At 41.3% G+C, this 230,244-nt stretch overlaps 7 protein-coding genes across 21 annotated transcripts; 4 read left to right on the top strand and 3 right to left on the bottom strand.

The window, feature by feature from the left end:
• The first annotated feature begins 5,215 nt into the window (after positions 1 to 5,215).
• On the top strand, positions 5,216 to 33,389 carry ZCCHC10 (zinc finger CCHC-type containing 10). Its single transcript, XM_047872113.1, has 4 exons — positions 5,216 to 5,285; positions 23,631 to 23,795; positions 30,747 to 30,788; positions 31,440 to 33,389. The coding sequence occupies exons 1-4, from the start codon at positions 5,245 to 5,247 to the stop codon at positions 31,705 to 31,707; spliced, it is 516 nt and encodes a 171-aa protein (XP_047728069.1). The 5' UTR covers positions 5,216 to 5,244; the 3' UTR covers positions 31,708 to 33,389.
• Positions 33,390 to 55,770: 22,381 nt separating this feature from the next.
• Positions 55,771 to 152,457, top strand: AFF4 (ALF transcription elongation factor 4). 5 transcript variants are annotated; one of them, XM_047834536.1, is made up of 22 exons: positions 55,771 to 56,678; positions 75,659 to 75,761; positions 90,218 to 90,344; positions 93,240 to 94,034; positions 95,783 to 95,827; positions 99,772 to 99,858; positions 120,902 to 120,938; positions 122,667 to 122,715; positions 125,084 to 125,138; positions 125,581 to 125,618; positions 126,258 to 126,420; positions 127,030 to 127,947; positions 132,597 to 132,685; positions 133,286 to 133,526; positions 138,358 to 138,452; positions 138,880 to 138,943; positions 139,061 to 139,197; positions 139,449 to 139,520; positions 140,643 to 140,736; positions 141,564 to 141,607; positions 142,803 to 143,023; positions 146,654 to 152,457. In XM_047834536.1, exons 3-22 carry the CDS (start codon positions 90,222 to 90,224, stop codon positions 146,779 to 146,781), a joined length of 3,495 nt encoding a protein of 1,164 aa, XP_047690492.1. In that variant the 5' UTR covers positions 55,771 to 56,678; positions 75,659 to 75,761; positions 90,218 to 90,221; the 3' UTR covers positions 146,782 to 152,457. The 5 variants fall into 5 exon arrangements, with proteins under 5 accessions (XP_047690492.1, XP_047690413.1, XP_047690626.1 ...); XM_047834457.1 differs by lacking the exon at positions 75,659 to 75,761; XM_047834670.1 differs by lacking the exons at positions 55,771 to 56,678; positions 75,659 to 75,761 and adding an exon at positions 76,029 to 76,047.
• Positions 148,097 to 166,463, top strand: GDF9 (growth differentiation factor 9). Of its 10 annotated transcripts, none has more exons than XM_047835587.1 (4): positions 148,097 to 148,107; positions 161,170 to 161,308; positions 163,333 to 163,528; positions 165,180 to 166,463. In XM_047835587.1, exons 3-4 carry the CDS (start codon positions 163,396 to 163,398, stop codon positions 166,142 to 166,144), a joined length of 1,098 nt encoding a protein of 365 aa, XP_047691543.1. In that variant the 5' UTR covers positions 148,097 to 148,107; positions 161,170 to 161,308; positions 163,333 to 163,395; the 3' UTR covers positions 166,145 to 166,463. The 10 variants fall into 10 exon arrangements, with proteins under 10 accessions (XP_047691543.1, XP_047691638.1, XP_047691191.1 ...); XM_047835414.1 differs by lacking the exons at positions 148,097 to 148,107; positions 161,170 to 161,308 and adding exons at positions 160,871 to 160,958; positions 162,367 to 162,460; XM_047835682.1 differs by lacking the exons at positions 148,097 to 148,107; positions 161,170 to 161,308 and adding an exon at positions 160,723 to 160,818.
• LEAP2 (liver enriched antimicrobial peptide 2) lies at positions 153,070 to 155,342 on the bottom strand. The gene is made up of 3 exons (XM_047835949.1): positions 154,009 to 155,342; positions 153,643 to 153,782; positions 153,070 to 153,350 (listed from the first exon to the last, which is right to left on the bottom strand). Exons 1-3 carry the CDS (start codon positions 154,063 to 154,065, stop codon positions 153,314 to 153,316), a joined length of 234 nt encoding a protein of 77 aa, XP_047691905.1. The 5' UTR covers positions 154,066 to 155,342; the 3' UTR covers positions 153,070 to 153,313.
• LOC125152993 (cytochrome b-c1 complex subunit 8) lies at positions 159,327 to 160,573 on the bottom strand. Its single transcript, XM_047835820.1, has 3 exons — positions 160,507 to 160,573; positions 160,201 to 160,368; positions 159,327 to 159,525 (listed from the first exon to the last, which is right to left on the bottom strand). The coding sequence occupies exons 2-3, from the start codon at positions 160,352 to 160,354 to the stop codon at positions 159,431 to 159,433; spliced, it is 249 nt and encodes an 82-aa protein (XP_047691776.1). The 5' UTR covers positions 160,355 to 160,368; positions 160,507 to 160,573; the 3' UTR covers positions 159,327 to 159,430.
• Positions 166,464 to 185,016: 18,553 nt separating the features above from the next.
• Positions 185,017 to 194,717, top strand: SHROOM1 (shroom family member 1). 2 transcript variants are annotated; one of them, XM_047878387.1, is made up of 9 exons: positions 185,018 to 185,281; positions 185,683 to 185,836; positions 189,224 to 190,232; positions 190,323 to 190,378; positions 190,608 to 190,817; positions 191,009 to 191,575; positions 191,696 to 191,810; positions 191,917 to 192,189; positions 192,309 to 194,717. In XM_047878387.1, exons 3-9 carry the CDS (start codon positions 189,261 to 189,263, stop codon positions 192,639 to 192,641), a joined length of 2,526 nt encoding a protein of 841 aa, XP_047734343.1. In that variant the 5' UTR covers positions 185,018 to 185,281; positions 185,683 to 185,836; positions 189,224 to 189,260; the 3' UTR covers positions 192,642 to 194,717. The 2 variants fall into 2 exon arrangements, with proteins under 2 accessions (XP_047734334.1, XP_047734343.1); XM_047878378.1 differs by having other exon boundaries at positions 185,017 to 185,281; positions 189,224 to 190,378.
• A 3,764-nt stretch (positions 194,718 to 198,481) lies between these two features.
• On the bottom strand, positions 198,482 to 201,327 carry SOWAHA (sosondowah ankyrin repeat domain family member A). Its single transcript, XM_047868858.1, has one exon. It carries the CDS (start codon positions 201,325 to 201,327, stop codon positions 199,618 to 199,620), a length of 1,710 nt encoding a protein of 569 aa, XP_047724814.1. The 3' UTR covers positions 198,482 to 199,617.
• Between the last annotated feature and the right edge of the window lie 28,917 nt (positions 201,328 to 230,244).

Genomic DNA, 230,244 nt, shown 5'->3' with positions numbered 1-230,244 from the left:
TTCTCACCCCCATGCCCAGAGGCGAATGGAAAAACCATCCTTTTTTCATTCCAGGAACCAGAGCCTCATACCCACCGAATCCCAGAAGCCCTCCTACCAGTCCTCTCGCATGGCCACTCCTCTTTACAAAACCAATAGTCTCCCCGCTCTGGATCTCTCTCTCATTTAGCCAATTTAGTCAAATTCTCTCTCCCTCTCAAAATGGCTACTTTTGTGGTATGCAAAAAAGCATATGAAGGGAGAGCCCGCATATGACTTTGCCCCAGGATCCAACTGTACAACACTGAGGTTTCTTGAATAGTTAGAATAACTAGTTGTAAAATATAATGAAAGGATTAAAAAAAAAAAAAGTTTTTTTTTTAAACAATAGCTACCAATCTTTAAGGAAAAGACCGATTCTAAATTCCAGGAAGGGTAGGGTCAGTTTTCTCCCCTCTTCAGATCCTGGTGGGGCTAGTTTGCATTTCACTCAAAATGAAAACACTGAGCAACTTCTGGTGCAGACCAGTTACATAATGTGCAGGGCCCAGTGCAAATTTAAAATGCGGGGCTCCCTGTTCAAAAGCTATTATGAATTTTAAGATGGCAGTAGCAGAGCATTAAACCAAATGTGGGATTTTTCTAAGCACGGGGCCCTGAAATGTGCACCATTTGCCCATGAAGCAGGCCCTATTCTGCTGGTCAGCTCTCCAATCACAGGTGCTCACTGACAGGTCAGGGTCAGAGCAGGGAACAACCATCCTGCCCCAAAGCAACCCAGGCCAGAGAGATGCAACTTTCCCTCCAACACATCCCTTTTACATCCATCCCTCCCCCAGTTCTTTGAGACATCTTATATAACTGGAAGACACTTGGGGAGGCTTTCCTAGAATAAAGGAATAGTCTGCCACAAGAATAGTAAAATATTCATTCTTGCCAGATAGAAATTACTTGCAGCTTTCACAAGTTTTTAATTCCTTCAGCTGGTATCCATTAAGGTTTACAAAGCTCAGCATCTGAATTGTAGCCTAAATTCTCTGAACAAAGATGAGGATCCCTCAAGCCCATGAGCCTCAATGAGAAACAACTACACTGGCTTTCTCTTGCCACTGAAAAAGCAAGTTATTATTGTATTTTGTGTGTGTGTGATGTATGTGACCCCTATGTTGAACTCTCAAGACGCCTTTTTTTCTTAAGTTTATTCTCATTTATTTTGAGAGAGAGAGCTAACAGGGTAGGTGCAGAGAGAGGGAGAGAGAGCGAATCCCGAGCATGCTCTGTACTGTTAGTGCAGAGCCCGACATGGGGCTGGAACCCACAAACTGTGAGATTATGACCTGAGCTGAAATCAAGAGTTGGACGCTTACCCGACTGAGCCACCCAGGCACCCCATCTCAAGAGGCTTGTAATTAATTCTTGGGCTTTCCCAATGTGCAACCAGATCATCACAAATAATGTCATTTGCAGCACACCTGGGTAACTCACTCAGTTAAGTGTCCTACTCTTGACTTTGGCTCAGGTCATGATCTCACAGTGGGAAGGAGCCTCGCATCAGGCTTATGTTCACAATGCTGAGCTTGCTCAGGATTCTCCCTCTCTCTCTCTCTTTCAAATAAATAACTGTTTTTAAAATAGTTCTCCTTATGTTACATCTTATTCTGTCTCTTGTCTTTTCACATTTGCTATAATGAAGTTTCTTTTAAAATCAGCTGACAGATGAATCTTATTTGGTGGGAAACTTGAAAATTTGAGAATAAAACCTTTCTAGGGAAATAAATCCCTAGGAACAATGAAGAAAAGTGGGGACAAAGAAAGATTAATTAGGAGGGACTACCTTATCAGATATCAAAATGTCTTACTGAACCATGGAAATTAAAACAATGACACATCCTGGCACAGATAGATCTTGAGAAGAAAACAGAATGCTCAAACAAACTAAACTTATACCTATTTAGTATATAAGAAGTAGTTTTTCAAATCAATAAGGAAGTGATAGATTTAGTAAATGGTATCTCAAAAACTAAAAATGAGGATAAAAAAGTGTTTATTTGAGGATAAAAACGCCTGGGTGACTCAGTTGGTTGAGCATCCGACATTGGTTCAGGGCGTGATCTCACAGGTGGTAGGTTCAAGCCCCGTGTCAGGCTCTGTGCTGATAGCTCAGAGCCTGGAGCCTCCTTTGGATTCTGTGTCTCCCCCTCTCTTTGCCCCTCCCATGCTTACAGTCTGTCTCTCTGTCTCTTTAAATAAAGATTAACAAAATTTATTTATTTTTTTTTTTTTTTTTTTTTAAATTTTTTTTTTTTTTTTTTTTTTTTTCAGCGTTTATTTTTGGGACAGAGAGAGACAGAGCATGAACGGGGGAGGGGCAGAGAGAGAGGGAGACACAGAATCGGAAACAGGCTCCAGGCTCTGAGCCATCAGCCCAGAGCCCGACGCGGGGCTCGAACTCACGGACCGCGAGATCGTGACCTGGCTGAAGTCGGACGCTTAACCGACTGCGCCACCCAGGCGCCCCAACAAAATTTATTTTTAATAAAAAAATTTTTTACTTGAGACAGAGAAAGAGAGGGGGAGGAGCAGAGAGAGAGGAAGAGAGAGAATACCAAGCAGGCTCCACTCTCAGTACAGAGCCCCATACAGGGCTCCATCCCATGACAGTGAGACCATAACCTAAACCAAAATTAAGAGTTGGACACTTAACCGACTGAGACACCCAGGCACCCCACTATAAATGAGGAATAAGGATATAACCATAAACGTAATGAAAGAATTACAATAAAATATTTTATTTTTTATTCTTTTAAGCATTTTCTATACCCCAATGTGGGACTCTGACAACCCCGAGATCAAGACTCACATGCCCTACCAACTAAGCCAGCCAGGTGACTCACAGAACACATTTTAATAATTTTGGGACATATAAGGCCATTCTAAGTGTTAGTCAAACCCAGGAACCCATAAGGAAAAGATTGTTAAAAACGCCTATTTAACAATTTAATGTCTCAGTACTTGGTAAAAGATCACAAAGTTTAAAGACTACAAACAAAATAATAAAAGTATTTGTAAAACATAAAATGAAGTGTCTTTACGTAAAATATTAAAAGTTTCTACAAATCCATATTAAAAAGATCAATATCCAATAGAAAAATAAGCAAAGAGGGGCACCTGGGTAGCTTAGTCAGTTAAGCGTTGCCTCTTGGTTTCAGCTCAGGTCATGATCTCGTGTTTCATGGGGTCTAGCCCTGAACTGGGCTCTGCACTGACAGTGCGGGACCTGCTTGGGATTCTCTCTCTTTCCCTTTCTCTCTGCCCCTTCCCTGCTTGCGTGCTTTGTTTCTCTTTCTCTCAAAACAAATAAACTTAAAAAAAAAAAAAAGAAAAGAAAAAAGAAAAAATAGAAAATGAAAAACAAGCAAAGAATCTGATTGACAATTCATGAAAAATAAGTCTCCAAAAATCATATGAAAGGTACTTAATCTCATCAATAATGATAGGTAGGAAAGAGTTTAAAAGTTTGACCATTCAGGGCTCCTGGGTGGCTCAGTCGGTTAAGCTTCCACCTTCGGAGTATGTCAGGATGTTGCTGTTGCCTAGTTTGAGCCCCGCATCAGGCTCTGTGCTGACAGCTCAGAGTCTGGAGCCTGTTTTAGATTCTGTCTCTCTGCCTCTCCCCCCAACTCACACTCACGCTCTCAAAAATAAATAAACATTTAACAACAACAACAAAAAAGTTTGATCATTCTCAGTTCTAGTGAGGAAATATGTTTGGGTAAAACCTATTTAAAAGACAATAGGTAATACCAATCAAAATTTAAAATACACATACTCTTTGACCCAGTGATTCTAGAAGATCAGATTACAGAAATAGAAGAGTGCCTGAAAATCTGTTCATCCCATCTTTTTGACAAAAGATCTAATTGAGTATCAATAGGGTACTGGTTGGATAAATTGTAGAATGTCCATGTAATCCATATAACTTAACGTAGAAAAAGAATAAATTAAATCTGTATGTACTGACATGGGAAAAGACATCCAGAAGTCTACTGAGAATTGAACAAAGCAAGCTGAAGAACAGAACAGATAGTAAGATTCCACTTTGTCAAGAACAAGATGTGCTCAAAGGTTAAGGGTATCTATCACCTTCTCTAACTCTCAGTGCTAAATCACTCTTTATCCCCTTACCCTGAATTCTTTAGAGTATTTATGCTCTTTGGACATTGTCTTGGCTTATTGTTTGTAGAAAGCTCCATGTGTGCAAAGACTTTACCTGTCTAAGGCTCTATCCTCAGTTTTGAAAACATTTTAGGTGCTTCATAAATATTAATTGAAAAAAATGAATGAACACCCAGAAACGTGCATACATACACAGCTCAAGAAGTTATATGTTTCAAAGAATGTAGATTTAAGGGAATAAAATTTCCATGATCTGACACTAAATGCTAAAATAATTAAATTTAGTATCTTTTTCTACGGCGCCTGGGTGGCTCAGTCGGTTAAGCATTGGACTTTGGCTCAGATCATGATCACACCGTTTGCGGGTTGGAGTGAGGCATTAGGTTAGTTCTGTGCTGACACCTCAGAGCCTTGGAGCTTGCTTCAGATTCTGTCTCCCTCTCTCTCTGCCCCTCCCTGGCTTGTGCTCAGTCTCTCTGTCTCTCTCTCAAAAATAAATGTTAAAAAAAATTTAAATATATTAGTATCTTTTTCCAGTGGACAAAGTAGCTTTAGTTACATAATCTCATTTGGTCCTAATAAAATCCCTGTGAGAGAGTAAAGATAGAATTAACATATATTTGCACTATAGTCGGTCTTTCAATTTATGGTTCCAATGTTGCTCAAGTCATTACTTTTTATTTTTTTTAAGCCCATTCCTTTTATTTTGCTCTCCAGACTCGTTTCTGAACACTGCACACTTTTATTCATATATTTATGTGTGTGTGTGTGTGTATAATATATATTATAATATATATTTCCCTTATTGGAGAATGTTTCTCCCGGCTTCTCCACGCAATATACCTGTACTCATTCTTCAAGGGCCTGTTCATGCAAGACAACCGGCATCATCCTTCTTTCTTAAACCAGAGACCTACACAGGAAACAAGACACACACCTACCCACCCACTGCTTACCCCAAAGGCGGCCACAGAGGCTCGCGAGGCCGGACTGGCTCCGCCCACGCGGGCGGCCGCTGGGGGTTCGAAGGGCCCGCCCCTTCCGAGGAGCTTCCCAAAACCCAGCGCGGCAGTCCGCAGCCGCGCTAAGATGGCGACTCCCATGCATCGGCTCATAGCTCGGAGACAAGCGTAAGTGAGGGCCCGAGTAGGGCCGCGGGGCGGGCTGGGGGCGGGGAGAAACGCGTCAGCCGGTGAGTGAGCAGGGGCCGGGATGGCGGGCAGGTATCGGATCCTCAGTGTGGACAGGCGGAGGGTGGTCGTCTCTCTCACTTGTTGCTGCTCCGCGGGGGCTCGGCCCAGGCGATAAGTTTGGTGTCCACGGGCTAGTGATTGCGTGGAAGACGGCTGCGTAAGGTCCCCGGGGCGGGACCTAGGCTGCGAGGTGGGATAGGTGCTGTTCTGAAGAGAGCCTAGCGTTTGGTTTCCGCAAAGGGAATGCCCAGGAGTTGGGCACTAAGTGGTATGTGCCCCTTTGCCCACCCAGCCGCCCACCCCACGCGTGATCCGGGAAGCCTGAAGCCTTGATCCGACACCCTCCAGTCTCACCGACGTAAACCTTCAACTCCCTGTGAAGTCTCCAACCCAGCTGGCTTTTCCTGCCCTCTTCCTATCGCCTTCCCCAGGAACCCTGACTACAACGCCGATTTTTCTCCCCAAGTTATCTTCTCACTTTCTGCCATTCATTCTCTTCAGTAAATATTAATTTATTTTAATTAATATTTATTAAAATATTATGCCGCTCTCTGCCAGAATTTGGGTCTAAAGAAATGGAGGTGTTCAAGACCGGAAATATTGCTTTCAGGAAACTTATATTCCTTTGGTGAAAAGAGTGGAACAACTAAACATTTTAAGTAAATATAGGTGATGATAAGAGCTTTGAAGGAAATAAGAGGTGATGGAAAGAAAGGTCCAGTTTAGGTTGGTTGGACTGAAAAGGAATGCCTGCAGAGGTAGCATTTGAACAGAGATCAAAAGTGTGAGAAAAGAGATGCTCATGGGGTGGCTCAGTCCTTTGAGCATCTTGACTCAAGATTTCAGCTCAGGTGGTGATCGAGGGTCAGGATTGAGCCCTCCTTGGGCTTCCCTCTAAAAGTGGAGCCTGCTTAAGATTCTCTCTCTCATCCCTTCCCTCTCTCTGTCTTAAAAAAAAAAAAAAAAATTAGAAAAGAGCCAGTCATGAGAGGATTTGGGGAAAGACCATCCAGAAAGTGACAATTGCTTTGAGACAGGAAAGAACTTTAATTTTTAAGAAGTAAAAGTTCGCCACTGTGGCCATTGAGCGAGAGTCAGTGGCACAAGAGGTTTGCTGTGAATGCATAATGCAGGAATCATCCCAGACACCCCTCTCTGGTAAAGCCTTTTTTCTCTTCTACCAACATGTACACCTGAACTGCCATTTTTTCATTCTCTTGGCATTTCATGTTGTTACCATTTGCAAGTCCATAATTTATCACTCATAGTTAGCTTGCATATTTATCTGTTTCTCTTTACACTTCTGTTTTTTATTATTTTTTGTTGTTCTTCATGAATTCCACCTGTCACACCTGAGGAAGAGTTCCTTGAGCTTACACCTAGGGAGTCAAGGTAATATGCCTCCTGGAGGAGAAGGCTTTGAAGTCAAACAATTCTGAAGTCAAGAATAGAGTGACTATAACTAGGGTCCTTTATATCTGTCCAACTTCAAGTTGATGGCATCTCATTGTCTAGATTGAATCATGTCTATGGGATTGCCATGCTTTGATTAGCAGATCTCATTCTTTTACCAGCACAATTGGATGGATCTTTATAAATCAATGATGAGCTAGATAGGTAGGTTAGGTAGTGAATGCTAGATTGGTAAAACCAACCAATATTCACTTATATGAAGTGAAAGACTTAGTATCTAAAGAATATTGTTATTTCTTATTTAAGAAGTGTCAGAAAGTTTAGTAAATGTTGTTTTTCTGTGGAACGCCTGTATTTGGTAAATGAGCTATACAGAAGTAAAAGACTTATCTTTAGAAGTAAAAGATTTATCTTTAGGAGTTTCTAATCTTTTGGGGGAAGAAAATAAATGGTGTATGATAAAAAGCGGTCATGGTATAAAGACCAAGTCCTCAGGGAGTTGGAGAAGGAGACCTTTAGAAATTAGGGAAGTCCAGTAGAGTTTAGGGAGTATTTGGGGGCAGAAAGCAGAAGAGTAACCATTATTTTTCATTTTATCTTCATCAAAAAGTTTTAATTTTGTTTATAAAGACCATATATTCCATAATAACAAATTTTAAAGTATTTTTAGTATTTATTCAGTTAGGTGAAGTGAGAAAGTACTGTTTTCATTCTTTTTAAGAGTCTTTGGACTAATAGAGGAAAAATAATTCTTGTGGATGCTGAAGAGATGGTACTGGAATTCAGTGGAAAGTTTAACAGAAAAAATGACCCCAGATAGTGCCCTGTTGATCCCAATTGAGAGGATATTAGTTGGACTAATAAAAAAAAAAAAGCCTACATTTGAACTTCCCATTCAGCAGAGTTAACTTTAAATCAATTGAAATGAAATCATTTTCACTTTGTAAATTGTAATTACATCTACTTATATGTAAGTAGATTTGTAGAATCTTGCACTATCTCGGATCATTTCTTCTGCTAAACCTTCCACTGAATTCCAGTACCATTTCTTCAGCATCTGTGAGAATTATGTAACTTTGGCTTGGGTATGAAGTACATACTTACCTCCTGAATCAACCTGTTACATTTTTCTATCTATCAAACAGTTTATTTGAGCTGAAAGGAAAATAATATTGATGAAGCTAAACCCTGCTCCCTTCTAACTTTCTAGCTTTGGACCTAAACTGTGATTTTAGTCATGTAAAAACCCTAGATGTTACCCACTTGAATTGCTATCATGTCAGGCTTCCCTGTCTCGTACTTGCATTGATTTTCTGGACTTCAGTGTCAGACTTATTATTACCCTTGTTAAATTTCATCTTGTTAAATTTCACATTGAGTTCTAGCCTGTCAAGACCTTTTTAGATCCTGATTTGGTTATTCTTTGTATTATCTATCCCTCTAGCTTTGTGTCAGCTATAGGTTTGATAAACATGCACATCTGTATTCTGTTCTCATCCAAGTCATTTATAAAATGTTGAACACATCAGGGGCACCTGGGTGGCTCAGTCAGCTAAGCGTCCGACTTCGGCTCAGGTCATGATCTCACTGCTTGTGAGTTCCAGCCCTGCTGTCAGGCTCTGCTCTGACAGCTCAGAGCCTGGAGCCTGCTTCGGATTCTGTGTCTTCCTCTCTGCCCTTCCCCTGCTCATGCTCGCTCTCTATCTCAAATAAACAGTTAAAAAAAGTGTTTTTTTAATGTTTAGCAAATTCAAACTAAAGACCAAGCCCTCAGGCCATTGCTAGATACTCCACTATACATTTACTTCAACCTATTAAACAGTACTCTTTTGTCCATAATGCTCAACTGATCTATCTCCTAGATGCCTTATTGAAATACATATACCCAGAAACCAATAAGAGTATTAGTCTGTAATGATTTGATACTTCGTGATCGAGCTTCTCTTTTTGAATGGATTTAATAAATCCAGCCAGAATTTTGCCTGGAATAGATGTCAAGTTCACTGGCATAGTTTGTGGAATCTACCTTTCTCTCCACTTTGAAAGTCAAAACAGCATTTGCCTACTCTCAGACTTTCAGCACCATTCATGTATGCCAGGGTTTCTCACATTACCAGTAGCAGTACAGTCATGTCACCTGGAAAATCTGGTATGTTGGGGAGCAGTCACTTGGGCCATGTGACTTAAACACATTCAGATGGATAGAAGGGCCCTGTTACCCACCCCTCACTATCTTGGGATTCAGTTCTACTCTTTTCATTCTATATATAATTGTGTTTGAGTTAAGAATGAAGAAAAATAAAAATAATCCTTCTTGTTCTCTTAGCCTATAACATGACATTGGTGACCAATTTGCCTAGCACCCAAAATAATGAGTCTGTCCCTTCTTTTGGTTTTGTGTGTTTTATTCCACACCCTCCACGCCCCCCCCCACCCTCCCCCCAGTTCTTTGTGCTTTAGATGTAACTGAAACACAAAACAATTTTGATGTTCTTGACATTTTTCACTACTCTCAGCTTTTTTCGGTAGGATATTTATTTATTTGTATTAGGTTTAGATATTTCTCTTAGGCCTTTAGCACTCTTATGTACTCATTAGTTATATGTTACTTGAAAAAATATCTTGATTTTTTTTATGATTTCACAAGCATTCCATGTTCATTGTAGGAAAGTTAGAGAATACAGATAAAGAAAAAATGTATTATAACCCTACCCCAAAGATAATAATTTTATACACTTTTTTTTTTAAGTTTATTTATTTATTTTGAGAGAGACAAAGATAGTGTGAGTCAGGGAGGGGCAGAGAGAGAATGCCAAGTGGGCTTCGGGCTACCAGCTGCAGGGCCAGGCACAGGGCTCGAACTCACAAAACTGAAATCAATACCTGAGTGAAACCAAGAGTTGGATGCTTAACCAACTGAGCCACCCAAGCACCCCAACCATTTTTTACATTTTAATGTATAACCTTTTAGGTCATTTTTTAACATTATAAATGGCCTCGTAGTGTTCTTTATGGATAAACAATAACTTTCTGGCCATTTCCATTGCTGTTGGATAGTTTACTCTTTTTTTTTTTCTTGAGAATATTTGACACACAATGCTACTTTAGTTTCAGGGGTACAACATAGTGATTATAGTGATTCCACAAGTTTATACATTATGCTGTGCTCACCTCAAATGTAACTACCATCTGTCAAGTTTATCTTATAAACCATATTATACTTCCCATAATAAATACACAACTAAATTTTTGCATATATGTATCCATTATTCTGGATTAACTGGTAAGAACATTTTTTTAAGTGTATTTATTTATTTGGAGGGGGACCAGAGAGAGGAGAGAGAGAATCCCAAGCAGGCTCTGTACTATCAGCACATGGGGCTCAGTCTCACAAATTGTGAGAATATGACCTGAACCAAAGTCAAGAGTTGGAATGCTAACCGCTGAGCCACCCAGGTGTCCCAGTATGGGTATTTTTTTTAAAAGTCAGGTTTACTCAAAACACATGAACATATGGGAAGGTGGGGGGAAGAGAAGAGAGGGAAACAAACCACAAGAGACTCCTAATGACAAGAGAACAAACTGAGGGTTGATGGAGTCACATGCTCTACCAATTTAGCCAGCCAGGAGCCCCCAAAATTCATCCTTCTTAATGTACAGTTCTGTGAGTTCTGACAGATAACTATAGTCTTGGAAGCACCACCAAAATCAAGATATAGAAAAATTTCCATCATGAAAAATTTCTTCATGACCCCTTGTAAGTAAGCGCTTATCAGCCTCTGGAAACCACTGATATCGCTTTAATTTTATCTTCTCCATAATGTTGTGTGCAAATAGAATCAGTCTGTGGCCTTTGAGTCCATCTTCTTTCACTTGGTTAATTCCTTTGAGATCCACTAAAGTTCTTGCACATATTAATATTGCATTCTTTTTTTTTTCATTTTTATTTATTTTTGAAAGAGAGAGGGAGAAACAAGGGTAGGGGGAGAACAAGTGCGTTAGGGGTGGGGGGGGTGCGGGGAGCGGTGGCAGGGACAGAGAACCCAAAGCGGGCTCTGTGCTGATAGCAGAGAGCCCAATGTGGGGCTCGAACCCACGAACCATGAGATTGGGACCTGAGCCAAAGTAATATGCTTAACCAACTGAGTCACCCAGGTGCCCCTTTTTTTAAATTATTGCCAATATATCCCATTGTATGGATATACAAGTTTGTTTATCCATTTGCCAGTTTAAGGACATTTTGATTGTTTCCAGTTTGGTGTTCCTTTTGAATACAACTGCTATTAAAGGTTCATGTAGTCTTTTGTGTAAACTTAAGTTTTCCTTTTTCTTTCATAAATAGCCTAAGAGTGGATTGCTTGACCATATAGTAACTAGTAATTTTATGGGAAATCTTATTAGAAATTGGCAAACTTTTCAAAAGTTCATATTTTTGCACATTGCATTCCAATTGTTCTGTACCAATTGTTGAAAAGACATTTTTCTCTACTTGATTTTTTTTTTAAGTTTTTAAAATTTATTTATTTTGAGAGAGACAAAGACAGTGTGACTGGGGGAGGGGCAGAAAAAGAGGGAGAGAGAGAACCCCAAACCGGCTTGACGCTGCCAATGTGGATCCCAGCGTGGGGCTTAATTCTACAAAACTGTGAGATCATGACCTGAGCCAAAACCAAGACTTGGACATTTCAACCAACTGAGCCACCCAGGTATCCCCTCCACTGAATTTTGTTTATACCTTTGTCAAAAAAACCGCTGCCCATGTATGTGTATAGATTGTATTCTGTTTCATTGATGTATTTGATTTTGTAAACACCACCCTGTGGTGATAACTGTAGCTTTATAATAAGTCTTGAAATCAGGTAGTGTTCTAATTTTGTTCTTTTTCAGTCATTGCAACTATTGTAGATTCTTTGTATTTTTGTATGCATTTTAGGATCAGGTTATCAATTTACATAAAAGAAACTGCTGAGATTTCAGTTGGAATTGTACTGAATCTATAGATCAGCTTTTGAAGAATGGATACCTTAACTGTTTTGAGTTTTCTTATGCATTAATCTGTGTGTGTATGTGTGTGTATTCATCTTTTTTAGGCCTTTAACTTTGCTCACCGATGTTTTATAGTTCACTGTAGAGGTGTTGGACTTTTCATCAGATTTATCTCTATGTATTGTAATAATATATTTTTTAATTTCAATTTTCCAATTGTTTCTTGCTAGTATATAGAAATACAGTTGACTTTTAGGGGCACCTGGGTGGCTGAGTCAGTTAAGTGTCCGACACTTGGTTTCTGCTCAGGTCATGATCTCATGGTTTGTGGGTTTGGCCCCTCAGTTGGGCTCTGCACTGACAGTGCGGAGCCTGCTTGGGATTCTCGCTCTCTCCATTTCTCTCTGCCCCTCCTATACCCTCTCTCGCTCAAAATAAATAAATAAACAAAAAAAAAAAAAAAAGAAAAATACAATTGACTTTTGTATATTGACCTTGTATCCTGTGACCTTGCTAAACTCATATATTCTTGTAGCTCTGTTTTAGATTCTTAGGGATTTTTTTAGGTAGATAATGACCATTTATACTATCTTTTTTGGTTTTTTTGGTATGTACATTTTTAAGATTTTCTTGTAGTTACCAAATGGCCCTTCAGAAAGTCTGTGCAACTTAGATTCTTACCAGCAGTTAAGAATGTATATCTTGGGGGTACCAGGGTGGCTTAGTTGGTTAAGTGTCTGTTGATTTCAGCTCAGGTTATGATCTCACAGTTCTCTGAATTTGAGCCCTGCATTGGGCTCTACACTGACAGTGCAGAGCTTGTTTAGAATTCTCTCCTCCCTTTCTCTCTGCCCTTCCCCTACTTGTACTCTCTCTGTCCTTCTCAAAATAAATAAATAAACCTTAAAAAATGAACGTATATCTTACCATATGTGGAGTGCCCATTCTCTACCTCTGCCAACAATAGGTCAATATAGCAGGCATGTCCTACTATTTTAGGTATCAAAGAAGGTCATTTCATATAAAAAAAAAAAAAAACCTGTATAACTAGAACACTGCTTTGGGCTTCAGCTTAGGGTATAGAAATGGAATATTTTTTGAATAGAGTATTCACATGGGTAGAAATAAATGCTAATCTTGTTTACTTTAAAATTAAAGGTCTGCCTCATTCAGCATTCTGTGGAGATCAGTATTTTTAGGGGTGGTTAATTAATGGTTAGAACATGTCAATCATAGATGGGCCTTAGATATTTGTGAATGTTCTATTTATAACAACAGAAAACTACACATTGCTGGTGGATAATATTTTTAATAGCTGAGATCTTAAGTTATAAGTTTATTAATTTGGGGAAAATAAACTCTGAGTTGGAGAATACTTTATTTTCTTGATTCTGAGAGGTTTCCTTACACTACCAATCATATTTTCATTGTTAGGGAATACTGTGAAAGGCTTTGAAATGGATTTCAAAAAAAGATTACTAGATGTCATGTCTAATCCACTCTTACTGGTTGTGTGACTCTGTGAGAGCCTATCCATCACTGTCTTTGAGCTATTTTATAACTTTGTAAGTTGTAGAAAATTGATAGGAAAGATTCTTACCATACATATATGTTATGATTGATTCTTGCAATGTGACTGTTGACTAGTTTTTAACTGTCTGTAAATTCATTTCAGCATTTTTTTTTTCTAATGTTTATTTATTTTTGAGAGAGGGCACATGCACTTGAGAGCTGGGGAGGGGCAGAGAGAGGGAGACAGGATCTGAAGCCAGGTTTTGTACTGGCAGCAGAGGGCTCGATACGAAGCTCAAACCCACCAACGGTGAGATCTCAACCTGAGCCTAAGTCAGACTCTTCACCAACTGAGCCACCTATGCACCCCCATTTCAGCATTCATGATCAAATTCTCTTTTGAACCAGTTACACCATCTTACTAGTTCCTTTATTTTTTTTAATATATGCATTTTTAATGTTTATTTTTGAGAGAGAGAGACGGAGACATTGCGAGCGAGGAGGGGGGAGAGAGGGAGACATAAAATACCAAAGCAGGCTTCAGGATCTGAACGGTTAGCCCAGAGCCCAATGTGGGGCTCCAACCCACAAAGTGTGAGATGATGATGACCTGAGCCAAAGTCAGATGCTCAACCGATTGAGCTGCCCAGGCACCCTGTTACTAGTTCTTTTATTTATCATTAAACCTTTGACGTGTGTTTGTTTTGTATGTATTTGTTTTTTTGCTTGTTTTCAACAGTTTATTCACAGGCTGTTTTGTATGTATTTGTAGGAGAGTCATGATTATACACTTAAAAAAAATTATTTTTAATGTTTATTTTTGAGAGAGAGAGAGAGAGAGAGAGTGAGTAGGGGAGGAGCAGAGCGAGAGGGAGACAGAATATGAAGCAGGCTCCAGGCTCTGGCAGCACAGAGCCTATTGCAGGGCTCAAGCTCACAAACCATGAGATCATGACCTGAGCCAAAGTTGGGCGTTTAACAGACTGAGCCACCCAGGCACCTGATACACTTTTGTTTTCTTAATGTTTATTTATGTTTGAGAAAGAGTGCATGAGAGCTGGGGAGGCGCAGAGAGGGGGGAGGACAGAGGATCTGAAGTGGTTTCTGTGCTGATAGCAGGGAGCCTGATATGGGGCTTGAACCCAAGAACCATGAGATCATGACCTGAGCCAAAGTCAGACACTCAACGTACTGATCTAGGTGTGCCCATGATTTTACACTATTTACAAATTGTCTTTAATGTTTCTGAATATATTATTATTGGGGTGCACTTTACAATTATTTGTTATGTGTTAAATGTGTTAATGGTTCTTTTTGCCTCAAAAGCTAATATTAAGTCCATAGAATGTTTTATGGTTGATGATTTTAAAAGTTTGCTATGACATTACATGTTCAGATAAAGTCTGAAATTATCATCATGGCTCTGGAGGTTGCTTGCTGAAATTTAAGAACTATTACTAATCAAAAATCTGGGTCTTTTTTATTATCTTTTAATACTATATCTACTATATCTGACATAGTCTTAATTCTTTAATTGTAACATTAGTCTTCAGATTAGGATTAAATTTTGGACAGATGCTAAAACTAAATTATCGTCAAGATTACAGAACCTGGTCCACAATGCAGGAATTAACTAATGAAAAGCCCACTATAAGCAATATATGTCCTCTTAAACACTTACCTATTTCAGTAATCGTTTTACAGACATCTACTGAGCACCAATTATGTGTTCTCCAGGGATAAAAAAGGTGACTGCTCTAGGTCAAAATTAAGAACCCAGCATCTCATCATGCAACCATGTTATGAGAAAATTTAAAGTGCCATGTATCATTAATCCAGATACAATATATAGATTGGCAATAATAACTCCCAATTAATTGTGTGTTACTTTATACCAGATGCCTTACTGCTTGCTATGTATACATCCTAGTCTATAGAGTGGGGATAGTTCTTTCAAACTCACTGAGTTGTTATGGAGAATAGATGTGATTATTCATAACTGATACTTAGCTAAATTCCTGGCACATGATGAATATAAGCCCTGGTTATGGTGTCATCTAATTCTCACAATAACATAGTAAAAGTGGGTATTATTGCATTTTTTAGAAGAGGAATCTAAGATTCCAAAATCAGTTTGCTAAAGAGCATACAGCTATGTAGTGAAAGAGCCAAGATTAAAAAAAGATGTTTTAATGTTTATTTTTAAGAGAGAGACAGAGTGCAAGTGAGGGAGGGACAGAGGAGGGGGAGACACTGAATCCAAAACAGGCTCCAGGCTCTAAAGCTGTTAGCACAGAGCCTGACATGGAGCTCTAACCCACAAACCATGAGATCATGCCGTGAGCTGAAGTTGGACATTTAACTGACCAAGCTACCCAGGCACCCCAAAAGCCAAGATTTTCTAAAGCCTTTGTTGTGAAATAAAGCACATGTACAAAAAAGTTCAAACGACATAACTATGCCACTTAATAAATTATTATAAAGGAACATTCTACTTGATTACCGATGTGGAAATGTTTGGGTTTGGAGTGAACAGTCAAAAAAGAATTCTTGAGGGGTGCCTGGGTGGCTCAGTTGGTTAAGCGTCTGACTTTGGCTCAGGTCATGAGCTCATGGTTCATGAGTTCAAGCCCTGCTTAGGGCTCTGTACTGACAGCTCGGAGCCTGGAGCCTGCTTTGGATTCCCGCTCTCTCTGTTCCTCCCCCGCTCTCACTCTGTCTCTCTCAAAAATAAATAAAGATTTTAAAAATTCTTTTTTTAAAAATAAAAAAATAAAGTAAAATTAATTAAAATTAAATAAAAATTTAAAAAAAAGAATTCTTGAGACATCTTCACTGCAAAAAGGTGGTTTTATTAAAGAACCTGTGGGCAGAAAGAGCTACACTGGGCTTGTGACAGGTGACTGCTTTTAAACTTTCAAGTTGCAAGAGTGTTAGGGACAGCAAAGTCTCCAAGGAATTTTGAAAACAAGGTTTCCAGGACCCTGAGGGTGCTAGCTGTTATTAGGAAGAGGTCATTTATTACTGTTTAGTAAACCCTCAGTCATGAGACCCTTCAGAAGATGTATATCAGTAGGCCGTATGCTTGAAGGGTAATTGCTGACATATATCTTGGGGAGTAGAGATAAAGGAATTTCCTAAGGAATTTCTTACATGTTTAAAGTAGAATCACAGGATCCTGAGGGATTGGAATAATGTTAAGCTAAGATTGCCTTTTGCCCTTAGTAAAGTGTCAACATCAAGGCAGCTGAGCTACCCCAGGAAGGTCACTGTTCCTGCTTGAAGGACTTGTCAATGGGTTGTAAGTAGTAAGGAAATTTAATTTTTTTCTTTTGCCTTCGTTTCCCATATCAGTTACCACCCAGATCAGGTAATAAAATTGCCAGTCTACCAAAAGCCATTAAGGCCTTCCCACTCATGACCTTCTTCCTCCTTCCCAAAGGTAATCCGTCACCTAACATTTATGGTAATATTTTCCTTGCTTCTCTTTGTGCTTTTACCATCTAACTATGCACTGGAGTTTAATTTTGCCTGTGTCTGAACTTTGTACAGAATCAGACAATTTGGATTCTTTTGAATAATGTGGCTTCTTAAATCTCTGAAGTTTGTTCATTTTTTTTTGTTCTTATTTTTTTATGTTTTTATTTTATTTTTGAGAGAGAAGCACAGTGAGAGTGTGGGAGGGGCAGAGAGAGACAGAGACAGAATCTGAAGCAGGCTCCAGGCTCTGAGCCATCATCGCAGAGCCTGACACAGGGCCTGAACTCACAGACCACGAAACCATGACCTGAGCCGAAGTCGGATGCCCAACCGACTGAGCCACCCAGTTGCCCCTGTTCATTTTTAATATTATGAAGTATTTCACTGTATTCTGTACCATAAATTATCCATTCTACTTGGATGTTATCTCCAGGGTTTTTTTTTTTTTACATTTATTCATTTTTGAGAGACAGAGAGAGACAGAGCACAAGCAGGGGAGGGCAGAGAGAGAGGGAGACACAGATTCTGAAGCAGGCTTCAGGCTCCCAGCTATCAGCACAGAGCCCTACATGGGGCTTGAACTCACAAACCGGGAGATCATGACCTGAGCCAAAGTCGGATGCACAACCCACTGAGCCACCCAGGCACCCCTCCAGTTTTGAGGAAATTACAAGTCATGCTGTTATATTCTTTAGTTCTTCCTCTTCCCTTCTTGAACAAGTCACCCCTAAAGCCATTAAGTAGTGTAGAGCAAGATAGGCCTCCATGCACAGGGTTGACTTGGCATTGGAGTATTGGACCTGAAGTGGGTAAGGAGGGCATCTACATAGATGTGTGAAGTGATCTCTAGCATCAGCAGGGTGTGGAGGGCATCCAGTGGGGGGAAGGGCCACTGCAGGGTGTCAGATCCCTAAAGTGGGGGGAAGGTCCAGTGTAGGGTATCAGATCCCAAGCAAGGTGAGGAAGGTGTCCACACAGAGGAGCAATTTAGCATAAGTTATCACCCTAATGGAGAAAATATCTACACAGGGAAGGGGAAGTATAATTTGGTATGAGGTGTCAGAGCCTAAGTGGAAAGAGAAATGTGACTCTAAATATCATCATGGCTCCATCAGTCTGATTGCAGGCTGGGACAAGGAAAGTAGATGTGCCTAACATTTTTTGTTGTACCAGAGAGCAAGGAAGTATCCCCAAAATGAAGAAGTCATGTCAAAAGGACACAGAACCCAGCTTGAAAGGATTCCTTTCCACTGACCACATCTAGGACAATCTGAGTATCAACATAAATCATGTAACATATTATACCTTATTGAATAAGATAGAAAAATATGAGTTCATACTGATAGATGAATAAATGAACTAAAAACTTAGTGGGCAAGATATTTATGTACTTTGAAATACCAACCCACAAAATACTTATTGTTATATCAGTTTTCACTTACAGTTGTGTGACAAATCATCCCAGAACTTAGTGGCTTCTTTTTATTTATTATTTTATTTTAATGTTTGTTTATTTTTGAGAGAGACAGAGTGCGAGCTGGGGAGAGGCAGAGAGAGAGAGGGAGACATAGAATCTGAAGCAGGCTCCAGGCTCTCAGCTATCAGCACAGACCCTGGTGTGGGACTCAAACTCACGAACTGTGGAATCATGACCTGAGCCAAAGTTGGATTCCTAACCAACTGAGCCACGCAGGCGCCCCCTAATTTTTATTTATTCATTTTGAGAGAGAGTGAGAGAGTGCACATGCATGAGCAGAGGAGGGGCAGAGAGAGAGAGGGGTAGAGAGAGAATTCTAAGCAGGCTGTGCACCATCATCACAGAGCCCACCATGGGGCTCGATCCCACAAACAGTAAAATCATGACCTGAGCCAAAATCAAGAGTTAGACGCTTAGCCAACTGAGCCACACAAGAGCCCCAGAACTTAGTGGCTGCAGTTATCTGAAGGCTTGATCAGGACTGGCACATCTGTCTCCCAAGATGGCTTGTTCACAGGGCTATTGGCAGGAGGCCTCAGTTCTTCACCACGTGGGCCTCCCTAGAGGCTGCTTCAGTGTCTGCATGACATGTCAGCTAAGTGACTTAATCTTCAAAGTCACACCATCCTGATTTATTCTGTTAGAAGCAAGATGCTAAATCTAAGCCACCCTTAAAGGTAGGGAATTAGGGCTTCCCTTTTTGAAGTGAAAAGTATGAAAGAATTTGTGGACATCATTTACAACCACCATAATTACAAAAGTACAAAAAGTAACTTTAGAATGTAAACTCTGGTCAACCCTCCTTAATCAAGGAATCAGAGTGCATATCATCAGTAATAAGACAAATTGCCATCTTGTGTCACCTGGTAGGAATATGGTGAGAAGGACACAGCCCATTTCTGTTACATTCCTGCCAAGAGGCATGGCTTGAATCTAATCATGTAGAGATCTCAGATGTGGTAGTTGACCTCCAAGATAACCCCCAATGATCCCTGCCTTTTGGCATTCACACTCTTGTGCAGTCTCCTTTCAAGTTATTCTAGGGTTGGTCTGTGTGACCAACAGAGTACAGCAAAGGTGATGGTATGTCATTTTCAAGATTAGGTTATAAAAAATTATGACTTCTTTCTTAAGTTGCCTTGGTCACTCCCTCTGGGGAAAACCGTGTTGTAGGCAGCCCTATCTGTGGAGAGATCAACAGGCAGGGAACTGAAGCTTCCTACTGATAATCGCATGAGTGAGCTTGAAAGCTACTCAAATTGAAGCACATTCTACAAAATAACTGGCCTGTAATCTTCAAAATTGTTAAGGTCTTAATAAGCAGGATACGACTAAGGAACTCATTAGACAGAAGGAAATCAAATAGACTTTACAAAGGCAACATAGATGCTGAATTGGATTTTGCTATATAGAACATTATTGGGACGTTTGATGTCCCTTAAATGTAAGGGTCTGAAGATTAAATGGTAGGAATGTATCTATTTTAATTTCTTGACTTTGATGGTTACTTTGTTACCTAGAAGAATATCCTAGTTTATAGAAAAATGCAATGAAATATTCTGAGTTGATGAGTCATCAGTTTGGCAGTTTACAAATGATACAGGAAAAATAGTTCTTTGAACTGTACTTAGAAGTTTTCTATAAGGGTATGATTGTTTGAAAAGTTTTAAGAGCTACATAAAGGAAAGCAATATTTTTATACATGTTATCTGGTATAGCTGTGCATTGAATTCTGTTGTATAAATACTTATGAGTGGAACTACTGGATCATAGAGTGTACATCTCTTTAACTATAGTATATATGTTTTTCAAAATGGTTGTACTGGTTTGCATTCATACACACAATGGATATGTGTTCCTCTTGCTATGTATCTTTGCTAACATTTGTTATTCTCAGTTTTTAATTTTATTCTTTCTGGTACGTACGTATGCCTTGGTATCTTTGAGCATTTAATATGTTTTTCTTTGATTAGTAAAGAGCAACTTTTTTTAAGTTTATTTTAATTAATTTTGAGAAAGAGCAAGCGGGGGAGGGGCAGAGAGGGAGAGGGAGACAGAATCCTAAGCAGGTTCCATGCTGTCGGTGCATAGCCTGATACAGGGCTTGAACTAACAAACGGTGAGATCATGACCTGAGCCAAAATGAAGAATCAGACGCTTAACCAACTGAGCCACCCAGGCACCCCTAAAGAGCAACTTTTTATATGTTTATTATTGATTTGTGTTTCCCAGGCCCATTTTTGTGCAGTCTTCCCATTTTCCACTTCATCTTATTTTTCTATGATGTGTCATTTTCTTGGTGATTTGTAACATCTTCTCCAACTTCTTGGCTTCCCTTTTTTTTTTATTATTTATTATTTTTAAAATTTTTATTTATTTTAAAGGCTTTTTAAGTTTATTTATTTATCTTGAGAGAGACAGGGACAGCACAAGTTGGGGAGGGGCAGAGAGAAGGAGAAAGAGAATCCCAAGCAGGCTTCGCACTGCCAGTGCCGAGCCCGATGTGGGACTCAGTCCCTTGAACCGTGAGATGATGACCTGAGCCGAAACTAAGAGTTGGATGCTTAACCTCCCGAGCCCCCCAGATGGCCCTTCCCCTTTTTTCTCTCTAAATTGTTTTTTAAGTTTATTTATTTATTTTGAAAGAGAGAGTGCACGTGCATGAGAGAGTGGGGGAGGGGCAGAGAGAGAGGGAGAAAGAATCCCAAGTAGTCTCTGCACTGTTAGTGCTTGGCTTCCCTTTTTACTCTCTTTATATTATATTATATTATATTATATTATATTATATTATATTATATTATATTATATGTATATATACATATATGTGTGTGTGTGTGTGTGTGTGTATATATAATTTATTTATTTTTATATAGAGAGAGAATCAGCAGGGAAGGGGCAGAGAGGAGGAGAGGCAAAGGATCAGATGCAAGCTCCTTACTGACAGCAGAGAGCCCGACTCGCGGCTCGAATTCATGAACCATGAGGGCTCAAAGTCACAGACCACGAGACCATGACCTGAGCCAAAGTGCGACACTTAACCGACTGAGCCAGCCAGATGCCCTTTTCACTTTTTGTTCATTTGTTTGTTTATTTTTTTTTTCTTCAAAGTTTTTTTTTTTTTTTATTTTTGGGACAGAGAGAGACAGAGCATGAACGGGGGAGGGGCAGAGAGAGAGGGAGACACAGAATCGGAAACAGGCTCCAGGCTCCGAGCCATCAGCTCGGAGCCTGACGTGGGGCTCGAACTCACGGACCATGAGATCGTGACCTGGCTGAAGTCGGACGCTTAACCGACTGCGCCACCCAGGCGCCCCTGTTTGTTTATTTTTAATCTCCTCACCCAATGTGTGGTTCAAACTCACGACCTCAAGATGATGCTCTTCCAAATGAGTCAGCCAGGTGCCCCTCCAAGTCACCTTTTTTATACCATCTTGTAAAACATGTATTCTTTGACCAGTCTGTAATCAATGTTTGTATATGGTAGAGAGTAAGTCTCATTTTTTCCATATGTATAACCAGTTGTCCCTGTACACTTAATAACCTTTCTTTTCTCCCACTGCTGTCTAGTGCCATGGTTGTCATAAAATAAGTATTCTTACATACATTAGTCTATTTTTGGGCAGTCTGTTTTGTTCCATGGCCTTGTGTATCTTTGCTCCAATTTCATATTTTTAATTGGTATAGCTGTATCATTAAGTCAATGACTTTTAATCTAAGTCTTCTCCCACTTACTCCTTTACAAGAGCATTTTGGCTATTCTTGGCCTTTTCCATATACATTTTAGAATAAGTTGGTTAACAAAACAAACAACCTGTTTTGATTTTCATTGGCATTGCTTTGAATCTATTGATCAGTTTGTGGAGAATGGACATTTTGAAATTACCAAGTTTTCTTGTGAACATGGTATATTTTTCCATATAGCCACTTACTTAGATGTTTAATTTCTCTCATAATGTTTATATTGTGCAAAGAACTCTTGTACATATTTTCTTTGTATCTCTACGTATTTGATATTTTTCAGGAAATTTTAAATATCACCTTTTAAAATGTCATCTTAACTGTTTTTGTTATAGAATCCTGCTGAATCCTACTTGCTGCTTGTTTTGGTGGGCTCTCACGAATGTTAATTACAGGGCGCCAGGGTGGCTCAGTCAGTTAAACATCTGACTTTGGCTCAGGTCACGATCTCACGGTTCATGAGTTTGAGTCCGGCATCTGGGGAGCTTGTGCCCACTTTGGGTGAGCAGGAGCCCCACTTCAGATGAATACAACCCTGCTTCAGATGAACATGAGCCGCACTCCTCTCTTTCTTTCTCTCTCTGCCCCTCACTCACTTGCACCCTCTTTCAACTAAAAAAAAAAAAAAGAATGTTAATTACATGTATATATGTATGGTCAGTTGGATAGTAGGAAACACTAACTTTCAACCTCAAATGAGTGAAATGTTATCTTCTAGAAAAGAATTCCATTCGTCTCCCTAGTAAACCTCCTTTATGTGGAATATTTTTATTAATAACGTATTTGTGGAATTGGGTTTTCTCTCATGTTAGGTAAGTACCTACATAATACCCTCAATTTTACCTCCTGATTGGCAAAGCCTAAAATTTTTGCTATCTGACTCTTTACAAAGTTTGCTGACCACAATCTGAAATCTTGCTGATCTTGTGAATTCTTATTATTTCAAAATACTTTATCTGTAGATTCTTTGGATTTGCCATGTACATAATATGTCATCAGTGAGGAATGAACATTTTATTTTTTCCTTTCCAATTCTTTTCATCTATTTGACTTTACTTGGTGCATCTTAATCCAATTTCAGGGATTATAGGATTGGGATTTTTCTTTTTCTCCTAGATGAGTAGAAGCTGAGCTGTATTCTATATACAGTTGGTTTATTCTCAGGGTATAAATCTTCAGAGACCTAACCCTGGATACATAGCTTATCTCCGTGGCTTGTTATAATGAGGTTTACCCCGCTGAGCAAACACTTCCAGCTCGAGTTGACTTAAATACAGAGCTGACTGCTGTGGATTTCCATTTTCTTCCATATTTTGGCTTGGTTAGATTCTTCATCCCGTTGTTAGTTCTCTGATGCCTCAAGCAGATTGTTAAAAATGTTTTGACTGTCTTTTCTATTTCTGAGCTGAGGAGTTGGTCTGAGTTACCTAGTCTGCCATTACTGGAATGGAATTGAGGAATGAAGATTTGAATGGAGTTCTAACTCCCAAGGTCCATGTTCTTCACTACTTAGTGTCCTGCCTTCTAATTAAATCTGACATAATAAACAAAGTATAAAATTATGTTTATATTTGACCTTAAAATATTTACATTATGTGTACTTTTAAGGATACAAAATGTCAAGTCAAAATCTTAAGTCCTGTATTCTGTTTTCTTTCTGTTCTTTTGCTCTGCAGTGAAGCAAATAAGCAACATGTAAGATGTCAGAAATGCTTAGAATTTGGACATTGGACTTATGAATGCACAGGAAAAAGAAAATACCTACATAGGCCTTCAAGAACAGCAGAACTAAAGAAAGCTTTAAAAGAAAAAGAAAACAGATTAGTATTATTACAACAAAGGTAAGTGTACATGTGGGAGTTTTTTTCTTTTTTCTTTCTTTTTTCTTTCTTTCTTTTTTTTTTTTTTTTAAGTAGGCTTCAGACCCAATGCAGAGCCCAGTGCAGGATCTGAACCCACAACCACAAGACCTGAGCTGAGATTAAGAGGCACACACGCAACCAACTGAGCCACCCAGGCACTCTCCAAAGGAGTATTTTTATTTATAGAATTTATTAAACAACTAAATGTCCCATGGTGGTTATCCAGATTTAGATTATAGTATAGACTAACATTTAATGAGTGCTTACTATGTCCTAGGTGCTATATAAGCTCTTGACACCTATTAGCTTATTCGAGCATCACATCTGTACAATTAATGTACGTACTATTATCCCCATTTTACATGTGAAGAAACTGGAGCCTGGAAAACTTCAGTTACTTGTCAGTGTCACACAGTCAGTAAGTGGAAAGATTAAGTGTTAAACCAGCCAGGCCTTGTTCTTAATCATTGTACTTTATTGTCTTAACTGCCAATGAAATGACAGCAGGCTATGAGGTAGGTTATATGAGCCATCAACCTGAAAGATAAAATGGCCAGTTGTTATTTTACCAGCAAATTGAGTTTATTCGGGAATAGTAAAGGCATTGCAATCCGGGACAAACAAACCATGGCAAACCATAGGCAGGTCTAGGGAACAAAGGAGAAGGGCTTGCTTTTATTGGGGAAAAGAGGAAATTGGGAAGGGCTGTTTGTGTTTTAAGTTCATTTATTTATTTTGAGAGAGACAGAAACAGTGCAAGTGGAAGAGGGGCAGAGAGAGTGGGAGAGAGAATCCCAGACAGGCTCCTCACTGCCAGCCCAGAGCCCGAAGTTGGGCTTGAACTCACGAAAACAGTGAGATCATAACCTGAGTCAAAAGCAAGAGGCAGACGCTTAACCGACTGAGCCACCCAGGTGCACCAAGAAGGGCTGTTTTAAACAAAAGTCCATTGGAAGAGAATAAGAGATCAAGATTCTCATTGGACGACTGTGGCAGTTTCTCCTGGCTGTTGCTATTGCTAGACAAGAAGAAAACTGTCCTTCCTCCTGCTGGAATGGTAAAAGTAAGCTACTTCCTACTGAAGAATGCAAGGTACTATTCTTCATGTTGGGGTCTGCTGTTAATGACGGGTGGTAGTGTGTGAGAACCCCCCTTTAGAGCTTCCTAACTCCATTTTTTATCCAGTTCCCTTTATTGTTATAGAGTCGATATGGAAAGACATTCAAGATACTTAAACTAAGTATATAAATAGGATAGAAAACAGTATATATAATATGCTATCATTTATGTTAAAAAAGGAGAGAAGGAATAATGAAATTTTTTTGGAAATATAAAAGAGTCATAATTGAGGCTCCATTCTAAAAAAAAATTTTTTTACGTTTGTTTATTTTTGAGAGATAGATAGAGACATCACAAGCAGGGGAGAGGCAGAGAGAGAGGGAGACACAGAATCCAAAGCAGGCTCCAGGCTCTGAGCTGTCAGCACAGAGCCCGACAGAGGGCTCGAACCCATGGACCAGGAGATCATGACCTGAGCTGCAGTTGGACACTCAACCAACTGAGCCACCCATGTGCCCCATAGTGGCTCCATTATAGAAGGAGAACTGGGCAGGAGGGACCTGGAAATGTGTTACTTACCCTTTTGTGTCCTTTGAATAAAGCTTTTAAAATTGCTTTGAGGGGCGCCTGGGTGGCGCAGTTGGTTAAGCGTCCGACTTCAGCCAGGTCACGATCTCGCGGTCTGTGAGTTCGAGCCCCGCGTCGGGCTCTGGGCTGATGGCTCAGAGCCTGGAGCCTGTTTCCGATTCTGTGTCTCCCTCTCTCTCTGCCCCTCCCCCGTTCATGCTCTGTCTCTCTCTGTCCCAAAAATAAATGAAAAACGTTGGAAAAAAAAAATTAAAATTGCTTTGAAATAAGTAAGTAAACATGTTTTAGAAACTGAAATGGGAAGGTGTCAGGTGTACTCAGTGCTACAGATGAGAAGCAGCATCTTCATAAGGACTGTTAGCCATATAATAGTGTCTTAAACACATGGATTTTCAAGGTAGCAGTCTCCCAGTTTGTGGAAATGAATGCTCCTCAAGGGTTATGCAGGAATAGATAGGTAATCAATGTCTAGGTCATCAACATTCATACATACTTTTTCAAAACTAAATTTGTATAAGAACTTGCCTGCCAGTTCTCCTTTTCCATTCTCTTTCTTCATGTGTGAAAACATTTTTCAAAATAGTGGTATATGTACCAAGTGAATAGCTCTAATTATTAGGAGCAAATTCTTTTGTAATTTTTTTTCCCCAGGAAACCTGAAGGAAGACCTAGTTGATCTGCCAATTTAAAAGTATATTTTAATTTATTATTTTTTTAAATGTTTATTTATTTATTTTGAGAGAGAGCACAGCAAGCACAAGCAGGGGAGGAGCAGAGAGAGAGAGAGAGAGAGAGAGAGAGAGAATCCCAAACAGGCTCCGTGCTGCCAGCACAGAGCCCGACACATAGCCCAAACTCACAAAACATGACGTCATGACCCGAGCTGAAATCAGGAGTCAGCCACTTAACCAACTGAGCCACCCAGGTGCCCATAAAAGTGTTTTTTAATCATACATTTTTGTGACTCATGGAATACAACATTGGAGGAATTCAAACAGTGACATTGCTACAACAAAACTCTATTCCCAACTGTTGAGGTTAAGAAGGTTTCTTAGGGTCAAATCTATACAAATTAAATATAGGAATTGAATTAATTCTGAACCTTGTTGGAATTTAGCAATAAGATCCATGGATACATTAAGTGGAAAAACACTCGATGTCACTAAGAGATGCATTTCCAGGGGCGCCTGGGTGGCGCAGTCGGTTAAGCGTCCGACTTCAGCCGGGTCACGATCTCGCGGTCCGTGAGTTCAAGCCCCGCATCAGGCTCTGGGCTGATGGCTCAGAGCCTGGAGCCTGTTTCCGATTCTGTGTCTCCCTCTCTCTCTGCCCCTCCCCCGTTCATGCTCTGTCTCTCTCTGTCCCAAAAATAAATAAACGTCCTTAAAAAAAAAAAAAAAAAAAAAGAGATGCATTTCCAATAAATTTACTTTGATGTGTAATAATTATTAAAATTTGTAATGTATTGGGGCACTTGGGTGATTCAGTCAGTTAAATGTCCAACTTTTGATCCTGGCTCAGGTCATGATCTTATGGTTTCATGGGTTCAAGCCCCGTGTCAGGTTCTGCACTGGTGGCCTGGAGCCTGCTTGGTATTCTTTCTCTTCCTTTCTCCTTCTCTCTCTCTCAAAATAAATAAACTTTAAAATTTATAATGTATTTCTACATTGTTTTAATCAATTGTATTATCAGTAATGGTTGCTCAATTCAGAATTTTTAAACACTTTTAAAGTCTTAGGATCATATGCAATTAAAAAATACAATTTTAAGTTAGGTCTCTGTTTTTATTGCTGAGAAATACCATAAGTGATCACTAAAAATCTTTGCCATAAAAATATATTAGGATACTTTCTATAGGGAAACGAGAATAAAAGTACAAGTTCAGGGGTACCTGGCTGGCTCAGTCAGTGGAGCATTTGACTCCTGATCTCAGAGTTGTGGGTTTGAACCTCATGTTGAGTGTGGAGCCTACTTTAAGAAAAAGAAAACAAAAAGAAAAAAAAGTACAAGTTCAGTGAGGAAAAAAGACAGTGTAAAAGTACCAACTGTTAAAGATAAGCTTGTTCATAATTTTTGAGTGAATTACAGTAGGTATCAAATTATTGTGGCATTTACTTTCCATTGGATACAATTACCAAATGATATAATAATTTTCTTTTAAAATTATATATATGAGATGAGTCATTACACTTTTCGTTAATATTAAAACTTGGACTTAAAAAAGGAAGAGGCAAAAAAAGTTTTTCAAATTCTTTATTAAGAATGTAAGAGGGCTGCGCCTGGTGGCTCAGTTGGTTAAGTGTCCAACTCTTGATTTTGGCTCAGGGCATGATCTCAGTTCATGAGATTAAGCCCTGTGTCTTTCAGCTCAGAGCCTGCTTGGGATTTTCTCTGTCCCTCTCTCTCTCTCTTCATCTCCCCTGCTGGCATATGTGCTCTCTTTCACACACACAAAATAAATAAACATTTTTTAAGAAAAGAATGTAAGCAAAAGGGAGGCACCTGGGTAGCTCATCAGTTGAGCATCCAGCTCTTGTTTTCAGCTCAGGTCATGATCCCAGGGTCATGGGATTGAGCCCTGCGTCAGGCTCTGCACTGAATATGGAGCCTGCTTGGGATTCTTTCTCTCCCTCTCTCTCTGCCCATCTCCCCTGCTTGTGCTCTGTCATTCTCTCTCTTAAAAAAAAAAAAAAAAAAAAAAGAACCTAAGCAAAAAATGTTTGAAGAGCCCTGTCCTAAAAAAATATAGGGGTGCCTGGGTGACTCAGTCAGTTGAGCCTCCGACTTCAGCTCAGGTCATGATCTCAGGGTTTGTGGGTTCAAGCCCTGCACCAGGCACACTGCTATCAATGCAGAGTCCACTTCTGATCCTCTATCCCCTTCTCTCTCTGCCCTTCCCCTGCTTGTGCTCTCTCTCTCCAAAACAAACATTAAAAAAAATTTTAATAAAATAAAGTATAATAGTTACGAATAATTTCAACATTTACTTTGTTTTTCTAGTTGTATGGTATGAATATCTTGTTCTTAAAAATACATAAAACTAGGGGCACCTGGATGGCTCAACCAGTTAAGTGTCTGACTCTCGATTTCGGCTCAGGTTATGATCTCATCGTTGGTAAGAGCCAGCCCTGCATCGGGCTCTGTACTGACAGTGTGGAGTCTGCTTGGGATTCTCCCTCTCTCCCTCTGTCTGCCCCTCTGCCCCTCTCAAAATAAATAAATGTTTAAAAAAAAAATACACAAAACTACATGAATTTTAGATATGGCTCTATTTAGATAAAAACTGCTGATTTTTGGTTCACTGATAAAATGATGAAAGTGTATGAATCTCAGTGATCATGAATTTTCTGGTGTGATTGATAAATGTACTCCTACCACTTACTTTACCATGAAAATAACAATTGTAGTAATTCCATTATGTGAGACAACTTTACATAAATATATATTTATATTCAAAGACTCAGAAAATAAGGATACAAACATTATCTAGGAAATACAGAGAAGTCAAGAATATAAAAATGTTAAATTTACAGGACAGTGCTATAGTAATAGAAGTAATTATGTAATTTGAAAACCCGATATAGCATGTATTTTTGGCAGAAATATAGCAGCAAACCATTTGTATATTTCATTCAAAAATCATCAGACTTTGTTCTTTATAAATAACGTGAGTAGGGGTGCCTCGGTGGCTCAGTTGGTTAAGTGTCTGACTTCAGCTCAGATCATGGTCTCATAGCTCGTGAGTTTGAGCCCTGCATCGGGCTCTGTGCTGACAGTTCAGAGCCTAGGGCCTGTTTCAGATTCTGTCTGTCTGTCTCTCTCTCTCTCTCTCTCTCTCTCTCTCTCTGCCCCTCCCCCTCTCACGTTCTGTCTCTTTCAAAAATAAATAAACGTTAAAAAAAAATAATGTGAGGGAACACAGTCTTGAAGTATTAAGTGTCTGGTTTTAATAATAGTAAATAACAATAACTGGAGGTGCCTGGGTGACTCAATTGGTTAAGTGTCAGAGTCTTGATCTCAGCTCAGGTCTTGATCTCGGGGTCATTAGTTCAAGTCCTACATTGGGCTCCGTGCTGGTTGTGGAGTGTACTTAAAAAAAAAAAAAAAAAAAAAAACAACTAACTAAATAAATCAAATAGTAAATAACTGAACAATTTAGAGGACATGCAGAAAAGGAAATGGCTATTTTATTTCATTTTATTTTTTTATTTTTTTATTAGAGACAGAGTGAGTAGAGCAGGTTCTATGTCTAGTGCAGAGTCCAACACAGGGCTCCATCCCATGACCCTTGGATCATGGCTGAAATCAAGAGTCATACGCTCAACTGACTAAGCCACCCAGATGCCCTAGAAATGGTTATTTTGTTTTATTTTTAATTTTTTTAAATGTTTATTTATTTTTAAGAGAGAGAGAGACAGAGAGCATGAGGAGGGGAGGGGCAGAGAGAGAGGGAGAGAGAGAATCCGAAGCAGGCTGCAGGCTCTAAAGTGTCAGCACAGAGCCCCATGTAGGACTTGAACCCATGAACCATGAGATCATGTCCTGAGCTGAAGTTGGAGGCTCAACAGACTGAGCTACCCAGGTGCCCCCAGGAATGGTTATTTTATAGACATGTTTTTATTACTTATTTTTGAGTGAGAGTGACAGACAGTGTGAGCAGGGAAGGGGCAGAGACAGAGGGAGACACAGAATCTGAAGGAGGCTCCAGGCTCTGAGCTGTCAGCACAGAACCCAAGGCCGGGCTAAGCTCATGAACCATGAGATCATGGCCTGAGCTGAAGTCGGAGGCTCAACCGACAGAGCCACCCAGGTGCCCCCAGAAATGGTTATTTTAAATTGAAGGTTGCTTTCCTTTTTTTTTTTTTTTTAATGAAATAGTCATTTATAAGATAATTCTGAAAACTCAAATTATAGTTGGTGTTTTACTGTTGTTTTGTTATTCCATAAGTAGTTGGTTTAGCCATGTCAACCTTAGCTCAAAACTAAAAAGAATCAAATTGGTGCACTCAGTCCTGTTAACCACCAACTTACCTGGCTTCTAAGATACAGTTGATAATATCTGTCTTACCCTTTAAGTACTGATTAAGTTGACTGCATGTATCATATGCAGCCTATAGTAGGAAACTAACTTATTGCTTATAACAAGAAAATACTGGAGTCAGTATTTGTCATGAAAGATAAAGTGTTTCTCCAATGTAAAACAGTTTTGGGGATAGCTGAAGGGTTTGCCTGAGCTGTGTATAATCACTATTAACAGGAGCTTTTCCCCCTCATGTTTATCAGCATCGGAGAAACTAATGTAGAAAGAAAGACGAAGAAAAAAAGGTAAGTGTGGCTTTAGGAATATTATGTAGATAATAAAGAATACTCATTGGAGGGATGAAAAGAGTGATTTTAAAACACTTGTGATAAAATTTGGATCTGAAATCTCTTGTCTGTAATTCGTGATTAAGTATCATCCCTTTTTCCTCTCTTTACCTGACTGGCATTTATTGGCTTCATTTCTCCTTTTTCTCCAACTTTCCAGAGTATACCTGGAAGTAGTAAATAATTTCTCTTAGAAATCTCTCTTATTCTATTAGAATAGGAAATATTATTAGACTGGTAAAAAAAAAAAATTGTTGACCAGCTATATATCTGGTGAGAGTAAAGATTATGAAACATTTACCATGCTCTCCAAGGCTTAAATAAACCCAACAATTACACTGCAACTTTATTCTAACATGATTCATTGTGGAGTATATTCAGAGTAGGAACACTGCTCTTGAACTCCATCCAGGAGAGTTACGTTATTAAAGTAAAACCTGCGGTTGCTGCGGGATTACTAGTCACACAGTCCCCAGCGCATCACATCTAGGGATCCCGTGGTAGCCAGGCTTCAGTGTATCCATATACCTCGTTCGCCCATGAAATTGCTTTTTAAACATTCTGTGAAGGGTCAGCTTCCCCTGCATGTAACTGTTCACTGTCTAACAGGTCTAAGAGTGTCACCAGTTCCAGTAGCAATAGCAGTGACAGTTCAGCCAGTGATTCTTCATCTGAGAGTGAAGAAACATCTACCTCATCCTCCTCAGAGGACAGTGACACCGATGAAAGTTCCTCCAGTTCATCGTCTTCATCCTCCTCCACGAGCTCCTCCTCGTCCTCTGATTCAGACTCAGATTCTAGCTCTTCCAGTAGCAGCAGCACCAGCACAGAGAGCAGCTCCGAGGATGAACCACCAAAGAAGAAGAAAAAGAAATAGAATCGCTCCGTCCCTATTGGACTGCCGGACTGAACACATCAGTGTGATTCTCGAAAGGGAATTTAGATCGTGTTAAGGCCAAACAGGTTAACCAGTCAACATTTCTAGAGTTTGGAAGTTTCTAAATGTTTTACACATCATAAGAGCATAAAGAGTATTAATAATGGATTATATATGTATGTGTGTGTGTGTGTGTATGTATATATATATATACATATATATATACATATATATATGTATATATATATATATATACGTATATATATATATACATATATATATAAAAGACTTTTTTATTTTAAGGGTAAATCTCGTTTTTCTTTTTTATCTTTAATATATATCTCTAAAACTTAAAGCTGAATCCAGTAAATCTGTTATCGTGATGAAACTTTTCTTTTCTCCCTGTGAAATGAATGCCACACTTTGTTACATGTTAGTGCTACGTATCAGACATGTTTTCAGGGTAATGAACCACAATGTCTGGCAGTGAATTTCTCATGCTTTTGGCTGTGTTATTATGGAAGATTTACTACCTTGTTACTATAAACTTAGAGGAGTTTTCCTCTTAATAAATGTGCTCGATTTTTATGTTTATGTTCAGAAGGTTATTGTGACTTCTTAAATGAAAAGCTCAAGGAACCTATTAATATATTTATGCCTTTTCAGTCGTACAAGTGTCCACTTACTGTGTTATGTCATTCGTTTTCCTCTGGTTCTTAGAGTTACTCTTGTCTGAGGAAAATCAATCTAGAGGAACCTAAAAAGGAACCAAAATTCTGAAAGTACTTAGGAGTCCAATCTTGGTGCCTTTTGATAAGTTGTGTGTATCAGAAAAGAGTCACTTAAAAGTTTAATTTAAGTTAAGTGATATAAATATCTTTGTGTGTTAATATGCTGTAAAAGGTAGGAGAGGAAAAGGAAGAGGAAGAAAGGTAATTTTTACCAAAACTTAGGGTGATGTTGGTTGCCTTTTATTAAGTTTTTCTAAGCATTCATAAAGATTGCCTTTTATTATTTTATTATTATTTTTGCCATTGTGATTTGACAGTTCATGGCAACTGGTCATATCTGGCGATCTACTGAGTAAATACAAATGACTTGGATTAATCTCATGTGTTTACATAGCATAGACACCGTTGAAATGTAGCATGTAAGATTAAAAAGAAATACTGCACAATATTTCTTAAAAGTGATATACTCTGCTGTGGTGAAATTATTTAGTTGTGCATGACATCATTCTATGATGTCTTTTAAGCTTTTTGGAAAGAGGTATCGTTTGTAGAAAAATCTTGACTTGGGCTAAATAAGGGTTTTTAAAACTATGAATGTTGTCTTTTTTATATTTTTATGAGAAAGTAGAAAACTGCTTTTGAAAAAATGAGCTTCTATTTAAGTGTTGAAATACACATATGTTGTAAGTTTAAGGAGCCTGTAACTCCTTGTATGTTTTATAGAACCAGCTGTTTTCAGTGATTGTAAATAAACTCTCAAAACATCATTTCAAAGGCTCCATACAGAACATATCAATTGACAGGTAGATTTAATAAATTACTAATTAATCCCATTTTACAACGGTAGTCTCTATAAGGGCATTTTTAGCAGTTAAAGAACTTGGAAGAGAAAAGAAAAGTGTACTTAGGTTGCAACACTTGCAATTAAATAAAACTCGTTTGTGCTCGCGAGCTCAAGCATCTATTATCTCTTTGCTGTTTTACTTAATGCTACCTCTTATTCCTTTGGAGGGTAAGGACATTTAAGCAAATTCTAATTATTTTTATTGTTGTAACTGTTACAAGGTGTACCTGGAGAAGTACAGAAGGCAGGAATTCTATTCTTTTCTAGTCATACAGTTCATTCAAAACAGAATCAGTGGCGGGGCACCTGTGGGGCAGGGTCGGTTGAGCATCCGACTCTTGATGTCCACTCAGGTCATGATCCAAGCGTTGTGGGATTGAGCCCTGTGTTGGGTTCTGTGCTGAGTGTAGAGCCTGCTTGAGATTCTCTCTTTCTCTTCCTCTGACCCCCGTCCCAATACAAATAACAAAAACAGAAAACAGAATCAATGGCAAGGTAGAGTCTAACTTCCGAAGAGTTTCTCCATATCCTGCCTAAAAGCAAAAATTTGGAAGTTGAGTCCCTGACGTATGTCTTTTTTTTTTTTTTTAATTTTTTTTTCAACATTTATTTATTTTTTGGGACAGAGAGAGACAGAGCATGAACGGGGGAGGGGCAGAGAGAGAGGGAGACACAGAATCGGAAACAGGCTCCAGGCTCTGAGCCATCAGCCCAGAGCCCGACGCGGGGCTCGAACTGACGGACCGCGAGATCGTGACCTGGCTGAAGTCGGATGCTTAACCGACTGCGCCACCCAGGCGCCCCTGTCTTTTTTTTTTTTTAGTGTTTCTTTATTTTTGAGGGAGAGAGAGAGAGAGAGAGTACAAGCAGGGGAGGTGCAGACAGAGAGGGAGACACAACATCTGAAACAGGCTCCAGTCTCTGAGCTGTCAGCACAGAGCCCGACACAGGGTTCGAACCCACCAACTGTGAGATCATGACCTGAGCTGAAGTCAGATGCTCAACCAACTGAGCCACTCAGCTCTCCCCCACCCTCGGCAAATGCCTTAAATGTAACATTTCTCAACCACAACCATATCAAGAAGAGTCATTAGATCATAGGTTTTCATTCCACAAACATTTCATTAGTACTTTGTCCTGGAATTAAAATATAGTTGTAGGCTACACATTAGCCCTGGTAATGGGGGGGAAAAAAAGTGCAGAGAAGGTATACTTCATATTCATAGGTTTGCAGAAAAATTGCAAAAATGCTGTTGACATATATACCTCACCCAGCTTCCCCTTATGTTAGCATCTTCCATAACCATAGTTCACCAGCTTTTTTATTAATGTCCTTTTTCTGTTCCAGAGTATGACCCAGAAAATACAGTTAGCTACTAGTCAGTCTGCTACTGTCTATAACAGTTCCTCAGTATCTCCTAGTCCTTCATGCCCTTATTGTTTTAAAAGAGTGTTTTATCAATTTTTTTTTTTTTTTTTTTTTTTTTTTTTGTCTGATGTCCCTCAGTTTGGGTTTATTGATGTTGTGACTGAATTAAGGTCGTACTTTTTGGAAGAAAATGACAGCAGTGAAGCTGTCCTCCATCCGCCCTGTCACAGGATTTCTAGTGTCAATATGTCTTATTTATTGTTAGTGATGTTGATTTGGTTATTTGCTTAAGGTGGTTTCAGTCAGATTTCTTCATTGTAAAGTTACCCTTTTAGTAAACAGATATCTTGGGAGAGATACTTGTGAGACCAGGCAAATTGTTACTCTATACTCACCCACTAGTTTTAGTGGATCTCATCTACAATTATTCCTGTGATGTTTTGCAAGTGGTGATGTTCTGTTTCCCTCTCTCCTACGCTAATTGGAATTCTCTAAGATTGTGCTAGCTGTCTCTTCTCCACCATTTTTTAATCTTTTAATTTTTTGAAAGTGCAATTGGCTTTATTAAGTAATTCATGAATTGATTATCATTCCATCTAGCAAGTAGAGAGATGCTCCTCTCCCATTTATTTGATTTTTTTATACTGTGTACTCAGATGTTTATTTTGTCCTGTGAGTTAAAATCCAATAATACCATTGTTTCTTTTGTTGTTCACATTGTTCCTCCTTTGGCTATTAGGAGAGCTCCTTCACTTTGGCTCCTTTATTCTTTAAACAAATCCTCATTGTTTCTTTGCTTGTTGGTTGGCTTTTGGTATTTCCTTACATCCTGGAACCACAAGATGTTCCATGTTTGATGTTCCAGTTAAGGTCTCCCTGACCCACCTTTGGAACCAACCACTTCTCTAAGAGGTCTGCCCTGGTTTTTGATTGAAGAATGGTGTTTAGAATCCAGGATCTTGGTGCTATCTTTCTAGGTTTTCTGGATTTTGAGTAACAGTGTACTAAGGTAGTTAGACAACACATGGAATCTTGCCATTAGCTGGAAGAAAGAAGGAGCCATCACCTTCAACATTTCTCCTCTAGCTTTACTTCTCTAGGACTTCCTCAGGAGCGATGCTTTCTCTGACAACAGATGGAAGAGGCAAATTCTTTAATTAAAAATCGTCATTACTGCATCCTTTCCCCCACTATAATATATCTACATTCAGACATGGGCCAAATACCTGTTTTCTCACACCAAGCTGAGCTGTTGGCAGGGGAAGAAAAATGTTATATATATGTATGACCGTACTGCCATACCTCAGCTCATGGGGCCTTAATTGGAAGAAGTTGGCCCAAAGCAATATGTCAAATTGTATGTTTGTATGCTGCCCTGCAGGTTTTTACACCCTGGGCAAATTGTGCCAGAAAAAGATTTAGATGTGGGGTGTGTGTGTGTGTGTGTGTGTGTGTGTGTGTGTGTAAAAGAGAGGGGGAAAAGGAGAGAAATGCATCATTAAAGAGGAAAAGAGAAAGGAAAGCCAATACGATACATGGGCTGCAAATGTTAGATTAATTTTAGGAAGGGGTACAGGTGGAAGTTGAAGTCCTAGAAATTGCCAGTGTTCTTGAAAAGTCTTTTATGTAACCTCAAGGGTACTTGTGCTGGCCACTCAAGGTAATCCGTAATATCAACCATAAACATAAGTAGACAACCATAAACAAATAATAACACTTCAATAATGGTTTCCTTGGAGTTCACTCTCTAGTCGGGGAGACCAGACACACAGAAACCTGAACAATGAAGAGGGCTTTCAGTTAAACATGGAAAATTGAACCCATGTGTTTATTACCATTCCTCTGAAATCCAACTAAGATGGCATCAAAAAACAGAAAGCATAAACGCATAAGGCAAAGAGAAAGGGAGAGAAGATGAGATGAAACACAAGAAATGACAATTCTTTCAGAAGCTGTAAAATTGATGGAATAACAGCTACCGATTTAAACCAAGCAAGGCCAAAGCACAAGCCGGCAGTAAGAGAAAAGCAACAGGAAGCAAGCTGATTTGTACCGCGGAATTCTGGAAAGTCTCCAAACTTGATGGCACCATACACTTGTCAGCCAAGGTGCAGGCAAGGCTTGAAGACAAAAACACCAGTGGAAAGTTTATGTGAGAATCTGAATCTACACTCCTCTCCTGTTCGTGCTGTCTTGGTGGTTTGTTTTATATTTAATCCCTTTATTGTGAGATTTTATGAATACACAGTAGTGAGCCCCAGTGTTCAACCTGCCATGATTAATGATTAAAATGGTTATTATGTTAATTTAAAATTAGAGATGATACAAGTTGCCATATGCTAAGAGCTACTTGGGGTGTAGATAGTAAGTACTATTAGACCACAATGATAAATTCCTAGCTACATCTTACTCTCCCCCAAAATTTCTGGACAAAACAAGAATGAAAATCCATAGAATTGCTGAATAACTTTTTTTATATGGACATTGTGTTGCACATTCGATAAAATGATTACCCTCCTTAGGAAGTCCTGAGAGTACTCCGAAAAGGTGGTTTCTGTACTAGGCAAATCCATAATAAAGTCTGGGATCACAGAACATGTAAGCCAAGGCCATTACATATTTGCACAAAGAAATCATCGGTAACTAGGTCTCTTGAAGGGAATCATGAGTATGTGGACAAAGGAGAAAATGCTCATTCACGCAAAATTTAACAGCTATTGCTAAGTACCTGTCTCTGTCCTCCAAGGATTCACAGGCTATTAATTGACAATTACAGGTATTGCTTAAGTGATAAAAAGAAGTTTCTTGAGAGCTTAGAGTCTGAAATATTTGCTAGGAGAGTTTGGATAAGCCTTTCATAGGAGGTGTATTTGGCTGAGAAAGAATTGGTGGGCATGGCTGGAAGTCTGCGCTTGTGGACACCAACATGGGTTGAGGCTATATGGGAGTCTGGGGGAAGGGATTGCTATATTCCCAAGGCTTATCTATCATACTAAGGAATTTGTGTGTTATCTGGGAGATGGCAGGAGAGCCTCACGTTAAAAAAAAACAACACAAAACATTTAAAATCTCAAGAATGTCAAGATTAGAAGTAGAGGATTAAGTGACTTGATCTATAAGCCAACCCAAACCCCAAGACTCCACTAAGAACCAAATTGTGACCTGGGCACCTGGATGGCTCAGTTGGTTGAGCATCCAACTTTGGCTCAGGTCATGATCTCACAGTTTTGTGGGTTTGAGCCCCACGTCAGGCTCTGTGCTGACAGCTCAGAGCCTGGAGCCTGCTTTGGATTCTGTGTCTCCCTCTCTCTCTGCCCCTTACCTGCTCCTGCTCTTTCTATCTCAAAAAGAAATAAACATTAAAAAGCAAAACAAACAAACAAAATTGTGCCCCAAATTCTGTAATCTCTGTTTGTGATGGTATAACTTTACTTTTGGATCTGGTATTATTAATGTAATTCTAGGAAGAAATCAAAATAATATTAGATCCTTCAGAAAATATCAAAAAAGGAAAAAAGAATAGCAGTAGAACTAGGAAGGAAAAATTAGTACAGAAATAAGGAAGAAATTAATAAAATCCATGATGTTAATGGTGTGGGTAAATATATATGTATGTCTGTGTGATTAATACTCAATTATATAAAATACATTGCTTTATTTCATTAATTGATCAGCTTGTAATAAACATTTAAATGCTCAAGAAAAATTGTTTCTTCACATGTTATTAGATTTATTGGTGTAATATCTTTAGCTTTAAGTTAAAAGAATGAGAGATATTATTGTAGGCGTCCAGAAGAGAAATGAGGATCACTCCTGGGGACTTTGGTCATCAGAGTCACTTGATACAGTGACTTGTCCCCACCACTAATGCCAGACAGAGTACACCCCCTTATAGGAGCTCTACTGTGTGATTTGTGTGCTCTTGCTTATAATTTATGCAAATTCAAGACATTTATACACACCCAGCCTATTAACAATGAGAGCAGAAAGGAGGCGACAAATGTGACAGAACTTAATGATCAACAGATTGCAGTGGAGGGGTGTACCTAGGAAAGTTTCCAGATCTGTTGTTTGGATAAATATTGAAACAAAAATATCCATTTTGGTACAGTTTTATTATTAAAACTATAATGGCAGATATAACCTTTACAAATATAAACCAACTCGAGCAACAGGAGACAAGTCAGACTATTTTATTACCATAATGGAATACTACAGTTTTTCAAAATTTTCAGATCTGGGTATCTGAAAGTGTTGTCTCTAGACTTTCATGGTTACTAAATTGCTAACAGCTCTCATATTTGGATGGTAAGATTATAGATGACATTTTTTCTTTCCAATTTTTCTTTAAAACTTTAACATGGATGGAGCTAAAGAGTATACTGCTAAGTGAAATAAGTCAGTCAGAGAAAGACAAACACCGTATGATTTCACTCAAATGTGGAATTTAAGAAACAAAACAAATGAACAAAAGGGAAAGAGAGAGAGAGAGAGAGAGAGAGAGAGAGAGAGACAAACCAAGAAACAGATTCTTAATTATAGAAAGCAAACTAAAGGTTACTAGAGCATGGGGATGCGTGAAACAGGTGAGGGGATTAAGGAGTTCACATGTCCTGATGAGCACTAGGTGATTATTATAAAAACTTAAAAAAAACTTTCTTGAGGTGCAGTTGATAGAATAGTCTGCATATATTGAAAGTGTATAATCTGACACATATACAGTCATAAAATCAACACCACAAGCAAGATCATTAAAACTCACCCCCAAGCTTCCATGTGTCCCTTTGTAATCCTTCCCACCAATTCCACCCAGTTTACTCTATCACCCTGCCCCCAATAATCCTGGATAGATTTAAACCTAATGACATCAATAATCTCATTAAATATGAATGGTCTAGGGGCGCCTGGGTGGCGCAGTCGGTTAAGCGTCCGACTTCAGCCAGGTCACGATCTCGCGGTCCGTGAGTTCGAGCCCCGCGTCAGGCTCTGGGCTGATGGCTCAGAGCCTGGAGCCTGTTTCCGATTCTGTGTCTCCCCCTCTCTCTGCCCCTCGCCCGTTCATGCTCTGTCTCTCTCTGTCCCAAAAATAAATAAACGTTGAAAAAAAAATATGAATGGTCTAAACACTCTAACTAAAAGGTAGAGATTATCAGATTGGATAAGAGAGCAAGTCATGCTACTGACCAGAAATGCACAAATAGATATGCCAATACTGATAAACAGAAAACTAGAGAGTATGTATTAATGACAAAATAGATTTCAGAAGACAGAATATTACCAGCGCTAAAGAAGGTCATTTTGTATGGCTTTGTGGTCAATACATGAAAAGGACATAACAATCCTAAATAATTATGCACCTTATAATAGATCTTGAAAATATATGTACTGGCACAAGAACAGACACTCATGTCAACGGAACAGAATAGAGAACCCAGAAATGGACCTACAAACGAATGGCCAACTAATCTTTGACAAAGCAGGAAAGAATATCCTATGGAAAAAAGACAGTCTCTTCAGCAAGTAGTGCCGGGAAAACTGGACAGTGACACACAGAAGAATGAACCTGGACCACTTTCTTACACTATACACAAAAATAAAATGGATGAAAGACCTAAACATAAGATAGGAAGCCATCAAAATTCTCAAGGAGAAAGCAGGCAAAAACCTCTTTGATCTTGGCCACAGCAACTTCTTACTCAACACGTCTCCAGAGGCAAGGGAAACAAAAGCAAAAATGAACTACTGGGACCTCATCAAAACAAAAAGCTTCTGCAGAGCCAAGGAAACAATCAGCAAAACTAAAAGGCAACTGACAGAGTGGGAGAAGATATTTGCAAACGACATATCAGATAAAGGGTTAGTACCCAAAATCTATAAAGAACTTATCAAACCCAACACCCACAAAACAAATAATCCAGTGAAGAAATGGGCAAAAGACATGAATAGACACTTCTCCAAAGAAGACATCCAGATGGCCAACCGATGCTTGAAAAAATGCTCCACATCACTCATCATCAGGGAAATACAAATCAAAACCACAATGAGATACCATCTCACACCTGTCAAAATGGCTAACATTAACAACTCAGGCAAAAACAGATGTTGACGAGGATGGGGAGAAAGAGAATCCCTTTTACATTGCTGGTGGCAATGCAAGCTGGTGCAGCCATTCTGGAAAACAGTATGGAGGTTCCTCAAAAAGTTAAAAATAGAACTACCCTATGACCCAACAATCACACTACTAGGCATTTATCCAAGGGAAACAGGTGTGCTGTTTCGAAGGGACACATGCACCCCCATGTTTATAGCAGCACTATCTACAATAGCTAAAGTATGGAAAGAGCCCAAATGTCCACTGATGGATGAATGGATAAAGAAGATGTGGTATATACAATGGAGTATTACTCAGCAATCAAAAAGAATGAAATCTTGCCATTTGCAACTACGTGGATGGAGCTGGAAGGTATTATGCTAAGTGAAATTAGTCAGTCAGAGAAAGACAAACATCATATGACTTCACTCATAGGAGGACTTTAAGAGATAAAACAAATGAACATAAGGGAAGGGAAACAAAAATAATATAAAAACAGGGAGGGGACAAAACAGAAGAGGCTGGTAAATATGGACAACAAACAAAGGGTTATTGGAGGGGGTGTGGGAGGGGGGATGGGCTAAAGGGGTAAGGGGCACTAAGGAATCTACTCCTGAAATCACTGTTGCACTATATATATGCTAACTAATTTGTATGTAAATTTAAAAAAAGAAAATTAAAAAAAAGAATAGAAAATATAGGAATAAAACAGATAAAAATAAAATGAGAAATAGATAAATCCATAAGTATAGTCAGAGATGTCTTTTTTTAATTGTTTCTAATGGGATTTTTAATTTATTTTTGAGAGAGACAGAGTGCGAGCAGGGGAGGGGCAGAGAGAGAGGGAGACACAGAATCTGAAGCTGGCTCCAGGCCCTGAGCTGTGAGACTGAGCCCAACACAGGGCCTGAACTCGTGAACTGTGAGATCATGACCTAAATTGAAGTCAGCCGCTTAACCGACTGAGTCACCCAGGTGCCACTGGTCAGAGATTTCGATATCCATACTCAATATTTGATAGAACAAGGAGACATAAAATCAGTAAGGATATAGAAAACTTGAACAACACAACCAACCAATTCAATTGAAGTTGTATTTATAGAACACTCCACCCAACAATAGCAGAATACATATTCTTTTCAAAGTGCACCCAGAGTATTTACTAAGATATGTTTACTCAGGTAGTCTATGTTCCTAATCATAAAAAAGTCTCATAAATAGAAAAGGATTTAAGTCATGCAAGATATATACAAGGTGTATCTGACCACAGTGGAATTAAACTAGAAATCAATAACAGAACCATTTTTAGAAAATCCCCCAGTGTATGGAAACTGAATAATACACTTCTATACAACCCATGAGCCAAAGAAGAACTCAAAACTCCTTTTTCCTCAAAAGGAAAATTAGAAAATATTTTTAACCAAAGGTGAAAGCAAAATATACTGGTATTTGTGAGATGCCTCTAAAACAGTACTAAGGGGAAATTTATAGCACTAAATATTAGAAAAAAAAGAAAGTTCCTAAATGAATGAGTTCAGCTTGCACCTTAAAAAACCAGCAGGGACAGGGCACCTGGGTGGCTCTGTAGGTTAAGCACCCGACTTCAGCTCAGGTCATGAGCTCACTGTTGGTTTGTGAGTTCGGGCACCAAATGGGGTGAGTTTGAGCCCCGCTTCAGGTGAGTTTGAGCCCTGCTTCAGGCTCTGAACTGACAGTGCAGAGCCTTCATGGGATTCTCTCTCTCTCTCTCTCTCTCTCTACCCCTCGCTCACTCCCGCTCTCTCTCTCTCTCTCTCAAAAAGAAAGAAAGAAAGAAACTAGAACAAAAATAACTAGAAGGAGGACCTGGGTGGCTCAGTCAATGAAGCTTCCGACTTCTGCTCAGGTCATGATCTTGAGGATCGTGGGTTCGAGCCCCACATCAAGCCTTACATCGGGCTCTCTGCTGTCAGTATAGAGCCCGCTTTGGATCCTCTGTCCCCCTCTCTCTCCGCCCCTTCCCTGCGCACATGCTCTCGCTCTCTCGCTCTCTCTCTCTCAAAAATAGATAAATAAACTTAAAAAAAGAAACTATAAAAAGAGGGACACCTGGGTGCTCAGTTGGTTGAAAATCTCTTTTTTAAAAAATTTTTTATGTTCGGGGCGCCTGGGTGGCGCAGTCGGTTAAGCGTCCGACTTCAGCCAGGTCACGATCTCGCGGTCCAGGAGTTCGAGCCCCGCGTCAGGCTCTGGGCTGATGGCTCGGAGCCTGGAGCCTGTTTCCGATTCCGTGTCTCCCTCTCTCTCTGCCCCTCCCCCGTTCATGCTCTGTCTCTCTCTGTCCCAAAAATAAATAAACGTTGAAAAAAAAAATTTTTAAAAAAAAATTTTTTTTATGTTTATTTATTTTTGAGAGACAGAGACAGAGTGTGAGCAGGGGAGGGGCAGAGAGAGAGAGAGATGCCGAATCTGAAGCAGGCTCCAGGCTCTGAGCTGTCAGCACAGAGCCTGAGGTGGGTTCAAACCCACAAACTGTGAGATCATGACCTGAGCTGAAGTTGGACGATTAACCGACTGAGCCTCCCAGGCACCCCTGGTCAGGTATTCTTTGAATATACCTAATATGACTTGAATGCTTTTACCCTTATTGGGACTTCTTTTATGATCTGGAATATAGACTATCTTGGCAAATATAACTTTGTGGATGTTCTGAGTGCATTCTGAAAAGAATATGTATTCTACTAGTGGGTGGAGTCTTCTATAAATGTGAAGGTACAAAGTTTATGTATGTAAAAACTGAAAATGAGGGGCGCCTGGGTGACTCAGTCAGCTGAGCGTAGACATCAGCTCAGGTCATGATCTCGTGGTTTGTGGGTTCAAGCCCTGCATCGGGCTCTGTGCCGACAGCTCAGAGCCTGCAACCTGCTTTGGATTCTGTATCTCCCTCTCTCTCTGCCCTTCCCCTGCTGGCTCTCTCTCTCTCTCTCTTTCTCTCTCTCTCTCTGTCTCTTAAAAGTAACAAATAAACATGTAAAAATTTTTAAAAAACTGAAAATGAGATTGAACCAATATAAAAAAATTAGATTTTGTTGTTCATTAGTGGGTTTTTCCCCCTGTGTAAACTGCTGAAAATCACTACAAACATCTGATGAAAATTATGGTTTGGACTGGTATAACCAGCCTTTAAGATGGTTCCCAATGATCCTCATTTCCTGTTATTTATGCCCTTGTATAGTCCCTTCCTACACTGAATCAGGGCTGATCTAAGTAACCAGTAGACTAATACAAAAGTGACAGTGTGTGACTTCAGAGGCTAGGTCATAAAAGGCACTACATCTTCTGCCTTGTCTCTTGAAACTCTCAGTCCATGGCAGAAGGGTACTCAAGCAGCCTTGTAGAGAGACCCCAGTGGAGAGGAACAGTCCTCCAATCAACAAGTGGCAGTAACCTACCAGTCACGTCTGATCCTCCAACCCTAGTTAAGTCTTCAAATGATTGATTACCACCTTTCAAGAGGCCCCCTAAGCCAGAACCACCTACCAAAGCCACACCTGCATTCCTGACCCACAGAAATTGTGAGAGTTGATAGTTACTGTTGTTCTAAGCCATTAGGTTTATTTCTCAATGTTTATTGACTGTTGAGAGAGAAAGAGAGAGAGAGAGACAGAGTACAAGCCGGGGAGGGACAGAGAGAGAAGGAGACACAGAATCCAAAGCAGGCTTCAGGCTCTGAGCTGTCAGCACAGAGCCTGACGGAGGGCTCAAACCCATGAACTGCAGGGTCATGACCTGAGCTGAAGTTGGATGCTCAACTGACTGAGACACCCACGGGCCCCTAAGCCACTAAGTTTTGAGCCATTTGTTATGAAATAATAATTTGAAAACCCTAATATTTATATGTTTTAAAGTAAACATTTTTTTTTAAATTTTAATGTTTATTTATTTTTGAGAGAGAGAGACACAGAGTGTGAGTGGGGGAGGGGCAGAGAGAGAGGGAGACACAGAATCTCAAGCAGGCTCCAGGCCCTGAGCTGTCAGCACAGAGCCCGACATGAGCCTCAAACTCACAAACTGTGAGATCATCACCTGAGCTAAAGTCGGAAGCTTAACCAACTGATCCACCCAGGTGCCCCAAAGGAAATGTGTATTAAAAGACCACATTTAAGTTTTTGCTCGGTGTTCATTTCTTATGAGAGGTTTTCCTAGCCAACCTAGCTAAAAAAAGTACCTGTTTTCATGCTATCCCTTTTCCCTTTTTCCTCTTTGTATTTATACCTGAAAGTTGGTCATATGCATGTATTTGTGTGTCTGTGTCTTCACTAAAATAGAAGCCCCGTGATGATAAGGACTCTTTTGTTCACTCTTGCCTCTGCAATCCAGAATGCTTATGATGCTGTCTGGTATATGATAAGCACTCAGTAGATAATTGTTGAAAGAATGAATAAATGAATGATAAATAAGATTGTTAATGTTTTCATTCACCTTAATAGTATACTTGGACTCATTTCTGGGGTGGAGGTGGGAGTGATGGGCATATAGAGACTGAGCCATAAGCAAATTTGTACTATTTTTCATAATGTTTGCATTAGAATTATTACACCAAAAAATGTTTTAGGGGTGCCTGAGTGGCTCAGTTAGTGAAATCAGCGTCTGACTCTTGAGTTCAGCTTAGGTCATGAGCTCAGGGTTCGTGAGTTAGAGCCTCACGTCTGGCTCTGCGCTGACAGTGTGGAGCCTGCCTGGGATTCTCTGTCTCCCTCTCTCTCTGCCCCTCCCTCTCTCTCTTTCTCTCTCAAGAAAAAAAAAAATCTTTGGGCTGCCTGGGTGGCTCAGTTGCTTAAGCATCTGACTTTCGCTCAGATCACGAATGCAGGGCTCATGGCTTGTGAGTTCCAACCTTGCGTCAGGCTCTCCCTCTCAATGCAGAGCCTGCTTGGGATCCTCTGTCTCCCTCTCTCTCTGCCCCTCCCCCATGCACGCTCGCTCACACTCTGTCTCTCAAAAATAAATAAACATTAAAAAAAAGACATCAGTTTCTTGTAAGAGATAACATTTAAAAAATGTTTTACAAAATGAAAAAAAGTAATGTTTACACCTGTGTTTTCTTTTTTAATTCACTTTTCTTAAAAGGGCATTGTGGTAGGCAGCTTCTAAAATGCCCCCCCCCCCCGACTCCTGACTTGTGGTATTCATGTCCTGGTACGTCTATTCCCAGACTGAATTGGGCTGACTTGTGCAACCAATAGAATATTGCAGAAATTGATGTGGCTTCTGAGACTAGATCATAAAAGACATAGAAAATTTTAAGTGGGCTATCTCATTACAGCTGAATTTCTTCACAAAAATAAAAAATGAAAAGGAGGCTATAACCCAAGTAAGTTTCTAAGTGACTCATTTGTTATCCAAGCAAAGAAAGCCATTTACTGCGGGCAAGTTCATTAAATCACATTTGATTGCAGCAGTCAAAGAAATATATCCAGAGAAAACAAAACTGTTTGAGAGTATTAGCCTTTCTGTTTGAACGGTTGCTCAGATTTGAAGACAGTGAGAACAACATCAATAATCAATTAAGAAGCAAAGTAAGTGATATCAACTGGATTTCCTGGACCCTCTTTTTTTCATAATGGCTTCTTTAGTCATAATTATCATACCATAACATTTACCTGTTTACAGTGTATAGTTCAGAGTTGTACACCATCATCAGAATAAATTTCTAAATATTTTTTATCACCCCAAAAAGAAACCCTGTCCCTATGAGCAGTTTTATTCATCTTCCTCCTAACCACCCAATAGTTGGTAACCTTACTAATCTTGTTTCGTCTCTAGATTTGCCTGTTGCAGGCATTTCATATAAATGGAACTACATCATATATTGTTTTATGGCTCACTTCTTTCACTTAGCACAATGTTTTCAAATTTCATCTATAGTGTAGCATGTATCAGTATTTCAGTTTTTAATTGCCAAATGATATTCTATCGTATGGACATACCACAATTGTTTATCCATTCATCAGTTGGACATTTGGATTGTTTTCTATCTTGTGACTATTATGAATACTGTTGCTATGAACATTGTGTACAAGTTTTTGTGTGGATATATGTTTTGAATTCTCTTGAGTATATACCAAGGAATGGAATTTCTGGGTCATATGGTAACTTTATGCTTAATGTTTTGAGAAACCAACAGACTATTTTCCAAAGCAGCTGTACCATCTTACAATCCCAACAGCAATCTGCAAATGTTCTAATTTCTCTACATTTTACCAACACTTGTAATTATCTGTCACTTTGATTATAATCATCCTCGTGAGTATGAAGCAGTATCACATTGTGGTTTTGATTTGCATTTCCTGAATGGCTAATGATGTCGGGTATTATCTCACGTGCTTATTGACCATTTGTATATCGTCTTTAAAGAAATGTTCATTCAGGTCTTCTGCCCATTTTTTAAAACCTGAGCATTTGTCTATTCTCACTTTCTTGATGCTGTTCTTTGAAGCAAAGAAGTTTTTAATTTTGATGAAGTCTAGTTTATTTATTTTTCTTTCATTGCTTGTCTTTTGGGTGTCATATTGTTTTAAGGCTCCTGGACCCAATTCCAACCTGGGAGGGGTTCCCCACACCAAACACTAAGCAATTCTTGGGTATCTGGTGGATGTCTGAGACTTCAACTGAATTCTAACACTATCTACCCTGAGATTGCATCAGATTCTGCTCATTAAGGGCTCAGTCTTACAAGACTGCTCTCTGTCCCTCACTTCAGATGCCAGACACACGCCCTAGGCTGTTACTTGTGCTTCTGACCAACCAGCTATAGATTGTGGAGGTTCCAAACAATCTCCTCCTTAGATTCTTTTAATATGCTAGAGCCGCTTGGGGCACCTTGGTGGCTCAGTCAGTTAAGCGCCTGACTTCAACTCAGGTCATGCATGATCTTGCGGTTCATGAGTTCAAGCCCCACATTGGGCTCTGTGCTGACAGCTCAGAGCCTGGATCCTGCTTCAGATTCTGTCTCCCTCTTTCTGCCCCTCCCCCGTTCACACTCTGTCTCTCTCTCTCAAAAATAAATAAACATTTAAATAATTAAAAAAATTAATATGCTAGAGCTGCTCACAGAACTCAGGGATACAGTTACATTCACCAGTTTATTAAAGGACATTATAAATGATGTGAATCAACATCCAGATGAAGAGATACATAGGGCAAGGTATGCGCAAAGGGCATAGAGCTTCCATGCCTTCTTCTGGTATGCCACTCTCCCCAATATCCAACCCAGAAGCTCTCAGAAACAGTCCTTTGAGGTTTTTATGGGGCCTTCATTGCATAGTCATGATTGATTAAGTCATTGGCCATTGGCTGATTGGCTGAGTGAGCGGTTGGGGGGTGGGGCTGACAGTTTCAACCTTCTAAATCACATAGTTGGTCCTCCTGGCAATCAGCCTCCATCCTTCAGTGAAGCCCAAAAGTTACCTCATTAATAAACAAAAGACACCTTTATCACTCTCAACACTTAGGGAATGCTAAGGGTTTTGGAAACTGTGAACCAGAGCTGTGGCTATATAACTATATATATAGGAAATGCATTTTGGTCATTCATATATTAATACATTTAAATTATAAACCACAATACCACACATCTAATAAGCCATTACCTAATCCAAGTCTTAAAATTTTACGCTCATGTTTTATAGTTTTAGCTCTTACAATTAGGTCTGATTCATTTTGAGCTAATTTTTGTATATGGTGTGAAGTAGGGGTCCAAATTCATTCTTTTGTAAAAGGAAATGCAGTTGTCCCAGCAGCCTTTGTTGAAAAGACTATTTTTTTTAATTTGTGTTTTGGTTTGTTTTAAGTTTATTTTTTTTATTTTGAGAGAGAACGAGTGGGGGAGGGGCAGAGAGAGAGGAAGAGAAAGATAATCCCAACTCAGGGCTTGAACTCACGAACCGTGACAATATGACCTGAGCTGAAGCCAAGAGTTGGACCTGAAGCCCTGAAGCCAAGAGTATAACCTGAAGATGAGTTGGATAAGATGTGTTACAGTTGATAGTACCAATATATGAGGAGCAGAAAAATCTCAGTTGAATAGATTTACAAACCTTTTGAAAATGTAAGGTGTTTAAAGCCTTGTGGCAAATATTTGAATTTATCATGTGTTATTGAATAAACAGTGTCAACAGTGATCTTTATTTGCTCTTCTGCACTTAAGCATCATAAATTCCAGGATTTTTTTTTTTTTTTTTTTTTTGGAAATAAACCTGCATAACCTGACCTGCTGCTACGACACAGCAAATTGATGGCTTAGTAGTGGTAAAGTGTTGTTGTGATTGCTTGAGCTCAGGACACAGATGGAATTTTTCTTTAATTGATGTTAAGATAATAAAACATAAAGTTTAACATATTGAGGCGCCTGGGTGGCTCAGTCAGTTGAGTGTCCGACTCTTGGTTTCAGCTCAGGTCATGATCCCAGGGGTGTGGGATCGAGTCCCATGTCAGGTTCCATGCTGAGCGTGGGGCCTGCCTAAGATTCTCTCCCTCTCTTCCTTTGCCCCTCTTCCCAGTTCATACACTCTCTCCCTAAAATAAAAAAGGTAAAAAAATTTAACATCTTAACCATTTTTAACTGCACATTTCAGTGGTGTTAAGTATATGCCCACAGTTGTGCAACCATTACCACCATCACCAGTATCCCTCTGCAAACCTCATTTTATCTTGCAAAACTGAAACTCTATACCCATTAAACAAAAAAATCCTCATTCTCCCCACCCCCAACCCCAGCCCCTGGCAACCACCATTCTACTTTCTGTCTCTATGACTGTAACTACTCTTGGTACTCACATAAGTGGAATGATACAATACTTGTCTTTCTTGTGATTGGCTTATTTCATTTAGCATAATATCCCCAAGGTTCATCCATGTTATAGCATGTGTCAGAGTTTTCTTCCTTTTTAAGGTTGAATAATATCCTGTTGTGTAAACATACCACATCTTGCTTATCCATTCATTCATTGATGGACACTTGGGTTGCTTCCACCTTTTGGCGATTGTGAATAATGTTGTGAGTTGCAAGTTTTCATGAATGAGAACTGCCCTCTACCACCGTTGAACACAAAATAGTTTGGGAATTAGCTTTTACTGAAGACTCAGCAATGCTTCTTAATGAGTTCAACCTAAAATCACAAAGTAAATTGTTGATATGTGAAACTTCTTCCATAGTTAAGTTATTTCAGCAACAGTAACTTTTTTGGGGTACAAGTAATGTCAAATTGCTTCATACACTTCCTGTGCTGTCAGAAGTTACAAGGAGAAGTAAAATGTGCATTAGCACACACGTTTGCTGCATGTATCTTTTCTGAGCTCAAACTGCATTCCCTACAGTGTTTTCTGGACTTCAGATGTAAAGGAAATTTTCATATTTCAAAATCCACTTAACCCTACGATTGAGACTCTCCTATTCAATCTTCAATGAGAGGTGATTGCTTCTCAACGTAATGATATATTCTAAGGCATAAATCAAGAGAAGAACCTAGTAAAAATCTATACATTTTTTCCAAGAAATGAATACTCTTGTTAATATCACATGCCAACAGATCGATATCAGCATTTAGCAGTACCTATCCGTGTGAAAAGATGTTTTCAAAAGTGAAATAGATAAAACTTCGTTACAGATCAGTATTAGCAGAAGAATATTTAAAAGCACTTTTTAAAAAAGTTTATTTTGAAAGAGAGAGAGTGTTTGAATGTGAGTTGGGAGGGGCAGTGAGAGAGAGAGAGAGAGAGAGAGAGAGAGAATACCAAGCAGGCTTTGCACTGTCAGCACAGAGCCCAATGTGGGGCTTGAACTCATGAACCATATGATTATGAACTGAGCTAAAGTTGGTCACTTAACTGACTGAGCCACCCCGGTGCCCCTGAACATACTTTTTTAAAATGTAAGTTCCACACCCACCATGGGGCTTGAACTCGAGACCCCAGGATCAAGATTCACATGCTGTACTGATTGAGCCAGCCCGACACTCCTGAAAGCACTTTTGATGATAGGAAACTCTAACTTTGAATCCTAATCGAGAGAAATGTTATCCTCACTCCCTAGCAAAAAATTATTCTCATCAGTAGACTTGAATTACAAAACTTGCTCAATTACTATACTTTGAACTTCATCAAAAACATTTATGGAAAAAATTAAATCTATTGTTACATACTTACATAAGATCCTTGATTTTGCCGCTTGGCCTGCAAAGCCTAAACTATCAACTATCTCACCTTTATAGAAAAAGCTTGCCAACTCCAGAGAGAAAAGAAGGAGCTTAAAGATCAAGTCTTAGGGTACTTCTGCTTAGAAGTCAGGAAAAGGTAAAGGATCTCTTGCAAATGAGCCTGAAAAGCAGCAGCCAGGGGGGTAAGTGGGAAATTCTGCGAGTGGGGCATCTTAAAATATAAGAGAAGAAAATGTTTCAAACCAGAGAGAATGGTCAACTGTGTTAAATGCTACTAAGGTAAAGGCAAAGATTCAACTTTTGAATCTGGCAGTGTGGTCACTGTTGATGTTCTTGGTGAGTGGTTTCAGTGCATGGTAGTAGTGGACAAGACAGAAAGGAAAAGCTCCAGAAGATTAAATAGCACATCCAAAGTATTTAGCATTGTGCCTACCACATAGTATGTAGAGTAATTATCGAACCAGATATTGTTGTTGGTACCTCGCCCATCTCCCCTCACCTCTACCATTTAAAAAATTTTTTTTAACGCTTATTCATTTTTGAGAGAGAGAGAGACAGAGCGCGAGTGGGGGAGGAGCAGAGAGAGAGACACACACACACAGGATCCAAAGCAGGCTCCAGGCTCTGAGCTGTCAGCACAGAGCCCGATGCGGGGCTCGAACCCACTGACCACGAGATCATGATCTGAGGTGAAGTCATCTTCAACATAACTACGGTTCAGGAACATTTTAACCAGAAAGAGAATAATTGCAAGAAGCTTTATTGTTCATTTCAGGAACTTCTCAAAATCCCTTTTAAATGAACACAAAATTGCTCAACTTTTCAGTAGATGACCTTATTTTCTAACTTTTTTTTTTCTCATAGTACTGAATCTTTTCTATTTTTGCAGTAGATGACTTTAGATGATGGCCTACACTGTGTGGTAAGCCAAATAGTGGCCCTCAGAAGATGTTCATGTACGAATCCCTGGAATCTTTGAATATGCCATGTTAAATGACAAAGGGAAGTAGGGTCAGATAGAATTAAATTGCTAACTCAGTTGACCTTAAAATAGGGAGATGATTCTGGATTATCTGAGTTGGCCCACAGCAATCACAGGCGTTCTCAAAATAGAAGAGGGAGACAGAATAGGAAGAGTGATGTGATTTAAGAAAGTACTCAACCAGCAATTGCTGACTTTGAAGCAATTTGAAGGTGAACAGGGGCACGAGCCAAGGGGTGTGGACATTCTCTAAAGGTTGGAAAAGGCAAAGAAAGGGATCACCTCCTAGAGCCTACAAAAGGAAGCAGTCTTGCCAATACCTTGGTCCTAACCCAACAAGACCTGTATCAGACTTATGACTTACAAAATTATAAGATGATAAATTTGTGTTACTTTAAGTCCCTAAGTTTCTGGTTGTTTGTTATGGCAGGAATAATTAATATACTCTCCAAGACTCTTAAAAATCTTTGCTGTGTCCACTAATCCTAACCTATTAGATCATGATTCTCACCAAACTCTAATCAAACCTCTGAACTGAAAAGCCCCCCAAACTGATAAATATCTCAACTTCCCTGCTCGGAATGTTACTGAATGTTACTGAGACTGTCGGGGTACTGGTCTCTCTTACCAGTAAATGATAAACTCAGCTTTGCCTTATCACCACATTGTTTGGGTGGTATTTTTGGGGAAGAGCATTTAACAATTGTTTTATCCATGTGCCTAGAATAGTACCTGATATATGTAGGTGTTACGTATATGTAACATATACGTTACATGTTTGATACATAATGAATAAATTACGAGTTTCTAAAATAACATGGAATAATATTTGTGTAGATGAAATTGTGACTTGGTATTTCCTATACATAGATGTGGCTTTCAGAAAATAATTTTAGGGATGCCTGGCTGGCTCAGTTAGTAGAGCATGTGACTCTTAATTTGGGGGTTGTGAGTTCAAGCTCCACATTTGGTGTAGAGAGTACTTAAAAATAAAATCTTTTTAAAAAACACATTAATTAAAAAAAAGGATGTTTTAAAGTCTGAATGAAATCTTGCACACGGATGTTTATATAAGCTTTATTCATTATCATTAAAAAATGGAAACTCAAATGTCCAACTCATGCACGGTTAACCAAACTAGGTTATAGCCATATAATAGATTACTACTTACCAATAAATGGGAATAAATTACCAATACATGCAACAACAATGGTGAATCTCAAAGGCATTATGCTAAGTGAAAGAAGCCAGACTTAAAAGGCTACATACTGTATGGTTCCATTTATGTCATATTCTGGAAAAGGTAAAATTTTAGAGACAAGAAAGCATATGAGTGGTTGCCAGGAACCCAGGTTGAGGTGAGGGGTTCATTATAAAGGAGACCAAGAGAATGTTTTGGTGTAATGGAAATGTCCTATGTCCTGATTGTAGTGGTAGTTTATACAATTGTACACATTAAAAAATATGCATTTTCTTTTTTTAAAATTTTTAATGTTTTTTATTTTATTTTTTGAGAGACAGAGAGGGAGTGTGAACAGGGGAGGGGCAGAGAGAGAGGGAGACCAGAATCCTAAGCAGGCTCCAGGCTCTGAGCTGTCAGCAAGAGTCCGACATGAGACTCAAATCCACAAATGTGAGATCATGACCTGAGATGAAGTTGAAAGTTCAAGTGACTGAGCCACCCAGACACCCTTGCATTTTCTTGTTTGTGAATTATAAAACACAGAAATCTACTCAGAATTGCTACTGAACAATATATGTTGAATACTTTGTTGAAATCTTGCGTGTTAATAAAACAATCATACATTTCTGGGGTGCCTGGGTGGCTCAGTAGGTTAAGCATCTGACTTTGGCTCAGGTCATGATCTCACAGCTGGTGAATTCAATCCCCGTGTCAGGCTCTATGCTGACAGCTCAGAACCTGGACCCTGCTTCAGATCTGTGTCTCCCTTGCTCTCTGCCCCTCCCCCACTCACACTCGGTCTCTCTCGAAACTAAAAATAAAATAAAATAAAACAATCATACAGTTCATTCATTTTTTTTCTCTTATAGCTTTATGGTCAGTATTTTCTACTATTTCTTTATTCTGTGCAGTTGACTTACATTGTTCTGAAACATGAAAATAGAGACATTCACTTTGTTAAAATGGATGCATCTGATTAAATGACAAATAACATTTATTCCAAAATAAGGAAACCTCTTGTAAAGTTTATTAAATATCAATTTGCATCTTCATACTTCTTTAATTACTGTGTAAAATGACAATCTTTCTTTTACTTCTCTCCATCCCCACTACCTTCCAATATAGCCTTGTAAATCTTCCAAGGCAAAACTTGAAAGAAAGCAAATAAAATTGGCACAACTTCTGCAGAGGACAATTTGACAGTATCTATCAAAGTTAAAAATACCTTTTGATCTAAAGGTTCCAGGGTAAGGATTTACGTGTTAGTTGCCCATCATATGGAGTAATTAGTTATCAGTTACAGCCTAGTTTGTAATAGCTTTGGCTTGGCAACAACCTAAATGCCCACTTATAGGGGACTGACTAAATAAATATTTGCATACAATGGAAATACTGCCGCTGGGAAGAATGAAGCAGTTCTTCATGTAGTGATAAGTGATGATGGCTAGAAGCAGAAAATGTTCACCTTTAGCCCAGAAGGCTGACCTATAGCTTACATGGTTTCGATAAGGATCAAACATGCACTGACTCCTGCATTCTTAAAGCGTCTCATGAGTGCCTGTAAATCTCACCAACAGTTAATATTGAGGTGAATGTTAAGCACCAGAGAAATGTTCTGAAACTAGTTTTAGGAGTAGAAATTCAAGGAAGACATTTATGATCTAATACTCCCTGCAGCTCCCCTCCCCCTTGAGCACTAAGCATGTAGCCACTGCCTTCATACAGCAAAGGTACAGCTCTTTCTGCCCACAGGTTCTGACCCCAGGTTGTAATAAAAGCACCTTCTTGCACCAAAAGCCTCTCAAGAACTCTTTGTTGGCTTGTGGCCCCACATCCATATGGAAGGATACCCAGGATATTTTAAGTGAGAAAAGGAAGGAACGTAACAGTATATATAGTACATTATCTTTCCTGTAAAAAGTATGTTATCACTATATTTTCATGTTTATTTATAACATATCTTGGGAGGGATACACTAGAAAATGCCAAATGATTGCCTCCAGGACTACCATAGTTAAAGGGCAGGGATGGGAGGAGTAATTATTTTTCACTCTATTTCATCACAGTTCTTTTTGAGTTTTGCACTAATAATTTCCTCATCTATAGAGATACATAGATAATATCTATATAGATATAAAGAGTGAGGCTTAAAAATAATAGGTGGTCAGTTAAGAATTTTAAAAAGGAAAAATTATACTTTTATTGATGCTGAATTACCAGTGTTAAGGGCTGACAAAAACATTTTCATATGCACATTCCTTATAAGAGTTTATCATAGAGCTCCTCAAAAACCTTGCACCTTACCAAAAGCAATCTTTAACACGCTTTTTTCTAGATTAGTTGGTAGAAAGTAACCTCCCACCCCCTTCACGCTCCTCCCAGCTTCCTGAGGCTTCTGCACAGAAAGAAAACAAGTAAGAGGCAGGAGATTATAAAGTGTTCTTCCAATGGTGAACCAGAGGTAGTGTCTCTGAACAGTTACCAAACTGCGTTCCATGAGACCCTTTGAAAATCCTGTCTGGTCTATAACTATTATTTTACTCTCAATTAAATTATAGTTTGCCCTGACTGGCAGAGTGTTAAGAGATGAAGGAAAGCGTTGAAAATGATATCCTGAAGAACAGTATTACTGGCAGAAAATGTTTGGATGACGAACAGAAAGGGCCGGAGAGGCTTCATGGAAGAAGTTCAAGCGTGGTTCCAAGCATCCTCCTGCAGTAAGACCCTGGAGACTTCCTTTCTCCGCCGACCTGTTGAGGGCCGCTGGACTCCGGGCATCAACATCAGCACCGGGAAGTCGGTCGAAGGGGCTTCGGGTTCGCCAGACCCTCGCCAGGGGCGCACGACCTGACCCCCCGCCCCTCACCTGAGTCCCAGAACCGGTAGACCCGGCTCGGCCCGTCCCCGGTAGCGGCTACGTGCACAGAAGGGTGTGCGCGTCGCGGATCTGCAGGCCGGGTCCTGCCCGGCGGCCCTGCCCTGTGCGGCCGCGGGGCCTAGGAGGTCGGGTCTAAGCCCCCGGGGCCGGTGCTCCGCCCGTCCGGGGTCGTTCGACCCCCACAGCCGCGCACGTCACGGCCCCCGTGTCGCCTCCGGTCACCGCAGGCCCAGCAGGGCCCCGCTTTTCTGGCGGGGCGGGGCGCGGCGTCGCCACGTGACGCCTTGCCCCCGCCCGGCCCTGATCACATGGGTGGCACGGCCGCTGCGTCAGTCACAGTCCTGGCTGCGGGAGTCCAGCCGCCGTCGCCGCCGCCGCCAGCGGACGGGGCGGGGATCCCGGTGCCAGGTCTTCGTCGGCCCGCCCCTGCCGCCTCAGTCGGCCGTCCCGGGCTGGGCCCGACCGTCATGGAGCGGGGCGGGACCTCCGCCTGTTCCGTGTGAGGCGCGTCGCCGCCGCCCCCGCCTGCGCCTTTCCAGACCTGCCGAACCCCCGCCGCCGCCCGGAGCCCCTCGTCCTTGGCAGTCTGTCGCCGCCCCCGGGCGGGCTCGAATGCGCGTCCGGTGAAGGTGCAGGCCCGGCGCCGCCGCTGCCGCAGCTGGGAGATGGTTTGGGCCTAGCGGAGCAGGGATTGGAGGTGAGAGGGGCCGACTGACTGACGGAGGGCCGGGCCGGGCCGGGCCTGGCCGCGGGGTGCGGGGTGGGGGTGGGGGTGGGGGAGACGGTGAACTGGGTCCGCCTTTGGGGGCTCGGGAGACCCTCCAGGCCGGGGCTGCTCGATCCGGCTTCGCCCTTCTTCTTTCCGTTTCACCCCCACCCCCGGCCTGGAAAAAAAAAAAAAAACAACATAAGGCTAACCATCCTAACAAAAATTTCCAGAAATCCATCTTTTCACCGTTTCTCCTTTCCGCTTTCGTTTCTTAATCCATTCCAGCCCTCAGAAAATTTAGCGACAGATTCGTGATTTTTTAATATCCTCTTCAGTTTCAAGTTATTTGTAGAGAAAATAGGCCTAGATTTCTGGCTATCATTACCCAACTAGTTCTCGCTTTCCTTCTCGCGATCCTGCGCACGTCTCTCCCCCTCTCTCTCGCTCTCTTTCTCCCTCTCCCTCTCCCTCTCTCTCTCTCTCTCTCGCTCTCTCCCCCCCCCACCTCTGCAAAAAAAAAAAAAAAAGGGAAAAAAATTTTCCACCTTCGGCTCTCGAAGGGGATTGACTAAAAATGGGAAGGTGGGGGTGTAATACTTGAATAGCCGCCCCCCCCCCCCCCCCCCCGCCCCTAACTTCTCAGTCGGTCTGTTACCTAGTTATCCCGATAGCTCGGGTTTGGATATTGATGTTTAGGCCTTTCCTCCAGCTGCCTGTGCCCGGGGTTAATCTCGTAATTGACGTCAGTGCTTTGTTCCTTCCACTTTGCTGTTCCTTCCACTCTTTGAGGGTGGATCTTGGAGTATAGGAGTTTGAGGACTATCTTTACTGCTTTTTCTCTTACAGTGGTTATCATTTATAGGAAGTTGAAAGTACAAATCTGAAATGCTCGTGCGTGGAGTTGCACTAAGACGAAGAGTTCCATTTAGGGTTCTTCTCGTAGTCAGTTGCCATTCAGAGTGGCTTTACAGAAATTTTAAACTAAGGCCAGTCTCTTTTTCAGTGACCGGTATGTCTTGAGGGAACCTAAGCAATAAGTGCCTGTGAATAAGATGTTTGCAAATGTGACATTTAAGATACGTGTTGATTTTTAGGACTCATGTGTTTAAAAAGCTCAAAGCTTTGTTTCCATATTGATTCTGCAAAGCTTTGTGAAGTGCTTTTGTCATTTCACTGTACTTTGATTTATCAAAATTGAAATATTTATGTGAATTTTCTTAATTTGACATTTGATAAGAGCCTTTGTGGCCTGCGAATCTGCCTGGATCTTCTTTGGTCATATGTGCATAAAGACGTGTTGGCAAGTGGCCACTTGTCTTTTAACAAAGCTGGCTTCTTTAAAATTTTCTGGTTATTTTCCTCATTCATCACTGCATTTTTCAGTCTCTAAACATTAAAAAAAAAATCCTCCAGAAGTATTTTTAATGATCTTTTAGAGTCAATTTACCTGGGAGCAGTGATTTTTCTTTTTTTTTAAATATCAGCAGTTTCATTCAGTTTGTGGTGGCTTGTATGCTGATGACTTTAGGTTTTGTTAGCCCTGCAGGAACAGTAAGCAAATTCTACTTTAAATATAAGTTTGCATCAGGTGTGGACAAGATAGGAGGTCTGTGAATGACCCAACCTTTACTGTATGGTTTACACACACACACACACACACACACACACACACACACTCTCAAAGAGCTTAGCTGTATTAATTGGAAAGCACTCCACAGTTTTGGGGTGTAGAGATGATTGTACAGTGCTTTGGTAAAGCTCTGTAATTAAGAATTCCTAAAGATAGAATATTTTCATTCAGATTACTTTCTCTTTGTCATATGACATACATTCTCTGTGCTCTTGAATTGTATGCCTTTTGTAATAGCTGATATATTCTCCTTTTGTATTGTAATTTTCTGATAGGTCTCTTGTAGTGTGTTTAGAACAAGAGCTATGTTTATATCTCTCCAGTATCATCAGTATTTTACACAGTTGTTAGATTGAATGTGAATGTGATATCCAATCTAAGTTTTCACAAAGGGATAATCTAAAGCAAACTGTATGAGCAAGTGATCAATATTTGAAGGGGAGAAAGTAACTATCAGCTACAGAAGATGACAGAAGGTGAAGGCTTCTAAAAGTTATGTATCTTACCTTTTTTGAAGAGCTAAGGTAAATGTCATGGTTTATGTGTACCTGAGAGGAACAAAGAAAACAGGTATTTCTTCTTTTGTGGCCATCTACTGGTTTAGAATGGAGTCCAAAATGTATGAGGCCTTTTCTTTGTAGTATTTTTCATAAAATCAAAGAAGTACTCTTACAGGTATTAAAGGCACACGTGGACAGTAACCCAGAAGTACAGTACATATTGTAAAAGTTGATGACTTAGGTTTTATTTTTTACTTTAGCTCTATTCTCCAGGTATTTTATTACAAAAACTTTTTTTAGGTCAACTGTACTCAAATTAAAAAAAATTCTTTTTAACTTTCCTATGTCATGTAAAGGTTTCCCAGCTTTTGAACTCCCAGCCCTCATTATATTTTACCCATTTCCTTTTTCATTTCCTCTGATAAGTTGGAATGATTATACTTGATTTCTGGGAGGGTGTGTGTAAGTGTGAAACGAGGTGTAGTCAGTGATTAAAGCTAACCAGACCTGTTACTTTGGTGCTTTTTCCTTTGGTTCAAGCAGGTACCACTACTTGTAACTTTTTATACTGAGTATCTTGGTTGCTTGAAGTGATAACTCTAGTAAATGGAAGAGGACATGATAAACATGACCGTTATGGAGTTTTGGCTGATCATCTGCATTCCTGTCTGTCTTGATGTTCATTTTCACTAGCATCACATCCTGAGAATTTTAATGGTATTGGCACACAGAAAATATTAGAACCAGTGAATTCATTTCCAAAATATTACAAAAACATTTTAATATTGAGACTACTTATTAATCCTGTTTTTTTTAATGTTTATTTTTGAGACAGAAAGAGAGAGTGAGAGTGCAGGGGAGGGGCAGAGAGAGAGGGAGACAAAAAATCTGAAGCAGGCTGCAGGCTCTGGGCGATCAGCACAGAGCCCGATGCAGGGCTCAAACCTATGAACCTTGAGATTGTGACCTGAGCTGAAGTTGGACGCCTAACCAACTGAGCCACCCAGACACCCCTTAATTCTCTCTCTCTTTTTTTTAAAGCTTATTTATTTTGAGAGAGAGGACTAGAGAGAGAGTGTGTGATGCAAGCACGCACACAAGCAGGAGAGGGGCAAAGAAAGAATCCCAAGCAGGCTCAGCCCTCCCAGAGCAGAGCCCAATGCAGGGAACCATCCCATGAACCTGGAGATCATGACCTGAGCTGAAATCAGGAGTTGGGTGCCTAATCAACTGCGCCACCCAGCCTAATTCTGTTTTTGAACAAAGAAATTTTATTTAAAATCATCTTTCAAATGGCTAAAATACAAAACTCAAGAAGCAACAAGTATTGGTGAAAATGTGGAGAAAAAGGAATCCTTATGCACTGTTGGTGGAATTTCAAACTGGTGCAGCCACCGTGGAAGACTGTTTACTTAAAAAATTGAAAATAGAACTACCCTGCAATCCAGTAATCACACCACTGGGTATTTACCCCAAAACTTTGAAAACACTAATTTTGAGGGATACATGCACCCCTGTGTTTATTGCAGCATTATTTGCAATAGCCAACTATGGAAGCACCTCAAGTGTCCATCAATAGATAAATGGATAAAGAAGATTGGTATATAGATACAATGGAGTACTATTCAGCCATAAAAAAGAATGAAATCTTGCCATTTGCAACAGTATGGATGGATCTAGAGAATATGATGCTAAGTGAAATAAGCCAGAGAAAGACAGATAGCATATGATTTCACGCCTATGTGGAATTTAAGAAACAAAACAAACGAAGGAAAGAAAAAAGAGACAAACCAAAAAATAGACTCAACTACAGAGAACAAACAGATAGTTACCAGAAGGGAGGTGGGTGGCAGGAATGGGTGAAAAAGGTGAAGGACCTTAGGAATGCACTTGAAAAAAAAATTTTTTTTTAAATATAATTCCAGGGGCGCCTGGGTGGCGCAGTCGGTTAAGCGTCCGACTTCAGCCAGGTCACGATCTCGCGGTCCCTGAGTTCGAGCCCCGCGTCGGGCTCTGGGCTGATGGCTCAGCCTGGAGCCTGCTTCCGATTCTGTGTCTCCCTCTCTCTCTGCCCCTCCCCCGTTCATGCTCTGTCTCTCTCTGTCCCAAAAATAAGTAAAAAACGTTGAAAAAAATTTTTTTTAATATAATTCCAGTATAGTTGACACAGTGCAATTGTCTTGATGAGCTCTAAGTAACGTATGGAACTGTTGGATCACTATATTGTACACCTGAAACTAATATAGCAGTGTATGTTAATGACACTGAAATTTAAAAAAAAGTAGATATAGTCAAAAAATTTAAAAAAAATGAAATTTATCTGCTTCATCATGTATATATTTTATTAAAAAATCTGTAACCTGAGGAATGTTCTGAGGGAAGGTAATTTTACCTCTTTTGTGGTGCCAAATGAACCATGGTGGTGGCTTTTACGAGGGTAGACAAAGCTTATTATTGGGTACCGTTTTAAACTATTTTTATAATTTCCTAGGATAGGTAAAAGAACCTTGGGCATTGTTTTTCCAGAGTTGTAGGTGTGTGGCAGGGGAAATCAGGGATTGACATGAATACATTGCTCTGGAAAGCCAGTATGGTTTGACTACCCAGATATTGCCATGATCTACCTTGGGACTGTGCTACTCGAGGCTACTTTAGGACTGAATGGGTCTCACATGATTTTGTTAAGTTAGAGCTGGCTAGTGAGTTACAGTTTTTCACTTTGACTTTTTCTTTTCTTGTCATTATGGTAGCGACAGTTTTATGGAGAGGTGAGTATAGGCCAGTGCTTTGCATTGACAGGACTTCCCACCTCTTTGCAATTGTTTCCATTTCTTCCATCTGAAATAACACTTTTCCTCTCTTGTTCCCTACCCTGTTAAAATTTCACTGTCTGTTAAGGCACAGTGCAAGTACCATTGCCTTCCTAAAGTTTTCCATGATTCCTCTGGATACTCCAACTGGGACCTACCTTTTTTGAATCCCTGCATCACTTTGTATCTTCCTTACTTGTTATGTTAACTAGGGGACTGTACCCTGCTGAGTGACATCTGGCACCATGTATCAGGGAAGACATTCTGGTAAAATAAGGACTGTGTAATACTATTTCCTTATATATCTCTAAAAAATAAGGATTAAAACAATAATCCAACTTTTCAGTAAAGAAGTTAATACTAATTTCTTAGTGTCATCGTGTATTTAGTCAGTCTTCAGATTTCTCTGATTTTTTGCACTTACTCATTACTATACAATTGGTTTGATAAAGAAGCCATGTTTTTTGCCCTGTGAGATTTCTCACAGTCTAAATAGTGCTGGATGCATCCCTGTGGTATTATATAGTATGTTCCTCAGTCCCTTGTTTTTTCTGTATATAGTAGTTACGTTTAGAAGCTTGATCCAATTGAAGCTTGACTTTTTATTTCATTTTTTTAATGTTTATCTATTTTGAAAGAGGGTGAGCCAGGAAGAGGGCAGATGCCTAACCAAGGCCACCCAGGCAGCCCTTGAATTTTTATTTTTACTTTGTGTTTTTAAAATTTATTTTGAGAGATAGAGAGCGAATGTGTGAGGGGCAAAGAGAGAGGGAGAAAGAGAATCCCAAGCAGGCTCTGCCCTGTCAGTGGGGCGGGGCTTGAACCCATGAATGGCAAGGTCATGACCTGAGCCTACATCAAGAGTTGGATGCTTAACTGAGTCACCCAGGTGCCCCTGAATTTTTATTTTTATTTATTTATTTATTTTTTAAAGTTTATTTTCAGAGAGAGAGAGAGAGAGAGAGAGAGAACAAGTTGAGGAGGGGCAGAGAGGGAGGGAGAGAGAACATCCCAAGCAGACTCCACACTATCAGTTCAGAGCCTGATGCAGGGCTCTTTCCCATGAACCATGAGATCATGACCTGAGTGGAAATCAAGAGTGGGAGGCTCAACCAACTGAGCCAACCAGGCACCCTCTGAATTTTTACTTTTAAATAAACTGTGTTCAAAATGGGGTTTGAACTCACGACCCCAAGATCAAGAGTTGCATGCTCTACTAACTGAATCAGTCAGGCACCCCAAGGCTTGAATTTTTTTTTAAATGGCAAGATTACTTCATGGGTAGTGTTGTGTACTTCCTCTGCAGTCTTTTTTTTTTTTTTTTTTTTAATGTTTATTATTTTGAGAGAGAGACAAAGTGCAACCTGGGGAGGGGCAGAGAGAGGGAGACGCAGAATCTGAAGCAGGCTCCAGGCTCTGAGTTGTCAGTACAGAGCTCCACACAGGGCTTGAACTCAGGAGCTGTGAGATCATGACTTGAGCCTAAGTCAGATCCTTAGCAGACTGAGCCACCCAAGTGCCCTGTTTTGTTTTGTTTAATGTTTTTATTTTTGAGACAGTGTGGAGAGCTCAAGCTGGGGAGGAGCAGAGAGAGGGGTACAGAGGATCTGGAGGGAAGCAGGCTCTGTGCTGACAGCAGAGAGCCCAGTATGGGACTTGAATTCACAAATAGTGAAATCATGACCTGAGCTGAAGTCCCACGTGCTACTAACTGAGCCACCCAGGTGCCCCTCCTCTGCACTCTTAAACTTTATGCCTGTCTTCTCATCCTGTTCCTGAAATTGCTCTTGCCAAGGCCGCCTGTGACTTCTTTATTGCCAAATTATATAGTTACTGCTTATTCCTTTATCTCTTTGTCTCCTTACTTTTGTTAACCATTTTCTACTTGATACTGTTTTCTTCCTGGACTCTTACGACTTTGTCCCTTTCTTCCTACCAGTTGCGTTCTTGCAGACTTAGTTCTCTGCTAATGCTTTGATATTGAAAGTTCTTGATTTTAGCCTTGGCCTTTGTTTTTTTTTTTTTTTAATTTTTTTTTAATGTTTATTTATTTTTGACAGAGAGAGAGAGAGAGAGACAGAGCATGAGCGGGGGAGGGGCAGAGAGCAAGGGAGACACAGAATCCGAAGCAGGCTCCAGGCTTCCACCTGTCAGCACAGAGCTGGACATGGGGCTCGAACTCACAGACCGCAAAATCATGACCTGAGCCGAAGTCAGACGCTCAACCGACTGAGCCATCCAGGCACTCCCTAGCCTTGGGCTTTTGTTTTCACTCTTCTGGATGATCTCATCCATTTGTATAGCTTCAGCTACCATCTCTTAAGTGTTTTGTGGGAACCAGAACTCTTATTCAACTGAATACCTTCCTTTGGATTGTTTAGTAGGCACTTTGTTTTGGTTAGGCGAGTGACACATATCTAACTTAAACTAAACAGAACTTGTTGAGAACATACCACATATCCCATGAATTGTAAGAAAGGCAATCAACCCACAAGAGGACAGCTAGAACTCAGGAGCAGCTGGATCCAGGGGCTGCAGATGTGGTTAGGAGTATCTCTTTATTACTCTCCAGATGTTCTTTCTCTATTCAATTTGCCCTTGCTGCAGATGAAATTTAACACTTAACTAATACCTTTTGAGTTTTAAATTTCATATCTGCTGCTATCAGAGAGAGGCTGCCTTGATTCTAAATCTCAATTCCAGGAAAAGGACTCATTTGGTGATATGTCCAACTGTGGAGCACAACTTTGGCTAGGGAGCTACATTGTAATAACATGTTCTAACTGGGGCACCTGGGTGGCTCAGTCATTTAAGCTTCCAACTCTTGGATTTGACTCTTGGTTTTAGCTCAGGTCATGATCTCATGGTTTGTAAGATTCTTTTTTCTCCCTCTCTGCCCGTCCCCAGTACTCGTGCATGTGCACATGCGCATGCTGTTTCTGTCTCTCTCTGCCTCTCTCTCGTGTATATGCATGCTCTCTCTCAAAATAAGTAAATAAACAAACAAACAAACAAAAAAACCCAATATGCTCTAACTGCAGCATTCCAGAGAGAAGTGGAGTAAAGGGCACTCTAAAACATAGTTGTCCCCCTCATTCATCCCATAGCTATTTAGTGCACATACAGTCCTACTTTTATATATGCATATATATATATATATATATATTAATGTTTGCTTATTTACATTGAGAGAGAGAGAGAGAGCGCGCACATGCAAGCAGAGAGGGGCAGAGAGAGAGGGAGAGAGAGAATCTCAAACAGGCTTTGCATTTTCATTGCAGAGGCTGATGCAGGGCTCGATCTCATAAACCATAAGATCATGACCTCAGCTGAAATCGAGAGTTGGATCGTTAACTGACTGAGCCACCCAGGCGCCCCTGTTGAATATGTATTTTTTAACATAATATAGCTATCTGCATACAACAGCAGATATCCTCATCTCTTCAATAGAGACAACCCAATTTCCATCCAAAGGCTCTTGTTCTCTGAGTCCAGATTCACACGGTGATATCCTTTGTTAATTTGTCTAGCTAGATCTGCTTTGTCACATATTTGAAAGTTGTGGGCTAAATACTAAATTTGATCATCCCTGAGATAACTGATACATAGTTGTGGAAAAACAACAAAAACACCAACAAAACTAAAACTGTTTGGTGTGGAGGAGAGAGGAAGGTAGCATTGTTCTAAGACTTACACCATACGTTGCTAGGCAAGTACAGTGTAAGGTAAATGGCAACACCAGCAAGTATGTGGGCCTTCATCTGTTGACTTCCTTGCAAATGGAGTGAGTTCTTTGGTAAGCCAAATGAAAATTTTCAGTTCTGTCAACTAGGATTGTTTTCCTTGTCTGTTGTTTTAAGTTAAGGTTAACACTGAGAGGACATCTGGAAGGAGTTTTAAGGGAAGGCAGTTCTGTGTTGCCTCAGCATAAGGATCAGTAAGCTATGGTTAGTAGGCCCAGTGCTGCCTGCTTTTGTATGGCCTGTGAGCTAAAAATGTTTTTTATATTTTTAAATGGTGGGAAAAAAATATTGTGGCCTGTGAAAATTATAGGAAACTCAAATTCAGTGTCCATAAATAAAGTTTTATTGGGACACAGATGACACACCCATTTGTTTCTGTGTTGATTGTAGCTGCTTTTGCTGCTACAATAGGAGAGTGGAATAGCTGTGACCGTAGGGCCTGCAAAGCCTAAAATATTTACTCTGTGGCTTTGAAAAAGCTGGTCATCTCCTGTCTTAGCAGATCCCTGGTGGATAGTTGAGATTGAGTATTGTTTTAGGATTCAATGTTAGTTTACATGGTCCCTATTTACTGTGGTGGCAGTTAGGGTTTTTTGATTGTGGAATGTGTGTGTGCATGTGTATGAGTAGATATAAATAAATTTTAAAAATACATAAAAAACAGATGTGGTCTGGGCATTGGCTTAGCTTAAGTTAGGGATTCAGACTTCACTGGTCACCTGTACCTTGAAGGTACGGTGAAGGGGGGCAAAAATTTCCAGAAAAGCTGGGGGAGAGGTAAGGCTGGAAGCTCATCAGATAGTTTCTGTGAGTGTTCATCATGTACAAATTAATTCTTCTGCTTCTCAGTCAATCCCCTCACCCCCAAATCCTGCTCTTTTCCTTGCCTTGGGTAACGTATCACTGTCATCGCCTTTGCAGAAACCTCCAAGTTGTCCTTGATTCCTGTTTTACTTCTCACATCTGGCTGGCCCCAAGAGTCTACTTCCTTAACATCTTTAAATTTAAATGCTCTCTCTATATTATCTGTATTCCTAGTATTACTGCCTTAATCCAGGTTTTCACTTTTCACTGAATTATTGCAGCACCCTTCTCGTTTGCTTCCTGACTTCCCTCTAAACTATAAATCTGATTTTGTCCCTTAAAACTTTTTAGTTGTGTTTCATTTTTTGTACTGTTCTTCTAACTAGGGATTCTTCTGTAACATCTGAAGCACTGCTTTGTAGCCAGCTACTCTCTTGGGAGTTTGTTGCTGTGTTTAGATGTTGTTTATTACTGTGTTTGTGCCAAGTTATAATGCACTGTACTTATGATTTTGTGGTGGTTCAGACAAGGAAAGAAGGTGAGTACAACTGGATCGTGTCATGGTAGGTTGTTAATTTAAGCAGGCTAAACCAGTAAGAACCCTGGCATAGTAGTTAGTGTCATGTCTTCACTGTGAGATGTATCTGGTGTATCCCATCTATGTAATTAATCAATATAAAAGAGTTTGTTTACAGTATAAGTGTTTTGTTCCAAATCTCAGCAGTCATTATACTACATACACATATACTGTAGATTTCAATTAAGTTACTTTAACCACAAATAAGATAGATTGCAAAAGTTAACAAGTGAGGACTCTTTATTTTATTCTTTTTTTTTTTTTTAAGTTTATTTATTTATTTTGAGAGAGAAAGGGAGAGAGGAAGTCCAAGCAGAGTCCTTGTCAGTGCAGAGTAATGGTAAGATTATGACCTGAGCTGAGATCCAGTCGTACACTTAACCGACTGAGCCACCTGGGTGCCCCAGCAAGTGAGGACTCTTTAAAACTTTTTTTAATGTTTTTTATTTATTCTAGAGAGAGAGAGAAAGAGAGTGAGAGACACGGAGCAGGAATGGGGGGAGGGGCAGAGTGAGAAAGGGGCACAAAATCTGAAGCAGGCTCTAGGCTCTGACCTGTCAGCACAGAGCCCGACGTGAGGCTCGAATTCACAAGCTTGAGATCGTGAACTGAGCCGAAGTTGGACACCTAACCAACTGAGCTACCCAGGTGCGCCTATTATTATTATTTTTTTAATTTTTAAAATGTTTTAAAATTGATATTTAAGGACCTCTAGCTGGCATGGTAGTATATGGTTGTATTTCCCTAAACTAGCAACTGTAAATACTTGGAATTATTAAACCCATTTTGTATCACATATTTATAAGCATTTCCTGTGTTAGTATTATCGAAGTCATATTGTAGAAGTGGTTTGTAAATATGAAACTAGACCTGAGATTACATATTTCTAGGATCGATTACAACATTGTTCGTGACTTGTTATGAATACATCATAATCTTATATTAATGTTATTTTATTTAAAAAATGTTTTTAATGTTTATTTTTGAGAGAGAGAGCACAAGCAGGGGAGGGGCAGAGAGAAAGGGAGAATTTTGCAGAATCTGAAGTAGGCTTTAGGCTCTGAACTGTTCGCACAGAGCCTCATACAGGATGTGAACCCAGGAACCTCAAGATCATGACCTGAGCTGAAGTAGGAGGCTTAGCTGACTGAGCCACCCAGGCGCCCCATGTTATGTTAATGTTACTTTAAATTTTGTTTTGTATTTAATTTTTAAAGTTGTTTCTGTTTTACAGTTAGGTAAAACTTAAGAGCTATAAATATAATGAGTTCATACCTAATTTTATGTTTTAGTATTTTTTTAATGTAATAAAGTCGTCACTCAAGATCTGGGAGATTTCATTTTCTTTGCAGAGGTCTCTTTATATTTTCCAGATCTGATAAACAATCCCATAGGTCTGGTCTGATTTCATGTATCTCTCCAGTCTTAACTTTTATTTTGTACTCCCCCAACCCTATTTTCCACCTGTACTTGATACACCTGTATTCCCTGGTTGTGCTGTGCTCTCTCTTCTTGGCTGTTGCACTTGTTCTCTCTGCTTAGAACCAACCTCCCTCTTTTGCCTTCCTCCCTTTCCTTCCTCCTTCCCTACTGCCATCTTTCTCTAGTCTGGGTAGCTGCACCCAAATCTTGGAGATGAAGAGTACTTTTATTTATTTATTTATTTATTTATTTATTTATTTATTTATTTATTAATATTTTTTTAACGTTTATTCATTTTTAAGAGACAGAAACAGAGCGCCAATGGGGGAGGGGCAGAGAGAGAGAGACGGAGACACAATCTCAAGCAGGCGCCAGGCTCTGAGCTGTCAGCACAGAGCCTAACGCGGGGCTCAAACCCATGAATGGCGAGATCATGACCTGAGCCAAAGTTGGACACTTAACCTTAAGACTGAGTCACCCAGGCGCCCCAGAGTACTTTTATTTTTAATATCCTTAGCATTAGTGCAGTGTATGGCACAGTATATGCTCTGGTTAAGTAATTGGTGAATGAACTAAGAGTGTTAACATTGTACCTTATGTGTTGTATAGGTCTATACTGAAAGATAGTTTTTAAAATGACAATTGTAAAACCTTCAAAATTCCTTCTGACTTTTGTCTGAATGTTACAAGTCTGAATTAGAAAATATTTTGAAAGTATGTTTACTCTTCTTAGTTACAGTTTGATCTTTCAAAGTAAATATTCTTTGTGCCATGATAAATAACCCGTAACTTCTAAGTTATTATTAAAGAGCAGTAGCCTTAAATGGCCTTAACCTTCTTAAAGCAGTATTCCTGTTTACATTTAACTGGAACCTTATTAACAGAATTTAGAGTTAATAAAGTGGGTTAAGTTACCAACTCTTGATTGTAGCTCAGGTCATGATCTCACTGTCATGGGATTGAGCCCTGCATCAGGCTCTGTACTGAGCTTGGAACCTGCTTGAATCCCCTCTCTGTCTGTCTCTGCCCTTCTTCTGCTCAACTGCATGCTCTCTCTCTCTCAAAATAAATAAACTTAAAAAAAAAAATCGGGGTACTTTGTTACCATCCGTTTTTTCACATATGCAAATGATGATGAAATTACTGAGAAATTCCTTTTAGTGTGCACTCCAAGGATCTTTTGCTGTATAATGTTGTTAAACTTTTGCTTAATGTGGTATATGCATTTTTAAGTAAAAAAATTGCTTTTATTTTGCAGTTTGGACTTGTATTCTTTTCTCTTGGCTTCCTCAGGTACTGCAAATGAAAGCAGTCTTACAGTGCTCTGTTGAACAGATCATTTCTTTCTGGATGTTGTAGACTGAAATACTCAGTTTTTACACCTTCCCACTTTGCCAAGTATGATTCTGAGATTTTACAGTCTAGCACTTACATTTGGTGAACATTTGAGAGTACAGGGTTTAAGTAAAAATAGAAATTGATCATTTCTGTATGGTTTTTTTTCTTGAACATATGTTGTTTTACTTTTAGATAAACTCTTGTAGAAAAATTGCTTTAAAAGCAACAGAGTTCATTTAATATCACTATTAATGCCTTTATTGGATTGATAATATATTGAATACAGTATAAAGAAGACCCACTCTCTTATTGTTATCAGGTATAACTGAAAGTCTTAGGAAATGGGAGACTATCTGTGGATAGAAAATGATGGGTCACATCATATTTTGAAACCCAACTTTTAGTGAGTGTTACCACTGACTCTTAGGGCAATAACACTACAGTTGTGACCTTTATGAAACTCATCACATGTTTTGAGTATGTCTCGTATGCCTGCCACTGTGTTAATCACCACAGGGGTTAAAGAGTAAGTGAAATGATGTTTATGTGGCTCTTACTCTCTAGAGGCTTATAATAAGGAGGTGAGTAGGGAGAGTCCCTAGAATATCAGTAAATAATCCTAATGTAATGCAAGTCTTAAGTGCCAGATAAGATACAAAGAAATTCTTTGGAAAGTAAGTGATTTTAGTGACAGAGGAATCTTGGAGGGCTTTTTGGAGGAAGTGGGGTATGCAGTAAACTTTGAAATGGATGTGTTTAGAAATGGGGAGAAGGAAGGATATTCTAAGTAGAGGGACTAGTTTTTGAGTAAATATGTAGATCTGGACGTGTGTAGGTTATTTTTAGGCTCAGATAAACCCTGAAGGTTTTATAGAAATAGGTAAGAATTTAAAAAGCTGTGGACAGTTTTAAATCCTGGGATGAGAATTTAGGATTAGGATTTTCCATAGAGCTTGGAGTTTTTGATTTTTAAGCAGAAGAGGTTTTAAGTACTTCTGTTTCATAAAAATATGAAAGTAATTATCAACTCATATATTACAGAAGTTTCCAATAGGAGACCTTAGGGGGTTTTAGATATTGCATGCTTTGAAAGCAAGAAACTGAATCAAAAGATTTTTCTCCTTTTTTTTTTAAATTTTCAATTTTTTTTTTAAAGTTTATTTTGAGAGAGACAGAAACAGCAGGAGACGGGCAGAGAGAGAGAGAGAGAGAGAGAGAGAGAGAGAGAGAGAGAGAATGAATCCCAAGCAGGCTCCATGCTGTCAGCATAGTCCTATTGCAGGGATCAAACTCACAAGCCATGAGATCACAATCCAAGCTGAAGCCAAGATTGGACGCTTAACCAACCGAGGCACCTAGGTGCCCCAAGATTGTTTTCTTTCTAAAAGGAACTGTAAACTTTGACTTTTAACCATCGTTTCCACCCATTCATTCATCTTTAAAGATGAAAGTAGACTTCTCAGTTTATTTGTCCATATGCTTTTAGAATTTGGTAGTAACTTTTTGAGAGAAGTTTAAACTAGTTAAATTTGGTTTACATATTTCTCAAGTATTAGTAAAAGCCCAAGAAATATAATTTTACTTGGTTTTGGTTCTGAAAATGGTTTTGGTGTGTAAAACTGTGCAGGACTACTGGGAGAAGGAACATTTTAGGATTATTATTGAGAGAAATAGCTAGAAGGAAGCAGCTGGTTATAAGTAATATGAATAGTCATATTCTTATGTTCACATTTAAGTGTTGAGCATACTTGTGTGTGTAATAAACATTTCTTGAATTGAGACTTAAAATTATCTAGATTTAAAAAAAAAAATCTTTAAGTAGGCACCACTCCCAGTGTGGGGTTTGAACTCACAACCCTGAGATGAAGAGTCGCATGTTTTACCAGTTGAGCCAGCCAGTTGCCCCTGTCTAGTATTTTAAAAAGAATACATTTATCAGTAACCCACTTGGAAAATACTGTTTCAAATGACTTCTTGAACAATTGAATGTGTGTGTAATGACATAATAAACATTGGTTGTGGTATTGTTTGACCTCTAAGATGAGCAAATAAAGTTTTGCTTTGTTAGAAAAAGCTTCATAGAGAAAGTGAATTGAGTTATAGTCATAGAATCAGAGTTGTATAGCTTGGCAGATAAGTAAAGACATGTGTTTCAATTCTGATCTAAAATAATTAATGCATACGTTAAGTGTCTGCTAAATTAAAATGTTGCAGATGGTGTCTGATTTTAGTGTAATATGAGTCTTAATTATTCCAGTTTTGAAATACTGGGATTTTGTGATGTTAGGTGAAGAATCTCATGATCTCTAAGTATTATTTTATAGTGAGATAATTGCTCCTTTCTAACCAGGCCCTGAAGTTCATTAGTTTACTTACTGAAGTGATTGTCCACTAGGTTATGTTCTAGGTATGCAAGGCTGAACAAAACAGACAACATTCTCTGATCATGACCTAGTGGGAGAGGAAATATTAATGAACATCAAAAGAAGTGTATACTTAATTATAATTAGGTACCCTGAGAGAAAATGGAATTGTCTACATGAATTTCCTAATGCTGAAAAAAGCACCACAAGTTCAAGCAGCTAAAAAAAGAAAAGATGATTGGTGGGCACTGGGAAGGGAGGTTATTCATAAGATATAAAATAAATCTGATGAGATAGGTGGGAGTCACGTCAAGTATGAAGTTACATCATTGCTTTGTAGGCCATTTCAGGACCTTAAAGTTTTTCCTAAGGTAAATGGAAAGCTTACTAAAAATTTTAAAGCAGGGGTTGGGTGATATGATCCGGTTTGTGTTTTAAAAAGATCACTTTGGAGGCACCTGGATGGTTTGGTGGTTGAGCTTCTGACTCTTTTTTCTTTTCTTTTTTTTAATGTTTATTTATTTATCTTGAGAGAGAAAGAAAGAGAGGGAAAGTGAGTGCGAGCTCATGATAGGACTCTCTGGGGAGATGGGGAGGGACAGAGAGAGAGGGAGAGAGAGAATCTCATAAACTATGAGATCATGACCTGAGCCAAAATCAAAAGTTGGACGCTTAAATGACTGAGCCACCCGCATGCCCGTTGAGCATCCCAGTCTTGATTTTGGCTTAGGTCATGATCCTAGGGTCATGGAATTGAGCTCCACGTTGGGCTCTGCTGAGTGTGGAGCCCACTCAAGATTCTCTCTGTTCCTCTGCCCCTCTCCCCCACTCATGTTCTCTCTCTGTCTCTCTCTCAAATTAAAAAAAAAGCTACTTCCTTTTCCTCTAAAAAAAATTAGATCACTTTGCTGTATGAAATATGGATTAGAAAACAAGGGAACCAGGAATCCAATTGTAACATTTGTTCAAGGAGATAAAGTAATAGCTTGTTTTGACTAGTGGCTGAGCAGAAAGAAGTGAACAGATAAATTAAAAATATATTTTGGGAGGCTGTGGTTATGGGTTGGTTGTGGAGAGAGGTTAAACGGAGGATTGAACAAGAGCAGTTGGTTGATAGGATGAGGATTACTGGAGCAGGAATTCCTGGCAGTAGGGAAAAACAGATTAAGGAATCAATTCGGGATGTATTTAAGATTGAGATCCCGGGGCGCCTGGGTGGCGCAGTCAGTTAAGCATCCGACTTCAGCCAGGTCACGATCTCGTGGTCCGTGAGTTCGAGCCCCGTGTCAGGCTCTGGGCTGATGGCTCAGAGCCTGGAGCCTGTTTCCGATTCTGTGTCTCCCTCTCTCTCTGCCCCTTCCCCGTTCATGCTCTGTCTCTCTCTGTCCCAAAAATAAATAAACGTTGAAAAAAAAATTAAAAAAAAAAAAAAGATTGAGATCCCTCAAAGAACATGATCAACGAGGTTCTCTATCTCAAAGAGAAAAATTTGATAATGGTGCATATTTGGGTATTTGTATTGTAGGTATATAGGTGGTTTTTTTGTTTTTTTAAGTTTGTTTATTTTAAGAGAAAGAGAGAGAGGGACAGAGAATCCCACGCAGGGTCTGCACTGTCAGCACGGAGCCTGACACTGGGTTCCATCCCACACACCTTGAGACCATGACTTAAGGTCAAGAGTCAGATGCTTAAACCACTGAGCCACCCAGGTGCCCCTGTGTACACATAGTATTTTAAGCCATGAGAATGTAAGGAGAGAATGTAGACTGAATCAGAATAAGACCCATGGCTGAGCACAGAGAAGCGTCAACTTCTAAGAAGTCTGGTAGGTAAAATGGGAGGAGACTGAGGTGGTGGGAAAACTGTGAGGGCTGGAGTTGCAGAAACCAAAAGTATATTAAGGAGGAGGGAGCCTGTATGTTGATGTCCTGCATTTGACGTTGTGGTCAAAGTTGAGTGAGCTCCAGAGGTGTCTGGAGGGATTCCAGTATTTGCTGTAGTAACCTCATCAGCCTGCCAAGACAGTGAATATTCGACTTCCACTTGAACTAAATCAGTTTAGATATAAGAAATTTGCCATATGACATCATAGGTGAAGAAACATACGATATATTTTGGAAATACTGATCTATTCATTAAATCTGACTGGGGACACACCTGCAACTAGAGGAACACCTTGCGTGATCTGTGAAGATTTCTTTGATGCCTAAAATGTGTGTGATCACCTTTCAGGATTCAGTGTTTATAACAGATAACCTGGTGGTTTTGTACTGTAATGCCAATAGGGCATTTCAGAAGGTGGACACAAAAAAGAAGGAAGAACAGTTGAAGCTTCTCAAGGAGAAACATGGAATCAACACAGATGAACAAAATAAACATTTTCTGCATTTTCATGTTGGACTAAAACCTATAAATGACCACCGTCACCCTTTTTTTTGTTTTTAATTAATACTGAATGTTGTGGTTTCTTGAGATTCAAAATGACATGCTTGAAATTTTGATACATGTTATGTTGATACATGTTAGAATTATTATGTGAATAAACTTGCAGCTTTTTGTTAAAAAAAAATATATTAAGGAGCCATTAGTGGCTGGATGTGTTGAATGGTAGGTCAACTAAGATGATTAAGTGTCTGTTGGATTTAGTAATATGCAAATCACTAGTGATCTTGGCAAAGTGGAGTGTGGGAAGTTGAAAACAGAATGTTGGGGGGCGCCTGGGTGGCGCAGTCGGTTAAGCGTCCGACTTCAGCCAGGTCACGATCTTGCACTCCGTGAGTTCGAGCCCCGCGTCGGGCTCTGGGCTGATGGCTCAGAGCCTGGAGCCTGTTTCTGATTCTGTGTCTCCCTCTCTCTCTGCCCCTCCCCCGTTCATGCTCTGTCTCTCTCTGTCCCAAAAATAAATAAACGTTGAAAAAAAAAAATTTAAAAAAAAAAAAAAAAAAAAAAAAAAAAAAAAAAAAAAAGAAAACAGAATGTTGGGAAGTTGGAAACAATAGAAGGTTGAATAGTGATTGGATATGTTTTGGAAAACAATTTGTCTGTATCTACTAAAATTGAAGATACCATGGGCTCCTGCGTGGCTCCGTCAGTCAAGCATTTGACTCTTGGTTTTTGCTCAGGTCATGGTCTCACAGTTTGTGGGTTCAAGGCCTGCATTGGGCTTTTTACGATCAGCACAGAGTCTGCTTTGGATCTTCTATCTCGCTTGTGCACATGCTCTCTCAAAACTAAACAAACATTAAAAAAAAACATTGAAGATGCTTGCATCCTAGAAATTCCACTTGTAGGTGTCTATTCTAGAAAAGCTTTCACTCACTGGCATAAGAGAAATGCAGAAAAAAATGATCACTACAGCTCTGTGTTGGCAGAAAAAGGGGAAACTAAATATCCATCAACTGGACAGTGGTAAGTTGTGTGAATACACCTTGGTGAAAATAAATGTACTATATATAGTAACATGTATCAACATGGATTAACCTCATAACATAATGCTGAGAATTAGAAAGCCTCGGTCTTTAGAATATACCCTTTTTAAATGTTGAAAAATATGCAAAACAGTGTTAAGGATATATACATAAGTTATAAAAATATAAAAGGAATTTATGGGAATGATTATCACCAAAATCAGAATAGTGGCTCTCACTTGTAAGGTGGAGTGAGTACAAGAGATGTGATCCAAGGATGGTATACAATAGCCTTTCACTCTATTGGCAGTGTTGTATTTCCTGAGGTGGTTCATGACTAACACAAGTGTTTATTGCTTCTTACCCTATTTCAGGTAACACTTTATGACATGAATGGTTGCAGAGGAAGACAAACACCAAGAGTCCTTTTGAGAAGCTTGGCCATGAACGAAAATAGAGAAGAGAAAAGATAGAATGGTAGCTGGAGAGAAAGATGGGATCAAGGAAGCCTTTTTCTTTTTCTTTCTAAGTTTATTTGTTTTTAGAGTGGGAGAGCATGAGCAGGGGAGGGGTGGAGAGAGAAAATCCCAAGCAGGTTCTGCACTGACAGTGCAGAGCCTGATGGAGGGCGCGAACTCACGAACTGACTCACGAACTGTGAGGTCAAGACCTGAGCTGAAATCAAGAGTCAGAGACTTAACCAATGGAGCCACCCGGGCACCCTGAGTCTGTTTCTTTTTTTGAAGAAGAATTTGATCTCAAGGTTCGTGAGTTCAACCCCTGTCAGGCTTTACACTGGCACTGTGGGATTGTGGCCTCTCTCTCTGCCCCTCCCCCACTTGGGTGCACGCTCCCTCCCTTTCTCTCTCTCTCTCTCTCTCTCTCAAGTGTATATAAACTTTTTAAATAAAGGAAGAATATGCTTGGATGCTGGTAGAAAGGATTCATTAGAGAGGGAGAAGTTGAAGTTGCTAGAGAGAAGTCAGTAACTGATAAAGGTCTAGAACGTAGTAAAATGGACATACTTGTTCTTTCACAGAAAAGAGATACTTTTTCTTTTTTACCCAGAGGAAATAAGAGAATGGATTCAGATGCTGGTAGTTTGAAAGTTCATGGTTGATTGATGAGAAAATTTCTGTCTCTTGTTTAATTTTCTGTTTTCAATCTCTCTTCACTAAGACAAGGCCATTTGTGGAATGCAAGTTGGGAGAGAGAGTCCTAGGACTCCATGAAAATACTTGTGAGAAGTAGGAAAGAACATTCATCTGTGAAAACTAGTAAGATTTTGGGAATCTTTGAGGGCCTAGTTGAGAGTGAGTTATGAAAAATGATTATAAGAAATTCTGCTTATGTATAAAGATACAACGAAGAAAGCACAACCAGAATGGAGTTATCTTTGCTTCCGTGTTTTTCATGGCAGTATTTTAAACCTAAAGGCTGTAGAAGTCTTATTTCTGACTGTGGGGCAAGATCCTTCTCTGCAAAATACTGTTTTGGGACCTGATGGTTTGTTACTATTGGCTTTGCTCTCCAGGTGTACAATATTTATTTCCCTACCTTTTAGGAAATAACCTCTCCAGATTCTCACAGAGAAATCCTGCCAAAGGAGGCCAAGGGAGATTTCAGTACACATGAGGCTTTTTGCTTTAATACAGTGCATTGTGATAAAATTACAGTTTAATAGCATTTGTTGTAAACTGGATTCTAAAATGATCATGCTCTTAGCTCTAGTCTCATTTAGATTTTTAGAGTTTAAATAATTTAATAATCTGGTAGTTGAACAGCTCCGTTTGTTAGCAGTATAGATGTTCTGAGACAATAATTGAAAAAAACATTGTAGTAGGTTCTGAACATCATTTGAAAGAGGCAAGTTAAAGGTCACATTTGGCTTTTAATCTTTTTAAAATTTAAATTTGAAACGTTCTAAGACTGCATGTGTTTATTAAAATATTATAGAAGGTGGCTTTCTGCTTCATTGGGAATGCACGTTAAACCTTTTTTTTACTGTGTGCTTATTGTAATTTTTTTATTGTGGAAAAATATCCATAACATAAAAGTTATTAGTCATTTTAAGTGTGTAGCTCAATGGCATTAACTATATTCACAGTATTGTGAAACCATCACCATTGTCTGTTTACAGGTCTTTTTCATCATCCCAAACAAAAACTGTATACCCATTAAACATAATTCCCATTCCTCCTTATCCCTAGCCCCTGGCAACCACAATTCTCCTTTCTCTTTCTGTGAATTTTCTATGCACCTCATATAAGTGGGATCATACACTATTTGTCTTTTTGTGACTGTCCCGTTTCACTTTGCGAAATATCCTCAAGGTTCATCCATGTTGTAGCATGTCAAAATTTCATTCTTTTTTAAGGCCAAATAATATTCCATTGCATATATGTGCCACATTTTGTTTATCCACTCATCTTTTGATAGACACTTATGTTGCTTCTACCTTTTCACTGTTGTGGATAATGGGGCTATGAGCATTGGTGTACCTGAGTCCCTGCTTTCAGTTCTTTTGGGTATAGACATAGTATAATTGCCGGATCACATGAAATTCTTTTATGCTTTTTGAGTAACCACCAAACTGTTTTCTACTCCATCTGCACCATTTTACGTTTCCATCAGCAATGAATGCTCAAGCATTCTAATTTCTCAACTTTCTTAACAGCAGTTTTTGTTTGTTTGTTTGTTTGTTTTGGTAATAGCCATCCTAATGAGTGGTGAAGTGGTATCTCATTGTGGTTTTGATTTGAGTTTCCCTAATGACTAATGATGTTGAGCGTCTTTTCATATATTGCTCATTTAAAATTTTTTAAAAATGTTTTTATTTATTTTTGAGAGTGAGAGAGAGGAAGACAGTATGAACGGGAGAGGGTCAGAGAGAGACGGAGACACTGAGTCAGGCTTCAGGCTCCGAGCTGTCAGCACAGAGCCCAATACAGGGCTTGAACTCAAGGGCCATGAGATCATGACCTGAACCGAAGTTGGACGCTTAACTGACCGAGCCACCCAGGTGCCACTGTTGGTCATATTTTATTTCTCTTTTCTCTTTTAAAATTTTGTTTCCAGTGTAGGTAACAAAGTATTAATTATTTATTGGCCATTTTAATATCTTCTTTGGAGAAATATTTAAGTCCTTTGCCCATTTTTCAATTGAGTTGTCTTGGCACTCTTAATGAGAATCAGTTATAAATGTAATGTGTTTCTGGACTCTCACTTCTATTTATTTGATTTATAGGTTTGTAGTAAGTTTTGAAATTGGAAAGTGTGTGTGACTTCCAACTTGCTCTTTTGCAAGATTGTTTTGTCTGTTCGGGATCCTTTATATTTCCATATGAATTTTAGAATCAGATTGTCAACTTCTGCAAAGAAGTCGGCTGGGGTATTGATAACTGTGTTGAATCTGTAGAGGAGTTTAGGTAGTATGTCCATCTTAATAGTTAAATCTTCCAATCCACAAATATGAGATGTCTTTCCATTTCTTTAGGTCTTCTTTCATTTCTTTCAATAACATTTTATAGTTTTCAGAGCATGTTTTCTTGTTTTTTGTTAAATTTATTTCTGAGTATTTTATTCCTAGTGACAATACTGCATGTGAGAAGAAAGTATATTCTATTGTTGAGTGGAGTGTTTTATATGTATCTGTTAGGACTAGTTGGCTTATTGTATTGTGTTCAAGTTCATTGTATTGTGTTCAAGTATCAAATCCTGAGAGACTGTAATGTTTGTCCTTATTTATATTCTTTATCTCTTTAACACCAGATTATTTTAATGGTAGGAGACCTCAGTTGTTTGTGATAGGGAAAAGGGAGTTTAAGCAGAAAGTTGGAGGCCTCTGTTATTTAAGGAAATGCACTGGCCTACAGACCATCAGTAGTAAGGCCACAGATACAGAGGAACACTTGAGAAATGAGAGTAATCAAGGATCCTTTTCAAGCTGTTAATATTCCATTATTATTATTTTTTTAAAAACAGCTTTATAGCATAAAATTCACTTAAAAAAATTTTTTTTAACATTTATTCATCTTTGAGAGACAGAGAGAGACAGAGCGTGAGTGGGGGAGGAGCAGAGAGAGAGAGAGACACAGAATCTGAAGCAGGCTCCAGGCTCTGAGCTGTCAGCACAGAGCCCAATGCGGGACCCGAACTCACTGACGAGATCGTTGACCTGAGCCAAAGTCGGAAGCTTAACCGACTGAGCCACCAAGGCGCCTCATAAAATTCACTTTTTAAGGGTACAATTGAACAGCGTTTAAATCAGTTTATAGAGTGTGCAGCCCTCATCACAGTTTAATTGTAGAACATTTCCATCACCCCAAAACGATCTCTTATGCTCACTTGGAGTCACCCTTCATTTTTTGTTTTATCCTTTATTCTTGTGTAATGGTAAATGCTCAGATACATTCAAATGCTTCTCTCATCTAATTATTATCATCAGAGTAGTATGGGCATTTTATAAAAGATAAAACTGAAATTTAGGGAGGTTACTGAACCTAAAATGTATGTCTAATATATAATCAGAAATAACAATCATTTATCTTTTTGTATCTCATGTACTAAATTACCATGCCTCAACTGTTTATGGCTCAATTGAAGTTTGGAACTTAGATTACTTTAAGGTATTTAAGAAATTAGTTAATAGGTAATTGCCTATGTTGGTTTTTGCTTACTAGACATTTTTGAGAATCTTTATTAGCAAGGATACCACTCTACATCTAGATTATCAAATAGTCCTTGCTTATAACTAAACGACAGATATCACTTGACAATTTGAGGTACTGTGCATTGGGAGATAAAGGGTCCTGTTGAAAATTGATAACCTTTGCCTTTCCCGTGATGATTATGGAAAAATAAGGGAGGACTTCTTTTTGGCTCCAAAATATTCATCCAGTAAATAGTTATTACATACATGCCTGAGTTATTTTTCATACTCTTCTGATATTGTTATTCTTTTTTTTTTAATGTTAATTTATTTTCAGAAAGAGAGTGCAAGTGAGAGAGCACTCACGCACACAAGCGGAGGAGGGCCAGAGAGCGAGGAGAGAGAGAATCCCAAGCAGGCTTCATACTGTCAGTACACAGCCCGACATGTAGGGCTTGATCTCACATACTGTGAGAACAGGACCTCAACTGAAATGAAGAGTCAGACATTTAACACACTGAGCCACCCAGGTGCCCCTGAGATTGCTATTCTTAATCTGTCATTGCCCTTCTTTTTTCCCAAGAGGTCCTAAGACAGAGAAATATGAATGTCTGAGAGGTGACCTCTTTCTAATTTGCATGGTTCCTCTCTAAATACAGTTTGACTTGACTGGGGCTGCTAGTGGTGGATGAGTCTTTTGTAACAAGTGAAGTGGGTGGCAAGGGCTGCCAGTCAAAGCCAACTGTTTCCTTCCTTAAGTCCTCTAATCCTATGTTGTCCATAGTTGAACTCATTTTTGGTCTCTTTGGATACTGGATAAGTGAGAATTAAGATCTAGATAGCATAATATCTGTAGTATAGGAATTTAAAATTATTTATTTAGCTTAATTATAGTTACCCCACAGAAATAAAGAATGGAAAACTCCAGAGAGGCTGAGCATTTCCAGATCAAGATGAAAGAAGGAAGCAGAAACAAGTCCAGAGAGCACTGACAAATTTCTGCAACTGCAGTGCAGTTTATGTATTGTGAAGAGATTGAAGAGTTTAGGCATAACCTGCCAGTACAGTTTGGTGGTGATCTTGGAGGAGGAGGCAGAAGACTTGAAGCGGTACTCAGTAGAGTGAGGATGCACACGTCAGTGTAAGATTTAATCCTAACTGGGGTGCCTGGGTGGCTCATGCGGTTAAGTGTGACACTTCAGCTCAGGTCATGATCTCATGGTTTGTGAGTTCGATCCCCACATTGGGCTCTGTGTGGACAGCTCAGAGCCTGGAGCCTGCTTCGGATTCTGTGTCTCCTCTCTCTGTTCCTCCCCAACTCGCACTTTGTCTCTTTCTCTCTCTCTCTCAAAAATAAATAAAGATTAAAAAAATTTTTTAAAAATGATTTAATCCTAACCTGGTATTCCTCAGTTAAGATATGTGACAAATTGAGAAAGCATTGTTATCACATAATTAAAAGACTGTCACTTTAATAGGAAAATGGACAAAAGACATGAATAGGCAGTTCACAAAAGAAGAAGTATAATGGCTAACACACAAAAAAGTACAACCTAGCTATCAGAGAAATTCGGTAGAATGCAGTTGACTGTAAGATGGCCAAGAACTGTCTATGTGTCGTTCTCCGTTTTATCCCTAGCTTCTAGCCCAGTGCCTAGCAATAATGGATAGGCTCATGTATTTTATGAATGAATGAAATAAACAAATGAAATTGGATTTTTTCCCTCTTAGATTGGTGACACAATTTAAAAAGACTCATGCCCTAGGATTGAGAATGGCATGATTAAACGGCAGTCTTATTATTTTGTTGGTAGGCAGTCCATTGATTCAGTCTTTTTTTTTTAAATCTTTATTTATTTATTTATTTATTTATTTTTAAATTTTTTTTTTATTTAAAAAAAATTTTTTTAACGTTTATTTATTTTTGAGAGAGAGACAGAGCATGAACGGGGGAGGGGCAGAGAGAGAGGGAGACACAGAACCGGAAGCAGGCTCCAGGCTCTGAGCCATCAGCCCAGAGCCCGATGTGGGGCTCGAACCCACGGACTGCGAGATCGTGACCTGAGCTGAAGTCGGACACTTAACCGACTGAGCCACCCAGGCGCCCCTAATCTTTATTTATTTTTGAGAGGGAGACAGAATGTGAGCAGGAGCAGAGAGAGAGGGAGACACAGACTCCGAAGCAGGCTCCAGGCTCTGAGCTGTCAGCACAGAGCGCGATGCAGGGCTTGAACTCACAAACCGTGAGGTCATGACCTGAGCCGAAGTCAGACCCTTGGCTGACTGAGTCACCCAGGTGCCCCTAATTTTTTTTTTAATTTTTAAAATATTTACTTATTATTGAGAAACAGACAGAGCATGAGCATGGGAGGAGCAGAGAGAGGGGGAGACACAGAATCCGAAGCAGGCTCCAGGCTCTGAGCTGTCAGCACAGAGCCTGACACAGGGCTCGAACTCACAAACTGCAAGATCATGACCTGAGTGGAAGTCGGCCTTACCCACTGAGCCACCCAGGTATCCCTTTTTAAAATTTTTTAATGTTTATTATTTATTTTTGAGAGCGAGAGAGCACACAAGCAGGGGAGGGGCAGAGAGAGAGGGAGAAACAGAATCTGAAGCAGGCTCTGGGCTCCGAGCTGTCAGCACAGAGCCCGATGTGGGGCTCAAACCCACAAACCTTGAGATCATGACCTGAGCCAAAGTTGGACACTTCACTGACTGAGCCACCCAGGCACCCCTGTTTGTTTGTTTGTTTGTTTGTTTGTTTTTGGTGTATGTGTGTTTTAATGTTTTATTTTGGAGAGAGAGCGAGAGAAAGAGAGAGGGAATGAGTGGAGAGGGTAGAGAAAGGGGGACAGAGGATCTGAAGTGGGCTCTGCTCTGACAGCGGTGAGCCTGATGTGGGGCTCGAACTCATGGACCACAAGATCATGACCTGGGCTGAAGTTGGGTGCTCAACTGACTGGGCCACCCAGGTGTCCCCGATTCATTCATTTTGGAAAGCACTTTAGTGATATAAATTAAAAGCAATATAGCATGTACCCTCACAATAGTTTCACATACATACACATTCGCTGTAATGTCTGAAATACTAAATTCTGGATATAGCCCAACAATCTATCAGGGGCTTTCTGGTTAAACAAATACTATACAGTCAATAAAAGAATGAAAATTCATATGTATTGATGTGGAACTATGTTCATTGTTTACTAAATAAGAATAGTGTGGGTAATAATTTCTTCATGTGTATGATTATATGTGGCTCCTCACAGTATTATTTCAGGAAAGTGAAATTGTTGATGACTTTTCATTTCTAATTTTTTTTTTATAATTTTTTCAACGTTTATTTATTTTTGGGACAGAGAGAGACAGAGCATGAACGGGGGAGGGGCAGAGAGAGAGGGAGACACAGAATCGGAAACAGGCTCCAGGCTCAGAGCCATCAGCCCAGAGCCTGACGCGGGGCTCGAACTCACGGGCCGCGAGATCGTGACCTGGCTGAAGTCGGACGCTTAACCGACTGCGCCACCCAGGCGCCCCTCATTTCTAATTTATATTAAGTTTTGAGCAAAGAGTATTTGAGCAAACAGTATTGCTTTTGTAATTGGAGAAACAAAACCATTAAGGTTTATCTCTTTTGGAAAATGCGTAGGTGGAAGAATATTCCTTATTCATGTTTATATGAACAGCCAAAACATTTGCTGAGGACCAATAAAGAAGAGATAGCTAAATAGGAAGACATCCTGTTTTATATATGAAAACTGTTATTCACATTTCAGTGTCCTGATGTTTAGCTTGTGAGAATATTAGTGGTTATATTCTGATGTTAGTCGAGTTAGTTGAATCTAATTCTTATGGATATACTCAACACCTAACAATTCTAGTTTACCCTGAACAAAGAATGATCAGTCATACTATACGTTGTGTCGCATGTATGTATTCTCACAAAGCAGCAATTATGGAAATTCCTCCAAGTTCATTGGCAAAGACCTGCCTCATTTGTTTATTATTAAAAAACTGTGGTTTAACTATTTAGTTAACCATTTTTTCTCTTCTTGGTCATTTCGTTATTTTCAATTGTTTTACCATTAACCGAAGTGCTTCACTAAACATCTTTGTAGCTTATGGCTGTACTGCTAATTCTGTGGGTTATATCCCCACAAGTAAGGTTGCTCGATTAAAGGGTTTATTTTTTCTGAGTTTGAAACATCACTTTACCATTTTAATGACTATGTCATTTTAGAAAAATACTTGGCTCTTGTTAGTAATAGAAGATTTTAAGTAAAACATTCTTTTCTCATTGGATTGGATTTTTTAACTGTTAATATCCGATGTATCTTTGAGTTTATTTCTGGGTTTTGTTTTGCAGAGCATTTAGTTCATTTCTGTGTACTACAATGCTGTTTTGATAATTGTGATGACTTTATAGTAAGTTTTACTATCTACTGTGACAAATTCTTCTTGTTCTCTATCCAGTACTAAGTATATAATAGATGCTTCTTGTGTATTTATGAAGTTAATAAATAGATTTAATAAATAATAGATATTAATGTTTAATATTAATATCTTAATGTTTAATATTAATATCTTGTTTTAGGTTGGCACCCTTGTTACTTTAGGGGAACTGAAAGTTGGCATGTTCATAGTGTCCCCTGTTAGCCAAGAATGCTATTACACTTTCTCAAGTGTAATAAACAGTGACATAGAGGACGAGTTGAGGAGATTTGGATGATCAATTTGAACTTGGAAATATGAAGCGGGGGGGGGGGCACATGTTAGACATGAGAGAAATACTTTTTTTTTTATATTATATGAAATTTATTGTCAAATTAGTTTCCATACAACACCCAGTGCTCATCCCAAAAGGTGCCCTCTTCAAAGCCCATCACCTACCCTCCCCTCCGTCCCGCCCCCCATCAACCCTCAGTTTGTTCTCAGTTTTTAAGAGTCTCTTATGCTTTGGCTCTCTCTCCCACTCTAACCTCTTTTTTTTCTTTTTTTCCCTTCCCCTCCCCCATGGGTTTCTGTTAAGTTTCTCAGGATCCACATAAGAGTGAAAACATATGGTATCTGTCTTTGAGAGAAATACTTTAATCTTTAGAGAAGAGACAATTTGATAGTAAATTCCAAGGGTGAAAATGCTGGAAAGTACCCATAGTGCTCTCCTGTATAAACTTTATCACTCTTTTCCTTCTATCTTTTATTTTAAAAAATTTCAGGGGTGCCTGGGTGGCTTAGTCTGTTAAGTGTCTAACCCTTAATTTCAAGTCAGGTCATGATCTCATGGTTTGTAAGATTGAGCCCCTCATCAGGCTCTGCACTGACAGCGTAGAGCTTGCTTGGGATTCTCTCTCTCTCTAAATAAACATTAAAGGAAATTTCAAACCTATATAATAAAGTATAACATATGTCTGTATTCCCTTGATCTAGATGTACCAGTTGTCAATATTTTTACTGTAATTGCCGATCCTGCTCTACTGTTCAGTTCTTGTCTGTTTTTCCCTCCTGCCCTCCCTCCCTCCTTTCTTCCACCCTCCCTGTGTGCGTGCACGCTTGCATACACACATACACAAACTTTCTCTCACTCATTCACTCTCTACACATGCTAGATCTATATTTAGATGGGTGCTAAACCATTTTAGACTTGCAGACACGATGATGACATTTCACCCACATATGCTGTGTACGTCCTAAGAACCAAGGACATTCTCCTACATTACTAAATACAATATTCATAGTTCAAAAACTGAACATTGATAGGATTATCTGAAATACTGTTCATACTCAAGTTTTCCAATAATGTCCTTCACAACCATTTTTCTCTCCCCAGAACTAGTGTCTGGGAAATGAAGAATCACATACAGCCTTTAGTTGTTGTGTCTCCTTGAATATAGAAGAATATAAGAGTAACCCCAGCCTCTTTTTGTGTTTCTTTTCATGATACTGACATCTTTGAAGAGTCCAGGCCAATTTTGCAGACTTGTTCTCAACTTAAGTTTTGTCTGCTTGTTCCTGATTAGATTCACGTTAAATTTTTAGCAGAAAGAATACCTAGGTAGTGATATGTCTTTAGTGCCTCATTTAGTGCCGCACATGATGTTATTTTATCCCATTATTGATAATGTTAACTCTGATTACTTGATTAAGGGTACTGTTTACTTCTCTATATTAAAAAATTTTTTTCCAATTAATGGTCTATGGGGTCATACTGAATATTCTATTCCCCCCAATTTTTTCCCCATTGGTTTTAGCATCCACTGATGGTTGTTTTGTTTGTTTTTTTGAGAGAGAGCACACATGCATGTGCAAGTGGGGGAGGAGCAGAAGGAGTGGGAGAGAGAGAATCTTAAGCAGGGCTCAATCCCACAACTGTGAGATCATAACCTGAGTCAAAATCAAGAGTGAGATGCACAACCTACTGAGCCACCCACGTGCGCACCTATTGGTGATTTTGGTCTCAATTATTACTTCAGTGTTCACAAAAAAAGTGATTTTCTAATTCTTTTATTTCTTCTATATTGATTAGTTGACATTGTTCTATAAAGAAGGCATTTACTCCCTGCTTTATTTCTCGTTCTTTTATTTTTTGCTGTTATTACTGTAGACTGAGGGATTCTTTTGTTGTTGTTGTTCATTTGCTTATATTCCATTTTTGTCTTTATTTTGATGCTCATGTTTCTAAATCTGACTGATGGGAGCACCTTCTGGCTGCTTCTCGTGCCCTTTTCATATGTCCCCATCTGTTTTTGTGCATTTTCTTGCTGTTAAAACAAGATATTTTAAGGTCTATTTGTACTTTATCTGCTGTAGCCTTGGAATGAGCTATTTCTCCAAGAAGTCTTGTTCCATTTTCATAGGAAATGATATTAGAAATCAGAATTTGGGTACTGAAGGTGCTACTTTTTTCTGGGATGTCAGTGCTCACAGACGCTTTCAGTGAACAGAGCTGGAGACACTCTCAATAGGCAGGCAGGCAGGCAGGCAGATAGATATAGATACAGATTTTTAAAATAAAAGCCTGTGTTCATTGTACTGCTACTAGTTCCTAGTCCTCAAAGGTTCTTTTTCTTTTTATTCCTTTCTATATTTATAATCTCTCTTCTTTCATAGTAACATGCCTGGATCCCTAGAAGTCTTGGTATATTTACTCACTTGCTCAATCTTGAAACAATGAAATTGCTATACCATTATGCTATACCATAGAATGCTGTTTGAAATAAACATATCAACTTAACATAAGTACTTGATAGGTACTTAAGAACAGTTTACCTTAAGCAATTAAAAAATTTAGAGAACTCTCCTTTCTACTTGCTATTATGCTTTTAAAAATTATTTTATCTGGTAGTCCCACAGATCTTGTTTTGATGTAGCAATTTGCTAATTTTAACAATCCTTTTTCATTCTGGTAGTTGCAAATCTCCTGAGGGATATGCTATATAATAGCTTGCCTGTGCAGCAGAGATATACTTCTAATTGACTTATATTTAAATTTCATGTTAATTTTAAGGGAGCTCAGATTACTGGAATTATTGTTTGTGGGAAACTTTATCTTAGGCAGAGGTATTGATGTTCAAAAACACAGGAACAAATGTGGATCCAATAAATTAGATGTGAAAGTAAGGCTGATCAGAAAAAAATTTGAGGGAATCTGGGTGGCTCAGTCACTTAAGCGTCTGACTCTTGGTTTTGGTTCAGGTCATGATCTTGCGGTTTGTGTGTTCGAGCCCTACGTTGGACTCTGTGCTGACATCATGAAGCCTGCTAGCAATTCTCTCTCCCCCTCTCTTTCTGCCCCTTCCCCGCTTGCTCTCTCTGTCTCTCTCAAAATAAATAAACTTTAAAAAAAAGTTAAAAAAATTAGAGAATAAGAGCTATAATTGGGATATTAGTTCTTCTAAGCAATCATTTAATTTTGTTCTGCTTCTTGGCAGTCTTATTAAAAGGGAATATTCAGTTGGATGACTTACATTGTTTAAGAAAACATTTTTGTATTGGATTATTGGAGGACTTTTATTGTGGGAATCATATCTATTTGTGTAATAAATGTACAAGTGTTTTTTGCATGATTATTTTAGCACTTTAATTAAATCATGGTTTAGGGAAGGCATTTCTTTTTTGACAACGTTTATTTATTTTTGGGACAGAGAGAGACAGAGCATGAACGGGGGAGGGGCAGAGAGAGAGGGAGACACAGAATCGGAAACAGGCTCCAGGCTCTGAGCCATCAGTCCAGAGCCTGATGCGGGGCTCGAACTCACGGACCGTGAGATCGTGACCTGGCTAAAGTCGGACGCTTAACCGACTGCGCCACCCAGGCGCCCCTGCATTTCTTTTTTTAAAAAAATATTTGAGGAATCGAATTCAGGAAGTGTAAGGAAATTAGTATTTAACACATTCCCTAGACTCTTAGGATACAGATCACTTCATATGCTGTAGCACCATATGAAGAGGTGTAAAGGTTTATAGCGTTCTCTCTGAAACCTGATTGTTAGTGATATACACTTATTAATTGGTTCAAGTGTATTGTAGAATAATATGTTCTTCGGTTTCGTTCTCTGAATACTGAAGTGTAGATGTTTTCTGGTATTTATTAAAGAAAGAACCAAATACTTTTTGTGGTTCTGTATGGTACTAAGTACCAGGGAGACCAAAGAAAGCACATATTACTTCAGTACCTCAAAATAGCTTATATTCTTGTCTAAGTTTATTAGAATATTGTACACATAGAAACACCTTAATACACATTTCGAGCATTTAGAATATTTTTTTGAACATTAATTTACTTTGATACTAAATTGTGCAAATCACGAAGTTTTATTTTTGAATGTTTACTTGCACTGTTCTAACCACTTATAAAAATCTTCAAGAATATATTGGTTTTGCTGTCCATTCTAATTTTACAATTAAAATTTATTTCCCATCTTGATTTACTTCAATTTTCTGATTAGATTAGATTTATGAATTATAAGGCTAGAAAGGTTCTACACATACAATCTGGTTTTTCCCTTTGGTGTCTTCCAGGATTCCCCACTCTCTTTAAATAAAACCAGGATAGCTGATTTACTCTATCCCCAGGGAAGAATGTTGCAGAGTCTCTGGTAATACCTTGTCCCGGGGCTCAGCATCTTTTACGTTGTTAACCAAAAGTCCCTGCTGCTATAAATAACGACATTTAGTTAACTAAGCAAGCAAATGGCAAGAAACAAGGGAGAGGCAAATATCTCTGAAAGAGAACCTAAGAAACAACAGATAATGTGTACCCATTTACAAAATTTTAATTCATTTTCTTTGTTTTGTTCCTAGTGAAAATACAAAATGCTGTAATGTTTATAGAAATGACCCCCTCATTTTCCCCTCCACCCCAAAAGACTGACTCTTTTTCAGTACAATTTCGACTACTATTACTAACCCAAGTTATTTTTAGATTCTATTGCTGAAAGCCTCAGTTTTGCCATTTATTGAGGTATTTTTTTTTTAACATTTAATTATTTTTGAGAGACAGAGACAGAGCGTGAGCAGGGGAGGGGCAGAGAGAGAGGGAGACATAGAATCTGAAGCAGGCTCCAGGCTCTGAGCTGTCAGCATAGAGCCCAGTGCGGGGCTCGAACTCACAAATTGTGAGATCATGACCTGAGTCGAAGTTGGACGCTTAACCAACTTAGCCACCCAGTGCCCCTGCCATTTATTGAGGTATTAATTGAAATATTAATGTATTTAGAGCAGAAATGTCGTTTTTTAGGGAATCTAGAGCAACAGCAAAGCGAGGTCAAACTGCCATAAGGATGGACACCAAGGAAGCTGTGTTTGAGACAAAAAGGAATCAAGATAAGGAGATGCAAAGTAGAGAAAAGCACTGGATACCTGGGGGAAGGGAGTGGTAGGTGGGAGTGGGTTGTGTGCCTCTAATGGCAAAGAATAGTTAGATGTCTGAAGAGGAAGCCATGAAAGGCTTATAGGAAATGCTAAGGATTTGGGTTTAAGTACTACCTTCCATAAGTTTTAGCTGACTTTTAGCTAGCTGAATTCTTTAAAAATTGATGAGGTTAAATGTTTCAATGGGGTGGATCCTAATACTCTGGGCTAGTGTTTCCTGTCTTGATAGCTATGCAAGACACTTGGTATTAGTTGGTAAAACCATTACCAGTACCCAGCTTCAGCACTAATGCCTGTTATTACTTGGAACTTGAAAGGGAATCTCTGATTGAAGCTTTAAACTCACAAAGTGAGTACAGAACATTTAATTTTTCTTTTTGTAATACAAAGATTGTGTTTCTCTTCTTAGCAACATGAACCGTGAAGACCGAAATGTGCTGCGTATGAAAGAACGGGAAAGGCGGAATCAGGAAATTCAGCAGGGCGAAGACGCCTTCCCACCTAGCTCTCCTCTCTTTGCTGAGCCATACAAAGTTGTAAGTTGTCCTTTGAATGTTCCCCCCCGCCAGTAGTATGACAGTTTTCCTTTGAAGAAAGTGTTTAAAATTGAATTTTTATAGTAGGAAAGAGTTACTAATATGTATACCATTTAACATTTTTTCCTTTCCTCTAAATCAGAATGTCCTTTTTGGGGATAAACTTGTCATTGGAGTATAACATGCAGAAAGGTACACAAAACAAGTGTTTTAGCTGAAAGAATTTTCACAACATGAACACTCTTACATAATCAGTATCTAGATCAAGAAACAATATTGTTAGCATCCTAAAGTTGTCCTCAAACCCATACCTCCTTCCATCTCCCCTTTGCTATCTCATAGTCTTGAAAATGTGGTCTGGATTAACTCGAGCATTTATCTCTATATTCTTGGCTTTACCACTAATCCTGGGCAGACATTTCACCTTTCTGAATTAAATTAATATTTTGTAAATGGGTACGCGTCATCTGCTGTTTCCTAGGTTCTTTGGGTATAAAATCAATCAAAGACACTTATTTCAGATATTCTTTGTGTCTGTCTTGTTTCTTGCCATTTGCTTACTTAGTTAACTAAGTATCAATGACTATTAGTATGTTTGAATAAATGTGTTTTCACTATCAGTCTGGTTCCTTTTTCTGTTACCGTATACTAAGTTATCTTTCTTTTTTATGTGGTTAATTACCAGATTCCAATTTACGTTAAAAGCATGTTGTCAGAGACATTCAATATTATAGTTATCATCGTACTTGATTTGGGATTGCATAAAACAGTACATATCACTTCTGATTGACTCTAACATAGCTGTAGTGGCCATAAATGTCTCTAATACTTGATTTGCCTTTGGCTTTCATTTGATCTAGCCTTACATTTTTAAAGGCTTCGGCTATGTATGGTGGCTGTAATAGTATATATTGTCACAGTAATGACCATTGTGGGTTTGCAGTATGAGATTGAGCGTGTATTAAACTCTTTTTTCTGATGAAATATAAATATAACACATAGTTTGACTTTGTTCTTAAAACATTTGGTGTTTGTAGAAGCCATTTATGAGATCTGTAGAAGCCATTTTTTTAGTTTTTAAGGTTATACTGACATCATTTATATGAGTGTGACACAAAACCTGGGGTTTGGAATTAGAGATTAAAGACATTTTGGAAAAAAACAAGAGATTGTTCCAGAATCTTCAAATCATACTACCATTTATTTTATAATTACAATGTAATGAATTGGATTTGATTCCTGATCTCGATGCTGTCTATATATTTGCCTTTCTTGTTTAATAGGGGTCAGACTGATTTTCACATAATCTAAAGTTATTATCAATTCATGCCAATCTCAAAATAAATAGTAGTGGTTGATTTCTTCTTTAATGTAATCAGTAAGCTTACTCTCATTCTTGCGTATGAACGTGAATGAGTCCTAAAGCTTGTAGACATCTTGGACTTTATTATCTAAGAATGATTTTAGTTTTAATTTTAAGTGTTTATGTATTTATTTTGAGAGAGAGAGAGAGAGCGCGTGCACCTGCAAGCAGAGTAGGGACAGAGAAAGAGGGGGAGAGAGATAATCTCAAGCAGGCTCCACACAGCACAGAGCCTGAGGTGGGGCTCGATCTCCTGAACTGTGAGATCATGACTTGAGCTGAAATCAAGAGTCAGATGCTCAACTGACTAAGCCACCCAGGTGTCCCTCCAAGAATGATTTTCAAAACTTAAAGTGTGTACCATTGACTTCAAAACTTATGTTTGTTGGTCAGAATTAATAGAATTAATATTTGAAACTTTATCAATGGCTTTTCCATTCTTAATTTTTTTGTTGACTTTTGTTAGTCACAGTAACAGAAGAAATTAAATTTTTTAAAAATGTCAGTTGGATATAACTCATTTCATTAAATTTTTGTTTCTCTTTCTAACTGTAATATTGAACTCTTAAGTAATATAATGTTTTCCTAGATTGCTAAAATAATGCGTGTTGGCTCAGCAGCTGACCTAGAACTGAATGACATAAAGGCAGATTACTTTTCAAAAGATTTTTACTACTATTCCAATATATTTATTGGTGAAATTTGGATTTTTTTCCCTTCTGGAATCTTTTCTACATATTTCTCAGTGTCCTTTATTTTTATTTATTTATTTATTTATTTATTTATTTATTTATTTGTATTTATTTTTATTTATTTTTTTCAGTATATGAAATGTATTGTCAAATTGGTTTCTATACAACACCCAGTGCTCATCCCAAAAGGTGCCCACCTCAATACCCATCAGCCACCCTCCCCCCCCTCCCACCCCCCATCAACCCTCAGTTTGTTCTCAGTTTTTAAGAGTCTCTTATGCTTTGGCTTCCTCCCACTCCAACTTCTTTTTTTTTTTTTCCCTTCCCCTCCCCCATGGGTTTCTGTTAAGTTTCTCAGGATCCACATAAGAGTGAAACCATATGGTATCTGTCTTTCTCTGTATGGCTTATTTCACTTAGCATCACACTCTCCAGTTCCATCCATGTTGCTACAAAGGGCCGTATTTCATTCTTTCTCGTTGCCACGTTGTTTCTCCATTGTGTATATAAACCACAATTTCTTTATCTGTTCATCAGTTGATGGACATTTAGGCTCTTTCCATAATTTGGCTATTGTTGAGAGTGCTGCTATATCTCAATGTCCTTTAGAATATTTGTGTTTTAGCATGAATGTTTTTCACTTTCAGTGTGTTTTTTTTTTTTTGTCACTATAAATATTATATGTTTGGAGTTTGCTTTTGAGATGTTAACCTTAAGGTATGACATGAGGTTTCTCTTTGAAAAATCCCTTTGCATTTGAAGTTTGGAAAGTCCATTTAGAAGCATCTTTTATTTCTGGTTATGCTAATTATATAATTTTATTTTGCAATTTTTTTGTAGACTAGCAAAGAAGATAAGCTATCAAGTCGTATTCAGAGTATGCTTGGAAATTACGATGAAATGAAGGATTTCATAGGAGACAGATCTATACCAAAGCTTGTTGCAATTCCCAAGCCTACAGTACCACCAACAGCAGATGAAAAATCGAATCCTAATTTCTTCGAACAGAGACATGGGACTTCTCATCAGAGTAGCAAATGGACTCCAGTAGGACCTGCTCCCAGTACTTCTCAGTCTCAGAAACGGTCCTCCGGCTTGCAGAGTGGACATAGTAGCCAGCGGACCAGTGCAGGTGGCAGTGGTGGCACTAATAGTAGTGGCCAGAGGCACGACCGTGACTCATACAGCAGTAGTGGGAGCAGCAGTCGGAAAAAAAGCCAGCATGGATCGGAACACTCCAAATCACGCTCTTCCAGCCCTGGAAAACCCCAGGCTGTATCTTCATTAAGCTCCAGTCATTCCAGATCTCATGGGAATGATCACCATAGCAAGGAACATCAGCGTTCCAAATCACCTCGGGACCCTGATGCAAACTGGGATTCTCCTTCCCGTGTACCTTTTTCAAGTGGGCAACATTCAAATCAGTCTTTCCCACCTTCATTGATGTCAAAGTCCAGTTCAATGTTACAGAAACCCACTGCCTATGTGCGGCCCATGGATGGACAGGAGTCCATGGAACCAAAGCTGTCCTCTGAGCACTACAGTAGTCAATCCCATGGCAACAGCATGACCGAACTGAAGCCCAGTAGCAAAGCACATCTTACCAAGCTGAAAATACCTTCGCAACCATTGGATGTAAGTCACACATTTAAAACTTCTATTTATTTTTTAAATGTTTATTTGAGAGAGGGAGCAAGTGAGGGAGAGAGAATCCCAAGCAGGGTCCATGCTGTTAGCCCAGAGCCCATTGCAGGGCTTGATCCCATGAACCGAGAGATCATGACCTGAGCTGAAATCAAGAATCAGATACTGAACTGACTGAATCACCTAGGTGCCCCTAGAGCTTTTACTGTTACGATTCTGTGAAGCAGTTTGTCTCTCTGTTGTTGTTGGGTTTTTTTTTAATGTTTATTTATTTTGAGAGAGAGAGAGTATGAGCGGGAGAGGAACAGAGAGAGGGAGAGAGAGAGAGAGAGAGAGAGAGAGAGAGAGAGAGAGAATGCCAAGCAGACATTGCGCTGTTAGCACAGAGCCCAATGTGGGGTCAGTCTCAGGAACAATGAGATTGTGACCTGAGCCAAAATCAAGAATTAGACACTTAACTGACTGAACCACCCAGGCGCCCCTCTCTGTTTTAATGAGAAGGTGTAAATAAGTTTAAAAAAAGGCTCGTCATTGACTCTAAAATGGATCCACAGACCTGTTAACTTCCCCTCTTGGGCAGTAGAGAAAATGCCATTCACTATTTTGAAATATTCAAATAACAGTTACAGAATAAAAGCACGATCTAGGAGATCAATACCTTAGATTTCCTCCTTTTGATTGTATGAAATAATACATATTGTATTTAAAAAAATTAACTTGTTTTCTCATTGTGACTCATGAATGAGATGTGGGCAGTGGTTCATTGTAGGGAATGTTAAGATTTTTGAGGATCCATCCAGTTGGTAATGTTGTGTGGTTTGGTTTCTATGATCTTTTCTCTGGTTAAACTTAAAGGTTTGAGGCAGCTGCTCTAAATTCATAGTGGTGGTTTGAAATTTACAGCATTATAACTGTATACCAAGTATCAGAATAACCAAAGAAATTGAGCATTCATTGTGAAATAGAAGTTTTATCTTTTAATGTAAATTTTAAAATAAAATTTTCAAAAGTAGTGTCAGTAACTGAAAGTCATAGTTTATAGCTTAAAACGTGGTTGAAGGGATCAAGGATAGGTAAGGTGCCATTTTGAGAACATTGAAACATTTTTCCTATGGACTTGGGAAACTGTTGTTCATGGCATGTGTCATCTAATCACTGCTTGCAAGAGAACAGTGAAGTGGTTGTTCTTTCTTCAGATGACATGATCCTTGGAGGTGGATTTGAGTTCACACTCTAGCTCTCTAATTCCTGATTGTGCTTTAGAATAAACAACTTTTCCATAATTTATGAAAAGCTATATAAAATGTCCATTCTGTCCCAGACAAGTATTCTTTCAGTAATATTGGTTTTATTTGGTTTGAAATGATACATTTCAGTATCTTGGAATATTTTGTATATAAATAAACTTTAAATTTTTGATAAGTTTCTCACCTGAAAAATAACATTTAAAAATTTATTTCTAATCTAAGAAAGATAGGACTTTTTAAAACTTCTGAAAAATACAAAGTTCTTTACATCCTGTAAGTTGATGATTAAAATTTTTTAGAGTTTGAAAAACTGACATTAAAGGAACTTTGTCCAAAGGTTCTAATTAGTGTGGTGATTTAGAGTAGTGGGATCAATAAATATGTCTTTAAATTTAATTCACTTTCTAGCAATATTGTTAAATCTGTACAAAAATGATACAAATCTAATAATAAATGACTCCAAATTTAATGTGTGTTTCTTTTCCTCTTAAGGCATCTGCTTCTGGTGATGTGAGCTGTGTGGATGAAATTCTTAAAGTAAGTTGTTGATTTTTTTTTTTTTTTTATAGTTTCAGTCTTTTTTATTTATGATGCTCTGCTATCTTTTTCTCTCTTCTCCCCAATATTTCTCAAAGGATGTGAAGCAGGAAATTGCTTACATGTGTAACCTCATTATGTCCTTAAAAAGTAGTTGACTCTATTTTGCTTATTTTCATACTTAGTTTCTGAATCATTTGGTTTGTTTACTGTCTGCCCTCAAAGAACTGGTTTTGTTTTTCATTTTTAAGTAAAGCAAATTCCAGGTTTAATACTTTGCCTTGAAAAGAGGAAGAAAGCAAATATAATTGCACTTTCTAAGGCTGATCAGTTAATTTAAGTGCTAAAAAACTCAGTAATTACCAGTCAAAACATTTCATTGAAAATACTTGCTTTGTAATTCTTCTGTACATACTGGTCAAATCCTACAATGAAAGACCTCTGAATATTGCTCATTTTGAGTGTTGAGTGGAATATGTTTAAAAGTGACACGTGACCAAAATGTGTATTCCTCTTTTGGGAAAAGAAAAAGTTGTCTGTCGGAAAAAGAGAAAGTCCAGGAAATTAATGAGTGACAGTGATTGCTTTTGGCTCAATAGAGAAAAACTGTTAAGTTACATATTACTTGTACTTTTTGCATAAGCTCCTGAGTTTTTGTGTCTATACGTGCATTTCACTGTGGATACTTATGAAAGACTACTTGCTTTGCTGCCTCCACTTTATTCTCTCCTTCCTTTCTTCAGCCCACTGCAGTCTTTGATATACTTCTATCATTCTGCTGAACCTGTTTGTCTAAGGTCATTATCTTCCCCTTCACTGGGGCTTTCATTTGAGTTCTCTGCTGTTTCTGCTGTTTTAAAGAATTTTTATTTTTTACTTCTGGAAACCTGATTCTTCCTTCCCTTGACTGTTACTATGCTTCACTGTTTTTATTTCCTTCCACCCTTGTCTCATTCTCTGCCTTTTGGAAACCTTTGTGTCTTCTCTTCTTTTATTTTTTAAATTAAAAATTAAAAATTTTTTTTATTTTAGAGAGAGAGTGGGAAAGGGGGTCTGGGGAGGAGGGAGAGAGGGAGAGAGGGAGAGAGGGAGAGAGGGAGAGAGAGAGAGAGAGAGAGAGAATGAATCCTTAGCATGGAGCCTGACATGGGGCTCGATTCCACAACCCTGGGATCATGACGTGAGCCAAAATCAAGACTTGGATGCTCCACCGACTGAGTCACCCAGGTGCCCTTTTTATCTTTTAAATATGGGTCCTTTTTTCTAGCTTCTCCTTTTCTTTTTGCTCTGTCTTAATTTTCCTGTATTGTTAATGGCTTCAACTATTAGCAGTTCAGTCTTTATCTCCTGCTTAGCCTTCCTTGGGTTGTGGTTTATGTCTCTTCCTTGCCTCGTAGCTGTGTGTCCATTTGCATTTCTCCCTGTTTTTTTTTAGATTCATCATGTCTAAAGGCAGATTTATTAGACTTCCTTCTATTAGTGGTACTACCATTCTCATGTGCTTATAAGTGTAAAATCTTCATTTTCTCTCATTTTCTGTTTAATCACAAAACTACATGTACGCTTTGAATACTCCTTGGAAATACCATTCCTTTATTTCCATTTCTGCCACCTTGAGCTTCAAAAATTGCAATATACAGTCCTTGCTTTGCCTTTCTGCCTTGAGTCTCCCTTCTCCTCTGTCATCTATATTGGTACCAGATTCTCTCTTTAATCCATTGTCTTCATAAGTTAATTTCCTTTTTAGAAGTTTTCAGTGAGTCTCTAAGCCCCATAGAAAGAATAGTGTCCAGCTTCAACATTCTAGACCTTCTATAGGCCGGTTCTAACCTCTTTCGCTATTGATTCACCACTTTTGCCAAATTGGTTTCACTAAGGCATGTACTTACTTGCTCTTTTACCTTTTTAAAGTAAACTTGTTGAAATATGTTTCTCCTTAGTCTTCAGTCATATATAGATTCTATTTTTTTCTTAGAATCCCAGTGAAATCCTTCTTTCCCCTATGTCAGACCCATCAGATCACAAAAATAAGTCTTTCCTTTGAATCTCACATAGTGTGCATTTTTCAGTTGCCATGTATATAAAAAGTTTAACAGCATTTATCTTTTCTCTTGCATCCTCAAAAATGCATGATATAATACCTGGAAGAATCTTAGATTTCTTATATTTAATTACTCTTTGATGTTACTGACCATTTATTATACATTTTGTATATACAGGGCTTGGCACATGGCCTTGGGTTTAATAGGTGCTCTGACATTTAATGATGGAGTTACATAGATTTTCTGTTGAGAGTACTTTGGTATTTGAAGTGTAAAATGCACACTGAAAACCTAGAGTGCATGAGTTTCTGCTTCCTTTCCCTGTATGCAGTGTGTAAGGAACTTCTGGTCCTGACTGCCTTCATGTTTTCTTGATATTTGTAGTCCTCCTGTTTCTGGGAACTCCATCACGAACTTAAAGAAAAAACGTTTTAATCTAAAAATGATACATGTTTATTGTAAAATAAAAAAAGATTAATTCAAGGCTTACTAATTGAGCACCTGCCATTATCAAGCCCTTCGGATACAGTGGTGATAATAATGATAGTATTGCACCCTTTGAATTGGTGTTCTAGAGTAGGATATTGGAAATAATCAACTATGTAATATTATTTGAGAACATGAAATGCCATTGAAAAATAAAGCGTTGTAAGAAGATAAAGAGCAATTACAGTGCAGGTGGCTGTTTTATGAGGTTCAGGTAGTATAGACTGTATCACATGCCCATGTCCCTTCCTCCTCCTGTCATTCTGTTGCCCACAGGTAGCCAGAGATTTTTTTTCACATATGAGCATTTACTAGCACATAGACTATGATTTGTATTTATCACTTAACAATATATTGTGGACATGATTTCATATCAGTAGTTAAAATTATTCATTTTACTGTCTGCTTGGTGTTCCATTGTATGACTGTCTGGTAATTATTTCTGTGCTGTTGGATATGTAGGTTGTTTCCATTTTTTAAGCATAGGCCCCTTGAACATGTATTTTTACCTAACTATGTGGGTATAGCTACAGAGTAAATTCCTAAAAATTGTACCACTTTTAATTTATTGTATTTTCTCAGTCTATCTCATGGCTTACTTTGAGCTATATGCCAGAAATAAAACACTCCCTCCTTATTCTAAATCTGATTATCTCTCTTTCCCCTGCTCTTCTAACATATACATTGTGATCTTATCCAAATCTCCACTTGAACATAGTTGGCATATGATTAAACAGAAGGCATTGAGCGAAATCATACTTATGGCCTTGCTTGTCTGTCTTCCTTTTCATGTGCTTTTGATATCTCTCTTCTGATTTCCTCCACCTGACCAAAACTTCCTATCAATTAATAGGTTCTGCAGCCAGACTTCCTAGGGTGCAACTGTGTGTCCATTACTTACTACGTGTGTGACTTTTAGTGGACAATTTCTGTGCTTCAGTTTCATCCTACGCAGAGTCAGGGTAATAACAGTATCTACCTCCTAATATCATTGTGAGTACTAAATGAGGAACAGACAGGTAAAACGGCACAGTAGGTGGCCCATTACAGGCACACAGTGTTACCTCCTTTTCTTATTATTACCCCCGTCACAGCTCTCACAGCCGGCTCTTCCTCAGTAGCATTGTACTGTGTGCCTTGTGTTTGATCACAGGCTGATTTCTGTAACATTTCACAGGTTTCGGCATCCTAACTCCAAACTTCTTGAAGCCAGGGAGTGTATATTATTTATCTTACTGTTTCCTGCCCCCATAGTGCTTTGCACACAATTGTGCTTAATTAATACTTACCGATCAAATATGTATACTTTTGGAGGAGCTACCATGAAACCAGCATTTATAATATAAATCTGGTTTTTAGCTATGTAACTTTTATCCTTGAACTGGTTGAAAACAAACTGTAATAATTACATTTCAGGAGATGACGCATTCATGGCCTCCCCCTCTAACGGCTATTCATACACCATGCAAAACAGAACCTTCCAAATTTCCTTTTCCAACTAAGGTAAGTAAATAACATGTGTCTTTGATTCTGTTAGAAAACTCTCAATGGCTTCACTAAAATCATATGAATTCAAAATTGTCTTGCCATTCCCATTCTAGTGGGAGACAGACAATAAATAAGTGAATAAATACATAAGTTCAGATAGTGATAATTGCTATGAAGAAAATAAAACAAGATAACGGAATCAAGAGCGACTTGGATTAAGAAGTTCTTGAAAAAGCTTTGGAGGCAATTGGGAAGAGAATTAAAAGGCATCAAAGTTTGTTGGAAACTGTTATGGTATTCTAAGCTGCAGGCATTAAGGCTTCTCAGACTGTCTGAGGAACTCCTTTCCAAATTGGACGTGGCAACTGTAAATATGTGCTATGGATGGAGGTTCCTCAGACAACAGTTCCAAGCTCATCTACAATCAGCAGATATGCTTTTTTTTTTTTTTACATTAATTTATATTTACACGAACAATAAAAGAATATATTTTCCTTGTGGAAGTTTGATCAGGACCCCTGTTAATAGCTTTCCCCAATTTTGCCTCCTCCATCTTACCGGAACTACTTTCATACATACCTTTGCAAGTCTTTTCATATGCATTTACATACATCTGTATGTGATCATTACATGTAAGCACTTTCTCATGTACTTTATTTCTGCACCAGTTTATTGTTCTATATTTTTAATCAGCAACAGGTCTGAAAGACCTTTCCATGTTATTATGTATCTTTATTGTATACTGATAATATATTACATATAGAGGTATTTTACTTCTTTTATTTGTATCCATGGTATAAATGTATCTTAGTTGAATTATTTTACTTTGGTATCTAAGTTGTTGCCAAGTTTTCATTTCTATAAACATTGCTTTAGTGGGTATCTTTTTCATGCCTTCTTGTGTGCATGAGGTTTTTTTTGGGTCAAAAGTAAGAAGTAGAATTATTGATTATATATTTAATACATATTCTTAAATTCCCTCCATATCAGTTGTACCAGTCAGTACTATCACTTGTATTCCCTATTATTCCTCACATGCACATCACCATTTGTTATTTTAAGCACCAGTCTTTTGAGTGCAAGATGGTATTCCGTTTCCAAGATTACTCATGGGGTCCATCTCTTTACACATTTGTCATCCATGTGATTTCTGTGTGGATGAATTTACCTGTTTCCTCTGCTCTTTGGCTTGCATCCTTCACTTAAAATATTTTAGGAGGATTTCTTTTTGTGTTTATTGTTTTGTGAATTCTGGATTTAATAATTTCTTCTATATGCTGTAAATGTATCTCCCAGTTAGAGTCTTTTTAAGTATTGTGGTCCGGAAGATGTTAATTTTGATGAAAATGTAGAATTTTCTCTTTCACGAAGCTTTTATTTTTTAATGTCTTATTAAAGAAGCTTTCTCCTTTCCCGGGATCATAAGCACACCCTCATTTTTTATTTTAACGTAATTGCAGTTTTGAATAATTAGAACATTTCCATCACTGCCGAGTCCCCTCACATTTCTTTGCAATCTGCTTCACCCCTACCACTGGCCCTCACAATTACTGATATGTTTCATGTCGCTACAGATAAGTTTTGCTTTTTCTAGAATTTCACATAAATGGAAGCCATGCAGTGTGTATTTCTTTTGCATATATGTTTGCCTTCTTTTGTTCAGCATGTATTTTTGGAATTTGTCCATGTTCGTGAACATATCAGTAATTTGTTCTTTTTTATCCCTGAGTTTCTTTTTATTTGTGTTGTATGAAAATACCAGAAATTGTGTATCCATTTACCTGTTGATGAACATTTGGGTCTTTTCCAGATTTGTGCTATTAAGAATAGAGTATCTATAAATAGTGACTTACAAGTCTTTGTGTGGACTTAAGTTTTCTCTTTTCTAGGGTAAATACTGGGATATATGGTAAAAAGTCAAATTGCTGAGTCATATGCTGAGTTCATATTAAGTTGATACTAACCTAATATTTTCCAAGGTGATTGTATCACACTTTTACTTCACCCCACTCGCATCCCTCAGTAGTATATGATAGTTTGATTTGTTCTGCATCCTTGTGTGCATTTGGTATTGTCTATTGAGTTTTAGCCATTTTCCTGGGCACACAGAGGTATCTCCTACTAGTTTTAGTTTGTAATTTCCCTGATGACTAATGATGTTGAACCTCTTTTTATGAGCTTATTGACTATTCTTTTGGAAGTACCAGTTCAAATCTTTTGCCGTGGCGGTGGGGGTGTGTTTGGGGGGGGGGGGTGGCCCAGCTAGGTAGGGAGTGTTATTTGTAGTTTTCTTTAATGTCTGTATTTGATTTTGGTATCTGGGAGTGCTGGCTCTTTAAAAGGAACAGGGAAAAGTTCTCTTCATCTTTATATTCTGAACTGGTTTGTGGAATTTAGTATTAATTCTTCCTTGAATGTTTTAATACACTTCAACAGCGATGCCATCTGGGCCCATAGTGGTCTTTATTGGAAGGTATTAAATTATAATTTCAAAATTTGTATTAGATGTAAGACCTATTCAGATGTTCTGTTCCTTGTGTCAATTTTATAATTTCCGTTTCCTCTAAGTACTCAAATTTGTTGACATAGAGTTATTTGTAAATAATATAAATATTCTCTTAATGCCTCTAGGATATCTAGTGGTCATTTTTTCCCTTTATTGGTGATTTGCATTTTCTCTCTTTTTTTCATTTTCCTTGATTAGACTAGCTAGGTTTATGAGTTTTACTGATCATTTCCAAGAACCATAGTTTACTTTTTTCAGTTTTCTATTTCTTTGCTTATTCCTTGTCTTCATTCTACTTATTGTGAGTTTCATTTACTTTTGACTTCTTTTTTTATTTTATTTTCTTTTTTAATTTAAATTACAGTTAGGTAACATACAGTACAATACTGGTTCCAGGAGTACTTTTAACTTTTTCAGATGAAGGCTTAGATAGTAGATTGTAAAACCTTTCTTGTTTTCTCTAAAACTACAGTTTACCTCTGAGCCCTACTTTAGGTGTATGTCACAAATTGTGTTATATTGTTTATATTATCATTCATTGCATAATATTTCTTTATTCCTGTGTGACTTCTTCCTTGATCCATGGGTTATTTAGAAGCATGTGGTTTTATTTTCAAATATTTGAGGATTTTCCACATACCCTTTGTTACTAATTTTCTAACTTATTTATGTTCTTGTTAGAGAATATATGCTATATTATACCAATTTTTAAAAATTTATTAAATGTTTTATGGCCATTATATGATCTTTCTTGGTGACCATTATGTATACTATATAGAATATGTTCTGTATATATCAGATCAAGTTAGTTGAGAGTGATTAGTCGTCTGCATTTTTACTCACTTTCTATTCTATCAAGTAATGAAAGGAGAGTGTTGACATCTGCACCTGTATTTATGGATTTTTCTGTTTCCTCTTTGAGTTGTATCCATTTTGGGTTCATGTGTTTTGAAGCTTTGTTTATTAGGTATGTACACATTTAGGATTGCTATATCTTTCTGATAATTTGACCCCTCCCCCTTTTTTTTTTTCCATCATGAGGTGTTGGTTTTTATATCTGGTATTAATACTTGTTCTGAAGTCTACTTTGTCTGAGATTCATATAGCCATTCATGCTTTCTTTTAATTTACTATTGACAAGGTTTAATGTTTTCTATTCTTTTATTTTTAATCTATTGGTGGCTTCATATTTAAATGACTTTCTTAAATGTTTATTTTGAGAGAGAGTGCGTGCACACACAAGTGTGTATGTGCAGGGGAGGGGCAGAGAGAGAGAGAGAAAGAGGGAGAAAGAATCCCAGGCGGGCTCTGTGCTGATAGCAGTGTAAGGCTCCATCTCCTGAATCGTGAGATTATGACCTGAGCTGAAATCAAGAGTCGGATGCTTGACTGACTGAGCTACCCAGGCGCCCCTGAAGTGAGTTTCTTATAGTCAGCATATAATTTTGGGTCTTGGTTTTTTAGTTTGCCGGTCTCTAGCATTTAATCTTGGAGTGTTTAAACCATTTCCTTTTAATGTAGTAATTGATATTGATATTGTAGGGTTTTTTTTGTTTTGTTTTTTGTTTTTATGGTAGGGTTTAAATGTACCTGACAATGTTAAATGTACTATTTGCTATTTGTTTTCCATTTGTCCCAACAATTCTTTCTTTGTTCTTTTTTTGAGGTTCTTTTGGATTGAATAATTATTTTTAATATTATATCTTGAATTATTTAATAGGTATACTTTTTTTTAATTGTAAAATTAAAGCTTGAGTTTATCAAAAGACTTTGAACTTAATTTCACAGTTCTGGCTTATGAATGCAAGTCCATTCATAATTTTTTTTTAGGTGACAGTTTTATTAAGGTACATAACATACATACCATACAGTTAATTCATTTAAAACATACAGTTAACTGGTTCTTAGTATATTCATAGTTATGTAACTATAACCACAATTATTTTAGAACATTTTCATCACCACCAAAAGAAACCCTATACTACTTAGCAGTTACCCTTCTGTATCCTCCAGTCTCATACCCTAACCCCAAAGCAGTCACTACTCTACATTATTTCTCTATTCATTTGCCTCTAGACATTTCATATAAATTGAAGTATACAATATGTGGTCTTTTATTACCAGATATTTTTACATCTGGCATGATTTGTTTATGCTATATATCATTATTTTGTTCCATATGAAAATTGCTGCTATAAACGTGAGTGTAGAAATGCTTGTGTAGACATATGTGTTCAGTTGTTTTCACTTGGTTTTATATACCTAGGAGTAGAATTGCTGGGTTATATTGTAACCGTGTTTAATCTTTTGAGGAACTACCTCATGTTTTTTCAAAGTGGTTGCTACATTTTATATTTCCACCAGCAGTGTATGAGCCTTACAGTTTCTTCAAATCCTGGCCAAGTTGTTATTACCCTTCTAGCTATTTTAAGTGGGTGTGAAGTGGTTTGTCCTTGTGGTTTTGATATTAATTTCCCTGATGGCTAGTGATGTTGAGAATCTTTCTATGGGCTTCTAGGGACTTTGTGTATCTTATCTGGAGAGATATCTGTTAGATATTTTGCTGATTTTTAATGTTTATTTATTTTTGAGAGAAAGAGTGCAAGTGGGGGAGGTGCAGAGAGAGACAGAGACACAGAATCTGAAGCATGCTCCAGGCTCTGAGCTGTCAGCACAGAGCACAATGCAGGGCTCGAACTCTTGAACTGTGAGATCATGACCTGAGTGAAGTTGGACTCTTAACCGACTGAGCCACCCAGGTGTCCCATATTTTGCTGATTTTTAAATTGGGTTGTCTTTTTATTATTCATCGGAGTTTTTTCTAGATCTTAGAGTGTAGTCCCTTGTCAGATGTATGATTTGCAAAAATGTTCTCCCATTCTGTGGGTTGTCTTTTTTGCTATCTTGATGGTGTTTTTTAAAGCCCAAAAATCTTTTAATTTTGATGAAGTCCAGTTTATCTTTTGTTGTTTTTGTGTTTTTGATGTCCTAAGAAACCAGTGCACAGTTCAAAGTAATGAAGATTGACATCTGTATTTTCTTATATGAATTTATAGTTTTACCTCTTATATTTAGGTTTTTGATCATTTTGAGTTAATTTTTATATTTGGTGTGAGATAAGTGTCCAACTTCATAATTTTGCATGTGCGTATCCAGTTGTCCCTGCACCATTTGTTGAGAAGACTGTTCTTTGCCCATTGAATCACGTTGGCACCCTATGGAAAATAAATTGACCATAAATGTGAGGGATTTTTGTGTACTCTTGCGTTCTTTTTCACTGATTTGTCTGTTCTTATGGCAGTGTCACACTGTCTTGATTATTATAGTTGTGTAGTAAATTTTGAAATCAGGGAAGTGTGAGTTCTCTAGACCTGTGTATATGTGTGTGTGTGGTTGCTCAAGGGCTTACAACATCATACACAATTATTTTAAAACAGTATGTCATTTCACATACGGGTTAGTTGCCTTGCAACAGTTTAACTTCATTTCCCTCTTTTTTATTCTTTCTGCTTTTATAATACATGTTGCTTAGCTATATGTTATAAACTTCACAATACATTATTATTTCTTTTTTTTTTTTTTTTTTTTTTTTTTTTTCAACATTTATTTATTTTTGGGACAGAGAGAGACAGAGCATGAACGGGGGAGGGGCAGAGAGAGAGGGAGACACAGAATCGGAAACAGGCTCCAGGCTCTGAGCCATCAGCCCAGAGCCCGACGCGGGGCTCGAACTCACGGACCGCGAGATCGTGACCTGGCTGAAGTCGGACGCTTAACCGACTGCGCCACCCAGGCGCCCCAATTTCTTACATTTTAAACAGCTGAGTATGTTAAATGACTTTTTTAAGGATTAACGATATCAATATACAGCACATATTTTAAATTTAAATTTGATATTTTGACTTACATGTAAACCTGTGAAACCATCATCATAGTACAGTTAATAAATCAGTTACCCTCAAATGTTTCTCTTTAAATTTTTTAAATTTTAATTTTAGTTTATTTGTTTAAAAAGTGTTTATATTTATTTTTGAAAGAGGGAGTACACAAGCAGGGGAGGGACAGAGTGAGAGAGGGAGACACAGAATCGGAAGCTGGCTCCAGGCTCCAAGCTTTCAACACAAGAGTCTGACGTGGGGCTTGAACGCACGAGCCATGAGATCACGACCTGAGACAAAGTGGGATGCTCAACTGACTGAGCCACCCACGCACCCCTAAATTTTTTTCTTAATTCCAGTATAATTAACATAGGATTATATTAGTTTCAGACATACCATATAGTAATTCAACAATTCTTTACATTACTCAGTGCTCATTATGATAAGTCTACTCTTAATCCCTTTCACCTATTTCACCCATCCTCCTACCCGTCCCACCTCTAGTAAGTATCTGTTCTCCATATTTAAGAGTCTGGGGTTTTTTTGTCTGTCCCTTCTTTGTTCATTTGTTTTCTTAAATTACAAATATGAGTGAAATCATATGGTATTTTATCTTTCTCTGACTGACTTTATTACCATTATACTCTCTAGATCCAGCCATGTTGTTCACATGGCAAGATTTCATTCTTTTTTATGGTTTGTAATATTCCATTGTATGTATATACCATCTGTTCTTTATCCATTCATCTATTGATGGATACTTGGGCCGCTTCCATGATTTGGCTGTTGGAAGTAATGCTGCAGTATACATAGGAGTGGGTGTATCTTTTTGAATTAATGTTTTTGTACTCTTTGGGTAAATACCCAGTAGTGTGGTTACTGAATCGTAGGGTAGTTCTTTTTTTAATTTTTTGAGGAACCTTCATATTCTTCCCATAGTCGCTGCACCAGTTTGCATTCCCACCAACAGTACACAAGAGTTCCCTTTTCTCCATATCCTCACCATGTGTTTCTTGTGTTTTTCACTACCACCCCTGGGACTGGCTCCTGTCTACCCCAGGCATACACACACATGGCGGCAGCTCAGTCTGGAGAAAGTGTTTTGAAACCTCCGATTTTTAGCTCCTAAGGCTGTTTGCAAAGTAAAACTGGTGCTCTCTGTATTTCTCTTTCCCCAGTCCCTAGTCTGGAGAGGTTTTTCTCTTGTCCTAACCGTACTGCAATCCACAGCTTCTCTTTCTCTCCCTTTTTCTCTCCACTCAGGGGGATCCCTCCCCTCCATGCCCACGTTGTTTTATCTCCCCCATTTCGCATATACGCACATCTGTCCCGCCAAGTTGTCTCCATCTACCTGTGGAGATTTTTCTGTCACTCCACAGACTGATTTCGTGTGTGTTCCAAGTGTTCTGACCTCAGTACTGCTGTGTTTGAGGGATGAAGGCAATCCTGGTCCCCCTCATTCTCTGCCATCTTAACTCTTGTGTTTTGGATTTTAGCCATTCTGACAGGCGTGAGATGATATCTCATTGTGGTTTTGGTTTGCATTTTACTGATGATGAATGATGTTGAGCATCTTTTCATGTGTCTGTGGGCTATCTGTATGTCTTCTTTGAAGAAATGTATGTTCCTGTCTTTTGTCCATTTTTTAATTGGATTATTTGCTTTTTGGTGTTGAGTTGTATAAGTTTTTTGTATATTTTGGATACTAACCCCTTATTAGATATGTCATTTGCAGATATCTTCTCCCATTCAGTAGGTTGTCTTTTTGTTTTGTTGATTGCTTCCTCTGCTTTGCAGTTTTTTATTTTGATATAGTCCTAGTAGTTTATTTTTACTTTTGTTGCCCTTGCCTTAGGAGACATATCTAGAAAAATGTTGTGACTGACAGAGTCAGGGATATTACTGCCTGTGTTCTCTTCTTGGGTTTTTATGGTTTCAGGTCTCACATTTAGGGCTTTAATCCATTTTGAGTTTATTTAAAATACACAGAATTGGTGTGAAAGTGGTCCAATTTCATTCTTTTGCATGTAGCTGTCCAGTTTTGCCAGCACCATTTGTTGATGAGACTTTTTTCCCGTTGCATATTCTTGGATCCTTCATTGTAGATTAATTAACCATATAATCATGGGTTTATTTCTGGGTTCTTTATTCTGTTCCATTGACCTATGTGCCTTTTTTTGTGCCAGTGCCACACTGTCTTGATTACTACAGCTTTGTAGTGTATCTTGAAACCTGGGGTTGTGATACCTCTAGTTTTGTTCTTTTTCAAGATTGTTGTGGCTGTTTGGGTCTTTTGTAGTTCCATACAAATTTTAGGATTATTTGTTTTAGTTCTGTGAAAAATGCTATCAGTATTTTGATAGGGATTGCATTCAATTTATAGATTGCTTTGGATAGTATGGATATTTCAACAGTATTTGTTCTCTGAATCCGTGATCATGGAATATCTTACCATTTGTTGGTGTTGTCTTTCCTCAGTGTTTTGTAGTTTTCAGAGTACATGTCTTTCATCTCCTTGGTTAAATTTATTCCTAGGTATTTTATTATTTTTGGTGCAACCGTAAATGGAATTGTTTTCTTAATTTCTCTTCCTGCGACTTCATTATTAATGTATAGAAATGCAACAGATTTCTGTGTATTGATTTTGTATCCTGTGATCTTACTGAATTCATTTATTACATCTAGTAGTTTTTTGGGTCCAGTCTTAGGGTTTTCTGTATATCATGTCATCCTGCAAATGATGAAAGTTTTAATTCTTCCTTACCAATTTGGATATGTTTTATTTCTTTTTCTTGTCTGATTGATGTGGCTAGGACTTCTAGTACTCTGTTGAATGAAAGTGGTGAGGGGGGACATCTCTGTCTTGTTCCTGATCTTAAGGGAAAAACTTTGTTTTTAAAAGTTACCATTGAGTATGGTAGCCAATTTGACAATAAATTTTATATAAAAAAAAAAAAAGTACCACAACACAGGTAAAAAAAAAAAAACTTACCATTGAGGGTGATGTTAGCTGTGGGTTTTTCCTATATGGCCATTATGTTGAGGTATGCCCCCCCCTTAAACCTGCTTTGTAGAAGATATTTTAACTGTGCTTTTAATTTCTTTTTTTAAATGTTTATTTCTTTATCTTGAGAGAGAGAGTGACCACAAGTGAGCGAGGGGCAGAGAGAGAGGGAAGGGATTGAATCTCAAGCAGGCTTCCCTCTGTCAGTGCAGAGTCCAACATGGGGCTTGATCTCATGAACCGTGAGATCATGACTTGAGCCAAAATCAAGAGTTGGACACTTAACTGATTGAGCCACCCAGGCACCCCTGCAGAAGATTTTTACCATGAATGGATGTTGTACTTTGTCAAATGCTTTTTCTGAATTTGTTGAAATGATCATATGGTTTTTATCCTTTGTTTTGTTGGTGCACCCCAAAGGTTTACTTATGATCCTTTACAATGTTCTCTTCCTTGTACTCTCTCTCCCCTTCCCATCCCTAGTCAAACACTAATCTGATTTCTATCGCTATACATTAGTTTGCATTTTTGAGAATTGTACATAAATAGAATAATAATATATGTACTCTTTTTGGCTCTGGTTTCTTTCAGCACAGTTATTTTGAGATTCATCCATAGTATTGCATGTGAAAATCATTATTTTTTATTGCTAAGTAGTGTTCACGTTTTATAATTTTACCAGTTTGTTTACCCATTCATCTACTGATGGACATTTGGGTTATTTCTGGTTTTTAGTTAAAAATAAAGCTGCTGTAAAAATTTGTGTACAAATCTTTATATGGGCACATGCTTTTATTTCTCATCAGTAAATACCTTTGAGTAGATGGTTAATATACATTTAACTTTTAAGAATAGCTCATAATGTTTTCCAGAATGATTGAACCATATTGTATTCCTATTAGCAATATATGAGAGTTTCAGTTGCTCCCCATATTTAACCAATGCTTGTTATGGCCAGTCTTTTTAAATTTTAGGCCTTGTAGTAATTGTGTAGGAGTGCCGCCTCATTGTGCTTTTAATTTATATTTCTCTAGTGACAAATGATGTTGAGCATCTTTTCATGTACTTATTTGTCATTTGTATATCTTCCTTGGTGCACTTTAAAAAACTTTTGCCCGTCTTTTATTGGATGTTGTCCTCTTCTTAGTGAGTTTGAGAGTGTTTTCTGTTTTCTGGCTTCAAGTCCATTATCGGATAAGAGATTTGTACATCCCTCCAACCCCAGTAAGTAGCTTCCTTTTTCATTCTCTTAACTATATCTTTTGAAGAGGAGAAGTTGTTAGTATTGATGAGTTCCAATTCATGAGTTTCTTAGTTTACAGATCATGTTTTTTGGTGTCTAAGAAATTTTCCCTAACCCACATTCTCCTATGTATTTTTTTTTAATTTTTTTTTCAACGTTTATTTATTTTTGGGACAGAGAGAGACAGAGCATGAACGGGGGAGGGGCAGAGAGAGAGGGAGACACAGAATCGGAAATAGGCTCCAGGCTCTGAGCCATCAGCCCAGAGCCTGATGCGGGGCTCGAACTCACGGACCGCGAGATTGTGACCTGGCTGAAGTCGGACGCTTAACCGACTGCGCCACCCAGGCGCCCCTCTCCTATGTATTTTTTTAAACTTCTTATAGTTTTGGGCTTTACATTTAGGTCTGTGATTCATTTTAAAGTAATTTTTGTATATGGTACAGGTATGGATGAAAGTTTATTTTTTGTGTATAGCTGTCCATTTTCATCATCAGTGTTTAAAAAACTTGTTTCTCTGCATGGAATTGCCTTAACAGTTGCACTTGACTATATATGTGGTGCATTTCTGACTGTATTCTATTTCATTAATCTCTTTGTCTATCATGATAACAGTACCAACCTGTCTTGATTATCTGACGTGAATAATATAAAGCGATAGTGATGTAAATCCTCCAATCATATTACCATTTTTCAAAATTATTTTGATTTTTCAAGGTCCTTTGCATTTTAGTATGAATTTTACAACCAACCTGTTATTTTCAGCATAAAAGCCTTCTAGGGTTTTGATAGAGATTGCATTGGGTTTATGAATCAGTTGGGGAGAATTGCCATCTTAACAGTATTGAGTCTTCTGGCCCATAGCACTTATCTTCTCTATTTACCTAGGTATAATTAATTTGTTGTTATTTTATAGTTTTCAATATCTAGGTGTTCCACACTTTCTATCAGAGTTACCTCCAAGCATTTCATTTTTTAATGCTATTATAAATGGTATTTTGTTACCTAGGTATAATTAATTTGTTGTTATTTTATAGTTTTCAATATCTAGGTGTTCCACACTTTCTATCAGAGTTACCTCCAAGCATTTCATTTTTTAATGCTATTATAAATGGTATTTTGTTTAAAAATGTTCAATATATGTGGGGCCCCTGGGTGACTCAGTTGGCTAAGTATCCGACTCTTGGTTTTTGCTCAGGTCATGATCTCACAGTTTGTGGATTCGATCCTTGTGTCAGGCTCTGCGTTGACAGCAAGGAGCCTGCTTGTGGTTCTCTCTCTCCCCGTCTAGCTACTTAGTGATGATTGCTTTGGTTGAGTTGCTTTTATAAGTCAGGTTTTGCTTTTTTATAGTTCATCTCAGTCTCTGAATTTTTAATGAATACACCTTTGTGTGTAAAACAGTTTAAAGCTTCCTACATAACTTTAAAAATAAACTTAAAAAAAAAATTTTTTTTTTAAGTTTATATACTTATTTGTCTTTTTTTTTTTTTCAACGTTTATTTATTTTTGGGACAGAGAGAGACAGAGCATGAACGGGGGAGGGGCAGAGAGAGAGGGAGACACAGAATCAGAAACAGGCTCCAGGCTCTGAGTCATCAGCCCAGAGCCCGACGCGGGGCTCGAACTCATGGACCGCGAGATCGTGACCTGGCTGAAGTCGGACGCTTAACCGACTGTGCCACCCAGGCGCCCCTTATTTGTCTTTTTTAATGTTTATTTTTGAGAGAGAGAGACAGAGCGTGAGCGGGGGAGGGGCAGAGAGAGACGAAGACAAAAAGTCTGAAGCAGGCTCTAGGCTCTAAGCTTTCAGCACAGAGCCCAAAGTGGGACTTGAACTCACAGACTGTGAGATCATGACCTGAGCTGAAGTCGAATACTTAACTGACTGAGCCACCCAAGCACCCCAAAATAAATACACTTAAAACAAAAACTTAAAATTTTTTTTCAGTATCTGCTTTTCCTGGCTAGTTTATAAAGATACATTTCATTTATTATTTTATTTTTTATATTGAAACCTTGATGAATGTATTTAGTTCTAGTAGCATTTTTGTAGCTACCATAGAATTTTTATTCAGACATTCATGCCATGTGTGAATAAAGGGTGTTGTTACAACTTTAGTTTCAAACCAGATGCCTCATTTCTTATTCTTGCTTTATTGCGCTGGCTAGAACCTTTAATAAAGTGTTGACTGGAAGTGGTTAGAGTAAACATTCTTGCCTTGTTTTTCATTATAGAGGGGAAAGTATTCAGTCTTTCATCATTAAGTATGATTTTAGCTGTGGAATTTTCACAGATGTCATTTATTACATTGAGGAGGTTCCTTCTATTCACATTTGCCTGAGTGTTCTTATCAGTAGTGAATTTTGGATTTTGTTGAATGCTTTCTTTGAATCTATTGATGTAATCATATGATTTTCCTTTTTGGTTTGTGATATGGTAAATTACATTGATTAATTTTAAAAATTTAAACCAGTATTGCCTTCCTGGTAGAAACTTCACTTGGTTATTATAGATTATCTGTTTTATATGTCGATTTGATTTTCAAAAAATTTTAAAAAGAATTTTTACAAAAAAAATTTACATCTATGTTTTTGGTCTGTCATTTTATTTTCTTATTATGTCTTTGCTGGGTTTTGGTATCAGAATAATGCCAGCCTTATAGAATGAGATGGGACATAACTCCCTTTTGGGATGAGCACTGGGTGTTGTATGGAAACCAATTTGACAATAAATTTCATATATTGAAAAAAAAATTAAAAAAAAATAAACACTTTTAGTTAGAAAGCTGAGGGTAAAAGAATGATTGCAGAGGCCCAAAAGATGGGCCTCTTGGCTCCTCTTGGAGATGATGAACATATAAAAGAAGATTTTCTTTTGACACATTGTAAAACGGAGCTGGGAAATGTGATGGTGCCAGGAAGGGTATAGTGATGTTGTCAGGTGAGTATCTTTATAAGATAAGGATTTTTTATATATCATATAGATCATCTGTGCTGATCATGATGTTTTAGTAAAAAAGGAAAAACAAATGATACCTGGGAAAGACAGCTGGTAACCTTAAGAAGTCTCCATTAGAGAGGTTGAGATTCAGTGCTGTGATGGAGGATATTAGCTTTAGAATAGAGCACAATTAGGTCTTTCTTTATCATAGGAAGGAAAGCAGATTAGATGGGTGTAGTTGGAGATAGGTTGGTAGATTTTCCAATGATAGTTTGAAGCATACTAAAGCTTTTGACTGACCTTGCACATATTTACTATATGTTTGAAACGCTACCTGGCAGTATTATAGATAGTACTTCAGAGGTATAGCATTGAATCTTTTTTTTTTTTTTAAGTTTATTTTATTGATAGAGAGGATGTGAGCTGGGAGAGACAGAGAGGAGAGAGAATCTCAAGCAGGCTCTGCACTTTCAGCACGAGGTGGACACAGGGCTCGAACTTACGAACCATGAGATCATGACCTGGCCAAGATCAAGAGTCTGTCGCTCACCCTCAACCGACTGAGCCACCCGGGCGTCCCTAGCATTGAATCATTTAGATGTTACCCTTGTTCTAACTAAGATTGGTATTTAACAAACGCAATTAGAATAGTATGTGCCAATGCCTAGAATAGTTCCTGGCATATATAGCCATTCAGTAAATGTTTGTTTACTGGATTTGGATATAAATATTCAGGTAATGTGTTTGAAATAACTTCAGTTAGCTACTTAGTGATGATTGCTTTGGTTGAGTTGCTTTTATAAGTCAGGTTTTGCTTTTTTATAGTTCATCTCAGTCTCTGAATTTTTAATGAATACACCTTTGTGTGTAAAACAGTTTAAAGCTTCCTACATAACTTTAATAGGTATTCATTCTTTGTGTGTTAACCATATGAACTGGGTCCACCGAGAGGACAGAAAAGGGAGAAAGTTTTGATACTTTTGGAATTTGGAGATGGCATCCTAAGGATGATGGCACCAACGGGCTTTAAAGGAGAAGTATAAGGGTGCTAGAAGCACAGGAAGGTAAGGAGCACCCAAGAGGGCGGATTTCACACTCATTAACAGATGTGAAAGAGCAGTTCACATGCGGCTAGTGGTAGAGGAGAAGTTGAGTTTAGGAACATATTTGGAGAGCTGATTTATTAAATCCTTATCATTCACTTAAACATCCTTGATCTGTGCCATTTAAAAACAGCACAACAAATAAATCCCTCTATTCCATGTTATTCTCCATCCAGTCCTCCTCTTTAGAGTTAAACTTACTTAAAAAGTGGTTCAAATTTGCTGTCTGTATGCTTTCCTTCACTTACTCCTCAACCTAGTCTGATCTTGCTTTTACACCTCACCAAAACCATTTTCATTATGACCACTAGTGGCCCGTTTTGTAAATCCAGTTAATGTTCTTTATTTCTTTATTTTCATCAGGGTTCTCATGAGCATTAAATATTGTTTTAGCCTATGGGGCACCTGGATGGCTCAGTCGGTTAAGCGTCTGTCTTCGACTCAGGTCATGATCTCATGGTTGGTGGGTTCGAGCACCACGTTGGTCTCTGTGCTAACAGCTCAGAGCCTGGAGCCTGCTTCAGATTCTGTGTTTCCCTCTCTATCTGCCCCTCCCCACCTCGTGCTTTGTCTTTCTCTGTCTCCCCAAAATAAATAAACTTAAAAAAATTTTTTAAATAAAAAAAATACTGTTTTAGCCTATTTCCTCCTTATCTCCCACTGTACGTTGCTCATCCAGAGTTACTTTGCTTCTCTGGCTTCTCCTTTTTCTCCTCTGTCTTTGTCTCTACCGTTAAGTTTTCCTGGCATTGTGCTTGGTGCTACACGAGAATACAAAAGAAGAAATGTGTTTTGCCTCAAGCTGCCCAATATTCCGTTGTGAAAACAAAATAATAAAAAGAATGAAAAAAATTACATATTAGTGTTTAAGTGCATGCACAGTTGCACACTTCATGCTTAGACTTAGATTGTCTTTGTACCCTGTTCCTCTTTACACAGGTGTTCCACATATTTTTATCTTCATGACAATTTTTATCTTAATTCCAGACTGTATTTGAATTCCAGATACATACATCTAGCTACATACATGACACTTCTTAGATGTTGAGTTTCAGGTGCCTTTGAGACATCTTCCAGGGAGAACTTCTGATTCTCCCTGCTAGTTCAAACCAAAAGGAAAGTAAAGAGGAAACAAGCATGATCCTCTTCCTGTTTCCTGTCTTAGTGAAGCTAGGAAAGCCTTGTTAGAATTATGCTTGGCACTTCCTTCCCTGTCACACACTCTAAACTATCACCAAGTCCTAATGATTTTGCCTCCTTTAATGTATTTTAGTTCCATTCATTTTTCTCCATCTTTATTCTTGCCACTGTGGTAAGTCAGTGGTCTTCAGAGTGAAAAGCATTTCCTCCAACATTGTGTGTATATTGGAGATTGGGGACTGGGAGAAGAGGATGAAAATTTTATAGTTGTTTTTAGTCCTAAATTTCTCTATTTTTAAGTCTGTAAAAACAAAATCAAAGTAGTATTGCTTCTCTTGATCTCAATGGCAGTTGGTCACATTTTATTTCTGAGGTATTCCGAGAGAAGTTTAGGTTTTCTCATTATGGAACAGTTGATAGACTTGCTCTCCTTTATTTGCTCTTACTGGCTCTAGTATATTACAGTTTTAAATGTGCATAGTTAAGGTGATTTACACGGTATATTAACTGGTTTTAATTCATCTAATCTTCACTAATGCGCAAGTGGCTTAAAAGATATACCTGCAGTGAAAGTGCTGAGTGAAAATAACAGTGAGATTCATTTCTGAGCAAACAAGAACATGACAGAGCTGAGATCTATCTTCTTCTGGTATGAACTCTTTATCTGCCACTGTACAAAGTAGAAACAAAGATGCGATAAACAGAAAAGAAGGGGGGCACCTGGGTGGCTCAGTCAGTTAAGCATCCGACTTCAGCTCAGGTCACGATCTCACGGTCCATGACTTCGAGCCCCACGTGGGACTCTGGGCTGATGGCTCAGACCTGGAGCCTGCTTCCAATTCTGTGTCTCCCTCTCTCTCTGCCCCTCCCCCGTTCATGCTCTCTCTCTGTCTCAAAAATAAACGTTAAAAAAAATTTTTTTTTAAGATAAAAAAAAACAGAAAAGAAGGAAACATCGGATTATCAACAGTAGTTTGAATATGCATTTATATCATTAATTTTGCTTTTGAGTGTATAACATACCTTGAGATAGTTGCTAATGAAACTATGAAAGCATCGTGGTTCATACTCACTGGTATTTTGAGTTGTGTAATAATTCAGTCCTTAAACATCTAGGTTTAGTAAAATTGTATTATAAACCTATTTTGAGGTTTCTCCCAGTGTTCTATATCTTTGTCCAAAACCTTGGTCTTTCTGCTCTAGTTAAAAATGGCTGAAATCCAATAAAGAGCAAATCTACTAAAAGGCACTTCTTTGTCAGGAAACACTGTTGAGGCAGGCTTAGAAAGCAAAGCTCAAGATTCAGGAAATAAATATTAGAATAAATCATTCAGTGTACAAAGTTAGCTCTGTAGAGATGGGTGGAAGTGCCAGTGATTCTAGTCGTCTTTTTGTTAGATTCTTTTCCAGTTATTAAATTACTTGAAGAGCTACTTTTTTGTGCATCAAAGAAAGATATAACAGAGACAGTATAAATCCTAAAGTATAATGTAAATAATTTATTTCCCTCCCTCCTCCTTTTTTACTGGGGCATACAGTACTCCTGAATCTTTTACACTAACACAGAAGCTTGTATTTTTTGCACTAACAAAAAAATTCACTGGTTGTTTCATGACATAAGTTACCTCACATAAAAATGAGTTATGCCCCTTCCCCCAGCCTCCTTCCTCAGCCTGCATCCCTCCCTCCTTCAAGTCCCCAGTTTAAAAAAAATTTTTTTTTTTTTTACATTTATTTATTTTTGAGAGACAGGACACAAGTCGGGGAGGGGCAGAGAGAGAATGAGACACAGAATCCAAAGCAGGCTCCAGGCTCTAACTGTCAGCACAGAGACTGACACGGGGCTCAAATTCACAAACCGTGAGATCATGACCTGAGCCGAAGTCGGATGCTCAACCGACTGAGCCACCCAGGCACCCCTCAGATTTTACTAAACAGATGTGGTTTATGTGTATTAAATGTTCTTTAATGTAATCTATAAAGCCTGCGTGCTATATGATATAGGTTTTCATGTCTTGAGTCTCATTTCTCTTGAGTCTCATTTCTCACTACCCTTCTGTACTTTTTCCTCTTGTGGACTGCCTGTAAGTCCTTTACACTACCAGTGCTCCCTATCTTTTCTGGCCTTTACATGCTGTTCTCTCTACCCTGTACACTTACCTTTCCCAGTTTACTTCGTACCTACACTTCACATCCCAACCTGAACGGTACTTGCTCAGAGAAGCCTTTGTTCATTCTCCTGGCTAGATCTGTGTGTGTGTGTGTCTCTCTCTCTCTTTCTCCCTTTCTCACTCACATTCATTCACATGCTCTCTCTCTCCCACACTCACACACAATTATAAGCTCTTAAATAATACTGTGTATGTTATTTACCTTTCATTGCACTTCTTACAATTGCCATTTTACCTTTATTTACATGAATAGTTGCAGAGATAGTCATTAACATTTTTCAGAAGAGTGTTAAGCTCCATGAGTAGAAGGCCTTTGTGTTTTTTTCCTCTTCACTTTGTTTTCCAGTACTTAGACATATGAATGGATATCGTGTGTGTCAAAGAGTTTGAGTTTAATCCCTAGGAAAAACAAAGAGCCATTGAAGGCCCTACGAAAAAAAGTAGTGATGACTCATACTAGGGTTTGGGCTTCAGAAAGGTTGACTGGAGACTATAGTTGAGTGAAGGAGAAAGATTAGAGCTAGAAAGTTCCATTAAATGGCCTTTGTAGATGAAAAAATGTGAGGACCTGAAGTCTTTGCAGCATAGATGAAGATGAGATGGTGTGCATTTAGTACATGTTATGGGGACAGAATCCACTAGACTTTGAAGATCAGTAGACTCACTATTGTCAGAGGTGTTAGGGAAAGGAGTGAGAGATTACTTGAAAGTTTGGGCTATTAACATTTAGGCTCTTTACCAGGTAAATGAGTATAAGATAATTGGCAATTGAAAGGGGTGGAGGATTATTTATATCTGCAACATAATTCACAGGGGTGACCTTGGTCACTGCTCTATTGGCAGGTTTTTTAGTAGCTTTATTGAAATATAATCCACATGCCATGCTTTTCTCCCATTTAAAGTGTACAGTTAAATGGTTTTGAATATATTTACAGACTTATGCAGCCATCACAACGGTGAATTTTAGAGCATTTTGATCATCTCAAAAAGAAACACCCTGTTTATCTATTACCACTTCCCTCTGTCTCCTTCTCAGCCCTATGAAACCACTCATCTACTCTCTGTCTCTATAGATTTCCTTTTTTCTGAACATTTCATGTAAATGGAATCATACCATATGTGGTCTTTTGCAAGATTCTTTAACTTAGGATAATGTTTTCAAGGTTCTTCCAAGTTATAGAATATATCAGTACTTCATTTCTATTTGTGGCCAAATACTCCATTGTATGGTTATATATCACATTTTACTTATAAACTCATCAGCTGATGAACATTTGAGTTGTTTTAAGCTTTGGGCTTTTGTGAATAATGGTGCTGTAAACATTTGTGTAGAAGTTTCTGGGGGGACATAATGTTTCTTTTCACTTGGTTATATACCTAGGAGTAGAATTGCAAGGTCAAATGGCAACTGTATGCTTCATCATTTAAGGAACTTACAGAATGTTTTCCAAAGCTAGCTGAGCCAGTTTACATTCCTACTAGGCTTTCATTTTTCTCTGCATCCTTGTCGATACTTGCTGTTATCTGTTTTTGATCCTAGTCATCCTAGTAGGTGTGAAGTATTACCTCATTGTGTGTTTGATTTGCATTTTCCCCATGACAAACGATGTCAGACAACATGTTTTCATGTGTTTATTGACCATTTGTATGTGCTTATTAACCATTTTTATATCTTCCTTGTAGAATTGTCTGTTCAGATGCTTTGCACACTTTTTTCATTGGGCTGTCTTTTTATCATTGAATTGTAAGAGCTCTTTATATATTGTAGATAGCAGTCTCTTATCAGATACATAATTACACATATTTTCTCCCATTCTGTGGGTTGTTTTTTTATTTTCTTGATAGAGTTGTTCTTTGAAGTACAAAAGTTTTTAATTTTGCTGAAGTCCAATTTCTCTATTTGTTTCTTTTGTGTTTTTGATGTTTTTGGTGTCATATGTAAGAGTTCTTTGCCAAATCCAAGGTCATTAAGATTTGGCTCTAAGTTTTCTAAGAGTTTTGTAGTTTGAGCTCTTACATTTAGTTCTTTGATCCATTTTGAGTTTTTTTTTTTTATATTGGCTGAGTTAAGCATCCAACTTCATTTTTTTGCTTATGGCTAGTCCGTTGTCCTAACACCATTTGCTGAAAAGACTGTCATTTCCCTTATAGATGGTCTTGGAATACTTGTTGAAAATCATTTGACCATAGGTGTAGGTTTACAGTATTATTTTTAACAACAAAACTGTATTTTAGCATTCATACTATGTGGATTTCTCTTTCACAGGTAATTCTGTCATTAAAGCAAGATTGTGCTCATTTTTAAGTGGGCTTTTAGGGATGTTTGTGTAATTTTAATACTATGTTGTGTTCCAAAGACTTAACCTAGAAAAATGCACAATTTCCATGTGTGAAAAAGTTTTTCTGATTATGAAAGTTGAGTTTGGAAAGGCATGTTTCTTTCACTCACAGTGAGATTTTGGCTTTCTTTTTACTGGTGCTTCCTGAGTGCCAGACATTGTACTAGTGTATGGCTTACAAAGTGGTATATGACAGTCTTTTCCTCAAGTTGCTAATTGTGTGTAAAATATTGGGAGTGGGAAAAGGAAGGCAATATAGTGACATGTGAATGACCGTGTGAGGTTTTTAGTTCATAAAAGTGGTATCTTTTGACTCTGTATAGGTTGTACAGCTGTTTTTACTCTAGTGTAGGTTTTTAGTATTACTTTTTTTTAATTAAACATTTTAAGACCAAGAATCTTAAATGGAAATAATTTGCTTTCCCGAAGCTCTAAATTATGATATGAGCACCATGGATGCTGCTGAAAAGAAATGAATAATAAAGGTAGAGTGTTAGGTAGCTTGATGTTTTTTGTGTTCAGCTCTGGGAGAGTTCATTACTGACCAGAACAATTGCTGAGGCTGATCAGATGGGATCATTAAATTCTTTGTGTTTTTTCTTTTATGCATTCTTAGGAACTCAACAGGATCTTTCATTGAATTAGCTGGAATTGAATAGTTTAGTTTAAAGCATTTTTTACTAATGAGAACCCTTCTCTTAATATCACTATATAATTTTGTGTCCCTTAGGAATCTCAGCAGTCCAATTTTGGCCCTGGAGAACAAAGTGAGTATTTCTTTTCTTCTTGGTTTTCATGTTAAGCTGTTAATTGAGCATTCATTTCTCATGGTCACATCATATATTGGTTTTATAATTCCTTCACGTGTCTTTTCCCAGTTTTTATTATTTGATAGTTTGTAATGAGTTAAACTGAATCTTGGTATACTTAAGAAATGAAAAATTATAGAGGCGCCTGGGTGGCTCAGTCGTTGAGTACCCGGTTCTTGATTTCAGCTCAGGTCATGATCTCACAGTTCGTGGGATCGAACCCCACTTTAGGCTGTGTGCTGACAGCATGGATCCTGCTTAGGATTCTCTCTCTCCCCCCTCTCTCTGTTCCTCCCCCCAAAATAAATCAACATTTTTTAAAATGAAGAATTATAGATCCTTGGAGATCAAATTGACTAAGTATTTCTTGAAGTAATAAGTTCAAAGTTCATGAATTCAGTTTGATGGACACCTCATAAACCCAAGAGCATTCCTCTCTCTCTATCTTTCATGAAGATAGTTGGTTCTGTGACAGTTACACTATATGCAAGGGAAAGGGTCATTGTCACTTATTGTAGTTCTTCTCTGCCTACGTCTGTATTTATCCTTCCCGGGTCTTTAGGTCTGGGACGAACATCTTCTGTGTGTTACAGAATCCCCCTCTACCTCCTGTCTTTTTGTTTCTGAGAAGAACTTGAGGGGATGATAGCCTTAGGGAATTTAAATGTGATCCCAAGAGATGATGGTTACGTGAATTAATGAGTGGTAAGGCCAGGAACCTTATGAATGTCCGGGCTTCCTCATATAGCTCTATAATAAAATAAATGGTTTTGCCAAGAACAGTAACTTCTTTAATAAGGTAGATTTACATTGGTAATCAGTTTTGGGATGTAAAAATGTGGAACTTTTTGATGCTTAGTTTGTTGTCTTTAGAGGTCTTAAAGCAAAGAGACGAAACTATGGAGAATATTCCTTTTTAACGTTAGCAAACTTTATTTGTATATCCACTTCTTGGTTTTACCTTAAACTATAGTTATAAGAATCTTTATCACTATTTAAAGATATGAAGAAAATAGCCCTAGGCCAGAAAGTTTACATTTTCTCTCTTAACTTTTCAGAATGTCTCCTCCTTAGTTCTGTCCTCCCTCTATAACTCAGTATTGGCACATGAGATCATAAGTGTTGCACATACTCTTTATTACCTATATTTTTCACTTAATTTATTTTAGAGCTGTGTCTATATCAGTATAAATTCTTGCTCATTCTTTTAACATTAGCTCATTCTTTTTAACATTAAAATTGTGTATTTTATGATAATACCATTTATTTAACTATTCTCCTCTCGATAGATGCTTGTTTCCAGTTTTTGCTGTTACAAAACATATTATGATAAACATCTGTGTTTCAGTGTGTGTTTATGTATTTTTCCAGATATACCTGTAAGGAAAAATTTTTTTCATTATAATTGCTACGAAAGTGGATATGTGCATTTACAGTATCAGTAAAGATAATATTGCCAGATTGCCTGCCAAAAAGATTGTATGGGTTTATAGTTGGACAAGCAGCATTGGAGCTTACCTGTTTCCACCAGTATCTTGTATTATTGGACTCTAAAGTGTTGCTAGTTTGGTGGAGGAAGAATTCTAAATGTTTTGATTTACATTTCTTTGAGGGTATACTGATACATATTTTACAGTCTAAATAGCCACACTGTAGTTGCTAATTTCTGCGTTCTCTTTGTTCTAGAAAGATATAATCCTTCTGCTAAAACTTCAAATGGACACCAGTCTAAATCGTAAGTTTATTGCTTAATAAGTTTATCCGTTTTGCTAAAAGTCTATGTGTAGTGTCTGCATACCAGAACACTTAGAAATGTGTCCTTAATCTTTTAAGGAAGGGGTATGCAAATGTTTATGTAAAGGGCCAGATAGTGAATTATTTTAGGATTTAGGGGCTAGATGGCTTTTGTCCCAACTAACCAGCTCTGCCATTGTAGCATGAAAGCAAATATAGACTCTGGGTGTCGTTGTGTTCCAATAAAACTTTTTTACAAAACAAGTAGTAGTCTTTATTTGACTTGTGGGCCATAGTTTGCCTTCCCCTCCTCTGAGATTACAGATTTTTCTCATCTCTTAGAGATGTGTGTATTTGTGTTTGTGTGTAGGTTGATAGTTTTTAATAAAGAAGACCAAAAAATACAGGATTCTTCTTCGTAAGCCCTCCATTTAACTGCTAAATGTAGAATATTAAATCAGCATAGTTTGTACTATATTTGTTTTCCTACTTCTTTAGTAGAACCAGGAATATATATCAAAATGTAATCAGGCTAGTATATTGGGTGATAATAAATTCCAGCTTCAAAAGTGAACTCCTGAATTCCTGAGACCACAAGTTAACTCCATGATTAAAACAAAATTCTAAAGAAATGGTGGCCACAGTGCTAGCTTTCTAAACTACAACATACAGTCTTGATAACCTCAGCCTCTTCAGCTGAACAGAGGAAGAACTGAGTGAGAATAACTTATGTGAAATGCAACAAGTCCCCCTCACTGTTAAAGAATTCAAATTATATTCATATTTATCATACTTATTCATATGCAAAGAATTGATAAGGGCCTACCATATATGTGTGTATTACTTGTTGCTGAGGGAGCGAAAGCATGCAGGACCTTGAGCAGTCTGGTAAAAGCTTTGACATATCCACATGTGTGAGCAGGTTCATTGAGCTGCCATTATTAAATCATAAGGGCTGAGAGAATTCAGAGCAAGTACATTTCCTTATAGGATGTCATTCATAGACATGCACCAAGCCCTTGTCCAAAAGAAAACTCTTTTTTTCTGTCCCGCTTAACCAGGCCAGCCTTAAAACATTTTTCATAATTCTGTAATTATCTGGGTACTTTGTTTCAAGGTGATCTCTTATATGATCATCTGAATTTGGGGTCAGATTTAGAAACTCAGGTGAAGTTTTTGAGGGGAAAGTATTAATAGTTACTGAAGTGAAAGAAGATTTCCTTCCCACTGATTGGAGAGTGTCATGAAATTTTAAGAAGAAAGGTAATGGAACTGCTGGTAATGAGATATTAAACATTTTTCTAGTCGTAGTTTTCCCTAAGCTTTGTATTAATTTTTGCTCTTCTGTAAAAAGGCAAGGAGTGTTTTGTGGGTCATTACTCAGATTTTTAATTTTAATTATGATTATTTGGCCTTAAGGAAAAAAAATTTTAATGTTTATTTTTGAGAGAGAGAGAGAGAGAGAGAGAGAAACAGAGTGCAGGCGGGGGAGGGTGAGAGAGAGACACACACAGAATCCGAAGCAGGCTCCAGGCTCTGAGCTGTTAGCACAGAGCCTGCCGCAGGGCTCGAACCCACAAATGCGAGATCACGACCTGAGCCAAAGTCGGATGGTTAACTGAACCACCCAGGAGCCTCTAGGCAGTTTTAAATTTGTAATTTTACTTTGAAAAGTGAATTTCAGAAATTGTCAGTTCATGTTTTTTTAATTGATTTGAATTTTGATGAAGGAGGGTTTGGAACCTGGAATTTGTTTTTAATTCATACACTGTCATTTCTATTTTATAGGTAAGGTTTTTATCCAAAACTGTTACTTTTCCAGAGGGCATTCTTCTTTCATAGCAAGACATTTATGAACTAGCACTTTGACTTAGTGTTCTGGTTTTCACAGTTACCTAGTTGTATGAATCTCTTTGTGATACATGAGGGACAGTGAAAGAGAATTGGTGATATTTTCATTTTATCTTCCTTCTTTTTAGGAGTTATATCTCTCTAGTGGACTGTTGAGTATGAGTATGGTAATTTGATTTAATATGAATGAGTGTGTGTGTGTGTAATTAGAGAAAAATAGAGAAAACAAGTAGAGAGAGGTTGTAGAATGTGGTTTATTTAATTAGAAAAGAAGGATATGCATTTTACTTATGGAAAAGTGAGAGCTTGTGAAAATGTTAAATTCCTGCTTTTCTCACTTTGTACTCTGGATGTGAACCAAAACAGAGTAAAATTTACTGGCTCTTTTCTTTGTTTTTTAATTAAATCTTTGGCTACCACAGTGATTATTTCTAGAATGATTAGTAAATATTTAATACTCTGGTGTGCCATGATAAACTGTTACAAAAATACTAATTCTTTCTGCATTTTCCCTTTAGTATGTTAAAAGATGACTTAAAACTAAGCAGCAGTGAAGACAGCGATGGGGAGCAGGTATGTCTACTGCTTTATGAGTTTGCCAGTTTCATACACTGTGTGTTTTCATTGTATTTTATAAGAATTATGGTTGAATGATATATTTATGAGCCATTTATTTAAAAGAAGTTCCTTACTGCTTTCTGACAGTGTAATGTTCTTTTTCTGCTCTGTCTTTAAATCTCCATTTTTTTTAATTGGCTCTTCTTTAATAGTTATGGTGGATCAGAACTTACTCATGAAGCATAAGATTGTTGACAAGAACTATTAACAAATCTTTTCATCTTAGCCTGATAATTAGTTATTCTTTAGGTAAAAACATTATGTCCTAAATGTTAGGTAAACATTGATGCATACATTAGAGCTGCTAGTGTTCCTGTTAAGAGTTCAAATATTGTTCACATTAAGCAGATAGAGTGTTGTTTATTCATTCACAGATTTCCTCTCGTTTTACTTTTAGGATTGTGATAAGACAATGCCAAGGAGTACACCAGGAAGGTATGCATCCTTTTATTTTGTTTTATTTGTAGAGGTGGGAATTACCTGATAGAATTGTAGTGTTATAATAATTGACCTTACATCGGCACCTGGGTGGCTCAGCCAGGTAAGCGACTGACTTTGGCTCAGGTCATGAGCTCGGCTCACAGTTCATGAGTTGGAACCCCGTGTCCAGCTCTGTGCTGACAGCTCAGAGCCTGGAGCCTGCTTCAGATTCTGTCTCCCTCTCTCTCTGACCCTTCCCTGCTCATGCTCTCCCTCTCTGTCTCTCTCAAAAATAAATAAACATTAAAAAAAAATTGACCTTACACAGTAAATATTACTGTGGTGGTGATTGTACAATCGTATAAATTAACTAAATATCATCAGATTGTAAACTTAACATGAATGAATTCTGTGGTATGTAAATCATACCTCAAGAAAACCGTTTCTAAAAGGTAAGTACCAGTGGCTGAGCAGCATATTAGAAACTTTTTATGAAGTATTTATTTCATTTATAAATAAAGTTCTGGATTCATAGAATTGTAACAGTATAACAGTAAACATTTTATAAAGTTGGTTTTCAGATTTGGATGTTTTCCTGTTGTCATTGTGGAAAAAAACCCTAACTTTCTCATTTATATGTTTTCTTTCTTTTAGTAACTCTGAACCTTCACACCATAATAGTGAAGGAGCAGATAACTCCAGGGATGATTCTAGCAGCCACAGTGGATCTGAAAGCAGCTCTGGATCTGACTCTGAGAGTGAAAGTAGTTCCAGTGACAGTGAGGCAAACGAGCCATCCCAGAGTGCATCTCCTGAGGTGAGAGGGAGACAGGGGTACCACCTTCCATGGGTCTCTCATGGCCTCTGTTGATGGCCATTTAAGACTTGATTCAAATCTAGGTGGCTAGATTTGGCCACTGGGTGGCTCAGTCATTAAGGATTTGACTTTAGGTCACATTATGATCTCAGGGTTTCTCAGTTCAAGTCCTGTATCAGGTGAGCTCCAGCCCTACTTCGAGTGAGCCCAACCTCTCCCTCCCCCCCCCCCCCCCCCGCCCCCTGTCTCTCAGCCCCTTGCTCACTTGTGCCCTCTGTCTTTCAAAAAAAAAAAAAAAAGAGATATAAAAAGTGAAGGAAAGAAGGTTAAGAAATTGAACTGTGTATCTTGGAGGAACCTTCGATACTTCAGTGTCCTTGTTACTTGAATAAATGTTTGGTCTAGATTAGGAATTTTATCTTTGAAGTTGGATTCCTGACAGGAATCTTTAATGTTTAAAGGCCATTTGTAACATTAAGCTTATCTCCTCATTCAAGTGATGAGAGCTCTGATAGTCAATATTCAGCCCTTTGCTTTAGTTCAATCAAAAGTATGAAAAACAGATGGCTCTGTGCTCTTAGACATTGTATTTTTGTTTCTGTTTTTCAGCCTGAACCACCACCAACAAACAAATGGCAACTTGATAATTGGTTGAATAAAGTGAACCCACATAAAGTGTCACCAGCTTCTTCTGTGGACAGTAACATCCCCTCATCTCAAGGCTATAAAAAGGAAGGCCGAGAACAGGGCACCGGGAATAGCTACACTGATCCAGGGGGGCCTAAAGAAACAAGTTCTGCTACTCCTGGACGAGACTCCAAGACTGTCCAAAAGGGATCAGAAAGTGGGCGCGGGAGGCAGAAGTCCCCTGCACAGAGTGACAGTACAACACAGAGGAGAACTGTAGGCAAAAAACAACCCAAAAAGGCTGAGAAGGCAGCTGCTGAAGAGCCCCGGGGAGGCCTGAAGATAGAAAGTGAAACCCCTGTAGACATGGCTACCAGCATGCCTTCCAGCAGACACAAAGCAGCCACCAAAGGCTCAAGGAAACCCAATATAAAAAAGGAGTCCAAATCTTCCCCTCGACCTTCTGCAGAAAAAAAGAAATACAAGTCAACGAGTAAATCTTCCCAGAAATCAAGGGAAATCATAGAAACAGATACCTCATCCTCAGATTCGGATGAAAGCGAGAGCCTTCCTCCTTCCTCACAAACTCCTAAGTACCCTGAGAGTAACAGGACTCCCGTGAAACCCTCCTCAGTGGAGGAAGAAGATAGCTTTTTTCGGCAACGAATGTTCTCTCCTATGGAAGAGAAGGAACTTCTTTCACCCCTCAGTGAGCCTGATGACAGGTATCCACTTATTGTGAAGATTGACCTGAATCTCTTGACCAGAATACCAGGAAAGCCTTACAAAGAAACAGAGCCACCCAAGGGGGAAAAGAAAAATGTGCCAGAAAAGCACACAAGAGAGGCTCAGAAACAAGCCTCAGAAAAAGTTTCCAACAAAGGCAAGAGGAAACATAAGGTTTGTAAAGGGTTTTTGTTGTTGTTTTGTTTTTAAACATCAGACCCTGAAATGCAGTGGAAATCTCGGTAAGCCAGAAAATACCTAGTTGAGTTATAGCTGTGAGAGAAAATAGAGGGGAAGCCCAAGACCCAAGTGAAGCTACAGACAGAACAGTCCTTCAGGACCACTGTGCCTCTGCCTGGCTCCTTTAATGAAGCAGGATAGTTTCTGATCAAGTAAGAAATGAGCCAGTGCTTCTGTTCAGAGTATGTACTGGCCAGCGTATAGATGAGAGTGAAGCAGGGGTTGCAAACAGGCCTTCACAACATTGTTAAAATTTTCATTTTAAATGTCTTTAGTTGGGATATATATTTTCCAGGTTGTCACGTTCTCTTTAAAAAAACATTTTTTTTAAATGTTTATGTATATTTGAGAGAGAAAGAGAGCAGGGGAGGGGTAGAGAGAGAGGGAGACACAGAATCTGAAGCAGGCTCCCGGCTCTGAGCTGTCCACACAGAGCCCGAAGCAGAGCCCAAACTCCCAAACCACGAGATCATGACTTGAGCAGAAGTTGGACGCTTAACCAACTGAGCCACCCAGGTGCCCCCAAGCTGTCACATTCTGTAACACTCTCTTCTATCTTAGACCCAGACCAAGTCACACTCTTTAAATTACTAATTCCAGATAAAAAATGGGCTCATCAATTTTGGACAAATTCTTTTTTTTTTTTTTTTTGGGGGGGGGGGGACAGAGAGAGACAGAGCATGAACGGGGGAGGGGCAGAGAGAGAGGGAGACATAGAATCGGAAACAGGCTCCAGGCTCTGAGCTATCAGCCCAGAGCCTGACGCAGGGCTTGAACTCCCGGACCGCGAGATCGTGACCTGGCTGAAGTCGGGTGCTTAACCGACCACGCCACCCAGGCGCCCCAGTTTTGGACAAATTCTTAAGAATTTCACCAATCCTTTGTACATACCTGTGCCCCAGCTTTTTTTTTCCTTTTTGACCACCCATGTCTGCAGGTTTAAAACTAAGCACATCTGCTGGCACATGGCCAACTCTTGTCCTTAAAGTCTTTTGTGATAATTTGGATTTAGAGATGATGCTGAGTATATAATGTCAGCCTTTTTAAACTGAGGAAATGTGAAAACTCACAGATGTCTTTGATTTGAGGATAATGACATGTAATGAAAAGAGCTGAACAACTTATGAGTATAGACAGATTCTTTGGGGAAAAAACCAGCTTGATCTTTCAGGTCTAGTGAGACATTTTTAGAGGAAAGAAAATCTTAATGATTTATATTAAAAAAATTTCTTTTGAATGTTTATTTATTTTTGAGAGAGAGAGGGAGGGAGGGACAGAGAGAGAGGGAGACACAGTATTGGAAGTAGGTTCCAGGCTCTCAGCTGTCAGCACAGAGCCCCACACGGGGCTGGAGCCCACAAACAGTGAGATCATGACCTGAGCCAAAGTCAGACGCTCAACTGACTGAGCCACCCAGGCTCAGGTAGAGCCACCCAGTCTACCAGGTAGACTCAGAGCAAAACCCCAATCCCAGTTGACCGTGGCAATCTCACATCAGAGGATAGAAAGAATAAAGCATTTTTTAAAATGAGTGAACTGGAGGTTTTTCCTCTGTTTTTTTTTCTTAAAACCACAGTACAGAAGTGCAGATGATGATACATATTTGGACAAACTAGAATAATACCCTTTTTTTTAATCTTCAAAAATATATGATTTATAAAAATATGAATTTCTAGAAAAATTAAGCTTACTATTTTCAGTGCTATAGCTAATGAGTTTCCATTATTGTAGTATAGGGAAGCTTTTTAGACCAGTAAGTTTAGGGCTGCTGCCCCTGTAGAGCTGCAACCTCAGATTGCTGGACTTGGGATTTAATTCATAGAATTACATGAAATAAGAGCTTATAAATAAATGATGGACTCTGCTCTTTAGAAGACTAAGGTGCTTCTTATGGAACTAAAAAATGGTCCTTTTATGCTTAAAAAGTATTACATGTTATGAGATTTGATATAATACAGAGATAGAATATGTAATGTCCTTTTTACTCTTGTTTAAAATTCTACAATATATAACTTACAACAAAATCCCCTTCTTCTAAAAGAAATTCTCCATACTCCTCCCCTTCCCCACATCTCATTGGCATGTTATATTCCTCCCAAGTTTTGGTTTTTTGGTTGTTTTTTTTTTTAAGAGAGCAGGGGAGGGGCAGAGAGAGGGGGAGAGCATCTTAAGCAGGCTTCATGCTCAGCACATAGCCCGACACGAGGCTCAATCTCATGACCCTGAGATCATAACCTGAGCTGAAGTCAGAAGTCAGATGCTGACTGAGCCACCTGGGAGCCCCCCAAGTTTTTTTATATCGATACCTGTAAGTCAGATTTTGATTTTATAAAATCAGAATCAAGTTAGGAAACTTAGTAATGGTTTTTTGAGTGTCCTGACTTTGGTAAAATTGTCAGGGGTAGTTTCTGAAGATAAATCAGATGGTACTGAGAGGAGTCCCAGCTAAGAGTAATGATGGATTTAGATTATTTTTCTCATGTTTTTTTGTTTTGTTTTTTTTTAATTTTTGTTTTTAACGTTTATTTATTTTTGAGACAGAGAGAGACAGAGCATGAACAGGGGAGGATCAGAGAGGGAGACACAGAATCTGAAACAGGCTCCAGGCTCTGAGCTGTCAGCACGGAGCCCGACATGGGGCTCGAACTCACGGACTGCGAGATCATGACCCGAGCGGAAGTCGGCCGCTCAACCGACTGAGCCACCCAGGCGCTCCTGTTTTGTTTTGTTTTTAATGTTTATTTATTTTTGACAGAGAGAGACACAGTGCAAGCATGGCAGGGGCAGAGAGAGGGAGACACAGAATGCGAAGCAGGCTCCAGGCTCTTGAGCTGTCAACACAGAGCCCCATGCGGGGCTTGAACTCCTAGGCTGTGAGATCATGATCTGGGCTGAAGCTGACCGCTCAACCGACTGACCCACCCAGATGCCCCTGGTTTTGTCTTGTTTTTAATGTTCATTTATTTTTGAGAGATAGCATGTGTGCGAGCAGGGGAGGAGGGGCAGAGAGAGAGAGAGACAGAGGATACGAAGCAGGCTCCACACTGACAACAGAGAGCCACACGTTGGGGCTCAAACTCATAAACAAGAGATCATGACCCAAGGCAAAGTTGGACACTTAACCAACTGAACCACCCAGGCGCCCCCTCGTGTTTTTATGTGTCCACTTTCAATCTTTTGTGTAAGGGAACAGATTTCTTTGTTAGAGTAGAATGTTTGCAATCTTGGGCCCTGATACTTGAAGCAGTAAGAAAATTTACAATCACTCAGGAAAGTAGCTTTGGTAATTATAGATAGGCTAATAGCTTTAGTTTTAGCAAAAAGAGTCTTTCAAAATCATCAGGTTTGGCTATAATAAAAAATATGGATAGTAGCAAGTATTGGCAGAGATGTGGAAGAGTTAGAATTTTACATGGTGCTGGTGGGAATATAAAATGATGTGTAGCCACTTTGGAACACAGTTTCAGCAGTTCCTCAAAAAGTTAAAGGTAGTGTTACTTAATTTTTTTTAATTTTAATTTTTTAATGTTTATTTATTTTTGAGAGAGAGAGACAGAGTGCAAGCAGAATAGGAGAGGGGAGAGAGAGAGAGAGAGAGAGAGAGAGATACAGAATCTGAAGCAGACTCCAGGCTCTGAACTGTCAGTACAGAGCCCGACGCGGGGCTTGAACTCACGAAATGTGAGATCATGACCCAAGCCGAAGTCGGATACTTAATCGGCTGAGCCACCCAGGCACCCCAGTGTTACTTTATGACCCAAAAATTCCAATCCATTCCACTTAAGTATATACCCAAGAGAAAAGAAAACATGTCTACCCCCAAATTTATACTTGAATGTTCACAGGAGTATTGTTTGTATTAGCCAAGAAGTGGAGACAACTCAAATGGCCATTAAGTGATGAATGGGTAGATAAAATGTGGTATATGCATACAATGGAGTATATTCAGGTATGAAAACAAATGAAGTGCTGATACATGCTAAAGCATGGATGAACTTTAAAAATATACTAAGTGACAGGAGGCAGACACAAAAGACCACATATATGATTCCATTTATATAAAATGTCTAGAATAGGCAAATCTATAGAGATGAAATACATAGATCAGCGATTATTAGAGTCTGGGAGTGAAGGGAATGGGGGGAATGCCTGCTATAGGGTAGAGGGGTCTTTGAGATGTTAAAAATGTTCTAGAATTATTTGTGGTAAGATTGTACACTTCTGTGAATATACTAAAAGTCATTGAATTGTGTACTTTTAAAGAGTGGATTTTATTGTATGTGAGTTATATCTCAATTATAATTTCATTCTTCCTGCAAAATCATTAGGATAAAAAGATGTCATCTCAAGACTCTATAGGAAATGTATTTCAGTATTTGGGCTCTGTTTATGTAAATAGGAGACTTCTCCACCTTGAAACTCAGTTTATTTAGCATGGCTTACATGAATTTTTTCACTTCTTATTTCTTTTCTTTTTGAAACTTACCAGGGATGAACTATTTGAGGGTGACTTGTGCTGGGAACTGAAATTAGGTGAATAAAAATCAAATGTAGTAGTTGCTTTTTTCCTATTTTTCATCCAGAATGAAGATGATAACCGAGCCAATGACAGCAAGAAACCCAAAACAGAGGACAAGAATTCAGCAGGTCACAAGCCATCCAGCAACAGAGAGTATGTCCCCCAAACATGTTACATGTGTGTTAATATGTGTATGTCATTTGCTGTTGTGTACTTCCTGATGTGCTCTTAGAATGTTCCTTTTATGTCCTATCCATGCATATGTATACATATACCAGCTAGTGGGAGATTTTATTTTTAGCTAATTGGGTCAGAAAGTTTTTAAGATTCAGTCTGTTCTTCTTTCTTTAGTGGAGTAGGGTTGAATATAGGCTAAGAATTAAACTAAAGTGTTAACCACTTTCTGGCTAAATGACAAGCTTAACTGTAACTTGCAAGAGACCAATTTCTAACTTAGGAACTTATTAATATCTTCATCGTTCATCTTCTCATTTATGTAATCAGTATTTATTGAATACTTGCTGTGTGGCAGGCCAAGATTTAAGGTCTGGGTGTACAACCAGAGGGTGGAAAACACATGAGATGGCCTGTCCTCATGAAATGTACACTTTTATTTTGTTTTATAGAAATCATGTGTTTTAATTAACTCAGGGAAAAATAAATTTGTCTTGAAAGCAGACAGAGAGAAATAGAAAAAAATCCATCATAGCTACATGACTGTGGAGAAATAAGGGCATTTGTTTGGTTTGGCAGGTCAACTAAGCAAAATGCTGCAAAAGAAAAGGATTTGTTGCCTTCTCCTGCTGGACCCGTTCCTTCAAAAGATCCAAAAACAGAGCATGGCTCTCGGAAGAGGACTATTAGTCAGTCATCTTCTTTAAAGTCAAGTAATAACAGCAACAAGGAGAATAGTGGCAGCAGCAAAAACAGTTCCTCCACATCAAAGCAGAAGAAGACTGAAGGGAAGACTTCCAGTAGCTCTAAGGAGGTCAAGGTAAGCCACTAGAGGCCTGAGCCTTTTGAAAACCAATCCCATTGCCATAGGAATTCTCCAAGGTGACATTGTACTTTGAAAATCTTGTAAATCTCTCCTTAAACTTATAGGCCTATGTGTTTTCATCTCAAAATGTCATAATCTTGATAATGAACGTATGCAGTGATCTCAGACCATGAAAGCAATAAGTCACCTGCCAACATGCATATTAATTAAGACAAACGCTTAATTGGAAAAGTTGGTTTTGGAAGAAAGTAGCTGATTATGATCCAATTATAAATCACTCCATTAGCTATGATCGATTGTGTATAGTTTGGAATTGGCTTTGGATTTTTTAGAATTAGATTTTACAAGCAAGTTATATTACATAAAGTGATAAGGCAACTAATTTGGCTTTGATTCATGAAGGAAATTCTTCAGGTAAATTAGCATTGGAACTATTCCTAGAGCATGATCATAACATAGTGCTTTTTTTTTTTTTTTTTTTAAGTTTATTTTGAGAGAGAGTAAGTGCAAGTGAGGGAGGTGCAAAGAGAGAATCCCAAAGAGGCTCTGCACTGACAGTGGGGGCCCAGACCCACGAACCATGAGATCTTGACCTGAGCAGAGTCAGATGCTTAACCGACTGAGCCACCCAGGTGCCCAATAGGGGAATATTCTTAATGTTTATGGATGGAGAATTGGATCATAGAAGCTTTCTCAAGGCTATACCTTATTAGAATCTTACCCTCAGTTTTTTTACAAGGTTATTTGCATTACTTTCTGAACTGTTTTGATTGGGAGCAAACTCTGACAAAATTAAGAAAATACCTTGATTTTTTTTCTTAATGTTTATTTATTCTTGAGAGAGAGAGAAACAGAGTGTGAGCAGGGGAGGGGCAGAGAGAGTGGAAGACACAGAATCCAAAGCAGACTCCAGGCTCTGAGCTATCAGCACAGAGCCCGATGCAGGGCTCAAACTCACGAACTGCGAGATCATGACCTGAGCTGAAGTAGGATGCTCAACCGACTAAGCCACCCAGGTGCCCCCAAATACGTAGATTTTTAAGAATATAGTTCACTGGATTGTTGTTTGTGACTTGAGTAGGCAAAGGTTTGAGAGTTGAAAAAATTGCATTAAAAGTAGTTACTCGTGCTTATTAAATGTAGTAGTTAAGTCTTTGAAATTGAGGTAATTTTAATTGTGAACAACATCTGAAATTGAGATATACAGAAGGCTTTTTCTGCAGTTGGACACCCTTCTGTAATGGTTTAGAGTATAAGTCCTAGTGTCCTTAAGGGACCTGACTGTCCTCTTGACCTCCTTCACCGTCCCACTTCTCTGTCAACTTGCTGACTGGCTCTTTTTCTATTTTCCATCCTTTAGCTGTAGGATTTGAGGTCTGTATGCTTATTTCTTGAAACCTCTTACCTCTCTCTTTTTAAATTACTCTTTAAGTGAGCTCACCCACTCATATGGCTTTTGTGATCTCATAGGTAAAAATTCTTATGTCTTCTTTGTTGGTTTGTCAGGTCCTTGAAAGCAGGGATTTGTATCTTATTTTGTGTTTTCTCCATTGTTTAACTTACTGGGTAATCAGGAAATATTTGTTGGATCAAGTGTAGTTATTTGGTATTCTGTTGTTGGTAACAAAATATAAAATATAGGCCCTGACCACTTTGATTCCAACACCTTAGGGCATTTTTAACAGTTATTAAAATCGTTAATGTTAGTCTTGGCAATTTCCAATTTAGGCAATTATATATGGGTTTATTAAAGAACACTCTATAGGCACATCTGGAGGACTCACTCGGTTAAGCTTCTGACTTCAGCTCAGGTGATGATCTCATGGTTCGTGGGTTCAAGCCCCGCATCGGGCTCTGTGCTGACAACTCATAGCCTGGAGCCTGCTTTGGATTCTGTGTCTCCCTCTCTCTATGCCCTTCCTCTGTCTGTGCTCTCTTTCAATCTCAAAAATAAATAAACATTAAAAAAAATTTTTTTAATGAAAAGAATCTGTAATTTAGTTAGAAAATGTACTTTTTCTTGTTATCACTTTAAGAATAGATAATATGGAAAAACAAAATTACATATAATTTTTGTGTTTCTACATATTTGCTCCTGTTATCAAATATTTGAAATATGTTGGCATAAAGTTGTTGATTACAACCTCTTATGCTTTTGGTATTTGTAACATCTCTTGTATTTCTCTTTTGTTCTTGATATTAGTTCTCTATGCCATTTCTTTTTTTTTTCCCCCTTGATTAGTGTCATCAGAGGCTTATTAGTTTTACTTGTCTTTTCAAAAAAGAGCCTTTGTTTTTGTTGATTCTCTGTGGTTTACTTTTTATTTCTATTTTGTTAATTTTTAGTCTATGATTTCCTTTCTTTTTGTTTTGCTGTTCTGTTTACTGAGGGTTTTTTTTTTTTTTTTTGAGTTTATTTATTTTGAGAGAGAGAGCACAAGCAGAGGAGCAGAGAGAGAGGGAAAGAGAGAATCCCAAGCAGGCCCTCCTCCCCCTGTCAGCTCGGAGCCCAATGCTGGGCTCGAACTCATGAACCGTGAGATCAAGACCTGAGCCGAAACCAAGAGTTAGATGCTTTATTGACTGAGCTACCCAGGCTCCCTCTGTTTACTTTTTTTTTTTTTAATATTTATTTTTGAGAGAGAGAGACACACAGACAGAGTATGTGTGGGGGAGGGGCAGAGAGAGAGGGAGACACAGAATCTGAAGCAGGCTCCAGGCTCTGAGCTGTCAGCACAGAGCCTGACATGGGGCTTGAACTCACGGACTGTGAGATCATGACCTGAGCCAAAATCAGACGCTTAACCAACTGAGCCACTCAGGTGCCCCTCTGTTCACTGACTTTTAAAGATGGAAACTTAGCTCATTAATTTTTAAATTAAGTTTAAGTCTTTTTTCTTTCTCTGACATAAGCAGTTAAGCTATATATTTTCCTTTAACTACTGTATATGTGCATCCTAGAAGATATGGAATGATTTTATAACTCAGTTTAAAATTTTTTCTAATTTCCAGTGTGATTTCATCTTTGACACTAGAGTTCTTTAAAAGTGGATTAATCAATGTCCAAACATATGGAGATTTGCTGGTTATCATCTGGTTAGTGTTGCTACATTAATTGCATTGGGGCTGGAAAATTGTCTGCATGGTAGCAGTCTTTTGAAATTTGTTAAGATCTGCTTTATGAGAGGGATGCCCGGGAGCTCAGTTGGCTAAACGTCTGACTTCAGCTTAATTCATGATCTCAAAGTTCGTGAGTTTGAGCCCTGTTTCAGGCTCTCTGCTGTTAGGGTGGAGCCTGCTTCAGATCTTTCTCCCTCTCTCTCTGCCCCTGTCCTACTCGTGCACTTGCTCTCTTTCAAAAATGTAAACATTAAAAAAAAAAGATTTGCTTTATGAGAGTATAGTATATGGTAGATTTTTGTACTGTTCTGTATTTACTAGAAAAGAATGTCTATTCTGCATATATTGTGGACAAGGAATCTATGTAATTCACATTGATTAATCCTGTTTTCAGAACTTCTTTATGTTGATATTTTGGTCATTTTGTCCTCTTGTTCCTTTTTCCACAAACTTATAAGATTTGTTTATTTCTTCTAGTTCTGCCAGGTTTTTTTTGAGTTGAGATACATAATCATATATCATCATCACCATAATGATTATTTTAATTCTTTGAGGTGCATGCTGTATTGGGTAGAACTCAAAAGCTATTATCATTTAAGAAAAAAGAAATGGTTAGGTTACATGGTTCATTTTCAGTAGATTTTTAAGCACAAGCGGTAAAATTATATATTAATTGGGTTTACTAATGTTGGAACATTCATCCATTTGTAGGATAAATTCTATTTATTTATCTACTTATCTATCTACTTATTAACTTATTATGTTTTATTATGGAAAAATGTGTATAGGGAAGTAGTTGGGAAGACAGGATCAAAGGCCCCGCATAAAGGGCTATATTGATAGAGGGTAGAATAAAGTTAAGAAGCCTAGACTTGTAAAATGGGACTGCTTCAGGGGCGCCTGGTGGCTCAGTCATTTAAGCATCTTACTCTTGATTTCGGCTCAGTTCATGATCTCAGGGTCATGAGTTCGAGCCCTGCGTGGGCTCTGCACTGACAGTACAGAGATCCTGCTTGGGATTCTCTGTCTCCCCCTCTCTCTGCCCCTCCCCTGCTCACGCACACCACTCTGTCTCTCCCTCTCCCTCTCTCTCAAAATATAACTAAAATAAACATAAAAAAAGACTCTGAAAAATAAATAAAATAAAATGTGACAGATCTGGATTCCGGGAATGCCACTTAAAAGCTGTTTGAACTTGGGTGAGTTACCCTCCTTGACACTGCTTTTTATTCTGTCCCAGTAGCAATACACATTCCATAAGGTTGTTGAAATCTTAATGACTGGCCTAAGTACTTAGTGCCTGGTAAGTAGTAAGCACATAGTAAATGTTAGATGATATATTATCGCTGTTTTCAGTGACCAGTAATTATCAGTAAATTTTGTCTTAAGCACTACTACTATTTTGATAGTAGGTTTGTGTCTTCCTTATGTTTCAACAAGTGTCTAGTTCAGTCATTGCCTGATAATAGTAGACTTTGCTATTAGAATGAATGTTTTTGTTTATATAAAGTGGACCCATTCTGTTAAAAAGGACTTTTACATTGTGAAATTGTAAATGATTATAACAAAGAAATTAATTACTGACAGCAGTGGAATTTTTTGTACTTTTTACTAGTGGCTCAAGAAATACTTCCAGTTTAACTTTAATCACCTCAGAATTTTCAACATACGTATTTTTTCAACATTATATATTTTTTTTGGTTAGGAAAAGGCTCCAAATAGCTCTTCTAACTGTCCTTCCTCTACACCAACTCCTGATGCCTCTAAGCCTCGGAGAACGAAGCTTGCCTTTGACGACAGGTGAGATAAATGTTTCTTATGCTTTGGAGAAATCATTCCAGTCAGCGTGTAAGAAACTTGTTTAAAATCCTATCAGTGACCAGAAGAATTCATACTTGTGTTGTAATCCACAGAACATTTAGATTTTGATTCGAAAGGCATCTGTTCATTCTGAATCTTTCAAACAACTTGGGTAAATTAGTATCTAATACTAGGGAGCTTGATTTCTGTTTCCCTAAGTAGAAAATCTGCCATGAGTTGGCCGAAACGATTCATGCTCCTAACCCAAGAAAAGCATTTGTCAGAAAAACCTGAATTGGATGTTTAGTAGTAGGTCATGTTCTTTACTTGGGGACATGAAAACTGAGGAATGCTAGAGACTAAAATGGAAAGTATTATCTTACAAAAATATTTACTGTTTCATTTACTGTAAAAATTTACATTGCAGAAATTATTCAGCAGACCATTATTTACAAGAAGCAAAAAAGCTGAAGCACAATGCAGATGCATTGGTATGTAAACATTCTCACATTTATTTAAGTTAATCAAATTAATTTAAATCTTCATTTGTGGTTTGCTCTCATAGTACATCAGTGTATTTCTCATTACCTTTATTCTCCTTTCTTCAGTCTGATAGGTTTGAGAAAGCTGTATACTATCTTGATGCTGTGGTATCTTTCATTGAATGTGGGAATGCATTAGAGAAAAATGCTCAGGAATCCAAATCCCCATTCCCTATGTATTCAGAGACAGTGGAGCTCATCAAGTAAGTGGGAAAATTTGCTGCCACGTCATTGGCAATAGTATTTCTTTGGTTCATCTTGGAAGGGGCTGATGTAGCTGTATACAGTAAAGCTAAAGAGGATGCTTAATCCTTTATTGTTCTTGGATAAAGAGAATTAGATACTTCAGGGGGTATTTTTGCCTTTATTGAAGTTGGGTTCTAATGTTCTGAGGACCAAGGAAGTCATTAGATAAATGACTTTTGTGTCATTTGTTTGTTGTTTTAACTCACAGGTACACTATGAAGCTAAAGAATTACTTGGCACCTGATGCTACAGCTGCAGATAAAAGGCTTACAGTACTTTGGTAGGTGTTGGGTTCCAGCCTCTGCTAGATGACAGGCAGTTCCAGAGCAAATTATGCTGTTATGCCCTTCGGAAAGTTATCCTTGAATCGACCTTTTGTAACCCACTCATAAATCTCAATGGGTAAAGTAGAAAATAACTCAAAATCCCTACAGAAAGATTTAACTTGTTGTCAGTCTCTGATCCATTGCCTTCCTGGCAAATCCTTGGTAGAGTAGAACTCTCCTTGTCTCACATCGTCCCTTTTCCAGGCGCTTCTTTTGGTATCCTCTCTTGTTACTCAACATATCATATACCTTTCCTTAGGGAGCAAATGTTTAGCTTGCTCAGAATAAAGAATGTGGCTTGTTGGCTTGCTCCCAGGGAGATATTACCAATTTGTTTGTTAAAAGCATTTACTTTACCTGGCACTGGGCTTAATAGCTAGGAATGTAGTGTGGATAAAGTGGCACAGTCTTCTTTGTCATGGAGTCTGGTGCCTAGTGTCAGGAGACGGAAATTAAATAATCACACAAGTATATGAATTCAGTACTTGGAAAGAAAAGTATATATAAGAGAATAGGGTGTAGGGACACGTTATCTTCAGGTAGAGGGGACATGTGCAAGAGGTGTGTGGTGGAAGGAAACAGGAAACTATCAAGGAACTAAAAAGACCAGTGAGAAGTGAAAGTGACTAGAGCGGTAGGCATTGGTGACCGTGCAGGGCTTTGGTCAGCCATAGTAAGGCTTACCTGCATTGCAGCAGAATTGTACTATGCATAGTGGAGTTCCCTGGTTTTTGTTGTTTAGTATGAGATATTTATAATTTGATCTAGAGATTCTGCTCCTCAGTGATTTTTTTAATGCATGTGTTGCAATGACATGTTGGTGTCTCATGGGTGAGGTTTTGATTTTTGAATGTCAGCAAACAGGAGACTAGTCCTCAGTCTCTTCCCCTCCTTGAGGTGTGTACCATAAAGAGCGCATCTTCCAGTTTTGCTTCAGGGTTAGTGTCGTTGACACTTATGCCATGGTCTGTTCACATTAGCCAGTCCTGCGCTCTTGCACGATACAAAAGTTGTCTGTGCAGATATAGCCAGAGTCTGCTGTGCTGGTAAATAAGCTGCCCTTTTCCATTGGCCAGCCTGCGATGCCAGTCTTTGCTGTACCTGAGGCTGTTCAAACTGAAGAAGGAAAATGCTCTGAAGTACTCAAAGACACTGACAGAGCACCTGAAGGTAAGTGTGAAAAAGAGGATGGTCCATGTTCTAGGACACAAAATTTGTAAAGTCTCCTATCCCAACCCCAAAAGTGCCTTCATGTCTTGCCTGCCACAGCAAGGGTAGAGCTACTTACTGTCGGTGAACTTTCAAATAGGTTTGAGATTTCTTAAAAAGTTTTTAAATCTACATATATCTGATTGTAGAACCTATGTAGCCATATGCAATAGCACTTACTAATAGTTCAGGGGATGTAGCCTCTTTTTATAATGAAACCTAATTTATACATTGCAAATGGTATTCTGTTTTACTGCCACCCTTCCTTACACTGTTACATTTGTTTCCTAAACTGTCTATGTTTTTTCCTGCCAGCACCACATAAATCTTCTTAAAATCCTGCCCTGGTTCTGAGTTGGAACCCTTCAGTAGCTTACTGTTGCTTGCAAGGTCAGGTCCAAGCTTTTTACCCTGACCTCAAAGTCATCGAGGTCTCTTTCTCATTCCTTATCTAAACCTCTGCTCCAGAGAAACTGTGGGTTACATCCATTCACTTTCATGCAGCCTTTGCATATAGTATGACTACCCCTCTTCTCTGAGTATTCTCTCTAAGTCTTTCAGAACCCCCAGCTCTCACCTAAGTATTGTCTTTCTGTTGCACATTTACACACACATACATTCTCTCTCTTGCTCTTACATTTTAGGTTCTTAAATTTGTAAAGATTCTTAAGGTCAGTTCTGGCCCAGTGCTTTTGAATATCTGTAGTACTTCAGAAGTTGTGTGTGTGTGTGTGTGTGTGTGTGTGTGTGTGTGTGTTTTAATTAAATACATTTTATTTTTTCCACAGAATTCTTACAATAATTCTCAAGCACCATCACCTGGCTTGGGAAGGTAGGTAAATTTTATTCTATAAAGTATTTTTTGTGACACAGTTATTTATTTTTGTTTGTAAAAGTGGAATGGGTGGTAAGGTCTAATTTCCAAAAATGGAAAGATGACAATTCTTTAAAAATTACAACTATTTCTAATAAAGTATTTTTTAAAGTTTTCATTTTTCTGTTTATTTTTACTAAGTTGAAAATATGATAATGAGCATAATCTTAGAAAGAGTAGAGAAGGGGATATTTCACCTGGAGAAATCTTAGTTTTTTTAATAGCACCTCAGTCCTTCTCATAGTTTAATTTCCACACCTACTTGGGTTTTTATCACGATGGGATTATTGTGGCTTTTCCTCCCTTCCTGTGTCACCCCCACCAAAAGGAGACAAATTGCCATGAAAGCTTTTTTTGTGTGTAAGTTTACTTAGTTATTATTTTTATCTTAACTGACTTTCTGTCTTTGCCCTTGTGTATTTTCTTAATCAAATTTCTAGTGCTAAAAGTGAAGATAAAAATATTCTTAACAAATAGCTTCCCCCCCCCCCAACTTTTGTTTGATTTTCCTTTTTTTTTTAAAGGTCTTTGGCATTTCCACAAATTTTAGTACTGCTGAAATGTACCTGTCAGAGTTCAACATGTGTTTCCTGAGAAAGATTTAATTGACAGGAAGCTTGAAATAATTGCAGTTGATTGAGAAATCTGTACCTCTTTGTCAGCTTTGAATAACTTGTTTAAACTAGGAAAATGCCTGAAATGGAGTTCAAAATAAGATGTTCCTATCTACTACCACAATTTTCTTGTGTTAAATTGCAAATTCCACCCAACTTTCTATAAAACAACTAGAAAAGTACCTATTACGTGCCAGAATAGATGGAAAGTGTGTTGAGCTGGGAGTGAGGTGATCTAACTTCTAAGTCTTTGAAGTGCTACTAACAAGGTGTGTGAACTCCTCCCTTCTTTTCCGTCAAAAGGTGGGACTTATTATTTATTACATTTATTAAAACAAAGAGTCTAGATAGGATGATTCACCATGGGCTTTAGTGAGCTAAGTACTTACTTAGAAGGAATTGTACTTCTCTGGGAACTCTTCTAGTTTAAAAGAATCTTTAAATTTTAAAAGCTTTCATGGAAGAAGAGCCAGTAGAACATTGGTTTCATCACATTCACCATATTCATATGAATAAGTTTCCTGTTTCTCTGTGTGTAGCAAAGCTGTTGGGATGCCTTCCCCTGTTTCTCCAAAGCTGTCGCCAGGCAATTCAGGAAATTATTCTTCTGGGGCCAGTAGTGCTTCAGCAAGTGGTTCTTCGGTGACCATTCCACAGAGGATCCACCAGATGGCAGCGAGCTATGTTCAGGTTACGTCCAACTTCCTCTATGCCACCGAAATTTGGGACCAAGCCGAGCAGCTTTCCAAAGAGCAAAAAGGTAGGAAGGTCAATGGAGAGACTTTGAAGGTTGAAATTGTCAAAAAGGGCTTTTATGATCCAGTTAAATAAGTGTCTGATCCGCATTTAGTTTATTATGCAATCGAGAGTTGATGATAATGACCATTGCTTACCAATCATACTGCATGTACTGAATTTGGTGAAAAAATACCTTTCACTGTACTGGTGACACAGACTAAACTAAAAACAGTTTTTGGTCTAAGACAAATAGGCCTTTGTTTTGGCACATTAAGGACAGCGCCAGTTATAAAAGTAATAAAAATATATGCTGTTAGGATGGGTGACAGTAAGTTTGACTTAGGCGTAGGATTACATGCAGACATTTTGTACACAGGAGATAGTTAATATGTAAGAAAGCACATTTGGCAGCTCCTGGCTGGCCCAGTCACAGGAGCATGCGATTCTTGGTCTTAAGGGTCATGAGTTTGAGCCCTGTGTTGGGTGTAGATTTTACTAAAAGAAAAATAAATAAAACTTAAAAAAAAAAAACACATTCATACTGGATTTTTAGGTCTATTGAAAAACTTACATGATAAAAGAGACTATAAAATAAATTATTTTCTAGCATTATTCAGTTTTAGGTTATTTGAGACTTTGTACCTTATGTTTGTTATGTCCCAAACTAAGAACATTGAGAATTATAACATATTTAAAGGTCCTAAGGAAGAATCACCATATTGTACCCTGAAATTAATATAACAGTGTATGTTAACTATACTGGATTTTAAATTTAAGAAATAATAATAAAATACTAGGGAAAAGTACTATATAAACACCATAATATTTTCATAGCTTTTATTAGCAAATATGGCAAGTGTGGCAACTATTCAGGTAGATCCTTTGTAGACCAACACTCCCATCAGTCAGTCAAGTGTCTTTCTGTCACAGTGCATTTAAATATTTATTATATAAACAGGTAATCAGATGAAGATGAACGATTCCTATCCCTAAAGAGGGATAATGGGAAGAGAAAGGTAGAAGAGGAACCCCAGCATCAAACATGAAGTTGTGTTTTTTTGTTTTTTGTTTTTTTTTTTTAAATTTTTTTTTTTTTCAACGTTTATTTATTTTTGGGACAGAGAGAGACAGAGCATGAACGGGGGAGGGGCAGAGAGAGAGGGAGTCACAGAATCGGAAACAGGCTCCAGGCTCTGAGCCATCAGCCCAGAGCCCGACGCGGGGCTCGAACTCACGGACCGCGAGATCGTGACCTGGCTGAAGCCGGATGCTTAACCGACTGCGCCACCCAGGCGCCCCTGAAGTTGTGTTTTTTAAAATCCAATTTTTTCTTAAAATTTTAAATACTGTCAGTGTTGCTCAGGAAAGGTTACAAAGCCAAAATTCTTATTAAATCACTCCTGCTTTACTTTACATTTTTTCTCTCTGATAACAGTTTTCCAGCTTCATTTTTCCTTTTTTAAATCCTCTTCTTTCATTTTTACTTTTTTGCTTGGTACTTTTCAAATATTGACTAAAGGAAAGAGGATGATATAATGAACCCCTGTGCACCTTGCACTCAACTTCAGCTTTACCAATACAGTATTTTGCTAATCTTACTCCATCTCTTTCTGACTCCTGCTTTTCTTTGGCCCTAGAGTATTTTAAAGCAAACAACAGATATTATAACATTTCACCCCAACATACTTTGGTGTATGCATCCTTGAGTGATAAGGACTTTTCAAAAACATGATCACCGTGATCACTTTAACACAGTCACCAAAATTAATAGTACTTCCTTTCTGTCACCTAATACCTAGTCTACCATCCAGTTTCCCTTTTGTTGCAAATATGCGGGTTTTGGGGTTTTTTTTTTTAAATTTTTTTTTTTTTTTTCAACGTTTATTTATTTTTGGGACAGAGAGAGACAGAGCATGAACGGGGGAGGGGCAGAGAGAGAGGGAGACACAGAATCGGAAACAGGCTCCAGGCTCTGAGCCATCAGCCCAGAGCCCGACGCGGGGCTCGAACTCACGGACCGTGAGATCGTGACCTGGCTGAAGTCGGACGCCTAACCGACTGCGCCACCCAGGCGCCCCTGGGGTTTTTTTTTTTAAAGACAGCTCCGTTTGTTTCCAACAGAGTCCACACATCCATTGATCAGTCTCCCTCCTCTATTTTTTTGGTGTTTTTGGAGGTGGGGCACTCTGCCATTTATGTTGAAGACAAAATGACACATATTCTGGATTTGACTGATTCCTTCCTCATGGTATCATTTAGCTTGCTCCTCTGTCCCCCATATTTCCTTCATACTGATTAGTTACATCTTGAGACTTGACTAGATTCAAGTTCATTATTTTAGATAATACTTCATAGGTGGTGCTCTTGATTTCCTATTATAGCATATTACAGCATATTATGAGGCATGTAATTAATGGTTATCTCTTGTTTAGTGATATTAGGATTTGACCATTGATTGAATTCAGGTGGTTTTAGCCTCAGTTTGATGTAAGATTCCCTATTAAACTTTAACTTTTTTTTTTTTTAATTTTGCTTTAATGTTTGTTCATTTTTGAGAGACAGAGTGTGAGCGGGGGAAGGGCAAAGAGAAAGGGAGACACAGAAACCGAAGCAGGCTCCAGGCTCTCAGCTTTCAGCACAGAGCCCAGCACGGGGCTCACACTCACGAACCATGAGATCATGACTTGAGCTGAAGTTGGATGCTTAACCGACTGAGCCACCCAGGCGCCCCTCAAACTTTAACTTCTGTTTTAACATCCATTGATGGTTATTATCTATATCCATTATTCCATTAGGAAATAGGAATCTGTCTTCTGATATTCCTTCTGCATTTTTTAGGTGGCATTCTATAAAGAAGACCCTTTTTTCCTCACTGTTTGATTGTGTCTTGTGTTGAGTAGGGCCAAGTCTTCATCATGAGAACGACCCCATTTTCTCTGCACATATAAAAACTCTTTACCATCTGAGTCCTGCATCCTTCTCTGTCTTCTCCCAAAATTGCATCGGGATCAGATGTTAGGACACTTTCGTTCCGTCCTCCTCTGCACCCACCTCACATCCACATCAACCTGTATTTGTTCACATAGGAAGAATCCTTTCATTTCCATCCCTTACATTTTTAAACTATACTGTCTGAAACATGGGATTTAGTTTATCACTGTTGCATGGTATATGATTGCAGCAGAAAGTTTGGATACAGGCTGTCATAAATATCTAACCTCACAGGAGCTGTTACGGGGAAACATGCACAGAACATCGTCCTTTTTTGTACCACTTGCTTGTTACACAAAAACGGTAAACAGAGACTGTTTTGCGTACATCGTAGCACTAGCTCCCCATTTTAGTAGTGTATACTGCATACTAGCAATTGATAATTTCCATTAGTGGAATTCTGCTTTTATGTATAGCACTTAATGCCTAACCATACGGTCTGTTGGAAACGTTCATGACTTAGAGAAAATAATGTAGCTTGAAAGACAGAGACTATGGGATGGATGGTTTGTTCTAAAACGTGGATGGTCATCATTTTAATGCAGGCGGGAATCTTTTTTTTGACTTCCTATGAATACTGTTTTACAGTCTAGACCAAACTTTTAAAGCAGTGATTGGGGAGAGCATGTGTATCATTTAATGACTCTTTTTGGTTTTCTAGAATTCTTTGCTGAACTGGATAAAGTGATGGGCCCTCTCATCTTTAATGCAAGCATCATGACAGACCTGGTTCGATATACCCGGCAGGGACTGCACTGGCTTCGCCAGGATGCCAAGTTGATATCTTGAACTGAACACATTCTCGTTGCCTCTGATTTTCTCCACAACACTGTGTCACATCACGAAGGAAAACTGCCATAACATGCCACCTAGTCGACACTAAGAATGAGGAATGGTTTTTTCCTCCCTGGTTCATGTGTTGTTGTTATTTATAACCCAAAGCCATGATGTCAGTTGACCCCTTTAATATTCCCAATATGGAAAATTATTTAAATGTTTTTAAATCTGCAGCACATTGCTAAGACGGTTTCGGTGATCTGTAATAAGATTGAAATTCCAGCTGCAATTCATAACTAATCAATTGAAATCCTATTTATTTTAATTTTTTTTAAGTTCCCAGATTGGGGCTAGTTTAAAACTTAATTATTTCTGCTTATGAATTTACTCTGTTGAAAATTTAGCCTAAGTTTAATGTAGGCATTTTTATTTATATACTTTTGGGAGCTTTGTTACCTAATGTCTTTTTGTGGTAGCTCTTCTAAGAGTAAGAGTTGGTTCATCTAAAACGTGGACGTGTTCTTTCTGTACCTACTACCTGATATTATTTTAAATCGTAACTACAATTTGCAGAATTTATACTTAGTATTAAGGATATTCTTCTACACATGAAAATCATTTAAATATGAGAAGATGACATTCTCCAGAGAGAAGATGAAATGTGTCTGATTCGGTATGCATTACTTCCGGAACTGTGAATGTGTGTTAATAACACTATAGCAATCACAAGGTGACTATAGCTTGCATTTAATGCATTACAAAAGAGGGCAGGTAAACTTTCTAGGAGACGGATGTCGTGTGAAGGGTTTCATAAAAGGACAATCTTGAACTTCATGGATTTTGCTAAAACCATGTGTTCTTTTTTGTTGCTAATAACTTGACGGTTTTGAAACAGAGTTAAGTTACTGAGGGACAAACAATGATCCAGCTCCCGGGGATGTTGCCTGTATCTCTTTCGGTGATGGTGTTTGAAGGGTTAAATCTCTCTTTAGAATTCTTATTTGTAAAATGTTTTTGCCACACTAGATTGTGATGCTCTCATGGGAGCATGCAGTGACTAATGCAGGAATGGGCTGGAGCTTTGCTGTGTGTGCTTTTGCTGTACAACTTACAGTTTATAATGCCTGAGGTAGAGATGACGTTCTCCTTTTAGACTTGTCTTGTATTGACTGCCTTTGTATTATGAGGGCCCCCTCACCAATGATTTGTGTTTCCGATGGGATCAGAAAATTCACACTAGAAAAGTATCTAATTTAGTTCAATGTTAGCTCTCTTGGGAAGGGGAGGGGAGCAGGGGTAGAGCTTAAGAAGCCAGCTCTGTAAGAGTTGTGTATCAGAGTACCTTCCCTGTAAGGTGCATATAGGCGTTAAAAGCGAGAAACGTACCGTCTGTCATGCCCCTTTCGTGCCCCTATCATGTCTGGTGTGCCTTAAATCTTACCTTTGAATGAAACCTTTATGGATTGTTTACAGATGAAGTTTTACACTAGGACCAGATCACCCATATGGTTGGTCTTCAGCAGTAATAATGTTAAATTCTCTTTACTTTTTAATCTTCCTTTAGGGTCACATAAAGATTAATTATTTCAGAAAAGCTAATGCTTTGGTACATGACTTAGTCTAACCTGTTGGGTAATGCTGCTTCAAAAAATAGTTTATCCTTTTCCCCATTCCAAAAATGAATCCATCCAATCAGAAAAAAGGATTGCCCTGCTATTTACAGATGATTGCTAAGGTTTGAAGTGGGAAAGACGGGATAGAAAATCTCGCAAGCCCAGTGGTGCAGTGAGTCCTCTGTGTTTGAGTCTTTTTTACACTCATTTCTGAAGCTAGTGAACCCTCATTGTCCTGTGGTTCAAATTTATAGAGCGTTTTAACTGTTTTGTACCTCGGGTTGTTTTTGCATGTCGCTGAAGATTGGAATCTAGAAATTTGGTTGAATTTAACTTTTTTCCCTTAGAGAAGTTGCCTCTGAAATCTTTCTGACTTCATCTTAGTATGTTTTAGGAACAGTTTTCCTTAAGAGGACGACTTCTCAGTGATTTAGGGTAGTTATTGAGAAACTCATCCCTGTTAATCAAGTAGTTGTTTGTCCTGTCCTTCTCTGATTGCTCTTACTCTGATTCCTTAATTTGCAGTGATGTCTTAGAAAGGGATTAAGTGTCCTCTGAGCGTTTATACTTTTCAGCAACAGCAGCCAGCTGGGTACCTCTGAATTCCAGTGTGTTCTAATCTCTTGTGTGTCCTGAAAGGCAGCAGGAGTGTTTCTGGGGTCACACTGATACTTGGTTAAAATATAGTTTCCTGCATGTTTTCTGGTGCTGCTCTAAGTTAATTCTCTCTCTGTAAAACTGTTCATTCTTAGAGAATGAATTTTTCAAGCTTTTCATCGTGGAGGGATTTTTCCCACCAGGTGGTAATGGGCAGTGGATCAAAATCGTATCCTAAATAATTGAATTTTTAATGTAATAGTCTGTGGAAACACCACTCCCTTCCCTCTGTGTCCATCTCCTCCAAAGTTGTCTGTGTCTTCATCTGCTCCAGCACAGACTTTGGACTCCTTTATAGGCCACCGTTCCTCCTTCCTCAATAGGTGTCTTCACTGTTCTGTAACCATTTAAACCTGAATTTGACAAGTGGCTAAAAACTTACTTCGTCTGAGACTTGTACTTAATATATAGTTAATTATAGAAGTAGCAACTATTTAAAAAAACTCTATTGACTGCTCTTTAAGACCACACTTGTATGCCAGGAGGCAGCAGCCTACACCATTGGACTCTTCACAGGCATCCAGTGGACAGTGGATGAAGTTGTCACATGGTAGTTTTGCCCATCCTGGGCTGGGCTGTGGGGAACACTCCCCTCCAGGTGATTCAAGCTTCCACAGTCCAGCCCGGGGCCAGTCTGGCTGGGGAGCATTCAGCCCATTTCTTGCCTCAGGGCCACCTTTTCCTGGGCAAGTAGCCAAGAACTAACTTTATAAGAAATGAGTATTTCAGATCAATCTTCAGCTATAGTTGCTGAAGAGTGGAGAAGCTTGACCATCACGAATTTAATTCTCCAACGTAAAAGCAGTGTAGAGTAATGTGTGCACGTGCCCACAACATGCCTGTGTTCCGGGTAGCTCTCGCACTGGTGGATCCATAGGCATCTGGGCTGCGCTTTGCATTCACTTGTGGCTTTATTAGATTCACTGTTGTTGTTGTTTTTAATTGTTGTTTTTTTCTTTTTCTTAAAGAAAGGTTTAATCAGCTAGATCAGACAAGCATCATTTTGTACTTAATGACAGAAACTTTGGGAAATTATATTCACTGAGTGAGCTTGCATTGTGAAGCAAGAGCCTACAAAGGCACCTGTTCTAAACGAAAGTTCTGGTTCTGGAGGCTCGCAGCACTCTGGAGTTTCAGAGCAGCCAGTGGTTGCTCCAGTCAGTGATGCCTGATTGTGTAGAGGAGAGGTACACTGTGCACTCTTCCTAGGCGTAAGGGTATGCAACTTTGGATTTTAAAATTATGTACACATACACACTTTATATATATGTATGTATGTATGAAAACATGAAATTAGTTTGTCAAAAATGTGTGTGTTTAGTACTTTAGCTTAGTGCAACTATTTCCACATTATTTATTAAATTGATCTAAGACACTTTCTTGTTGACACCTTGAATATTAATGTTCAAGGGTGCAATGTGTATTCCTTTTAGATTGTTAAAGCTTAATTACTATGATTTGTAGTAAATTAACTTTGAGAATATATTTGAGCCCTTCTGTAGTATAATAAGGGCTCTTACAGGGTGGGAAGGATTTTAATTTTCCAGTTGCTAATTGAACAAAATGGCCTCATTATGTATTTTGAATTATAGGAGTTTGCCTCTGGGTCCCAGGAACATCTGATGGGAATGACTGTTTCAGGCAGATTGTGATGATTTTTTTTAAACCTAAGTAAATCCAGAAGCAAAGCATTTCATATTCATGTAGACTCCTATAACTCATATTCCCTAGTTATGTGGAACACAGATTTCATTTCAGTTTTCATGTATTTACATGTTGGAGAGGCAGACTTTTTTTCCAATAATAAATAACATTGCACATCTAAGGTTGCTATTCAGTAAAATAAATAGAGATAAGTGTCAAATTATTTGGAATATGTAGTGACAAGAGGCCAATGTTTTTTGTGAGCTTGTCTTTGACATACTCCATAACGGAGAAATTCAGTTTAGACATCGAGACCCTAGAACCAGGCTGGCAAGTGACAGGAAGGAAGTTAGTAGTAGTACGTAAAGCAGATGCTGATTCTGTTCAGTTGAACCGTATGGTTAATTAAAGTCACTGCTCTAGAAAAGCAACGGAAGAATATCTAAATCCCTTCTTTTTGATGGAATCTGGTTACAGAATATGGCATTAAAGTTAAGTCTAAACCGAGTCTTACAGATCTTTAAGCATCCTAAAATAGCAGCCTAAAGTAATCATCACATAATGAAGTTGACTTTCGGAATGTCAGCATTGACCTCTCCTTGCCACCATTGCTCAGCTAAGCATAAATTGCCATTCTTAAAAAGAAGCAAACAAAAAAGCTTCCTAAATGAGCATGGAAAAAAAGCTCCCACCCAGAAATTCTAGTAATATGCAGTTTTTGACCTGTTACTGTTTCCACGTGGGGTTTCTTTTCAGCTTTCAACCACTGGAATTTTCTACTGGCTATGTTCCTCTCTGGAAAATATGTTTGGAAATGCTGCCTTTCAAATCAATGCCATGGTTATCCATACTGTTGAGTTTGTTGTTACTGTTCAAGAAGTGTCCCCCTTTTAAAACTTTATGCACACACCTGGCAAATCACTGACATGAGCGTTCAACAGTACTGGGGTTTGGGGGGGGGGGGGGCGGGGCTCACCAACAGAGCTGGCCCGGATGGCAGTGCCTAAAAAGGCACTACTTTTGAGGACCAGATGTGAGGTAGGTTGGTTAGCACGGTTATGAAAATTTCTATCTAGCCTCCGTTTTGAATGATTTTAAGAAATTTTGTATATGGAGGATGGAAATGCTTATATATTTATTGAATCCTTTTATCTTATTTGACATTAAAATTATTTGGTGAATAACGGTTTGATATTTGGGGAGGGTTTTGGAGGGGAAGCAATGCCGCTGATAAAAAGCCTTGTTGATTTTGCAGAAAGGTACTGTTAGTGTCTGATAGGATGCCTTTGTTTTGTACATGATCCAAATCTTTGTTTTACATTTCTTTTATCCAAAATATTTAAGCATCTGACATTTTCAACCAAAATTTCAATTATATACTGTGATTTTTATTTGTTGCAATACATTAAAATTTCAGAGGTACTTTGGGGCTCAAAAGCTAGGATTTCTAAGTATGTGCATTTCACATAATAAAGCTGTTAATGGTGAGCAAAGTATTATATACTAACTAGATTTTTCCACATCTGTATAGTATATTATATGTATTTTGTGGTATTGAGATTATAGAAAGTTTAGAGTGTCAAACATGCGTTTAATGTGTATTTTTAAACAAATTTATGGCAATTAAAATATTTGGAGACAAGGGTATCACATTTCAATTTGTAAAGATCTTTTTAACTCTACTGTGTCATTAAGATGCTTTGTATAATGCCAAACCATAGCTGGAGAAACTAAGTTTAATAAATATCAAATAGATTTTCTGTATTAAAGTTTATAAACACTGTGCTCTTTAAACTTCTTCAACTCTTACTCTGCCTTTTCATGTAATTTCTCTTTTGTAGCTTAGTGTCTACTGCTTCTCTGCTTGAAGAGTCTGGTCCCCTAGTCCGGCTCTCCTTTTCTGATGACAGAAATTCTGAACTTGCTGGCCATGCATCCTTTTGCGTAGATCACAGTTCACCCTGCTCCAGTAGAACTCAGAAAAGTCTTTTCTGCTGTTCTTGGGGGCTTGGGTTTTATTGTTTTATTAAACTAGATTTTTTTCTTCCAGTCCTGCCTCCTTTTCAGTCATAGACAGACTTGGGCCCATCGTCGGGCAGTAAGTGCCGACACTGCCCATGTCTGAGGCCTTGCTGAAGAGTTCTGACCTGGAGCGAAGGGCTGGGATCCAGGGCCACAGCTTGTGAACTTGCCAACGCTGATCCTCTGGCTCTTACGAAACTTTTCTCTTGCAGCCTGCCATTGTGTTCTTTATTTCTTACATGTTCACTTTCACTGTCCTTTCCAGATTGAGTAGTCTGTTACTAGGCAATGTTGAGGTTTTTCTGTAGCATACAAAATGAATCCTTTTTCCCCTCAAAAACTTGAATTTGAGACTGAAAATTTCAGTTTGAGACGTTTAATAGTATACATAGAAAAATAAACTCTAAATTGACAAGTTTAGTTAAGCTTATCTACATATCATTCTAAGAAGAAACGGAGACCAGTTTAAAGCATATATCTGTCTTTAAATATTAAAAACACAAAACTGCTTCACTTAAGTGTCTCCAGCCAAAATGCAGTTCATCAATATTCCATAGAATGGAGCATTGTGTAGGTGAATGCTGTCCTCTTTTCCCCCGGTGTGTACGTCATTCCTGGGCCACACTTAGGGAACAGCGTCTTTTTCTTAAGGAAAAGAAAAGGTGGTTTTTAAGACAAAGGTTTAGCAGTGCCCAGAGACATGTCTTCTGTGTTTCCTTCCTCTCCTGGCTCTATCTAACCTCAGGATAGACTGCAGAAAGGAAAGGCACCACCTTGCATGCTAACTTTGTTGAGCTGTTCTTGGTTCTCAAGTCCTGAGGGATTCTCCATGGAACTCCCGGCTACAGCCCAGGCAGTCGCCTCTCCCAGTTTTATTCTTAAGATCTGTGTGTGTGCTCTTCTGTCCTCTGCCCTTCTCCCAAGTTTTTGGAGTTACCTGCACAGCCTCGTGATACACTCAGAATCGTCTCTGCAAGAGGATCCGATGGGCCTGAGGGAAACCCCTCTCCAAAATGGAGTCATTCTCCGTGGCCTTCTCTTTGTTGAACTCGGTTCCAGCATGGGGGAGCCATCTACCTGTAGGGCAAAGACCAGTAAAGTTCAGGCATGGAAGAGGTGACCCCTTTCTGTACACCTTGGGAGAATGCTCACTGCCAGGATGCTGTAGACTCAGAGCAGAGGGACTTTTCCTCAAGGGCTGAGTCTGGTTCTCAAGTTTGGCCTACAATCCCCCCTCCCCCCCCCCCCCCCCGCCACACCCACCCCTCCACACCACCACAATCCCTGTACACCCACTTCTTACCTGGTCCAACAGCAGCAAGCAGATCATGAGCGCCGCAAAGAGTTTGAGATGCCACATCTTGACAGAGGGAGGCTGTTGGAGCCTGAAATCCGGGGGCAGTTCCCACTTCCTTTTATAGACTGAAATTCACCACTTTTATGGTTGCCAGGTGAGATGGGGGCAAAGTTTATATTTGCAACCACGGTCGATGTAATAAGTTAATGTCTACCAGAGGAATGTGCTCAAGGCCTGCCTTTCAGGCACGTTGTATTTACTGATCCCTCATTTGGACTTTGAGTGATTATGTTACTGGCTTGGACGCTATTACCCATTTTACCAAAAGCACCACCCTCTCCTTCCCTTTGAAAGCCACGTGAAGCCACTGAGGGAAACCAGGCACCTAGCCACATTTTGATTCCAAAATAGCTTAGTGAGGTCACCGTAATCAAAATAAAATTCTAATAGTGAGGTCTTCAGAAATAGTGTTGACCCCTTTTCAGACTTGTCTAGGAAAGAAGTACCAGTCTATCATGTTGCAGGCAATTGGATAAGGCCCTTAGCTCCCTTCTTTGGGAAGTTGCTTCAGCATATGTGATCTAACAGTGGCCCCAGATCCCCCTTTTGTACAGATGGACTCTCATCCAGTTATCTGCTCCGGATCATCCCACTAGAAGAATGGACCCAGCTGTGGCAAGTTCAAAGTCTGGCCTACCTGCCTTTTCCCAGGGGAAGGGCAATCAAGACTGATGTGGGACTTACTTGAACTATGGGTGAATAGAATGAATGAGTATAGGTGGTTTTGTTTTTCAAAATGTGAATGAGTTCTTAGCAGGGGTCCTAAATCAGTGGGATTGCTTGATGGTGGTGACATATTACAGCAATCCTGGAATTACAGGCTTTCTGCCCAGTAGGTGACTGGGATCATCTGCAGAGCATAGCCTTCTAGCAGCCTCAGGGGAGCAGGCCTAGGGCTGAGATATTGCCAAAGCACAAAACATCCATCAGCTTCCGTAGGAACAGCTGCAGATTGCTAGAACAAGAAAGTGCGTGTACCTAAGTCATGAGGTGTTATGGGTACTCCTTAAATGACATGGGCATTTTGATAAATGTGGGGGAAAGAGCTGTAACTTATGAGTAAGATTGATAGGACTTCCGATCCCTCCTATGACCTGGAAGGTTAAGCCAAGACAGATGTAACAAGATTCCTTGGTGTCTCCCTAAAAACTTGGCTGATACGGGGTCCCTGGGTGGCTTAGTCGGTTGGGCAACCGACTTCAGCTCAGGCCATGATCGCACAGGTCGTGAGTTTGAGCCCTGCATTGGGCTCTGTGCCGACCGCTCAGAGCCTGGAGCCTGCTTCAGATTCTGTCTCCCCACTTCTTTGTCCGTCCCCTGCTCACACACTGTCTCTGTCTCTCTCAAAAATAAATATTAAAAAAAAAAAAAAAAAAAAAGCTTGGCGGATACCTCTTTCCAAGGCCCTTATCATCAGGATGGGTATTTGGTTTGAGGTTGCCTGTTCTGCAGGGTAAAGTGGAGGAGACGCAGAACAGCAGAAGATAGGACAGCATAGATGCCAATCGTCTTATTGAGGGAGCAGAGGGTGGGAAGATGGACCTCAGAACTGGAGCTAGGGGAGTGGGGTGTGGCCACAGATCTGACGGTCCTGGTCCCAGTCCACTGATGACCGTGCAGCCAGGCCCTGAGGGAGACACCACTACTTGCACTTTAGGAACTTGAAGAAACAGCCTAGCTGGTTGCTCCTTCCCCTTAGGCCTGAGCTTGGATGTTGAATCAGCCCAGGTAGGGGCTTAACCAGGAACCTCTGTGGAGTGGGGAAGAAGCTATGTGATGACCTAGTGAACATTGGGTAAGAACACAAATCTGATTAGATAAGCAAAAGACTGACAACGTGATGTCCTAGAGACAGGTCTGTGGCCTCCGTGCCAGCCTCCCCTTAAAGAGCATGATCTGCCAAATGGGATTTGGAAACTGCTAGTTCCAAACATGGTTTCTCCTCATCTTTCATTTCTGCCTTCCTCTACTCCAAGCAAAATCAAACTAGCCAATTCCCCAGGCAAGGAAAAGGCCTGAGGGTCCATTGTGTACAGGGGGATAAAGTCTTATGTATCATAATGAGTGTGACAGCACTGCAGAAGCCTTTGGGATTCAAGCCTCAATCTTGTTTGCCACCTCCCCTCCCAAGAGGAAAGTCCCATCAGTTCATTGCCCATGGAAGGAACCCCGGTTAGGAAAAGTATTCCAAAATGTGCCTACATTACCTCTGTAGTTGTTTAAGTTAAACATGGAGCAAAAACCAAAGTTTGAAAAGGAAAGTGGCATCTGGACAGCATGAAGCTGAAGTGACAGCCATTGTCCACAACCATCCCATAGCCCTTGAATAGCTGTGAATGCCTATTCCTGAAATAAATAAAAATAATCAATTGGCTCTGTACAGTCAAGTATTTGCTGAATGAATAAGCATACAACTACATCTTCCTCCAGCAGAAAGGTCTAAGCAGCCTTTAACAATCTCAGCCATAAAGAGAAAACAATGCTTGGCTGGGAGGCAGGAGCCTGGGGTCTGGGTTAACTGACCAGTGGTCAGTCCTTTCCCTTTGAGCTTCAGTCTCTTGTTCTCTCAGTGAGATGGGAGGAGATCTGAGACCTCTCAGCCACTGACATTTGGGGGGCGGGGGGGGTTTCAAATGATTAATTTACAAGAAGAAAATGAGAAGCATGTTGGATAGCTTATAGCTCGGTAACTCTGATTACAACTCCCAGGGATTTTCTGCTGCTGAGGTAAGTGCCGAGGATGAAATGAGAGAAAGAGGGTGTAGCTACATGAGCAGTTTGAAACACATTCCAGATGGAGAGGAGACCATTAGGGCTTGGCCGTAACTGGAGACTTTTTTGCTGTCCCTGAGCAGGACATGTCTAATAAAAAATGAAAGACTCTGAAATGGAAAAACTTTTCCAGGTAAAACTTCAACAAAGGGTCAAAGTGTATTTGCTTTTTTGCTGGCTGGAACTGGCACAGACTTCTGGCCCTACACTAGGTAGGCCTGCATCTCGAGGACTTTGTTGGCAAAGCGGAGTTCACTTCGATGCATTCTACAGCCCAGAGATAAGAGCCCTTGTGGGGGCGGGGCAGTGCTGAGGAAAAGAAGGGCTAGATGAGTTAAGTGGTTGTGCCCTGGAAGCAGAAGACTGAGCCACAGCCAGGGCTGGAGGCTCCAAGTGGGTGGGTTATAGGCATTAAGGCCCACGGCAGTGGTCCCCTTCTTCCTTAAGAGACTTTAAAAGTTCTTTTCTTTACAGTTCTCTGCAGATAGAATGGTCTCCAAAATAATCCCAGGTCCCAGTACAGTAGCACTGAGCTATGATAACTCAACACATCCCCACACACACCCCTTTAACCCACCGTCCCCATCACCCTGCTACACAGGGTTCCATGCCCCCCCAGCTTAGAGAAGGAAGAAGCCCTTTGGGGAGAGACAGCCTTCTGGCAGCCTTTAATAATTTTATTCAAAGCAGAACTTCAGTAAAAGATTGTAGCAGGGTCTTCTCAGAGCATTCCTGGGATAAAAAGGATTCAGACCCAGACTCAGGGCCTGATTTGTGCTGAAAAAGGGTTAAGTTTACTTTTGAGCTGTTATCTTTAAAGGAGTCAAGGAACCAAGAAGAAATAACATCTTGGGGTAAAATGGAGCCAAAAAGATGGGAGAGGGTAGCCATCTCCCCAAGGAAGTTTGAGGCTAGTCAGAGGGAAGAGGACAGGTTACTGGCCCATCAAGGCAGTGGCCCTCCCCTGGTGCCTGAACCTGTTGAAACTAAATAAAGTGAAGGAGGGGTACATTTACACCTTCAGGTCCACAGCTGCATCAGATTGTCAATAGTCTAGGACCCAAATACACAGCAAGTCCCGGGAACAAATTTGGACAGAGCCCAGGAAAACTGGACGTTTGGTGAGGCAATTTTCATCACATAGCTGTCCTTTGTTAAGCCTACCAGACACCTACTTATCTCTCATCTCACCATTACAACCCTATGGCTTTATATTAACACATTATCTTACTGGCAAAAAGTTCAAAGCTCAGGGATGCAGATTTCTTGCTTGTATCATACAGTGAAGAAACACAGGTTAAAGGGTATGCGCCCCAGTTCACCAGACTCAGAGGTTCTTTATCCTGCCACACAATCCAATTTCTATTAGCGTTTTTTGTTTCTAAGTATTTTAATCCTGGTTCCTAAAAGGCAAGAATAATTGTTAGAATAAAAGAGGGGCAACTGAGTGGCTCAGCTGGTTAAACATCTGACTTTAGCTCAGGTCATGATCTCGCAGTTTATGATTTCAAGCCCCGCACTGGGCTCTGTGCTGACAGCTCAGAAGCTGGAGCCTGCTTTGGATTCGGTGTCTCCCTCTCTCTCCCTACCCCCTCACACTCTGTCTCGCTCTAAAATAAACATTTTTTTTAAATAATAAAAAGAAAAGAAGGATAAAAAATACAGCCTGGGCCAGAAGCTGAACTACACTGGGAAAGTTGCTGCTCTGGACCAGCAGGAAGTGTCCTAAGAAGTGAGAAAGTTTCTAGAAATGGAGCAGGGAACCAGAAGCATGTAAACTACCCATACCTACCTCTACCATCTCCTGGTGAAGGGAAAGGGGCCTTTCTACTAAAAAGAGAATTCAAAGGCTCTAGAACAAGAGTAAACTTTTCAATAAAAGGCCAGAGAGTATTTTAAGCTTTCTGGGCCATATGTGATTAAAACCATTAGCAGCCTGGTACAAGAACAGGCAATTTGCTGACACCAGCTCTAGGGGCCAAGTGGTGATCTCACCCCTGCTTTTATAGCTGACTTCCCCTCTGGCTAAGGAAGGCCTGTCTTAGGAGGAAAGGCAGTCTAGCATGGCTTTAGAAGCATTAGTGTCAGACTCTACCATCATTGGTTGTGTCATTTAGTCAAATTACTCACTCTCATTGTGCATGTGTCCTCATCTGCAAAATGTGTGCAATAATGATAATTTTAAAAAAAAGGCAGGTGTGAGGTTTAAAGGCATGTGAAGGGCTGAGTATGTGACACACCGTAATTACAGTAGTGACCAGATCTTACTGTTATTAAGGGAGCAGACCCCTGGCAACCCGCAGTTCACAAATGATCTGCAGGAACACCTGCAGCTACTTTCTCGTAGATTACAGAACAAGCACTGAGCTCAGATCCTTCACCAAACTCACTAGAGAAACTGTTTAGGACTCATGCCAGGAAGGGGAGTTCACGAACTTGAATATTAGCAGTCACATCCAGGACTTGCTCACAGAAATGGAAAATGACAACGGTGCAGTCCATAAGAAGTTTATTATGTCTTCAAGACAGTACAGTGTCAACTCCTCTCCCAGAGAAGGGCTTTCAGACGAAGGGAACCATTATCCAGATGAGTGGCTCATTTGTCATTTTCATAAGCAGCCGGATTCTTCCTCTTGGATTTCTCAAACTCCTGGGTCCCCCAGGTATAGACAAGATAAAACCCTACAAACGCTTTAAAAATCAAAAGTGAGAGTAAGCAGTGCACCCATATAAGACACTGGGGTCCCAGTCTTCTTTTCTGACTCACTGCACGTTCTGCCCTCCTGTCTCTAGTTTCCAAGAAGCCACTTTTAAACCAGATGATGAAGGAAGGTTATATCACACACTCATTTTACAGGCGACCAAAATAAAGGGCCAGCCCAGGAAAATTTGTCACCAGACCTCCCCTATCTCTTTCCTGTTGCACATTTTAAATATTTTAATGAAATAATGAAGATAATTCACAGAAACTATGCACATAACGATGCACGTAACAGAAACACGTAAGTGAACACTTCTGTGATTTTTAGCAAATTCACAATGTTGTGCTAATTTTCATCACTACCTGATGCGGATGTAACACAAACAGTTCCTCGCTACTTAGTAGGTAAAGATGACCTCAGAGGAAGGCGCTGAAATCCCACAGGTGACCTTGCACGGGTCGTTTAAGTCGTCTGTGACTCAGTTTACTCATCGGTTAAGATAAGCAGGACGATATACTAGCACGAGGGCTTTCAGGAACACTCAGTGAGAAACGGGGCGTGTCGCAAGTTGCGGAGTGCCTGCCCTACCGACAGTGCTCACGCAAGGGACCCGCTGTTGGGGTGTGATGGAAGTCCAGCCCCCCTACCCGGCCAAGGCACTCACGCGGCAGGACGCGAAGGATGCACGCCCGCGTGCGGCGCAGCACGTTGGGGATACCCTTGCTGAAGTAGTGCGGGAAGGCGCGCTGCTCGAAGGGTGACAAGCTGTAGGTGATCACATGCCGCATCCGCGTCAGATGCCCAAACTCGCGGCCCATGGTCGTGACGGCGCCTGCAACACCGAGGGTCGACAGGCGCTTGCCTCAGTCTCCGGACGCGCCGCTTCCACCCAAGAGGTCCTCCCCGGCGCCCTCCATCCTTCCCGGCCCAGGCGCCGCCTCCACCCTCCCAGGGGCCACCACGACCGCACCTCACTCCCGCGCGGGGGTCACCTCGCCCTCCACAGTCTCGGGAACCACCAGCCTCCTTCCGTCACTTCCGCTAAGTGGAAGCCGCTCCGGGAGGCCGTGAAGTCACTTCCGGGGAATACCATTTTCCTGCCGTCTCCAGGGGGAGGCACCGTTGTTCCCCCTTCTGGAGAAGAGTGGCCGGGTCGGGTGGCCCCGTGGATTGGCTGGGCCAAGCGCCGGCTGCGGACTCCGCGGCGGCCTTTGGGGTCCTGGACTACCCGCCGACTATCTCAGCCCCTTGCCTCTCCGTGCGACGGCCGAGGGGAACTGAGGTGGAGAGAAAGGGGGCCAGCCGGCGTCAAAGGCGCTCCCGCCGAGGACCTATGGGTCCTGCGCCTGTGGAGGGCGCCCTGACGCCCGCCGTGGGGCCTCCCTACGTGACTGTGTGCGCTCTGGTCCGGCCGCTAAAGGGGTTCGGTTCTTTTCAGACCATCGGTGACGAGAATCAGAATCAGTACCAGGGGCTTGCATCCGGGGCTTTTCTCGGCTGCCGCGGTCATAGAATGCACTGGCGGGGCGTAGACTTTCCCTGGGTAGAATAATCACGTTTCCTCAGGTCGCGCCCCAGGAGTCTTCAAGAAATGGGGAAGCCGTTGATAACGGGCTGTTGATGGCGGTAGGAGGACAGAGGTCACCCCCGCAGCCGCCAGCTTCTCTCCGGAAGCGCTTTCTAAGGCGGGATACAGGGCGTCTTGTACATGTTTAGTTCATGGAATTGCCAGCCGTGTGTGTAGTAGGAGTAAGCTGTCATTCAAAGTTTAGGTGTGTTTTATGCGACCCTGCTTACCAGTCATGGGCCGGGAAGGCTTGGTTGGCATAGGCAATGAACTTAAAATTTGGAAACATAAAATTTGAAACAGTTTCATCAACCTAGGTGCTGCACAGACTGGTTCTCTCTTGTACCAGGAGTGTGGGTTGATTTCCTTCCAGTGTGATCTCATGGGTGGCGCTGGATATGCATTCGTTTCAGCCTCTTGTGGTGCACCTTCGTCCCATTTCTCTAAAACATCATCTCTCACCTAGTCTCAGCTCCAAGGCAAGAACATAAGTACTTACATAACAAGAACAAAAACACCTCGCAAATTCTATCATATGAGTAACAAAAAACAACCTGCAAACATCTCTAAACCTTTCAACCTACATAGGTACAGATGAATATGTAGATGAAAGTAAAGAATCAAGGTATTATATTCTAAAATTAGTCAAGGTCTGGGGCGCCTGGGTGGCTCAGTCGGTTAAGTGGCTGACTTCAGCTCGGGTCATGATCTCACGATTGTTCTTCTTCGTGAGTTGGAGCCCCACAATGGGCTCTGTGCTGACAGCTCAGAGCCTGGAGCGCGCTTTGGATTCTGTGTCTCCGTCTCTCTCTGCCCCTCCCCTGCTCATGCTCTGTCTCAAAAATAAGCATTAAAGATTTTTTTTTAATGTGTCAAGGTTAAAGGTGATGTCCATTTTAAAGCATATTGCAGCATTCCAAGTACATATTTTTTTTTAATTTTTTTCAACGTTTTTTTAATTTATTTTTGGGACAGAGAGAGACAGAGCATGAACAGGGGAGGAGCAGAGAGAGAGGGAGACACAGAATCGGAAACAGGCTCCAGGCTCCGAGCCATCAGCCCAGAGCCTGACGCGGGGCTCAAACTCACGGACCGCGAGATCGTGACCTGGCTGATGTCGGACGCTTAACCGACTGCGCCACCCAGGCGCCCCCCAAGTACATATTCTATACGAAGTTCCCTAAGAGAATTGGGCCATCCAATAGTTCTCTGTTCTCTGGGATTTCCATGCCAATTGTGACTTTTTTCTCTCCAAATCCACAGGCAGTAATTATTCTAAGCACCTGGGAGCCAGAGAGGTGATGAGAGTGAAGGAAGAGCAAGAGTGAACCCAATACCATAAATTGAATACCAACAGGTTTTCGTATCATCATGAATAATTAGCTTTTTTCCGTGCTTTGGAAGTTTCAGCAAGCACCTAGGGAACATTTTAAGAATCGTAATCCCAAAAAAGAGATGGTTTGGGGGCGCCTGTGTGGTTCAGCCGGTTAAGCGTGGGATTTCCACTCAGTTCACCATCTTGTGGTTCGTGGGTTTAGGCCCTGCTGCTCCACGCTCTCAAGGCAGAGCCTGCTCTGGATCTTCTGTCTCCGTCACTCTCTGCCCCTCCCCCGCTCCCCCCCCCCCTCAAAAATAAACATTAAAAAAAAGTTAAAAATTTTTAAGGGGGAGTTTTAAGGTCATTTCTCAATTTCTGTTGGTCTTTCAGCTTGCATAGGTAGTCCACCTACGCAATGCTAACTTAAGAGGTTTTAAATGAATGCCAGAACAAAAAGGAGAGGAAAGCTAAATCACCAGATACATCAGTATCTAATGAGCACAAGTTGGATAGATAGGATGTTATCAGATGTTTGATTCACAGCTGATAAGAATTATCTTCAGGTACCCATCCTTGAGGTCTGATTACAGAATTGACCCTAGCCCACCCACACACCTAAAATTTATTTAAGAGACCAACCTAAGCTCTTCCTGGCTTTTAGGAAGAAGACTGGTATGGGGAAATGTATTCCTTGCTAGTTCTTCCAGGCCATGGCGCTTCTCAGCAACTTTTTCCTTTGGTTTTTCTGCTTTTCCTGGCTGTGTTTTCCTATTAGTCTTTGTTCTCGGGCTTCTACAGGAGAAGTTCAGATTGCAGCGGGTGCTGAATGGGAAGCTAAGGCTGAACCTTGGTCCTTGGTGCAGCCTCTAGATGAAAAAGACAGATTGGGCTTCCTTCCTCCTCTCTTCAAGGTTCTGTATAATGGGCAAGGTGATGCCCCTAGGCTGCAGCCAGACTCCAGAGCTTTGCGTTACATGAAGAGACTCTATAAGTCCTTTGCTACCAAGGAGGGGATCCCTAAATCCAACAGAAGTCCTCTCTACAACACTGTTCGGCTCTTCACATCTTATGCCCAGCACAAGCAGGCTCCTGGGGACCAGGTGACAGGTGTGTAGGAGTGGATTGGTGAATGGGTGGTGGAAAGATGATAAAGTAGTTTGCGTTTCGGTTAAAGAAACAGATTGGGTTTGTTCTTTGAATTGCAGTTTACTTTGCATAATATTCAATAACCAAAATCAAATGTGGTACTTGATCTTATGGTTTTAATATCTTCATGGATTAAGGGGTGGCGAGTCTCCTAGGATAGATAGGGTAGAGTTAGAGGGGACTTAATAGCTCTAAAGACTGAGGAGTGTTTTGTTGGAACTCAGCATCTTGTCCAAGGTCACAAAGTCAAGACTGGAAACCCGGTGTCTTGACCTCTCTTTGTTCTTCCCCTTTTACCACTGCTAACCTGGAAATGTGTCTAAAATATCCCCTAGCTATTTACTGCATTAATTGGGATGTTTTCCCCTTGTTTGTTGCTGTCTGTAAGAGGAAAGCTGGAGTCTCCATTTGGAACAGTAGGTCCTCACAACAAAGTGTTAGTCAACAGTCTGACTCAGCACCTTGGTATTGTGTGTGAAAAAGAAGTGCTTTAAAAAAAGATCAAAAAACAAAAACCTAAATTCACTACCTCATGACCAAAACTGTGCTGACCCAACAAGTCAGGTGGGGCGGTTTAAAATCTTTTCTTCTTCCTTGATGTTTTTTATAGTGCTTTTAGAGCCTCGATTATCAATCTCAAGTGTTCGAATTACATGATTAAATTTTCTTCATTGATCCTGTTCATTGGGCTTAGAAAGTCTTCTTAGCAAGCTTGGTGGGGTTTTTTTTGTTTTTTTGTTTTTCAATATATGAAGTTTATTGTCAAATTGGTTTCCATACAATACCCAGTGCTCATCCCAAAAGGTGCCCTCCTCAATACCCATCACCCACCCTCCCCTCCCTCCCACCCCCCATCAACCCTCAGTTTGTTTCTCCATTTTTAAGAGTCTCTTATGCTTTGCCTCTGTTCCACTCTAACTTTTTTTTTTCCTTCCCCTCCCCCATGGGTTTCTGTTAAGTTTCTCAGGATCCACATAAGAGTGAAAACATATGGTACCTGTCTTTCTCTGTATGGCTTATTTCACTTAGCATCACACTCTCCAGTTCCATCCACATTGCTACAAATGGCCATATTTCATTCTTTCTCATTGCCACGTAGTACTCCATTGTGTATATAAACCACAATTTTTTTATCCATTCATCATTTGATGGACATTTAGGCTCTTTCCATAATTTGGCTATGGTTGAGAGTGCTGCTATCAACATTGGGGTACAAGTGCCCCCTATGCATCAGTACTCCTGTATCCCTTAGGAAGCTTGGTGTTTTTAGGACCGCTTTCTCTCCAGGCACTTGCCAAGAGAAAAATATTTATTAGCTTCTGTATGTTTGGAGCAAATGATTGAGGTTGTGGAACGATAGTTGTTTTTATTCACCACCAAAGCTGTTCTGATTTTGTGATGATAAAATACCTGCTTGTAGTTGCTGGCAGTTAGTTATGGAAGAAAGCTCTCACTCGCATTTTCTCTGTAACCCCCCTCCCTCACTTGTTGAGGCTGGATGAAGAGAGGAAGAGAAGGGAGAAAGCACTATGATCAAGTATTAATGCTGTGATTTGACTTGCTATTTCGTTTTTGTATTCAAGCACAATTCGTGGGTTGTTTTTCTTCTCAGGAACCGTACCATCCGTGGACCTGCTATTTCACCTGGATCGTGTTACTGCCGTTGAACACTTCATCAAGTCAGTCTTGCTATTTACTTTCAGCAACCCCATTTCCTTTTCTTCTGCTGTGAAATGTGTGTGCAACCTGGTGATGAAGGAGCCCAAGTCTTCTAGCGGGAACCCCCAGAGAACTCCATCCTCATTGACCTTTGACTCCCAGTTTGAATTTAGAAAGAAATACAGATGGATTGAGGTGGATGTGACTGCTCCTCTTCAGCCTCTAGTGGCCTCCAACCAAAGAAACATTCACATGTCTGTAAATTTGACCTGTGTGAAAGCCCAGCTGCAGCCTCCTTCAGCACGTGACAGTCCCTTTAACGTGACTCTTCTGGTGCCCCCCTCACTGCTTTTATATCTGAACGACACGAGTGCCCAGGCTCATCACAGGTGGTATTCCCTTCACTATAAAAGGAGGCCTTCCCAAGGTGCTGGCCAGAAGAGAGGGCTGTCTGCCCGTCCCCAGGGAGAAGAGTCAGCTGAGGCTGTACGACCTTCCCGTCATCGGAGAGGTCAGGAGACTATCGGCTTGGAACCTCAGAAGCCTCTGGTTCCAGCTTCTTTCAATCTGAGCGAATACTTCAAACAGTTTCTTTTTCCCCAAAACGAGTGTGAGCTCCATGACTTTAGACTTAGTTTTAGTCAGCTGAAGTGGGACAGCTGGATCGTGGCCCCACACAGATACAACCCTCGATACTGTAAAGGGGACTGTCCAAGGGCACTTGGACATCGGTATGGCTCGCCAGTTCACACCATGGTGCAGAATATCATCCATGAGAAGCTCGACTCCTCAGTGCCAAGACCCTCCTGTGTGCCTGCCAAATACAGTCCTCTCAGTGTTCTGACCATTGAGCCAGATGGCTCAATCGCTTACAAAGAATATGAAGATATGATAGCCACTAAGTGTACCTGTCGTTGATACTGGGTTCTCTAAACTAAAACCTGGAGCCTCTTCGGCAAAGAAATGCCGTGCACCTCTCTGTGCCTTCAGGAGAAAGTTCCACGTGTCAAATCTCAATGTAGTATGTCTTGTATAAGGTGGAGCCTGTGTAGATGAGCACATTCTGTGGCATCTATCCATGGAAAGTGGTAACATCTTCCTGTTTAATTTCCGGGTGTAAATGAACTGTAATTATTTTGGAGGGCCCTAAATTTCTTTCCCGTCAATGATTTTTTTTTTCTTGACGTTGGTATCAGAGTGCAGTAGTTGTAGTTAATGGAAGAATAAATCCCTCTCAGTGGCATAATGTTCTGTGTGCTTTTTTCTTTTCTTTTTTTTTTTTTTAAGGATTGATTTTAAATGGCTCTTGGGGAGGGAGAAGTGTATCTACAAGCTAATCTTAACTTATCTTTTTCAGAGTAAGAGGCTAGCTTATCTTACTGGGACTAGAGAGTAAGCATGTAACCCATGACTGTTGGATCAGTGTGATGGATGCGCAATATGTAATTCAGCTCATTAGGCATATAAATAGGGTGGTTCACCTCAAACAAGATAACATTTGTCCAATTTGTTGAAAGGAAATTGCCTTGCAGATTTTTAGGAGAAAATGTAAAGATTTTTAACTATTTTTTCCCTTACATATTTAAAATCTCTGACCTTACAGAATGAAGTCAAGGAGTGTTTCTTTCCTTTTTGCTCTAAGCTTGGTTTTGCAGATTTTCCTCAGCTCTCATCACTGAACCCCCACAAATTTTTTCCAGGTGGATTTGGGACTTTTGCCACTAAACTCACCTGGCAGTGATTAGGTTACATTACAGAGCAAGCCTTGTTTGGATATGATGGCTTATATGTCAGTTTTCAATAAATCTACCTTGAGGGAGCCCTGAAGATCCATAGTTAGGGCTGCTGGAGTGATTTCTGTTGCAGCATTTCTAACCCCCCTAATCTACCAACCAAAGTAAATCCTAAATGCAGGATGTATTCTCATTCGTAGAGATGATCTTTTCTTAGTGATTAGTGCTTAGCCTCTAAGGAAGCCAGCTGAGATTTTGATGGGGATTGTATTGAATCTGTAGATCAGTTTGAGGAGTATTGACATCTTAGTAATGTTAAGTCTTGTAATCCATGAGCATGGGAGGCGTTTGCTTTGATTTAGGTCTTTCTGTACTTGGGAGAGTGTAAGTTTTGAACCTGTTATGTTTAAATTCTTTTCTGTTTTACTTATTTACATATTGAGAGAGCAAGTGAGAGTGGGAGGGGGACAGAGGATCTGAAACAGGCTTTGCAGTAACAGCAGAGAGCCCGATGTATGGCTTGAACTCATGAACTGTGAGATCATGATCTGAGCTGAAGTCGGTCCCTTAACCGATTCAGCCACTCGGGCACCCCTAAGGTTAGACTGTAGGTATTCTTGATGTGATTGGAAATGGAACGGTTATATTTATTTTCCTGGTGTGCTATTGCATTCATCTCGCAAGGCTGCACATACATAAATGCTCTTACTTGCTCAAGATTTCTTCATCTGAATAATATTTTTTAAAAATATTTAATGAAAGCTTTTTTTAAGAAGCAGACTGGGGGCATCTGGGTAGCTCCGTTGGTTGGGTGTCTGACTTCACCTCAGGTCATGATCTCCAGTTTGGTGGGTTCCAGCCCTGCATGGACTGACAGCTCAGAGCCTGGAGTCTGCATCAGATTTTGTGTCTGCCCCTCCCCCACTCCTTCTCTGTCTCTGTCTCTCAAAAATATTTAAAAAAAAAACTGAAAAGGGTGTTTAAATTGCCCAGTTTCCAAATAACTTTGCCATCTTGTCTAACTTGGAGTCATTATTCTTTTGTAAATGAGGCTGCCAGCCTAAGAGATACATGGTGTTTCAAGGGTTTTGTATCATCTTCTGTCATTGTTGGCAGTAAAAAAATAACTGGCCCAGAAAGGGCCCGAGTAATGCGGGGAATGGGCAACTGCACTTACTGGAAGGTAAGTCTCCCTAAAAGACGACTGTTTTCAAGTGAACCATGTGAAATTTTTATCAAAGTATTTGTATAAACGGAGTTATTTTTCCTAGTTCTGTGATTGAGTATGGATGTGGTCTGCATTCTGAAGGTTTAGAAAAGAGGTCATTCTGATAGAAGTTAAGTATAAGACTCAGTGCCAAAATTAGGAGCAGAGAAAAAGTTGGTCATGGTAGGTGAGTTCTAAAGTTGGCTTACTGGGGCACTTGGCTGGCTCATTGGGAGGAGCTGAAGGCGTGAGGGTGCCACCCTTGATCTCAGAGTTGTGAGTTCAAGCCCCACACTGAGCATAGAGCTTACTTTAAAGTAAAATGACAATTGACTTGGAGACTGTATTTTGATGGTACAGTTGAGTAAGGATAGCTTGAACTGCAAGTTTTTTTTTTTCTTTCAGGCTTTATTTGTAAGTCTAGTTTCTTCATAGGACAGCGTCAATATTAAGGGAAGATCTATCTCCTAAACTTAAACTTCACAGATTGTCTTCTGCACAGTGGAGGAGGATATACTGGTCTCCCAACTGCCTCCTCCATTTGAAACCTGTTTTTCTTTCATTACTCTTAACAAAAGCTGCTACTTGAGAAAATAAATGAGGAAGGACAACGGTGATTGAAATCTGGAAATTCAAGGATGGGGCTACATCTGCCTTAAATGGATGCATTGAGCTTTGGTATTTAGTCCAGATGAGATACGAGGTCACCTAATGTGATGGGTGCTCCAGTATGCCCAGGAACAATGGGGCCGGTTTTCCCTTCAGCTCTGAGTTTCCTGCTCTTTATCGGTTTAAATCAACGCCTGTGTTAAATTGAATACTTGGTCTTTTACTAACCAGTTTCAAGGGCAGCAGCCGCTGGACTTGGTTTAGAGCTCAGCTGGGACAGTGTGGGCAAAAATAAAGCTGCTCTGTCATGGGGTGAAGGAGAAAGTGGGCATGGTTACATAAATGATGAAAGAAAAATGCTCAGAACTTGATTAATATCAAAATTTGAAGTAACCAAGTTTAATTTGTTATTTGGGGGTTGTAAGTTAAAATATAAGTGAAGTGAAATTAAAACCCTTAAAATATTCTTAAAAGATTTTTTTAATGTTTGTTTTTGAGAGCAAGAGAGAGTGCTAGTGGGGGAGGGCAGAGAGAGACAGAGACACAGAATTTAAAGCAGACTCCAAGCTCTGAGCTGTCGGCACAGAGCCTGATGTAGGGCTTGAACTCAAGAACCGTGAGATCATGACCTGAGCCGAAGTTGGAAGCTTAAATGACTGAGTCACCCAGGTCTGAATAGAAGGCAAGAATCAACACAACCAGGAGGTACAGACACTTGATCCTTGACCAGAACTGACAAGTAAAGCAGGTCCTCTGTGTGTTTAATGACTTTGTGATGTAGTTGTCCTTCCCAACTGGACAGGTCCTTAACTGGTTAGACTGGGGCTATTTCAGTAATCACTTAAAGAATAGGATTTTTTAGATGCCTTGACGGTATTTCTTTGTCTTACTTTAGTGTGTGATGCAATTTGTATGGAAGAATTGAGTAAATATATGTGGATAAGGGTCAGCTGCATTTTGGGCATTTTATTGCTTCAGTGCTGTGTGTACAATTGAGCGTCCTTTATAGATCTGTCTTTGGTGCTGGTGTCTTTCCATGTTGGAATGCTAGGACAGACAGTGTTATGAGTTCACGGCCTGTGCTGGGGTCATTTTGGCTTTCTCCGAAATAATTAGCTCACTGAATAAATATTTATTGAACACCAGCTATGGGCCAGGTGTGGTGTGTGGTTAAGAACAGAGGCTGATGTTCTCATCTGCAGGAAAAATGTATCATGTACCGGAAATGGAGGCTTCCTTGATGACCCTAAATTCCATCATTGAGCGTTTGTTGCCACAGAACATTCTTGGGAGAATGAATAATACATCTTTAGATTACAATTCTTTTCAGTCCTCTTTTTATTTTAAGGTAATGGTAGATTAACAAGCAATTGTACAATACCAGAGACATCACACAAATCTTTTATCCAGTTTTTTCAATGATCTTATCTTAGAAAACTGTTGTGTGTTATCACAACTAGGATATTTTCTTGGATGGAATAGAGGAGATTTTTTTTTACATTGAAATCTACTTGGTTAAGGGAAATGTTGATCCTAACATCAATGAAGTTTTAATAGACCCTGGTGTTTTGAGTTATTAATCTTTTTTTTTTTTTTTTTTTTTACTGTTCACTTATTTTTGAGAGAGTGTGAGTGGGAGAGGGACCAAGAGAGGTACAGAATCAGAGGCAGGCTCCAGGCTCTGAGCTGTCAGCACAGAGCCTGACGTGGGGCTCAAACTCACAAAATGTGAGATCATGACCTGAGCCGAAGTTGGTTGCTTAACAGAATGAGCCACTCAGTTGTAATAGTATTAAATAAGACAAACACGACACTTGTTCTCATGGAGCTTCTATTACAGCTGGGAAAGACAGACACTATACAAATGATGTGAATAGCCATATTCCAGAGCCTCTGGGCAGGGCAAAATTGTGTTCTAAGAACAGAAAGAACTGGGTGTGACTGGCAAGTGGAAAAGTAAAAGGACTGGTGGAATACCAAAGTGGAGCGAGAGGAGACGGAAGGAGGGTTAAAGGCCCTACCGGCCAGTGCAAAGGGACTGCCTAGGAGGGCGCACAGTGGTCAATCAGGGGCCAGAAATCGTTGGAATCAAATGTTTTAAAATAATATCTTTTACAAAAGTTTTTACGTCTTTATTTTTGAGAGAGGGAGAGTGAGCGGGGGAGGGGTAGAGAGGAAGACTCCGCTCTGCAGACTCCAGAGGAGAGTTGTCAGGCAGAAACTATTCTGAAGGAAGGAGGGCATTTGGGTTTTAGGGGGCTATTGTCACAGCCTAAGTGAGAGATGATGCTGACCTGGATTATGGCAGTGGAGATAGGGAGGCACAGAAGTGAAAAACTTAGCATATATATATATTTTTTTTACAGTTTTCATTTATTTTGAGATTGAGCACAAGCGGTGGAGGGGCAGAGAGAGGGGGAGAGAGAGAATCCCAAGCAGGCTCTGCATTGTCAGTGCGGAGCCCCATGTGGGACTCAAACTCAAGAACCATGACCTGAGCTGAAACCAAGAGTCTGATGCTTAATCAACTGAGCCCCCAGGTGCCGCAAATTTAAGCATATTTTTTCCATGGCTTCTTGCTTTTGGCAAATAGCTCTGAGGTCGTAGGATGATAGCCTTCTAGAAGGAGAAGAAACTTAGGTCCCTGTAGTGAAATGAAATGATAAAATTTAACCCATTTCCTGGCTTCATATTCCCATCCACATGAGCTACATCTTAATTCAAATTTTTTTCTGTTTGTTTTCTTCATGCATTACTTAAGCGTTTGGTTGTGGTCTGTGCCTTTCATGTTAGAGGCTTTTCTCCAATATCTTGTGTTGTCAGTTTATAAGTAGATGGCCCTAGAAAGCTGTTGGAATGTCTGCATGGACAGGCCATATGTGTTAATTATCAGGCTCTTGGGTTTGAGGCTCCTAACAGTTTCTATAGGTTTCTGCACAATAGAATTACTGAATCTTCTGAGGGGAGGAGGTGGGACAAATGCAGACTCAGCTCCTGGTGGTTCTAGTCCTCAGAAATTCAAGGGTATATGAGCTTGTATATAATTTGATTTTATCCTGATACGGCACCTTTTCTCCCAGCCTCTGCCTTGCCTGGCTTTGACTTGTTTGGAGTCTCTTTGATTGCGTTCTTACACAGAACCAACCCCCATTGTTCTCCGTTGGGCAGGGGTGGTCACCTAGCTGCTTGGGATGGGGCAGCGTACTTTGGGATCTAATGGTTGGGTCTACCGACTTCCTCAACACACACTTGACATCATAGCTGGTTCCACTGCCTTCCATGGTACATGGCACCTTTGTTTCCTGAGCTTTCCCAGGTTTCTGTGTGTGCTAGCTTCTCCTTGATCTGTCCCCGCCCCTAGCAGATTTAGGCTTCCTTTTTCATGACCTCTGCTCACTGTCTTATAGCCAGTTTCCACCTCCCAAAATTGTGTTCACTCTCCTCACCTATTCTTTGCCCTTAGGAGTGTATTTGATAATGGTTTGTTTTAATGGCATCATGAGGGAGTAGGCATAAAGGCATGAGTTCAGTGCCCCACATCAAGAAGAAGTACTTCAAGTCCCATGTAAAGTCCTTGTTAAAACCTCTGCTTAGAGAAAATGGAGTAGAAAAGTGTAGGGCAAATGGTTTTATTTTTAAATGTTTCTTTTAAAAAAATTGTTTTCTAGACAGAGACCGAGTGTGAGCAGGGGACGGGCAGAGAGAGAGGGAGACACAGAATCTGAAGTAGGCTCCAGGCTCTGAGCTGTCAGCACAGAGCCTGACACGGGGCTCGAACTCAAGAACCGCGAGATCATGGCCTGAGTCGAAGTCAGATGCTCAACCGACTGAGCCCCCTAGGTGTTCCCCAAAGTGTAGAGCAAATTGTAACCCTTTTGTAATCTGCTAAGAACTTTCTGCATATTGTCTACTTGATGGCTTCCTTAAACTTCTCCATCTCATCCTTCTCCAGTCAGTTTTAGGTGAGCAAAGTGGAAGTATTTCTTAAGGCAGGAGAACATCCAATATTTGGACTGCATACCATATTTAAGATGAAAAGTACCTCATGAGATAGTATTAACTAGTAGAATTAGTTGACTACTTGCCAATAAGTAATCTGATGTCTTGCCTCAATGTAGGAAAGCTGAGTTTGGCTGTACCGTTAAAAAGGGGAAAAAGATTTAACAGTTAATTAAAGTCATAATAAAGGTTAGTGTGCCCAACTTCCTTTGCATCATTTGCCAGGAAAATCTGTGCTGTAAAGTTAGCAAATCATGACATGGTTGGAGAAGAAAGTGATTAGGATCACAAAGTTGTCAATGTGTCCATGCCCTTGACCATTACCAGTTCATGAAATACAAAATGCTAAAGCAGCATTGTGGAGGGTAAGGAATCTTGGAGATGGACTAAATTGAGGGCACACAGAGGGCTTTTCCTAGAACAGAAGGGTTCACAGGTTCGTATTTTTCACCTCTTTCTCCAACAAAACTAGAGGCAAGTAGGGTAAAATCCCCCAACAGAGCAGCACTTGGTTTATTACCACTTATCAGGATCCTACTGGAGGGAGAAATGGTAGACCCAGGTAATAGAGTCAGGAAAACCATGAGCCCTGGAACCACCTGGCTATAACTTCAGGCAACTGAGTTAACCTCTCTGAGCCCAGTTTCCCCACCCATGAAATGGAAATAATAATAGTGCCCATTTCATAGGGTTGTTGGGAGGGTTACATGAGTTGATACTTGGAAAAAGCTGAGAACAGTGTCGAACAAAGAGGTTCGCAGGGACTCTGCAGTAACTAAGAGGCTCTGCAGCTGTACTGTCCAACGTGCTAGTCATTAGCTCCCTGTGGCTATTGAGTAAGATCTGGCTAATCAAAACTGAAATGAGCTGTGAATGTAACACACCAGCTCTTTTAAAAGACTTAGTATGAAAAAATGTAAAATATCTAAATGTTAGGTTGATTACATGTTGAAGTGATAACTTTTTGATATATTGGATCTATTTGGATATATTAGGAATGCATATATAGTTAATGTAAAAATTTGTTTCATCTTTAAAAATTCTTTAATTTTTTTAATGTTAATGTATTTTTGAGAGAGCACATGAGTGGGTGAGGGGCAGAGAGAGAGGGAGACACAGAATCCGAAGCAGGCTCCAGGCCCTGAGCTGTCAGCACAGAGCCTGATGTGGGGCTGGAACTTATGAGTCGTGAGGTCATGTCCTGAGCTGAAGTTGGACGCTTAACCGACTGAGCCACCCAGGTGCCCCAAAATTCAACATTTTAAAGTGTATGGTTTAGTGATTCGTAATACACCCACAAGGTTATGCAGTTATCACTATGATCTAATTCCAGGATATTTCTATCATCTTCCCCCTAAACTTCATGCCAGTTAACACTCACTACCCGTTCCACCTACTACCTACTAATCTGCTTTCCATCTCTGTGGATTCGCCTATTCTGGACATTTCATATAAATACAATCACAGAATGTGTGTTTTTTTGTTTGGCTTTTTTTTATTTAGCATAATCTCTTTAAGGTTCATCCATGTGGTAGCGTGTATCTGTATTTAATTACTTTTTAGGGCTGAATAGTACTCCACAGTATGGATTTGCAACAATTTCATCTTTTTTTTTTAATTTTTTTTCTTCTTTTTTTTTTTTTTTGAGAGAGAGAGAGACAGACAGACAGAGCCTGACGCAGGGCTCGGACTCACAAGCCGTGAGATCATGACCTGAACCAAAGTCGGATGCCTAACCAATGGACCCACCCAGGTGACCCTCTTTTCATCTTTTGATGGTCACTTGGGTTGTTTCCATTTTTTGGCTATTATGAATAATGCTGCTATAAACATGCACAAGTTTTTGTATGAACAACTTTTCAATTCTATTGATTATATATCGAAGAGTGAAATTGCTGAGTCATAGGGTAACTCTGTTTATTTGTTTGACAAAGTGACAAACTGTTTCCAAAGCAGTTGCACCATTTTACATTCCCACAAACGGTGCATGAAGATTTCAGTTTTTCTACATCCTTGCCAACATTTGATGAACGCCTTTTTCATTCTCTTCGTTTTAGTGGGTGCTAAGTGGTATCTTATTGTGGTTTTGAGTTGCATTTGATATTGAGCATCTTTTCATGTCCTTATTGGCCATTTATATATATTCTTGGGAGAAATGTCTATGCAAACCCTTTGCTCGTCAAAAAAGAAGCTGGATCATTTGTCTTCTTGTTGTTGACTTGTAAGCCTGTTAAACATATTAAGGTAAATCTAATTTGGATAAAGCACTCACTGCTTTAGAAAGACCAGATGGTTTCAGTTTGGATTTACTTTTAATTCTTTGCTGGCGTGTGTTACGTTTTTGAAAACAAGCATTGTTTGCAGACTATCTATGAGATAAGCACCAACTGCTATCTCTAAGGAAGATTATTAATTTAATCCTAAGAAACATTGCAGAGGATTTAGAAACCCAAATGAAATCTCTTGGGAATTGTTGATTCCACCCTGTGCAGCAACTCCCCAGACTTCTTTTTGCTACATCCAAGCAAGTGCCTGAAACAATCTACTCTGAAAAGAAAGTAGCCCTTTCTAATGGTAAATCACATCTTTTTGTTAAAACTACCAAAAGGAGGGGGCGCCTGGGTGGCTCAGTCTGTTGAGCGTCTGACTTAGGCTTGGGTCATAACTTGGGGTCTGTGAGTTCGAGCCGCGCATCGGGCTCTGTGCTGACAGCTCAGAGCCTGGAGTCTGCTTCTGATTCTGTGTCTCCCTCTCTCTCTGCCCCTCCCCCACTCATGCTCTGTCTCTCTCTCTGTCAAAAATAAATAAACATTAAAAAAAAAAAAAAGGAGAAAGTGAAATAACAAATTGTAGAGACCTGAAGGAAATGACCAATTGAGGGTCTGATGTTGCTTTAAAGCTTGTTCCCCCAGTGAGGAGATGAGGTTGAAGAAGTAGACAGATGATACCAGACCTTGTTGGCCAGCCCAAGGGCATCCCAGCCCTCCCTGGGGGAACAAGCTTTAAAACATTAGATTCCGGACTGGTCATTTCTTTCAGGTCTCTACAATTTCTTGCTTCACTTTCTCCTTTTGGTAGTTTTTTTTTTTTTAATGTTTATTCATTTTTGAAAGACCGAGACAGAGCACAAGCAGGGGTGGGGCGGAGAGAGAGGGGGGCACAGAATCTGAAGCAGGCTCCAGGGTCTGACCTGTCAGCACAGAGCCTGATGTGGGGCTTGAACTCATGAACACTGAGATCATGACCTGAGCTGAAGCCGGATGCTCAACCGACTGAGCCACCCAGGCGCCCCTCTCCTTTTGGTAGTTCTAACAAAAAGTCGTCCAACCAGTCTGCCCATGGTCATAGCCACCGGCTCCTCTAAGGATGGCAGATACCAGGGTAGATAGGTGTTACTAGGAACAATTGTCAGTGGAAGGAAGGATGCTGCTGACTTCCTGCTGGCTCTTGGCTCCCAGGGTACATGCCCTCTGTCTCTAATTTTAAATTCTGGTCCAAAAGGTCCATGAACACACAATAACTGCTTGCTGATTGAATGATTGCTTTTACACAATCACTTCCATAGGATGGCCACTTGGTACCTAGAATGCTGCTTATTGGACACTCTATCACACCTCCCCCAAAGCACACATACACACATGTACACATACACACACATGTTCATTACTGGATCCTGGAGACCAAGGCCATCCTTGGGAGGCTGCTACTAGCTGTGAACTCATGGAATGGAGGAATGACATAGCTGTTCAGCCAGGATGCAGTCTCACAGAGGTGTTCATTCAACAAGCACTGAGATTCTCAACCTGGTATGGCCAGGCATCCTTTCTTTCAAGAGCTCACATCTTTCCAATGGGGCAGATAAATAAATGACCATCTATTCTACAATGTACAATTATATGGAGCAGGGAACAATGAACTGTACTTGGAGATATCAGAGAAGCTTCACTGAGGAGGTGATACTTGGTTGAGGGGTTGTGTAAGTCAGTTCATGCTGGGTCCTACCAAGGGGACGTTTGCTAGTAGGGGAGGGACCAAAAGACAGAACTTCAGCGTGCACCTAGCCCTCTTTAGGAGGTAGCTATGGGATAGAAGCCTAAGCTTCTGGGTCTCAAGGCAGGCCCACCTTGCCCTGACCTCAGCTTCAACCTTTGGTCGATGCTGGTGTGAAGAAACAGGTAGAATACAGGTTGACCCTCGTTAGTGCAGGAATAGGAAAAAGCAACTGATTGAAATCTTCTTGTCTTTGATTTTATGTTTGCTAAGGGAAATCTTGTTTTCCTTTTTGTAGCAGATATTTGTGACTTTGAACCAGGAACTTGGCTGACTTGTGTTTCTCCTGCACTGCTTTTCCTGTTTCCTGAGTTGCTGGTTTTGAGACTGTGCAAGATTTGTTCAAGGGTCTCCAGCCACATCAAAGGGCCAGGATTGCATCCCCTAGCCCCCAGGAAGCTGTGGGAGATCTCTCTTGCCCTCTTGCCTGGTGGAGGGAAAGAGTAGCTTGCAGCGCTCAAATCTGGCTAGATTTTCTCCTGGCCTAACATTGATGTCCCTGTGTTCAAAGAGGTCTTGGCTCTGTATCAGAAACTTTTTAGTTTCAGGCAATAGCAACCATTGTGCCTGACTCACTCAGAAAAAAGGAATGTACTGGAAAGAAGTGTGGTCATTCACCAACTTTGTTAGAGAGGAGAAGTAGACGACGAAAATAAGATCCAAAGGAGACTAGGCAGCAAGAGCAGGAAACAGGTAGCCCCCACCGCCAGTGTCATTGCACTCCCACACTTTTGGTAGTTTTTCACCTATCCTTGGATCTCTATGTCACTCATAGAAGAGTCCCAGTCCTGGCAGAGGCATTAGATTGGTCAAGCCCAGATCTCAGGGCTATATTGTGGCTGGCTGGCTTTCAAAGGAGAGGCCCTGTCTCGCCCACATAACCTGGGATTCCTCCCAAGAAAAAAGTGTTTGGATGTCCCCTGCAGCCATGTTTGGAGGAGTAGTAAGCAAAAATTAAAAGAAAATTTTCAATATTTAGTATTTATTTTTGAGGGAGAGACAGAGCACGAGTAGAGGAGGGGCAAAGAGAGAGGGAGACACGGAATCCAAAGCAGGCTCCGGGCTCCGAGCTGTCAGTACAGAGCCTGTTGTGGGGCTCGAACTTGTGAACTGCAAGATCATCTCCTGAGCTGGAGTCAGACACTTAACTGACTGAGCCACCCAAGTGCCCCTAGTAAGCAAAATTTAGTAGTAAGCTACCAACAACCATGGGAAACCACTGGGGTATAAACCAACCCTTCGAGATGAAATTGAGGGTAGGACTTAGTGGAGACTGTATTCCCCACAGGGGAGGCTGAAGTGAGGAATAATAATATATCTGATACCTTTTACTGATGGCCAACTACGAGCCTGCCACTCAATACACGTGATGAACTCTCATTTAATCTTTACCTGGCAAATGCATAGTCACATCCCTGTTTTACAGACTAGGAAATGGAGGTCCGGGAAGGTTAGGGTTTCTCCAGGGTCATACAGCTACTGGTATTCACACTCAGTCTGCCACGTTGTGAGCTCACACTCTTCTTCCCCCTATGCTGGTTTTCCTATACCTGGGACACACTGAATTGGAGAACACATCTCTGTTCTATGGTGGGAAATCACAGGGTGGCCAATAAGCCTGTCTATGGGCCATCTCTGGTTCCTCCAGACAATTGCTATTAGTGGCTATTTAACCCCAGAATTCCTTTGGTGTCACCCAATAAATAGATCTAATCCCCCTTCATTGTGTTGCCTGATGTGCTAGGACAGTCAAAAGTAACTTTATACCTTTGTTTTTCTTTACTTTTCTCTTTTTTCCCCTAACTTGATGCTTCCCTTGAAGTACAAAGAGCAGCCAACTAGACACTGTGTGTGTTGTCATATTCACCCCCGACAGGGTCCTAAAAACACATGGACCAAGATGGAACTGGACACATGCACTCATAGGTTCCAGGATGAAGTCTCCTTTGTGTGAGTTACTGATCAGATGCATCAGTTAAAATCAGCAACATTTCGGGGCGCCTGGGTGGCTCAGTGGGTTAAGCATCTGAGTTGGTTTTGGCTCAGGCCATGTTCTCATGGTTTGTGAGATGGATCCCCACGCCGGGCTCTGTGCTGACAGTGCAGCAGCACCTGCTTGGGATTCTCCCTCTCCCTCTCTCTCTCTGCCCCTCCTCCACTCACGTTCTCTCTCTCTCAAAATAAATAAACATTAAAAAAAAAAATCAGCAACACTTCCTACCTAAATGTTAAGTACCTGAATGATCTGCTTCCAGAGCCAATTCACTCCACATGCACATGGCCCAATCCTGCCCCAAGTTCAGCATGTGGCTTTTGGGTACAGCTCCAGGCTCAGAGCTCTAGAAACAGATTGCTCTCCCCTTGAAAATGCTGACCAGGTGACTTCTTGGCAGGCAGAGCCCTGGGACATTTAGCTCAAACAAAGGTCACTTTTGGGAGCCAGCCCTTTGGAGACTATCTCATGCCTTGTTAGTGCCCCAGCACAGAAGAGGCAAGTTGGCCTTTCCGGGGCTTGAGCCAGCTGTTGTCCTTTCCAGGCAAGGCTCTTCTCCGGGGTTCTTGTTCAGGGTCTGAGTTTATATTCTTGAGAAACAAAATGAAGCTTAGTTGACACTTTTCATCTGGGTCCCAGGAGAGGAGAAGAACAAAATAGAAAATCTCACTTGACTGCCACGTATCTGTCCCAGGTCCACTGTAGGAAAAGGAGAAGAGAAGCTTCTCTCTATATCTTTCTCATTTAACCTCTCTTGTCCAAGGCTATGTGGGTAACATTTGAACGAAGGCAGACCAGGAAGATGGAATTGTCCTAGGCCTGAGGCTTGGGGCCACACTAGCAGAGAAAAGCTGGGTTATTATGGTGAAAGCAAACAGAGGTTGAGATATCATCCACTGCCTGTAGGGAAAAGGTGATATATGTGTACTCAATAGGAATGTGACAGCCCAACATTCCTACCCAAGACCTGCTGATCTGAAAGAGAACTTTCATTTAATCCCATGATAGCTCGTCACTACCGAGCCTTGCCCGGACCCCTTACCCGTCAGAAGCTGCTACAGGGGAGGGTGGGCTCCGTTCTCTTCTTTTGGCTGTCTTCCTGTAAAGCCCTGTCTTTAAACTAGTGTGGTGAACTCACTGTATAATTAGAAAGCAAACAAACTGGCTCCAAGGGAACATTTATAATTTAGGTAAAGATTTGTGTATAAGCAATGATTCATGCTTTGTTGGATGTCTAAAAATAGACAATCTGATTTTGTTGAAAGATTTCTAGCTTCCACTGTATTTTAACCATTTTGTGACTATCTCTGAATTATTAAGACAGCTATATAGTTGCTGTCTAAAAGAAAAATCTTTTGATTCAACCATGTCTTATAGATTTATTGCCACCACTAAGTCAAAAGACATAAGGTTGGGAAAATATTGTCCACACACAAGGGAAAAAAAAAAGTTCATTGCTTAATATATGAAGAGATCTTATAAATCAATAAGAAGACAAATAGAAAAATGAGCAAAGGGAATTGACAGATCACAAAAGTTAATACAAATGGCTTTTAAATGTATAAAATGATGTGCAATTTCATTTATTAAAGATGTAAATGAAAGCAGCGAGATAGTATTTTTGCCTTTCAGATTTCAGGCATCAAATTTTAATAATACTCTTTATTAGTGAGGATGCAGGAAAATAGGCATTCTCATACATCAACAGAAATGTAGATTGGGACAGCCTCTTTGGAAGAAATTTAACAATATCAACCATATTTGAAAATTCACATACCTTGTTACATGTATCTCTTAGTATGTAACAAACTACTCCAAAACTTCATGACTACATTTATAATTATTTTGCTTGTCATTTTGAGGGTCAGAAATTGAGGAATGGTTAGGTTGGTGGCTCTCCTGTAATTGGTATGGTGTCAGCTGAAGTGGCTGGGAGGGTCCCCTTCCAATTAATCTTTTAGGAATTTATCCTACAAACAAGTATGAGCAAAGATATATGACTAGGGGTCTTCATTAGAAAATTAGTAATAGCAAAATACAGGATTAACCTAAATGTCCATTGACAGCCCAATGTATTTATGCCCATGCAATGGAGAATCTGGTACCTATTAAAAAGAATGATACAGTGCCAGGTAGTGATAGTGAATGAGCTCCGAGATATAACTTCAAATTAAAATGTCAGTGGCACCTGGGTGGCTCAGTCGGTTAAGTGTCTGACTTCGGCTCGGGTCATGATCTCACAGCTTGTGAGTTTAAGCCCCTCATTGGGCTCTCTGCTGTCAGCGTAGAGCCTGGAGCCTGTTTCACATTCTGTGTCTCCTTTTCTCTCTGCCCCTCCCCCGAGCTTTCTCTCTTTCTCTCAAAAATAAATAAACACCCCCCAAAATTAAGTCACAGGAAACCTTGAAAGGTACCTCTGGAAAGAAATGTTTTTACAAGCCCTTTACAATAAACATGTGGAAACTACATATGAAACCTAGCTCAGGTGCATGTTAGACTGTTGAGGACACAAAGAGAGAAGGACATTCTGACTGGGGTCTTGGTGCTACTCACTTCTCATCTTCCCCAATTACTCTCTAGTCCTGCTCAATCTGAAGTCTAAATCCTATTCTCCTGCATGGATAGGAAAGCTACCCTTGGACATCCACATCTTGCAGTTCTTTTCACTGGTCATGTGACCATGGCCTTTGGAACCAGCCATCATGGGGTTTTGCCTCTACTTTTTATGAGCTATTTGACCAAGATATTTAATCTCCCCAAGCCTCAGTCTCCTCACTTGTAAACTGGGGGTATAATGGTTTCTACTTCTCAGGAATAACAGTGTTAAAAAGATGAGTACACAGATTTGGCACAGTGCCTGGCAGGAAGGACATAGCCTTTAGTGTTTATACCATTGTCACAACATATTACCCAAATCCACTGGGGGGGTGGGGCAGGAATCTGTGGGAGACTTGGGAGGTGGGCAGTTACTTAGGTATGGTTCCAACAGTTCAGATTACAAGTGCCAAGCCATGTGGAATGAGGCCCACCACCTTCCCACCCATCAGTTCCTTGAGATAAGGCCTGGCCGAATAGTGAGATCTGTGGTTTCAACACTGGCTAAGCACAGTCACCTGAGGCTCTTTAAAAGTCCTCTCCCAGCGATGCCTGGGTGGCAGAGTTGGTTAAGCTCTCTACTCGATTTCGGCTCAGGTCATGATCTCATGGTTTCATGGGTTCGAGCCCCGCATTGGGCTCTGCACACTGACCGCACAGACCACATAGAGCCTGCTTGGGATTCTCCCTCTACTCTCTCGCTGTCCCTCCCCCACTCACATTCGCTTCGTCTCTCTCAAAATAAATAAATAAACGTAAGCAAAAAAAGACCTCTCCCAGGCCTGGGAAAATACTGAATTACAGAGGGGCACAGGCATTTGTTTTTTCATGTTGTAGAAAAATGTCATAAATATGTACATGCCTCCACTTTCTTCATGGCCTCCACCACCACTAAAGGAGACTCAAACTTGGCAGCAGTTTCTTCTTCCCCTCCTCCAAGATTCTTTGAACTTTTGTAATAAAGGGCTAGGAATTCTTAATGCTCTCCAGTCAAAGACCGCCAGGTACACACCTGCAGTTGAACAAACTGGGTACATTGATTGCTGCAATGATGGGGAACACATGGCACGAGGAACCACTGGGCATCTCAGTAAGACACTGTTAGAAAGGACTTACAGGATTTGGGCTTGTGTTAGTGATTTTGGAGAGAGTTAAAGCAGCAGGACTTTTCTCAGTGTTTGATGCCTCAGGAAGGAGGAGTAATTCCATGATTGGGTGTATCAATGAGTCCGATCTAGCAGGAGGAACAAGGAGAGTGAAACTAAATCTGCCATTGGTGAAGAAACAGCAGTCACTCATATTAGCCAGGACACAAGGATGTTTGGTCTTTTTTTTTTTCTTTTAGTTTATTTATTTATTTTGAGAGAGCTATGCGTGCAAGTAGTGGAAGGGCAGAGAGGGAGAGGGAGAGAGAGAATCCCCAGAAGGCTCCTCAGTGTCAGTGCAGAGCCCAATGTGGGGCTGGATCTCATGAACCCTGAGATCATGACCTGAGCCGAAATCAAGAGTCGGAGGTTTAACCAACTGAGCCCCCTAGGCACCCCAAGTCATTTTTACGATGTGGACAATGTTCATGGATTGTCTGTGTTCAGATATGATTACAGAATGGTTCTGTTTTTGTCTTGACCCGTCATGGTTACAGATGGCCTTGTCTGATGCTGATGTCCTGTGGAATTGACTATGTGCAACAGGAGAACTATGAATGTCAGCTCAGCTCCTAGCAACACCGATGTCTAGCACATAAGACCAGGTCAACTTCCAGATGTCAGAAAAGGCAGAAGAGAGGAGTCAAGGACAGAAGTGGGTGGACAGGATTTCAGTTTTCTGGGAGGTAACTACAGAGCTTCTGTAGAGTGTGCAAGAGAAGTAAGGGAGCAGGAAGGTTGAGTGGGTTAATAAAAATTGCTGTGGACACTATGTCCACTTTGTGGTTTTCAATAAAGATATTTTTTCAATATAAAATTGAAACTACAAATTAAAAACTTGAGCAATTTTGAATTGGCTTTTAGTTGCTGAGATGTGTTCCCTCTATTGTAATATTGCTCTGCCACCAGTCATGTAGATCAGGAGCTTAAAAGAGGCAGGCTTTCAAAGCCAAGAAGTTCTGAGCCACTGTCTTAACGCCCAGGGCTCCAGCTAAGGCTGATGCCTCAATAGTGGTGGTGTTTGAAGAAGGAGCAGAGACAGGGTTGCCTGGATGGCTTAGTCGGTTAAGCATCAGACTTCAACTTTGGCTCAGGTCATGATCTCACAGTTCATGAGTTTGGGCCACCATTGGGCTCTGTGCTGACAGAGCAGAGCCTGCTTGGGTTTCTCTGTCTGCGTCTCTCTCTTCCTCTCTCCCCTGCTCCTGCTCTCCCTTTCAATCTCTATCAAAATAAATAAACATTAAAAAAAAAAAGGGGGCGCCTGGGTGGCTCAGTCGGTTAAGCGGCCGACTTCGGCTCAGGTCATGATCTCGCGGTCCGTGATTTCGAGCCCCGCATCGGGCTCTGTGTTGACAGCTCAGAGCCTGGAGCCCGTTTCAGATTCTGTGTCTCCCTCTCTCTGACCCTCCCCCGTTCATGCTCTGTCTCTCTCTGTCTCAAAAATAAATAAACGTTAAAAAAAAAAAAAAAAAAGGAGCAGAGACAGGAGGGCACAATGAGAAGCCAGACTCAGGTGTCTGTTGTCTCCATTCCCTAGAAGATCCAAGCAGACAGAGTTCCTCAGTTTCCCAGTGCCACCAGAAAGTGGTAGCTTTGATCCTTGGTCTGAATTCTGGGTCCTTGCTATTGCCACCAGCAAAACTTATCATTCAAGGATGCCAGGATGGGGGACACAGTCCCTGCCCTCAGGCACTGGAGAACTGAAAGTGCTCAGCAAAGGGCCCCTTAGTCCCTTCTAGGAATGGAGCATTTCTTGGCAGAGCCAGTAGTCACAGGATAGAGTTTTGTGAAGTAGGGACAAGGAAGGCTGAGGTCTAGCAGGGAGGAAAGCACTGCTATTGGCAGTGAATTTAGAGCATCTCTGAAGTCCGGAGAATCCCAAAGGCAAAGACCTTGAGAACCAGACTCCAAGGCTGGAGTGACCTCTATCCAAGCCACAGGAGACGTGCTTACATGCAGCTCCTAACGAACCCACTGAAGGCAGCAGAAGCCAATACACAATGCACCCCCTGTGGTTCAGGTGGCTGGCCAGAGGGCCTAGATTAATGCGGGTAGTAGGAGAAATGGAGAAAAGGCGTGCAAAAATCGGAGATAAGAGCCTACTGTGGGAGTCAAAGAGCTGGACGAGTTTTGGAAATGGAGGATGTGGAGGGGGAGAATTGGTACAGGAGTAACTTAGCATCTGAACTGCACACAGGAGAGGAACAGAGACACCAGCCCCCCGGGCCGATGTGTTTACTCAGCTAAGCTTGAAAGGAATTGTGGCCGTCTGGTGCCCTTGGGGCCCGCTCAGGGGTTCCCTACCGAGGGGGCTGTCGGGACCCCCAGGGACCCGAGCCCGCGCACCACTGGCGCTGAAGACACGCCCGCCGGCTCAGGCGGCGCTGGAGGCGGACGCGCGAGGGCCGCGGTCGCCCTTCCTCCTCCCCCTCTCCCGCTTCTCCGGCGGGGAGTAGGAGGCTTGTGTCCGGCGGGGGAACGAGTGTCCAACCCCCGGGCCCGGGGCTAAGGCCGGAGAGCGGACCCCACGGGGTGGGGGGCGGGGCGCGGGCGATCCCGGGGGCAGCGCCGCCACTCCGCGCTCCCGCTCCCGGTGGCCGGACGTGGCACCTCCCCCGCGGCGGCCGGAGCCTGGAGGTGGGGTCGGGAGCCGGAGCCCGGGGCTCTGATGTCACCGCGCGGCCGCCGGCGCCCAGGAGCGCGTCTCGGGCTGGAGTTCAGGTACGCTGCGGGGCCGACCGGCGGGATCCCCTTCCCAGCGGGGGCAGGACGCGCCCCGCGGCGGGGAGGGCTGGGGGTTGGGGCTGGGGCGCCGCGGAGCACCCGCGAGTCGTTAGTCTGGAGGTGTTCGCCCCGCGCCTAGTCTGGACTGCGCGGGTCGAGTCGGGCCCTGCGTGCGGGTACTTTTGGCTGAGCGGGCGGGGAGGACGCAGACACCGAGACTGAGGGTGCCGGGGGGAGCGCGCCGTGTGGCCAGCGCACGCAGCGGGGTCTCTGTCCGCGACCCCCGGCTCCCGCCCTGCGGCCGCCGAGCCGCGGAACAATGCGGGCCCCCCTCGCCCAAGCTCCCGCAGTCTCCCGCATGGGTCTGAGCCCTCCTTCCCCAACGCTGCACTCCACAGGAAAGGCCCCGAAATGTGCCGGCCCGCGGCCATCGGCTCTCCCGGCATCCCCGGGGTCCCGCTATCGCGCCACACCGCGTGACTCTGCCGCCCCCTGCGGTCGCCAGGCTTGCGCCTCTCTCCCGCCTCGACTCTCCAGAGCTCGAAGCCCCAGGTATGTGGCCCGCCCACGACCGCGGCCTCCTCTCCCCGGGTGCAGGCAGCATCCCGCCTTTTCTGCGCGCGGCGCGGCCCAGAGCTCGAGTCTCTGGGGACTCCATGTGGGCTAGAGCGACGGAAAACGGAGGCTGCGCGGGCTGCACCATCGGGGAGGACCAGCCTGGAGAAAGGGCCCTCAGGGGATGGGAGAGCCCGCGGAACTTCCCCACATCTGGGGCGCTGGCATTCAAGACGCGTCCCTGGACCCAGAAGCTGTGGCAGGGACACTGCGGGTGCAGGCAGTGTCCCCACAGTGAGCCTAGTTCTGAGGGAAGAACCATCCTAGAGGGGTGGCCTGGACAGCCTCTCCATAGAGAGGTCAAATGTGAGGTGGCCTTTGAGATAGTGTGCTTTAATTCCTGGTCATCGTTGATCATGTGAGGTTGTCTACCCTTCTGGTCACCTTACCTGTATTGGTGAGGTTTGAGGAGCCAGAAAGCTGTCTTCATCTATTTCCCTAACATCATCTCACTAAAAACCTGAGTTGGCCTGCTTGCCTGGTCCAACCTCTCTGCTGAGGTCTAGACCCACATCCCAACTTCCCAGCTTCCCAAACTTGCCACAGAAACTATAAAGCCCACAGGCCCCAGACGGAATGAGCACTGGACCCCTGGCCAGTCCCCATCCCAGCTTCTTCCTTCCTGAGACTGTCACCTCTACCTCCCAGGCCTCCAGCTCTGAACACTGAAGTCATCTTGGTCTCCTTTTCCTCTCTTGCTCTTTCATTCAGAGGATGAGTATATGTGACCTCCACCTGCTGGACCCCCATCTGGCAGTTTTCTAGCAAGGATTCCATGCTGCCCACCCCCACCCCCACCCCAACCCCCCGGCTCTGGAGAGGCTTGGCAGAAGGCCTGAAGAGCTCCTTGAGCTCTAGGCTTTGGACTTCACTTCTATGTAGGTACTGGCTCTGCAGCCCCCGCCCACAGCTGACACTAATGCGGGTGCTAGGGCTCCAGGGGTGCGGCCACCCCCAGCCACAGTGGCTGGCTGGACAGCAAGAGGCTCCTGCAGCCCATCAAGTGTGCAGACTCCTTGTTTTGTGTGTTGAGACCCCACAACACACTAAAGGAGCTGCATCCTCATAGCACAGCAGTGAGCATCCTGCATGGTTATCAGTCTCCTGGGGCCACCGTTAGAAAAGTATCCTCAAGACAAGTTAAGGGTAAAAAGCAAACGTATGTGCACACAGTTTTATTTTCTTATCCATTCAAGCTGTTTTTATTTGGTGACCTCAGAATCCTCGGTGAACACAATAACTCACAAATAAGATAAAATTTTCAAGGCCTTTTTGGAGGAACCTTTTTTATATCTGAACAGTCACTTGCCTATAGATGCAGGAAGCCAACAGTGGACAGACATAGGTAGCATGAGTCAGAGGAAACAATACTCCCAAGCTGGAATCAGAATAGGAAGAGAGAGGGCTAGTGTCCAGGTGCCTAGGGTGGGTTTCCTAGAGGAGGTGACTGTCCTCACCAGAGCTGCTACTCAGAGTGGCTTCTGGTCTTCCTCAAGTCCAGAGAGTGGAAACACTCTGCAAAAGAGGCCCCCAAACCTGACCGTGAGGACCAACCTGCTGGGCTGGTCTTAGTGGGCATAAAGATGCCTCCAAGTCAGCAATCTCAAGATGCTCTGGTCCCAGGTCAGCTGACAGCCACTCCTGAGAACGTTGCAGGTACTGCCTCTGCCTTCTAGGAAACACTGTATCCTCACTCCTAACTGCCCCTACTGCCTGTGACCTGCACTCTGTAGCATCTGGGGCCTTGGGGAAGGGGGTGAAGGGTGACCATGAGTTCCAGTTTAGGCAGCTCAAATAAGTCTGCTTTTCAGTACCCGCTCCAGCTGCCAGTCACCCTCCTCTGCACCCCTTACCAAGCCAGCTTAGGCAAAGCAAGCCCTTCCCCTCCCCAAAGTCTCCAGAGCCCTTATGGAACCTCAGTTTCCCAAGACTCAATGCACTCCCACTCAATGCAACTCCTCCCCACTCTCTCTTCTTGGCCCTGGGGAGGTACTGATTTCTGGCCTCTCCTGCTGCACCTGTGCTTGCCTGCTCTTTTTGCTCCTGATGATGCATGAGAAACCTGGGCAGTGGCAGTTGCCTCATTCATTCTGTCCCCATTCACCAGAAAAGACAACTAGGGAGAGAAGAGTGGGCAGAAGCAAAGGAACTCTCTTCCTTCTCCACCAAAGCCACCCTCCATGCACTCATTGCAAATCTACTCCTTTCCGTGCCATTCAACAACTATTTCTTTAACATCGACTTCATGCCAGGCACTGAGGGGACAGAGATGAGTAAGTGCAGAGCCTGTTCTCTGGAAGCTCAGGGGTTGGAATGGGAAGAGGGAATCAAAATTGCAAGTAAGCCAACAATTACATAGGGTGATGAGTGCTGTGTTGGGGGGAAGCTTAGGACACCGTAGGCGGTCCCAAAAGGTCTGGAGACCTTTAAGCTGGTCCCAGTAGGAGGAGTAGCAGGACAAAGTCTGGGGTGTGAGGCTCCAAAGCAGAGACCATATTATTCTGGAATCTGCCAGTATTTTGAGAGGAGGTGAGGGTGACTATTTCCCACAGTGGAGTTTGGGCTTTGTTGGAGGACTCAGGCAGTTGGGGGGGGGGGGGTGTGAGGGTAAACTGACTTTCAGCAGGGTTTGCTTCTAGGAAATTGATTCTGGCTGCAGTAAGCTTGGAGGCAGGCCCAAATTCCAGGCCGGGCTCTGCTTCTTACCAGCCGTGTGCCCCTGGGCAAATCATTTCCCCCTAAAACCCTCCATGTCCTCATCTGTAAAATGCAGATAGCAGTTATAAGGATCAAGATAAATATTTATATAAAGCACTGGGAACATAACTGACACAGAGGAGGAAGGGAGGCTGTGAAGCTGTCCCTACCACCTGACCTGGGTCTTCCCCCCCCCCCTCCTTTCTTGGCTCCCCTGTGATCTCAGAACGTTCTTGACCATTGTTTATCAGGGAAAGATCACATGGAGAAGCTAACAAAGCTGGCAGGAAGCAGCCTGGGTGGGACTGGGTTGGGGAGGGAAGGAATATGGGTACATTCTCAGCGCTCCAGGAGGTGCCAGGGTAAAGGTGGGCTACGGGCCAGGAGAACCCCAGGAGGGAATGGGCCAGTTGCCAATTCCTTCCCCTAAGCTAAGGGAGAATAGTTAAGGCCCTCAAATTCCGCTCCCAGGGGCTGGCCCCACCGCCTATGCCATCCCTGACCCGGGAAATAGCAGCACTAAAGATCCTGTGACCAAAGAGGGGATGTGTAAGCACCTGGCTGTCCCTGTTGGAGTGGCCAGCCTTTCCCGGCTCCTCCCCCACGGCGCCATCTGTGTTCTTCCAGGATCCACGGAGCTGGTCTAAGCACTCACCTGTGATCCATGGAGGCCCTGGGGCCTGGGGGCGACCGCGCCTCCCCAGCCTCGTCCACTCGCAGCCTGGACCTGCGGCGGCTGTCCGCGCGCGCCGACTCGGCCTACAGCTCTTTCTCCGCGGCCTCCGGCGCTCCAGAGCCGCGCACGCCATCGCCTGGAACTGACCTCCTCCCTTATCTAGACTGGGACTACGTGCGCGTGGTGTGGGGTGGCCCAGCCTCCGCCGCGCCCGCCGCCGGCCTTCGGGCGTCCCCGCAGCCCCGGCCCGCGGCCGCCGCGCGCAGTGGGCTGCGGCTCCCAGAGGTCCAGGGAACGTCGGGGCCGCTCAGCCGGCAGGCCACCCCGCTGCTGTTTGCTCTGGCGGCCGAGGCGGAGGCGGAGGCGCGGGCCGTCGAGCCGCCCAGCCCACCGGCCTCGCGGGCTGCCTACCGCCAGCGGCTGCAGGGCGCGCAACGGCGGGTGCTCCGGGAGACGTCCTTCCAGCGCAAGGAGCTCCGCATGAGCCTGCCCGCCCGCCTGCGGCCGGCTGCACCCGCGCGGCCCCCCGCGGCGCACCCGCGCTCCGCCTCGCTCAGCCATCCGGGCGGGGAAGTGGAGCCGGGGCGCTCTGGGGCTCCCGCGCGGGGACCAGTCGGCCGGGGGCGCCTAGCCACCCAGCAGCGGAAGTGGTGCTTCTCTGAGCCAGGGAAGCTGGATCGCGTGGGTCGAGGCGGTGGATCTGTGGGGGGATGTTCGAGTGACGCCTGCTCCAGCTCTGGCTTTGCCGGGCCCGAGCCCCAGGAGCGCAGGGTGCTGGCAGGGTTGGAAGATCACCAGATCAGATGGCTGCCTGAGACGCAGCCTCGAGGCACAGAGGATCCAGAACCGCGGTCCCTGAAGTTCGGTGACGCCCATAGGCCTTCCAGACGGAGTCGGAGCGCTTCAGGCGAAGTCTTGGCTCACTGGGGAGGTTCAGGAGGGGTCACGCCCATTGTTCAGGTGTGGAAGATAGGCTGCAGGGTTGGGGTAGGGGACATCTGGGAAAATGAAAACTTGAGCTACATTTCAAGCAACTGTTTGCCTTTCCAGGTTGCTCCCCAAGGAGCAGAAACCCCCAGACTGTTGTTTCAGACCAAACTTTCCAGGTGAGCGACATGGACCACCAGGGGACCAGAAGTTGGAGAGAAGCAGTTTTCATAGCTCTTGTCCAAGAAAAGAGAGGGCTCATCACCTACCCTCAGTTTGGGCCTTCTGATTTTGTCTTTTACAAACGACATCCCTTACTATTCCCCCCACCTCCTGCTGTGTCTTCTGGTGCAGCACCTAGAGCTTCCTTTCTGGTCACTGTAGTCAGTGTGGGGTCCCTTCCTCCAGGTTCCTGACTCAGAAGGAAGCTGCAGTGTTGTGTTCTGCCGAGTGCCTCCAGAGCAGTCCTGCAGACCGTGAACAGAGGGTCTCAGAGACATGCCTTGGGTCTACCCGACTCCCTTCCCTTCCTGATGATGAGGTTTTCCTGGAAGACGTCCCCTTGGTCAGAATGAGATCACCTCCAGACACCCATGCGCCCACAGGAAACCCAACCAGGTGAGTTGCCTCTTGCTTCCAAGCTGAATGAGATACCTCTTTCCCACACATAACAACAAAATTCTAGAGGGCAATGGAACCTTCTCCAGCCTGGCAGCCTGGCTTGTGGGGATGGAGACAGGTGGCCCTTGTAGGCCAGTGCTTGTCTTTGGACAGAGTTTTTTCTTATTCATTGTCTCTTCCACTTCCAGTGTCCATGTCTCTGACCAGCAGTATGAAACCGGCTTGGGCCAGGGGGTTGACCAAGCTGGAGTCCCCCCAGAGCACCCCCTCCATGAGCACCCAGAGACTGCAGGGGCAGATGACAGCTGGTGGAGGATAAATGGTTCTGTGAGCATTTCCAGGACTACATGCTGTAGCCCCCCTGGGACTGCAAATGGTGACATTCCAACCTTCAACCCCACTGGACTGCTGACCATTGACCCACTTGCAGCTACAGACCCCCTCAAACCTCTTCCAGTTGATGTCCTGGAACCTCCAGGCAACAGTACCCCAGGTGCTCCTGTCCGTACTGCCCTAGCTTGGGGCACTGGCCAGCCTGTTTCCAGGCCAACATGGCGCAGTCTGCGCCTTGAGGAGCTGGTTCAGGAGCTGGCCAGACTGGATCCCTCTATGAGTGACACACTCACTTCCTGTCCCAGTCCAGAGCCACCCCTGGGTCTGCTAGATGGGCTGATTCCTTTAGCTGAGGTCTGGGCTGCGATGAGGCCAGCCGGTGAGGAGGCTGGAAAGGACGCTGCTGGTACTCCTGAGCCAGGGTGAGTGTGGGGGGTACTAGGGACTAGGGGGGTTCTAAGTCCCTGCACTCTGGTGGGTGGCGGGGAGGATAACCCAGGGAGCTCTGGTTTTGTACCCAGGTGCTATCTATTTAACTCCAGCCAGCTCAGGCCAACTTCTCAGGAGATGAGGTCTGAAAACCATACCACCCACCCTGTGCCTGACCAACCCTGTGGTCAGGGTCTCCCTGATCCAAACAGCATCGAAGCCAAGAAAGTGAGTGTGGAGGGGGTGGTGGAGACTGGGTGGGGCAAGAGCCCAGAGTATGGGCTAAGAATTCAGAGTCTGGCCTCACCTTTAAGTACCCACGCCCTCCCTGCAGATGGAGCTAGCCAATCTCCTCCAAAAGATGCTGCGGGACCTTCAGGCAGAACAGGAGCGGCTGCACCGGGTGGCCCAGGATTGGGCCAGGCGCGGGGCTGCTCTGGAGGCGGTGGTGGGCCAGACCTGTGCACCCCGCGACCTAGAGCGGTTCAGCAGGTTCATGGCCGACCTAGAGCGCGTGCTTGGCCTGCTGCTGCTGCTGGGCAGTCGCCTGGCCCGCGTGCGCCGCGCCCTGGCCCGGGAGGGCGCAGACGGCGACCCAGACGAGCAGGTGACAGGGGTTCCGGCCGGGGGAGAGCGGGGTGGTGAGGGGCCTGCCGGCTTCTGGGACCATCCTGGGAACCACGGCGCCATCTCCCTGCTCACGGCGCGCTCTCCCTGCGACTGCAGGCCTCTCTGCTGCAGCGACTCGGTCTCCTGAAACGGCAGCAGGAAGACGCCAAGGAGCTGAAGGAGCACGTGGCGCGGCGCGAGCGGGCCCTGCGGGAGGTGCTGGTGAAGGCCCTGCCCGCGGAGGAGCTGCGCGCCTATCGCGCCTTGCTGGCGGGCAAGGCCGCCGTTCTGGCCCAGCAGCGCAGCCTAGACGAGCGGGTCCGGCTCCTTCAGGACCAACTGGACGCCGTCAGGAGCGACCTTGGCCGTCGTCCCCTGCCTCCCAGGATGACCTTGCCCCCAGAGACCCGTTCTCCAGATAAACCGTCTTTCCCTCTGCCCCTCATCTAATTACAGGCAGTGGGGGTGGGGAGCATTTCTCTGCGCCTCACCGACGTAACTGGGGGTGACGCTTGTTTACTCGGTGCTTTTCCCTTGGGGCGGGGAAGACCCTGACGGGTCTTCCCAGAATTCTTCTAAGTGTTTTCATGTGGTCTTACCCAAGTCTTGTGGATTATTTGGTAATTAATTTATGGATTTTTACAACTGCAGTATTTCCCCTTTTTGTGATGAGAGACTCAGTCCAGGCTGGTTGGAGGGAGAGGAGACAAATTAGAGGAGCATTTAAATTTAAGATGAAAAACGGTCTTTTTACTTGTCTTTTCTTTCTTTCTCTTAATAATAATTGATGTGAGAAATGTGTGTCACCTGGAGGGATCTTGTTTACAGACCATGGACACCAGCCTTGCCTGAGTAGAGCAAAAGAGGGATTTGTTGGAGGGCATCAGTCAGGTGTGGGAATCCCTAGGAAGACTATACAGGCTTGAAACCGGTCGTGACCAAGGGAATGCTGGGCCCTCAACTCAGTTGCCACCAGTAATCCTTCCCAGTTCTGGTGACTGCGTCACGACCACAAAAGCCTAGGCCTGATTGGCCGAATCCAGGTCTCTTTTGCTGGGTTTTACCTCAAGTTGAAGGTGAGGCATGAGGGCCCTGGAAACCTAGAATGTGGGGGCTGAGGACCTGGAGAGGCAGCTGAGCTTGTATGCTAGAGAGGCTGGGGTGGGGGTGCCTTGGGGTTGGGAGTGGGAGAAAGGTGCTGGTGTGGAACGAAACAGAGGACACATACTCCCCTCTATTTGCGCATCAGCCCTGTGTACACAGAATCAATGTTAAGTTCTCAAATATACATGTGAGAATGTGCTTTAGTATTTGCAGCTGCAAACGCCAGGGCTGAGAACATAGTTCATGCAAATGTTCGGTGTATTTTTGGAAGCTGGGCACACTAAAAGGCATGTGTATGTGTATTTAAAGCCAACTGACCCCAAAGTGAGAAATCTCTGCTTCTGGGCTTGTTTTCTGATGCATATTGTCACTAAGTGCAACTGGTTGGGAATTTTAAATGGTCGTATTCATAACAAAGCATTAGTTATAACAGTCGGGCTATTGAGCATAGAACAATGCTAACATTGTGCCTTTTTATAAAAAACATATGGGGCTCCTGCTGAGGCAGTTGTGGGTTCTAACATTATGCTTTGCTTCTCTCCTTTGAACACTGTGGGCGGGGCCTCCGCTCCAAAGTCCTCTGCCTAGCAGGGCAGCTCGCTTTGAAATAGTCTGGATGAAATCTACTTATTTCTGCCTCTTGGCCGGTAGAGTCCCCACTGCATTCTCCCATTGTGATACTCTTAGAAAAACACTTAACAGTCATCAGGCCAACGGAAATTGTGTACTTCAGACAAAGCACTTCCAGCCCGGGATGGGCTTGAGGAGCAGTGCCTGTCATTGTTCCGTTTAACTGCACTTTGGTTCTGTCTGGGGTTTTCCACGGAGAGTTATGAGGCTCCTGTGCTTGTCTTTACCAGATGGAGAGTACGGCCACACCTCCTGCACCCATCTTTCCGTTTTGCCTCTGTCTTCTTCTTTCTCCCTTTTATGCCCCTTCCACACCGTTATTCCCTCAAGGTGCAAGAAGGTGCACTATACATGTTCAGCACTGGCACCACAGGCTAAGACTTTTAGCGGTGCTGTGTGAGCGGGCGCCAGAAGGCCGGTGAATTCGACCCGCCGGGGCGCTGCCAGCAGAGGGCACTGTTCTCTTTGTGATGAAAGCTACCTGTATTTCATAACGCCTCGTCTACAGCTAGGAGGGCTTCTGGGCTAACCACAGGGGCTTTGCCTTCCCTGCTGAGCAGTGCTCGTTAGGCCTGACGGCTGGATCTGAGCCTTTTTGCTTCTGTCGGAAAGGAATTCTGGCCAGCCACTGGGCCTTCGTTGGAAAGTTGTTGGTTAATGAGAAGTGGGGAGCAGGGAAGCCGGGGGTGTTGATATCGAGTTATCAGTATCAAAAAGAGCCTTACTTAGTCCCCCAGGGTGGAAAAGAGGGTTTCATGGGTCTCTTTTGGGGGTTCTGCCTCTGTGTCTTTTTTTTTTTTTAACGTTTATTTATTTTTGAGACAGAGAGAGACAGAGCATGAATAGGGGAGGGACAGAGAGAGAGGGAGACACAGAATTGGAAGCAGGCTCCAGGCTCTGAGCCATCAGCCCAGAGCCTGATGCGGGGCTCGAACTCACGGACCAGGAGATCGTGACCTGAGCTGAAGTCGGAGGCTTAACCGACTGAGCCACCCAGGCGCCCCTGCCTCTGTGTCTTTAAGCGGTCAGCACACACACCTGCTCGCCCCCAGCCCCGCTGCCTTTGGCGGTGTCCCTGGTTTTTTGCAGAGGGGCAGGCTTCGGCTGGCGTTGTTGCTAGGCAACAGCAGTCCCGCGGCCGCCTCCCCAGCTCCCCTAGCCCCGCCCCCGCTGCACCTCCTAATGTGGATTTAATTAGTGTACTTTTTACCTTCAGACTGTGAATTGGAAACGGAATAGGGAAGCAGCGTTCCGCGGCGCCCCAAACCGGCGCGCAATCTGTCTGGAACAGACTGCTCTGCATACGGCGTACCTCCGGGAGCGGCTGCTGTAAACCTCAGGGATCCTCTCGGGAGCAAATCACCTTGCTGTTCATGCACATGTAAATCAGAAGCTTGTGAGGAGATTTAGGTCAAAGATGGTTGAAAATTGCAGAAAGAAGAGACGGAAGGGGAGTGTGGGGGCAGAGGGAGGAGGGGCAGGAGCCAGCAATTGCTGTAAAGCAATCCTCTCAACGCCCCCCACCCCGGTAGTGTTACCATCTCAGGCTGGCTACAGTTTAGACCATCACGGTAGGGGGTTTACCTGTTGTTGCAACTTAAATCAGCACCAACTGGGGGCGCCTGGGTGGCGCAGTCGGTTAAGCGTCCGCCTTCAGCCAGGTTACGATCTCGCGGTCCGTGAGTTCGAGCCCCGCGTCAGGCTCTGGGCTGATGGCTCAGAGCCTGGAGCCTGTTTCTGATTCTGTGTCTCCCTCTCTCTCTGCCCCTCGCCCGTTCATGCTCTGTCTCTCTCTGTCCCAAAAATAAATAAACGTTGAAAAAATAATTAAAAAAAATAAATCAGCACCAACTGTCCTCTAGGAAGACCCCCCCCTCCCCCCGCCACCAGGAGATATCTGGACAAATTCCAACCCTACCCCCGTACCTGCCCGACTTGTTTCTCCATCTCTTCCTTTTTTCCTCTTTCCTGTAGTAACACCTGAGGCCACCTCTGCTTCACAGGCTCAAGTCCAGAGATGTGGTAGTTCTGGAAGGGTAAGGCCAGGACAGAGGTTCAAGGCAAAAAGCTATCTGGAGAACCATAAAGAGTCTATTTATGAAACCATTTTAAAAGGTCAAATAATTTCTTCCAGGAAAAGGTGAAAAAAAAAAGGGGGGAGGGGGCGGAGAATATGGGTCCTGGGTGGTCCCAGCTTTATAATTGTGTTGAGAAGTGCTTTCAGTCCAGCTGGCTGAATGACATCTGGTTAGGTCTGGAAGGCGGGTTAGGGATGCTAGAGGAATGTGTATTAAAGAAAGACATTGTGGTATCTATTTTTAACTAAAGTGATATCATACAGAACATGAGATAATCTCCTTTTGGTGGGAATATTTTTCCCAGCAGCTGCCATTGTTACTTATGTATACAGATACTAACATGGTAAAAGAGTGCTGATCGTGTAAAGCAAAGCCACAAGTCAGAGCTATTTGGTTTTGGAATGCAGCCAGATACCCCTATGGGACCAACTGGGCACCCGGGTGATATTTCAGGATGGTGTTGCAGTTCCCAAGGAGCTATACCTACTTCTTTCCTATGCCCCACCCTCCTCACAGCCTGTAGGATAGGTACGGCCAGTCTTATGTCCCATGAAAGAGGGAGACAGAGTTTGGAGAATTAGGTGATTTGCCTAAGGTCACTAGATGAGTAAGGGCTGAGATAAGACCACCTCGCTTTTCTGCACCAGGACACTGTGATGGAAAAGAGCACCAGAAGGCCATCCCTTTCTGACAGTCACTAGCTGTGAAGCCTGGACAAGATACTTACAATTTGTTGTGGTGTCAGTTTCCTTGCTTTAAAATCAAGATACTAACAGAACATACTTTATAAGGTTGAGGTTAATACTTGTGCAGTGGTTAGAAGCATGCTGGTGCTTAATAAATGCAGGCCATATGTATATCACCACATATACCCTGGTCTTCATTAGATAAGTGAGACACGTTTAAGAACAACCCCCAGCCTCCCTGAAAGGAAGTGTAAACCTTTATTTAAAAGCTTGCTCTGGGTGACTCATACACATCTATATCAATGATCAACTTCTCCTGCATTAAAAAGAGTGATTCTTTTCCCTGTGATGATTCTAGCCAGCTAAATTGTCTTAACTTATAAGCAACATTTATTTATTTATTTATTTATTTATTTATTTATTTATTTATTTAATTAATGTCATTTGTTGGCAATACCCCTCACAGGTATACCTCCTGCTAGGCAATATATGTTACTTGAAAACTTTCCATATGCATATCAAAGTGTAATTTCCTACTGATTTACTCTATAGTTTTAGAAAGTCTTGACCTGTAAGGAAAACACAGTGGTTTTTAACCTAAGTTTTAGGCTTATTGATCCTGAACTCCTGCCAAATGTTTTACTTCACTTGGAAGGCTTGCAGCATGCCCTTCTGAAACACAAAGATTCTTCTGGCAGCTTAAGTAACCCTCCTCTGATTTGAGTGTGCAATAAACATTAGTTCCTATTATTACTACTTTGCTGGTTTAGATTTTGTCTTTCTCCAGGCAGGTCATACCTGTGTTTGTGACCTTTGTTATACTTTTTCAGTCAAGCCTCTCTTTTACCATGGAAAATCTCTAATATTTTATTCCATCTTCTACACCTTCAGCAACTGAGATTGCTATAATTATTGCCTCCCACAATTTTTCTGCAGAGGCAGATTTAATTTGCATTTTTAAATAATTTATGCAGTTTAGCTAGAGTTCCAGGCAAGGAAGGTAGAAAGGGTCAGATTAGAGCCTACATTCATCTATTTTTTTTTTTTTTTTTTTGGTAACTGTGTGTGGCTGATGCCTTTATTTTGCAGATCAATTCAAACTCTTTCAATAATAGAATGCCAGGAAGAGAATGAAGAGAAACTGAAGGAATTTAGATTAGAAGACAGAAAAATACAGTAGCAAGAGCTGTAGAATGTTGAAGGGGAGTGCATTATCACACAAGCAGGAACAAAATGAGAGACTTGTTTATTTCATTGCTTAAATCAAAACATTCCATTAAGGATTGCCTTAAATAATGTCAGATGCCTCACTGATATATATGGAAGGGAGGAGCCGCACTCTCCTCTGCCACAAGAACTATTTGATAGAAGTAATGACATGCAGACACAGTTCGCAAAAGCAGAGCATTACCACAATAAGATATACAAAAAGGCTGGTTGAGCAAATAGATTCCCCATCTTTCAAAGACAAAAAGAGCCACTATAGTTACAATGTGTTGAGCCTGGGACCTCTTGGTGGTATCTACAAACCTTCGCAATTATAGATGTGAGCAAATGTCTGGGGAAGTTAGGCCATTCCTCTAAGTTCACTGAGCAAAGAAATTCTGCATTTGCTATTTTGGAATAAGTTGTTTGCTTTCAGATGGCTTTTATGATTATTTATTTTTGACAGAGAGAGAGAGACAGAGCATGAGTAGGAGAGGGGCAGAGAGAGAGGGAGACACAGAATCCCAAGCAGGCTCCAGGCTCTGAGCTGTCTGCACAGAGTCCGACGCAGGGCTCCACCCAGGCTGAAGTCAGACGCTCAACCTACTGAGCCACTCAGGCGCCCGCTTTCAGATGGCTTTTAAAGATGGATATAACATACTTTTTGTTTTTATAGAATTTTCACATAAAATAGTAGCTCTTTAAGTGTACCCACTATTATTTAACCAGTTATTTTTCTGGTGTAATGCTATGACATTTTTTTCTTTGAATATTTACGTACTGCATCGAAAGGCTCAGCCAGATTTGAAAAACCAGATTCAGGAACATGGCACAATGGTGCATTCACAAATAAATCACACTTAAAAAATTAAATATTCATGCCAAATCAAAAAAATCACCCACCAGTGCCAAAGACATTTTGTATTTCATCATAAAGACAATCACAAATTAAAAGTATTTGCCAAAATGCCTCTTTCTCTCAGTTAAATCATTCTTTCTCCCAAGATGCACTTGCTTCCTAATATTTAGCATTCACAGCACAACTGAAATTAATTACATTCACAATGGTCACATTCTGTCTCCAAGACTCTCTAGAATCTTGAACGCCTAAAATGAGGTAGGTAAAGGTTTAAGGGTTTTGTTGGTTGGGACTAATTTCCTTTAGATCTTGATCATCTGTTTTTTAAATAGAACTCCAAAATATTTAGCAAAAGATTGAAAATGAGCATTTTGCCTAAAAATGGAAAAATATAATTTCAAAAGGCTATTATGAAAATTGTTTTACCTCATTTCAATTTAAAAATAGGATAAAAGCATCAGATTACAAAACCACTCTGTATCTTAAAGCTCACAAACTATCCAACACCACACAACATTTAGAAACCCTTGCTCTAGTTCTGGCTTGGGAGTGTGTAGATGCAGAGGTCCGGGTAACTCATGCAGGGGCCCTTGACTTCTGATCCTAAAATTCAAGTCTCCCAAGTTCAAGCCTGATTTCTGGAATTTGTTATAGGTGGCGCTCTCTCAGATCTTGATTCCCATCTTCGCAGACAGATCAAGCTTCCTGCAGAAGCTAGAGGCGTAGGCCCACCTGGGTAAAACAGGCTGCAGTGGAGAAAGCTGGAAATAGGATGTAGCCACAGGTGTTGAGCCACTGTTCTGGGCAGGCTTGGACTGAGGGGCAGGCTGGGTTACATCAACCAAGCTAAGCCTCAGGGACCGTCAGGTTGTGGGAGGCAGGCTGGGCACTAGCCCAGCGAAGGGCCCCGGAGTAGGTCGACGAGAGATTTCTGAAAAAGCCGGTAGGCCACTGCGGGTCTTAGTCTTTTTACGTGGAGCCATGGGCGAGGCACCCAAGAACTTGCTCAAGGAGCCTGACTTCCTCAAGCCCCGAGCCAGGTCTTGGAGCATCAGGTCGTCGGCCAGGACACCCAGAAACGCGCTGGTGGTGGAACTGAGGATGGTGGCAGCCACTTGCACCGGGCGCCGGGTCGTAAGCGTGCCACCACTAGCTCCGGTAGCATCGAGCTCGCTAGAGCTTCGAAGGCTTGGGTCGCCGAGCAGGCGGCGGAGCGCGTAGGAGGCGCCGGGCGGCAGGTATTGGTAGGCGCGCCGCCCGCTATGGTCACGCACATGCACCTGCGCACCCAGGCGCACCACCAGCAGCACGGCGGCATCCTCGTGGCCGTGCAGAGCGGCCAGGTGCAGTGGCGTGTAGCCGCCGTGTGAGCGCGCGTTCACGTCTACAGGCGCGCCCCCGCGCCGCGCGACCTCCACCAGCTGCAGCGCCATCTCCCGGTCTCCGCTCTTGGCGGCCCAATGCAAGGCCGTGAAACCAGATATGAAGTCGCGCTTGGCCGCCAGGCCGCGGTCGCGCAGCAGCAGCCCGTGCAGCTGGTGGGTCCAGCAGCCCGCGGCCGCCCGCACTAGCCACTCGTGCTCGGTCGGCTCCAGAGGCACGGCGGACGGCGGCGGCGCGGCGGGCACTTCCTCTGTGTCTGGGCTCAGCAGGCGCGGGCCGGCGCGCGACAGGCGCCTCAGGTGTGGGGAGCGGCCCGGGCCCAGGCTGAGGCCCAGGCCAGACTCTTCCACCGAGAGCCGCCGCAGCAGCAGTGGGGAGCTCCGGGGGCTCGGTTCTTCCGACAGCTGCCGGCGCAGGCCCTGTTCCTCGGCCCGGATCCGGAGGGCGGAGGGGGCCGGAACGCAGCGCACCGGCAGCATGCAGGGCTTTGGCGGCGGCGCGTGCCGAGGGAGTGGTAGGGCTTCTTTCGTGGCTCCATGCCCAGGTTCCTGGTCCGGCGACTCCGCTTGGGACAAGACCTCCTCCGACGGTGACCTAGACGGCGGGGCCACGTCTGCAGAGAGTCCCTCAGAGGGCAGGGCTAGCTCAAAGGCTGGAATCTGGGAGTCGGAGGGTCCCCCTGACTGCTGGGCCAGACCTAACAACAGCTCCCCGTTCGGCTGAGTGGGCTCAGAGGCCGGATCCCCGGGGGTGTCCTGTGGCTCTAATGGCTGGGCCGGGTCCTCAAGTGGTTCCACCAACTGCTGCTCTGCAGGCAGGGATGGAACCCCCGAGCCGGGGGTTTCCCCCTCTGAGACGGAAGTGATGTTCGACGGAGGGTCTGGTATCGCGGGGGTGCCGGGGACGCACGAGGCCAGAGGCTCTGGTCCCTCCCGGGGCCTAGGTTTCTTCCTCAGCACCACGAACTTGACGCCGTCAAACTCCCTCACCACAGCCACGTCGTTGACAAACTGCTTGAAGCGGTCCCTGCGGGCGGCACGGCCGCGCGGGTCGCCGGCATCCAGGAGCGGCTTAAAGCGGCTCACCAGATCCGAGTTGCGCACCTTGCCGCCGTGTTCCTGCAGGAAGCCCAGCACCGCCGCCTGGCTCACTCCGGCGGCCGCGGCGGCGGCCGCGGCGGCTAGCGCCATGGTCAGTCCCGTCCCGCGGGAGAGCGGAGGCCACCCCCTGCCACCCGCCCTCGGTTCCCGGCTGCCGGGGCAGGTGGACGTCGCCGCGCCCGCTGGGACGATCCGGAGCAGAGGTTCCGGGAGTCACGTACTCCTCCGCCACGCTCACCTGTTTTCACTGAGGCGGGACGGGCGTGACCATGAAGCTGGACCCCGGTCACGCCCGCGCCGCGGGGCCCGGGTGTCTCCTGGAGAAAGGTGCGGGGGGCCGCGGCGCGCGCCCACCGCCTCCGCTGCGCCAGGCCCCCAGTCTTCGGGGTAGGTTTCTGCCTTTGTATTCTGTCCAATGGGCGCCAGGCTCCATCGCCCGTGCTCGGTGCTCGCCTTACAGGTGACGGTTGCCACCAGGGCCGCGGAGGGAGTGGGGGAGCGGAAATTATCCACTGCACCCCTCCCGAGCCGGGAATTAAAGGCGCAGTGCCATGGTTCAGCTGGCTCCCGGTTGCTAGGTGGGCGTGTTTCCCAGGGATGCCGTGGTCGACCGGAGAGGGAAGGATTTTTATTTCCATAAGGAATAGTTAACCACCACAAAATATCAGGAGATTACTTAAAAGCAATATTTTATTTAAAGACCATCGGTATCTTTCCAATTGTCGATTCCTCTGCGTTTCACGGAGGAAAACGGCTTCTTGCAATCTGCAGCAAAGACAATTCATTGTGCATGGCCATGTATGTTAGCCGAGGTTTAGAAGAGACGTTTTAATTTTTTTTTTTTTTTTTAGTGTTTATTTATTTTTGAGACAGAGACAGAGTGCGAGCAGGGGAGGGGCAGAGAGAGAGGGAGGCACAGAATCTGAAGCAGCTCCAGGCTCTGAGCTGTCAGCACAGAGCCCGACCCAGGGCTCTAACTCACGAACCGCGACATCATGACCTGAGCAGAAGTCGGAAGCTTAACCAACTGAGCCACCCAGGCGCCCCTAGAAGAGACGTTTTAAAAAGCAGTAGTTTCATGATAAAATAGTACATTTTCACATGGAATTTTGAGAATAAAACCACAAAAGACACAATGAAGAAGAAACATCACTTGAAATCACCATTAACGTTTTGAAAGAATTGTTCTTCTCCACCATACACATGAGTATGCTGTGCTTTAAAACAAGGAAACAAAATTATAATTGTGCTGTATTTAAAATTTTTCTTTAATACGTAAATATATATTGAGCACCTAGTTTGTGCCAGTACCTTTTCAGGCTGTAATACATCAGTTAGCAAGACAGATAAAACCCCCTAACCTAGTAGAGCTCATGGGTTGGGGGAGGTGGGGGACAGAAGTAATATGGTGCATTTGAAAATTGTATAATATGCTAGATGAATACTATGGAGAAAATAAAGCAGAGTAAAACAGAGGAGGGGCAGACTGCCATTTTGCACCCTGTGTTCAGGGTAGGACTCTTTTGAAGGTCCCATTATACAAAGACTTGAAGAGATCAGGTAGTTACATAGCTAGGTAGAAGAAGCTTTTCAGCTGAGTAAGCCACCAGGGCAAAAAAAAAAAATAGGATCAGCTTAATTTTCAAACACCATACTACAAGTAGATACCCAGAGTGCCACTCAGTAGTAGTTAGCGAGAATAAGACAGGAGTCAAAATGCCACACTTGAAGCATAGCTCTCTACCTTGGAACTTGCTTGACCTCTCTGCACTTCAGTTTTCTTATCTGTAAAGTGGGGATGATAATAATGCTTACCTCATCACGTCGTTGTGAGGATTAAGTGAGAAAATAAACACAAAATACTTAATACTTGGCCCACAGTGAACATTCAAATTGTTATTAGTTGTATAGCAACTATTATACTATTATCACTGACTAAAACAAAAACGAGAACAGTGAAATATGAAAGACCATCTTTTCCCCAATCCCATTTCCCAGGGTGATTTCTATCTTTAGTCCTATTTCCACAATGCTTAGTATTTAATCTTTTTTCTCCCATTTCATAGTGTGAACATTTTCCTCAATGACAATATCTATTCTTTAAAAATATATGACTTTTGAGCCTATGTGGCTCAGTCAATTAAACATCTGACTTTGGCTCAGGTCATGGTTTCATAGTTCATTGGTTCGAGCCCCGCGTCCAGCTCTACACTGACAGCTCAGAGCCTGGAGCCTGCTTTGGATTCTGTGTGTTTCTCTCTCCCTGCCTCTCCCCCGCTTATGCTCGCGCGCTCTCTCTCTCTCTCTCTCTCTCTCAAAAATAAATAGGTAAACTTTTTAAAAAACATAAAAATGTATGATTTTTAAACTAAAAAAATTTAATAACTTTTAAAAAAAAGATTTTTTTTTTTTTGAGAGAGGGAGAGTGCAAGTGGGGAAGGGGCAGAGAGAGAAGGGAACAAAAAAATCCACAGGGGGCTCTGAGCTGACAGCAGAACTCCTGATGCGGGGCTCGAACTCAAGAACCATGAGATCATGACCTGAGCCAAAGTTGGATGCTCAACTAACTGAGCCACCCAGCTGCCCCTTTAATAAAATTTTTAATGTTTATTTTTGAGAGAGAGAGAGAGCAAGCAGGAGAGGGGCAGAGACAAAGGAGAACAGAGGAAACGAAGCAGGATCTTTGTTAACAGTAGCAAGACAAATGTTGGGCTCGAATTCACAAACTGTGAGATCATGATCTGAGCTGAAGTTGGACGCTTAACCGACTGAGCCACCCAGACGCCTCTAAAAATACATTTTTATTATGGCATCAAATAAATGTAGTAGTATTACACTTTGTTTTCTTATAGTTGGCAGTCTGTATTATTTCCAGTTTTTAATTCTTATGAATGGTGGTGCTCATATACAAAACTTTGTGCGCATTTCTGATTAATTCCTTAGGATAGAATCCTACAAGTCGAATCACTAGGTCAAAGGGAATTATTTTCAAAACTCTTGAAACTTAATGCTAAACTGTTTTCCAGAAAAGTTACAGCCCCATGAAAGTACCTTGCCTTTCCCTCAATGGTGCTGGGTAGGATCTTTTAACTTGTCATTTTCGAAGGTGAAAAGTTGTATCTCACTCTAGTTCCTATTTATTTTATTACTAATGACGTTAAACTTTTCCCATCTTATTTATTGGCTATTTGAATTTGTTCTTTTGTGAATTGCCTTTCTCCCTTTTCCCCATTCATTTTTCTTGTTGATATGTAGTTATTAACCTTTTATTATATATGTTGTCAATATTTTCCAAGTTTGTCATTTGCCTTTTAATTTTGTTTATTGATGACAACCATTTATAAATTGTAGATATTGTATCCTTTTAGCTTAAGAATGTTAGTGCAAAATCAGAAGGTACATCTCCCGGAGAGCCTGTGTGGCTCAGTCGATTAAGTGTCTGACTTTGGCTCAGGCCATGATCTCACAGTTCGTGATTTTGAGTCCCGCATCAGTCTCTGTGCTGACAGCTCAGGGCCTAGAGCCTGCTTTGGATTCTGTGTCTCCCTCTCTCTCTGTCCCTCCATGCTCATGCTCTGTATCTCTCAAAAATAAATAAACATAAAAAAAAAAAAGAAGGTACATCTCCCATTTAAAGGGTAACTTTTAGGGGCATCTGGGTGGCTCAATGGGTTGGGTATCAGACTCGATTTCTGCTAAGGTCATGATCCCAGGGTCGTGGGATTGAGCCCTGAATCAGCCTCCGCACTGAGTGTGGAACCTGCGTGATTCTCTCCCTCCCTCTGCCCCTCTCCCTACCCCACACCCCCTCCGCTTTGTCTGTCTGTCTGTCTGTCTCTCTCTCTCTCTCAAATAAAAATAAACAAATAAATAAAATAAAGGAGAACTTTTGAGGCCAATTTATTTAGTAATATTAAACAGTCTACATCAGAATCATAACAATGCCTTTCAAAGAAGTTCTTGCATTTTAAATATACAATGAGAACAGCAATCAGCTATCATTTATCTAAATAGTTATCTTTAAACTCAGCTTTTCTTTAAAGTCAGCTGAAATCCCACCCCTGTAAAGTCTTCTGCAACTGCTGCAGGTGCAGCTAGCCAGATACTCAGGGGAGAAGGCACTACCTGCCTTTGGGGAGCTCACTGCTTAGTGGACTAGAGAAAAACACAATTATGTTACCTATCCAAATGAAATCAATGTTCAATGGGCTTACCAGCGGGCAGATTCTAAAAGGCATCTGAGGTCTTCAAGAAGCAGGCTATATGAACAATACAGGCAAGGGCTTGCAGGTTAGATGGGGAAGACAGAATTAAGGGTAAATAGTCTAGTGTGTTTTCCATTTGGGTGTGTGTCAGAGAGACAGAAGATAATGTTGGAAAAATAATCTGGGGTCATGGATAGAGGCTCTTAAATTCTAGTTTGGACTTTACCCTGTTTGCAGTAGAATACCGTGGAAAGCTTGCTTGCTTTCTTTTTAAAAAGTAGCTTCGATTCTCTTCTTTTTCTTTTTTCTTTTTTGGTTCTCTGAAAACATTGGGTTTATTTATTTTTTTTATTATTTTTAAAGCTTTTATTTTAATTCCAGTTAGTTAACATAGAGTGTTGTTTTAGTTTCAGGTATACAATATAGTGATTCAACACTTCTGTACATCATGACAAGTGCCCTCCTTAATCCCCCTCACCTTTTTCACCCATCCCCCAACCCACCTTCCCTGTGGTAACCATCAGTTTGTTCTCTATAAGCTTTAGTTATTTTCTGATCATAAAATTGATGATTATGTTTTCCCAATTCTCAATAATTTCCAAAATATAAGAGGAATGGATCACATGTTAGAGAATCATTCTTAACTTTTGTTTATTCTGCAAAGTTTTCTGTATACGTCCGTAGGTATAAACACAGCCAAATATATGTTCTATACAGATGGAATTAGACCACATGTTGTTTCATGACCTATGCTTCTTTACAGCCTGCTATGACCAATGCCAGTACAGCGAATGGATGGTGCCACTGGGGTGGTGGCAGGTCCCTGGGAGAGATGGTAAGGGACACTGAGCTGGGTGGGGGGTGGGCAGAAAGACAGAGATGGATGCCAAAGCTATTTCAGAAGCAGAATTGGCATTATACTCTCTGTTTTCATTCTTAGTCATATTCCCTTTGTTGTGATTTTCATTTCCATAGCTGCTTTTCACATCTTCTAAGCTTTTTCAGGACAGACTGCTGGGTGCCTTGGAGAAATCATTCTGTGATCTCATAGGAAGTGGAGCCTCAATCAACTTGGAATTTTGTTATAGGCCCCTCTCTCCAGGGGGAAGAGGGAGAAAACCCCCTGTTAAAGATCATTACTGATGTATAGAGTTTGAACTCATTCTGATTATGATCACTAAGAATAGACCAGGGATTAAATACTGATTGAAACGGAATTGCTGGTACAAGCAAAGTCTATTGACAGTGCCTAATGGGCTCCAGGCTCTGAGCTACACAAAGCAATGTGCCCAAGGTCACAGTTTATTATTGGCTGAGCCCAATACTAATTTGTACTCGTTTGCCATTTACAATTAGATCACCGATTACGTGAAAACAATGTTCTGAATGTTTAACAAGTAAAGGGGAAAACTCCTCAAGTAAAAATCTAGCTTAAACCTTTATATTTGTGCATCTAAACATACTCAGCTTTACTATTTTAGGTGATTACTTTATAATTCGAGCAAGCATTAAGGCGAGGTTGCCAGTGACATCCAGTTCCCCAGGCTGCTTTTAAATTTTGGTGCCTTGCTGCCAGTGAGGCCGCTGAATCAATTCTTCCAGCGACCAGGCAGTTTGCTCATAAATATTAGGAAAATAAAGTATAAAATGTACATTTATAGCAAGGGTAAAATTTTATAATGTGTCTTGAACATGGGAGAAAGCAATGGAAATTTGTTTTCTATGTCATTTCTCTCATTTCTCACATCTCTCAAACATTTTTTATCTCAGTATCTTAAATTTGAAGGTCAGGGTAGAAGGCTCTTCATATTTTTTAAAGCCACATTTTATTTTATTTATTTATTTTTTTTCAACGTTTATTTATTTTTGGGACAGAGAGAGGCAGAGCATGAACGGGGGAGGGGCAGAGAGAGAGGGAGACACAGAATCGGAAACAGGCTCCAGGCTCTGAGCCATCAGCCCAGAGCCTGACGCGGGGCTCGAACTCACGGACCGCGAGATCGTGACCTGGCTGAAGTCGGGCGCTTAACCGACTGCGCCACCCAGGCGCCCCTAAAGCCACATTTTAAACCATATGTAAGATTTTAAATTCTGCCTAATCTGTATTATATCATGTTATGTTGTATTGTATTGCCTCTTCCAACACACAGTATCCTTTGAACCCCATGCCTGGGCCCCACAGAGACCCATAGTGAATGTTTCATGTTTGTGAGTGTCTGGTCGCTGTCATGGGACCAGAATAGGCCCCTTCCACTAGGCTTCATCCACCACAGTCTGGCCCCTGTACTTCCTGGTGTCTCACCAAAGCGTCATTGTCGGTAAAGAAGAGTGTCTGGGGCCTCTGGGAGCTCCAAGGACATGAAGGGGATGGGCTGCCCAGAGTGGCTGTAAAGGGACTTTGCCCAGATAGCAAGCTTTTGCAGTCATGACTTCCGGAACAAATCATGTTTTGTTCTTGCTTACCAGCCCAGGGGAAGCAAGAAGGGCCTCTTTCTCATCATGCCTGTGACTTGTGAAGCTCACTCTTCTTTGAGGTCAAGAGACTTTATTTCTAAATCTTAATGACAAGTGCCAGATCCCGTGCTGTAAACTCAGTTTTTGCATCTGTGGCTCATTTTTCAGGATGCTTATCAGATTCTGCAGACTTGCTTGGTTGGTTGGTAGGGCACCCGTAGGCCTAGTCTGTGGAGACTTGGAAAGCTGTCTGGCTAGGTGAGTCATGAGGAGATGTGGTCCTTTGCTACCTTCAGTCATCCCTACTTGGCCTGTTTTATTCTCATAGATGAGTTTTGACTCAAAAAAATTGACCCCCCCAGAGGGATATTTTGGGGCTCCTTTTTATTTCCAAGTGAGTCAGTGTCTAGATTAAGAGAGCTTAGTTTGAGAGGTCTGCAATGTACTATTTTAACCATTTCCTTAATTGTAAAGTGGAGTCTTTGCGTGGGTCAGGGTGAACAAAGCAGCGATCCAGAGGCCAGGTATCCATTCCACTACCGGCGCCCGGTTCACATGGGCTGAGAGAAGACAGCGCTGAATGTATGGAAATGTGAGATCCCCCAACAGCATCTGGCTTTAAAGGTGGACAGGTAGAAACAGTTCAAATCTGAAGCCTTGTACTAGTATACTATGTTTAACTTGCCTTCTGTGTAGCAACAGGACTAAAGATAGGAAGAATTCTTACGTATCAACTTATCCAGCTTCCTAGTCAGTGGTTCTAAGAGCTCATTAACAGAGAGCTCAAAATAATTTGAAGTAAGTTACACGAACACACTGAAACTGAGACCCTCCCTTCCAGAAGGGATGTGCTGGGGGAGGAGTCCAGCTGAGGTCTGTGCAGTTGGGGTGTGGCAGGAAGTGGGAGGTGGGTGGTGGGGTGGGCAGGCAGCCAAAGGGCTAATTCCAGGTCCTCATCCAGATCTACCTGCTTGCCACTTGGAGACTATCAGCTAAGTAAATATCGAACAGTTTTATTAACAGCCCTCAGAGTTATAATTTGTGACATGGAACAATGAGCCAGAAACAGGAAGCTGAACTCTGCCTCTCAGGCTATGGTCTGGGGAAGGAGTCATCAATAGTATGGCTTTTACTTACCTGACTGAGCATCAGTGAAATACAAGCAGTGCTACATGAAAACATGGATAACATAGGCCTTTTTCTGGATATCTACTCCCCAGGCGGCTTAGGCTCCCAGAAGCAAGAAGCTGTGTCTCACCAGTTGAGATAAAACTCGAAATGTTCAATAAATACTGATAAGGATGGAATGGCAACGATCTGTCACATAATAGTGACTTTCTTTGATTTTTCGGTTTCAGAGTGGGGTCAGAGGACACTGTCATCAATAACTATTTCAATTTTTTTTTTTTGGTTTATTTTTGAGAGACAGAGGCAGTATAAGAGGGGGAGGAGCCGAGAGGGAGACACAGAATCTGAAGCAGTTTCCAGCTCCGAGCTGTCAGCACAGACCCCAATGTGGGGCTGGAACTCACAAACTGTGAGATCACGACCTGAACCGGAGTCGAATGCTTAACCGACTGAGCCACTCAGGCGTCCCCATCAATAACTATTGAACGGCTGGCTATTCAGTATGTTCAACAGCTATTGATAATGGTGAAACAGTAACAATTTTCCCCATGACGGTGACTCTCATCACTTTGATTGTTCCTTTTCAAAATGGGAATAGATGCTCTGTCCGCATAGCTGACTCTCGCTTGGGGGTAACCAACTTGGACCTGCCATGGTAGGTTACCTTGGTTCAAGAGGCCCCTGGTTGCAGAAGCAAGGAGTGAGGTCACGAGAGGACTGCTTCTTTTGGACTTTTCTGCATGTAGACTTCTGGTGACTTTCTCAGATATTGATGGAATGGAGGTGAGCTTGGCAAGGCTACCGGCACAAGCTACACTAACCCTGCAGGCTTGGGTTCCAGATGGGATGTCTAGAGCAAGAGCAAGGGACAAATACACAGAAGTACTTGGTGGCAGTCGGCAAGAGGAAGGGTTCCACTTCGCCATCCAGTCTCTGAAACACAAGCAATTGAAGGTTTCTCTCAGAAAAAGGCTGAAGGCTGCAGCTCAGCACTGCGTTCTTTCCTCTCTCTTTCCTTTCCCGATTTTTCTTTTCTTTAGTGGTGGCGACCGAATTTCCTGGGAAAAATAATCCTTTCCTTTTTAGCTGGAAAATTTTGGCAAAGTATCACAATGTTCTACTGTCCTCAGAGCTCAACATACTGGGCCTTAGAAACTTTCCAGGGGAGAGACAATAAGGCCACAGTCTGCACAGAGCCTTCTGTGTGACTGTGACAGGGAAGACAAAAACAATCACGTTAATGTTGTTGGTTAGGATTGGGTTTTTTTGCTGCTGCTTCTTTGTGATAGTTGTTCACTATTCTGTTTAAAATTTTAAAGAACATCGTTTATGTCCCCATTAAGATAAATTGTTTATGTCTCAAAGTTAACAAATCCTATGTCTTATTTGTCATTTTTCCATTCAGAAGGTGTAGGGGGTTGAATGGTGGCCCCCCAAAAGATAAGTCTGTGTCCCAGAAAATGAAATGTCTATGTCCTGTGAAAGGGACCTTATCTGGAAAAAAGATCTTTGCAGATGTAATTAAGGATCTCCAGATGAGAACAACCTTGATTATCCGTTGGATGCTAAATCCAATGACATGTGTCCTTCTTTTTTTTTTTTTTTAATTTTTTAACGTTTATTTATTTTTGAGACAGAGAGAGACAGAGCATGAACGGGGGAGGGGCAGAGAGAGAGGGAGACACAGAATCGGAAGCAGGCTCCAGGCTCCGAGCCATCAGCCCAGAGCCTGATGCGGGGCTCGAACTCACGGACAGTGAGATCATGACATGAGCCGAAGCCGGACGCTCAACGGACTGAGCCACCCAGGCGCCCCGACACGTGTCCTTCTAAGACACAGAAGAGAAGTCAGAGAAAAGGAGAAGGCCACGTAAAGACGGAGGCAGAGATGGGAAAGATATAGCCGGGGAAGCCAAGGCACTCCTGGAGCCACTAGAAGCTGGAAGAGGCAAGGAAGGATTCTCCCCTCATGACTTTGGAGGGAGTGTAGCCTGCTGATGCCTTGATCTTGGGTTTCTGGTTTCCAGACCTGTGAGGAAACAAATTTCTGTTGTTTTAAGCTGTCCAGTTTGTGGTAATTTGTCATGGTAGCTACAGGAAAACTAATATAGAAGGTTAGAAAAAAATGGGGGATTTATCCAAATCTTGCTGGACTGGAAGGTTCCCTCCTGAAATGGCTTTCCTCAGGTCTATAGGGCTCAGATGACCCAGGGCTGTGAAGAGACCCGGACCAGGCTTGTCTCAGCTAAAACCCATGGTGTGGCTGCATGTTGGAGAGTCCTGGTGTGCAGATCAAATGTTGGGAGCAAAAATTCCCGGGTAGCATAAAGGCACCCAGACCCCAAGGCAGGCTCCTCATTCTGGGAGGCACTGGAAGTGTTGAGATGGCAGGCCAGGAGACTCTTTTCCTCCACTTGGGAGGAGTGTTTCTTGATAGTTCATTCACTGAACTCCTGGTCTCTGCTCCTCTTCCAGCCATGACCGACTTTGACTTTCCCAGAGCGCCCACCACCTTGCGCTGCCCGCATCTGTCCAGAAGCATCTGCAGAGTGGTATTCCAGGTAGTCATCACCAAGCTGACAGATGATAAACAAGATGAAATATCTTCATACTTCTAGCATGAAAGGATATTAGGGGACAGTTCCTATCCTCTATAAAATTGCCTGGTAGGGAAAGCAGGCACATAAAAAGAGATCTATGGGAGGATGTGCTCAGGGCTAGACAGAGATCTCTTAGCATACGGGGGTGCCCAGAGGAGGGAGCACATCTTGGGAGAATCTGAAAACTTTCTTTTTCCTTTTTATTTTATTTTTTTTAAGTTTATTTTGCGAGGGACAGAGAGCGAGCGTGTGGGGGAGGGGCAGAGCTAGAGGGAGAGAGAGAAAATCCCAAGCAGGAGCCCTGGAGTCAGTGAGCAGAGCCTAATGCATGGCCCCAGCTCACAAAAGCGTGATATTGTGACCTGAGCTGAAATCAAGAGTCGGATGCTAAACTGACCGAGCATCCCTAAAATCTGAAAACTTTCTGAGAAGACAAGAGATTTGAGCCGAGTCATGACCAGAAACTCCACAGGCTGAGAAGGGAGAGAGAGGAAGGCACTCTCAGCAGAGGCATCTGCAGAAGCAAAGACATACAGTGCTCTTATGGAATGGCAAGAAGCTCGGGGTGAAAATAGAACAGGGGAGAGGATGGCAGGGGGTGGTAGGTGAGTGCAGAAACAGGTTGGGAGGGTGGTTGGTGCCAGACTATTAAAGGCCTCACACATCCTCAATGACTCAAACCGAACATGTCCAAACTGAACTGGTTATCTTCTTCTTGAACCCTCCTGTCCTTCCCACCAGGGATCTCCAGCTCATAAAAAGGGACCATCACTCAGCTGGCAGAGACCCGGGCAGTGGACGTGGTTCTCCCAAACCCTCTTTGCTACTTCTTGAATCCATCCAGCTGTCTCCATTCCCACCAGCTGGGACATCTACAATTGTTCTCCTGCCCTGCCCCAGCCCCACCCCTTCACACCCCATCCTCCTTACTCCCATTCTGGCTCACCTCCATTCCATTCTCTGCCTGCAACCAGAGCGATCCATTTAGAACACAGATTTAATCATATCACCTGGTCATCTATGTAAAACTGTCAACTCTCTTAGGTGGCTCACAAGACCCTCTATAGTAGAGCTTCGGATCAAAGCACTACATGCACAGAGGAGCTCATCATGGAAAGCAGTTGTGCTCCAACAAAGCCCTTCCCATCCCAGGCTTCCTTCCTAGAGACACTCTGTCTGTCTCTCTTTTCTTTTAATGTTTATTTATTCATTTTTGAGAGAGGGAGAGAGAGAGCGTGAGCAGGGGAGGGGCAGAGAGAGAGAGAGAAAGAGAGAGACAGAGACAGAGAATCCAAACCAGGCTCCGAGCTGCCAGCACAGAGCCCAACGCTGGGCTTGAACTCACAAACTGTGAGATCATGACCTGAGCCAAAGTCAGACACTTGACTGACACATTCAGGTGCCTCCCCCGCCTACGGAAACTCTTCCAGCAGTTCTGAGTTTTGTACTTCTGGTGGTTACCTCTATATCCCCAAATATTGTTCTTATACTGAGGTTTCTTGGTTTATCAATCTTGAATATCCTAGTATAGCAAGGGTATATATCAAGTATCTTTGACTTCTATTACCTTTGTCTCTCTTCTCTGTCACCAGACTATTTGTAGTTCTTCCTCAGACTTATTTTGAAACCTCAAAAAGTAGACTTAAACCTTAACTTCTTGCTTCATCAATCTTCAACAGTTTTACCACTATCTTCCCCCTCTGTAAGATGAGACCATTAGAGTTCCCAGCCTACTATCCACCTTACCTGACCCAACCATTCTGTGCCTTATGCGTTATGCATTTTTGTGATGTTTGTTTTCCATTTAAACACAGTGAAATCTCCCATAAGCTTTTTCCAAGTTGATTTTAAAAAGAAAAAAAAAACTTTGGTTTTTTACTTTGTGATAATCACCAAAAACTGTTCCGTGCAGCTCCTATCTATGCTATGTTTCAGTTTGCTTCATATCTGACTCGGCATTTCTTGTCTACTTTATGGGTTTTCTGGAAATGTAATTGTCTTTTCTTTCTTTCTGTTCTGTGAGTTTCCCAAACCATCAATCATACTACCTATTCTAATGAACCCCTCTCCCCAACCCCCACCTCATATCTCTGGTCATGCCCACTGGGTGGCTGCCCCAGCTTGCTGCACAGCTCTGGGCTCTCAACCTGGGACTTCCTTTAACTGGGTTAGATGCACTGTTTCTGACTGTCGTATCTTTCTCTTAGTAACTGCTGAAGCATGCTATGAAGTAATTTCCTAAGAAAGAATGCTTGGGGGATGATTTTTTTTTTATTTACCTTTTTTCATTGTTGTTATGGGAAACTTCAAACACATATAAAAGAAGAGAAAATAATACAATGAACCCTTATATACCCATCAATCACTTCCAATAATTATCAATGCTTGGCCATCTCTATTTCACCTGTATTAGTAGCCACTTCTCACTACCCCCAGGTTATGTTCAAGGAAATCAAGTCCCAGGTATCACATCACAGGTAAATATGTAAGAATATATCTTGGGGGCACCTTGGCTCATTGGGTAAAACATTTGACTCTAGATTTCAGCTCAGGTCATGATCTCACAGTTTGTGGGTTTGAGCCCTGCGTCCGGCTCTGTGCTGGCAGTGTGGAGCCTGCTTGGGATTCTGTCTTCCTGTCTGTCTCTCTGTGCCCCTCCCCAGCTCTCACTCAAAGTAAATAAGTAAACTTAAAAAAAAAAAAAAAGAATAGGGGCGCCTGGGTGGCTCAGTCTGTTAAGTGCCCAACTTGGACTTGGGGCATGATCTCATGGTTTGTGAGTTCGAGCCCCGCATCGGGCTCTGTGCTGACAGCTCAGAGCCTGGAGCCTGCTTCGGATTCTGTGTCTCCCTCTCTCTCTGCCCTTCCCCCACTAATGTTCTCTCTCTCTCTCTCTCTCTCTCTCTCTCCCTCTCTCTCTCTCTCTCAAAAATAAATAAACATTACAAAAAAGAATATATCTTGAAAAGGTATAGGCTCATTTAAAAAACATAATCACTATGCTATTAACACGCCTAAAAAATAGCTATAAAATCTTAGTATCATCAAATCACCAGCAGTATTCAGATATCCCTGATGTATATAAATGTTTGCTTGTTTGAACTGGATCCAATTACATTTGTTTGATGTGCCTCTTGAGTGCCTTTGAATCTATGGTTCCCCCACCTCTTTTTTCCCTTATAGTTTATTTGTTGAAGAGAATTGTTTTTTCGGTTTTGTTTTTCTTGTAAAATTTCCCACAATCTGGATTTTGTGATTGTATTCCTGTTGTGACATTTGACACAGTCTTTGATCTCCTGTACTTCCTGTGAATTAGTCATTAAATCTAGGGTCTTGATCAGATTCAAGTTTGATTATTTTGCAGGCACTTTCTTAGGTGGTATTGTTTACTCCCAAAGAGATGCACAGTATGTCTACGTGTTTCTCTGCTAATGACATGAGCAGCCACTGGTGATCCTTGCCTATATGCATTATATTACTGCAGGTGGCAACCTGGTGATATTCTGTCACTCCTTCTGTAGTAGAGAGATAGGTCCCCTCATTTACTATTCAGTTACTCTGAGGTTCCTATGGGAAAGGTTGGATAAATTCCCTTTATTTACCATTTTTCAGAATAATGAGTCCCTAGCATCTCCCAAGGGCAACCTGTGAACTTATAAAATTTTAGTCATGGACCTAAGCATGTTTGATGTGTTCCGATTCATTACAGTTTTTATCCTTATGGATGTTCTCATCATCCCTTCTTTTGCCAGTGCAAACTTTGTTCACTTGGCTCCTGAGACTCTTGCCTTTTTCTTCCTTGGTATCTGAAATGATGGATGTTCCAGTTTCATATTATATATTTCCTGTCCTAGACATGTAATAAACTATTTCTCATTGTTACTGGGTTGGTCATATTTTCAGACCTTTTTAGTAGGTAGAGCTAGAAATGAATATTTATTTTTTAATTCATTCATTCACTAATTTTTGGAGAGAGAGAGTGGTGGAGGGGCAGAGGGAGAAAGAATCTTAGGCAGGCTCCATGCTCAGTGTGGAGCCAACACAGAGGTCGATCCCATGACCCTGGGAGCATGACCTGAGCTGCAGTCAAGAGTCAGATGCTCAATGGACTGAGCCACCCAGGTGCCCCTAGAAATGCATTTTTAGAGAGAGAAAATATATCATGAATTCACACCAAAACGTCTAAATCAAATTGAAGAGTAGGGATTTTTACTTAACTTCATGGATCTTAAATCTTTTTTTTCCACACTCAGTATGAAGTCAGCTTTTTACCTTTTGAAATGTCTGAACAACTCTTTGTTCTCCCTTAGGCTGAATTGACAGATTGGCTTGGTAGAGAATTCTTGGGTGAAAATAGTTTTCCATGCAAGGTGCCTGGGTGGCTCAGTGGGTTGAGCATTCAACTCTTGATTTTGGCTAAGGTTATGATCTCACATTTGTGGGTTTAGCGCAGCACGGAGCCTGCTTGGGATCTTCTCTCTCCCTCTCTCTCTTCCCTGCCCCCCTCAGTCCTGCGCACACCCTCTCTCAAAATAAACAAATAAACATTAAAAAAAAAAAAGAATAGTTTTCCGTGAGAACTTTGAAGACATGCTCCATTTTCTTCCAAGCAACCAATGTTGCTGTTAAGAAGTCTAGTGCCATTCTGCCATTTTCGTGTATAGGGCCTTATTTTATTTTATTCTGTTCATTTGAGGGAGCTTTTAGGATCTTTTCTTTATCCTTGCAGTTCTGACATATCACTATGACATATCTAGGTGTGGATCTTTTATTTATTTATTTTAGTTTTTTAGGTTTATTCTGAAGGAGAGAGAGAAAGGGAGGGGCAGAAAGAGAGAATTCCAAGCTGGCTCCACACAGTCAGGGCAGAGCCTAATGCAGGGCTGGAACTCAAGATCAAGATCGGACGCTTAACCAACTTGAGCCACTCAGGTGCCCCTGGATGTGGCTAAGGTACATCTAGACAGGCCTATTTTTAAATTTTTTTTTAATGTTTATTTTTGGGAGAGAGAGAGAGACAGAGTGCAAGCAGGGGAGGAACAGAGAGAGGGAGACACAGAATCCGAAGCAGGCTCCAGGCTCTGAGCTGTCAGCACAGAGCCCGATGCGGGGCTTCAACTCATAAACCACGAGATCATGACCTGAGCCGAAGTGGGACGCTTAACCGACTGAGCCACCCAGGTGCCTGCCCCATGATGTGGGCCCTTTACAATGAACCTTGATCCACACTTGCTTGGGAAGGTGAATAGGGGGAAGTATTCAATATGCAGGTGGCCAGTTACCCTCTGGCTTTTAGCTCCTCTTGTGCTGCCTGCTGTCTGTGGCGTCTGTGGTCTCTGAGTCCAGCCACTGGGAGGGTGTGTGGACAGGTGGATGCAGTCCCCTGTGTGAGGATTCTGGGCTCCACCTTCTCTGCTTCATCTCTAAACATTCATCCTTCCGCTTGCTGCCTTATGGAAATATGTTGACATCCTTTATCTGAAATCTTGCCGATATCTCCTCCTCTTCTGTACGGGAGCAGAAAGGAATATATTTTACAAATTTTTGTTATAGTTATTGTAATGGGCTCTTGGAAAGCGTGGAGTTGAATGTGAACTGGAAGCCTCAGCCTCGTCCCTCAGCACTCTTCCCTGACCTCTGGCTCTTCTCAGTGCCTGCAAGGTGTCTTGCTTGCTCTGCATTCTGTTCCTTCACCCCAGAATATTTCTCCTTCCCCACCTCCACCCGCACAGATTTTGTGCCTGGTGACTCCTGCTCATCTTCCAGTCTGTAGCCCTTCCTCGGGGTGGTCCCTTGGCTCCTCCACTAGCTCAGGCCCCCGTCACATTCTCTGCCTTCCCCACTGCCACATCTCCATCTGCTCTCATGACCTGTCCGGTTCATGTCTCCACACCCTGGGCCCCTTGAAGGCGGGACCTCATCTGCCGCATGCAGCACGATGCTCCTGCTTCAAAGACCTTCTCTGTGGGTAGCTAGGAGTTAATGAGTGGCCAGCGGGGCTTTGAGGAAGCTATCAGGTGGCAGGGTGGGTGACAGGCTGGAGGGAGCCATGTCAGGGAGACTGACTGGGAAGACAGAAAAGCGCTGGACTAGGGCAGAGGCAGGAGGGAGGGAGAGGTGAGCCCGGCCGTGGAGATGTTTCTGAGGACACAGTTAGGATTTGGTGACCCTTCAGAAGGAGATGAAAGACAGTGAGTGTTCAAAAGTGGCTCCACAGTGCCTGTCTTGTGAGAAGAGGAAAACAGTGCTGCTGTTTCCTGAGACAGGAAGGATTAAAGAAGGGGAAGGTGCAAGTTGAGTTTGGACAAATTGAGTTTTTATGTTAGGAGGTGTTTGTGGGTCATGTGGGAAGTAGCTTCGGATGAGACCCTGGCGCTCAAGAGAGGCACCTGGGCTGCAGCAGTGGGAGTCATGAGCTTCCAGATGGTGGACGACTTGAGGGTGTGGGTGGATCCATCTAGAGAGAAGGCGTGGAAGAGCAGGCAGGAGCAGGTAGAACCCTGGGGAATCTCAGTCCTGAAGTGGCGGGTGGAGGGGAAGAGGAAGGAGTGGACAGAGAGCCGGGACGAGAGTCAGGAAAGCCAAAGGAGGAAAGAGTGTCAGAACATAAGGATGTAGGGACATGGCCGTCTCCTTGGAACACAGGGAGAAAAAAGAGCTGTACATTCTGATGAGGAGTGAAGTGCACGCATGGTATTTGCGAAATGAACCTAGTGGTTTTATTCAACCAATATTTATTGAGGGCCTACTGATTGTCCAGGCTGCGGGGATTCATTAGTGAGCAAATCCCTGTCCTTGTGGGGTTCACAATACAGTGGGGAAGACAGATGACAAATTAGAAAAATGAAATACAGCAGTATATTAGAAGCAAGTGCTAGCATAGCAAGTGTAACTGGCAAGCACTAAGGGGAAAGAATAAAGAAGGGAAGAGGAGTAAGAAATCAGGTGGAGCTTGGGGAGGAGCTTATACAGGGGGATGTATAGTTTTTCATGTTTTTTTTTTAGTGTTTATTTATTTATTTTGACAGGGGAGGGGCAGAGAGAGAGAGAGAGAGAGGGAGAGAGAGAGAATCTCAAACGGGCTCCGTGCTGTCAGCACAGAGCCTGGCGTGGGGCTTGAACTTACGAAACCATGGGATCATGACCTGACCTGAATGCTTAAACAACTGAGCCACCCAGGCGCCCTGTTGTTATTTTTTTAAATCCAAACTCTAAATGTACACAAATTTGACTTTTGTTTATGTGTGGGCAGATATCTGGAAAGACATGCATGGGAGTGGAGGAGGAGGCTGGGACACTGGTCTCCCACTCTTTTTCTAAACTTTGAATACATTTGGCTCTTTTGCTCAATGAGTATGAATACCATAACAGAGAAAGTAACAGGAGCCTAGTGTGGTGTGGGTGGAGTAGGCCCCGAACTGAAAAGAAGCCACTGGTTTGGCCAATGAGAGGTCATTGGTGGCCTCAACAAGAACAGTTTCTTTGGCTTTGTGGAGACACAGGACAGACTGACACAAGACACAAGACACATGAGTGAGTTGAAAAGTCGACTGCTCTTTCAAGAGATTGGATGGGGAGGGGAAGGAGAGAGATCAGAAGGGGCCGTGAGGGGGCAGGGGGTGAAGATAAGGCTTATTTAGATGGAGGTGCCTGCCATGATGAGAAGGTGGAAGGAGGAGGGGAGGGAGAGGTTTAGGACTGTGGGAAAAGGAAGGAACTACCGGCATGGTAACAGGGAACGCCCGGAGGAAGAGCTGGGCACTACATCTGCGAGCCCAGAGGGAAGGTGGTCCAGGCAGTACGGTTGGACACAGACAGGTGTTGGGCCGGGTGAGTTGTGGAGAGCACGGCTCAGGGTAAAGGCTCTGGAGGCTGACCTATGCCCAGCAGCTTCACTTAGAGCACAGCCTGTTTGCCTCTGTGTCTTGCCTGTCTGGATTTCTGTCTGCATCTTGCTCTCCTGTGAGGGAAAGTGGACTTACCCTGTGACTCCAGCACATGGTAGGCCTTTAGAAATGTTTGTTGACTGAATGAATGGATTTTCTTTGTAAAAAAGAGGTCAAGGGGTATTAGCTGAATGTGGAGGGGATGGAAGTGAGGGGGAGTGACTAATATTTGGAGCAGTGGCGTGGGGAAAGGGCCAGGGCGGTGGCCGGGAGCAGGCTTAGAATTTCTAAGCAGCTCTGGGAGGGCTGCATGGAAACCTCAGGACATAGTGCTGTCAGGCAGCATGTCTTGTGATACTTTTTTCCCCTGTCATGCGACTCCAGGCAGTGTAGGAGCATGCCGAGAAAGCAGATGGGTTTTTTGTAATGTGAGTTGACCTGCTGTCATTCTCTCAGCAGAGGCCTGGAAGAGTTCATGTCACTCCCCAAGGCCCTGGCTTCATTCCTAGAGAGTGTTTCTGCCTTGGGTGGGCTGATCCTTTGTGTTTGTCGCTGCTGTGACCAGAGCAAATTAGTGTGTAAACCTCAGCCCAAATGTCATCCCCAGGGAAGCCTTCTCCCTCCTGCATCCTCCTCAGGATCGTCCCCCCGCCCTCCCGCCCGCCCCCTCCCCCCCCCCCCCCCCCCCCCCGGGTCCCCAGCAGGGGTACCGCGAGTCCCCCTAGGAAGCCTGGGCTGGGGTGGAATCAGCTAGGGCCAAGCACACACCCCGAGGACAGGAGCCACGTTGGGACATCAGGTATTCTCCAACAGGCTTTCAGCGGGATGGCCCAGCCACAGAGAGAAAGAACAGTGGTGTTAGCTGGGATCCAGTGTTCCGGAGACCAACAGAAGACCAAACACAGGCCGGCTAGAAGATTGAGTCAGAGATGGGGAACAGGGTGGAGGGTGGCAGTGACAGACCAGAGCAGGTCACTGGCACCCGGTGGCTCAGGATTTGGACTTAATAATACTGCTGCTTGTGCCTGTTTATTTGACTCCCAACGTGTTTGGCTTTGCTGAGGGCAGATTCTTAATTTTTTTTAATGTTTACTTATTTTTGAGAGAGAGAGAGAGAGAGAGAGAGAAAGAGAGAGACAGAATGCAAGCGGGGGAGACCAGAGAGATGGAGACACAGAATCTGAAGCAGTATCCAAGCTCCGAGCTGTCAGCACAGAGCCCGACACGGGGCTGAAATTCATGAACCGTGAGATCATGACCTGAGCCAAAGTCTGATGCTTGACCAACTGAGCCTGGTCCTGCTCAGGGCAGATTCTTAAAGGGGTGGCCGGCCACGTTCGGCCATGTACTATTATAATCAATAATGTTTGTTTTCTCTCATTGGACTGTGAACTCTGGCAGCCAGTAACCATGCCTTATCCTCATGCCCCTGGCACTCAGTAAGGGCTCAGTAAATCTTTGTTTCGCAAATGACTGAATGACCTCTGTTTGGTCAGTGCCATCTATAAACCATCTATAATCATACTAGCATGGGCCAGCAAGGTCCTGAGAAGTAAGCCAGTCCTTCCCCTCCACTCCAGGAGGGGCTTAACAAACGAGAACAAATTCTAAATGTCCCACTTCTGCAAATTATCAGGAAAATGCACTGTTTTATGTCAGATGAACTGTGTCTGACCTGGAATCAGAACAGATTTTTTTTTTTTTACTTTTAAAAAGTGTATTTATTTATTTTGAGAGACAGAGTCGGGGGAGGGCAGAGAGAGAGAGAGAGAGAGAATCCTGAGCATGCTCTGCATGGTCAGTGTGGAGCCTGATGCAGGGCTCGAACTCACAAACCATGAGATTATGACCCGAGCCAAAATCAAGAGTGGGATGCTTAACCAACTAAGCCACCCAAGGCGCCTCTGTTTTATTTTATTTTTTCAGTGAACTGTAGTTGAGGCACAGTGTTACATTAGTTTCAGGTGTACAACACTGTGATTGGATAACTCTATATGTTATGTATTCTCGCCGCATGTTATATATGCTCGCCGCAAGTGTCACTACCCTCTGTCTCCATACAATGCTGTTACAGTACCACTGACCATATTCCCTGTGCTGTCCCTTTCATCCCCATGACTTATCCATTCCGTACCTAGGAGCCTGTACCTCCCACCCCGCTTCACCCATGTTTCGTCCCTCACCCCTGCTGCTCTGAAAACCATCAGTTTAGAATAGACCAACTTTTGTGACTTCAGGCACCTACCCAATAACCATTGTCCTCTTCTTTCTAACAGGACTCCACTTTTGTTCAGATAGCAATGCTTCCAGCCTGAAGGGACAAAACATTATTTGTTTGTCATGCGGGAAATTATCTTGATGCGATGCTGCTTCTAAGGACTCCATCCGGCAAGCTGTTCAGAGGTCATGAACAGAAGGACTCATAGACCAATTTAAGATGGTCAAATCAATCAGTTTAAGGATTCAATTGAAAGCTTGCAGTGAGAAGCAAGGGGAAAGAGTTGGAGTAGGGGAACCCGCTAGGGTGAGGTGTGGACGTGGCGCAGGAAGCACACTGCCTGAGTCCTGTGTCCCATGGCATTCATATTCTCCACCCACGCTCCCTCCCTCCCATCATCCTTCCCCACTGACAGTGTGGTCGTGAGACCCAGAATGGAGATTGAACAAATGGGCTCAGCCGACAGAAATTTCCTGGAGCCAACAGATGTTCTATCAAAGAAACGTGGGACCGGTAGGTACTCCTAGCTACGATCATAGCATGTGGGTAACCCTATGGGAAGCTAGGGAAGAGTACACAAGGGACCAGAACAGGATCATAATGAGGGCCACCAAGGGGCCTGGGGGTCATCCCCAGCTGAGGTTGACAGCTGTCAGTCTGGAATTAGCATGATCCTAATCTTATAACTTGGTTTTTCCATCCTTTTCTATGTGCAAGTAACATTCTTGTATTCTTGTATCTTTTTAATCTATGTTCAACATCCATATGTTTCATTTATTCTGTGTCTAGCACTTCTTGCAAGTTACCAACTACTGTCTATACTTAACACATCTTATGAGTTTTGTCTCTCTTTTCTTTCCTTCTACAGCAGATTTAAATATTCTCAATAATTCAGTCAACACATATTATAATAGTTTAAGCCAACGTTTGGCGATCACAAAACTTCTGAGTGGTCATGTGACTCATTTCTGGTCAGTGAGGCCCCCGGGGGAATTGTTACATTCTGAATCTGAAAAGATTTTTTTCTTCCCTGACAAAAGGCAAAAGCAATGTATGGAAGAAATCCTTTGTCGTGTTTCCTCTCTCCATTCATTCGGCAATGAAACAGTGGCTGGCACATAATAGGCACTCAACAAACGGTTGGTTGAATGAGTGAATGAACGGTGCCCATGCACAGCCTTAATACCTGTGACTCTGAAGTCATGCTTTGTCTTCTGATCATACTTCACTTCTGAATCCCAGGTTGGGAAGGTCAAAGCAGGAGAGTGAAACTGAATCTTGTGATGAGCATTTAATAAAAATAATACATTAACTGCAGCTTACATTTATTGACAGTTTACTGTGTCAGGAATGGTTTTAAGCACCTCACATCTCATCCTCACAATAAAGGTGGAGATGATTATTATTCTCGTTTGCACATGAGGAAACTGAGGCACAGAATGTAAATTAAGTTACCCGAGGTCATTCAGCTGGCAAGTGGTTGTAGACAGCTCAAGCTCAGAGTGCAGCACTTAGACACAATGCCAACTGTATAAGTTTCCTGCTGCTGCTGTAAAATTACAACAGTGTGGCTTTGAACAGTGCAGGTTTGTTATCCTACAGGTCTGGAGGCCAGCAGTCCAACACGGTCTTCCTGGGATAAAACCAAGAGGTTGGCAAGGCTGTGTGCAGTCCTTTGGCGGGCCGTAGGGTCCAGCACCTCTCTTTGCCTTTTCCACTTCTGGAATCTGTCTGAATTCCTTGCCTTGTGGCTCCATCATTCTGATCTCTGCTTCCACTGTTGCATCTTCTTCTCTGACACTCCTACTTCCTCTTGCAAGGCTCTTATGATTACATTGGGCCCATCTGGATAATCCAAGATAATTTCTGTCTCAATATCCTTAACTTAATCACATTTGCAAAATCCCTTTTGCCATATAAGGGAACATATCCACAGGTTCTGGGATTAGGACAGGGATATCTTTGGGAGGTCATTATTCTGATTACTCCACCATTCCACCCAGACAGGTCTAGTATCTTGTACCAAACCAGGTCCTGGACCGATGGGCCCCACGTTCTATAGTGGAAGTTCTGTCACACTCCAGGGAATGGAGGAGCATTCCCTCAAACCTTTGCCTGCTTTCCTAAGAGCTTTTGTCCAACCAGGGGGGGAATACTTAGTAGAGCAGTACTATGGGGGTGCCTGGGTGACTCAGTCGGTTGAGCAACTGACTTCGGCTCAGGTCATGATCTCTCAGTTTGTGAGTTCGAGCCCCGCATTGGGCTCTGTGCTGACAGATTGGAGCCTGGAGCCTGCTTCGGATTCTGTGTCTCCCTCTCTCTCTGTTCCTCTCCTGCTCAGTCTCTGTCTCTCTCTGTCTCTCAAAAATAAATAAACGTTAAAAAATTAAAAAAAAAAAACAGTACTATGAACCAAATAGGTGAGTTATGGGGCCTTGGCCTCTTATTCATCAGTATATCTAGATTGGGTTCTGTACCTTAACCAGGTCCTTAGTTCTATTTTCGTTCCTTAGTCAGCTGGCCTCCTCTTCTGTGTGTATGTTCTTCATTGCTAATTTGTTTTATTTCTTTCAATGTTTATTTATTTATTTTAGAGAGGGGGAGGGGCAGAAAAAGAGGAAGACAGAGAATGCAAGCAGGCTCTGCACTGTCAGCACAGAGCTGGACGCAGGGCTTGATCCATGTGATCATGACCTGAGCTGATATCAAGAGTCAGATGCTTAACTGACTGAACCACCCAGGTTTCCCTATTTCCATTCCAAATTCAAGTTAGAGTAATTTCTCTCAGGTCCCTTGAATTCATTCCTCCAAACTCCCTGGCCAACCCCTTGGTTCCAGGTAAAACCTTACCTCTCAGCTATTTTGACTCAGAGTCACTGGTTTCTCTAGATTCCTTCCAGCACCAGCCTTTTCCAGGCCTGTTTTGTCTGTCTGATTAAACTCCCCCCAGAGATGTGGTTCTTCAGGATTCTTTGTAGTTGCAGAGGAATCCTTCATTGAAGTGAAAGCCCACTATATACAGCAGATGGAATGGAGCTGTTTGCAGGGTGGGGGGCAGCCCCTCCAGCTGTACCCCTTCTTCTCCCAGCTCTTCTGCATGGCGCCTCTGGGCCCAGGTTGGAAACCATCACTCCACATGCCGACTTGCTTCTCCCCAGTTAACTGTCTCCTTTCCTGATGGCTGGCTTCCTTTAGTGCCTTGGCCAGCATGAAGCATTCATTCTCTCTCCATGTCCTTCATGCTCTTTGAAGGTCACATTTTCCCAAACAAGCATGACCCTTTAACTGCTCATCTGTGTCTGGCGTGTCCCCAGGTGGGGCTTCCTCTCGCCTGCTTGTATCCCACCTGTCTGGCCTTCAGGGATGGAGGCCATGCTGAAATGGGCTGGCCTCTCCACAATGTGAGCATGTGAAGTCCTTCACTTACATAGACCACACCCCTCTGGTTACTGGACAGTCAATTTTTCCCCAGAGAATTCTCTTTTGTCACAACTACCTTGGAGGGGCAGACATGCTTCCACCTCAGGGAGGCCCGGGTTCCATGTGCCTGTTGGGGAATGGGGGTGGGGCAGGGCCGTGAGCAGGTTCTTCTCACAAGTCACATGGTGCCCCTTGGAAAGTTGGTATCTGGCCTGTCCTCAGGCTTGGAGTGGGCTGTCCTCCCCAGCAGGCAGCTCTGGACCACAGGGGTTGCTCAGGAGTCCCTACAGACTGAGGGACTGGGGACCGGTGGGTGCCTCTGTGGCTCATTTACTGAGGGCATCCTGGACCTCCTGGATCTCCTGAAACACAGGAAGCTTAAATTTCCAGGCCTCCCACTTACGTGGGCCCCTCCCAAATTCCTTCTAAATAAATAATCACTTCCATACCTAATCTTGTGCTTATAATTGTGTATTCTTTTTCTCAAAGAAAGCCTTCCACATTCTATAAGCTTCAGGCCCTATAAAACCTGGATGTAGGGGCACCTGGGTGGTTCAGTTGGTTAAGTGTCCAACTCTTGGTTTTGACTCACGATCTCATGGTTTGTGAGTTCGAGCCTCACAGCGGGCTCGGTGCTGGCAGTGTGGAGCCTGCTTGGGATTCCCTCTCCCCCCCCCAAAAAAAATAAATAAACTTATAACAAAACAGTTAAAAAAAAAAACCTGGATGTGTCCCTGTGAACCACGGTCTCAGGGTTCTCCAGGGGACCCAGGGACCCATGCTCTAGGAGAGCCTCTTTTGTGAAAAACAGGCAGAGATTCTCATCTCCAAGGCTTTCCTAGGCATTTGTAGTACTTTGTGAACAGGTGTCCATGACAATGTTCTGGTGGGGGGCAGGGAGCCTAGTTTTCCTTCTTGTCCCATCCCCAGCATGCAGTTCCCACTGTGGACCTCTGAGGCAGGGGACAACTGGAAACCCCTGAGCTAGGGAAGGGCTTTCTGCTGGTTGCTCCCCTTGTGCCACACGGCTTCTACATCCAGCTTTGGTGTAAACTCTGTCCGGTCTTTCTGGAAGAAGGAGTCAACACAGTTCCTTCTCTTCAGGATGACTTTTCCAGCAGGCCAGGACTCCTGGTCTGGGCTTCAACACAGCAGGACTGCCCCTTGACTCTGATTCCTAAATCCAGCTTTTCAGAGTTGTGACTTGCACAATGGGAGCATTTGTCTGCCTGGTTGGGACATCCTGGGACTTGTGAGCTCAGTGCCTGGGATCCAGTAGGCTTCTTGGGTCGGCTCTTGGCTTTGCGTTGGTTCACATTGCAATGATACCAGTCAGACGTGAAAGCCAGTGACAGTAAACACTGTTTTTAAAAATGCGTAGGGGCACTTCGAGATATAGGTAGTGGATTAAAGCTTCCCCACAGCATTTGTCTTTCCCAGTTCCTAACAAAAGAGAGATAAACCATAGTGGAGATTTACTATCAACAGCCAATATGAAAAACTTCACATTTGGCAGCCAGTGAAAGATGCAGAATGTTTTGGAATGACACGGAGTGGCACAACGTCTCCTGCTCCCTCGCTTGTCCTGAACCTCCAGAAATGGACAAAATCCTGAACATTCTCCCTAGTGCTCCTGAACTGGAAAGGAAACAGATGTGAGTCATGCCCTTACCTTCTTCCTCTTCTGAATGAATCGTATTACCAAGTGTGCTGGGGAGAAACAGGGGAAGCTGGGAGCATGACCAGTGGAGCTGACTCAGTTGGTGGAAATAAAGCATCTAGAACAATACTCCAACTTGAGAAACTGATGTAAAGCCTGGCTTATCCCCTTTCCTTGTAAAAGGTATATAGTGTCCTTCTTTCCATCCCCAGTCAGGTGACCTGAGCCTTGTGCAGGACATTAATCAGAACCTCAGGACAGAAGCACACACCAGTATTCCAACAAAGACTGCACTCTGCTTTGGTTGAGTTCTTCTCTCTCCTTCCCTTCCCTTCCCACTACCAAAAAGTGTACAAAATCCAAATACTCTGCCTCTCACTTAGCTCAGAGGGAAAAACAGACTGGTCTCAAACAGTGGGGAGATAGTCAATGAGCCCCTCTCTCCTGCTATCATGTTCCAGCAGCCATCAAATCAAAATGAAAAGAAATGGATGCAAACACATGCAACAAATAATAAATAGAGAGAAAACAGTAGGCAAAAGAAAAAGACTCCTCTGACCCCACCCCAAGGAAATTCCTTTCAGTTGCTTCACATAGAAAACAACTTAATAAGAATATGAATTTAATAATCCAAGGCCCGGGATGCCTGGTTGGCTCAGTTGGTTAAGCATCTAGCTCTTGGTTTCCGCTTAGGGCATGATCTCATGATTTGTGGGATCCAGCCCCATGTTGGGTTCCATGCTGACAGCACCTGCTTGGGATTCTTTCTCTGCCCCTCCCTGCCTCATTCACTCATGTACTCTCTCTTTCTCTCTCTCTCTCTCCCCTCCCTCCCTCTCTCTCTTTCTCTCTCTCAAAATAAATAAATAAATTTGAAAAAGTAATTATCAGGGGCACCTGGGTGGTTCAGTTGGTTAAGCATCCGATTTCAACTCAGGTCATGATCTCGCAGTTTGTGGGTTCAAGCCCCACATTGGGCTCTGTGCTGACAGATCAGAGCCTGGAGCTTGCTTCAGATTCTGTGTCTCCCTCTCTCTCTGCCCCTCCCCTGCTCACACTCTGTCTCTCTCTCTCTCTCTCTCTCTCTCTCTCCCTCTCAAAAATAAATAAACATTAAAAAATAAAAAAAAATAATTATCAAAGTCTCAAAGATGGGATGATAAAATGAGAATCAATGACAAGGAAAAAATTGAGGACAAAAACAACATCATTATAGAACAAAGAAATAAATTAGAACTAACAAGAAAGCAATTAACCACACTGAAACTCACAGGACCGAACTAGGGCAGCTAAACAAAGTTAAGAGATTTAAGAAAGTAGAAGTAATAGAAAGGGAATGCATACAAAGATGATCCAATATGAGGATGAATTGATATCCCTGAAGAAGAAAAACCAAAAATAGAGCCAAAAGAGAATGTCTAATGAAGCAGAAACAATAACTGCAGATTGAAAGACACATTTTGTTCCAGAAAAGCTTAATTCAGAATGTTTAATACTAAGACATGTGCTAGTTAAATTATTGAACTAAAAAAAAATGATGAAAAGTGATTTCTTTAAGCATATAAGCAGGAAAAAGAGGTCACCTCTAAGGGGGAACATTCAGACTTGTCTCAGATTTCTTCCAGAGCAAAAAGAGCAAAACCTACATTATTCTAAGGGAAAGAGGGTGAGACCCAAGAATATTATACCCAGCCAAGATATGATTCCAGTGTAAAGGCAACAGAGATTCTTAAACATCCAAAACCCTTCTTGAAAACACAGCTTGACGATGAAACTCAGTGCATGAAGAGATGAATTGAAATAAAGAACTTGCAAACAGAAAAGCCATGATAAAAGACTTGGAATTCATTTAAATCTAGAATATATACCAAGTAACTATGCAATTGTGTTTTTACAGAACAGAATATGTTTCTCATCAACCTGGACAATGTAGCAAGAATAATATAAGTAACAAAAGTCAGGAGACAGGGTCAAGGGAGATGTAAAAAGGGAAAGAATCCTGAGATCTAAGATGCTCCCTTAAAGTTTATTTATTTTGAGAGAGATAGAGAGAGCAAACAGGAGTGGGGAAGGGGCAGAAAGGGAGAGAAAATCCCAAGCAGGCTCTGCACTGTTAGCACAGAGCCCAATGCAGGGCTCGAACTCATGAAACCATGAGATCATGACCTGAGCTGAAATCAAAAGTCCAACACTTAACTGACTGAGCCACCCAGGCGCCCCTGAAATGTATCATTTTAAAAAATGATCGAATATCTTAATGTTTTTCACCATTTTTGTTTAACCTCAGAGGTACCTTTAACAAGTAATGTCTTTTGTGGTCAAGAAATATTATTTGAAGGTCAACTCTTCCTTCAGTTTCACTTGAAATTCTTTTAAGTTGAAGTAAAATTAAATGTAATACTTCTATTAAATAGCATCTATATTAAGGTTCAATTCTTATAAAGTATCTCTGTGATCTTTCCTCCTATCTTTATGCACAGAGAGCTTTCTGGAATGATATAATGTCATGGTCATTTCTGTGGTTGATTCTGAAAAGTCATACACGGCTGATTATGTTCTTGTTTGTTACTTTTTTATATTTTAATTTTCTGATACATCTACAAATAAAATTTTAAAATATTAAAAACAAGAATTTTTCAGGCACCTTACTGAAACAGAATAAATAGTCCCAAAGCAGATTTGGCAGAGATGGCTGCTATTTCCCAGGTGTCTGCTCCCTTAACATTGTCTGGAATTTTTAGCATATATGTGATGGCCAGAATAAAGACCCCGTTTCCCAGCTCTGGCTACCATGGGGCAGCTTGTGAATCGTTTGACAGTATTTGATCATTTTCTCTTTATCACCTTCATTCCTTCCTGCTGCCTGGAATGCAGATTTCACTATGTGGGACCATGAGGTCAGGACCTTTCAAACTAAAGCAACACACAAGGTATGTATAGAATGTCACATCACCTAGACTGCCTCTGTGGATAACATGGGAAAGAAAGAAACTTTTATCTTGTGGAAGCAATGGAACCTGATCCTAACTGATCCACAGACCTGCACAAATGCATACAGAAATCTAGTCTGTGATACTATTTGCATTGTGCAGCAGTGGGGAAAGATGGAACAATTGGCTTGGTATGTGAATAAACAAATCGTGGATGGACCTAAATGTGACAAAAATTTTAAAAATGCTTTGTAAGAAAATACAAAGGGAATATCTTTATGAATTTGAGAGAGGGCAGGATTTTTTAAAAAGAGGTTTTATGGGGAAAACCATACAGGAAATAATAGGTAAACTTTACAACACTAACAGTTTAAACTTTTGTATGGCAAAAGAAACCATAAATGTAAAAGATAAGCAGCAGTGAGGTCTGTCATGTTCAAGTTCAGTGTGGTGCTGGATGTGTCTGTAGGGTGGGGGCAGAGGGGTAGACGACTAAATTTGAGGAA

The sequence above is a fragment of the Prionailurus viverrinus genome, chromosome A1, assembly GCF_022837055.1.
Source record: "Prionailurus viverrinus isolate Anna chromosome A1, UM_Priviv_1.0, whole genome shotgun sequence".
Classification (NCBI taxonomy): Eukaryota; Metazoa; Chordata; class Mammalia; order Carnivora; family Felidae; genus Prionailurus; species Prionailurus viverrinus.
Note: the sequence above shows the minus strand (reverse complement) of the source record. Positions and strands in the feature narration are given on the sequence as shown.

Excerpts from the sequence above, each read along its gene's own strand:
- ZCCHC10 (XM_047872113.1), top strand. The coding sequence starts at position 5,245 with ATGGCGACTCCCATGCATCGGCTCATAGCTCGGAGACAAGC. Across the intron at positions 23,796-30,746 it reads TTAGTATTATTACAACAAAG|CATCGGAGAAACTAATGTAG; the intron begins GTAAGTGTACAT and ends CATGTTTATCAG. Across the intron at positions 30,789-31,439 it reads AGAAAGACGAAGAAAAAAAG|GTCTAAGAGTGTCACCAGTT; the intron begins GTAAGTGTGGCT and ends ACTGTCTAACAG.
- GDF9 (XM_047835057.1), top strand. The coding sequence starts at position 163,132 with ATGGCGCTTCTCAGCAACTTTTTCCTTTGGTTTTTCTGCTTTTCCTGG. Across the intron at positions 163,529-165,179 it reads TCCTGGGGACCAGGTGACAG|GAACCGTACCATCCGTGGAC; the intron begins GTGTGTAGGAGT and ends TTTTCTTCTCAG.
- AFF4 (XM_047834457.1), top strand. The coding sequence starts at position 90,222 with ATGAACCGTGAAGACCGAAATGTGCTGCGTATGAAAGAACGGGAAAGG. Across the intron at positions 90,345-93,239 it reads TTGCTGAGCCATACAAAGTT|ACTAGCAAAGAAGATAAGCT; the intron begins GTAAGTTGTCCT and ends ATTTTTTTGTAG. Across the intron at positions 120,939-122,666 it reads TTTTGGCCCTGGAGAACAAA|AAAGATATAATCCTTCTGCT; the intron begins GTGAGTATTTCT and ends TCTTTGTTCTAG.
- LOC125152993 (XM_047835820.1), bottom strand. The coding sequence starts at position 160,354 with ATGGGCCGCGAGTTTGGGCATCTGACGCGGATGCGGCATGTGATCACC. Across the intron at positions 159,526-160,200 it reads CATCCTTCGCGTCCTGCCGC|CGTTTGTAGGGTTTTATCTT; the intron begins GTGAGTGCCTTG and ends TGATTTTTAAAG.
- LEAP2 (XM_047835949.1), bottom strand. The coding sequence starts at position 154,065 with ATGTGGCATCTCAAACTCTTTGCGGCGCTCATGATCTGCTTGCTGCTG. Across the intron at positions 153,783-154,008 it reads GCTTGCTGCTGTTGGACCAG|GTAGATGGCTCCCCCATGCT; the intron begins GTAAGAAGTGGG and ends TTTGCCCTACAG. Across the intron at positions 153,351-153,642 it reads TGTATCACGAGGCTGTGCAG|AAAAAGACGCTGTTCCCTAA; the intron begins GTAACTCCAAAA and ends CTTTTCCTTAAG.
- SHROOM1 (XM_047878378.1), top strand. The coding sequence starts at position 189,261 with ATGGAGGCCCTGGGGCCTGGGGGCGACCGCGCCTCCCCAGCCTCGTCC. Across the intron at positions 190,818-191,008 it reads CCCACAGGAAACCCAACCAG|TGTCCATGTCTCTGACCAGC; the intron begins GTGAGTTGCCTC and ends TTCCACTTCCAG. Across the intron at positions 191,576-191,695 it reads GCTGGTACTCCTGAGCCAGG|CCAGCTCAGGCCAACTTCTC; the intron begins GTGAGTGTGGGG and ends ATTTAACTCCAG.
- SOWAHA (XM_047868858.1), bottom strand. The coding sequence starts at position 201,327 with ATGGCGCTAGCCGCCGCGGCCGCCGCCGCGGCCGCCGGAGTGAGCCAG.